Source organism: Pithys albifrons, chromosome 9 (assembly GCF_047495875.1).
Source record: "Pithys albifrons albifrons isolate INPA30051 chromosome 9, PitAlb_v1, whole genome shotgun sequence".
Classification (NCBI taxonomy): domain Eukaryota; kingdom Metazoa; phylum Chordata; class Aves; order Passeriformes; family Thamnophilidae; genus Pithys; species Pithys albifrons.
Window position 1 is genome coordinate 21241900 of NC_092466.1, and position 248315 is coordinate 21490214.

General features: G+C 43.3%; 6 protein-coding genes across 14 annotated transcripts; 4 read left to right on the plus strand and 2 right to left on the minus strand.

Annotated features, from left to right (window-relative positions):
• The first annotated feature begins 2406 nt into the window (after positions 1-2406).
• On the plus strand, positions 2407-42256 carry TM9SF3 (transmembrane 9 superfamily member 3). The gene is made up of 15 exons (XM_071563296.1): positions 2407-2515; positions 11482-11677; positions 16266-16388; positions 16830-16990; positions 19289-19366; positions 20271-20402; positions 20909-21075; positions 23725-23819; positions 25689-25819; positions 34028-34167; positions 35719-35787; positions 35882-36028; positions 36183-36266; positions 36376-36452; positions 40891-42256. Exons 1-15 carry the CDS (start codon positions 2438-2440, stop codon positions 40956-40958), a joined length of 1746 nt encoding a protein of 581 aa, XP_071419397.1. The 5' UTR covers positions 2407-2437; the 3' UTR covers positions 40959-42256.
• A 9528-nt stretch (positions 42257-51784) lies between these two features.
• On the plus strand, positions 51785-147603 carry TLL2 (tolloid like 2). 4 transcript variants are annotated; one of them, XM_071563967.1, is made up of 21 exons: positions 51785-51983; positions 91170-91280; positions 108580-108657; positions 110505-110675; positions 110926-111043; positions 111450-111628; positions 111938-112043; positions 117189-117313; positions 122126-122241; positions 124182-124284; positions 127082-127198; positions 130369-130514; positions 131440-131635; positions 135472-135597; positions 137315-137475; positions 138847-139027; positions 140294-140419; positions 141240-141367; positions 142144-142357; positions 143387-143637; positions 144802-147603. In XM_071563967.1, the coding sequence occupies exons 1-21, from the start codon at positions 51833-51835 to the stop codon at positions 144934-144936; spliced, it is 3039 nt and encodes a 1012-aa protein (XP_071420068.1). In that variant the 5' UTR covers positions 51785-51832; the 3' UTR covers positions 144937-147603. The 4 variants fall into 4 exon arrangements, with proteins under 4 accessions (XP_071420068.1, XP_071420069.1, XP_071420070.1 ...); XM_071563968.1 differs by having other exon boundaries at positions 108580-108636; XM_071563969.1 differs by having other exon boundaries at positions 108580-108609.
• A 5909-nt stretch (positions 147604-153512) lies between these two features.
• Positions 153513-159643, minus strand: LOC139675493 (cytochrome P450 2C19-like). The gene is made up of 9 exons (XM_071563212.1): positions 159423-159643; positions 158911-159073; positions 158271-158420; positions 157823-157983; positions 157254-157430; positions 156607-156748; positions 155995-156182; positions 154746-154887; positions 153513-154071 (listed from the first exon to the last, which is right to left on the minus strand). Exons 1-9 carry the CDS (start codon positions 159600-159602, stop codon positions 153890-153892), a joined length of 1485 nt encoding a protein of 494 aa, XP_071419313.1. The 5' UTR covers positions 159603-159643; the 3' UTR covers positions 153513-153889.
• Positions 159644-163037: 3394 nt separating this feature from the next.
• On the plus strand, positions 163038-168783 carry ZP4 (zona pellucida glycoprotein 4). Its single transcript, XM_071563094.1, has 12 exons — positions 163038-163122; positions 163813-163934; positions 164013-164115; positions 164666-164821; positions 165197-165384; positions 165566-165663; positions 166000-166130; positions 166298-166487; positions 166559-166706; positions 168034-168112; positions 168421-168537; positions 168659-168783. The coding sequence occupies exons 1-12, from the start codon at positions 163038-163040 to the stop codon at positions 168781-168783; spliced, it is 1542 nt and encodes a 513-aa protein (XP_071419195.1).
• A 1051-nt stretch (positions 168784-169834) lies between these two features.
• On the minus strand, positions 169835-201401 carry LOC139675782 (uncharacterized). Of its 5 annotated transcripts, XR_011698540.1 has the most exons (10): positions 201190-201401; positions 190708-191558; positions 184964-185125; positions 182265-182451; positions 181129-181280; positions 179869-179895; positions 178253-178371; positions 174315-174434; positions 171792-173784; positions 169835-170158 (listed from the first exon to the last, which is right to left on the minus strand). XR_011698540.1 is itself a non-coding variant. In XM_071563874.1 (9 exons), the coding sequence occupies exons 1-8, from the start codon at positions 201236-201238 to the stop codon at positions 174338-174340; spliced, it is 1644 nt and encodes a 547-aa protein (XP_071419975.1). In that variant the 5' UTR covers positions 201239-201401; the 3' UTR covers positions 169835-170158; positions 174315-174337. The 5 variants fall into 5 exon arrangements, 4 of the variants coding, with proteins under 4 accessions (XP_071419975.1, XP_071419974.1, XP_071419977.1 ...); XM_071563874.1 differs by lacking the exon at positions 171792-173784; XM_071563873.1 differs by lacking the exon at positions 169835-170158 and having other exon boundaries at positions 170167-173784.
• A 21339-nt stretch (positions 201402-222740) lies between these two features.
• Positions 222741-244657, plus strand: HELLS (helicase, lymphoid specific). 2 transcript variants are annotated; one of them, XM_071563714.1, is made up of 22 exons: positions 222741-222844; positions 222984-223105; positions 226583-226705; positions 227955-228014; positions 228376-228412; positions 228505-228569; positions 229888-229929; positions 230616-230840; positions 231433-231615; positions 231879-232022; positions 232584-232780; positions 233459-233555; positions 234477-234638; positions 235144-235286; positions 236429-236567; positions 237965-238048; positions 238133-238252; positions 239442-239558; positions 240494-240653; positions 242125-242221; positions 242416-242492; positions 244121-244657. In XM_071563714.1, exons 1-22 carry the CDS (start codon positions 222787-222789, stop codon positions 244216-244218), a joined length of 2550 nt encoding a protein of 849 aa, XP_071419815.1. In that variant the 5' UTR covers positions 222741-222786; the 3' UTR covers positions 244219-244657. The 2 variants fall into 2 exon arrangements, with proteins under 2 accessions (XP_071419815.1, XP_071419816.1); XM_071563715.1 differs by having other exon boundaries at positions 222789-222860.
• Positions 244658-248315: the final 3658 nt, after the last annotated feature.

A 248315-nucleotide genomic window follows, 5' to 3' on the forward strand; every position in this document is an offset into this window, starting at 1 on the left:
TGGACTGAAGGAGCCCAGGGATCCATCTTCCCCAGCTAATCTTTAATTCTGCACCCACTCCATGTGATAGTCAAATCTCCTCTGTGGGAGGGGTCTATCTGAACCGTAGGTGAGTGTTTGCTTTTGCACAATTCTAATAACATGGCTGTGAACTGGATTTTTATTGGTAGTGCTGTGGGGAGATGGTTTATATCTGAATTGCTGAAAAATAGCTCATAAGTAGCCTTTCAGTCCCTCCCCGATTTGAAGCATTGATACTTCCTTACTCTGACCTGATCCATCATACAAAACAAAATTTTAGTGGGGCTCTGCTTTGGAGGCGAGCTGGGACAGGTGGAGCTGAGGCATATTATAAATGCATTCTGTTCTAGCCTCTTCTGCACTGCATAAGGGAGAGAAATTGAAGATGCAGTTGTAGTCTCAGGCATTCCTGTCTCACTTGTGCTGGTTTAATTGGGAGTCTCACTGACAAGCAATCACCACAAAACTATCACCCTCTCAGGAAAAAAAGGAACAGCACTAAAATGGCTTCACTGTTCAATAGAGATAAACAATTGCAGTATAGGCATGACTTCCACATCTCTTGCAGGCCAGCAGAGATGCACCAGCTCAGCCACCAAAGTGTTACACATAGGTTGCATTCATGGAGTTGCTTTAAGCCTCTTACATCTCAGTGCATGGAGTCATTGTATCTGTAGACTCCATTTATGCACATGGCGTGTGTTGCTTCCACCAAGGATGAGAAGTGCACTGAAACAGACCAGAGAAGAAAAATGTGTACAACCAGGTTGTGGTTAGTCAAGAACATGCTTGGGAATGAAGAGTGTTTCTGATGGACCTTAGAGTTCAAGGACTGAAGAGGTAATAAAATTGCTGGTAGAAGTTAAGTGGCCTGGGCCACTGTGAGGGCATCAGCCAATCCTCCAAACTTGTGTGGCAAACTTGCTCTTTGTACAGCACGCCTTGCAAACCCTGTTGCAGCAGATGGTTCTGGCTGGCCCTGCTGCTGACTGAAAGACTTAAGTACTGAATAAACTGAAGATGCTGAAGCCTCATTTCTCTGTCTCCCAAGGGTAAGCTACTCTGTTTTGGACTGAGATGCAATGACTAGAAAGATACATATAGTGTTACCAAAGCTGTATAGGTTTTATGTGTGTATGTTTATAAGCAGGGCTATTGCATAGGTCTTAGCAAGTATCTCTCTCTACAGGGACCTGACCTCTACTGAAATATGTGGGACATGGTACGTGCTCTATCTTGCAAAGTATGTTCAGGGATGGTAGACTGAATGTGTGAGACCACAGGGGCAAAAGCTTTTAGCATAAGTATGGTGGTCAGTGGTAAACAGGAAAATCTGTTTTTGCATCATTCCTACAAAGCATGGATGGCAGCAGTTCCTGCCTGCTGCTCATGTCTGTCACTGTGTATTTATTGGCTTGTGCAATATTTGAGATGGTGTAGCCCACCTTTTTTTAGTATTATACTTGATAGCCTCTGAATTTTTTACTGTATTGTTCAGTTTAAAAGTTGCCTGGGGAATGAATGCTTAATACCGTAAGCTTTTTGGATTGGGGGTTTTGTTTGTTGTTTTGTTGTGAGGGGTTTTTTTCTTACTTTGGTCTTGTAGCTTGAGGTAGTTCCAAGTTGAGAGGGAGGTTTGCAGGCTTCATCTTAGACAGCACTGATGGAACCTTACCCTGAGCGAGGTGCGGGTGTGGCTGTGCTGCCTCCCTGCTCGCCCCAGGCCCTGCAGCTCCTGCTGCCCTTGGAGGGCTGCAGAGAACGAGCCTACGTGTCACAGAATCCATTGGGCTGCAAAAGCCCTTCCATACTCCAGCCCACCCTGCCAACTGGACCACGGCGCTAAATGCCATGCTGTCTTTCCTTAAAACATTCAGAGATGGTGATTTCACCACCTCCCTGGGCAGTCCATTCCAATGTTTAATCACCCTTTTTCTTATGTCCAACCTAAAGCTCCCCTGGTGCCGCTTGAGGCCATGTCCTCGTGGCCTGGGAGCAGAGCCTGACCCCGACCTGGCTACAGCCTCCCTTCAAGGTAGTTGTAGAGTGCTCAGACCTCCCCTGAGCCTCCTCTTTTCCAGACTAAACAATCTCAGCTGCTCCTCCCAGGTCTCTGTGCTCCTGCGGGTTCGTGCGCACAGCCCCGGGTCACGATGTTCCCAAACCGATTATCTCATGGATCAAATCGGCACGATTGTAGCAGGAGCAGTTCCAGGGGTGCGAGCGGCCAGAGCTGCCCGGCCCAGCCCGGCCCGCCGGGCGCGCTGTGTGACCCCGCGCGGTGTGGCGCCCCCGGGCCGCCGTAGCGCCGCGCTGCTCTGGGCGGGCGGTGACGTGGCGGGCGGGGCGGAAGTGGCGTCGCGGCGGGCGCGGGCCGGTGCCGCGGCGGGGCCTGCTGGGGACGCCGAGGCCCGAGATGGCGGCACCTGGGCTGCTCCTGCTGCTGCTGCCGCTCCTGCCGCTGCGCGCCCGCGCCGACGAGCACGAGCACACGGTGAGGCGGCGCACGGCTTCCCCCGGGAGCGGCGCTCGGGCTGCGGCCCCGGCCCGGACAGCGCGGCTCGGCCGGCGGGCGGGCGGCAGGGACGGGGCTGAAGGACCTTGGCCGCGGGGGCAGCGGCGGGTCCCGTCCCTCGGGGCTCCCTCTCTGCGCACTGCGCTGCTCGGGTCGGGACTGGCGGGGTCGGGCCCCGCTCGCCGGGTCGGGGGCGCTCGGGCAGGGCCGCCGGGTTCTCTGATCCGGTTTGCACATCCTTGTGCGGCCGGGCGCGGTGTCCCACCTTTTCCTGGAGAGATAAACGCCCCGGCAGGTCTGCCGCTTTGTTTGCAGAGCGCAGGCTGCTCCTCCCGGGAGGATGTTTGCTTTCGCTCCGGAGCACAGTCCGCGCCGGAGCGCGGCTGTGACAGCCCCGCGGTGACAGGGAACACCTGCGGGGACAGCGCGCCTTGGGAGAGGCGGGGAGAGCTGGGAATGGGCTGGGGAGCGAGCGCAGGATGGGGACACTGACACAGACCCCCTGAATAAAATGGGCGCTGACTTGAGCGCTCATCTATTGGCATGAGCATAGTCTTTTTAAGGTGCTTGAATATTACCTGAAAAGGATCTGTAGTAAGGGCGTCATCAGTTTCTGATTTTACGTCGATGTTGTTTCCCCTGGATTTCGGTGTGGAAGGGTGGAAGTCTTTGTGATCAGCTGAGATGTGAATTTGGAACGCGACTCTGCCAAAACCCTTCCCCGTTTGCTCCAAGTGGAGTAGGTTGGAGTGTGGCTGTGATTAAACAGTATCTGGCTGTCAGGACCTTCAGTGCTCTCGAGCAGCCTGGCTGGAGAGCCCTTGCTCAGTTTCTGAACGTATCTTTCTTTAGGTGTGGTGTGCTACACTTACTGTTCTTAATAAAAAAGAAAAATGGTATTGATAGTTTTTGTATAAGCAGTAGTTAATTAGTTACCTCATTCCTTGTGGTTTTGAGGAATGGAGAACTGGTTAGGATTGTCTTTATTTTTTAAAGGGAAAGAGATTTATCAGTCCTGCAGTTAATGACAGAAATGTTAATCTAACACTGAGTACATTCAAGGCACGTGTATTCTTTGAACTAGCTTAGGTCCCAGTTTTGTTGCTAAGCCTGTGTTTTAGAGTTAGTTTTCTACTGAGGTGAGTTGGTTTTCACTATAGCACTGTGTTTATTTTAAAGGCTGGTTGACTTGAGGGATTATTCATTATTGAATTAGTATTGATAATCTTCTGGGGGAACAAAAAGTAACAAAGTGACCTCATCACTGTCTAGAACTACCTGAAGGGAAGTTATAGCCAGGTGGGGGCTGGTCTCTTCTCCCAGGCACTGAGCAATAGCACAAGGGGGCACGGGCTTAAGCTCTGCCAGGGGAAATTTAAGTTGGATATCAGAAAAAAATTCTTTACAGAGAGAGTAATCAGGCATTGGAATGGCCTGCCCAGAGAGGGCGTGGATTCATCATCCCTAGAGATTTTTCAACACAGATTGGACGCGGCGCTGAGTGCCATGATCTAGTAAATGGACTAGAGTTGGACCAAGGGTTGGACTCGATGATCTCTGAGGTCTTTTCCAACCCAATCGATTCTATGATTCTATGATTCTAAAGCTGTCAATGAATTTATTTAGTTTTTAACTCTCCCGTCAAAATCCATTTCTGATGGTTTTTAGGTCTTCTAAATGATTACCTAAACAATTGCCAGTGGAAATCTGAAATTCCTTTTAAAGGCTTGGTTTTTTCATCTTAATTACTCAATTCTGCAAGATTGTAACTGTCTTTTGACTTAGTATTCTTGGTTGCATGGTGTCCAGTTAATTAACATCATGTGATAGATTAGGAATAGTAGATGTATAAAAACAGTTACCTTTTTTTGGAAGGCTGTCTCCTTGCTTAAATATTTCAATACTTTAATCTTGCACAGGAGATTGGAGGGGAGGCATTGATAGCATCAAGGAACCTGACAGGATTTTGTAGCAATATGCTGATTTTGAGATTATGAACCTGAAGGAAATATTCTTTCAATACTGCATTTAAATAATTTCAGTTTTAAATATGCACTTTGGCCACAACAACCCCCTGCAGGCTGGGCACAGAGTGGCTGGAGAGCAGCCAGGCAGAAAGGGACCTTGGAGTACTCATTGACAGGAAGCTCAACATGAGCCAACAGTGTGCCCAGGTGGCCAAGAAGGCCAATGGGATCCTGTCCTGTATCAAAAATAGCGTGGCCAGCAGGACCAGGGAAGTGATCCTTCCCCTGTACTCTGCGTTGGTGAGGCCACACCTTGAGTACTGTGTTGAGTTCTGGGCCCCTCAGTTCAGAAAGGATATTGAGGTGCTGGAGCGAGTCCAGAGAAGAGCAACAAGGCTGGTGAAGGGACTGGAGCACAAGCCCTATGGGGAGAGGCTGAGGGAGCTGAGGTTGTTTAGCCTGGAGAAGAGGAGGCTCAGAGGTGACCTCATCACTGTCTAGAACTACCTGAAGGGAAGTTACAGCCAGGTGGGGGTTGGTCTCTTCTCCCAGGCACTCAGCAGTAGGACAAGGGGGCACGGGCTTAAGCTCTGCCAGGGGAAATTTAAGTTGGATATCAGAAAAAAATTCTTTACAGAGAGAGTAATCAGGCACTGGAATGGGCTGCCCAGAGAGGTGGTGGATTCACCATCCCTGGAGGTTTTTCAACTGAGATTGGACGTGGCACTGAGTGCCATGGTTTGGTAAAGGGACTGGAGTTGGACCAAGGGTTGGACTTGATGATCTCAGAGGTCTTTTCTAACCCAATCGATTCTATGATGATTACAGTTGGAAGTCTAATTGTTCTGTAATCAAAGTGCTTTATTACATTTTAAAGGCTGTGCTCACTTTTGCAGAACTGGAGGGGAGATGTAAGACTTGGTAACCTCAAAGGGTAGAGATTTTCACTAACTTAAGGAATACACGTCCATATCTGCTCTCATTTCCTTGTTAGTGCCTCACACAAGCACCACGTGGCCTGTCAGTGAAGGTGTCTGTGCAAATCGCCACGGTTCAGGTTTGGCTGCTGGGCCTTATCAGTGCTGAGCACGCTGGACGTACAGAGGTGCTGTCTGAAGGGATTAGTGCTCTGTGTTAGCAGGTTAACATCTTTAATTTCATTGCTGCTGCTGTAATATTTAAGAGTATACAATATTTATAAAACAATAAAGATACATGTTATAATATATATTTTTGTATTGTATAAATTGTCTGCTAATGTTTTATATGTGTCCTTTATTTTATAACTGTAGGACTTCTAAGCAAATATTGTAAAAGGTAATTGTGAGAGTTCTGCACAGACCTCTCGGTCTGTAAGTACTATTGTTTCTGGAGATGGTAGGTGTGGGTAGTGTCATTGAATCAACAACTAAATTATTTTATCCTAAATTTGAATTACTCTTTAAAAATCACACCTGCATTTCATTGGAGGAAGAAGTATAAATACAATCATAAGATAAAGACATGGGGATTTAAAATCAAACTGAAAACTTGCCTGCTGATTCTTTAACTTATTGTCATGTTCCAGAGCACGTAATGCATTGCCTGTATTCTGGTAATTGCACCATTTTTTGGCAGTTGTCCTTTTATTTGTGGAAGTGACAGTGTCAGTGCTGGTGGCCCCGCCACAGCGTGTCCTGATCCTGCAGGAACGGGACTGGTGGGCTCCTGCCTGGCCTTTGCTGTCACATTTTCTCTTGCTGGACTTGTGGGAGCTGATGATGAAACAGACAAACGATAAAAGCATTCTGAAATATCCTGGGGCTTTTGTTGCAGGGAAATGGTCTTGGGGGTAGGTAATATTTCCATTTTAACATTGCTTCAGTTTAATTATCAGTGCTTTTTAAGCATGGAAATATATGACAAACATTGAAAAATAAACAAAACCCAGCCTACACTGTGTAGCAAAATTGCTGTTGTATTGCGTTTTTGTTTGACGTGTTAAAGCCCTGAGCCTGTAAGGCTTGTTTAAAATTAATATATAAAATTAGGAGCTTTGTATAGTATCTGAAAATTGTCATTTAGAGGAACACTGTAGAAAACATTTCAGTGCATGTAAAATACTTATTTGCATATGAAGTTGTGTGCAGTTGAGCAGTCTGATTCCTCTTTGAGGTTCTCCTGTTTCCATTTTGAAGAGGTGAAATAAATGTCATGGAATCAGGACGTGGTGTGCCTGAGCAATCTTGTGCATCTCGGAAGTGTAACAGTAAAAGTACTACCTGTACAGTAGCTCAGACTGTGCTGCTGGCACAGTTCTACCCACATTTGGTTGAGGCCTACAATTCAGAGAGAAATGCAGAAGTGTTACTAGAAATAACCTGCTTTGTCTGAGGGAGAGCATGAGGTTGAACAGTTCAGTGGGCTGTGGATGTGAGCTGCTAACACTGAGTATTATCACAGTGTTTGATAGAACATATGTAACATACCGGGGACCAGAAGCCTGGAATATTACCAGTTGAGTCTTGCTTGCTGCCTCCTCTATTTCCTGTCCTGCTTTTGCAGCTTTGCTCTGCCAGTAACAGATAATGTTGCTCCTTTTTTCCTCCCGGAAAGATGTGCATTGTGGAAAGCATCATTCCAAACTTCAGTCTGAGAAAAGGAGTAAAATCACATACTTTCTGAAAGAAACTGCCTTGGTTTGAATTTATTTTGCTGAATCATCACGTAAGATTTGTTAGTTGTAATCCTCTCCTTGTCTCCATCTTTTTTTGCAAAGTGTTTTCATGGTTTAAAGACGAACATCAACAACCTGACAGTTTCATATCCTTTCCTGCAACCTTTTGTATACTGACTTAATCTAGCCTTGTTTTTTTAGAATAATTAGTTTATTTTTAGAGTTACCATGCTGATTTCTACAGTTGTGCAAAGAGAACATGAAGTTGCTTTCCACATCATGAGTGCCCGATTGGTAACAGGAGAGGAAGGAGTACTGTACTGAAGGTAGTCTCAGTATTGCTACACTAAAATAGTTTTTAAACCGTATTGCTACACTGAAATAGTTTTTACCCATGTAGATACATGGAAGTTGTCTTTGTGTTGAGCCTCAAAGTGGTGCAAACCCCCAAGTTTTCAGTAGAGGTATTGCAGGGAAGAATTGCACACTTGGCCGGATCAGCTGCCCAAGCTTCATACCAGTTTAGTGTTTGCAGAGGACTGGAATAGACCCCTCTCTGCCAGCAACAAGGCAGCACTACAGGTGGCTTGGATGTGATTTTCGCTTGCACACGCACAATGTTTCTGCAGCCCAGTGCTCTGAATGGGCAGCATGACCATATTGTGCTGCTTTGGAACAGATGTCCCAGCTGTGGGGAGGGTCGTAGTTGGTACATGGTTGCACTTAAGGTGTAGGTTAGTCCTTCATCACCTGGTAGGCAATTACTGAAAAAAGTTTCTGAAAGTTTATCTGCTCTTAATCAGTTTGTAACAGCTGTATGGTAGGTAACTTGTGTTGATTTTGAGACTATTCAGGCTGCCCCTGTAAATAGGTCATTGTATACTCCATATAGTTACTGCAATTACTGAACTGATGTTAAGCTTAGTGCACAAAAATATGCAAAGCTCACAGAACAAGTACTACATTTTTTCATAAATTACAGTAAGTGAAATGTAAATAAAATTGTGTTTTGTAGTCTGGTCTCATACGTGGAAGTGGTGAACTCTGAATTGTGGCACCGTGACCGAGCTGTTAAAAGGCTTTTTGTGTCTATGAATATAATTAGGACCTGAGCTGTGTGCAGTATATTATCCTTTCATATGAACCGAAACAGAAGAGCTTGCTGAGATACAGCAGAGTACAGATTGCAGCATCATGTTTGTTGACCTTCTTTGTCTTGTCTGGAATTATTTTATGTTCTCTCTCTAATAGTGTGACCTTTTGCTGAAAGGTGCGTTGTATGTCAGGCTTCTCTCAACCTAGAATCCTCATAGAGAGCTGACAGTACAGTCCTACAAGACACTCTATTTCTTTGTCTTGCCTAAATAAGAGTTTTGTTTTACCTTGACAGTTATTTGTTGTAGATATTTTGATATTATGAGAGAACTAATGAAAAAGAAAAAACCCAAACAACCAAAAAACGCCAGGCATTGCAAAACTTGAACTCTTTAATATCACTGTGTTCTTGACACCAAATTACCCGACCACTGGGCTAAGGATATAAGGAGATGTCATGACAGGGAAACGTATTTAAATGTGAAAGCTCACCTCTATAGTTGAGAACGAGCAGCACCCAAGAAATGCAGGGAGAAGAAAATCATCTTGAGTTTCTACTAGGCACCACTCCCCAATTTAGGCAGAAGTTGCTTAAGTTGGTTTTCTCACTACAGCCCTCCTAATTTGGGAGGTCACCGGAAGCACCTGATGGACTGCAAATTGCTGTGACTGTGGACTCCTCAGAGCGAGGTGTAGCCTGGGCCGGCTGGGGTGCTGTGTTTGTTTATGTGGCAGTCCTGGACAGATTTCTCTTGTGCTGTTCTGGGATGGTTGTGAGAAAGGAGGAAGTAATAAATGCAGACTGAATTCTTTGCTTATGTTTGTTTTCGTCCCTTTTCTCTCCAGAGCAGGCCGATGGCATCTTGGAGTCATTGTGGGAAAAACTTGTAAGCCCTAAAGGAATGCTAACACTGTGCAGATAAGAGACAAGCAAAGACCAAATTTGTTGCTGCAGATGTTGTAATTGCAATTAGTAGATCAGAAAATGTAGCAAGATTTTGTCGAGTGTGTTCTTAATCTGTTTGTTTCTGCCACTTCTGTCACTTCTGGTATGGTTCCAAAAATGCAGAGGTCCCACTTCAGCATGAGGCAGGTCAGGAACCAGCCATGATCAGTAAAGCAGTGATCAGTACTTTCTTTATTCAGGCCCTGTCAGAGATGAACTCACAGACCTAAGGATGTTGTCATATTCTATTACTGAAGGTTGAACAGACATAGCTCAGCTCCCATGTAAGCTGTTCATTACGAGGCACAGTGCTAAAGTGGGCTCTTGACAAGTTAAGACCATTTTGTGGAAGGGCTAGAAATACATTCTGCAGCTGTTAAAGTCAGAAAAAGAAGATGTGCCAGACATAGCAGTCTAGGAGGAGAGATGGACCAACGTGTCCCGTGCTACCTTGGCAGCAGCTATAGGCAGATTCCAAGTGCAGATTCCACTCTCTGCTTCTGCAGCCAAAGCAACTGGAACTGTGATTTTTCTTTCTTTTTTCTTGCTTTCACAACTTTCTTTGGATAACTGTGCTGCACTGGTATAACTTTTCTGGTTGCTGGCAGAGAGGAGGAAAGCCTACTTTCTCTTGCTGTGTTGTTTACTCTGTCTTTGATGCTTCTTTGACATTCTTTACCTGTCAGAAATGTTCTGAGGTGTGTGCTGTGCAAACGGGCAGGTTTGTGAAACTGGTGTTTGGTCTCTGCTGCAGCTCAGAATGAAATAGTTTAAGTTTAAGAGTTTAAGTTTGTTGGGAATCACTCAGGTGAGAGGCTGGAATGACCCTTGTACATCTTTGTAAACAAAAAAGATGAGATGATGTGTTAGTTTAAAAGGAATAAATTATTTTCCAAAGCGTGTTTAAATCCATAAGTTAAACTTTTAAACACCTCATCTGAAGAATTTATTGCATTCCACACATACCTGATTATTTCTGAGTTAACCTCTTGTTATGACTGGCTATTTAGAATACTTGGAGTTGAACCTTTGTTCACCTGTTAAAAAGGGAGATGCAGAACTGTATTCAGTGTTTCAGTTGTGCACTGCAAAATAGTCACAGCTAATTAACATTTAACTTTCTTTTCTTCTCTAATCTGTTCTGTGTCTGTGGTTTGGTCTTAAAATAGTGCTTTATTCTTTTGTACCTAAAAATATTAGAATCTGTGTGGTGATTGTGCTTTCAAATGTATATAAGTAGGGGTTTGCCTCAAAACTTAGGTCACTGCTCTGTCCCTCCTCTTCAGCTGAAGTTAATAGTAGGTGAAGTTGTGTTGGCTGAGAGGCTTTGTGTAGCAATCAGCAGATCTGATACATCCAGATGCAGACAGATACAGTGCAGGTAATTATTTCAGATTTCTTAATTCCCCGGAGTTAATGCAGTATTTGAATACCGATAGATTAATGGCTTTAAATACATTTTTTTATTGTTCAGAACTAATAAAAAAGCTTGAAAAAAATTACTCGCTCCTAGACAAGGAGTAAATTTTCCTGGCTAACAGTAGCTGTGGAAAGTGAAGAGTGAATCTTCCCAGAAAGAATTTCATGGCAGCCACCAGACTCCTTGCTGTTCTGTTTTTTTCACTGGGGGAATGTTGGAAATGCATCAAAATAAAGTTCTTCTGCCTGACTTCTTTGCCTCTGGGCTACTGTAGGTATGCAACAGTTTATTTTTAGTGCTTCCTGTGCAGCATTGCATTCTTCTGGGAATTTTGAGTGCAATTTATACCATGAGTAAAATGAAAGGGAGGTGCATTTTAGGAAAATACAGGATACTGGTCACCGTGGGTAGATTACCTATTTCTTTGCTAAGATCTTGTTTAATGAGACGTTATTTGTTACTTTCTTTCTCTCAGTGGAGATAAGCAGAATTTTACTTTTAACTGATGTATGTTTCCAAAAAATTGGTAAAAACTTACTTATTTTTGAGACTTGTCTTCTCTTCTGCTCTCTACATCTTCTGCTTCTCTTATATTTGTGTGAATCCTCCTCATCTGCTGTTGCAGTGGTAGGCTCTAAGAAATTATATGATCAAGTGAGCTTTTTTTCTTGTAAGAAAGCAGGCTGAAAATGTTATCCTACAATGCCTGTCACCAAAAAGACAGAAATACTCAACTGTCTTTAAATGCGACTGTTGCCTGTGATTCAGCAGTCCTGCCGTGCCCATTAACATGAATGAGAGCTTCTTGAACATTTTTATTCTGCTCAGCTTCTCATCTAACTCAATAACTTTATCTTTCAGTACCAAGATAAAGAGGAAGTTGTTTTATGGATGAATACTGTAGGACCCTACCACAATCGCCAAGAAACATACAAATACTTCTCTCTTCCCTTCTGTGTGGGATCAAAAAAAAGCATCAGCCATTACCATGAAACCCTGGGGGAAGCACTTCAAGGAGTTGAATTGGAATTTAGTGGTCTTGACATCAAATTTAAAGGTAAGCAATTCACAGTGCCTTTAGTCATTAAAAAATACACGAACACTTAAAACTGTGTGTTTTTTAACTTGAAGACCTGACAATTTGTTGCTCCCAGCAACTGAATATATGCTTGCAACACCCTGCAAATGTTGTCTCCTACCGTTGGCTGTTGAGTTTGCAGTGAAGTTTTCATCTTGTGCCCTTGGAGGAAGGTGCTCGCAGCAGATACTTAACTTCTGAAGTAACTGATTCTATTTCATGAAGTAAAACTCAGCTTTTTGCATATGAATGCTTAAATATTTACTGGAATTAATATTCTGGAATTGTCAGTTTTGAAAATGTAATTTTTCCTGTGATACTGAGTGCTTGCAGACTCTGCAATTGCAAAGGAGTAGCAAGGACTCAACATATCAAAGTTCTACCTTAACACAAAATTAATTATTGTATCCTTCTGGTTACTGTCTAAGTTTAAAATGCCTTTGACAAATACCTTTATAGCATTGGCTCTAACTCATCATATGCCAATCAGGATGAAACTAGTCCCTTTTTTTTTTCCTGTTGTTTCTGACCATCACCATCTTTCCATACTGTTCCAGAGAAGACATTTAACTTCTTTTGCAAAGACATTCTTGGTATTAGGGGTTGAGTCTTTTATTGCCTAGTTTCTATGTGTGTGCCCTTTCAGATATCTGTAACTGGTTATTGTAGACCTTCCAACAGTAACAGATTCTTTTTGGCTCTATTGAATTTCAACATTTATAAATTTCATTCAGTTTGTGTTTCTGTGTATATGTATCTTTTTTTTGTAGAACACTGCACTTCATTGCATCACTTGTGCTTAACTGGCTAGACACTTCTGTTTTGGTACCAATAGATTCATATGTTCTTAAGAAAAAGATAAGGCTTCAAGGAGTGTTAAGTATCTAAAATCTACAGCTGACGTAATTAAGAACTGCTCAAGTGCCATTCAATAATAAACAGATTTCTTAATGAATATGTGAATCATATCTAAGTTCTGAGTCAACAGATAACTGTGCTTTTCCTTATGTGTGTTTGGGATTACCGCAAGTCTAACAATTAGAGGCATTGTTTTCTCTCTAAACCAGTATTGTATGAGTTTACACAATTAAATTAGATTTAGATTTTATACTTCTGGAATTTTATCCTCTAGAGTGAGTAAAGGGGAAATAGACTTGTTCTAATAAAACAGCTTCTTCAGTAAAAAGCCAGTTCCCTTCTCAGTGTAGTTTGGCTGTACAGCAGCAGGGAGGTGTGAGGCTGCACACTGTTCATCACGTTCAAAGAGTTATTCAGGCTGCAGCTGTTACAAACTGAAATACTGAACTGTGTAAATAAAACTGGCAGTTGAATCACTGGGCATTGCCTGTATTTGTGAACTAGAGTGAAAAAATTACAGTTCTGCGGGAAATGTGTTCTTGTGTTTCCACTGGAGTTCTCACAGTTGTGACTGATGGGGCAGATCTACAGTGTGTTCAAGATCCCGTATGAAAGGACACCTGCAATCACAGCAGACAGCTGGGTCTCCCTTCTGTTACAATATGCACTATGTTGTTCTTACATCACAGATCTCAAGTCTGTACAAATAACTGTGTGAACAAAGTAATTAATTACTTACATACACTTATATTGTAATGTAACTTTAAATTTCAGCTGGCTTAATTTACTTTTCAAGCTAAGTCTAGGGTAATAATGCTCTTTAATTAATATATCAAGTTCTTTATTCAAGTGTTTGGATTGAAATCCTCTGTTACACCTGAGACTAGTAAATTAAGTGTATTGAACGTTGGTATCATAGCAACATCAGTTAGAAAATTAATTTTTGATATTGCCATACAGTGCCATTTAGAGAAACTTAATTTAAAGAGGAAATGCTTCTGCTAAAGAACTCTTTGCCCAAACTTCATTCTGCAGCACCTCCGGAATGTAAGGCAGCCATTCAGGATGGTGTTTGGTGTTGTGCTGCAAGGTGGTCAGATACAATGAGGTTTTACATGGTTTACATGTTTGAATAAAACCCCATTCACCTGACTGTTCATTGTAAATTTGAAATCTGGCTAAGCACACTGCTCTTGTAACAAGTCATGCTTTTGTGCTTCTTAAAATTTGCTTAATGTGCTGCTGATGTTACTGTAGCTGTATTGCATAGCACATGTTACCTCTGACATCCCTGGTGTAGATGCAACACAAAACGTGCCTTTAACTTCACACTCCTCTTGGATACAGTTGGCTGAGAACTCTCTAACATACGTAAAACTTTAGATCTGGCAAAGCTATAATGAGGTGGACATCAGGTCCCCCAGCCACTGAATGTGGTTCTAAGCTTCTTTCATTTAACCATTTAACCCAGTGGGTTTAAGTTTAACCATCTAATCCTGTCCTGTAACTAAATGACAGCTTCAGCATTCTCAGTGGCTGGAGAAAGGAGCACTTGTCTTCATCCGCTTGTTTTAGGTGGAGGTGAGAGGAAATGGACTGTTTAGAGTGTGACTGAGGGTGCATCCTGTGCCATATGCAATGTCATACTGATGTTCTGCAAGAATTGAATGGGATTGTTTCTAACAATGCTGCTGCAGTTTTGTGTGTGTGTCCTGGAGTAACTTGTGACTGTTTGATCCAGATTTGATTGTACTATCTCAGTGATGTCCTTTGGTGTTCTGAATGCTGGGAATAAAATCTGTAAAAATGGACAGAGGTTTTTTGGGGCATGCTGCTATCTGCAGTCATTTCACTTCAAATCGTATTTCAATCTTTTTTTATTTTAACTGCAGCAAAACCCACTGTTTACATCCTACAGTATTATATGCAGAATGGCTTATTTCAGTTAGTAAAACAAACAAAAAAGTGGCAAATCCCAGGGTCTGAAAGCCTGTGTAGTTACTTGGATTACATTACAGTCTATAGCCAAATTTGTCTTGGTTAATGATTGCAGACAAAGGCTTCTGTATTCAGGCTATAAAATGGGAAAGGTCTCTAAAAAGAGCAGTTGTAGTTCACGTGCTTTTTATTTCACTGGCAGCCCTTGCTTGTGTCCCTGTGCTGTCCTTCAGCTGTGATGGTACTGCTGTGCATGTGGGTGAACCAGAAAGGAGAGACCCACCTAAAGCCAGTCTGGCCCCTTCACCTTCCCCAGAGTGAGCTGTGCTTCAGTGCTGCCCAATGCTTTATTTAACAGCCTCAATCAATGTCTCTCTTACCCTTATTTTAATTTACAGTATGTTTTCATTTGACCTCTGTGTGTTGAACAATCATTTGAATTGAAAAATTTAACATTAAGAAAAGTGTTGTCATTTAATTGAATGTAGTATGACAATGAAATGCCAAATATTTTGGAAAGAATTAATTCCTATTTATCAACAAAACCAGAAAATAAACAATCTGGATTTTTTTGTTTTTTTTTCTTTTAAATAATGTCAAGACAACTCAGAAAAATCTGTTAAAGTGAAAAAGTGCCAAATAAAAGCAATTTCTGGGGGGAAACATAGTCCAAAAGGTACAGGATCCAGCTCAGTATAGGCAAAAGTGCAAACTGAGGCTTGAAATTCTAAGTCTGCTTCAACTGTGGTGCCAACTTTATTGGCTGCCCTCTTTTTCATGTACCAGTAGGGGTTCTGAAAAAGTAGTCCATGGTCTAAAAGTCTTCTTGGGACATTTGTTGAACTTGAATTCTTTTGTTATTCTCTCTGTGCATATTTTTATTTTTGTTGTTATCAGAGAAATGATGTTTTGTGTTAGAAATGTGCTCCTTGCCTGGGTTTTTTCTGTGCAGATGATTTGACTTTGTTTTTAAGCTTTATATTACAGTTAGTATATGTCAGAAAGTAAGCTGCATTTTGATGCAGATTAGAGCTGTACTTAGAGCATAAATTAGTTTTATCTACTAGAAATGGGTCCACAGTTCCACTGGTGACAAAAAGAGATGAGGGGAAGCTGGAATTCTTTACCTTCGATGTGTTTCACTATTTGTAGTGTGAAAACATTTACTAAGATGTGCACCAAGAGGGAGTTGTCTCTAAATCTGTTGCTGCCTGATTTTTTTTTTCCACTTGAAAAGGTAATATTAGGGAAGGAAACTGGGATTTGAAAGAATGGCTCCTAACTGCATTATGTATGAATTGTAGATGGGGAAGAATACTTTTCTGACTCAAAGAGGTGGGTTTATTTTATTTCCAAAGCCAGTGAGGGTCATTATACTAAAGTGGAGAAAAAATATTGTACACAGTTTTAGCTATTTGTTAATAATTTCATAACTCTTGTTAAAGTAGAAAAGGTCTCATAATCTGGCTGGGTAAATCTGCCATGAACTGATGAATCTTAATTTAATGTCCATGAACTGGCAAGAGAGTGCCTTGAAACCTTTCCTTCTCCAGTCTGTGGGAAGCTTCTGCATACAGAAGAGTAGATTTATGGAAGCAATCATGTAATTTCTTGAATGGTTCCTTTTTAAAGGTCCTGTTTTGTCACCTACTTGAGGGCAGCAAAGAGGACTTGAAGGCTTCAGCAATGTCTGTTCCTCCATTTGCCTGCTTTGTCTTTGCTTTGAGCCAGCTCACTAATAAATCTTTGACTGTGCTTTAATTTTTTGCAGATGATGTAATGCAGACAACTTACTGTGAAGTGGACTTGGACAAAGGAAGAAGAGATGCATTTGTGTATGCTATCAAAAATCACTATTGGTACCAGATGTACATTGATGACTTGCCAATATGGGGTGAGTGGTGCCATGTGTAACTAACTGGATTACACCTACCCGAGTCCTGTACTAGTGGGTTTCACAGAGTCCTTTAATGACTAAGCTTCATTACAACAATGTAAAACATATATGTAGACCAAATTCACAAGAATGTAAAACCAAGTAACACAGCCTAGAGAAGAGGAGCCTGAGGGAGATCTCATTGCAGTCTTCAACATCCTCACGAGGAGCAGCAGAGGAGCAAGTACCAATCTCATCACTCTTGTGACTCCATACAGTGGTCATGAAACTGATTCAGGGGAGGGTTAGGTTAGATATCAGGAAAAAGTTTTTCACTCAGAGGGTGATTGGGCACTGAAGAGGCTTCCCAGGGAAGTGGTCACCTCATCGAGCCTGACAGTGTTCAAGAGGCTTTTGGACAATACCTGTAATAGATGCTTACACTTTTTTCCTATGCAGGGATTGTTGGAGAAGCAGATGAAAATGGAGAAGATTATTACCTTTGGACTTACAAAAAACTTGAAATTGGTTACAATGGAAATAGAATTGTAGATGTCAATCTGACCAGTGAAGGAAAGGTGAAATTGGTACCAAACACAAAAATCCAGATGTCATATTCAGTAAGTAATTTATAATAAGAAATTCTATTCTACATGGTGAAGTAGCTCAAAAGTAGGTACCTACAATATGTAGGGCTACACTGGGCTGGTAAGGTAATGAATAAACAATGTTTACTCATTAAGATAAATTATTTTTTTCAGTTTTCTTCCTATTTAGTTGATGTTACTTAAATATGTAATGGTTCACTTGTCATCTTACCACATTTGTATTCTGAAACTAGTTCTTCATGCATTACTTTTCTACAATGTGTTAGCAGCAGATGTCAGTGTAAGATTTTATTTCAGAGGATATTTTTACCTCTGCTGAATAAGTTGTGTAGTTTGAAATGCAGATAATTAGGTTTTGTATGTGCTTTTTAGAATTATGTTTACACTAATCTCCCTATTTCTACTGCAAAATTGATCATAGAAGTTTTGAAATTTACTATTTCAAATTCCACCAGCATTGCAAGGTCCATTTCCTCTGAATTTTACTGTGGAACACACTGAGTAGCTGCCAGTAGTGGAAATAATGTTAGATGATCCCTTAAAATACTTTTTAGTGTATAAAGCTCAAGACTTCCCTAGCCAGTTCTGTTGGCACCACTGGGCAAATGCTGGGCTGGCTGTGTGTGGTGTTATGGCACAGATTGTCTCTGGTGAATTTGTTCTAAGCGGTGCTTCTTAGTGGCAGATGCTCTAATGGGAAATATATCTGCTTAACACAGTGTTGAAAAGCTATTCATGTTTAGAGCTCCTAATCTTGAACAAGTTTGTAATTTGAACTGAAGATCATCAATATCAAACCTCAAAGTGAGTAGTACTTGAATCTTGGGAGTTTTAATCTGTCTCAGGACTATGGTGAGTGATTGGGATATTCAGTTTACAGTTACATTCTTTCTTCTGTACTCAGAGAATATATGTTAGAAAGGATAGTTCCTTCTCATGTATTTTGAAAAGATAAGCCCAGGGTTCTGCATTTGTTTCAATATCACTATTTTTAAATTTTGGCATGCTTTGAAAAAAAAATTTAGGGTAGGCTTGTTTTAATTTTTAAATGTAATTTCAGAAATTAAATACAATCTTGCCAAAATTCTCAGAAATGCTTTGTACTACTCTATTAGTATCTTATAGTTCACTAATACAATAAATTTTCCAAATCCTAAGCAGTCCTCAGTGCAGCTACTGGAGTAATATGCTGTTACCCTGTCCAATAAACACATACTTCTACAGCTGGTCTCAGAGTTACTTATTGGCAAATGAATTCTCTAAATTGCACGATCCTGTGGTCTTGCAGGTTTGGGACTGCAGCTTTTGGTTTGTAAGCTTTTAGAATTTTGATGTCTGTCTGTTAGGGGGCAACTTGATGTGTTTTATCCAGTTCCTTTCCAGCAAGCTTGTATCTCAGTTCATGTCCTCTTCTTTCCTGTTGGCATCTATTTTGAATTCATTCTTTTATTTTCTCATTTCCCACACTTTTGCTAGACTGCATCTTTTTGCTTGGACACTGTACTCAGAGAATTTAGGTACAGGTGATTTCACTGAATTCAGTCTCAGTTTATGGTAGCAGAAGAGATCTCAGCTGCCTGTGGGGGAGCAGAAGTGCACGGGGTGTTGCTATTGCTCAGTGAACACTGGAATGTTCTCCACAAGCCTTGCTTCATGCAATGCAGTACATGGAAATTCTGAGAAAAGGCAGTGTGCTGCCAGCAGAAAAAAAAGTGGAAAAATAAATGCAGTGCTTTCTAGTGTGTCATTCTTGAACATTTTAAACATGCTTTCTTTCTTCAACCTTTGGTCTGAAATCTTGGGTAAATTTGTGAGGATTTTTCAAAGGTTTTACAAATATCTGCTGTGGGGAAAAAGCATAGTCTTTGAACTATTCATTTGACAAAACTGAAAAGTAGGAATATTTTGTGAATTTTGGGGTTTGTGCCTTTGGTATGACGATCTTTGTGGACCCCTTCTGTAATAATGAAAAAGGTTTGTTGTATCTGACAACTGCAAATCTCCATCTTTGGTCAGCCTTGCAGAGATGGTGACAACTGAGGCGGTGCAAGACTGATTGTTCCTTGTTTTTACACATAAGGATGGACAAGACTAGACTCACGAGGCAAGGTGGCTGAGGTTCATTTTATGTCTGACCTGTAGATGCCAGTCTTTAAGAACATCATTCCATGGGTTTTGGGAAAACCTGGATTCACATTGAAGAAAACATCTAAAGTGGATGATCTTTAATTTGTTTTCTGGATTTTTGCATGTGTGTATAGCTGAACATACTGTAACGTGCTTTTAAGATGTAAACTTTTCTCTCTCTAGGTGAAATGGAAGAAATCAGATGTGAAGTTTGAAGACCGGTTTGACAAGTACCTTGACCCATCTTTCTTTCAGCACAGAGTATGTATTGTTCAAAGACAACCTTATGAAATACCCGTTTGAAATGGTTGCTTTAGTTCAGAAGGTGTCCTGAAATTTTTGGATGACGTCTTTGATTTTTCAAATGTCCTGGATGATCTGGGGCAATGAAACAGAGGTGTTTAGGACTAGTTTTTAAGTAATAGTGTTACTGCTAAAATAGGATGTCTCCAGTCTTTTAGAGTTCTTCGGTAAGTATGGAGACAAGCTTCGAGCTTACAGAAAAGAGAATGCGGCTCAAGGAAATATATTCACATGATGAGAAGCAACAAAGCTTCAGGAACACAGCTGTGCAACTGTGTAAGCTGAGTAACTGCAGCTGGGCATAGGTCTGCTTCTTTCTGAAGTAAATGCAAAGCAAAAGGCTTTAGGCTAGACCAATTGGTGGTGTCAGCTGTGATGGTTTAAATCTAGGGTTGTAATCTCCTTGAGGGTCATATACTGAGCTGTGCTACTTTCTGAAAGTAGAGATTTGGCATTCAGTTTGGACCTCAGTGAAAACCAGAAGATATGCTTGTCAGAGGAAAAATAATGCTGCTGCACATCCTGTGCAAAGCAATAATTCCTTTGGCTTTTTGGCTGTGAGCATCTCTTGTGCTACTTAAACATCTTCTCTAGGAAGGCAGCAGTATGTTGTGTTGCCTTTTGTTTACCAGGGGAGCATGCACAGCCAGTTCAAACTTTGCCTCTGCTTAGCTAAGTTGTGATAACTTTTGTCATGAGCAGGGCTGGCTGTTGAAAAGCTTTATGTGTGGTGTTGCATGGGCCAGTTTTTGTGTGACTTTGTGTTAGTTAGCTAGTGCTGACAAGCTATGATTTATCCTTATTGGAACAATCTGAAACAGATTTACAGTTCTAAACCTTAAGGGTTTGTTTTCTTTTGTAGATTCACTGGTTTTCAATTTTCAATTCTTTTATGATGGTGATCTTTCTGGTTGGCCTAGTGTCTATGATACTGATGAGAACTTTGCGAAAAGATTATGCAAGATATAGCAAGGAGGAAGAAATGGATGATATGGTAAGATCTGTATTCACGCTTTAAAAATTTTTTTTTCAAGGCTTATTGTTTTCTTGTCATGCCTTCATTGTGTTAGCAGCTCTGAATGGCTTTCCTCAGTTGAACAGGAAACTGCCTTTTGTGTGTCTTGAAAGCATTGCTGGTTTTCTTTATAACCATCTTCTGGGTTGCAACCCAAAATTGTCTCTGTAGTCACTGTGTTAATGTTCCTATCCAGCCTGACTTTGTAGTATAAACCTGTGTATACTCCTAAGCACTCCAGAGGATTTAGGGACAGGGAGAGATTTTGATATTTTACTGCATCATACATTCAGGTAGTAATTTTTTGTTGTCTTCATAAGCATGTGAAAAGTAAACTTTTCTCCTAGATTTGATGCATTCAGAAGAGAAGACACTCTTGCACTTGAAGTTGCTTTATTAAATCAGACCTTTTGGTTATATCTAGCTTGTGTGTTTGTCATCAATTGTTATTGACTAGACTTAAAATTTACTGTTGTTGTTCCCAGGACAGAGATCTAGGTGATGAGTATGGGTGGAAGCAGGTCCATGGAGATGTGTTCAGACCATCCAGTCATCCTCTGATATTTTCATCGCTTATTGGTTCTGGCTGTCAGATTTTTGCTGTGTCTCTTATAGTCATTGTTGTTGCAATGATAGAAGATTTATACACAGAGTAAGTATGATTGTGTCATGTCATCCATATATAAGTGTTTATATTAACAAAATAATTACAAAAATTCAGGTCTAACTGCCCTGAAAAAAAAGTTTGAGTCTTTAGTCATTATCTGTAGATGTAGTATTTAGAGATGATCTTTTGATTTGTAGTTGAAACTTCATCTTACTGTTACCATATGAGTTAGTCTCCTTTGATTTTCTCTTTTAATACTTGCTTTTTGCATGATTTATTATGAAACTAGTTTGTTGTTCTGCAGAATCACATGTAGATAATGTGGGAAATAAATATTAAAAGGTACATATTTCACTTCTGATTTCACTCCTGGTTTCATCCAGACTGACTGAATATAACTATATTTCTTACCCTGTTTTCCTTACCATGTCCTGTAAAGACTGAAGTAGGAGTGTATTCTGTTGTGAGTAGTCCTGTTTTCTGCTGACTGTGCCTTAAGTCAGTCCTATGCCCAAGTCTGCTTGGGAATGGAGATGTAATTTCTTAAGTTCTGTTGAACACAGTGCTCAGCCTGTGTTGATGTAAAGCCTCCTCCAGGAAAGATGGGCTGTGGTCCTGACTGGAGAGAATTCATTTAGAACAAACAAGTAGTATTCAAATTTAAATTTAACACACCACATGCAGTTCACCTGTTTTCTTCCTTTGCCTTTTATCTGTTTGAGATTTTTTGATTGCTGGATGGAATTCATTAATTTTTGTAGTGATCATATTTTGGATACTGGGGGAAATTACTGGTTTGTGTTTTAGCTTGTTTGGATTTTTTTGTTTTGGTTTTGGGTTATGTTTTTTTTAAGTGCTTTGTTTTAAGCAATGAATAAACTTTCAAATCTCTGTTCTACTTGAATTTCACCTGTAACTTGATTTTAACAAGTTATAATACTGCTAATGTACCACTAGAGAGAACTCTTGTTTTTGAATTTATCTGCCTTTTAATGGTGTGTTTAAAAAGCCTCTCTAATGCCAGAATCTTGGCATATTTTCATTTTTCCTGTGGTGTTATTCCACACCTTGTGCCCCATGATTATGTTTCTAGATAGGTATCCATACACGCTTCTAATTGTGCAGCATGTTGGCCCTTCAGAGAAGGAAATGAAACCATTTCAGAATGTTTGTGCACTGTTGGGAAGCTGTAAGTTAGTAATGGCAATTGTAAAATGTATCAGAACAATAATTTTTAAAAGGTACACTTAGTCTTTTGTTGCAATAGGCCTTTCTATCACTTTCAAAGTGCATTTAATTCTGGGTATGTAATGGAAAAATTTGACCAAATCTGGTGCAGACAACTTGTATGTTTAGGAGAACAGTGATATGAGTGAAAAAGGCTGTAAACCTGAATTTCAATAATGATTGCCTGTCAGAGTTCTTGGGGTCTGTTAAGCTCTTAGACATCGTGCAGCTGATGCCAACTAAAAGTCTCACAATTAAATTTGGTCACTTCAGTTATTAATTTTTTAATACTGGTTAGTGTTTTGAGAGGCATTTCCATTAGAATATTTGAAACATAAGTGAGTAAGCCTGAGAATAGGAAATTTAGAGATAATTGTAGATTAACAGCTGTGGCCTTTTTACTGGTAGCCTGGATTTACATGTGCCACTTCAGACCATACCTGGGTTTTGGAGTTTTGCGTGTTTATAAATTGTCTTAAGTTAGAAGTTTTTAAGAAGCAAATGTTAGCAAAGTAATTTTTCGTGTGTGTGACCAGCAGGTGTATTTGCTTTGGTCATGCAGTGATGGAAGCCTAAGTGCTAAAGGTTGCTTCTTTGAGTGTGGTGGGCATCCAGTACTGGTTCCTCAAAAACCACAATGGCAGAAGACTAGAATCTCTCAGAACAAGTAATTTGAAGAAAGTGCAGCAAGATGGCTGAAAACCTGCTGTGATTTGCTATCAAAGAAAAGCAGAGGGATGTCAGGAAACAACTCTACTAATGAATAACATTTGTATCTTGCTATTCTTAGACATAATATTAAAAAATGTATTTGGAAATGGCTTTTGTGATTTAAAATTATTAGCTTTGCCTGTAAAATTTCAGAAAAATTATGCCAAAATGAGTACTCCAGAATTTAATGAGGTGATAATTTAAAAATTACTGAGCTCTTCTGATTGCACTACTCAGTGCTGATGTGTGACTTCATTATAATATTTATAGTTTCTAAATCTAATTTTCTGCAAGATGAACACTTTCCATCTTAAAAGTTAATTTATGAAGGATGGCAGAAACATTATTGACAATCTAAGGGGTTTTTTTAATACTAGCCTTTTGATATTTTATCTGCAGTTGAATCTTACACTTAATGTTTGTCATGTAAATAGTTTTTTGTGCACAAACTAAGTGCATCCAAATGTCAAAATATTTTTATCAGAGGTGAGATTTTTGTATTCCAGTGAAAATAAATGCATGTTAGAAAAGAATGTAGCATGTCAAAACTCTTTTTTCCACATTGAATTAGACTTGGCCAAAAGCTTTTGATACAAACAGTTCTAATTCTTATACAGATTTCCCAATTTAAGCACTTGTAAATTTTTGTATTACATAAAAATATTAAAATATTAAATAACTGTTTCTGCAGGTTTTTTTTTTGTTCTAATCATGTTTGGTTTTGTATTTCATTTATCAAAATAATCCCTTCTCAAGGAGAGGATCAATGCTCAGTACAGCCATATTTGTTTATGCTGCAACATCGCCAGTGAATGGATATTTTGGAGGAAGCCTTTATGCTAGACAAGGAGGTAAAGTGTTTTCACATTTCAGCATTTTCATTGCATTGTTAAATGGAGAACTTATTTTTTTCTGATATTGTCCTCATGGAGTTAGGTCATTCAGATGGAATCCATTAAATTCTGAGGAAACAGAAAGTATTTTTACTATATTTAACTTTCATATTATCTATTCAGTATTGGCTGCACTTTACTGAATCTTTAGCTCTTAAGAACTGTTAGCAGTTGTGACTTATTTATTGCTCGTTATAGTCTTGTATTTAATTGTTTGGCTCGTGACATCAAGAGTGTTTAACAGCCTCTCCCTTTTCTGTTACGTGCTTTTGAACAGCTCATGTCATCTTCTCCAGAGAGTCCTACAAAGTCCTCTTCTGTAGGTACTAGGGAGTTATGTTAGGATAACACGAGAAGGACAACTACAGATTATTTGCCGTTATTACCATTAATTGAGGATGGGAAAAACTGTTTATATCATCTTTTAAAGAAGGTTATTCTGCTTTCCAGTGTATGCTCTACTTGATACTTTGCAAATCAAAATGAGCATCAGTAAAGAGCAGAAGCCAAGTAAAATTGACATGATAGACTTTGGCAGGCTGTCTTCAAATGCTCCTCACTGTGCCTCTGACTTATGACCAGTTAGATCCATGCAGTCCACTGGCTTCATCCATTCCCTATGCTGCAATAAAAGAGTAATCAATATCTGTTATCTTCTAGTGTGCTTTAGAAAAAATAATTCTGGTAAGTTTGCAGAAGAAAATTTATATCTTTTACACTTGATATACTTGTTAGTATTCAATCTCAACTGCACTCTGAGTTTGGAGGTCAGGCTTTTCTTTCTATGTAGTTTGTTTATAAACCAGCAATTTGTACAAAAACAGATCTAGGTAGATAAGGGTTGCTGTTTTGAAATGTACTGTGGTATATAGTTGAGCCAGATTTGCCAATTTTTTTACAGATCAAGCATGTATCAAGCTGTGAAATACTGACTATGTTCACTCATGGTGAAAATACATACAATCATCTTGAAAAAAAAGCTATTATTTCATTGGTTTTTACTTACTGCATATTAATGTTATGGTGTATTAAATGTAATTGTAGACAGTATTTAAGAGCATAAAAAGCACAGGGAATACAGGCGGTGCAAATTTTTAAGGTATTGCCCAAAAGGGTTTCTTTGAGCTCCTCAGAAAGCTCTAAACTTCGTAATAACTGCTACAAGTGTTGCTGTTCCCTTGATCCTTGGGGTTTAGAAATCACTTTCCTTCTATTTTTAATGCTGTTGAAGATTTCAAGAGTTCAGTTCTGCTGTGTGTTAAATGCCATGGCATTTTGCTTTATTCCAGGGATAGCCAGTTCCTTAGTGCATCCTAAATGTGTGGAATCAGCTTATTTGGGTCAAGACAACCCGGAGCAGGTGCTGCCTGGAAGCAGCTGTAGCGCTGAGTTGTGCTGGGAGCAGAGCTGAGCTCTCCTGTCCTCCTGGGGTGTGAGCAGGCTCTGCACGGGGCCAGCTCTGCTCTCTCTTTCTCTGCTCATCTGCAGCCCACATACACACTTAGGTTTCATAGCCCAGCTTCTTTGGCCAGCTTAGTCAGCATGTGCTGTTCTTCAGCTGAAATGGTCTCACGCTGTATCCCTTTCCTGTGCTTTCACCTGGCCTACTAAATTGATTAATGTGCTACATCTTGTGAGTTACCAGGAGTCAAATGAAACTGCAAGTTTACTCTTGGCTCTTGGATTGATACAGTATGTTGTTATTTAAATCTCTCACCTTTTTGTCAGAGAAGTTGTCAAACATCTAAGTTCTGGTGAGCTGTTAATACAGTTTTAAACAAATTACGCTGTATCTCATCAGTCCCATTGGAATGTTCCTTCTTACAGGAAGGCGATGGATAAAGCAGATGTTCATTGGAGCCTTCCTTATTCCAGCAATGGTGTGTGGAACTGCCTTCTTCATTAACTTCATTGCCATCTATTATCATGCTTCAAGAGCTATACCATTTGGAACCATGGTGAGTCAATTTATTGTGGAATTTAAACACCAATGTAGACACAGAACTACTTTTTTATCTAAATACAATTCTGAGTCATAGCTTTAGCTTCCTAGTTAGAAATCTGTTGTGGGAGGCGTTTAAGGTGCTTCAAGTATAATTAATTTTAATCACAATAGCAACAGCTGCTGGATGCCAAAAACAGTCTCTGCTTAAAATGATACTTCTGCTTTGTATTCAAGCTTAGCGTTGTTTAATTTTCTTCTGGATGGCCAATGCAAACTGGTTATAATCTAAAATGAAATACAGAAGAATTCCAAATGAAAGCTACTTCCAATTCATTGTAAGCAGGCAGAAAAATAAAAATAAATTATCAGGCAACAGTATGAGATAAGACATTCTGAGGAGATCTGTCTTTATAAAAATGACTTACTTTTTTCACTTTGTGTAGTGTTATTTAATATCCAGTTATGGTCTTGTGTCCGTATATTTACCCAATCACTTGAAAAACTATGCTGGTTGGATTACTGTTTTTATGTAATTTTTATAACTTCCTTTATTTCCTGTGTCTTTTGTCAGGATTTTATTTGTTGTATTGGCCCTTTCAACCTCAAATAATCCTGTGAATACAATGTAGGAAATAATCACTTGCTACTTCAGCAGAATTTCTGTTTGAGCTTGCAAGGGGTATTGTTTTAGAGCATAATTATTTTTTTAATATGCACCATAAAATTGCTTTTCTAATATTGTGCAATAGTAATGTTAACTTAAAAGAATATCTTAATACAGGGGGTCTTGTCTTCTCTTCAATATCTGTAGCAAATCTTGGAATTTAACATTTTTCATAGTTTGCTTATTTGCATATCAGTTTTTGCGATATGTTACATTGTTCAGACTATTCAGAGTTGTTTGAGTAGCCTTGGATTTCTTCTTAGTTTAAATCTACCACAGAATGAAGGTTAGTGTTATAGATTCTGTGTTATATATTGTATTATTTGGGATGTCACTGAATTCAGTATGTGACTGAAAATACTTCCGAAGAACACATTGTTAATGAATGAATGTGTTAGAGATTATAAATGGTGATGAGAGAGACAATTCTCAGTTTAAGGCAGAGACTTTCAATAACTTTTTACTGATGGAGGAGTCATTATATGTACATTCCTGGTTCTACATATCTCCTTATTAAACAGTATTTTCAATGCATGCCTAAATACCACTTTTGACACTGAATCTGTTGTTATAAAACCACTAAATATAATATAAAGCTAAACATGTTTATAAACTTAGCTGGACTTTTTTCTGGTTTTCTTCTTCAAGAAATTAGACTAAAATTATATCTTTGAATTTGTTCGTGTTAGGCAGTCAGGGCTTCCAAGCGTTGTTTTTTCTTTCCAGTGCTAGCAGCCATGTACAATACTGTCATAAAAGTTTACAGCATTGATCTTTGCTGTGTGCATAGAGACTGTTTTACTGCTGAGCTAGCAGTTATGGTATCATGTTTCTCGCTTGTATTCCCATTTGGAGGCCAGGAGTGCTGAGGGAAGGGAATTCCACCTGTGCTGAAGTTTGTCTTGTGAATTTGTTCAACTGATTCGTATTTTAAGATCATGGGAATGTGCATTCAAAAGCAAGTGGATATATAAATCTTCAAGGATCACTTAATGAGAATGTTAGGACTCTATACACAGTGATTTTAATGTTCACAAGGTTTTATGGGAGTGTTTGAATCATTGTGACTATGGCAATAAAACTTCAGAGGAGTTAGCAGGCGAGCAGGTTATGAATCGGAAAGTTCATCAGAATGAGCAACGCTCAAATGACTTCAAATCAACACACTGGTTTGTAAAAGGAAATAGAAATTGCTTGCAATTACCATGTTATGCTTCAGGTTGAAGTCCCCAGGAAGCCTTCTGGATTTATGGATAAGATGCTTTTATAGCTTTCTGCCTTTGTTTTCAATGTAAAGGAGCATCCAGAATTGTATAATGCAAACGTGCTGCTCCTGATTTCTTGGGGAAATGAAACCTCTGCCATTTAAATGTACTAGAACACAGAAATTACATCCTTTACCCTGGCATGTCTTGAAACTACACTCCTTGATTTAAACTGCTGGCAAGAATTGCCTCCTCTTCCTGACTACTGTAAATCTGGAAATAACTGAAACTGAGTTGCTGAAACACAGTTTAAAAGGTTGCTAAGAGACCATTTTTGAATGTGACATCCTGTGCTTTGTCCATTTTGCATTGCCCCTTCCCAGCGAACCGCTAGGTAGCCTTTGTGGTTTAATTCCCACTCTCCACACAGAATTTTCATGGAATTTAGGCAAGGGCAGCTGATAGTACCAAAGCCAAGACATCCAAGCCAACACCTAGTTGTTGTATCCTTCATCTACCTGCTCTACCTGCTCTTCTACACCTGTCTTGAAATGCTCAGATTGATTGGGCTCTTCAGGATCTTCATGCAGCTCGCTGTCCTTGTAGTCTGTTTTGAATGTCAAAGCTTCGTTCACCTTGTATAACTCGTTCCTGATGTCTTGGATCATCTTGAAGATGTGGCAGAGCCTGGAAAGGTCCAGAGCTTTCTCCTGACATCAGTCTCTGCCCTTAGCCCCTTTGGATATATGTGCAAGCTGTTTTACCTACAGAGTGACAAACTTTCTGCAGTGAAATGCACCATGAGCCTGAACAAAGGCTTAATCTCTTCCATGGGGTATCTTTCAGCTGCCCTTCCCTTCAGAATGCAACCAAGAATGTGATAGATTTTATTCAAATATGAGAGCTTTTTAAAACTTAATAGTTTAAAGCTTTTAACTCCCTAGGCATATAAAGGAGATATAAAAATCTCAGCTTTTTTCCATCATCCCTTCACTTTTACAGAAATGCACTGGGTTCGATTATTCATGTTTTTGGAGCCCAAATTTGATTTTTTGATATATTTTGTTTATTATATCCTGTTACTGATCAACACTAAGTTCTGAAGTTGTATACCTTGACTTACCTTCTGTTGATGTTTTTCAGTCTTTTTGGTGTATTTATCAATCGTCTCTCTGTTTTGTTGTGTTTGAATTATATGTAAAAAGTGGAGCATGGAACATTTAAGAAGAATTTTAAATAATGTCATGTGAAGTGACTTCTCCATACACGTTTGAGGAGTGTGGTAACAGTTCTGTGCAGAAATACTAAGTAATGCAGAATTTCTACAGAGTACAGCATGATTGAATTTGAAGGGACCGTCTTAATTCAGGCATTTCATAAATTGTGACTGCTTACATTGTTCTGTGTGCAATACATAATTTAAAGATTTCCATTAAGGCTACTATGACTAATGTAATATTCTGACTGCAGAATCTATGCAGCTTCTATTAACTGTTTAAGATGGATCATTTTTGTTTTGTTTGAGCGGTAGGTTCCTTTGTGGCTAATGTTTCCAGTGCATTTTTAATGATTTAATTAAACAAGGTTAAGCACACTGAATTTCTCTTGGGATTGAGACCCCAGTGTTTGCATCTTTTATACCTTGTTTCAAAAAGAAAAAAGTGTTTGCTCCAACAGATAGCTTAATCCAGGCTGCAGCTTTCCCTCGCAGGTCTGAGTTCATATGAGTATTGACTGCCACTGAAAAAAAGAGGACCTGGTAGTGCCAAAGATTTTCATGCCTTGACCCAGATCAGAAAATATAGCTGGCTAAAAACAGAAAAAAATCCTGTTACATACATTCAGCAGGATTCTTCCTCAAATTGTTTGGGAGCAACTGTGGTCAAACCCCTCATTTTGCTAAAAATAGACACAGCTTAATGCTTCTGCCTACATTTTCAACAGTTCAATTTATTACCCAGAGCATCACCCTAGATTAACCACTTGTAATAAAATTAATACTACTTTCTTTGTAAGCATTCCTTTCCTTTCTTGTTCTTGTAATCTGTGACCAGATGATGTGGTGAAAACTGTTGCACTAAACAAATTCAGTAACCTCTCTATGGGAGAGTCTCATGACTGAGAGTGCAGTTTTAGTAGCTGACAGGAAAGATCAAGCTGCTGCTTTGACAGTTAATTTTTATTGCTTTTCTTCCCTATGCATTAAGCAGTCAAAGCACCATAGCCTGCCAGTAGCTGTTTAATATTAGATATGCTCATAAAAATTTTAATTATCACCTTTCAATGAAGTTTAATCTACAGTTGTCAGAAAATATGAAACATGTGACACTAGGACATAAATTATATCCCTCTTGACAATGTTTCCTTTAAAATATGGAAAACTGAGTTCTGCACATTCAGTCAAGGACAGCAGAATATTCTTTCCCCATCAAAACAAAACAAAAAGGAGTTAGAATGTAGGCTTGGTGAGGTCAGCAGTCTCTTCTATGACAACTAAAACCTGCAAACTAAGTCAAATGTTTGTGTATAAATAAGATATTTTGTACAACAAAAATGCAACAGTGAAAATGAAATAAATATTTTTTAATGTACTGGCTTGGTACAAAAACTCATGTAATTGGTCTTCAGTAATATAGATTATAGAGAACCTGTGCTTGTTTGCTTGATGAAAAAACAGGTTTGTAGATGTAGTATATTTCCCACTTTGCATAATATGTTTTATGGAGGGTTGTTAAAATGGTTCTCTGAATTTCTCTTGGCTGATGTTACAGTAATACTTTTCCTAAAAGTCTCACAAAGACCTAACTTTCTTATCTCTGCCTGTCACACAACAGTTGTTACTAGGGTTTGTGGGTTTTAGTGAGTCACCTCCTCTGCAGGGAAACTTCTGCAGGAGGGTAGGGCAGGTATGTATGTTGATATGCCTTCATTTCTTCTTGCCATTTGTGATGCTGAAATGGAGGCCAGTGCCTGAACTGCTTTTGCTGTTGTTTTCTTGCTCTCAGAAATCTTTCAGGCAGAAATCTCATATTGTCGTTGTTAAGACGCTTGTATACCCCAGTGCCCTGTGTTTGCTTCAGTTTGGATTTAAACTCTGTAGGTTTAGCTCCTGCCCAGCCTGCATCATCACTGTCCTTGCCATCTGTGGCAACAGGTACTGTTTGTTTAGTTTGGGAAATGAAGGTGAACGTGCCTGAAAAGGTCAGACAGTCTGCTGTCTCCAGTCATCTCACATCCCAAGAAGACTATTACTGCCAGCAGTGAAGAAAGTAATTTCAAGTTATTAGTCTGAGCAGGTAGACTACCTGTGATTCAGACAGTGAGTGGAAAGAAAGAAGATGCTGCTGAGTTCAGCATGGTGTATACAACCACTACCAGTTGTCTTGGTCAACCTACTAAGACCAGCAGGTTGCTGTCAGCAATCATTTTGTACAGCTTATCAGAGGCAAGTGGGAGTAGGAGGCATTCCTGAACCTGCGCTATTGTCCATCCTTCCTTGCTTGATTGGGTCTCCTTTGCACTGCAACATCATCTCAGATAATTTTATACTCCTGAATGGCTCCAGGAAAAAAAGAAAAAATGTGCTTCGCTTTCTGCCTTCCTCAGAACATAGTGTAGCATTAAAACAGACAGCTTTATCTAATGCTGCTTAGGTATCACTGAAGGTGCCAGCTGTTCTGTGTGGGATCAGTTCGTTTTTCAGCCAGTGTTTAATAGAATATAAGATGCTACACCATTATCAGTCATGTTTTGACCAATCCGATAATGAAACCACAAGCCTTCAGATCTTCTGACAGATGCCAATTATAAGTGTACTGGGGACAGCTTGACTGTATTTACTGAAGCCATTATTCAAGGAACCTTGATCTGTCTCAGCTTGTCTTATGCAGATGAATATTTGAGATTTCAAAGCTGCTGCTGAGTCAGTTTTCTGGATAACATAACAGACAAGCTGTGCTGGATCAAGTTGGGCCTTCTCCTTGCCCACCTAATTTAAAGCCATTCAGCTCTGCACTGCATGTCACTAGAATGAGATGCTACTGACAGCCTTTTTTCATTTAGGAGTTTGCCAGCTAATCAGTAATGAAATAGAAATGGATTCACTTTCTACCACTATTCCTAGTCAGGGGAAATTTTCTGAGATCAAGAAATTAAGCTACAGTCATCTTGACAGATGCAAAGGACAGTTGTGGATAAATGAGCAGTACAGCTGGCCTTTCGTGCTGCCGGGGTCTGAGCTTTCTGCCTCAGCCAGCTCTGAAACCTACCTGCTAGAACAGCACAGAGCACCATGGGCAGGGGCCGTGGGACACCCCTGGGGGGCCTTGCTGCAGGAAGCAGAGCACACTCTTCCTGGAAATGGTTTTAATGTGTTCAGCTCAGAAATTCTTTGGATCCTATCCAGGCCTTAATTCTTGAACATCTCTTCTACCCACTGCACCTCAAACAAGCTGGGACTTTTTGGTGAGGATTTTAATAAATGTAGCACTCAAGATGATGTTGTTTGATGTTTCTGATACTTTTTGACATTTTTCTCTGAAAATTCTCATCTACTCATTCATTTAGGTTGAGCAGTTTTCAAGGGCAGAACCTGCGTCCACCAATGGAACGAGTTGTACACGTCTGTTGTAATTTATTCTTAGGCAACTCTATAGTGTCCTACCTAAGGCACTATCCTTGCTTACCTGTGGTTTTTTGAGTAATGGAAGAAGATAAATCAGAGTACTAAATATTAATTACTTGTGTAAAAACTGCTTTATTATTATTACATTATTTATACTGCAAGCATAGGTACTAGTTAGCCTCTCCTTATTTAGCACTGAAGCTTCATCTTTTAGTGGCTTGTGATGTAATTCTTTAATAACCTCTCCTCAAATATATACAGAGCAGTCTGGAAAACGCTTCTGCTTGTTGGCCACCAGTTTGGTGTACCCCTTCTCTGAAGCGTGAAGGCTTGCTCCATCCAGCCCCAGGCAATGTTTTCCACTCACATCTGACCTAAACTAGTAATGATACACAAGTCAGCAATAGAGGAATAACTCCCTGACTTTAGTCAAATGTTGCCTTAAACTTGTGTGATTCACCTAATGCTAAGTTGTTATTGAGCTCATGTAGTTCTTGCTTTTCAGCTGCTTGCAGTAACTTCTGTAGGTATAACCACATGAATAGCTTTTATATGTCCTTGGAGTAACTGCTGCTTAAGCAAGTCAATTTGTGGCTCTTAAACCTGTTCCTCTATCTGTTGTTTTGCATTAATCCACTGCCATGGTTTGCATACTGTTGGAGTGAAAGATGAGTACAGCTTCTTTGCTCAGGAGGCATCAGGGTGTACACAGAGCCTCAGGCAACAGTGCCATTAAAAGGCAGTATTTCCATATGTTTGCATAGAAAAGGTCACAGGGTCAGCCTTCAGAACTGTGGTTATTGCATTATGGGCAGCTGTTCTGTCTTTAATTATCAATATCAAAAAGTTACCGAACTCTCTAATGTGAATTCATTTTGTGCTAAAGAGTTACGAGTAGTGAATGTCTTGCTAAGCACTTGAAATTTTCCTGTTTTGGAAGATAAATCATGTTGCCTTCAAGGAATAGCAAAAGTAGAGCTACAGAAGTATATTGGCAGAAACAAAGATGATTCATTGTAAATTTTTAGATAGGCTGTTCCATTGGAAAGAGCTGGAACATTGGCTTGACTTTGCTGCATTATGTGTAAACTTGATTTCTGTATTTAAATAGGGCCATTGTACTTCTAAAACGTGTATCTTTGCATACCAGTGGTCACTGGTTACTTTGTCAGTCTGTGTTCTTAATAGCCTGGTTGGTGCAGAGTGGATAAAATGGAACTAAAGTTTTCATTGGTGACATTCTGACATGGCTTTGCAATTCTTGTCTGGATCTTTTTTTTTTTTTTTGATTGGATTAAAACTTTTGTACCCAAAGGTTGTAATTTTTTGTGCAACTACCTAACTACTAGGTGTTAATTCCCAGGGATAGCACTCTCTGCAAGAATGTAAGAGATGCTGGTGACATTTTCTGTTATGAAGTACTGTGAAGGTTTCCATTTATTTCCTGTGCAGTGTATTGAGTGTAATGATTAGATGGAAACAGTAAAACAATCTGTAACAGTTCTGTTCTCTCAACTGATGCACAAAAATCTACTTAATAATGTTTATTAGGCAGTTTCTCAGGAAAAAAATTACTCCATTTGATAAAATAAGTATATGTTGACTAATGCTTCATAGTAAGAGTATGATTCTACAGCAACAACTACTGAGGACTAATACTGGTTGATTATCTTGTTTTGTTGTCTTATACCTATTTTTTTTAATTACAACTTCAATTTTTCCTTACAGGTGGCAGTGTGCTGTATTTGTTTCTTTGTCATCCTTCCACTGAACCTTGTTGGTACAATTCTTGGCCGAAATCTGTCAGGACAGCCTAATTTTCCATGTCGTGTCAATGCAGTGCCTCGTCCCATACCAGAGAAGAAATGGTAAAGATGAGCATGAATGTTAACTAAAAGTATTGACTTCAGTACATTTAAAATAACTTTTCAGGTGTTCATTTTTTTCTGGAATAAATTGTTTTATTAAATTGAGTTGCATCCAAAAGAACAACTCAACTGACATTTCCTTAATACGATTTTTCTTTTGAATTAAAACATCATGGTTAAGAACTGTAGTAGATTTTACACTCCTGGATCACTAATTCACATTTTGTCGGAAATGCCTTTTAGGCCCTATGTAAAGGCAATGGTCCCAACCCAGTTCTTGTCTGTGTATCTTGAAACTGAGACCTCTCCTCTTTAGTTAATACCTCTTACAGGTTTAGGATGGAGTGTGCCTTGGAGGCAGAACTGTTCTGATTAATGGTCTCTGTGTAGAAGCTGAGGCCTATTTGCAGGGTGGTGGTGATCGGAAGCGTGCAATGCTGTTCCCAGTTCTGCACCTTGGTTGATGGCATAGAGCCTAAAATATTACAGGTATCTGGTTTGAGTTGTGAAGAAGCCTTCATTATTTTTGAAGTCAGTGTAAAGGGGTGTCTAGTCTGAAAAAATACACCTAGGTTTTTGGAAAATTATGAATGCAGTCACTTTTTCCTATTAATTTCATTCTGTCGTGGAAGCAGCAAGCTATGGAAATTAAAATGTCCTCAGAGGATTTTTTTGATAGATTTTTCATGCTTTCCCTGTTCAGAGGAACGGAACAGACAAAGTGAAGGGGGCACTGAAACCTGTATGCCTGTGATGTCCAGGAAGTGCAGCACACTTAGTCTGTTGTTAGTGGTGGGTTGTGCAGCTCAGATGCTAGGAAGTGATTTATATTGTGACCTGTATCTTGGAAATCTGATGGATTTTTCTGGATCAGCATGACAGATAAAAAGAAATAAGATACTTCTCTTGAAGATGATGAAATAGCACACCATCAACTTAGACAAGTTTCCCTATAAATAATAAAAGAAGCTGCAAATTAAATCACTGGTTACTGGCTAGATTCAGCGTCATCACAAGTACTACATAGAGGTCACCTTTAGTAAGTGACAGTGTCATCTACAGGTATCTGAGTGTGCATTTTTAGCCATATGTTCGTGACTCAGGATAGCATTAAAAATAAACACTGGTTCTTAATTATATAACCATTATTCTGCAAGATTTTCTTTGTAGTCTTTGCTGTACCTGTGGCCATCAACAGGCACCGAGTTGTCACTGCTTTCATTCAAGGCTAGTGGATGTCATGGGGCTTGATTGCTCAGCCCTCTGTTGGGTAAGAGAGGTTTTTTGTGGCTTTAAGGCTGGTTACATGGCTAACCTTATGCCTGTAGGTGATAGGTATGAGCCTTATGTTATTTCAGCTTTTCCAAGAATAACTCTTTATCTATACACATGACAATTTTGAGGGAGTCTTCATTCTAATATGCTGGTATGAGGCAGAAATGTTCTTGTTAGCATGCCTTTTAAATAATGCTCTGTGCTATATTAATTATCTGGCCTTAGTATGTTTAAAACTGAAAAAATTGTCCCTTACCCGATCCTAATATTTTTCAGGTTCATGGAACCAGCTGTTATTGTTTGCCTAGGTGGAATCCTCCCTTTTGGATCAATTTTTATTGAAATGTGAGTATATCAGCTCTTTGCCAGTTTGATTAAAAGTTATAATAATTTAAGTTTAATTACAATATCATCTGCATATTTTGTTTACACTCTACAGGTATTTCATTTTTACTTCATTCTGGGCTTACAAGATCTACTATGTTTATGGCTTTATGATGTTGGTTCTGGTTATCCTCTGCATTGTGACAGTTTGTGTGACTATCGTTTGTACGTATTTCCTGCTAAACGCAGAGGATTACAGGTGGTAAGTATTGCACTGTTTGCATAGCGAACCAGATTGTGAGGGTTTTGTAGAAAAGTAATGTTTCTTCAGTCTAGATAGGTCTTTTCCAAGTGCATTGTGCATCCTGGGAAGCCTTTTGGATAGACGTATGATGGACATGTGTATTTACTTTTAGGCAATGGACAAGCTTTCTTTCTGCGGCATCAACTGCGATTTATGTTTACATGTACTCCTTTTACTACTACTTTTTCAAGACAAAGTAAGTGGTAGTTTTCTTGCTTGGATATCAGATTACTATAGTGCCAAGTAAGTTTATTAATAAAAACTGAGGAAAATATCTAGCATAAATTCTTATCTTTCTTTTTCAGGATGTATGGCTTGTTTCAAACATCATTTTACTTTGGTTATATGGCAGTATTTAGCACAGCTTTGGGAATAATGTGTGGTAAGTTGCAGATATTTTGACAGTTTTCTAACAATTTTTCATACTACCATATTTCTGACATTAGCTTCCGGTTTTGGTGGTGGAATGTGCATGTCTGCAAGGTCTGCTCAGAAAATCTTTTAGAAGAATCTGAAGAGTTCCCTGCTTATACTTTGTTCTTATCTAATATTAGAGATTTCTGTGAATTGTGTCTTCTGATAGGAAGATAATTTATTTACTGTGCAGAGAATTTCAGTTTCAGTGCAAGCTTGAAAGACTCAATAGTTGGCAAGAAATTCTGTAAAATAAATTCCAAATTAAGTTGAGTCTGGAGCATTTTGCTTCAGACAAGGAGCTTGATACGTCCATTGAGGCATAAATGGTAGCCCAATACTGATAACAGTACCGTCTGTATCTTGTGGCATGTATGTATGAGGGTGACCAGAAGAGAAGGGACTAAAACATCAACATAATGTTTGAGGAATAAGTATTGAAATATTCACAGGTGATGAGAGTGCAGAGTGTTCCCATGTGCAGGTGGATTTCATTGCTTTTTAAGATACTGTTTTGAGAATGTTTAGAGAAAAACATAGTTCATGATATGGAGGTCATCTGCTAAAGTCAAATATACTTGTTCACCACTTTATTTTTATCCTTTTCTTTATGACTTTCAGAAAGTGCTTCTTTGTTCTTTACCAGTTTTCTACGATGTTATTTGCTTTTTATGTTTGAACTTTATTTAATACTTCTTAGCAGTGAATGAATAGTCCTATAGCTAGTGGAAGGATTTCTTCAAGCTTATGTGAGACACATGATGTCTTACAGAAACTTAATTCTGTAAAGTATAGATTTCTTGATATCTCAAGGGAGTGGGTTTTATCACAATGCTTTATAAAATGGGGAGGGAATAAATCTCTTAACTGTTGAGTACCTGTTCCACTTTTCTCTCATACAATCTAATCTTGCTTCATCAGGTTCTTGGCACATTACAAGACTTCCCTGCTGTTTTGATAGTCTTGCAGCCATTTTTTTTCTTTAATAGGCTTATACTTTTCAGCTCTAATCTTTTCTTTTTAAAGTGCTCAGGCTTGTATTGATTAAAATGTCTGTGATGTAGAAGCCAAGCTTGCCCACCAGTTTCTGTAATTAAAATGTTTTTTAAAACAAGAAAAAGGAAGATTGTCAAATGCTTTCTACTTGTGGTAGGACACTTCTTGATGGAATATTAGAGCAAAATACTTTAGCACACTAAACATGATTTCAATAGCTCTACAGAGATTTCTTTTTGTGTTTTTAAGTCTGTTGGAAGAGAAGCTGTGAGATTCCTTTTTACTGAGAACTCCCATTTTCAGCATTTGAGTGAAGAAAAAAAAATCCCCTGTCAAAAAGCATTTGTGTAGGGAACTTGCAGCCATTGAGGTCTAACAAAGACATTTGTGTTAAGGAATTGTGCAGTGTGTGTGCTCCTGATTGTACATCTCCTGTGAAAAGTGTGTGGAGCTGTTCTTTGGGGGCTCACGCAGATGGACGTGTTTGATAGCACACAGTTGGGTATGGGACAAACTCATTAGGGCCCAAAGCAGCCACAGGGAAACTCTCTGTTGCAGGCATGTATCATCCAGCTCTGATTTTAATGCCCTTGACAATGCTTGATGAACTCAAACCCCACGTGTAGTGGGATGTTTTGATTCACAAGGTTTGCTGCTCTCTGCAGAGCATCTCAGTTCTGGGACTCGACAGTAGGGAGCCCATGAGAAGTTCCAAACCTTTTCAGCTCCTCATGTTTCCATTCCCTCTTAGTGACAGAAACGAATAAAACTTACTCCCCAGCTTAGTGGATGGCTTAGTAGTTACATGGTATAGAAAGTTCTCTTGCAATACCACACTTCAGCATCTAAATAAATACTCTAAGTATGCCTGAAGGGCTTTCAAAAAAGAATCTTGTGCTTACAAAGTCACAGCTCTAGTAAGTGTTAATTGGTTTGAAGTAATAGATGGGAATTAATCTTTTTTGTTTTGTGGTTGCTCTTCCTAAGTATTTAGATATTTCTCTTTATTTAAAAGCTTGTTCTGCTGAAATATGATTGCAGTCTATTTCTACTAAACCTATATAGGACATAACCAAGTTATAAATAACATCTGGTAAGGTGTTTAATAAATAAACAAAATATTTGCCTTACTGTGGTTTTTTTAATTCAGATGAGCCAGCTGCCCTGCATTTGATTCAGGAGGTCATTCTTTAGTCCTCATTGCCTAGGCTTTCCACCTCCCTGCCCCATGTTTTATTCAATGCCTGTGAAGTAGCCTTGAGGCTGAACCCCTGCCTTGGGTATTGGCCACTAGTGGCCTTCATGGGTAAGGCTCCTGTGATTCAGAATAGGTTATGATTTGTTTATGGGAATGTGAGCTTGTGGTCTTATGTGACTGCTACTCTCTACTCCTCCCCTTCACTTCCATCTCATTCATTCTTTAGATCCCAAGTGAAACACAATTAATGCTTTGCGCTGTCAAGTCTCTGTGATACCTGGCATCACATCACTAGAGTAATTCTCAAAGAACAAGTTCTGGAATATATCTGAGTTTAGCAACTAAAATGGGCATTGGATCTGTTGGCAGTGTTTTCTTTAACAGGAAAAACATATAATGAGTGTTAAAACAAGAGTCCAGTGCCATAATTTTGTCCATTTACTGCATAAGACAGATTTATTTCCTGACAAGCTACAGAGGAATCTGCATGTGCTTCTGTATGATTCCAAGTTCACATCACCTCCCTTCACAGCCTGCACTTGGGTCTGTCCAAATGCTGTACTGGTGTCTCCTTGAATGTCCAGGCTTTCCCTCTGCTGCATCCTCAGCTTGCTTGCAAGCAAGCAGCAACCTGATCTTGTGAAGGCTGTATTTGTTTTAACTGAACTCTACTTTGCCCAGTTTAGTAATGCAAATCACTCATTTGCTGGCCAGCAGAAATGGTTGCCATGATATTTATACAACTTGAAATGCTGTGCAGTACAGAAGCTAACTCCACAGGCTCTTTACCACTCCAAAAACATTGGAATGATAAATCAGGTTTGTCTTTTGCAGATTTTCTGATGAGTTACAAATTTTGGGCTTTGGAGGTCTAAAAATCAAAATCTTTTGACAATTTAATGGCTGACTTTATAAATTAACAATCATCCTCAGCATTTATAAAACTCTTCAGGATCTGAGTAATTCCATAGTCAGCAATGCCAGCTGCAGTTTGTATGGCCTTAATTTACAAAAGCAAAAAAAAACTTTTATATTTGTACTGGAAAATGAAAGTTTGGCAGAAAACTTGTGGCATTGCTTACACTTCTGTATTTAACATGTCTTCTGCAATTCTGATGCATCCTAGTTCACTGCAGGTGTTTCATGCTTTGTTTGGGGCTTTTCTGTATTGCTTCAAGGAAAGAAAAAATATCTTTTCTTTTTAGAGTCTGTTCTCTACCAAGTACCCAAGCATTTAATGTTACGAGTTCTCTATAGTGAGTTACAGACCCTGACTTTTCTCCCCTTATTTTATGACTGTGCTGGCAATCTGACTGCAGTTGGCTCTAATTCTTACTTGATTTTCAACTTCACTTCAAACATAACAGTTAGCCAAACTGATTTACTCTCATTTTGCTTGGAAGAGATGAAGACATTCCCTGTGGATATTATAAGACCACAGTAATTACTGAGCCTGGCAAACCTGGGGTTCTGGGTTTGATCAGGTAGGTTGCCAAATCTCTTTCTGAGAAGGGGTCTTAGTCCACTGCATTTCTTTCATTTTTCTAGATGTCCTTAGTACTGCAGTATTTTTGGTTTAGCATAAATGGTTGCCCCTATCAAAAACCAGTGACCTGTTCTTTTATTACTGCTGCGACAATGCATACTCTGCTCATGACTCTTACTAATTTGAAAACCACAGGTTGCAATTTCCTCTAACTACTAACTGCTACTTGTTTAATCTCTTTGTACAGACCTCCTTGGAGCGTAAGACTCCTGGGATGGGGATCTATTATTATTTGTGCCTTGTGGGAGGGAAAATGCCATCTGCCAATAAAACACTCATCCAGAAGGCATGTAACTTATAATAAAAACCTGCCCTCCCATCTACCTTCCCTGCAGAGTGGGTGATTGTATGTTTTTTACCCTCTGTTCAGAAAAAATGGACCCAGTTATTGGCAGCAGTAGGGGAGCTGCTATATTTATCGAGGCCAAGTGAGCATGGCCTCTTGGTGAGGTGGCTTAATGGATTTAGACTGCTAGACTAGCAAAGTTCTTACCAGACATTCAGCATTGATAATTAGGGTCTGAGAACACGTTTTGCAGGTAGATAATTTTCTGTGTGCAGAGTGCATGCTTTATGTGACTTTCTCTGTTAAATGTGTGGTTTATATTGCTGTCTAATTTTGATCATCACCTCTAACATATTCAACATTCTCGGTTTATTTTGCAGGAGCTATTGGTTACATGGGAACAAGTGCCTTTGTTCGTAAAATCTACACTAATGTGAAAATTGACTAAGGAAATAAGAAAATTGAACTATGGATCAGTTCCTCTTTTCCTGGGGATGAACTTGCACAGCAAAAAGCGCGAGAAGAGATTTGGGTTGTAACAGTGGGCACTATATGGGTCTCCATTTTGTGGATGGCTTAAAGTAACATCTATTTCATTGATCCTAGGTTCTCACTGACTGCTTTCTCCAACTGTTCACAGCAAATGCTTGGATTATATGCAGTAGGCATTACTACAGTACGTGGCTAATCTTCCCCCCCAAAAAACCCAACATCAAAAAACAAAAAAACCCAGCTCATTAAAGATGAATAGACTAGCTCTCTTCAGTGAAGAGGACAAACGGTTTATTTAAAGCATTTGTTCCATTCAATAAAAAGAGGGAAACTTGGCTGCTAAAATTACTTGATTAGTAGTCTTCCTGGTACTCAACATTTCTAAATTATGTAAAAATGCTGTTCCAGAAAACTTACTCTTCTGATTTTTACTGCCATTGCCAGGAAAGGAGGTATGTTTTATATTTTGACTCCAGGTGCTTTTTGGTTTTTTTTGCAGTATCAACTACCCTACACTCATTTGTTTAAAAAATAATTTAAAAAAATATAAAACCCCCATATGCATGTAATATATCAGCTGTTGTTCTAGTTGGACCAACTTCCCTTTATTTATCTTTAAGTAATATCCAGCTACATCTTAAATCCATCCAAAGAAAAAACAGTCTGAAGGCGGGATGTGTTCTCTGCAATGCAATTTACTGTACAGGTAGAAAGCAAAATGTTAAATGAAGAGGATTGTGTGTTTTTTAATGAACACTCTGAGGTCTAGATTAAAACAAAACCAACATTTTAACTGAATGTCTAAAGTGATTCTCCTTTTTTTTTTCCAAGTTAGTCTTGCCTTTTTTTTTTTTGGCTTTGGGTTGAATGAAGATTTTCCTTTAGACATCATACAAGGGGTAATAAGTGTATATAACATTAAATAATGTAACTTAGGTGTAGATCCCAAATGTATTTGGATGTACAGATTTACTACAGAGTACTTTTCTGATGATTCGGTGTAAAAATGTGTGAATTCGGGTGGCTTTTTACATCTTGCCTGCCATTGCATGAAAAGTTGGGGTTTCTTCACAATGTGTGTATGTCATGCTTTTCTCTTCTATTTCCTTTCTGAAGCTCTTACAGGAATTAAATTTGTAATTTAGAATATTTTAATTTTTGTTAATCCTATCTGAACACTTGTGTAACATTAAAAGCACAGTTGCTTTAGAGTGTTCAGAGAAAACTAAAATAAACTTTTCAGACAAAAATGTATTGATTGTGAAAATAGATGAGTTTGCAATTGAGAAGGTTTGAAAAGGCATTACTGCTGAACACCAGTTTCTGTATGCAATAGTAGTGTGGTTTTCATCTATCAAACCCCCATGCTTTGAATTCAGAATTTGCTTACAACTGTATTGTACAACACAACTCCAAAGTGAATGACCAACCCAAAAAGATTCTTCTTGGCTGTGGAGAAATCTGTTTTGTGATACAGCCAGTGTACTGGGAAAAGTGGGGGTAAGCGTGGACTAAAATAACTGGGCAAATAAAGGTTAAGTCTTTCTAAGATAATTGTTAATTATGCACTGTATTTAGCTAGAAATATCCTGAATGTGTTTGTGTCAGATTTGAGAGCCACTTGGCTTGATTTTCTTAATGAGTTTTTTTAGGCATCTGCCATGTAGGGCTGTTTACATCAGCGTGGCTGTCTGAAATAGAGCACCTGCCATGGAGAAGGCAACTTTCTGAAATTAAAAAATGAGCCAAGTATTTGTATTGACTAGCACTGTGTATAGCACTGTCTCTATATAAGTACTGATAATGCAGTAGCCACAATGAGAAACATCTGTATTTTGGCATGGTTGGGTTGGAGCTTGGAGGAACTGTACAGGTAGGTGATAGTGGGAAGCAGTGCATCCTGCTGTATATGGCTTCTGAAAAGTATTTGAGCTTTCGGGTCTGATTTCCCTGGCCAATTTTAACCAGTCTGTCAGAAAATAATTAATTTTTGCTTCCAGTGAATCATTGGTATCTGTATGTGAACACTCTGCCATTGAACAAAATAATTTTTTAAAGTGCAAGCCGATATTAGGGTGAACTTAAGTGGGTCAATAATTAGTTTTCCATTGTTCCAAAACATGGAAACTTAGACTGGATTTTGTACTAGTACTTGCTAGTGCATACAGCTGTGGGAAGCCCTCTTTTCGTCCATGTTCCTCTAAATCTGAAGTGAGAAGCCGTTATCTCCACACAATAAATACATTAAGTACTCTGCCAAGATACAAGTTTTTGTAAAGTGAGTATTTTGATAACGGGTCCGGTTCCCTATTTGGAGCACTGCTATGTATTAGTCTATCAGAAATGTCACCAAACTGTTTGTGAATTTCATTTAATCACTTTTTAATACCACAGAGTGGTGGGCTGTGTGCTTGCTTTCTCTGCCCTCTGGCATTACTAGCTTTTGCATCCCCAGATAGGAATGTATATCTTTTAAAGGGACATTGAAAAGATACTTATTGCACAGGCATTGCTTTTTTTTCCTGCAAGCAAGTTTCTCTGGAAAAGTACTGTCTTTAAATAATTGACATTTTTATACCTCCACCCAAAGCATGTAAGTTGGGGGGTTGCTTTGTTTTCCCCCGTTTGGTTTCTGAAGGAGTGCAAAATGTGACCAGTTTTCAACAGCTTGTCTTTATGGTTGCTCTTTGGGACAAGACTATTTGTCCTCCCTCTCTCCTCCCCCCTCTGTCCCCTCCAAAAAATGTGGGTGCAGCTTGAACCATTTTGCTTAATAGAATTTGGAAGCTCTCTGCTTAGATGATGTAGTCCTTCCTCTTTTATGGAAGAAATAAAGATCTTACAGACAACACTCCTCTTAACATGGTTGTTTCTTAGGAGTTTCTGGTTGTTTAATTCAGGCTTTTTGATAACTCTTCAGTTGGCCAGTCAGTGCTTCCCACTTCTGTTACAGAGGCCAGGGAATTGGGTAAATAGTTGTGTAAGCAATAGCCAGTCTTGACCAAATGTTTTAGATAAATGCAATTGTAAGTCTTTCCGGTCGAGGCAGAGCACATATAGAAAGTGCCTCTGGTATTTTATGTATGAAAATTGGTGAGTGCTGGATTGGAGGTAATGGAGACCGCAAACAAGTGTTACATTGTGCTCTTTTTGATGTCTGAATGTTTTGAAGCAACAGTGTCTATTAATTCCTCTTCATAATTACATTCCCAAGTGTGTAAAGGGCACACAAGTTGTTTTCTGTAAGACAGTCTTAGGTGTATTTCTTTAACAAGTTTCAGGTTAAAAAACAGACCCCAAACCCTAATACTTCTTACACTTTTGGTTCTAAAACCGAGTAAAATTCATAGCACATTCTTAACACTGTCATTACTGCAGAGCTAACACAAATGAGAAAATTGCATTTTGCTCTGGCTTCAGCATCATGAGCATTTAGCTAAATTTGCCCCATGAAGTATATATACAGAGCCTCACTGAAGACACCAAAGTTCTGTCATTGTGAATGCATCAGCAATTTTTCCACTGGAATGGGGCTAGGAAGAATCAGCTAAGAAAAAGTGTCCTCTCCAGTCTTGTGAACAAATAAACTGAATAGTTGGAGCTGGAGTAAAGGGGTCCTGTTGTCTTGAATGCATTATTAACTGTGCAGCTTAAGGTTCATTTTGAGTCTGTTGGAACTGTAGATTGAAGAAGAATTCCCATTTTGGATCCCTTGGATCTTTTCTAGCAAAATGCACTATGGTAGAGCAGCCTGGCAATAGCTGTTAGCACTGCCATCTAAACATGTATCTATTACCAGGGTTAGCCCTGAAGTCATGAAAGCCCCTGCTGTTGGACTTCTGTTGGAATAAAGCCACACTTGAAAATTTTGAAGCAGTGTGTTTATGGCTTGCCTTCTTCAGGAGCATCATATCTCAGGGGGAAAAAAGTTTTGGGACCATTTGTTTGCCAAAGTCTTTCAAGGGAACATTTCCATTTTGTTAAATGGCTTCAGTGAGAAAATTCTCATAACTTGCAGGGGAGACATCTGCATGTGAATTCTATAAGTAGTTCCTCACATCTTATGCTTTTATCCAGGAGGTGCTGTTTCAGTTCAGAGAAGAGGCTGTTACAGTATTTATTTCCATTATTAGTTCAGTGATTCTGAAATTTTCTTCCACTTTTTGAGTTATGGCTTGAGTAGGGGTGAAATTGTAAAGGTGATGGGAGAACCCGTGAATCTGGAAGGCTTTGTGCTGTTCCAGGAAATTCAAGCACTTCTTGGAAAGAATCACTTAAAAGGGCAGAAATTCAGTTGGAAAAAGGGTAAGAAAAAGGCTTTTTTTAATCTGGTGGACTAACCTATTTTGAAGGCAGGCCTGGAGACAAATTTGCTGCTAGATGTCATTGTCCCCAGTCCCATACCATTTACAGTCTTTTTATTTTCATCAGTGTGCTTGCCACAGTGCAAGGCTTTTGCAGTAAACCAAGGACTCATCTGCCGTGAACAAGAGGGATTATGTTTTCTGCTACCAATGTTTTGGGTTGTTGATATGTTAATTTTCTCACCAGCTCCTAGTAATACAATACAGAGGAATATATCAAATATCTCTGAAGGCTCTACCCTGCTGAGGCTTCTTTTCTTCCAAACTCATTGGAACTTATGTTCTAGGTAGAAGATCTCCTTCAGGATCTTGGGCTTGGAGCATTCCAAAACATAACTACAGAAGCTCATGTTAATCCTTGAGCTGGCATTATGCGACTACAACATTCCAGAAAATACATGCATTTTTAGAATTGGGAATTGATGTACAATTAACCAAGTACCTAATTTTACAGAACTGTTACTTTAGTCGTCTTCTAATATTGTGAGGCATGCTTACCTATATGATGCAGTAGTTACTTAGATAGATTGCAGTTCACCAAAACCTGGACCTAAACCCTATAATCTGGAAATGCTGGATCTGTGAAAAAAAGGTTCAGTCTCTAGCAGTTCTGTCTAACCAGCTGATGCTAGTTAGATACCTCATGAAGACTGTGTGTCACAAGCCTTTGTTTGGTTTCTAAAATGTTTGAGAGCTACAGTAACTCTTCCCGAGAAGCTTCCAAACAGGGCAGAGGACATCATGAGAACATCATGTCATATTGATCTCAAGGAAGTTTTTGTGGCTGCTCATTCTCATTTCCCAAAGGTTTATATCAGGCAATTCAGAGTTGTGGGTTGTATTAAAGCACTAGGCAAGGTGCAGTGCTTTTCTGTGCTACTAGAGATGTAATTCTCCTTTTGATTTCATTTTATGCCATTTTTTCTTTCTGAATCACTGGTCTTATCACTTGATTGGGCTGAAAAAAAGTGGGTTATGTAATTAGCTCACTGTGAGTGTCCTCTTGTTCCGTTACAGAGGAGTAACTGCAAGAATGGAATAGAAATTTTCTCCTTATTTCCTCACAATGTCTGGCCAGAAGCTGGCACCTCCTGTTTGTTTTACAAAGAGATGGGACAGTTTTGCAGTCAGGCACCCATTAACCTATATGAGTTGGAGACCTGTATAATAAAATGTCGAAGGTTGAAGAGATGCCATTAGCTACTTAAGGTCTTCATTTGGGTTCTACAGAGTCATTTTTCATAATTTGAATTTCTTAGCTGAAAGTGCATTTAGGTTGCGAATTTTTTTCTGTTTATCTCACTACCAGAAAGTGATCAAACACCTCCTTTTGTCTCAAGTTGAAATTACCACATTTTTTAATTACATGTATAGCGAAATAAGTAATGAAAAAGGAAATCACCATTCCTTGTTTTAGTGATCTGAAGAGTGACTTTTGAGATGAATCTATTTTGAAATATTACTTACCTAAAAAGGAAATACCTGCATGTTCTTTGCCACAGCCAGGTAGGAAGATGTTACTGTAGATAAATCTATGTATGAAAATCCTGTGCAGAAGCTGTAATTGGGAAAGTTCTCTAAGGCAATTCTTCATAAAGCAACATCTCTTCTGAGAGATCCATTAAATTCTCTCCACTTGTGAAACAGCCTAAATGCAGGTAGCATATGCTACCAGCCTCTGTAAAGGATGCCTGTTTGTGACCGGTGAAATGCAATTATCCCATCTTTGTCTCATAGCAGAGGACTGGAGAAATGTTTATACTTTCCCAGATTTATTCATCTGCATAAAAATAAAAAATGGAAGACAGAATTTTTCCTATGACAAAAAATACTTTGAAAAAACCAGTGGATTCACCTTTTCAAATTTTGAACTGGCAGATGCTTTTCCAAATATGTTCCCATGCCCTCTTGCTTAACCTTGCAGCAGAGATCACCAAAAGCACCAGCTTTGCTCAATGCTTTCCAAGCACAACTGACTCGTGTATGAACCCTGAAAATGGATTTTAAGTGAAGTAATTAAACAGTTCGACATGCCTAAGTTTGGGAACCAGTGGTCAAGCCAAAATTCATGCTTCCAGATAAGACACATTTCCCTCCCTGCCTCCGACAGCTTATACCTGTACAGCTCAAAATTACCCCAGAATCATAGAATCATAGAATCGATTGGGTTGGAAAAGACCTCCGAGATCATCAAGTCCAACCCTTGGTCCAACTCTAGTCCATTTACTAGATCATGGCACTCAGCGCCACGTGCAATCTGCATTTAAGTATCTTGGTTTTTCTCACATAGTTGAAAGATTGCGGTAATGATGGGAAAAATATTCGATGCTTCTTTTTATAAGATGACTTAAAATTCTGCCTGCTACTTTGTTGAACCAAAATGAATTTTCCATTCATGGCTTACTTCTAGTTTCCCTAAGAGTCATTGCCTGTTTATGACAGGGCTGTGTTGTTAAATATATGTTGAGATTTTCATGCATGGGTTAATGTGCTTCTGACTGCATTGAACTTTCTGTACATCAGATTTCAGAACCCTTGGAACACACTTAAGCGCACATGTATCAGCACCTTTAAAGATTCCTTTTGGACAGCAAGACATTTACCCTTATGAGGGGTATTTCCTGGCTGACAACGCAATAAACTTGATTAAAAAAAATTACCCCCAACCTACTGCAGGCAAGACTAAAATGGGTTATGAGAAGAAGAGAGAACAGGTGTCAATACTCTTTTTATCACCTGGATTTGTCCGTGACAGTGGTCAAGATGGGAAGAAGGGATGTCCCAAGAGTGGTCAACTCCATGAGGGATAAGAGGAGTCAAGAGCAATAGACTGCTAGGTAAAACCAGACAGAGGAAAAGGAGATGGGGAATGAACAGGCTTCATCAGGGTGGGGAACCTGTCATGGTACTGAGTAAATTAGCCTTTGATAGAGTGTGCTGAGGCATAGTGGGGGGTGATCGCTCTGCAGAGTGCCCTGTGGTTCCTGTAGGCAGTGATGCATGGCACATTGGGATACACCCACAGCAGGGCTTCTTTCCTACCATAAAAAGAAACAATGAAGTTTAAGGAGAAGTGATGGGCACTGGAAATGCAGAGTGAAGAAGCAAACAATGCTCTGAGTTCAGAGAGGTGTGCCCCAGCTCTCCAGGGGTCCATCCACCCTTCTATTGGTGATACGAATAGCTTGGTGTGTATGTTTTTTTGTAAACTTGGCACCAGCTGAGGAATCAGCAGTGGCACAGGCTTCAATGGAGCGGTGCGTCAGTCACTATTAAAAGTACTGGTGGACCCCAAATATTGGCAAGATGGAAGAAGCAGGTCTTGTGGAAAGCCTAACAAAGTCTGTGTGTGTTTTGGCCTTGGGACATCATGTGTGCAGGGGTATTCCATCAGCACTAAGTAGCTCACACATAGCTTTGCTCATTGATGCTATTCAGAAAGAGCTGTGTGCATTCTTGCTCAGCGAGGCTTGAAAGGACAGTGGATTTTGTTTGCATGTGTTAGGCAGGAGAGGATTCTGGAAAGGAAAAGGCTGCCTTTGACAGGAATGAATATAGATTGTTTTCTTTCCAGGTAGTTAACTGTTGGTGTCATGAGGTGCACTGCTGATACGAGACTTTGCTGACTATTTTACCAGCTCAGATGAAAAAGATCCTTTCACTTTGTGGCTTTTGATGTTCCTTATTTGCACTGGTGTGGCATCTGCCAATCGAGATGGCATGAACCTATCTCCTAAACACTAGGTAGTAGTCATTGCTCCATGTGCAGTGCTTTGGCTGCCACTTGCAAAGTGCCATGATTGGTTCTGAGAGCCATTTTGAGATGGTTTGAGCAGCTCTCATGTTAGAATCTGTTGTAGTGAGGCAACTTTATTGTTTGTACATGGATAATAGTGATAGACTCTTCTGAACGCCCTCACAGATTCATTCTAATTGCATAATTAAGGATCCACATTTTATTTTGCTCTCTTCCTCCTTCAAAGCTGTAGTATATCCTCTTGTATATCCATCTATGTCTATAATAGAGCTTCTGTATGCCAAAGAGTTTGGGGTCCCCAGTGTAGGCTGTCACCCTGGAAGAAGTTAACAAACAGTTCCATGCAGATAAAAGACTGTTCTTAGTGTGTGACAGCCCAGCTCTCCCCAATGATGACACAGTGTTGACCACCCTTAAAAGGGTTCAAGCTTTTATTTTCCAGCTTCCCATACCCTCAGAAAGTAATGTTGCCAAGACTTTCTCTACAGAGAAAAAAGAGTACCTAGTGCTGGGTGTTCTTCACTAGTGTGAGACCTTCACTTAGGGCTCCTGTTCCAAGTGCCTGTATTCTCCAGGCTTGATTTCAACAGCTTTATTTGGTGTTGCAGCCCTAATTTGGTGACCATCAGTGAGGGGTGAAGGACAGGGAGTTTGGAATGAGTATCCCTAGGAAAAGCACACAACCAGGCAGCTGTTTGCTATCCATCATTAGCAGTAAGTCCTAAACACAATTTTGACTCATGAATTGAAATGTGTTCTTGTTATTCTTGTTTTCACCTCATTTTGCCAAGATTGGTACAGCAAAAGGGTGTTTCACTCTTCCAGTGAAAATATGAAACCTTTTCTATGCAGGTTTTCTCTTCCTACCTTGTGAGTGACAACCTCTGGAGTAGCCTGGGACTTGTCCCTCATGGGTGACATAGACTTCCCCAATTGCTGATCCCTTCCATTAAGGTTTTTCCATTGATCCACTAGGACCTGATTGGAAGCACAAAGCGGAGACAACACAATGTGTTTCTACTCAACTATTGCAAGAACCACTGATGTTAGAGGTTGAATGCAGGTCTTGGACAAGCTGCTGTGTTTGTTGGGACCAGTTGTATGAAACTCGAGTGCTCGGTTAGCAGAGCTTTTCACATAGTCTTTGTGTCAGGGTTTGATGCAGCTTTTTTGGCCTATGTCAGGGTTTGGGGAGGATTTTATTTTCCTGGCTTTATCTTCTGTGGGAAGCCAATATTAAATGAGAGGCAGGGGGAACAGTCAGGACCAGTTTGCAGTAGCCTGTGTTGCTGCTGAGATGCCTGAATCATGTGTCTTTTTATGCTCAGTTATCATTCATTGCTGTAGGCTAGAAGTAACAAATTTATGGATAGCTGATGGCAAACTATTATCTGTCTGAGTGAAAGAAGGGTTTGGAGCTCATGCTGTAATGGAAAACACTGCTTGAAGAACCTGCTGTGGGAACTTGGAAATACACAGTTGAAGGAGCAGAGTTATGGCACAGGGAGAGTGTGGTATGCACATTCACCCCAGGAACCCCCCGCTGAGCTTGTACACTTTTCAGCTCTCCTCTGCCTACTGGTACAGCATCTGTACTGTCTCTGCCTAATGCTACATCTGCTGAGCAGCACGAGAACAGATGATCAACCCATAACTATTGCTCCAGACTCAGACGGTAACATCTTGTCAGATCAGGGGCTGCCCCACAGAGTGTTGAATTTACATAGAAGCATCCGGCTGGCCCTTGGGAGATGACTCCTAAGGCTCTTCAGCTCCCAGTGAGGTGGGTGTGCTTTGGGCATCTGCCCTTTCCTACAGAGTCATTATGCAAATAGCAGAGACATCCTGCCTGTGTGAACTACCTCCATCACAAGGCAACAGCCCTAAAAGTATGATACTCTCCAGTGTCTTACATCATGCTCTGCTGTTAGAGATGTCCAAGATACTGTACAGGCTCAGGCAGCTGGTGTCCACCAGCTCAGACATCATGGACTAAGTTTTGAAGCAGCTGAACAGTTCATGCACAATGTGCCTCCCTGATTTCCTAGGCCTTGCTATATATGGATCACTCAAGGCCAAACTTTCCAGTAAAACATCCCAGTTGCCCTTGAAAACGGATATGAAAAGCAGGTGAGAGGGACAAATTTACCCCCTGCTGTTTAGTCCCGTTTTTCTTAATTTTTCCCATTCTTTAGTTTGGGTGTTTTTTTCCTCATCGTTCCCCATCCATGGTCTAACAACTCCACTTACCCACGGATTTTAAGGCTGCGATGTGAAATACAATTTCTCCTGGCTTCGGGTCAGCTAATTCTCTTTGGCTGCCCCTGAAGTGCCGATTATTTTGAGGGAAAATAATAACGGTAGTAGTAACTAACTATAATATTGGTCTGTCCTAGTAGTTTAACCTGCTGCATTACTGTCACAGGGGCTGTGCTCGGTGCGCGGAGCAGCGCAGGGAGCGCATCCCCCGGGATCCCGCGCGGGGCTCTGCCCCGAGTGCGCAGCTCGCGGGCCGGGCGGGGCCCGGGGGCGGGGCCGGCGCGCGGGCGCGGCCGTGATTGGCTGTCCGCGCGCTGAGTGGCAGGGGCGCCCCCGCGGCCCCGGCGCGGCTCCCGCTGCTGCCGCCGCGCAGTGCCCGCACCCCGGGCAGTGCTCCGCTTGCTCCGCTTGCTCCGCTCCCTCCGCTCCGATCAGCGCCGCTCCGCCGCCATGCGCCACGGGGCCACCCCGCTCCGCCGCCTGCTGCTGTCCCTGCTCATCCTGTCTGCCGCGGGGACAGCCCGACCGGGAGCCTCCTTAACGGTGGGGGAACCGGAGACGGCGGAGGAGCTGATGGAGTACCGCGATCCTTGCAAAGCCGGTAGGGAAGCGGGCTGGCTCCAACTCCGGGAGAAGTTTGGAAGCACGGCGATGGTGGACAGGTGTCCCTGCGGAGCGCTCCGCGGTACGGCGGGGCCGCTCGGCCGGACCATGCCCAGGCTCACCTGGCGGCGGCGGGAGCTCCCCGGTCCGGCCGGAGCTGCCTCGGCATCCCGGTGCCCTCCCAAACCCGGCGGGCACCCGGGGAGCTCCCCCGCTGCTCCCGGCCCGACGGTGCGGGAGGGTTCTGCTTGTCCCCAGCCTGCGCCCCGCTGCCCTCGTTGCCTGGGGCTGCAGCCCCGGTTCGGAGGCTATGCCTGGCTTCTTTCTTTAAATCGCCCCCCACTCCCACATCTCTTCCCTACCCCACCTGTCCTCCTCCCTCCTACTCAAGATCCCCTCTGCAAAGCCAGAGAAATGCGCGGCAGTGCTTTGCACTTTGGGCTTGGTCCCCCCCGCCACCAATTGGCTTTTTCTGCGCATTTTTGCAACCTGTTGGCAGCTGTTCCAACTTGTCCCAAGCTGTGTCCTGCTCGAAGTTGCGGTGCGTGCCCCGGAGCGGCGGGGCTTCCCGCGGCTCCCCGGCGGCAGGGAGCCGGTGCACAGCTCATCCTCCCGTGGCAGCCGGGGTCTCTGGAGCTGCCTGTGTGCAAGTTGCCGCATCCTCTTCAGGAAGCCTCCAGCTGCTTCCTCCATCCCCTTGAAGTTTTTCGTGCCCCTCTTAGAGTGCACTCCGTTAGTTCTGAGCTCGTTGCAACCCTTTTTATCCGTTTGATTTCTTCAAGAGCTGCCCGCAGTCCTAATGTTGAATTCCCTAAATTTAAAGGGAACATGGACCCAGGTTTTCTCTTTGGAAAACTGGGAGGCACTAGTGATGTGACTGCTAATCCTTTCAGTTCAGGTATTGCGGTCTTGTGAATTGCTCCTCTGCTTGTGAATTGGCCACTGATACCTTGATAGTCATGTTCCATTTACAAATATGTGCAAAGTCCTGTTTTCTTAATATTGTAGGAGAAGGGGAAAAGAAAGGAATTTTTTTGTGTGTGTGGTGTTCTTTGTCTTTTGAGTTAGGGTTTAGCCCCCAAATGCACTCCTAGCTATTCCTGAGTGTCCCTTGGTGATAGCTTCCCTTGTTATCAGCTCTCTCCCGCCTGCTTATGGGGCACTAGCAGCCCTATCTGCACATAGACGAGCTCTGTCAAGGTAATGTCTATCAGAGCCCCTCTGCCCGGTACAGCAAGTTTAACTGGCCTTGTATGTGGGCTGAGTGTGGAAGGTTTTCTTCCAAAATTCAGCTCAGTCCTCTCACTCCTTTTGTGCAAAACATCCCCTTGATTTGCAAGTCATCTGTCATTTGATAGGTGGTTTGGGGGGAGGTTAATTATTTTTAATGAATGTGGGATTCAGCTCACCCAAACACGCTTTACTGTATTTGTGTCTGCTTCTAAATGGTAATTGATTTCTCTCTTTCCAGTGAGACTAGTTGTTAATGACACAGCTATGCTTTAGACTTAGCTACAAGTACAGTGCTTTGGCCTTCTCATCTGAAAATGTTTGCTTGCTTTCTCCTCAAAGTTATACCATCATCTCCAGTGTGCCTCACTTGCGCTTGTGACTCTTGGGTGTTGCTGTCAGGTCAAGTATGTGGAGGATGAGGAATGCTCCTTTAAGAACCACACAGAGAACCTTTACTTTATTTGACTTCCTTACATCTGACAAGGAACCCATGGCAGAAAAGGGAAAAAAGTTATTTTTCCCAACCTTCCATTTACCTGCCTTTGCTGCAGGAGCTTTTTTTTTTCTGTAGCACCCCATCTCCCAAACTCTCTTCCTCTTGCTTCTGCATGAACACAGAAAATACCCTGGACTGCCAACAACAGCCTTCCTTCACTGTACATCTACACCTCCTCTCATAGTGGGCAGAAAACCTTTGTGTGTTATTCCTGTTAATTCAATTCATGCATGATCAATCACAGAAATGATCTTTATTTTCTGACTTCTCAGTGTTTGCCTCTTATGCTTTTAGAATGTCTTCTTTCTGATAGAAAGGGAGAAGTGAACAAGACCTGTGGAGATCACACAGGTGATTTCTTTTCTGGAACTCAGGACCAGGCTGGTGTTTCTGACTGTGCTGGCACACAGCTGTCTGTGGTGGGGGCTGATAGGCAGCCTAGCTCAGCATTGCCTTGGCTTCCTGAGGCTCCAGTACTGTATTTTGAGTCTGCCTTTCTCACCCAGTCTATGAGCCTTCTGCTTTGCTGCAGCCTCTTGCACAGGTGAGCACCGTTAGCAGCTTTCTCAAGTTTCAGTCTTCTTTTCTGCAGAAGAAAGAGACTCTGGTTCTTTCAGTCTGTCCTGACTGGCTGTGCTTCCAGACTCTCTGATCCAGTTTCTCTCCATGGGCTGTATAAACCTGAAGTGCAGAGCACTTAAGGAATAGGACACTCCTTACATGCCATGTATCTACATCTGTGCACTGAATGGTTCCAGTTTTTAAAGTTAGCCCCAAGACAAACCAAACAAGACTTGTACCACACGGATCTGTGTTAAACTCTGCCTCGCGTTCACAGCCTTTTTCCTCTTCCAGTTCTAGACCATCAGTGGAGCTAAGCAGGTGTTCACTCCTGTAAATGCCATCTCAAAGGATTAGTTCAGCTAAGATTAATAAGTGAAAAAATCTGTTTCTGCAAGTGAGATGAGGTGAAGACACCATTAGTGGAATTGTGCCTCCAAGAGGGCTTGTCAGGGCTGTTGTCTAATGTCTGTTTGGGAAGTCTATTGCACTCTGTTCCTGATGAGCTATAGCAGTGACAAGTTGTCTTAACTTTCTTGGGCCGGAGTTCCTTCACTTGTGGGACAATGTCAGTACCTGTCAAGAAGCATGACTGGAGAGAAGGTAGTGGTTGCAGATCTACTGGGAAAAGCTCAGGTGCCCAGTGTGTTTTGGGAGGGAGAGTTTTTTATGGTCTGTGGCACTGTGAGTCTTGTGGTGTTGTTTCCATCACTGCTGTAGGCACAGGCTCCTGTGCATGGTCTTGTGACTGCAGATTGTGTGCTGGCTCTTAGCCCACTGCAAAGACAAAATGCTTACATGATTTCCAAACTGTTAAAACTATAGTGCTTTACATTTTTATATTTTTTCCTGCGGGTGAATGGCTCTGACCCAGAGGCTGTGATGGATTTAGAACTGGCAGGTTATGGCATGAAAGCTTGGCAGTTCCTCACCCCTGCAGCTCATGCCCTGAGGTTGAGTGCAGACTGTCGATGGTTGATCTGCTAGACTGTGAGTGAAAAGCCTGGCACATGCTCCTCTCTGTTGCATTAGCAAAGGATGTAATAATCTGCAGAAAGGCAGAAGAGACAGCACAGTGCAGTAACCTCCTAAATCACTACAACCACTGAGCTACTGCTATCAACACATGCGCTGTTACCAGGGCTCAGCTGATGGGCCGTAACTCCACTGTTGCTCAAGCTCTCAACTCCAGCCACCCAGGACTTGCTTTTCCTGATGAGACTGCTTTCCTGCCTTTTTATAGGGCAGAAAGAAAGAGAGAGATTCCTGAATGGCTGATCAAAGGGCAGGTGAGATGGGGTTGGACCGTCAGGTTGAGTTGCCAGGGAAGGTGGCAGTGCTGACTCTGGGGTGGGTTGTGCTGAATGTTGCAGCAGGTCACTGGAGCTTTTCAAAGGGAACGGTACAAAGGTTCTGCTCTATAATAGATGGGAAAATGTCATAAGACTGACATGTGCTTTGGATGGATCTGCTGCTCAGGGGATCCAGTTAAGGACACCCAGGCCAGTGTGCAGGTCGGAGTGAGGCCGTGTGACAGCCAGGCAGCAGGAGAAACTATGGATGTCTTCTAAACAAAACAAGTGTGTCCTTCTGGGGCTCCTCAGGCAAACTGGAACCAAAGGAATTAAATAGGCTGTAATTTCTTCCAGTAATTATTTTGGTGCAAGCTTATACAAACTTTAATTGGAGGTGAAGAGCAGAATCTTTGAGGTTCAAAGTGACCTCTGGGGATGGTATCATCCAGCTTATGTCAACAATGGGAGGTGGGAGGTGTAAATAGAAAGGAGAGTTGGACACTAAATAACTTGTCCTCTGGAGTTTACAGGCTCAATGACCCCTTCCCTCCAGCTCAAACCTGCCATGACGCTCTTTGTCATTTGCTAAATCAGCAGATGAGAAGAAGAAATTGTGGTTTGGTCTCAGCATCTTGGTTCCCGGTCACTTTGGCCCTTAGCATAGTACTTCCTGTCCTTTGTGAGCTGGAGGCGCTGTGTTGCTTTTCAAGGCCTGGCATTTCCCTCAGTAGCTTGTCTTCCAGGGAGGGGTCTGCTGAGGGTGTTCTGTGTTGGTGTCCCATTTCTCTCTGCTCTAGGCAGTTTATTCTGGTGTGATGTGTCCTGACTACAGGCTGACTGAGTCCAGCCACATGTCTGGACTCCCCACATGTCTTGACTCTTAGGCCAAATGCAGTGTTTCTTTGTGCAGGTCTTCATGTTAGGAGAGTGGCAGAGCTTCCTGCCCAACCATATGCTCCTGAGGCACAGGCCAAAAGGGTCTTGGGCTCTCTCTGCCTTTGCATGTCTCAAGAGCCCTTCAGGGATGTTTTTGTTTCTGAGGAAAGCCAGACCAAGGAGGAGTTGCATATAGGTACAAATGAGCTTTGCCAGCAAGCTCATCTTGTTTTCACAAGACTTTGGTTTCTTGATGGCTTTTGGTCTGGGCTGTTGCTTGCAGTGCTCTGAATGGGCAGAGCCTGGTCTGGGGAAGCTGCAACACAGAGCAGAGCTCTGGCAGGAAGATAGCACCTAGAAAGTGAATTAGTCCCTAAGGGTTTTGTGGAGTGCTTAGGATGTGACCTCAGAAAGGGAAGAACTGAGGCAAGAGGTGTGCGGGGTCACCAACTGAGTAGCAATCCCATGTCTCCTCCTTTTTTATCACTAGAAAAGTTATTAGGGAAGCAGTTTTGCAATGATAGTATGTCTTTTCCTGCAAGCCACTGCTCCATCAAGTGTGGATGCTGCTTGCCCAGTCACAGAGTATTTCTGTACATCTGTTCCTGCTCCATCTGCTGGTTTGATCCACCAGCTTCTAAATGCCCCATGCGTTTAGAGGTCTCACAAAGTCCTGTCCTGAGAGATGGAAATTGTGCTTCACTGTCATTCTGTTCCTCACACCTCTTCCTCTGCATAGGCACAGTGCCTTTTGTTCTGGAGATAGCACACCTCATTCGGGCTGTGGTGCAGACGTTTCTGTGGGCAGCTGAGGAATTTGGTATTAGGAACTGAAAGCCTTGAGGGGGTAATCAAACGAGAAGGAGGAGAAAGGATCTGTCAAGGTCATTGGAATATTGCTTGAGTGGGATGCAGATGCTATTTTCCCTGTTGGAAGCACAGATCCATCATGTTAGCAGGGTGACTTGAAAACTCTTTGCAGGCTGTGCTATGGATCCTGCCCACTTACCTCTTGACAAGGGCCTTCCTGCAATCTTGCAAGTGGTCCTGTTTGGTTTGGCAATGTTGTGAGCACTGGCAGAGCATGTGCCAGCCTGCCCTTTGCTTGGGAATCATAGAATGCTGTGGAGAAATCTTGTTGGCATCTTAAGATTTTCTGTAAAGCTTTGAATCCTCTGGTCTGGCATGGAAGGCAGTAGTGGTGCTGTGGTGAATGCACAGGTGCCTGTGGTGTGGGGCCTGAGTTGTAGAAGATGGTAGTGGGAGCCATAGGCTTAGCCAAGGGCAGTTTCCATGGTCAATGGCAGTGCTGGAAGCTGAATCCTGGTCTCCTGACATTAGAAGGCATGTGGCCTTCCAGAAAATAAAGTTTTCTTTCTTTGCCACCAATGCTTACAGGAGTGCTTTCAGAGGAGTGTCTGGGATGTGACTCAGTCTGTGGATTCCTTGGTGCTGAGCTGATACAAACTTTTATAGAGGAAGGAGAAAGGTGTGTTACTGCAATCATTCCCCTTACATTTGTTTCCCAGGTACATTGCAGGAAGGGTTAAATACTCAAGGAGGAAATGGACTGAGTCTTTCTGGGTGGTCTGGGAAAGAATGAGAGACCAGACTGTTCAGTCTTTAATTTACCTGCTTGGGGAGGTGTCGGCAGTTACAGAAGAGAAAACAGGTGGTTGAAAACTACTGGGGTCACTCTTCAGTGATGCAGCTGTTTACCATTGGTGAGGTGTTTTGCAGTGAGGCAGTGCTGTAACAGAAGCTTCCTTCTCAAAAGGAAGGTTTAAGGTGATTCTAGACAAGCACAAGCTAATGGCTGTGGATTAAAGAAATAATAACCACCAACCATTTTACTGTATGTGAGATTCCTAAGTAGAGTAACCACTGGCCTGGGGAGTTTGAGAGCAAAACCTTATGATCACTGTGGCTCAAGATCTGGGTTTGAAGTCCTTCCAGTGCTTAACTGTTGTCTTGCAATCTGACCAAATCACACTTGGTCTTTGACACTGCTTGGGGTGTGTTGGATCTGCTTGTCCTGGGCGAGATGTAACCCTCAGTGCTATACCAACACACTGGGATTTAGCAATGGACAGGACAAAGGATGGGCAAGTTTAGGACAGGAGACTTTTTTGTTTTGTTTCCTTAAAAGCGGCTGGTAGGGTGGGGAAGAGATTCTTGGAGTTGTCATGGATACTTCTCCAGAGCTTTTACTCAACTTTATAGTCTGGGTGCAGTTCACGTGTGTCTGCCCAGGTTGGATGAAGGTTGCTTGTTCTTCAGCTGTTCTGTGGCATAAGAGTAGTAAATCATAGAGTCCCAGACAAAGGCATTTAGAAACTGTACTGTAAGTCTCCCAGGATTCAAAAGTGCACAAGGCTGAGGATTTTGGTTGGAGGCAGTTTCTACTTGTGTAATTACATTATACCTTTGCAGCTGTACTTGGAACTTTTATTCACCTCCTGCCTTATAACCTCCTCTGTAGTGTGCCTGTGACTTGCTGGATGACTAACACAAGAAGCAGCTGCATTTTACTGGTAAGCTACCTCTTTCTTGCTGCTAAAACTGTGCCTGTGGGTGTCTCCCAGGTGAGCAGCTGCTGCCCAATTCTGTGGAAGAGCTGTGTGGCTATGGATAACCACTGCAACATGTTCAAGCTCACAGATTAGTTCTTGCGAATCTGCCTGTGCTGCCTTCTCTAATCTTTTATTTTCCTCCTTTTTTTCCTATGGCCTTGGCTGCAGAGACCTTTGTGATTTCTGCCTACTTCCCTCTGTGTTTCCCACAGATCCATTTCAGATGTTCCCCCATCTCCCTTTTGCTGGAGCCCTCTCCAGCCCCTGCCTGGAGTATTGCTGAGATACTTTTCTGCCTTCTGCCTCAGGCTGTGGAATACCCTATCTCCTCTCCCACCCCAGCAGTAACTCCCAGAGGTCAGTATGTTCTGGTTTTCTCACCCATCAGCAGCCCTGTTGTGAATCTACTTGCTGTGCTGCGTTTGATCAGTGAGTTCTGTGCAACAGGCTGTTTGCTGTAATAGATCTGCTGCTGTGCCCAACTGCCCTTTCCTTTGAGAAACAGGAGAGGAATGGTCAGGCTGGCTCCTGTGGCTCAGAGTCTAGAGCTGTCTGCTGAGGAGGTGGTGCTGGGGCTGGGGGAACACAGACCTGACAGGGCAGTCTGTACAGTGTTTTGGAGATGGTCAGCCTTGGAAGGAAGGAGGCACCTCTAACACCAAACGACTTGCTTTTCTTGCATCATGAATGTTGCAGGTATTAATCTGCATCAAAAGTGCTTTCAACTCACGCTGAAATGTGTTTTCAATACTCAGAAGAGATAGATGATTGAGCAGAAACTGGCTGTTGTTTTCATTCAGCTATTACATCTTCTGGGTTTGTTTTTTTAATTTGTTTTTTGTTTTGTTTTGTTTTGTTTTGTTTTGTTTTTTTCTTCTTTGTTGCAGCTGAGCTCCCAGAATTGCTGAATTCCAAGGGATGCCTGTACTTTGATGTTCAGACCCACTCTAGTACTTCCTGAACAGGAAGGTTCCCTGTCAATAGAAACTGCTTAAACATGCACGGAAGCCCTTGATTAAAGAACTTTCACTGACTGATTACTCTTTCTTGGCCAGTTTGTGTCAGCTCAGCTTGCAATGGAGAGAAATCTCTAACTGTGTGTTGAGAAGGAAGTCCACAAGAAATCCTAGTCACTGGTAAATCTTAGTTTCTCAGCCTCTGGTTTGAGTGGTGCAAATTATCAGAAGATGTGCAGCTGCTGCTGGTCCATGAATCAGCTCAGCTTTAGATCCAAATGAAAATTCACATCCTCTCAAGTTATTTCGTGTTCATGTAAATGTTGGCACTCAAGCAAAAAGCATCTGTTTAACTTCTCCATCTACAAACCCCAAAGCTGTTCACAGAGCAAGCCATACCACAGTGTTAAAAGTCTGTTCACAGACACAGTGAACAAGTGTCCACAGTGTTCAAGTCTGCTGAGTGCTTTATCTCTTCCTGTTGGGAGTTGGTGCTGGAGTACAGTTGAGCCTCTCTGTCTATTAGAAGAAGCGGGCTGGGTGCTGAGAATTACCTTTCTCCAGTTTTCATGTCATAGCTGTGGGTGTTGCCAGTCTTAGGCTCTTCATCAGCGTGACTCTGAACTTAGGTAGCATTGCCTGCAAACAGCATGGCCTAATCAGCAGGGCTTTCATTTGCTCAGAACTTTGCAAAATTGGTTGTTTTGTTTCACATTTTGCATGGTGACTTTCAGGTGAAATATGCTGAGGGTGTTTATTTCAGAAACTTGACTCTGAAGAAGAGAGATGCAATTACAGACTGTGCCCTCCTTCCCACTAACAGTGGCTGTACCTGACAGAAGGGCTTGTCCCTGCTCCAGAGGCAGACATCTGCTGTGGAAGTGGAGGCCTGTCCATGCTGCTGTGTGTTGGCAGGGTGCTTTGTGAGGAAGGTATTGATTCAGTAAGGCACTGGTTTTGCTTTGAAATTCCTCAGATATAAAAATCCTTAAACTCACTAGATTTGCAAAGTCAAAACATGTCTTACAGGAATGCCAGCATTAGATCTGCTTTGGAACTTGTGATATAGTTTCTTGGGCATGAAGACTCAAATGATGTGACATGGAACTCTGACTTGAACAGCTATCCTGTGCAATGAGTCCACCCTAAAACTGCATCAAATATGAGTAAAAAGGTGGATTTCTGACTGTGTTACCCATGTCTCTGTCACAGAAATTGGGTAGTGGGTAGCAAACAAGGCACCTGCTGCAGGAGAAACTTGTGCAGCTTCATGGCAGAGGTGTTTGAGTTGTACTGGAGTCCAGAGGCCCCAGACTGAGAAATATCCATTGGTAAATGATTCTTGCAGGCAGTGGGGAAACCTAATATAGTGACCAAGTTCAGTGGCCTTGAAAAGAAAATGGAAGTCTTGCACCTGTATTTCCTTCACTGAGATCTATTAATTGAGTCTCTTATTGTTAGTAGCTCAAACTAGATGTGAGCAGGGGAGTGATAAAGAAACAAGAGTCTGTGCTTCTTTTATGGGGCCTGTCAGTAGGGCTCCAGTCAGAAGAAACTGCAGTTCAAAGTTGTATGCATCTGGCTTTGGATATGCTGGATACTCCAGAGGTCTAGTTCAGCCTTTTGTGAGCACTAGGTCTTGTACCCTGCCAGATGCTTCTTTCTTGATTTGTCTGCCTGTGCATTCCCAGAAAAGTTAAGGCACAGCTCTTTATATGAAAGTGAGTTTTGAGAAGTTTTGGCCACTGAACCCAGAGCTTTTTGAGTTATTTGCACAGTGTGATTTCTGGTGCAGACTGTTTTTTTGTCGTTCTATTGCACTTACAGTAGAGACACACAGACTATTATTTTGTTTCATCTGTGCTGATGCTGCTGCAGGCAGAGATGCTCTGGCTCTTGGGGCTGACCCTTTTGCGGGGCAGGGTTGGCTTATCAGTCTGGTTTTGCCCTGGAAGAGGAGCCTGTTATTTGCTGTGCTGTTGATGTTGGAAGTGTGTTTTGCTCAGTGAGGCTCTGGGCTGCAGCTGGCCCCTGTATGAAGATGCTGATGTGTTGTGCAGTTGACCATTGCCTGGATTTAATCTCTAACCTTTGATTGTTATTGAAAGCATGTTCTAGGGATTGCATTCCCACCCACACTGCTCCTGTGACCCCTTCCATTTCCTGGGTGTCTAAGTACAGAACAGAAAAGATTCATTAACCTGGCAAGTAACCTCTTTTTATGGGGGAAGTGATTTTCCGTCACGCTCTGTTAGACCCTATTGATTTCTGTTTTTCCCCTCGTTGGCCTCTTCTGCCATATATTCTCCTCTTTGTCATGCTTCAGTAGGAAGGTGATATGTGATATGCTGGGTTGTTTTTTGGGTTTTTTTTTTGCTGTTTCCTGGGCAAAGAGCTGGGATCTTCTAAGGCCATTGCTCAAAGTGCCCAAGTCTCTGCCTTTTCTTGGAAAGATTTGTTGTCAAGGCAAACTGCTCGTTGGTAATAGGATGTTGACATGAGGAGTAAAACCTCCTGGCTGCCCTCTTTTGTTTTGATGTTGAAAAGAGCATTTGCTATCTTTTGCTCTCTTTGCCCATTGTACAATCCCTCATCTCCTGGCAGAGGTGTTACGTGTTTGCCATGGGGTTTGCAGGCATGCATGAAATGGAGGCCCTCAAATCATCACGTGTGCCTGCTCCTTCTGCCTTCCTGGGTTGTGGCAGTGGCTGGATCCCCATGCTTTTGTGGGGAAATGTAAGGAGCTGCCAGGTTTGGGTTTTCCCACTGGTTTGTCATGGAGGTAAATTATGGCAAGTGTGAGGGGAAGAGGCATGTCCTTGGAGCTGAGTGAGAGAGCACGGGTGTGTCGACACTGTTTCAGAAGGAATAGGACCTTCAGTGAAAAATTCCACACAGGGAATGGGGAAGGTGTTTGCTTCTCAACCAGTTCCCCTCTTGTTGAGCATATTTGTGTATTTCTCCCCCTGGACAGCCATCTCTGTGCTAATGCAGCCACTGCAAAGATAAAATATTACAAAGGTAAATGCTGGATACATGCACTCTCAGCAAGATACCTTGGTTTTGAGAAGGCTGTTGCTGTTTACTAATTTATTTGATTTTTAGACAGAGCCTTTCTGTGATTCAAGGGTGATATTTCAGTAGCTGGAAAAATAGTTTTTCTTCCAAAAGTACACTTTCACCTTTTGTATTAATTTCTCAGCTTTCATTGTTTTTGCTAAATTCCTCTTATTTATGTATAAATGATCTATGCTGGTCCTGTGTTAACTATTGCAATTGAAGCATCAAAGGCTTAAAATCTGAGAGAGCAGTGTTTTTTGTCTTAGCCTTTTGTATTGTTACAGGAAGGTCTCTTCTGAAGCAATGGTTGGCCTTAGTACTGTCTGTCCTTGTGCTGATCAGGTTCAGCCTATCAGAATGATGAGCTCTGCCCAAACGGACAGAGGTTGCTGTGGCAAAGTTTATCATCTAGATTGTCCTAAAGGGAGATGCATGAAGAACAGTTCCTATTTATTTACAAATCTTAGGCTGCACTTTCCCTAAAACAGTCAATTGAAGCCCAAGGGGTTGGTGAAGTGGTCTGAGGTCTGTTTGCAGACCGAGCAGATCAATCCACAGTGGTGCAGGGGAGAGAGCTGTGCTCTCAGCAGGACAGGGCCTGGCTCGTTAGGGCCAGGCTGTTCAAAGAATTGCTTTCATGATTCAGTATGTTATGTGGGAGAAGAAGGAAAAGCTAATGGGAAGGTTTTGTAAGGAAAGAGGGTGGATACTTTGGTGAGTTGAAGAGACTAGAAAACTCCTGAAGACCTTACTGGATCATAGTCTATGCTTTTAGTTGTGAGCAGATGTAAGGAAAAAAATGCAAGCACAAATGTCTTAAAAAATGCATTTGATCAAGAATTTAAAGTTGTTTTCCTCTTACTGCTTTCAAGGCCTTGAACTTTGAGTTTCTATGTGATGTTTTTGGTGGGGGTTTTGTTGTTTTTATTTTGGTAGGATTTTTTTTGGTTGTTTTTGGTTGGGGTGTTTTTCGGTTTGGGTTTTGTTTTAAGTTTCTTCATGTCCTTCATTAACCCCAGAGACTCCTGACATACCCTGAAAGGGGGAAGTGTAATCTGTACATATTTATGCAAGTTGGAGTAGGGATGTTGGAAGGTCTCATAGCAAAGCAGGGAAGGCTGGTGGCGTTACCAGCGTTGCCACCAGAACGTGGCACTATCAAAGGAGCAACGGAATGTGGGGCTGGATAAGAGCACTTGGGACTCTAATATAGCAAAAGTTTGCTGTCTGGTGTGAATTCAGGGCTTGATCTTGGCGAACTCTCCCTGCAGGACTGTTTTCAGAATGCTGAAGTGGCCTTTCAGTTAATGTGAACTCTCAAGGGATTGTGTTCAGAGGTGTGCAGGTCTTCCTTCCCATGTAAGGACCTCTGCTCCGTGGTGCTGCTGTGTGATCTTGGCAGCTGCTGCTTCCTTGAGGGCTGGCCTGAGGACGCCATTTTCCTCTGGAGAGAGAAGCTCTGGAATGGGCTGTGTCCTTAAGGTACTAAAGAGGAAGGATGGGGTTACCTTGCAGGTGGTGTCTCTTCTCCCTTCCTTTTGCTGAAGTTGAGGCAGACAGGAGGATGCATCCATCAGAAGTTCTGTGAATCCTGGGGCTCTTGTTACTAATTATCGAAAACTGCAGCAAACCGTGTTACACTGTCACAAGCCGAGGTCCTAGCATTGTGTGCATCCCCTGCCTTGCCCAGAATTTTGCTAACGTGCACGAATACAGAGTCCTGAAATTCAGGTTCATGGTTCCAAAGTTCATGGTCTTGAGAATAAACAAAAAACTATTGTGGTGGCTGAGAGCTGTGTTCCCCGTTAACCCAGAATCATGAATATTTATCATTCTGGATTACAAAAGAACATAGAGACTATATTGTATTTCCTATAACTTTATTTCCATGGCATCTTTTCTTGGTGGGTCACTTTAATGTAAGCTTTGCTTATTTAGTTGCACACTTTAAGCCGATTAACTTTTTACTAATAAAATGTGTGTTGCCTCCCTTTGTCCCAGCTCCTGTTTGTTTGTACCTACACTTCTGTGACAAAGAGTCGCAGAGAACTGCTTTAAGCTCCGGATAAATCCCACTGCTGGAGACTTTGGCCAAGCTGAATGTGTTTGGGTTGATTTCAGCCACGCATTTTCTCTGTCCCCCTCTCGCTGCCTGGAAGTTGGACCCTCAAGGCAAGATCTCCTGAACAGCTTTCCACTTTTCAAACCATTTGTGGTGCTCTGAGGTTGGCAGTTCCTTCTCTGAGCTGGGCCAGAATAAAACTCCACGTGGGGGGAACTGGAGTTTTTCAACCACAAAGACTGATCTGTGGCTCTGCATCTTCAGTAGTTTCCCAGATGGTAACCACAGTATTATTCCCTGCTTACAAAACTCACCCTGTCATTCAGTGGCCAACATACAGCATGTTGTACTGTGACTTCAGTCTAAGAGAAGCATCATTCCAGAGAGATAATTATATCCTGCCATTTTATTAAAGTCCCTCTATAAAAATTATCCTTTTCCACCCAAGGCAATTCAGACTAGAATTTTAAAGTTAGTTAGGAGCTAAAAGGTACGGATAAGCTCTTGGAAAATACTTTCTGAAGGCCTTTTATAAATCTGTTCTTTTATATCTGCAGCTTTGCTAAAGCTAAAATGATCCCTTAGAAATGTGCTGTTAATACTTAAGAATGACTGATCTGCCTCAAAAAAAAACACAGTAACCTGTTTCCATTGGGCCAGCAGTAAATGCCAAAGAAGGTGTAGAAAAGCAGGGTAAAATGGAGCTGTATGTCTAAAAAGTCTCACTGACTGCAGTAGACTCCACAGTCCCCAATCCAAAGATGGCTCATTGTCTTTAGTGATCTTGAATAGCTTTGTCTTCCATCTGCTGTCTTTTTGATCCTGTGTAAGCTTTTAGCATCTGTAGCCTGCTGGGATGGGAAGTGCCACAGCTTGACTGCAGCATCCCTTTGCTGTTTCCTTACTTGTGAGTCAGTGCCTCTGGTGTCTCAGAGATTTCCTTAGTGTTGCCTACCCATTTCCATCCTTTTACACCAAAGCTTCCTACATGTTGTCTCTTGTCTTGGAGAGACTCAGAGGAACTCATCTGTTTTTAATAGCAGAAAATGCTCATCCTTTGCTATTTCAGGAAAATACTTCCTTGAAGAACTCTGAAATCACACTAGGCTTAGCATGTGAAGCCATCACCAGCTAGGGAAATAATAATTCCTCATCCGATGACACCCAGTTCCTGTGTGACAGCTATGCCATGTCCTGCCACAGGGACACCTCTGATGTCAAAGGACACTGTAAACTATAGTTACCCTGCCTAGCCAGTATGTTAGTTGCTTTGTTTGAGGAATGTGGTATGTTGGAAACTGAGTTATGTTTTCTGGACTACCTTAAATACTACTTTTCTAAACATTCTCAGACTTCTAGACCCAGGTAATACCTCTTTTTACCAGTGGATCTGCCTGTCTGCAGTTCTTCAGTGTCTGATGGTGGGGGAGCTCTGTCCTCTCCTGCAGGTACAGGAAGAGTGGGGGAAGGTTTGTTCCCCCCTATACTGCAGGGATGTGCAAAATCTGGAGGGAAGTCCGAAAAGTACAGCTCAAAGACCTCCATGTTAGGCCTTGCTGCTTTATGGGGATTTTTAATCTTGTGCAAGGTGTGTACCATGCAGGGTAGCACTGGCATTTGATGGGTGTCAATGTGGCTGCAGAGGGATGACTGACAGGAGGGGTAGCAGATCTGCTGCTGCTGGGTTATTAAAATAGCAGAATAGCAGGAAAAGCTTTTTAATGGGAGCAGTCCTTCTGGAAAGTGTCTGCCTTTTGCTTTTCGCTGATCCAGAGCAGGCTCTGAGAGGGTGAGGCACATCTCCCTGCTCATCCTTTCTACTAGTGGTGGAAGGGAAAGGGGGTTACTACTCCTCCTCGGGCTCTCCTGCTGAGCTAATCCCCTGTCCATGACATCTTCTGGAGGAGCAGGAGCGATTGAAAACCAGCAGCCACTGGAGCAAAGGCCTGAGCATCAAGTCCTCTTTCTGAACCAGGACAAATGTCCTGCAGTAAACTTTCTGTTTTGGTGCCTTCCTTTTGTTTCCAGTGGGGCTGGTGACTCTGCCTCCTGCTGATGCCCAGGGTTGCTCATGGTAAGGCCTGGCTTAAGACTGTGGGAAAGGAACTAGTTTCTAGTTTGCAGTTGGAATTTTCCTTGACATAGGTCTGCCTGTGGCTGTGAAGTATTTTTAGAAGGACTTCACTGTTTCAGAGCAAGGCTAACACAGGGAGACCTTACTGACTCTTAAATCCTGGCAACTGCCTTAAAACAGCTCTTTCCCCTCTTGCCTTTGCTCCCTGCTTTTGTCAAACTGCAATCTCCCATCGCAAAGACAGGCATGCTCCTGACACAACACTGTTTGCTATCCAGAGGCCATAAACTGCTTGTCAGAGGAAGAAGTTGTCTTCATTCCCTGTGTAAAGACATTTTATTAAGGCTGAGAAATGTCAAAATTGAAGTTTGCTTTTATACCTTCAGTCCAACCCTGCTTATGTGCTGCAGTAGTCACTAATTACGTGATTGTATGACACTGTGTCAGGAACAGATCCAGTGGTGAGATGATGGGGACTGGTGATGACAGGGATCCTTTCTCTTCTCTTGTAGAGCCAGGGAGGTGCATATTGAGGAAAGATGAAAAAATCTCCTTGTTACTATTGTGCTTTTCTGGGTGCTTTTGACACAGGAGCATATGGGATCACTTGCAAAAATGCCAAGTACTTGCTGCCACAAAGTGTTTATGTTTATGTATTTATATAGTTGAATATTTATAATGTATTCTTGTGAATGTTTGTGAAGGCCTGGGATGTGTATCCCTGATTCCTGTGTTGTTTTTGAGAGAAAGCTGGAAAGGGATGGATGGGCATGCTCAAGTAGCAGTCCATCCACTGCCTAAGGAGGGCTGAGGGCTCTCTGAGCCAGCCATGTCCACTGATGCTGCAGTCATGGCCACTTTAATCTGCCTTAAAGCTGGGCTGCTGCTGAGGAAGACAGTCTTTCCTTCCATCTTCCTCCTTCCAGTATCAGTGAGCTGTGGGAACTCGGCACAAAGAGAGATTGATCTGGTTGAGAACAAACTGTTTTTTACTGAGAACCAGGTGTTGTTTTCCTGTGTTGCTTTCCAGTCATGTGAATGCTTGTGGTAGCACAGGAGGAACCATAGGAACAAGTGGTTGGAAAGGAAGAAGAGGAGTGGAGATAAACCCAGCTGTTTCTGTGAGCGCAAACCAGCAATTCTGGAAGGTTACAGTGAGATGGTATCTCTGTTCATGTGCTTGTATCATCCCAATTGCTTGTCTGGACAGTCATATCTCTGTAGTTAATCTTCCCTGAGAGACCCTTTGGTTTCCATGAAATTGTAGCTTTCATGTGTTGACAATCAAATGTGACTGGAAGGCACCGAGTTAGCAGTTTATGGAGATGTGGAAGGTAGACTGTACTTACATATGCATGAAACAAAAGCCTTCCTGAATATCAGCTTCTGCTGGATGTCTGAGGGAACAGAGCTCAGACTGATTTGTCTTTCTGGCTTTCCCTGGCAGATGAAGGTTTAAGGATGCCTCTTTCAAACTACTGAGCACTATATTTTTGTGCTGGCTCTTCGCATATTCTGTGATGTGCAGAATGCCGTGAAGGGCCTTTGAATGGCAAACAACTTCCACTTGAGATAATCCTGACTTAAGAGCATTTGACTCCAGTCTGGACTTGAATCTACTAGCAATTATATTTTGTATGAATTTCCCCATCTTGCCTTTGGAGATGGCAGTGTGTTGATTTTTCTTCTGTATCCAATTTCCAGGGTACTGATTTCTGTTCATGAGAAGACTTGTATGTTCTCCATTCCATCCCCAAAAGCAAAGAAGACTGTGATGTAGAGCCTCAATATGTTCCTAGTGCTTTCTGAGGGCAGCTTCCTATTACTGTAGCCTCACACTTGCATGTGCTACAGGCTTCCTACAGAGTTCAGGGCATGAAATAACTCCTGCACTTTGGACCCATGGGAAGAGGCTGAACTGGAGAGGACCCTGCGCTAATGGTGAAGGAAGCAGAGGTAGCTGCTGTTAGCATTCTGAATCACACCGCATTTTCATTCATTCCAGCTGTTTAACGGGATTACATGAGGAGTGGCTTCTGCCTGCAGACATTTAGTGCCTATGGAAATCTGCAGCTGTCTGAGTCAGTTATGTGCAAATCTAATGTCTCCCCTTTATGCACAGGAATTTATGATTGATGGAAACCATGTGAATCAATTGCATGAGTAATTTTTCATGTGCTTCACCCGATGTCAGATTTGAGGGAGATTTTCAGTTAACTGTGTCTGGTCCCCGACAACTTCCCCAAAGAGGGAGGAGATGCTGCAGGATGGCCACTAGGTGTAAGAGTAGGATAGCTTTGGTGAGCATGGATCCCCTTTCCTTGGGTAGTGGCTGACAGCCCTGTGTGCAAAACAGCGTGGAGCTGGATGCTCTCATCTTTCACTTGGTCTGACTGCACTTTCTGTAGTATGACTGTCTTGTGAAGTGGCAGGGAATAGAAATCCTTCGGCCTCCAGAGAGGGAAGGGAACCCTGGCATCCTGGTGCTGGGCAGCAGCAGATGGTCTGTCTAATGGTAGATTACTGGGTTGGGTGCTGGGACATCCAGCTTTATCCTGGATTCTGTGACCAAAAGAAAATTGCTTCACTTCTTCAGGACAGGCTGAGAACCATTATCTTTGGATGGCTCATGGGGACACCTGTTTGCTGTCTACTCCAGCAAGCTCTGTCTGACGAGACAAGGTGGGTTTTACTGTGCAAAGCTGGTTCTAGTAGGCACAAGTGTTGCACTGCACTTCCCTGAGGTGCAAGTACAAGGTACCATTATTGACAAGGAAAATAGTGGCATCCATGTACTTTCCTCTTTGAATTTTAAATCCTTCTCATACCCTTCCCTGCATTTCCAAATAGAGATATTTATTGTCTGCTTCCCTGACTAGATCTACCTCTTGGGGCAAAGGCCTTACTGACAGTACTTCCATGTACAGATCATTAGTTTGGACGCAGTCTAGCTGTAGTATGGCAAGTGACCTGTTGCCAGGCTGGAACTGAGCAGGAAGCCACTGTGGGTACATTAAAAGTGAGATGTTAACTTCGGATGGCACAGTAAAATGTGTAAACTTGAAATTATAGCTTAGATGGAGCCACAGAGCTTCATTTATGCTTTGAGGAGTGTCTCGGTTTGAGGGGAAAAACCAAAATGTTTTACCCACAAGCAGGGGAGGGGCCTCCTCCACAATAATCACACCACTCTTTATCAAATTTAAGAAAAGGAATTTTAATACAAGAAGGATAACTGCTATATATATATATATATATATGTAAACAGACTAGTGCAACCCACTTCCCCAACACCATAAGAGAGAAAAAAAACAACAACAAAACCCAGCAGGTTTTCCTCCGGGAGAAAAGGTTATACTTAAGTGTCCTTGTCACAACCCGGCTGGCTGCAGGGTGAGTTTCAGTCCCTCTCCAGCGAAACAGACGAGCAGTGGGCTTTCAGATGGACTCAGTCTCTTCCCCCTGTGTTCCCCGTCCAAGAAGCAGAAAAGTACGAGCAACCAGCAGCAAATCCAAGGCAGGCAGCAGCACAGCAGGAAAACAGTAATCCGAAGTAGGCAGCGGCAAGACAGCCAGGGAAAACCCCAGCAGTAACCAGCAGGGCAGCCTGCCTCCTTGGAGCCCCCACTCCCCCGTTCCGCCGAGCCAAGACTGAGGAGAATATCCAAAAAAAAACCAAAAGAGACAAACCTGCCCCCACCCCAGCGATCACAGTTAACTTCTTCTTTTGTTAACCGCTGGCCTGGGCAGTTAAGTGGCAGGGGAGAGAATTTACATAATAATCCCAAACTACAACATTATCCACCCCTAAATTCTCTTCCATGCCGATACTCTACATTAAACTTAAATTTTCTTTCAAATAATTAAGTGTTTACAAATACAGTAATATGAGTCGTTTACCCAGAGATAAGTTCCCCTTGAGGTACACATCGTGTCTCTCCATCTTCCTGCATCACCCACCAGGTGGAACCAGATCCTTGAGCAAAGACAACCCCACGAATGGGTTTGCCTTTGCCTGAGGCAGGGTTGATCCAGACTGTTTTCCCTAGCATACCTCTCAGGTGTATTACAGGGACTTTGTCTCCATCTACAGTGTGAAGGGGTTCTGACTGGGCAGGGCCGGCTCGATTGACAGAGCCTCTAGTGTTGACTAGCCATGTAGCCTTTGCTAAGTGTTGATCCCAGTGTTTGAAAGTCCCTCCACCCAACGCCTTCAAAGTGGTTTTCAACAGTCCATTACACCGCTCAACTTTCCCGGCAGCTGGTGCATGGTAGGGGATATGATACACCCACTCAATGCCATGTTCTTTCGCCCAGGTAGCAACTAAGCTGTTTTTGAAATGAGTTCCATTATCTGACTCAATTCGTTCTGGGGTGCCATGTCGCCACAGCACTTGTTTTTCCAGGCCTAGGATGGTGTTCCGAGCAGTGGCGTGAGGCACTGGGTGTGTCTCCAGCCACCCTGTGGTTGCTTCCACCATGGTGAGCACATAGCGCTTGCCTTGGCGGGTCTGTGGCAGTGTGATGTAGTCAACCTGCCAGGCCTCCCCGTACTTATACTTATCCCAGCGTCCACCATACCACAGGGGCTTCACTCTCTTAGCCTGCTTAATGGCAGCACATGTCTCGCAGTCATGGATAACCTGAGAGATAATGTCCATGGTTAAATCCACCCCTCGGTCTCGTGCCCATTTATAAGTGGCATCTCTGCCCTGATGGCCCGAGGCATCATGGGCCCATCGAGCCAAGAACAGCTCTCCCTTGTGCTGCCAGTCCAGATCTGTCTGTGATACTTTCACTTGCGCAGCTCGGTCTGCCTGTTGGTTGTTGAGATGTTCCTCATTGGCCCGATTTTTGGGCACGTGTGCGTCTACGTGGCGGACTCTCACAATCAGCTTCTCTACTCGGGTGGCAATATCTTGCCATATATCGGCAGCCCAGATGGGTTTCCCTCTGCGTTTCCAATTGGTTTTCTTCCATCGGTCTAACCATCCCCAGAGAGCATTGGCCACCATCCATGAGTCGGTGTAGAGGTAAAGCTTTGGCCATTTCTCTCGTTCAGCAATGTCCAGGGCCAACTGCACGGCTTTAAGCTCTGCAAACTGACTCGACCCACCTTCTCCTTCAGTAGCTTCTGCAACTTGTCGTGTGGGACTCCATACAGCTGCTTTCCATTTGCGATTAGTCCCTACAATGCGACAGGAGCCATCGGTGAAGAGGGCGTAGCGTATTTCCTCTTTTGGCAATTGATTGTATGGTGGAGCTTCTTCCGCACGTGTCACCTGCTCTTCCTCTTCATCTGCTAGACCAAAATTTTCACCTTCAGGCCAGTTTGTGATGATTTCCAGGATCCCAGGGCGATTTGATTTTCCTATACGGGCGCGCTGCGTAATCAGGGCAATCCACTTGCTCCAGGTAGCATCGGTGGCGTGATGTGTAGAGGCAGCCTGTCCTGACAACATCCACTTCAGCACTGGTAGTCGAGGTGCCAGAAACAGCTGTGCTTCTGTGCCAATCACCTCTGAGGCGGCTTGGACTCCTTCATAGGCGGCTAGGATCTCTTTCTCTGTGGGGGTATAGTTGGCTTCAGATCCTCTGTAGCCTCGGCTCCAGAATCCAAGTGGTCGGCCTCGAGTCTCACCAGGCACCTTCTGCCAAAGGCTCCAAGACAGGCCATTATTCCCGGCGGCGGAGTAGAGCATGTTCTGTATGTCTGGTCCTGTCCTGACTGGTCCAAGGGCTACAGCCTGAGCAATCTCATGCTTGATCTGGTCAAAGGCTTGTTGCTGCTCAGGGCCCCAGTGGAAATCATTCTTCTTACGGGTTACCAAGTAGAGAGGGCTTACGATCTGACTGTATGCTGGGATATGCATCCTCCAGAACCCTATGGCACCCAGGAAGGCTTGTGTTTCCTTTTTGCTGGTAGGTGGAGACATTGCTGTGATCTTATTGATGACTTCTGTTGGAATCTGACGGCGTCCATCCTGCCACTTCACTCCCAGGAACTGGATCTCTTGGGCTGGTCCCTTAACCTTACTCCGTTTGATGGCAAAGCCAGCTCCCAAAAGGATCTGGATGATTTTCTCTCCTTTCTGAAAAACCTCTTCTGCTGTGTCCCCCCACACAATGATGTCATCAATGTATTGCAGGTGTTCTGGAGCCCCACCCTTCTCCAGTGCAGTCTGGATCAGTCCATGACAGATGGTGGGACTGTGTTTCCACCCCTGGGGTAGTCGGTTCCAGGTGTACTGCACGCCCCTCCAGGTAAAAGCAAACTGTGGCCTGCACTCTGGTGCCAGAGGAATGGAGAAGAACGCATTAGCAATGTCAATAGTGGCATACCACTTTGCTGCCCTGGACTCCAGTTCATACTGGAGCTCCAGCATGTCCGGCACAGCGGCACTCAGCGGTGGGGTAACTTCATTCAAGCCACGATAGTCCACAGTCAATCTCCATTCTCCATCAGACTTATGCACAGGCCAGATGGGGCTGTTGAAGGGTGAGTGGGTTTTGCTGACCACCCCTTGGCTCTCCAGTTCACGGATCATCTTATGGATGGGGATCACAGCATCACGGTTCGTTCGGTATTGCCGACGGTGCACTGTCGTGGTGGCAATTGGCACTTGCTGTTCCTCAACTTTCAACAGTCCAACAGCAGAAGGACTTTCTGAGAGACCTGGCAATGAGTTCAATTGTTCAATCCCTTCTGTCTGTACAGTGGCTATTCCAAAAGCCCATCTATGCCCCTTTGGGTCCTTGAAATATCCATTCCTGAGGTAGTCAATGCCCAGGATACATGGGGCGGCTGGACCAGTCACAATGGGGTGTTTCTGCCAATCTCTCCCTGTCAAGCTCACTTCAGCTTCTAGCACAGTCAACTCTTGAGATCCCCCTGTCACCCCAGAAATAGAAATAGTTTCTGAGCCCACATGTCCTGATGGCATTAATGTGCATTGAGCGCCAGTATCAACCAAAGCCTTATACTTTTGTGGGTCTGATGTACCAGGCCATCGAATCCACACAGTCCAATAGACACGGTTGTCCCGTGCCTCTACCTGGCTAGAGGCAGGGCCCCTCTAACACTGATCCTGGTCATAGCGGTCAGAACCTTTTCTCGATGAGTACACCTGGGAGGTGCCCTCCTGTGGGTCAGATTCTTGCCCGTGGGAAACTGGGACTGCACTTACTCTCACTGACCTTCTTCCATTCTCCTTCAGTTCTTGTACTCGGGCTGCAAGGGCACGGGTGGGTTTCCCATCCCACCGTCCCATGTCTTCTCCATGTTTGGCCAGGAAGTACCACATCTCAGTTCGTGAGGTCTGTCCACTTCCTCTGGCTGGGGGGCGTCTGGCTCTGACTTCAGAGGTTCTCATTCGCACTGGTGCCACTTGGAGACTTTCCCTAATTTCCTCTCTGATCGCTTTTACCTCTGCAGGCAGCGTCTTGAGACTCTCAACCAATGTCTCTACAGCAGAAATACGGGCCTGCATTGGGCTGTGGGTCATGCTTTCATATATCCGGAGCTTATTTGCTACTGCGCCCACTGTTTCATGGTTCTCTTCCCTATACATGGATGCCAGGAAATCGGTGTATTCAGCTGGCCCCGAGCGTGAAAGGTCCCACCACATATGTGGTGTGCATCTGACCTTGTCAGGGTCATTATTGGCTTGCCCACCTCTTCCAAAAAGCACGTCCATCATTGCCATCTCCCTCAGACGTAAAATTCCTTCTTCCATCGTCTTCCAAGTCTTCCTAATATGATGTTCCTGCAGGATTTCTCTATAAACAAACTTCTCTCTTACACTCGTTAGAAGTCGTGCCCAGAGTGAAAGGGGCTTTGATTCCCTCACGAACACCTGTTCAATAGCCACGTCCTGGGCCAGAGCCCCCAAAAACCTGGCTTCAGCACCATCCAGTTGTAAGGTTTCACCCATAAGGTCCCAAACTCGGATCAACCAAGTCAGGATGGGCTCACCCGGGTGTCGAGCAATGTCTTTCCGCAAACTACGGAGATTATCAAATGACAATGACTCAGTGATGATCTCAGGCTCTGGGTCTGCTTGCTGTGGAGGTGCAGCAGCCCCCTCATCGTCTGCTGGATGGTCTAATTTGGTCTTATATTTCCTTTTCTGAATAGGGGCAACTTCCATAGGCTTGGCCTGTCCTCCTGGTTTAGCCTCATCCTTTTCTCCCTTCACTGTGGCATCAGGGGTTTTATTCTCTCGCTTTTCCCCCTTCACTGGGCTAGGTTTCTGAATGCATTCTGGAAAAACCCTGCCCCTACCTTCAAACATTCTGTAAGCTGCAGGGATACAACCCTGCAGAAAAACCATAAAGAGCAAGATATCTCTGGCATCCAGGGAGAATTTAAACATCTCAAAAGCTGTTGTAGCAGACTTGAATGGGGAATGAACAAAGGGTTGGGAGAAGAGATTCCCCTTTGTTCCTTCCCAAGGGTCCGTACTATTATCACTGAATCCCCAGAGGTAGCAGCTTAGGTTGCGGCAGGAAAACAGCCTGGAGAGCACCACCCACATGACATCCAAAGGCATCGAATTCATGGCACCATAAATCCAGAGTAAGAACTCAATAATAATTGCGGCTATTTGAGTTTTGCTCATTGATTTGTTGATAAGACTTAAACCTGCCGCTCCTTTTGGCATGAATTTGTACCAACAAAAAGCCAATATATTATACAGGATGGTCCTGATGAACCCTAAGCTCAAGACCCACATGGTGCCACAAAATAGCAGTTATCCTTCTTTGTTTACAAGCCCCACACGTTGGGCGCCAAGAAATGTCTCGGTTTGAGGGGAAAAACCAAAATGTTTTACCCACAAGCAGGGGAGGGGCCTCCTCCACAATAATCACACCACTCTTTATCAAATTTAAGAAAAGGAATTTTAATACAAGAAGGATAACTGCTATATATATATATATATATATGTAAACAGACTAGTGCAACCCACTTCCCCAACACCATAAGAGAGAAAAAAAACAACAACAAAACCCAGCAGGTTTTCCTCCGGGAGAAAAGGTTATACTTAAGTGTCCTTGTCACAACCCGGCTGGCTGCAGGGTGAGTTTCAGTCCCTCTCCAGCGAAACAGACGAGCAGTGGGCTTTCAGATGGACTCAGTCTCTTCCCCCTGTGTTCCCCGTCCAAGAAGCAGAAAAGTACGAGCAACCAGCAGCAAATCCAAGGCAGGCAGCAGCACAGCAGGAAAACAGTAATCCGAAGTAGGCAGCGGCAAGACAGCCAGGGAAAACCCCAGCAGTAACCAGCAGGGCAGCCTGCCTCCTTGGAGCCCCCACTCCCCCGTTCCGCCGAGCCAAGACTGAGGAGAATATCCAAAAAAAAACCAAAAGAGACAAACCTGCCCCCACCCCAGCGATCACAGTTAACTTCTTCTTTTGTTAACCGCTGGCCTGGGCAGTTAAGTGGCAGGGGAGAGAATTTACATAATAATCCCAAACTACAACAAGGAGTTCCAACAGTTATATCCTGGTGCCTGATGGAAATATCCAGATAAAGGCTGAGCAAAAAGCATGGCTGTCCTATGAGTAACAAGGAGAAGGTGGTGGTTGCACTGCCTGACCTGAGGGTGATGAAACACTGAAATAGGTTGCCCAGGGAGCTGGTAGATGTCCCATCCCTGGAAGCATTCAAGGTCAGGTTGGACAGGACTCTGAGCAACCTGATCTAGTTGAAAATATTCGTGTTCATTGAAGGTGGGGTAGAACTAGATGACCTTTAAAAGATCCTTCAACCCCAAACCATTCTCTGATTCTATGATTTCCATGTATTGAGGTGTTCATTACTGATCTTTTCCAAAGTCTGCCCACTGGCAGTCTGTCCATACAGCATGTTGCTGCAGTGGCATGATCCCAGGAGGAGGCAACATTTGGACTGGTCAGCAGCATCCAACTAAGTAAGGGGCTGGAGAAGCTGAGGCAGACCTGGGAAAAAAGGAGCTGTTGCTCCAAGATGAAACTTTTCTCTGTGGAAGCCAGACAATCTCCCCATTTATTTGCAAGTGGCATTTGGTCACAGACCTTTGGCAACATATGGAAACTGTTTAAATTAACTGTATGAGCCATACGTGGAACAGATGCATATTCTTGAGCAGGCTTTTGTCATTGATGTTTGAGCAAGTGAAGGGCGCAGCTGGCTCACTTGGAAAGTTGGGAGCATGTCCTCACCCAGATGCAGTTAAGTGCTTGAAGTAAAACAACCAGCATGTCAAAGGATGTATCAATAAAGACCAGCTTCTCATGGGCACCTACTGCATAAATAAGATGAATGGTTGTCATGACACTTAACCTTTCACTGCTTGCCTGGCTGCTCATTGCTGATCACTTGTGTCAAAAGAAGAGTAGGTCCATGACTTTCTTGCTAGTGTCTTTCATGTATATGCTCGTATATTGACACCCTGCTTTAAAGCTCTGAGGTTGATCAGAGCACAGTTCTGCACCTTTCTGATAAATTTTAGCAAACAGAGCGTAATGAGATCTTGTTGAAGAAAACTTTGATGACTCTGGTGTTTGGGTGTGAATCTTGAGAGCAATTTTGTGTGGGGAGAAATTGCACCCAAAACGGATGCTTCTGTAACTCCCCTGTGACAGCCTCTGAAGTCTGAAGCCTCAGAGCTCTGTACACTGGGAGGATTGTGTGGCTACACAGTGCTAGATGCAAAATGTGGTATGTATGGCTGGGACAATAAGAAATGGTCTTGAATATTCAGAACGTTAGCTTTATACTTGTCAACTGCAATAAGATAGACCAACGTGGAAGTTGCTGAGCATGCAGTGATTGTTGCTGTGGATGTGTTGGGTGACTGTGTTTAGCTGGTGTGGGATAGTAACACTGAAAGTCAAGAACAGAACATTTATGGCAGTGGTATTCAGAAAAGGGTGAGGAAGCAGTGAAGACAGAGTGTTGGGAGCACTGCAGATAGGGCTGACAGGAAAAAAAAAGGTTTTGGGACATCAGAAAGAACCACCAGAGGGAATCACAGAATATGCTGAGTTGGAAGGGATCCACAAGTGTCACTGAGTCCAACCCTTAGCCCTACACAGGACCATCCCCAAGAGTCACACCATGTCAGGATGCAAATCTCTGTTATGAGGGCAGCACTGGGATTTTGTGTGCTGCACAGGGATCTCTGCACTGTGCAGTATTCATAGAGGGGTGTGCTGCTGCTGGACTTGTAATGCTCACCATTGCGAAGCAGCCTTCAAGAGTGCTGACTGGAGCAGACTGGCTGGCTCAGTCCTCTGCCGTGTGTCTAAAGGTGCAAATCCAGGATGGTATTTGAACAGACTGCTTGTGAGCCTTAGGAGCCATAGAAGGGGAAGAAAGAGATCCTGTTTACTCTGTATAAATGTTAAGGCAATCACTTTCTTTAGGTTTTCTTGTAGGAGGTTAAATTAGACAGGGAATTACCAGAGGGACATGTAATGTTTTAGGGGCTCTGGAACCAAGTGTGTCTCTGAATCAAGTGTCCTTTTAGCATCCTGTGCTCTAGGCTGTGTTATACTGAGCTACCAGCACAGTACCTGTCAGGGACATCATTGTATCTGGCAGGATTGTCCCCTTCTGGGAAAGCCACCTCTGTGGATTACATGAGGATTACTAGAGGGCAGGTTTTAGTGACCAGGATTGTACCAATGCATTTTCAACAGGATGAGTTACTTTGCCTGTTTCTGGGCAAGTTGATGGTACAGATTGTTTCTCTGAGGTGCATAGTACAGGTGTGAGTGCTGTTTATCAGAGAGTGGTGGTCTGAGCCCTTCCCCAGGCTTGTGGACACCAGCAGCCACTGGATGAGCACAAACAGCCCTTGTGCAGAGGGGATTCCCATCACTGTAGCATCAAAGGCTTCAAATGTAAAACCAGTGCGTTTTCAAACTGAACAAGTGAACCAAACAGCTGTTTGTGGTGACAAATACTGGTAATTTGGCTTATGGATTAACCTGTGAGAAACATCTCTTGGGATGTGTTTTGACCTCTTTTTTTTTTTCATTTGGTTTCTTTTGTTGTTGTTTTGGTTTTTTGTCATATGTTTCTTTGCTAGTGGCAAGACTCACCTGGAAGCATCCTTGTCCCAGGTGTCCTTGTCCCATCCTTGTCCCTGGGTGCCCTTCAGCAATGTTTTGCCTACTGCAAGGGGTGGTGCACTTCATTTTTGCAAGGTTATTTTTAACTCCTAAATATTAGTGGTGAGGCCAGTCCAAGATGGTACTTGGATTCTTTGCAAGGAAGAGCTGTGCTTCCTTGCCAGGGTGAGTGATTTCCACTCCTCCCACTCAGGATGCTGCTGTAATTTTCCATGTGTAGTATCTCCCTCTACAGAGTGTCAAGTTTTGTTTTTAGAGAGAAGAGGGAAGAAAGGAGATAAAATCTGCTGGTCTTTTGTTTGGTTGTGGTTTTGGTTGTTTGTTTGCTTTTAGGTTTTTTTGTTGTTACTTTTCTTGTATTTTACCCCTTATTAACACAGCATAAATGCCATGATTCAGACTGAATCACAGCTCAGCACATGCCTGGGACAGTGCTGGCACCAGCCTGGAATTGCCACCTGCTTTGCTGTGTTATGCTATGAGATGCACTCACCTGTTTCCGCTGCTACCACCTCTTGTTTTTTCCTTGATGTTGTGATTCTGCAGCTTGTGAGGGCCCCAGTCCTGTGGTTTACTGAACCCTTCATTCCCTGAAGTAAGCTGTGGTCCTTGCTGGTGTGCAGAGAAGGAATGTGGCATTTGCCTGATTCCTGAGATCTCATGCAAGAACAGCTTTTTTTGTTTGTTCTGCTGTGACACCTCTGCCTGGCTTAAGGCATGAACTCTGCTGTATTCTGGAGGTGCTTTTGGTTACATCCCATGCCCCCAACGTGCCGTCAGTGCTGCAGCCACTCTGGCTACTAATCGCATTCTGATCTCTTCATTGTTGTGTTTTTGGCAATCCAAATTCCCCACCCAGGCCTGAGAATTTAACATCAGCACATTTGCATGACTGATCGGATTTGTCTCGCTTCTATGACGACATTGTTTCTATGGAAAATTAATGGATTCTCACGTTGTATTTTTAATGGCTGAAACCACCTCCCTGCCCAACCTCCCATCCCCGAGCTTTCAGAAGGGAAGTCTGCAAACAGCTCAAATTAGCTATCCTCCATAAATAGCTCCCATTTTTTTTTCCTGCCTACTGTCCATTTCTTTTTTCTCTTTCAACAGTGCTGCAACACTCCTCTCCTGGTGTTGGTGGATAAAGAACAATGAGAAAAATGAGCCTATGTTTGATTTCCTTGTCTGGCTGTTGAATAGATGTGATCTATCATGAACTGCCCCCTTTCATCCAGGACCATGTGGTTTTAAGTTGTCAGCCTGCCTTAAAGTTTGCTCCAAGCAGGCCTGAGTTGGTACCTTCCTTTTTTGAGGATGCAGCTCAGTTAATGGCTCTGCTTCTTGTTAGTTTTTGCAGTAAGCCAATTTCTTCTGTGGTTGGGGAGGTGACAGTGAATTTCCTGCCTCTTTGGGGTCACCTATTCCCCTGCTTCAGTTCTTGGGGTGAGAACAGTGAGGTTTTGAAACTAACTGAAGGAAAAACATCTTTCCCCAAAAGATACAATTAAATAAGCAGTGATGACTCACTTTGCATTGTGGGCATGGCTAGTGAAATGTCCTCACTGGGGGGACAGTGCTTAGCCACTGAACTATTCCACATGAAGTTAGAGTTAGAACAATTCTAGTCCTAAATTTTCTTTTGTCATCTCTGAGATTGTACTTCTGAGCTTAATTTTGAGGAATAAATGAGGGCAAGTCCCATGGTATAGGAATTACCTGAGGAGAAGATCTGACCTGAATGTCTCCTCTCTGAAGACTGAAGCTGGTGGTCATAAGGCTCAGAAAGTCTTGTGGGACAGCTACTGAGAGGCATGCAATGTTTTAGGTCAAGGTCTTCTAACTCATGGTACCAAAACCAGTAGTGTTGAACAAGAACCTGAATGCCTGAGACAGAAACTACTGGCAGCCAGTCCCTGTGCCTGTCCTTGAGGTGATCTAAGGTGATCTCTAACCACCCTCAGCTTAAATGGTTCACTGCTAAAACTCAGGGCCTGGGTTGCCCAAAAGGCCAATGAGAAAGTCCTTTGGAAAGAGCTTGTTCCATTGCTGCATAGCTGGGCTGCACTCAGTTTTCCTTATTTTCCTGCCTACCCCAGTCTTGGCTTGTGCACTGGGGTAATTGCTGCTTGTTATGGGTTTGGCCAGGTGGGCCTAAACTTAGGTTTTAAAGTTCAGCTAGGCCTAGGATTGTCAGCTGATTTAAGCTGGGCTGAGCTAGCTAACAGCTGACTTCTTCCAGCCAATAATATTGTATGCCATACCATACTACATCATCTCAAAGGGTGTAAAATCCAGTGTGTGGGAGTGGCTTGGTTAGTTCCATCATGGCTGCACTAAGAGGAAGACATCTAGCAGCTCCTCTACTATGCTAGGCCCTGCTTCTGTTGCCTCTGCTTGCATTTTGTTTGCATTCGGGGAAGTAGAAATGTTTTTGTTGTTTTACTTTCTCTTCCTTGCTGAGCATCTTTTGGAGTGTTTATGAATTTGGAGTAATGGGCTTTGTATTACTTGGGGAGTGGGAAGTTATTCCTTGTTATATATATGTAACTTGTGTAAGTGTGTGTAATATTGTAGTTTCCTCTTAATATTCTCTTTTCTGTACAAATACATGTAGTTAGTTTCAGCATAAACCTGTTTTAGAAGGTTTTTTTCTCTCTCTCCCTCTTCTTTTTCCCTTGGCTGGTTGGGGGAGGTGGAACACTTTTTCTCTGTCTTGGACAGTTGGCATTTTGCCAGCTCAACCTAAGACACTGCTAAAGATCCCACTTTCAGCCCCACAAGCACAAAGTGGGGTGCTGTCTCTTGCTGAGAGTAGGTGATTTGGAACCTTAACTGAGCTTTACATTCCTACCTTCTGGTTTTAGGTCCAGATAGCTGGAGTACCAAACAAGCCTGGTACCTCAGCCAGGAGGTGGTGTTTGCCAGTGCAATAGGCTTTACATCAGTGTTTTGGTAATTGAGATGCACTACTACAAAGGGCAGGCAGGCAGGCAACTACAGGGACCTGATCGCTTAGTTACTTGGGACAAAAACGTTGTCAGTTTTTTAAGCAAAAATTATGAAGGTATGGAAATGAGGTGGTTGATTTTAATTGTCATGGTGGAGGGAGAAAAGGGGGCAAGAGAGAATCTGCTCTGTACTGGCAGAGGCAGGCTGAAGCAAGGACTGTGCAAAAGTGTTGCTTTTCTGGGTGTGACTGTTGCCTGGGGCTTTGGATTATATTAGCATGGAAAAAGTGCCTCCAAGGGAAGGGGCACAAATCACAGCTGGGCCAATAGGAAGGGAAAGAGGACCATAAAACAGGAAATCAATTTAATACTTGGTGGGTGTTTGCAGTGTGCTCACCCTTCCTTCAAATTGCCAAAGGAAAGATTAATTAAAGTTATATTGAGCAGCAAAAATGATGGAGGGGGTGAGATGGGGCTTGTGTGGTTCAGCTTTCTCCATAATTAATTGACAAAGGCATTCTTGGATTTCATTACCCAGAACCTTACCTTCTCCTGCTCTTAAAGGGCAGCTGAAGCAATGCTGGATTTCCAAGTCAGCTTTGCTGTTTTGCAGGTTGTGCTAACAAGGGTCACCTCATAGGCACTTGGGGAAGAGGCTTCCTCTGTCATATAGTGTCACTGTGCTATTTATGAGTCTTACCACTTAGGATCAGACCACAAAATGCTTTTATCTGCTTATGGTTTTGTTTCCCCACTTCTATTAAAGTTGAGAGCTGTATGCACTGCAAGATGGAGGTGTTGGCAAGGGATGGTGATAGCTGGTGCCTGGTCACTTGTCCCTGTCTGCTACCTCTATTCAATCAGAATATCTTTTGAGCATGATGTAACAAAAGCTATTGGAGGCCAAGACTTGTCTGGACCCCTTGCTAACTGTCAGACAGGGAGAGAATTGCATGTGGCTTCCCTTTCCTTGTATCATGATCCAGCTGCCATCGGTGTCCTTTCTGTATTTTTCATGAAAAGCTGCACCTGATCTTTGTGATCAAAATGCTGTCTTTGTGAAAGGTTTTTCCTGGTTGCTTCAGCTGCCTTTCTGGAAGTACTGTGTTTTACTTTCCCTCTACTTCTCTGGAGTAGACTTTGGAGGAGTCTTTGGAGATACCAGGGTTTTTCCTTTGTGATGCAGTTTCAGAAGCCAACTCCTGTTAGCTGAGATACAGCTCAACCTGCCAGGGTCTGCCTGTCTGTGACTAGAACACTTGCTCCCAAAATTTCCCTTGAAGACCTTTATTTAGTTTGATGCTGGATCTTCCCTTAAACATGGCTGAATATGAAGCTTTCTGCTCTTGTCCTTCTGAAAAGGAGCTGTAGCAGTCATCCAGTTGTTGAAATAAGCAGGACAAGAGGAAGTCTCTACATACCATGCTGTCACAAGAGAAAAGCTTTGCTGTCTGCCCAGTGGTCCAAGGTCTGACAGTCCTGGAAGTTTCTTTGCACTGTTGATTTCTGTAATACATTGCTGAGTATGCTCAGGCTGGGGTCATATAGAGCAGGCTGAAGCTTTGGATTAATTGGATGAAGCCGTTCCAATCTTTATTGGTAATACGAGCATCATTGCCATGCCCAACTTCTGTTTGTCGTTCACTATTGATGTGATGGCATGATAGCACCTGGCTGTGGGATACTGCAGAAAAGAACTTTTTTGTTTAAAAATATGTATAACTGTCTCTTGATACAACATCAGCACTAGGTGTTCCTGCAATCAGTTGTAATCTATTGGGCCAAGAACAGGAGAAAGTAATTGCAACTTAGTGTTATTGCTGGGTTTGATACTTCTTAAATCAGCTAGGTCAGAAGAAGCAGCAGTTGAGTTGGTTAGTTCACATGAAGGTTCATGTTTTGGTTTGGTTTTGGCAAGGGCATCTTGCTCTTTGGCTTCCTGGCCCCTTCTCAGCAGAGTATCCTGGCCATGGTGGATTGGATAGGAGTCGGGAAAGATACCTGTGTCCATCAGGCAGTGGGAAAGGGCCAGGGTTGCCTGGTCAGGACAGCAAAGTAAGTTGCAGAGCTTGGTTTCACTTTCAGGGAGGTGAGGTTGAAGTGGACAAGATGAAGATCTTGATTGAGGAAGTAACCAGCAGTGAGAGAGTTACAAATTTTCATATGAAAACATCTTTCTCCTCAGCTAATTATGGCAAGCACTATTGCTCAGTTCCTGCTTAAAATAACATGGTACTCAGCCCAGGGAGAGCAAGCTGGGCATTGTGTAGGTTCACATGTATGTTTGCAGTTTTGGGCAAACTCAAGCCTGAAGTATTTTTGTTTCTGCATTGTTTCCTTCCAAGAAAGGAAATTCCTTGAACGTAAATCAGAACCTCTGGCCTAATTCAGTCTCCTGCAGATCACTTCTCAAGAGAGGGTGCTGTGGGAGCACTATACATGATAATCTAGGCAGTTTAGGTTTCTACAGAAGTCTGAGCAGGGATTTGGACTCCTAATTCCCAGGAAATTTTGATGGTTTTGAACTATTTGTCGCCATTTAGAAGCAGGTCTTCTTCACAAACATTCCTACACAAACTGAGACTAATTTCTGAAACAAAATGTGCTCCCTGGACAGGGCAACTCCCCTCTGAAGACTGAATCACCAAGTCCCTGTTGCCAGGAAACCCCACTGATGGCAGACACCAGCTCAGGCTTGAAACACCCTTGTTGAATAGAGGGGTTTACCAAAAGAGCCTTCAAGACAGCTTATCCCCACTGGCCAGTGGGAAGCTTCTGATTATTCCTACTGAGAAGAAGCCAACTGATCTGGATAAAAATGTAATGGCTGAATGTAGCAGTCTTGACACTTTTCTTTCACTCATTGCTGCCCTTTGTTTCCCATCTTCTTTGACTTGAGTGTTTGATGCTCAGGACCTGGCCCTATTTCCAAAGTTGGTCTGGTTTTTTTCCTCTCTCTTCTTGCACTGGTTTCTACCTTATTTTGAGGCTTTGATTTTCCCTCTGACACAGTTGTTACCTTGCCCTGGGGAATGTGTTGATTTTTTTTCTTTAAGTTATAAATCTTAGCATACTTCAGGATACTGTTCTACTGGTTCCTGTGCCAGCAGGCAGTTCAGCAACAGACCTGTCATCCTGTGAGGAAAGAAATATGGAGGTGCGGGGAACTTTGATCTGTTGATTTATTTTTGTATTGTTAGACTGCAGAGTGTTAGACCTAATGAGAGTGTGGCCAGCCCTGAGAATTAAATTTCCCAGCACTCAGACCTGTCAGGTTGGGAAACATCAGAAAATGGTCAAAAATAGCTTGGTGTGGGCATGAATAGTCATATTGCTGTTTGCCAGGAGGTGGCATGTGTTACTATGTCCACATATGACCAGCACTCCGTGTCAGTAGCTCATGTTGCTCAGGTGGGAGGGACATTGTTTTTCCGTTGTGCTGTTTGGATATGGTACAGTCAACTCTAGATCAAAAGGAATTGACTGGTGTCCTAGGATCTTTTCATAATGTTGATGAAGGAGAGCAGAGATCTGGGTGGGGATAAACATTGTGCCTTACAAATACAGGTGTGATTGATCTTGTGGGTGGGTTCAGAGCACATCCTTTGGTTGCACTGTGAGGCTCAGATGGTGTGGCTCATCACTTGACTGACACAGCTGAGTCTGAGTCAGGCAGGCTCTACATAAGCCTGATCGTGGCATCTGTTGATACTTACAGAATTGGAGATGTCAAGCTTAATTGTGCAAACACTTCTTCCTTGTATATTTTTGTATTGGGTTTCTGTGGCCAGGTTTTGGGAGTGAGGGTGCTGCAAGGCTGCCAGAAGCTTCCCCCATGTCTGGCAGAGCCAGTGCCAGCCAGCTTCAGGACACACCTGCCGCTGGCCAAGGCCAAGCCAGTCAGGAATGATAGTAATGCCTCTGTGATAACACATTTAAGAAGGAAAAAAAAAGAGCAGATGAAAATTTCAGCCAGAGAAGAGCAGAGTGGGAGCACTGAACAACTATGCAGACACCATGACCAGTGCAGAAGGAGGGGCAGTAGGTGCTCCAGGTGCTGGAGCTGAGGTTCCCCTGCAGATCATGGTGCAGCCCATGGTGAAGCAGTTGTGCCCTTGCAGCCCATGGAGGACCGCTGGGGTGCAGAGATCCACCTGCAGTGGGTGGATGTTCCTGAAGGAGGCTGTGACCCCATGGGAGGCCCATGATGGAGCAGGGACCTGCGGACCCATAGAGGGAGGAGCCCACACTGGAGCAGTTTGCCTGGTAAGACTTGTGGCCCTGTGGGGAACCCGCACTGGGGCAGCCTGTGCCTGAAGGACTGCATCCCATGGAAGAATGACCCACATTGCAGCAGTTTGTGAAGGACTCACACTGGAGAAGTTCATGGAGGACTGTCTCCCATAGGAGGGACCCCATGCTGGAGTGGGGGAAGGACTCCTCTTCCTGAGCTGCATCAAAAACAACCTGTGATGGACTGACCATAACCCCCATTCCCTGTCTTCTTGTGTTGCTGGAGGGGGGAGGAGGTAGAACTTGGAAAAGAAGGAGGGGTGGGGGGAAAGTGTTTTTAAGATTTACTTTACTTCTCATTATCCTGCTCCAATTTTGTCAGTAATAATTTTAAATAATATCCCAAATTTTAGTCTGTTTTGCTCATGACAGTCATCAGTGAATGAACCCTCCTGATCCTTATCTCAGCTCATGAGACCTCTGTTCTATTTTCTCTCTGTCCAGCTGTAGAGGGGAGTGAGAGAGCGGCTTTGGTGGGTGCCTGGCATCCACTACAGTCTGTACTGGCACAAGCAGTCATGAGATACCTCTGCTTGGGAATCCAGCTATCATCTACTCACAAAGGTTATGAACACTAGTGAAAACTGAGTTTGAGTTGTGAGTATTGATGAAACAAGTCTGAAGCATCTCCTTAGGTTCACATTGGTCTTTGTTTTCCATGCCCATTGCTATATTGCACTGTGGGGCACCTGCTCAGCTAGAGCAGCAAAACTGTGTTAGAACTATGCTAGAAGAACTGAAATGAAGTCTCTCAGTGTAAGCTGTGCCAGCCAGCTGCAAATTCAGACAAAGTCCTTGAGCTGGTGACAAACACACCTTTGTGTGGCCCTACAGAAAGAGGACCCCTTTGGCTCAAGTTGAAAGACACAGTCCTCAGTTCAGGTTCAGATCCCATTCAGCACCTAAACCTGCCATTTCTTATTGAAAGCTTCAGTCAATGACAGAATCTCTGTTTGACATGAAGTGGGATGGAGGGAGCTTTCCCAGCAGGCATGGTACTCCTGTTTCCAAGAACCCTCTTTTTGATCAGTCTCCGTCACAGCAGGTCCTGATGGATGCTACAGGGAAAATTGCAGTGGTTTTTCATAGCATGCAGAGGGTGACTGATTTGTTGATCCCTGTCATCAGGGTAAATATGTGACCTATACTGAAGTTGGAATAGGGGCTTTCTGGCAAGAGGTCATGACAGGCCAATGGACAAAAATTTTGCTCCAGCTTGGTGGCTGGAATAGGAGAAGGGAATTGTTTGGGGGTGTTGGGGGAAAAAATCAGGTTGGAGGTGACTTTCAGGGAAGAGCAGTGAAGTTTTTAGAAAAAAGACACTTCATGCTGTCATATAGCAGGAAACTCCCCAGAATGCTACTGTGGAAGATGAGAACTGTGGAAGATGAGGACCGTGAAAACATTGGTGGTTCTGGGCCCTATGTGGAGGGAGAACCTGGAGAAACTGTTGAGCCTGTCCTCTGCCTGGAAGGTGGTGTTTTCCTTCCAGTGCTGTCTGCCATACTCTGCTGGTGTCATGGAACCTCTGTGCTCAGCACACAGTTCAGACATCAGCATGTGGAATGTTTTGCTGGTGGAGAAATGTGCTGAAAACACAGACAGCTTTGGCAGGCTTCTTTTTTCATTTGTGTTCAGAATTTGTTTGTCAAACATAGTCATCCTTCCCCTTTGCCCCAGCAGACAAATGCTGTCCAGTTGCATATGCTGGGAGGTGGCAATGTTCAGCATTCAGGTGGTTGGTGCAAGTTACTAATTCCGCATAGGAGCAAATTCTCTCATATTGGCTCCATCAACCTCAGTAAGAGCTGCTCTGTTCTTACTATCCAGAGCAATTAATGCATCTTCTCAAAGAAAAGCTGGCACACTATTGCACTGTGTGTTAAGAGTTTGCACCTGGGTGTGCATGACGGAGCTCTGCCAAGAGAAACACTGGTTTCCAAGCTAGTTAGCCTGCTGTTTGGAGATTTAAATTTTTTTGTTTGGTTGGTTTTTGTTTTCTGTCTTTGGAAATCCTCCCACATTAAATTAAAAAGGAGACCTTGGTAAAGGAAATCAGAAGAGAAGATTTGAAATGCTTCATTTGCCAACAATCTCTGAACTTGTGACCCTTTAAAATAAAGTACTTGGGCTTTCCTATGGGACAGCTCCCTCAGGATGGAGGCAGGCTTTCAGGCTTGTCTTTAGGAAGGGGCCTTTGACAGTATAGGAGAAGTTGCAGTGCAGCATTTTCAGCCGGGACTCCCAGTATGGAAAGCTGTTCAGCTGGTTGGGGACTGTGATAAATCATGGTTCCCCTGGAGCATACTGGGACTGCAGAGCTGGAAATAAATGCTAGGGAAATTCAGCTTTTGTAGTGGGCTATCTTTCAGGATGATGTATGGCTTTGTAACAGAAAGAGATTCCTTTGCTAGGGCTGGGAGAAAACTGCTGCCTTCCATTGGAAAGAAAATATGACAATTCTGTTGATGTAAATCCACGCCGTAGGCTTGCCCTGAAAGATGTGCTTTGGCATGGACTTCCTTAGCCTGAGAAACAGACTGTGTGGTACTAATGGAAAAGAGCCACTGAGACGCAGGGGAGTAGCAATTAGTTCGGGGCTGAAATGGAACAGTAAGTTTGACAGTAAGGTAGGGAACTGGCGTGATAGTTGGCCAGTATAATAATGACTTACCAAACATGGGTGGGAAGGGAATTGAATGGCATGGAATGCTGTTTGCATATAGCTTCATCTTGACTGCCACATTGCCCTGAGCAAGTAATTTCTCTGGATGGATAAAATATCTTCTCTTCAAATTGCAGTTAAAGAAACCTTCTTCACTACTTTCTTCCACTGACCATTTCCAGTCATCTTGGGGTGTTTGGCTGTGCTTGTAGACTTTTTACCTGGTGGAGAACTGACAGTGTTTTAGATTCTTTTCTGCTCTGAGTGGGGGCTTGGATTGCCCAGAAGCTGAGGAGAGCCTGAGTTCTGTGTTTGTGTAGCAAACAAAGGTTCTGCCCTAGTTATAACAGATGCCAGTCTGTTATAGGTTTGTCTGTACTGTGTCCTCTTCTGGAGCTGTGTTTTTGTAGCACTGCTAAGGAGACCCAGCCAAAGAGCTGGAGCCAGCCTCCTTTGAGGCTGTCTCCCATCCCCCTGCCATGACCGGGTCGCCAAGGGGACAGCTTTGTCCCAGGGAAAGGAAGGAGTAGCAGTCACCCTCTCCTCATGCCAGGGCTCTGCTGTTTGTAGTAGGCAGCAGGCTACTACAAACTACTTGCCATGCCCACATCCCAGATCAGTGACATTGGCAAATGCTGTTGTACTGACCGAGGTGCTAAGATGCAGAATAGAGGAAGCAAGTGCTGCATTAGAACCAGCACCATGTTGTGTCAGAGAACTCTTGAGTTAACCTTTCATTATTAGTTTGCCACAGATCTGATTTCAGGTTTCTGATACTCAGGCAAAGGTCCGTATTCCATTTGGTCTTGGCAGTAAAAGTGAGATGATCAATAAAACATACTGGTTTCTCAGGCCTAACATGTTTTGATCAGTGATGTTGCTTGTGTAGCAATGGGATGGTTTTTCCCCTCAAGTAATGTAAATGTTTTTGACTTAACAAGAGAAGAAAAAAGCAATTCCATAAAATCTGGTCACTGTTGCAGACAGTGACTTAGCATTGTTCTTTGTCTGACTGAGTTCTCTTGAACTGTATCATCAATTAATTTGCTCTGATTTTTCTTGTTTTTCATCAGCCTACACAGGTTTCTTTCATGAGTTTTAGCCGTGCTCTTTGTAATCTGTATGTTATCTCTGAAAGATCTGTTATGCTTGGTCAAATGCCTCATTGCCTGTGTTTATTTTGTTCAAATTCCCAAAATGGTAACTATACACTGTGCAGCATTAACTTGGTCAGGATACTCCAGAGGTATAATTTTTTCCATTCAAATGATTTCTAGTCTGTTTCTCTGAGGTCTGAATGTCAACTTACCTGTTTGTTTACCTTATTTTTCTGACTTCTGGCTGAAATTCAAAGATTTTTACAAAATTAAAAACTCTGCAAACCTAAATCTAGGTAATTGATCCACAAGGGGACAAATGACTGGTGTTTCTCCAATGAAGTGGAAATGGTGGGCTGGCTCTTAGCTTGGATTGAGACCAGTGGTGCTGACAGTGTGTATGAAGTTCTGAAGGCTGTAGCTTATAGATGTGCTGCTGAGCTCGAGTGCTTCACTGCTGTCCTCCCATCTTATGCACATTGTTAGCAAGGGAATGGTGTGGGTGCAACAGCTCAGTCAAGATCTGAACTGTGACTTAGCTAGTTCCCTCACAGGAACTAGGACACTGCTGGTGGCAAACTTTCGTGTGGGCTTCAATGGTTAGTGAACACCACCCCCTGGCTGAGTGTCAGACCTACAGTGAGTGGCACAAGGAATCCCAGCTAATCATCTCATTTGGTGGATCTACACTGACTTAAATGCTGTTACTTGGCCTCCACTGATGTCCACTCTGTCTGTACTTAAAACTGCAGCATTGTATGACCTTTTTCTGGTCCTTGAAGTCATTGCCTTTTACATGTGTTACAGGCCACATAGGAGTTGTACTTCCTTCTACAGTAAAACCTAAACTAATTGCACTTTGTTTTTCTCCAGCTGCTTTTTGGGGAGATATCGCTTTAGATGAAGATGATCTGAAGCTGTTTCAAATAGACAGAACTGTTGACTTAACAAAGCACTCAGATGGCAACGCAAGACACACTTCAGGTAAGGGCAGCCCTGGCATGGTGATGCCTTCTTTCACCTGGTTTTGTCCTCAGGGAGGAAGGACTTCCATTTCACTCATGATGCCTGTTCCCACAGCCAAGGCAGTGCATGCAGAGCTTAGTTACAGCACCGAGGATGGCATTCAACTCTGAACTTTGTTAAATAAAACACAAGTCACAGTTTGAAACAGCCAAATCCTATCTTGTCTGTGGGAGAAGATTTTCAAATTTAAAGCACTGGTTTCTTCCTATGAAAAACTACCTTTTTGCCAGTTTGAAAGAAACTGTGTTTCAAGTTGGACCACATAGTTTGGTAGGAGTTTTGTCTCTTATTGTCCTCCTCCTTTTTCTTTCACTGTATGATCTTAATGTAATAATACATTTTTTCAGCTGTCTACCAACATAAATCCCACTGCAGTCTTGCATACAGACTGCCCTGGAAGTGATATTTTGATTGAAATAGGTTAACAATTGTGTTGATTTTCTGTAAAGTGTATACTTGTGTTGTCCCCCTACTCTTACATATGCTCAGCCTCGTGCCAGAACAAAGTTGTTTCTTGACTCAGGAGCTCTCATGGGACTCCAGCTCTAAGTCTCTGAAATGCTCTGCAGTGGGTTCAGAGTATTGTTGCCTTCACTTTATACTGCAAGAGAGAAATTGCTGGGAATCTGAGCTCTGAGAGATATTAGAGGGACAGGAGATGGAGCAGGCCAGGACAAACTTCTTTTTTCTCTCTGCTGTTCTGCCTCTAGGTTAGCAAGTAGGGTGAAAGGTTGGGTAGAAGCAGAAATCAGTGAGATTGTATGTTCACCTGTCCCCTGTGCAACTAAGCTCATAGATCATTTGAAAGCGCTGGTGGCTGGTTCTGTTTCTTTGTGACTGCATATCTTTGGCTTCAGACTGTATAGGTCCTGTTCCAGGGATGAGTGTGAAAGATGACGCATCCAATACAGGAATACTTTAGACATCGGTGTAACTGATTAAAGTCCTGCAGGTGCTGAAATTATTGGTAAAGAAGGGCTGTCTAGTTCTTCAGACTGTGGATAACTGCCTGGAAATGCCATTGTCCTACGTTGTCATGTCACTTAGCCCACTCATATTGTGTTTCAGGCTGTGTCACATTGTCAGGTGATAGGTTATTAGAAGTAGGTTGCCATCAGAGCAGAAGATAAATCAGAAAATGAGGACTAGAGTAAGTTGGACAGGCGCTTCATCTCTTCCACATCCCTTGATTGGTTCCTGAAGTTAGATGAGGACACTGCTAGGGAACCAAAGCCAGATGATGTCTAACTGTATCAGTTTGCTCTGGTAACTTTTTTAGTTGTTGTATCAAGCACACAATTCTTGCACTTGGCACTGGTGCAGACCTGTGCCATCTGGAAAATGAGCTGAATTTTATAACTCTCAGCTGCATCATGTAATGGAGGCAGTGGTCTCTAACAGCCGTGTCTCATGTTGTTTGGTTGGACTAATCTTTTCCTTGCACTTTTTGCTGGTTCATCATAGAATGCTTTGCATTAGGTGAATAGAGATGTCACGTCACTTGCTTGCCCCTGTCCTCATCTCTGGCAGGCTTCATTTGTACCCTGGGAGTGCAAGCTGACAAATGGACAGCCCCTATGACTGTGATGCTTTCTGCAGAGCTAGCACAGAGGGATCTCTGTGTTCACCTGCCCCGTGAAGGGCTCTCTGCAGGGGCAGGAAGGGTTGATTCTTCTCTTGTGGGACTTGCTTGACATTTATGTGAATTGTAATAGGGTGGTCTACTTCAGCATGGTGCGATTCATTCTTCCCTGGGAGAAAATCCTGCTCTCTGCTTTATTTCCAGTGGGAAGAATGCAACCTCTGTACAGAAACAGCCTAAGACCTTTGATGAATGGAACCCCTTGAATTATAACATTTCAGAGTTTCCTAAAGCTGTTAATCGGATTAGTTGTATAGTGGAGGAAGTACTTAATACATAGATACAGACGCTCAGGCCCTTCGAATCTGGGAGTTGCAGTTCTGAACATGCTATTAGGCCAGACATTTTTCTTGCCCTGTGTTGTTTCTTTGTTTCCAGAAAATGCTGTTCAGCTGAGAGGAGGAATAAAAATTGTGCCATTTGACACTGTTGGGCTGTTTATAGGTATACACCCTAATAGCTTGCACAAAGCATCTGCAGCTGTCAGGCTCTGAAGGAAAAATGAGGTTCCCATGTACTTAGGGATAATGGGGCACATGGTTCTTCTCTGGATCCAAGTGAAGTGTATCTGCTTTAATGAAAGCTTTGCCTTGGCTAGTAAGGGTTGAGACTGTTAGATGTTTCAAGATTTCCCCTTCTTCACCTTCTCCCAAGTTGTTGTCTAGAAAAAACTAGGTCCTTCTGATGCCTGGGTTCCTTGAGAGAGAGGGGCAGTGAGTCTGAGGAGTGTTTCAATTCTGCCACAGATCTCTGTCACGAGTTTAATTTCACAGCATGAGTATGCTCCTGTCTTGTTTTCTCCATTAATTTCCTGCTTGCAGAAATGCTGTAGTTGCTTTTCAGACCCTGAAAATTTGTGAGCCTGCTTGAGAGTGGGATGCCTTACAGTTTAATGTTTCCAAGCATTTTCTCAGCAAAGATTGGCTCTAGTGCTTTATTCCTGGTATCTGAAAGCAATGGACCAAATAGCATTGTCTTCCTGGTGAAGTTACAGAGCAGGGTCATGGTTCCTTGCCTCAGAGGGATGCTGGCTCAGAGCTCTCTAGCAATCACCTCAAAGACTGCTCATGCAGATTTTATGGTTAGGGGTGGCTGTCTACTTGGTACCCTGCTTCGGTGCTCCAGCAGTGATGTCCCTCTTTGGCATTGGCTGGAGGTCTCTGTCTGGTATGCCTGGATTCTTTTGTTTGAGTGGTCACATAGGGAATTGACATTATACAGGGAATTTCATCACTTGTGTTATGCACTTTAAGCCTTCTGGAGTGCAGCATATGACCTGATAGGCCTTATTCATATCAGCAGTCTCCTCTACTCCAAAGAAGCTTCCTTTCCAAGAACTTATCAGAAAGGGTACAGGTTGAGCAGCTGAAAACTGCAGAAGTCTTGGCAAAATAGCATCTTGTGTGTGAACATCTTTCTCTAGTGCATTTATAAAAGTGGAGTTTTCTTTGGATCCGGTTGAGGAAAGGCTTGTGTGGCAGTGGTTAACAGCTAAGAGTAGCCCATTTAATCCAAGTAGTTTATAGATTTTCATGTTGATCTCTAACGTGGTTAAAACTCAGAGCTGTGTAAGTAGAGAGTATTTACAAGCACTGCAGAGTAACTTTGAGTCAATGCCAGGAGATATGCTCTTCTAAGATGGCTCAGAGCTACCAGCTAGTTGATACCTTGTTTGGACCCTTTCACGATTTCCCTGAAGATTTATTCCAAAGTACTGTCTTCCAATCAAGTTTTAGATTATTCCAATTACATGACTTCTGTGCTCCTTTCCACAGGTCTCTCAACCTTGGCTCTGTTTTACCTGAAGCTTAGTTTTACACTCACCAGTGATCCAGCAAAAGAACTGTTTAAAAATTGCACATTTGACCTTTCTTTAAGATTTTTCTAATTTTCTAAACCAGGAATTTTTTCTGTTGTTGGCTGTTCTCTTTTGAATGTCGTGAACTCAGAGAATTGCCTCTGATCTTTTTGTTTGTTGCTTTATATTAGGAGAGATTCTTCAGACCAACCACCTACTCATCCTCTTATTACCATCTGTGATGCCATATAAAATCTGCCAAACAGGGAATTTCTCCTCCCTCTTTAAAAATATTTTGCAGTTAGATAAAGGGACAAAAAACGAGGGATATTGTCAAAATGAAAGTCTTACTTTGCATTTAAAATGTTTAGGTTAGCTGCCTCCCTATCTTTGTATCTTTGTTTTTGTGGGATTACGTTTAGATGTTGTGTGTACTTTAAAACCAGGTGTTCTCATGCAGTGGTGCTGAAATGGATACCCTTAGGATTTGGCCCCATAGAGAGACAGTAATGGTTCAGAACATAATGAAATGAATCTGGTACCTGGAGATCTGCCAGTGAATGCTATCTCAGCAAGCCCATGCATCACCAACTCCTAATCGCTTTGATGAAAGATTGTCCAAAAAGCTTTTGGTTTTGAAAAGTTTCTCATAGATATTTTTTAAACTCTAGTGAAAATATTTTCTTTTACAATGTAATTTTGGATTAGAAGAAGCTTGACTGAAGGCTTTGAGGATTCCTCTGCTGCAATGGGGAAAAAGAGCATCCACAGACAGGCTGGGAAACCACACAGTGTCACCTCTCTTTTTGACCCAAATGAGTCCACTGATGCACAGAGATTATCTGCTGAAGCATTAGCCACAGAGGAAGAAGACACTATTTCTTGCCACGCTAGTGGGAAGTATGTGCCTATTTAATACTAACTGGCTTAAGTGTTTTACAGGCATTTTAGGGATTAACAGGACTTTTCTGAAATATTACCTCTTTTCCTAATTTTTGTATCATGTAGACAGTTCATAGTCCTGAAAGGCACCTCTGTGAGTGAGAAAGGCAACTTTGTCTCTTCAAGGTTTGGCGGCAGCAGCAGATCAGAAGCCAGGGGAGTGTGGCTGCCCCCACCAATGCCATGCTGTGCTGGGCTTGCTGCTGAGGAGCTGACTCTGTGTACCGTTGCCGCCAAGAATGCTTTTCAAGAACAGACAAAACAGGCTTTCTTCACCTCTCATTCTGAGAGGTTTTTAGGCTCATGGCTTGAAGGCCTTGATGAGGCATTCACACTGCCACAAATGACTGTCAGAAGAGATTTACAGAGCACCTTTGCTAGTTGGAGTAATACTTCAGGTAACAGTGCAGCTGAGAGTGGAACATATTTGAACCCAGGCTTTCTACTGAGATCAGGGGAGTCAGAGGCTGCTGTGAGTTGAGTGACTGGAGGCTCTGACAGCAAATTCATGCAAATAATTCTCTGACAAATGAGGCAGGAGTTCTGTATTAAACCTTGTCTTAATAAGAGCAGGGAGCTGGTTTGTTGGCAACAACTGTGAAAATGCAGGCAGCTACCCTGCTACTTCACTACATCTGCACAAGGGCCCTTCTGCAACAGGATGCTTCACTTTTGCTTGCTTTACAGGTGCCTAAGATCATTGACTCTGGTTGAATTCTTGAGGCAAGGCATTGATTCCCATGTAAACTGGGATTACTTGCAGGGCAGGTGGCTGAAGTGCAGCTCTCCTGCTAACAGTTGTGCTGCTTAGCTTTGGAGTGGAGAGTCAGACTTCTCCAGTGCAATAGTTAAGGTGCTAATGGCAATCACAAGCAGGGCTTCTGCAGTTTCACTTGGTGAGAGATTACTTGGTGTAGGGGCTTTGGCCAGTAATAGTGTTGCACATTACATCTGAGTTCTCTTTGGTGCTACTGAAGAGTTCCTAATGAAATTTTAATTTAGTGCAAAATGCACTTCTAGAAAAGTGTGAAATCCAGGGATTTTAGACTGTGACTGACTGAGATTCCAGGGAAGATCTAATCTGTGGATTCAAAGGTGAGACTCTTAAATTCAGCTGACCGGGCATGTGCATGCCAAACTCAGATGTTTTTCCCCTTGTGACTCATATTTGGTGCTCTGCTGTAGTGTTGCATGGTTCAGGGTAGAAGGGGTGAACTTCAGCATTGGTGGATTTCAAAGAATTATAGAATCATATAATTTAGGGCTGCTTGGGACCCAGTCTTTAATTCATTTAGGCTTAGAGCAAATCCATGGATTGTGCTAACTTAATCTGAGCTGTATTGGTCATAATAGGACAGGAACAACACGAATAACTATGTACGTGATGTAACATAACCCACATCTGTGTACTCTCTACAGGGGTCTGCTCTTCCAGGGGGAAATCTTAGGTGAAGGTTGCTGCCTCCTGTGTGGGTAAAGGAACATCTTTGTTGCAACAGGCCTGTCTGCGGGCTCTGTCCATCTGTTTCCATACTTCCTTTTAGTTTTCCGCAGCATGTGATGTGCACTCTAGGGATATCTCTGCAATCCATGCAGTTTCTTAACAGGAAGAGGAGCCTCAAGAGTGGAAAGATAGGTGCCTGATACCTGGCCTGATGGCTGAGGTTTGGTTGCTGTGCCAAATGATTTTCCTATGACTAGTGCAAATGTTTACCTTTTTGAGTCTGTTCAATCAGTGGTTTTACCAGAGCAGACAACCATGAAATGAGTTTCCCACAGTTCTGTAATTTGCTAAGGCAAGGCAGGAGCTCCCTTTTGGAAAAACTGAGTAAGTCCTTTAGGGCTGAGAGGGCTCCTGTTCGCACTGCTTTTCTGAGTTACTCCCTGTCCCAAATCCACATTTCTGTGCAATTAAAGCCAGAGATCTTCTCTGTGCAGCAAAACAGATACTGTGCTTTTTTTCTCCCAGACCAGAGTCTTACAATCCTATTTGCAATCTTTTCAGACCTGCCTGGTTTTCTCCAGCATAAAGAAACTGCTTAGAAATCCTATGACCCTGGGCTGATGAATGTTGTTCTTCCCCCTATAGTTAAGACTCTCCTGCTAGAAAATGCTAATCTTTGGGTCTGATGTTTTCACTGCAAATGTGTTTCTTTTTGGGTTCCTGAGTGACAGCTTGAAGTCCTTTCTGGAAAATATTGAGAGGGATTTTTGTCTCTAATTGCTAATCTTAGAGATGCACTTTTCTTAGTGACATGAATAGAATCTGCCAGTCTAGGGCCTGACAGGAGGAGAGGAGAGAAGGTGATCAAGTCAAGATGCCAGTGTGTGGGAGTTGTGTAAATGCAAAGAGGACAGATCACCCTTGTAAGGTTGGAGAAGAAACCCTGAGTTGGGACATCACAGCTGTCAGGAGGAGTAGGAAAGTTGGCTTGTTAGCCACATCTGCCTGTTCTCAGGGACAGTCCACTGCCTTACTGTGCAGTGGGTTTGTGATGTTCCTGAAGAGCAACAAGAGCTGCTTGAGTCTTTACTCCACTTGTCCGACCAAAAGGTATGCAGGCTCCAATTTTCTTTGAACTAGGGTCTTTCCAGTATGACACATTGCTTTGAAAACAGCTGGGACCAGTGGGCCTTGCAGTATTTGTTCACACAGTTGGCTGTGGTGTTCAGACTTGGCTTGTAACAAGCAGAGAAATGAAGTTTATCTCTTTTTTTCCCCTTTGTGTGATAAAGGTGCTGCAGGGCAGGGTAAAGAGGCACCCAAGCAACAGGTGCTGAGTACACCTGAATGGGCAGAGCACGACCTGAATGACACAGCCCTGCTGCTTGCTCTGCATTCCCTATGGAGTAAGATGTTCTTTTCCCTTTTGTCTATGTTCCCTATGAAAGGTGGTCACATGCATCACAAAGTTTGTTTTGTAAATGCACAGCTCCCTGAAATCAAGTTTTCTGGATGGTGGCCTTCTACCTGTCAAAATAAGTGGTTTGATTTCTGCTGTGCAGGCAATGTTCAGCCTTACATAGGTTTTTTTATATAGTTTTGTGAGCTCTGTAGTACTGCTCAAATTAATCCCTCCAAGAAATAAAGCTTTCTCCATTGTAAAAAAAAATCCCCAGCTATTTCAAACTCTGCTGCTTACTCATCTTAGTGGAAACCTTAGTTATGGTTTATCTTGAGAGTCCAATTCATATGCTTCCTTTAGAAATCAGCCAGGAAGGGAATAACTCAATATCACTCTTGTCAAATGCTAAACTTTGGAAATTAAACAGCATGCATTTTGTTAATGAGCAATTAACATTCTTTAAGCACCCAAAGACATCTGCAGAAATTACATCCATTGATGGCCATGTTTGAAGCTGCTTCCAAAGAGCCTGCTTCTATAGTTTCCTCCTATTCAACATGGTGCCACCATCAGCTCTGGACATGGCTGCAGCCGTGTTGCTGCACAGATGATGCCGAATCCCTGCTGCTCCCTGCTTGACTTTGCCTGCTTTTGGCTCCCAGCCCCATTGCTTTCCTTATCCCTGAAGTTCTCTTTTGGGCACATCTCAAGCACCTGGAAGCTGATGCTGGATGGTATTATTAACCCTTTCAGAAGCTGGGTAATCATCATGTAGTATTTATAACATCTGATTTCTGTTTGCAACTGTCGTGCTCTTGATCACTCTTAATTAAATTTTCTTTCACTCTTGTCTACAGCTGGTGTAACACACTTGGAGGCTGTTCCTTTTACTGATGCCAGAAGAGTCTGAATGGTCTTTTGTGTTTAAGTGGAGGTTATTAAATAGCTTTATATTAATTAACTGTGATGCAGAGAACACATGGGCAAATGTACTTGAAGAGATCAGTTTATCCATATGGCAATTACAGGGAAAGTTAAACCATTACTCTAATTGTAAAATTTGACAGTGCTTAGCCAATAACTGTGGAATTGCCTAAATCATGCATTTGCTTCAGAACTGGGCAAATGCCTAATTTCCTTGAATTTTGCTCAAATGAAAAATTGAATTTGCCTCAACCGCATAAGCTGTCTTGTCATTTCTAAGTGTTTTAGGCAAAGGAATTTGGAGGCAGAAAGGGTCAGTGAAAGAGTAGGATCTAATCAGCTCTGAGAGCAGTCACCCTGCAAGACTGGCTGGGATGCCTTGACCATCAGACTCTCTCCTACAGGAGAATTATTGTGCCCACAAAATAAAAGTAGTTTACCCCAGTCAGAAAAATGACTGGAAGTTCCAAGAAACAACCAGTTGCCAAAATGGCTTGATGGACAATAGCAAACAAGAAATAAATTAGATGTTGTAAACCACTCAAGATTGATTCTGAACAGAAAGGGGTTACATTTGTGGAATAAATGTGTTCACTTTGAGCTGCTTGTTCAGGCCTAATTTGGAGAGAAGGCTGATGCTTGTAGCTGCAGTGGACAAAAACCCCTTTGCTGTGGCTCCCCTTTTCAAATGGTGAGGACAAAGTATTTATTCAGCTGTCAAGTGGGGAAAGAAAGCAAATTAGTTTTAGGCTGGAACACTGGACTGTGTTTGCTGTTGTAGTTCTGAGGCCAGATGGTGACTTGGACAGCCCTGGGGAATGGGGAACAAGTTTCACCAGGGCAAAGATCAGAAGCAAAAGGAAATATTCAGATTATCTTGCTGTTCCACTTCTAGTGAGGAAAAGGGAGTGTGAGATGCATCAGGTTATGTTAGGGAAGGGATTAGCCAATCTTTTTCTTCAGTTATTGGTGTTGCTGAATCTTGGAGTCAGATTGTGGCAGAGTGGGTTTGAGACCTGACCTCCCCCAAAACTGCAGCTGTCCCTGGTCAGGGCAGTGCCTCTGCCAGCAGCTGTCAGGGGGCAGCTCACAGCAGTGGGGAAAGCACCTCTACTACTTCCTCCCCAGCTCCCTCGTGGCTTTTTTAATGACAGCAAATGATTCAGGCATCATTTCACCAAGGAGTCGAGACCTTGGGGAAGGAGGTGGCCTAAGGTTACCTGACAGTGGCCTATTTGACTTGTGCTCCCAAAGTCTTTTAAGTCCCACTTGTCCTGCCTCAGTGCTGGCTCATGCCTCAGTTTCCCTGTTTTGGCAGTTGTTTTGAGGTGCCCTTTTAATGAGCTGTGGTGGAGTTGGTAGGTAACCACGCAGAATGGGGTGTCTCAGCTATATCCACTTAGGCTGCTCAACTGCCTTGTAAACCAGGTGCAGGCTCCTGGGGAGTAAGAAGACACCAAAAACTCCCCAAGAAGCTCCAGGATTGTGAGTGTCTGAATATCTAGGTAGAAAGCGAACTGAAAGACAGGTCTTTATTCTGGCACAACACACTCTCCAGGGATGTAGTTTTGATTGCATTCAAACATAATTTAGCTTGCAGTGTTATGTTTTTGTTTTGAGTTAATTTTTATCCAGTATAAACATGGTAGAGGGAAAACAAGAGGATTAGGAAGGCTGACTGGAAGGAGTAATCTGGCTGCAAAAAGCCCCAGGCTCTCCCTGGGAGTCCACAGTTGGAGTGGGACAGGAGGGTGCAGCAAAGGCAGCACGGGGAGCAGTGCGTGACCCTGTCCAGAGAGGCCTGGGGTGGACTGAGGCTGAAGCAATTAGACTATGCAGGTCAAAAGGAAAGGTATGTCAGCCCTAGGGATGTCAGCTGAGGGTATTACCTGCTAGGACAGCAATGGGTGAACCCAAGCTAGCTCTTAGTTTCCTTTTTGCCTTCAAGTTCATTTGTTCTAATTTCCTTTCAAAAGAGAGACAGGGAGGGAAGGTGATTATTGTGACTTGAGAGCAATGTAGTGGTGAGGCAGACACCTGTTAGGAACAGATCTCGATCCATTGGATTGACAAGAAATCAAGCACAAGGGGATGGGGATAGTTGGTATGCAGTACTTATATAGATATTCTGGGAGGGGAGAAGTCTTATATTGTGTAACGGGACCCGGTCAAATGGTAGAGACATGCCTGGGGCCAAATTACTTGTGTACTCACTTTAGTGTTTAATGTTCTGTTGTCTCAGTACAAATGCTATACTTGAAGGACTCTTTCTCACTGGAAGAAATCACTGATATGACACAGGTTGTAGGTAACTTTTTTCTTTCTTTCCTTTATCTCTCATTTATCTGTCTTTTTACCCTAGGGAATACAGGTGATGGTTACAGCCCAGAGGACAAAGCCCCTTTAGGTTTTCTTAGTCCCTCCCTGTCTTGAAAGCATTGCTCCCCTAAAGCATTAACTCTCAGTTGAAAGGTTGGTTGTCACCTTTATTGGAATGCCTTCTTTAAAAACGAGATGCATCAGTATAAAAGTGATGCTGCCACTTCTGGAAGAGCAGGGAGTGCCCAGAGAAAATGTTAGGTATTGGGAAATGGTGCTGCCTGCACTCCTTTTCTGCCTGCTGTGCCGCTCCAAGCACCACTGGCCACCAGCAAGGGCTTGGTCCATTAAATGCTTTAGAGCTCATGTCTGTGGCAGCCCTGCATTTGCTTAGCTGTGTTCACCTTCCTCTTCTCATGAACTTCCCTAGGAGGCCAGTGTCCTTCCCTACATAAGCATTTGCAGCTGATGTGGAGATGACACATCTGTCTGTCAAGCCTCTGGACCCTGGGACTGTCCTGAGTTATTGCAGCTAGTCAGCTTACTCTGAATATGAAAAACAGATTTCTGCAGGGAATTTGGGGTTCAGAATTCTTCCCTTCTTTAATTTATTTTTCTTTAAATAAATTGAGGGAACTTCAGCTATTCCACTGACAGGAAATGCTGAAGGATATATCTCAAATAATTTGTTCAAATCTCCAGGGCTCAGGGGTTTATGAAAGGTTTTTGCTATAGACTCTCCACCAACTCTGGGAAACATCTGTTCTGCATTCTGAATGCACTTTCCCAGAAGAACTTGTTTTAATAAAATCATCACTTTTTCAGTGGTTAGAAAATCCAGTGCAATAAAATTTTTTCTATGCTAAACAGTTTTTGACCACTGGTTAATGAGGAAGTCAAAAAGCTGCATGTAACATCATTTGACTTTCCCTGTTCTTCCAGGAGCTTCTCTGGTAGTCATAAGATGACAGAATTCACCAGGACTGAAACTCTGAACAGTGATGAGTGTTTAATGTTACCTGCTCTGCTTTGTTTTGTTTATGCTTTATTGCAGTCTTTGTTTGAAATCTGGTCTCTAAGCTGTGGCATGTGACTACCATATGTATTGAATGAGACTATGAAAGCAGGGTGTTCTAAGGCATAGATAGAGGAGGTGGAATTGTTAATAATTTTTAAAAAGTATTTTTTAATCACTGGGTTGTGTCCCAGCTCTGAAATGGCCTTTTCTTCACTGTAAGATATATTAGAAGAAGTCTTGCTCTGGTTTGATCCACCTGAGAGCAAATAATTATGTGCACAACGAAGTTATTCTCTGCTAAATCAGAAAAACTGGAAAATCAGGCAAAGTCCTCAGTGCTTACTGTGCATTCCTTTGTCTTCAGTGAAGGTGATGAACATGTGGGTGGTAGCCACCTCCAAAGTTCAGCTGTGGAGCCCTTTTCCTTTGTGGACAGCAACCAGGGAAGGGAAAGGAAAACACAGTGAACATGAAGAGATTCTTTTCTGGTCTGAAGAGGAAAAATTATCATGACTTGGACCTGTTCTGAAAGTGGTTTTGATTTTAATATGAAATTTTACAGTTTGTAAAAAGGGGAGATATTGCAAACTTCATCCCATCCAACTTCCCATGTAAGAATGTTCTGTGTTCTCAGACTGCAGTTTTTCAGACATCTAAATTTATATTGTCAGTTAGTTGGGTTTTAGACTATAATTCTAGATGGCATCATTTGAAAATACAGCTTGAAATATCTCAGAATGAACTGATGTTTCTCCTTTGCTTTTGGTTGGGTAACTCATCTGGCTCCAGAGTAGTGTTTTCAGATAAAAGCTAGAATACAGGTGGTGCCCAAATATTTTAGAAGTCAGCTGCCTCTCAAGCAGCTTTGAGATCTTAGAGGGACTCAGTAGGAGGGTAGTAGGTATTTCTAGGCCCACTACATGTGTCCTGATTCACCAGTGAGCTGCTTCAATGCTTTGCCTGGCTTTCCTCTTCTTTTTGCAGACAAGTAGCCCCTCATGGTCCATAAGCAAGTACAGAAGCTTTATTTAGCAAGGGATCTGATTGCCCTTCTTTCATGGTTCACACTATCTGAGCTTAAAAAAACCCAGCAGAACATGCACAGCAATAAATGCCTTCAACCCTAAGTTGCTCCTTGTACAAGTCAGGTTTTTGAGTGATATATTACTACCTCTGCAAGTGCCCCCTCTCTTGTGGGAAGTATGGATACTGAGTGGAGTCTGCTTCCTGCTCTTTCCCCAGGTTGCACATCTTCTGCCCTGTGCTATTGGGGAACAAGGGAACTGCAAACAGTACAGTTTTGGTTTCACGCTTTGCACACTCTCTTAATATGTTGTCCTTTATTTTGGTTTCAGCTGAACAACTTGGACTTCTTTTAACAAAATTGGATTTTCATTTTCCTCTCCTGGAAGAGTGGGATAAACTGTTTTCTTCCCAACAATGCCCCAGCCTGCTGCTTTCTGCTTCATGACCCTTATTTACCACCTCAGGCTGCCCCTCTAGTTCCTGAAAACACTTTTTTTTTTTGGAAAGCACCTGTTCTTCAGCCATGGTTGCAGGCATGGTAGATTTATCTCAGGCTTGTGCTGCATTTAAGCTGATGGACTTTTCTTTCAGTCAGTCAAACTCCTGTGACAGTGCTGGTCTGTGAGAAACAGAAAAACAAGTTGTTGTACAAAGTAACTGTAGGTACAAGATGAAATACTCCCAGCCTGGGCAGAGCATCTCTTGTCTCTGCCAGCTCATGCACAGAAACTAAGTTATCTGGTTAAGGAGGCGAGCAGCGTCCTGCTGGGGTTGTACTGCTGAGCGAGACAAATAATTAGGAAGGATGGAATCACAGCAATATGGGGGTTAAATGAGCTTAGGAGATTACAGCTTTCTGCATGGACGCATGATCTAACAAATTGTGTATCATCCCTGGTAGTGGGAGAAGCAGAAAGTCAGGCTGAAGAAAGGTGAGGGCTGGTCTAGCACAGCAGCTCATAGGAAGTACTAAGGATGAAAGTGTTCTCAGGGAGCTTGTTAACTGCTTGATATCCATTAAAAACAGAAAGATCAATCCTGTTTTGCTCATCTCGTTGAGTATTGCTGTAAGCGGTAGACCAAGCCTGCTTTTACTGGCTTTCCAGAGAGCATGGTGTCAAACTGAAAACTTCTCCTCTTCAGTGTTTCCAGGGATAATGGACTCCAATACATACATGGGCATTTCATGCTCTGGAGCAGTAACACTCGAATGTGCTCTGCTCTTGGATGTGACAGAATAGTCCAAAGGAGAGGTACAACTTCAGGAATGTATTAGGAGAACAACAGGATCTGCACATTGCCTTCAAGCTATGTGCAGCAGCTTCCAGATACAAGGTGCATTTCTTGGCTTCCTTATTTATTGATTATGACATATCAGTTACTTTGCTTTTCTAGGATCCTGCACTAGCCCTCTCTCGGAAAAAATAAGAATAGGACTAAATGTCTGTCAAGTCACTGCAATGCACTGTCAAGTCATTTGGGATATGTTTAGGCATCATGATGATGGAAAACTTCTACAAGCTCAAGTGAACAGGTTCTTCCAATATTCTCATGTTTGATTCCAAACCACCCTTGTGGGAGAGAAGGCTGTGGGTGCTCCCTGTCTGTATGAGTGAGATTAGTAGTGTTTGAAAATATCCGGTATATCTGCACACCTGTATCTGGCCTTTGTGTAGTGCTCTCCCTTTTCATCAACTACAATAAGACAAAATATGCAAAGATGTTGTAGATTTCATTAGTCACACTAGTTTATTCAGACTTCTTTGCATAAGAAACCAAGGCCTGCACTGATCTCTGGGAAAGAATGTGCTCAGGGCTTGGAAAAGCAGTGTGCGCAAATGGCACTGCGGCACAACAGAGGTCAGCAGCGCGGGCACAGGAGAGGGGCCCGGCTCTAGGGTTTGGTGCCATCATTTGCAATTCAATCCCATACAGCTCCTTCTTAGGAGAACAATTCACTAAATACAGAGTTGTTCTTTTTCCCTAATTCACCATATAATTCACCTCCCAAGTTCAATTAAGAAGCAATCTGTTTGTAACTGGAAGCAAGCTGCGTTTATTTAGAAATACAAAATTATCCTTTGCCTCAGCAAAGACCGCATGCCTTAATAATTGTGGTGATAAATGGTTAGTTGGGGTTTCCTTTAAATGGAATGGGATATTGTCTGAAGAATAGCATACTTTGGGGCGGGTGGGGGTGTGAGAAGTCCTGGGGATGTAAAATTTAACTGAGAAGAGGAACTTTTGTTGAGCTTGGGCTTAAGGAAGTGATGAGGACTGGGCATGAAAGAAAACAAAAGAAAATCTTAGGATGAGACATTGAGGCTGGAAAAGAGTGATAGAGTTCAGAGCAATCCATCTTGTTGAATCAGACTTGTTTCTGTTCACACATCTAGTGGCTTTTGTCCAGTCAAGCTCTGTTAAACTATGGCACTTCCTTTGGGAGACAATCCCTTGATTTACTATGTTTCTTGGACCAGGAAGCTCTAACCTATAGCCCGCTGACAGTCTGGGTATTTTATTTTCTTCTGGTTTATTTTGTTGCTGTCTTTCATCATCACTTTCCTGATATTCTAATTAGTTATAATAGTATAATGTTGGAGATTTGATCCTCTCAGTCTTTCTCCAAGGTGTCAGGGATGTATCTTTTCCCCATTGGAGGGGTTGGAGGAGGATTTGCAAGAATCCAGTTCCACAGCAAAGGAGAGTTTTCTAGCTTGCAAAGCAAGACTGGTTCAGTGACTGGAAGACGTCCAGCTGTCTTGAAAGTGAGACATGCCTCTTGGAAGTGTCCACACCACATCCAACAGTGCTGTACAACCAGCAGCATCTTCTTTCTGAGGGTGGTCCCGTGGTGTAAAGGAAAGCACTCTGAACTCTGAATCCCAAGGACCTGAGTTCAAGTCTCAGTGGGGACTGTCTCCTGGCAGTTCAATGCCTTCCTGCCATCCAATCCCGTTAGTTCTTGGATGCTCAGCAGGGTCAGCCCCGGTTAGTACCGGGTGTTGTGACAGTCCCGAGGACTTCACTGTCACTGTCCAAGCTTGGTTGGCCATGGCAGATGGACCTTAGGAGTTAAACGGTGGGGCCAGTTCTGCACACGCTGTGCCTCACCTAAAAAATCCACTGTGCAGGCTGGAAGGGCACAGCCACGTGGGGAGAGCCCTTCCCAAATCTTCATTCGCAAAGTCTGGCCATACATCTTCCTTTCTGCATGTGGTGGTTTACCATGCTCTTCGTGCTTTATCTTGCCACCAAGACTGCATAAACTTGCTTTTGCTAATACCTCTACAGAGAACAGCTCATTCAGTCTCCTCTTCTGCTCACAGGGGACCTACAATACCAAGATAGGGAAGGGGAGAGACAGATAACAGTGGTGATATCAGCACCACCTTCTTAAGGCTGTGAATGTAGTCAATGCCAGTTTTATTTATCTGTTACACATCTTACTGTTTCATGTGTTGTTCTCACTCACCCTAGGCACCATTTTTGAGTTTTCCTTCCTACTATAGTCACCATGTAGATCTTTCCTGCCAAAGAGATGTTAGTTGGTTTTCCATATTGGCTCTGTGACTGTTCAGTGGCTTGCTGCCCAGGTTTCCTATGAAACAAAAGTATGACCAAGTTATTGTTTGTTTTACTCACTTTCTGGCATGGGGTGACATTTTAAATCTTTTTTCTCTGGCAGAATGGATACAGTATAGAGGGAAGATCCTATTTTTACATCATAGAATCAGAAAAACTAAAATCAAGTACTGGTCTATTTACTGCAGTATCTTAATGGTCAAAAGAGTGATAGGGGCTATAGACAGGGGACTCTATCTCCCTTTCATAGCAGTGTCATTTCACTGATGATGAGAAGAAGCAGCAGCAGCACAGTCTGGAGTCAAAAAGAAGGTTAGGCACAGTGCTAGTACAAAGATGCCATGGAATGCTGTGGTTTCTGTGCCCAATAGTTGTGACATGAAGCAGTTAAATCCCTCTCCCAGCTTGTTGGTGTCTTGTGCATCACTGTAACATCATGAGTTGGTTTTTGATGAGGACACAGGAAAGCCAGGCAAGAAGGTACTTGGAGTGGGATGAATCAGTTGATTTTTGGTGACTGAGATGGAGAAAGCCATATCCATGGACAAGCTGAGAGGACCTCCATGTGCCTGGCAAGGCTGTTCCAAAATAGAGGAGTATTTGGTGCTGGATGAAGAAAAAGAAATATCCAGGGGCTAACATCACAATTCTTCTGCTTTGGTAGTCAGTGGGTACTAACATCACAGAGAATTACTTTTATTTTCATATTAAGATTAGTTCAGACCAGATGTATTAAAGAGTTGATAGGAATATGTTTGTATGAATGTAGATAATTTTTTGCCTTGATGGTATACCTTCTTTAATTTGAAATTTAGTAGTGGTAATTACTATTACTACCATCCTTGCAGAGCTCCTGTTCTCATTGAATCTCCAGGAAATCAGCCTTCCCTGGAGGAGACTATCTGCCTATTCAGTATATGCAGAAACTAAGGAATAGGATGGTAACGAGTTGCAAGGTGTCACTACTGGCTAGGAACAAATCCAGGAAAAGAGTCCAGCTTTGTCAGGTATTTAGTCCCTGCTCCCTGTGCAGGGAAAACAGAGTTTCCGTGTCCAACAGACCCCCAAATGGCATCACTGATAGCTGCTGTCCTTTCCACATCAGAGCTCTGCCAGTCAACTCACCAGACATGTCTCTGCTCTTTTTTCCTTTACAGGAGGCCTGGGAGAACAGTCTCTTGTGTCAAGTGAGAATGCTACTTCAACCGCTGATGGTAACAAAGCAGTTAAAAAGGGTAATGTGGTACCCCACCCCGACCTTTGGGTATCTTTTTTTTACTTTTTTACCCCCTGTAACATCATATTTTGTCCTGCTATGTACATGTGTGTGCCTCTGTGCCTGGAAGAACAGCCCTGCCCAGGCATCTGCATTTGTTGCTGTTGGTGAACTCTGTGAAAGGGTGGGTTTGCCTTTTACAGTGGGGTGGGTTCATCCCTGCCAGAAGCCAAGGACCCAGTCACTATTCCCCTCCTCCAGCAGGATAGGTGAGAGAGCAGGAAAAGCAAAAGTGAGAAAACCCATTGGCTGAGATAAAGACAGTTTAATAAGTGAATGGAAGAGGTTAAAAGAACCAAACCAAGTGATATAAAGACAACTACTCACACCCATCCACCAGCAGGTCCTACTAGTGCCTGGTACCTGGTACCAGCAGTACCAGGCATATGCAAAGAAGGGTAGGTTGCTTCTTCTTTCTCTGAGAGAACCCCCAAACTCAGAGCATCCGCCTTCCAGCAGCTGGCTTGGGGATGGGGCAGCTTCTGAAATGCCAGGTGCAGCTGGCATGCCAGGGACGTGCTCCAGAGGAAGATATGAATCACAAGACCACAACAGAAGCTTAGATCCATCCTCTTGGATTTCGGAGAAGTCCAGCAGCACTGGGGAGCCACCATCAGCAGTACTGCTCCTCAAGGTGACAGAGAAGTTCACCTTGGTATTACCCTTTAGCCCAGCACTCTCTGAAGGCATAGCAACCCCTGTACTCTGTTATTCCTTTGCCCACATCCAGCTAATGCATTGGGTGTGCAATACAGGCAGCTTTTCTAAGAAGCGTTGTGCTTACATGGTCCTTCCACATGCTAGTAAAGCTCAGCTAGACTGTGGCTGCTTTGAGGGTTTGAGTTGGCTGTGGCACAGCAAATACGGGTGAACAGCCAGCAAGCTTTGAGAAAAGGATATTTTCTCTGGATCAGACCCACATCACATTAAAAGTGCAACTCATGTAGGCATAACCACTGTCTGAGCAGAGCTGCAGTAGCACAGATGCAGGACAAGGTGCAGGGTCTGCCTAGAAGCCTCTGTGAATCCTGTGCATGTTTTAAGGCCAGGACCAAGCCCCACACAGCCAGGGCTCCTCTACCCTTTATAGTAAGAAATGAGTTGTGTTCCACTTTCCCTTTGGCATTTTTGCTCCTTTTCATTAAAATGAAGATAATGAACATGGGTAGACATTTGTGCCTCAGCTTTTCCATCCTGAGCATCTCTCCTGCAGCAGAGACTAAGTGATGCATGTCTGTTCTTTGCAGATATCCAAAGCACCTAAGACCTGGTATGTGAAATCAAAGTAATACTTTTCAGCCTTTAGTACTGGTTTCAGTGTAAAAGGTCTGTTGCCTTCTTCTAAGGCCCACTTGAATGAGTAGTTGTTCTGATGAAGCCAGCCCCAACAGAACAAACCATTCTCTGCAGATCTGGATGAGTAGCGCAAGTTGAGAATATACAGTGACACCTGGTCTTCTTTGATCCCTACCTCTTGTTCACCTTGTTTAAGTACTGCATCCCCATCTATAAAGTTGCTGTTGCAGGGAGTGAGCGGCTGGAGACAGGGAAGGATGCCCTTTTACACCTTTATGGGAAGTTTGGCATAATGCATAAGGAGGCTCAAAGACAAGAAGGATTAGTTTTCTACAGATAACTGTCTCTGAGTTCCAACAAATCACTGGCAAATTTGGCTACGACTTCTAGTTTCATTTAACACTTTGTGCTTTTTTTATCCTTTTTTTTTTCTGAAGCTCCAGGGTGTTACCTGAGGGCTGCACATGGAACTAAAGAGAATTTAAACAGTGTTGCCACTCTGTCTTGCAGACAGCAGGCAGAACGCAACGCTTGCAAGGAGACCAAAGAGGAAAGAACATGAAGATGAGTCTGGGATGAATACACGCTCCTCTCCCAGAGCACGCAGGGCGACCACATCCAGGGCTGAGAGGATCTGGCCAGGAGGGGTCATCCCCTATGTGATCGGAGGAAATTTCACTGGTCAGTAGTGAAAATATTGCTCCCTGTTTGCTCAGGGATGTGTGTCACAAAATGTGTGGTAGGTCTCTGGAGAAGTTTTCCCACAAACAACTCTGGTCCTTGGGAATCTCTCTCCTGAGGTAGGGTGGGCATGTGGTTGCACAGGGAACTGTTGGAAAGGTTGGCTGTTGCCATATCCAGGTGAAGTCTGTTAGAGATTTTCCTGAAAGCCAAGGCATTCACAGTTTGGTCTTCTTGATTTCTTTGTCAGGAACTCAAAGAGCTATCTTTAAGCAAGCGATGAGGCACTGGGAGAAGCACACTTGTGTGACATTTGTGGAGAGAACTGATGAAGAGAGCTTCATTGTGTTCACGTACAGAACATGTGGGTAAGTGATGCATGCATTCCCTGCAGCTGTCTGTACTGCAAACAGCGACAAATGGCTTTGTAACCCTAGCCCAGAATAGACCAATGGCTACACTGGAGAATCTGTCACAGAGGTGCAGATGGTCACTTTCAGTAAGGATTCCCAGGATAGTTTGGTGTTTGCTCAGAAGGTGCTAAGCCTTTCTGGATTCTTTTTCCTGGGATAACACTTAAGTGTGTATATGTATTTTTATAGATATGCACTTTTTTCTTTATGTTTTCTCTATACATAAATGTAAGTATCTAAGTGTAGTGTATGCAGCTACTGGCCTGTCCTGAACCCTGCCAGATGCCACCCTGTGTTCCTGTGCTTCAGACTTCCTCACTTCACTGATGTGCTGTGTGGGTTTTTGGGTTTTCTTTTCCAGATGTTGCTCATACGTGGGCCGACGAGGAGGGGGCCCTCAGGCTATATCCATTGGAAAGAACTGTGACAAGTTTGGCATTGTGGCTCATGAGCTGGGCCATGTGGTGGGTTTCTGGCATGAACACACACGGCCTGACAGGGACCAGCATGTCACAATCATCAGAGAGAACATACAGCAAGGTAAAATTGCACTTCAGGTTATTCCACCTGTTTTCTGGGTGGGTAGAAAACTTCCTTGCTAGACCAGGCTGGAAAACCGTGGTGATCTGTGAGCTGGGATGGAGAAGAAGAAATACTGCTAGTCCTTGTCTGGAATGAGGGTCAAAATAGCTGGATGACTGGACATTTTGGATGTCCTGTCGGAATTGCTGGAACATAGGAGCATATCCCTTTGATTCCAGGCTCCCAGAGGTGGAAGCCTTCTTTTTTCTTTTCCCCCTCTCTCTTTTTAAGTGATTTGTTTCTTTGCCATTTTGTTTGTCATTACAGGTCAGGAGTACAACTTTTTGAAGATGGAAGCTGGGGAAGTGAACTCACTAGGAGAGACCTATGACTTCGACAGCATCATGCACTATGCTAGGAACACATTCTCCAGGTGATAATCCAAGCTTACATGTCCTTGAGAGTATTTTTGGTAGTTGTCATTGGCTCTGTGGGGTACATAGAGCCTAGAAGGAGACCTGTGATCTATTGCAAAGATACGTGGCAGTTTCAGTGAGCTCTGCTGCACTGAAAAATATTTGAAAACATCAGGTATATGCAATACCGTTGACTCCTGTTTTCCCCTTCCCACTCTATTCCCTCAGTAATAATACTGGCAATCTCAGAGACCTTCCAAAGCCATGTTAACAGTCTTTGCAACCTTTCCAGGCAGCACATGTATATCTGTGTGCATATTTGCCCACGCACCAGGTTGGTAATGGTAAAACAAGCTTTGAATCTCGGTTGTCCAGCTTCGGCTTTGGAGTAACAATATTGTCTTCAGAGTCTCTAGTGGCTGTGCCAGGGGAAAATTTAACTCTAGACCATGATACTTATTTACTTGGATTTTTTTTAACATTTATGCATGTTCTTTAGATTATGGGCTCTGTATTTATGTGGTTCTGTTTGATTGGATTTTTCATGGAGAAATTATCAGTCCTGTCACAGCTAACTGGCCAATTTTTGTGTAGACTGTTTGCCCTTGACTCCCATCTTATCCCTCCAGGTGGAGCCCATTTTCTGATTAGACTGCTTTACTGAATAGGAGATGAAATAAAGTTATTTATGTTCTGGATCTGGAATGAGAGTTACTGAATGACCAACTTCATATGGCTGCATTATTTGAAGGGTTTTTTTCACAAATCCCCCTATTGTTCTTTCCCAGGAGCTCTGTCACTACATACTATGAGTAAAGGGATTGGAAGGCAAAGTGGAAATATTCACATTCTTGACTTTTTTTGCAAAAATGAAGGGTGTCTTTGGGGTTCTTTTCATTTTATTCCTTCCCAGTTGTATGAAAGGGACAAGCCCATTGTTTTGTGCTTTTGTTTTGGCAGCACATCAACTACACAATTATCAAGCACACTGAAATGCTACTTGTTCTGGCAGGAGGAGATGGTAACTGGGAAAGGGTGTCTTGCAGCCTTCAGAGACTTCATTGGAAAGCAAGCAATTTTTCTTCTCTTGAGGCATCTGCTGGACCCTTCCAGTGTTTGCTAAACTCTAAATGATTAGAATTGTCTTGCACAAAAGCAGGATTAAGTTCTTTCCACCATTTATATTGTGGATGCCTTTGAGACTGTCTCATGAAAACCAGGGTCCTTCAGAGCACTGCTGGGCCAAAATGGGATAAAAATGGCAAGAGTCCCTCTAAATTTAAATTGGTGCTTGATAGGATTTTTCAGTCTGTTTTCTTTAAGTCCTTTGTCTCTGTGACCCACCCTCACCCCAGCAGCAGTCTTTGTGCAGTAATTGAACTGAGCATTAACTGCCTCTGTGGGCTAATTGTGCTCTCACCAGAAATAGGTAGTGCTGGGAACAAGCTTTTACTTTACCAAGACCTGTCTTGACATCTGCTCCCTGAGGGAACGATGCTTTGACCAGTCGGTAGAGATTGGTGGCTGTATGCACGTCTCCTTCCCGCCCTAGTGAGCCTTGCCAGTGCTGGCCGATTGCAACCCAAACTGATGAAAGCACAGAGTCTATGAAGATACTAAGTTCCAGAAAGTTTCATTAAGGTCAGTGGTTAGGAAAGGGAGAGAGTCTCTCTGTGACCCTGCAGGGGAAGGGCTGCAATGGGCGTGTTAATACATTAACAGACAACAGAAAGTCCGCTTAAGAAGATGGTATGAGTGCCTGACCAGCAGTGATGGGATGTGTGAGTGAAGAGGAGGGGAAGGACCTGTGTGACTCACTCTCTTGGGGCAATTCTTACCTGGCATATAGCACAACCTTGTTGTTTTTAGCTTCTGTCACTATTCATGATAGCAAATCATACTGTGTTTGCTATGGGCAAATGCTACTGTAAATCCTGGGCCTTTTTTGTTCTTAACTTTGTACCTAGGACAGAAAGGTACAGTTTTTCTGAGACACAATGAGTCCTGACAGTGGAAATTATTTCCAGACATACGTTTGAGAATTGCAATAGGAGTTGCTCCTACTTTTCATTTCAACAGCAAAACAGATTTCTCATTTGCGTCTGTGGCTAATAGGAATAGGGACTATGGCACAAGAGACTGTAATGACAGCAGTAGCAAGTTTTTACCACAGGAATTCTGTTCTCATCTCTATCGGAAAGTTGCCTGTTTCACAGAGTGTGGCTGCAGGCTTTTATTTCCTGGTGCATTCCTTACAGATGTGGCCGCAATCTAAAGTGAATATTGCTGTCTCGTTAAACAGTTTCTTGTACAGCTGTCAAGAGCCATAAATGGCAGCTTAGCAATGGGAAAGTTTAAACTTCCAGAGCCCTAAGCAAATAGCAGGTTACCTTAATTTACTAAGCTGCTTGCTAATAGACATGGCAGAACAGTCTGGAGTTACAAAACAGGGTGCAGGTTGCACTGTCTGCTTGTCAAGGGACATCTTCTTGATGTACTTGCAATGCACCGTCCTAATCCTGCATAAGATGTATACACATCCTTTACAGGTTTTACCATGTGAAGCAGAGTTGTGTTATCTCTTTTCTGCACATGGGGATATAAATACAGAGTTGGGACAAAAGGTAGTTGCCTGCAGCTGGATCCTTAACCTGCCTTGAATATCTGTTTCCTTGAGTGTTGTTTAAGCACCTGTATCTGTTGGTCTGTCTACTGGGACATGAACATTTAGCATTTATTGAGATCAGTTAATAATCTCCTAACATTGGCATGGCACTTTACACATTTAGGGTACTTTTTGGATGTCAGTGACTCTTCCAAGTCTCTTATCAGACTGTTGTTCTTAGGTGGTGGGAATGGTAGGTTGTTGTGCTTGACTTACCACTGCTCTGGGCAACTAATGAATGTTCTGCCCATGCATGGGCAGCAGGAGAATGGGGCATCCAGAATTCTTGGGTTCTTTTCCTACCTCTGGGAGGAAAGGTTAGATATGTTATTGAAGAATAGTTCTAATGGTGTACTTCTTGAGCTGCTCTACTTAATGTCTGCTTGGTGTTTATTTATTCGTTAGTCGAAGTATTTGCACTCTTAGAGTGCAAATGTGCAACTTAACATTCTGAGTGTTGTTAAGCAAGTGGGGTTTGGGTGGACAGCATGGTACTTCTGTGACCTGTGTGGTTTGGGCCAGACTCTCCTCTGTTCTTGGTTCTTGAAATGGTGAAATGAGAGGAGCTATACTTACTGCTTCACAACTGGGAGTCGTGTTCAGCAATGTATGTGAAGGGAGTACAAAATTCAGTTGGAGCAAAAAGAAAACCGGAAAATTTTACTGCCCCAACCTACAGTACAGCCTTCTGGAAGAAAATGGCAGGTAATAAGGGTAATTTGAAGTTATGAGTTGTTTGCATTGTGTGAACCATGTTCTAGGTGTATGCTCTGTGAAGAAAACTGAGGGCTGTGAGTAAACAGTTGTGAGGGCTGGAATAGGGAGAAGAAGTAAAAGTTTGTGTGTGCAAGTGGTGTTTTTTCTGTTAAACTCTGTCATTCTTTCCTGGTTGACCCTGGAGGTCTGCAGAAAGCATTTCAGAGAACTCAGAAGTATGTCCCTGCCAAATGCCAAGTTCTTCTGTGAACTCCTGAGGAGACTTGAAAATCTACTTTGAGCAAACGGGCTTGTTTCTCTGTAGTGTTTCTGGAATTGGAGGATTTATTTTTAATACGCAAACTTAAATAAATTCAGCCCAAGGCATGCAGCTGGCATGTAGAATGCCAGACTAAATTTATAAATCAAAATTTGATGGACTCATCTCAGATCTTGTAAGAACCAATTTTGGTGCTGATCAGGAATTTTTCTACTGCAGGGAAAAACCAACACCTCCCATGCAAGAATTTATTCCATTTTTTAAAACAGATTAAATTCCTTCACATCTATTTCTTTCTTCAGTTTTAATATTTGCAAAAATAATTTCTCTTGCCTCCCCACCCCCAACCCCCTCAAGCCCCACAAAATATGTTTCATAGAGTGATATTTTCTGTTCCATAATATGGACTGCAGCTCTGGATAGCTGTGATCCAAATATTCTGCTTTTGGTATTTATTTAAAATTAAATCAATGTGACAAAAACCCTCTCTGAGGCTCTTACACAGCTGAGCAGCCCACTGAACAGAATTACTTGTATACTTAGTGCTTAACCCATCCTTGAAGACTCTTGTATCAGGACTAGGCAGCACTAAAGTTATTGCTTCTGCCCTGATTTCCCATCAGACTCTACAGACAGTTGTATCCTGCCCTCCAGAAAGAGCAGTCTGCCTCACTGAGCTGATGCTGAAGTTTAGGTTTGCTGTTAGCCTTGGCACTCTCAAGCATGCTAGACATTTGGGGTTGCAGTGGAAGGGTGCCTGTGGACTGGACAGCCTGCTTGCAAGAGCTTGGACTTCACCAACCTGGAGTTCAGGTTCCTGACTTCCTCCCTGCCTGCAGTCCTAATGCTCCCCTGGGGTCTCTCTTGCATGCAAGCTCTTGCTTGGATACATGGACTGCATTTTGATAGAAGTGAGGCCTGAGCAAAAATTCTTCACTGGACTGAGATCAGAAGTACAGTGAAGAGCTCCTGAGTATGAAGCACATGGAAGAAATAGTAGCAAGTACAAAGAGGCAGAGACAAGTGGAGTTATTAGCTTGGAAACTCATGCAGAACAAGGGTAGAGCACTTGATCTTTTTCTCTTGTCTGTGGCAGCTCCAGTCGCTGCCAGCTCAACCTCATCTGCTACTGAGCAAACTCCCCTTCTGTCTGCTCCTTTGGCTTAAACATCCAGTCTGTGCTCCTGCTGAGCCAGATGTGCCATGAACCTTCTGCAAAAATACTTCATTGCTTTTTCTGATTTATGGCAAGGAATGTGTCTATAGTTAGAGACAGCAGCAATCTTGGGATATCAAAGAGGAATTTACTGGCTTGGCGGACTTGCCTGTACATTTGGAAGCTGTCTGCTATAGTGAGAAGGCTGTCTCAAGACATGCAGTTATCACGAGTTGCCTCACTCTTGCTTTTTAGGATGGGATATATGGTCAGGGGGTTGGGGTGTGGGGGGCCTGCCAGGATTACCTTCTATGTATCATGCCACTTTCCCTACTTCACTGCTCTGTCTCTGTTCTTCCCTTTAGAGGGGTTTTCCTCGACACCATCCTCCCCCGTCGTGATGATAATGGGGTCCGGCCAACTATTGGTCAGCGTATTCGCCTGAGTCAGGGAGACATCGCTCAGGCAAGGAAGTTGTACAAATGCCCAGGTAAATATGGCTTGTGGAGATGGCTCCAGCTTTACTGTAGACACGTGGTTTATCTGGAAGGCAGTGGAGTTCAAGAGCACCTTAATGATCCCTTTGAGGAAAGAGACTTGGGAAACATAGACTATCAAATCCTTCAGGATGAAGCTGTGAGAGAAGTGAACTTGCCTAACATGTGTTTCCTATTAGTACTTTGCCAGTATTCTTTTTGATTTAGGGATTTTGGGTTGATCCAGTGTAGGCTGTGTTCATAGAAAATTAAATCAGTGTACAAGACTACAGACAAAGTGGTGGCTAGGAGTTACCAAAGTGGTGGAAGGGTATCTGCTAGACTGGGGTCTTTACCCACCAACCATTACATATCTGTTGTAATTTGTTATAGTTGTTGTCCCAGAAATGAGCCTTGAGGGAACTGCAAGTGTATGTGATTATGGTGTGTAGCTTGGGAGATAACATGGAAGAAAGCCTCAAAGATGCTGATTTGTGAAACATCCAGTTGAGTGCTGTAAGCTGGTGCTTTGGGCTGTTCAGGGGTGGGCTGTGTCCCTCCTGCTGCTACCAGTGGGTTGATAGACTGTGAACAGCTTTGACAGAGAACCCATCTATGTAAGTGTGACATACTGTAGACCAATACCAAAGTTCTGCTTTGTGTGGGATCTGAGAAGATTGACAAAAAGAACATTGGGGTCACAGATATGACTGGGAAATTAAATTAACACATCAGAACAAGAGAATCCCTTTAAACTGGAGATGTTAGACAGAGAAAGTTTATGCTGCAGTTTTAGCTGAATGTTTTAATAGAGCAAAACAGATTTCAGAGAAACAATCTGCTGGACTTGAGAGGTTAAGTATGAGGATGCAAACAGAGGCTTCAGGCAAAGATGGCACCCAGTCTGGTGCCTGTAGCATTTGGACTGCAGTGACTGAGAAGGGAAAGAACATTGGAGATGTGATGCTTGGAGGTAGAAAGTTTAACAATCTCTGTTGAATTTCTGCAGGTTATCAACAGCCATGAGAAGATACTGGAGAATGAGAGAGTTGCCCTGATTTTGCAGAATGACTCAGTAATGTTTGTAATTATTTAGGGAAGAAAAGAAAGAACTTTTGCAAGCATGGCCCAGGAGGTTATCTATAAGAGTTAGTCTGGCCAGCAAATTGGTTCAGTTGACAGTGGCTTTGATAATAAGCCTAATATGATAGTAATTGCTCCTCTTGGAGTAAACCTATAACAAAGAGAGGGGAGAAGGTGAGGAGGATGAGGGCTAAGTATCCAGAGTCACATCTTAAGTAGTGGTTGGCTAGCACTGCATTATAAACAATTTGTGAGGCCATTGGAAAGTGGTGGATAGCTGGTGCGCAAATCCACTGCTTCTCTGTATCCATGTACAGGTCAGCAAGTATGGGTTCGTAAGGGTCTAGAATGAATTCTGAGGACTTCTGGGTCCATATGTTTGGGGATCACTGCTTTTAGCCTCTAGTGGTGGTATTAACTTTCATAGGTGTTTTAGTTCTAATTAACTGGGTTTTTTTTTCTTTTTACCACTCACAGTTATCTCTAAATTGCTTTTGGTAGAACAAAACATTGTTCTTGGAAAATTATCTCATGGATTAGTTTAGGGATTGATTTGTATTGCACTGTTTTTTGACTGAGTCAGACTTAATCCAAGCAGGCTTTTCATTCCCATAGCTGGAAGAATCAACTATAGATTTAGATTTCTTGAGGCAAGCTGTAAAGCCACTTTGGCCTGAGGTTGAAGTCAAACTAAAAGCTACAAAGCAGCATTCTTTGAAATGAGGACCCTTCTGAGTCTCAAGTTTTCCATTTGCATAGTAGAACTTTGCTACTTATTTTTTTCCACAAAGCTTTAGCAGAGGTTATTGCAATTCAGAAGGTGTTTGTGAGCAAAATGATTAGAGCCTTAAGCCTACTGAACAATTTTATTTTTCCCCCAAATATCTGTTGTTCTGGTTTGGTTTTCTTTTTGCATCAAAATTTATATACAGGTTGCATCTGAAAAGAGGTGGAGTATATTTAATGACATTAACATCTTCAGCTGCCTTTTGAATCTGTAGCTTGAAAAGTTCTCTTCCTCTGCAAAATACAAAGCAGAGGAGTTCAAAACCAAGGGACCTCAACTATGTGTTCAAGCAGGGTCTGAATGAGACTTTAAATTGAGGACACTTTTTTCAGTAGTCAAGCTGAGGATTTTTAGGTAAAATGCAGCAACATAATTCAGATGTTGAATGACAGATGGCTTCCCCTTTAGAAAGAGAGTTCTGCATCTGAGAATGCCTAGTAATATCTCCCCCCAAAAAGAGCTAGTATGATGAAGGATGAGTTACAAGTATGCAGTGATATGAGTTAGAACAACTGCTGTGTCTGTAGTAAGAAGCAGGGCTCTCCAACTTCATTGGGCTGGAGCTCATGTGGCTGCCACAGTTAGGGCTTGCTTAGCTTGTCCATTCTAAAACCCCGCTGTTTTAAATTGCTCTTAATTCCCCAAAGCTTATGCCTGCTGGGTTAAAGTTAGTGCCAAACCAGATGAAACCAAATTAAATTTGCTGAAGGAATTTCTGGAAGGCAAGGTGCAGTCTGCTACATGGTAGTTAATGCTAGATTTGCTGTGGCTGAATGGTTGAGGATTTGATGACTGTAGTCTCTACAAAAGGCTTTTAAAAAGCTCATCCTACTATCTTGTGCTGAGCTAAAGGAAAGAGGACTGTGTGGCTGTGCTAACCAGGAATGGTTAAACTATAAATTGAGAATGTTCAAACTATAAATGGTGAATGGTTCTGCTTATATCATCTCCAGTCCTCTGAGCATTTTCAAATATATGTAGTGTACACACAGGAACCAGTTGATGAGCTTTTAAGTGCCTGTCACTCAACTACTTCATTTACAAATGAGTTCTGAAGTATTTCTACTTTGCTTTTTGGTTCTGTTCCTTTCTAGCTGCTTGGTTTCTTGCATCCCAGTACCAAACAGTGGCCTTATTGGACCTGCTGGCATCTTTACTACTAAGTGGAGTACAGTTGTATTGCTTTTTGAGGGGCTCTGCAAGACACTGTGCTCTACACACAAATATGCATTGCTCATTATCATGCTTCCCCCTGCACATGCAAGGAAGTGCTTTCCTCCATGCTGAAAGGCCAGCCTCTCCCCATGTGTCCAGGGAGTTTCCTCTCCAAAGTTTGGATAGTTAAACAGGTCTCCTTTCATGATATTTCAGCAGAGTAGTCTTTGGAAGTAGATGGAATAGTACCTGTTCCATAATTACACAGTCTTGCCAGGAGCTGTGCAATTACACTTATGAGAATGAAGTCTGGGCTGTTGGAAACTTTCACTGTGGTTCAGCTGAGGATGATAATCCCCTGTGTCACTATGGTTGTGTTGTATGTGTTTCCTATGATTTAGAGATCTCTTTATCATTTCGTATTTGTTTAAATAGACTTTTGAGCAGAGAAAAAGGACATTGATTTATCTTGGTGAATTATGGATTGGAATTTCCTCTTTATTTTATATATATATATATATATATATATATATATAAGCCCCTTTTGTGTCCTCACCTATTGTTGATCTACTCTGATCTGTCAAGCTGTGGACCAAACTTCTTTAGGGAAATTAGGAAGTTCTGGTCTAGGTAACTCCTTCCCTGTTTGACGATATCAAACTTTTTGAATGGGACCAGTCTTTTTTCATCTCCAACTTCCAAACCACCCATCTAAATGTAATCATGGCTGTAAAATTCGCATGTGATAGCATCAAGCAGAGGAATGACCCCTGGCATTTCCATGAGAAAGAGAAGGCCTTGTCGATCTTTCAAAGCACTGCTGCTTTATCAGGGATATTTGGAGGCTGCCCTACCATCTCTGAGGAAACCAAGTTGAAGATCAAGGGCAGCTTGTAAGTTATGAAATTGGAAAAATGACTGGGAAGCAGGCAAGCCAAGGTCCCTACTCCTTGCAGTAGGTATTTGGATGTGTCTAGTGGACACTCTGAAGGAAATGGGAGCTTTGGTATTTGTGATCTTCCTGCTTAGCCATTCAGCTGCTCTTCAGATGTAGATGGTCACTCCTTGTTCCAGCTGTCGTCCTGGCTCAGAGAGCAGGAACTACAGTAGTCACAGCTTTCCCAGATGTTGAAAGCTGCAGTTCCCTAAAGGAGCATATGCATGTGCATATTCCTTACTTCCCAAAAGTCACTCTGGGATCCACGTTTCATCAACTGCAGCAGGCCACAAAATGGGAATTTGGAGAGCAAAGTACTGCTCGAGTTTTCTCCTGTGCAGTGTGACAGCATGTTAGGTGCTGGGCAGCCAAAACATGTGGGCAGTGGGGCTTGCCCTGCTTTTGTGAGGATGAGAAAAGACACTTAACAATGGTAACTAAGGAGAACATCATTGAGCAGCTTGTAATGAAGGGAAAACAGATTTGCTGGCAGTAGTTGTGGGGTTGTGAGATGGAGTGGGGTTAATACTTTGCATTTGATTAGAGAATGAGATACTTCCCAGCTGAAACCTGAAAGTGCTGGCACGTGGGAGCAAGATGAAGGAAGAAGGTTGCCTGTTTAAAAGCTCTTTGCCCTATGTCCTTGCGCCGATCATCTTCTATCCTAGAAATTCTGACAAATTTCACATCACCCCTTTGGCAAGGTCTCAGGTGCTTAATGGCCTTTGGCCAATACCATGAATGAGCATCGTTAGAGTACCAACCACCAACTCGCACACCACAGCCATGAACAAAGATTTTGGTAGACCCTGATATCTTCCCGAGTCACTCCTTTTTCATAGGTTTTTTTCCCATCTCCTACAGCTTGTGGAGAGACCTTGCAAGACTCAACAGGTAATTTCTCAGCCCCTGGCTTTCCAAATGGCTACCCCTCCTATTCCCACTGTGTCTGGAGAATCTCGGTGACCCCAGGGGAGAAGGTAGGTGCCACACCAACACAAGGAGTACTCTGCATTTCTTTCATGTGTTTTTTTGTCTGTGATGACAATGTTAGTAGCTGCCAGAAGATCTCTGTATACCTGGGGTGCAGAGATGGAGCCTGGAAAGGCTCCTGAGCACTGTTGCTGTGTGCTGAGAGATGGAGTCAGGAATACACAATCCTGAGGACAAAAGAGATAATGCTGGAGCAGAGCCCCCTCATAGGTCTGGGCTGTGTATTGATCTCTGATCCTGCCTCTTAGTTCAAGGCTGAATACTGCCTGAAGATTCCTGCCACCTGCTATCTCCAGCTGAGCTCACCTTTCAAAGCCAGGTGCGAGTCAAATGAATTAGATAAAATGTGCTGGCCATCTGGGCTCCTTAAGGGACCCGAGGAGCCATGAATTACGTCTGTGGCCTGCCCCTATCACACAGGCATAATGTCCCTGTCAGGGAACTCCCAGTACCCCCCTTGAAATGCCAAGCCCCACTGTGTGTCAATCACCCACCCTGTCCACCTTCTTCTCAGCTACTTTTATTTTACTGATCTTCCTGTAGAAATGAAATCTTTCCTTAATCCAGTAACATCAGCCCTTCAGGCCTTTCATGCCATACCAGGCTGCAGGAATGTGCAGCCCAGCATGGGAGTTCCTTGGCAGAGTGATTTTGCTGAGGACCACCCTCGACACAAGCTGAAGACTTGGACAAAAAAAGCGCAGAATTCATTCATTTTGCAACAGCTGCCTGGCTCCAGGACCTGGTTCTGTTACCTGAAATCCCAGTTCCATGCCATGCTGAGCTCCGGCCATCAGCTGCAGGGAGAGAGAGCGTCGCTGAGGCAGGAGGGCCAAGAGCCGTCTAGGTTTGGAAACTGTGACACTGCGAGTTTTGTGGTGTGAATCACACTGTAAACTCTCCCTTTGCTTCTCAGCTGCTTCAGAAGAGTTGTGTTGGGGAGGACCCAGCATCTCGATGCTGAACCACTAATATTAAAAAAGGAAATAAACAATTAATTTCATATTAAATGCTTCAACATAACTGTTTAATCAAATGCATCAATTGGAACAAAGTAGCATTGTAGCACTGAGGTATTAGCTGAGAACAGATATTGGGCTGGTAGCATTCTTCTGAATAGAAACAGAAAAATGTTCTTTTGCTACCCAAAATCAGAAAACTGCAAAAGCGTGAAAAAAGTGAATGACGTCATTGGAGACTGCACTGTGCACACCCAGCCAGGACTTTGGGGGGAGAACATCTATTTTAGTCTAACGACATTTCTGTGCCAGACTATGGATGTAAATGCATATATGGGTAAAATCTTGTGAGGAAAAAAATACAAGTGCACCCTATGAAATTACCTGCGTAGGACCAGACCAAGGCCTATGATCCATGTTGCAGAGGAAGGAGACCAAAGTAATAACATTTTAATGCTAAGCTCTGCTTAGTAAAGCCACTGAACGCAATTTTATCGTGGTGATGGTGTGAGTCTGATTGTCAGAATGTGGAATCTCATCAGCAAAGTTAGATCTTTCTTACAGGTGTCATTTATATAAGGGTATAAACCCCAAATGTGTGTTTTGTGACAGTGTCTTTCTCTATTATGTTCACATTACTCAAAACCAAACATTCGGTTTTTAATTTGAAAAATCCAAACTGTGCTTTTTTTAAGTAGCATTTTTGTAACTGAGGAGCATTGATTTTGAATTACAGGACTGATTGCAAAGAGTTATCTGCTGTCATGTACTGTCATGGTTTCATTAAAATAACCTTGAGAAACCTTTATTTTTTGAGGAAAGCTGACGTACAAATCCCACCAACTGTCCAGCTATCTTTTCCTGCATACTCACTTAAGCAGCACTGTAGCAGAGATGAAATAGAATTTGTAGTCTTCTTTTTAAAGTAGCTCCCTCTCCAAAGAGAAATATATACTCTCTCCTTTCAGATTATGTTAAATTTCACCTCAATGGACCTATTTAAAAGTCGCCTTTGCTGGTATGATTATGTGGAGGTGCGTGATGGCTACTGGAGGAAGGCTCCATTATTGGGTGAGTATCTGTTTTGTTTGAAATGCATTTCGTCTATTCTTCTTGATGCTTTGGGGAGTGGGCAGGGAAGACAAACAGAAATAAACCTTCCTTTACCTGGAAGGACCCTACGTCCAGCCAATGCACTGGCCATCCCTTAATGTCTCCATCTAGGGATATTTGTCTGCTGTATTCACTCCAAATGATCCATGCTCCAAGCCCTTTGGTAGCAAAGATTTTATTCCTTCCTTTTTCAGCTTGAGAAATGATGCAGAGAGTGAAGTGAGTCAGGACCCCTGGCTAGGACTAAAAATGTGGTCTCTGGAGTTTTATTATTGCTCCCAAGACCAGGGTGGAGCTGTCAGGCAGTCAGAACGAAGCAGCTGTACTAAAGCTTCTTACCAAAACTCTTGCAATTATTTCTCAAGTATTTGTGTTTACAAATGCACAGTACTCTATACTTTGAGCCTCTGTACTCCTAGCAAGGAACTTGCTAGACCGTGCCTAGGGTGTAAAACTGTGCAGGGACTCTGCTCTGCTCCTGCTCCCAACTCCAAAAGATCTCTAAGAAGTGCAGCTCCTCTATATTCTCCCTATTCCTCTGCCTCCTGCTATTGTAACTGCAAGTCATCTGTCACCCTGAGTTGTTCTGGAGTCCCACCTACTTTGTCACTGACTCTGATCCTGGCTTAATTCCCTAATCCTAGTGTCCCAAACATGTAAAATGCTACTCTGCAAACAGCCCCTTCTCCCTGAAAGGAAAGAAGCAATTGGGTTATGTAGCATCCCCAGCTGTGTTAGAGGGACTGTGCCCCGTGCTGCAGCACAGGACTGGGGCAGTAAGCATTGGATCAGAGGGTTTAGGAAGGTTTGGGTGCTCTCTTTGACCCCAGTGGACATCCTAGCCCTGGTACCAGGTGAGGTGTTGAGGCTGAAGTGGTGCTGCTCTCCATGTTTCTGTGGGCCTACCTTTCAGTGCAGCTGGCAGTCAGCTTTACTGCTTCCTGCCTGTTTTGGATTTGGCAGCATTTACTGCTGTTCTCTGCTGCACAGGTGCCAGGTAACATTGCTCCAGCAGCTGCAACTTAGCTCCTTGTTATTTTTTTTCTGCCGAGTAATTTAAAGGTATTTCAGAAGCCAAGGACCTCCCTGTCCCCCTAGTGCAGGTGGACTTGGGAGCATTTCCATCTGGAAGGAGACGCTGCATGAGTGGTCATGGCTCCCGCATGGGGCTGAGCCCATGAAATTAGCTCAGAAGAGGCAGACAGACAGCAGTTCAGCAGGGGGTGGGGAGGAGGATTAGTGTGAATTGTGAAAGCATGAGCTTCTTGTGGAGAGAAAAAATACATGTGTGCTGCATATTTTCCCAGGGAAGTGTGTGAAAACCCAGCCTTTAAATGGTGTATAACTTTTTATGAATGGGCCCTTTATCACACTCTGAGGAGCTTGCTCATTCTCGTTCCTCATCTGCTTTTCCTCTTCTTGACACTCTTGTTAAACTCCAAGTCTAAATCCAGGAGGCAGTTGCTCAGTGACCCTAGAGGAAGGAGCTTTGCACCGCTGATGCTGTTTTAGCATGCCCTGTGGGAGTGGAAATGGGAGATGGTATTGATACGCTGAGGGGCTGTCACACTGCCCAAACAGCACTGAGCAGCTTGGGGGCACAGTAATAATTGAGTAAAGCTAAGTCCAAGATAATACTTGGATGGGTGACTTTTCAAGATAAAAAAGTTGGTAGTGAAACTACTGTTCCCAGCCAGGTAAATGGGAACTAAGGTATCTTGCAGGTAAGGCATTAACCCATTTTTTACCCGGTGGGGGGTGTTTAAAGATGCCTTTGCCTGGTGTTGAAAGCCCAGGATCCCTATCACCAGTGTCCTGACTGAATTCAACCTGAAGAACTGCTCTCTGCCTCTGTCAAACTCCCACTGGGATTCAGTTGGATGGGGTGCCAAGACCATGTTGAATTCAGTGTATAGCCCTGCTGGTGTCCGCTGTAGTGAAAAACCATATTTGTGCTGTGCAAGCTGCTGTCCCAAGTGCAAGTTCCTGACTGTATGTGCATACTTGGTACTTGCTCTGTTTCTGTGAGGACTGTCTGGCTTGAATAGGTAGAGGAGCACCAAACTGTGGTTGTTGATGCTGTATCTGCAGCTGTTCTGTTTCAAGAATCATCCTTGATGGCAGAATTTGGGTATTTGCCAGTGCTGGTGCATGCCAGAGAGCTTAGAGCTGGGGCAACCATGGAGCAAAAAGGCTTTTGGTCTCTTGGGATTAAATGACTGCAGGACCTTAACTGTGAGGAGCTGAGCAGAGAATTAGATAAGGGGATTTTTTTCTCATCAGCATGGCCATGTCTTGCCCTTGGTTTGATTTGGACAGTTTGCTCTTGGGTGCAAAATGCGGAAGGAGTTTCCAAGGCCTAGAAGGTGGAAAGGACGTTCCCTACTGTCACATCTGTAGAAGGACGGGAGATAGTTCCCCACTACTGAAGCTGATTTTCTCAGTTATGTGATCAAAACTTGAGCCATTTTAAATTTACCAGGGCAGTAGAGGCTTCATTTGTGACTACTGGATTCTGCTCATAGCTGAAGAGAACTTTCATTCATTTAACAGTTAAAAAGAATATGAATTAATGGGGGGGACACAGAAACTTATTCAAAAGCGCAAGTGATGGGAATGAAAGGGTGTTTTCCACAAGCACAGCTCCTTTAACCACAGACTCTTTGCTTCCTGGAGCCACAGGTGCATGTTACACTGTGCTGCCCATCAGCCAGGAGGTTATGGAGATCCTGATTGTCTCTTTCCTGCCTTGTAGGTAGATTTTGTGGTGACAAGATTCCTGAACCAGTAATATCCACGGACAGCAGGCTATGGATCGAGTTCCGGAGCAGCAGTAACATCCTGGGCAAAGGCTTCTTTGTGGTCTATGAAGGTATAGCCCTTAGCTAGAAGTCTGTCACATTGTATGGAGCAGGCAGAACAGGATGCAGGGCGTTGATGGGATCAGCAGGAGTTCTGCTGCACTGTGTGGTTAGATACAGCCATGCTCTTGTTTTTATGGGAATTGGCAGTTTTTGTGGGTTGTTTCAGTAGACAAGGCATGGATCTTCCAACAAGATCATCACATTTTGCGGGGCACAACAGGATAGCAACAAGAAGGAGTAGCTTCCATATGTAGGCCAGGCTCTGTTTGCTCTAACCAGCCCCTGCAAGTAGCAGTGCACAGTATAGCAGGAGTTTTTTTCACTATTTTAACAGGCGAAGTTCTGTTTGGAACCATACATTTTATATCACTTAATACAACTTGTCTTGAGACGTTATTTCTTTCTTGGGAGTTGTTTTGCATTTTTTTTAATCTCCTTCAAATGCAAAGATTGTTCTTTTGTTTCTCCCTTTTATATTTTACTTAGAGAAGATTGGAAATTAGTATGTCAGGTACTTTAGAAACTTGCATGGCACTGGGATAATGAAACCACTTCAGAGAAGGAGCAGTACTGCCACAGTCACTACAAATCAGTAACATCCCTCTTCCATGTATGCTTTTTTTTTTACAATAATGATTCTAAAATTTATTAAAAGCCTTCATTATTCTCTGGGCAACAGGCATTTTCTTAGAAGTACAATGTTGTCAACAGTATTGAGGTTGACTGTGTTGGTACCGACATTGCATCATCTTCTTTCTTCAGTCACAGGAACAAGTATGATGCTGGAATCCCAGTGCCCAAGTGTCCAATAAACTCATGAATAATGATACTAACAGAGGGAAGTGAAGCAAACATGGGACTGTTGGGGAAGTGCAAATAAAGCCCATGAGGATTTCACAGCAATATGGGGCTAACAAATCTGTTTCACAGGACAAATATCTGCTTTCTGCAGGAATTGTTGCCCCAGAGACAGAGGTAGCTTGCCTGATTTTTTTTTTTTTACTATGTCTCCTGAAAAGCAGCTGTTGCCTGGACCATGTGGTTTGTAACATCCCTTTTATGGTAGTTTGCTGGAATTAGAAGTGATCAAACTGTGTATACAACATCATGCTTCGTATTGCTGAATGCTCTTGGAGAAAAATAATGTTTGCATTGGCTACATTCCAAAGTCACTTTGCAAAGTGACATTCTTTTCTCTTGATAATTTCCCATATTTCCTGTTGATAAATAAATGATCCCTAAAGGCTCAATAAATATGAGCAATACTTGCTTTGCCTTACTTTTGAATAGAGCAACTGGAAGTAGAATGTGCATCTAGTGGTCAAACAAACTCCAACTGTTCATATTTTCCTCTTCAAGACTTGCTTTTTATATAAACCTTTCCTGCAAGAAATTTCCCATTGGAAAGGAATGAAATCTATGGCTATGCCTGAGGGCAAACACAGAGTATGACTGGTGTAAACCAGCTTGTACTACAGAAATAGTGATGGCACATTGCATGGTTCTTTTCTTACCTCAGCCTCCTCTAGTCAGAGCAGCCTGCAGTGAGATTATCTGCATCTCTCTATATAATTCATTTGTTGAAATAGGAGATTTTCAAATTTTTTTTCTTAATCCCTGTTTCCCTGTAAAGCAAGTTCTGGTAATGGCTTGTTTCTTTCCTCCATTGTCAGGTGGCTTGCTCAGCTGTTTTGTGACTTCTGTGCTTAGGCAATAAAGGTAATTTTTATGTCCAGGAGGGATTGCCAATAAATGTTTAATTTTCTATCAATTTTTGTCCAAAATATTTCTGTGTTGCTGTTAGTTCCTCTTTTTCTATTGAACTCCTCCCTCACATACTAAAAAAAACCAAAATGGGTTTTAGCATTGCTTCTCTGTCTTCTGCTTTAGTGAGAAGGCATGTAACTGCTCATGCATCTGAACTTTGCTGGAAGCTTTGTAGGTGAGGACTGATTTTTGGATTTGGATTCCTCTGAGTCTTAGCCCTAAAGTTTTCAGAAGATGCAAGGAAAGAGACAGAAGCATGTAGCCACATGATGGTAGAATTACTTGATACTAAATGACAGTTAATATAGTGAAAGTGTCCTCTTAGTTCAGTCATTTTGTCCTTGTTCTTTCATAAGATTCAAGATGGGAAGATGTTGGCAGTTTTGCCCTACAGCACTGCTGGCAGTCCCAAATTTGTCATCATTATTGCCTTCTCAGGCTCTGTCAGCAGATGTTTTTTCCATTTAGCAATGAGGCTTTTCCAAGTATAGTTGATGCTCAGCTGAATTTCAGTGTGAACTGCAGTGGATGGAGAAAATATTATTTGTTGACTGTCAGTTTTATGGCTCTTAAAAAAATAGTCAGTTCTCTGCTCTTGTAGTCTTTCTATTAGGTGGGAGAGACAGTTCTTTCAAGAGTCCCTCAGAGCTTCTCTCAAGCACCACTTGTAACTCTGAATGTACAAACTCAAACTGCAATCTAAATTGTGCTCTGCAGTACCACATCTCTTGTACTTACTGCTGGTGCTTTTTGTTTGCTTGACTTTGAACACAGCCAAAACATTCAAATGTCTTTTGTAGACATGTGTGTCATGCATCCATCATGGGGTAATACAGGTTTTAGGCTGTTATATTACTTTAATTTCTTACGTAGTCTTGCAGACAATTCTGTTGAACTGCTGTGGTCCTTGAGGTCTCGACCAGTTTTGTATTAAAGTATATTTTCATTAAATTTTCTGTTCTTCGTCTTTAAACTTACTCATTCTCACATTTGGCACTGAAAGTTGCACAGCAGTCAGCTTGGTGGTCAAGTGGTGAACAGCTCGACTTGTGCTTGTTAATATTGCCACCGTGTGGCTGGATTAGATTTGCAACTTTGTTCGGTTTTTGTCAACTTTTCTTGGTTCTTAGTTCTGGTAGCAGGTTTCAAGCAGATATGAAGGCAATCAGGAGTATGAAACACACAAATTCATAAACATTCTCTGTCCCATTGATTTCACCTTCTAAGGACGTTGGCACAGCAAGACAGGAAACACTGTCACTAAAACAAGATGTTAAATTTGTAAAAATTTCCATGACTTGTGTGTTGCTTTTGTATAACAAGTGGTATTGATACAGATTTGAATGAGGGGCAGGCATAACCTACGGGGAAACCTGCAATCTTGTGTTTTTGCTGTTTCTTTTTTATGAAGCTATTTGTGGTGGAGAAATTCACAAAGATGCTGGTCAGATCCAATCTCCCAATTATCCAGATGACTACAGACCTTCCAAAGAATGCATCTGGAAGATCACAGTTTCTGAGGGTTTTCACATAGGAATCACATTCCAAGCCTTTGAGGTGAGAAATGTCGTTGTGTATTGTGTTACAGATACTATTTTGCCTCTGTAGGTCCTTTTAAGTTAAGAACAAAGTGGCTTAAAGAATAATTTTTTTAAAATCTTTTTACTACTTCAGAATATCATTTCTTCTCACCAGAAGTTTGCTCAGAGATTTTGAAGCCAGGTTTAAAATATGATGAGTTTTCAAAAACTGTTACTTTAGACAAAAATAATTAGAAGGGACTCAAAAGTTTTGGTGGTGTTAAATAGGAACTGATGAGTCCTTAAATTTTCATTCTTGTCAAATGAAAGTAAATGGTCACAATCTAGGCAAAAAACTCTTTTTGGTGTCACTGGGACTTGGCAGATTGAAGAGTGTGACTCCCCAAAGAAATATCATGTTCCCAGATGGCAGACAGGTTTTGAAGAACTCACAAAAGGTTTTCTCCTATTGGTTATAGGATGTCTTAAACTCTTAGCAAGGTTCCCAGTGGTCTGTCTCTGAGAACAGATGTATAAGTCACAGATAGGAGTAGACAGGACCTTCTGTCCCATAGGCTGTTGTGTCTTGGATACACTTACCGTGCTTGTCCTGTAAAGGGCTGATACCACTGGCTCCTAACTGTGACCCCACAGCTATTCCTGGAACCTTTGTTTTCTGTGGTTGTTCTGATCTCTTTCTTACAGCTTCTCACGGTAAAGCAGTTTCTAGATAGTCAGGGCCTGGGTTTCACTGGAGGATAGCCATGAAATAGCAGTAGAACTGAGGTGTGCCTAGACTTGAATGCAATTTCAACTGCAGGAGAGCTCAGTGGCAGCCATGAGGCAAGTACCTCGTTGTAGCCAGTTGTTTGGGAAGCTCATACCTGGCCAGTGTCTCTGGGCAGCTGGCCTGGCTTGAACTTGTACTAGCAAGGTACAGGCACACGCTTTTCCTGTTGCAGATTGAATGGCACGACGCATGCTCTTATGACTACCTGGAGATCCGGGATGGCCTCACTGAACACAGCCCACTCATCGGCCACTTCTGTGGCTACGAGAAGCCAGATGACATCAAATCCAGCTCAAACAAAGTGTGGATGAAGTTTGCATCTGATGCAACCATCAATAAAGCAGGCTTTGCAGCAAATTTCTTTAAAGGTATGTGATCTAGTACCTCTCACAGTCAAACCTGGGTACAATTCATCCCTTAAACTACTGCCATCTCCAAATGATGAGTTATCATTGTATCTCCTTGCCGTTAAGAGCTGTTAGATTTGTCTGTGCAACTGCCAATATCAAATTTTTATTCAAATTGCTTTGAGAGTGCAGAGGGGTTTGATACTGCAGCATGAACATCACCTCCCTGATTAAGACAGAAAGAAAGTCTGCTGCGCCAGTATCAGCACAGGCACTAACACCTGGTGTGGTAGAGTTGGACAGAACATCACCTCCATTTAGCCATGCCAGGGGACACTGACATTTTCAAATAAGGTACTAATACTGCACAAAGGGTATTAAAAACAGCTCACTGCTTAACTTCTCTTCCAAAAGAAGCCTCTGGAGAGATGATAAATCTAAATGCAAGTAGAGTCCCAGAAAAAAAATCTGAGTGCTTTAGGAGAGAAATATGTTCCTAAACAGAAATTCTCTTCAGGGAGATGTCAATAAGACTCAGATTTATTTTTCTTTTTAAGATCTGGTCCTTTACCAGCATCCTGGTACCTTGATAGAGGCAAGAACCAAGTATCTAACCACTTGAGAAAATACCTGCAGGACTGCTGCAAGGTAGACAGTCATGTTTCTCTTTGGTTCAGTGACAGTTCTACAGAAATAATAGCTGTAATGCCAATATTTGGATTGCAAAAGTCCTTTATTTATTTTTGCTTTAACTTTCGTCTTGTGGTAAGAGTGTCATGGTCCATTTAGATTTCTCAAATTTGCAGGAGAATATGCTCTGTGAATTGAACTTAAGCTTATGAGTTCATTAAGAAATACAACAAACAAACATGTCAGTGCTCAATCCCCTTTGTTCAGACTAGTCTATCACATGAATTTACACTGGCAAATATTGTGATGTTTAATTCCAGTCCCTGAACAATTTGCACGTGTCTAGACTTCTTGTTTAAATTTTTTCAGGTTCCATTAAAACACAGAGAATACTTCTTTCTGAAGACATTCTGGCTTCTTTCAGGAGGGAACAGTGCAGGCTGACTGTGGCAGAGATGTCTTTCAAGGGTCAGCACTACATGGAGACACAACATGGAGTCATTCTCCAGAATCTGAGGTTCTCTTGCAAGTTTGTAGGGGCTGAAAGTTATACACTTGAACCTGAGGTGCTTTCCTTTTGATACAGATAGTGAGAAATAAATTTATTTCCTTTTTTTAATGTAAAAATGTGTAAACACGCACACTAGTACAATTGCAGACACAGGTATTTTCTGCACAGTTTTTGCTGGCAGACTACATCTTCTAGTGTCTGCTCAGATTTCACATATTTGAATCAGAAACTGTGTACCTCTTGGATGGATAGGTTGTTTCTGAGTCCATGCCAGTAAATTCAGCTAAGGAGCAGAGGATATTCCTTTGGACCAAACATCACAGTAGGCATAGCTGGACAACTTCCAGCCAGCTGGCACTGTGGTCAGAGCTGATATCAGTCTGCAAAAGCTGGGTAGACACACCTGCAGGCTACATGTAGAGTTTCAAGCTGGGGTCTAAAGTCTGCAAGCTGTACCTCCATATCCAAAGGGATTGTTACTATCAGACACTTTAATGAACAAAGTAAAGAAACAAATTAGATGTCTCTGCAGGCACTCTTCATACTGCCACCCATATCTGACTGAGTTGTAGGTCAACTTTTCCTTACTGAATTATGAAAGAAGTAGAGCTTCAATTACATGTATTACAATGAAGGAAAATAGCTTAAAAAACCAGGTAAAGTTAAGGATGCAATTGAATGCTATGCTTTGTGAGAACATGCGGTGGTAACTTCTAACTTTTCAGAGAAAATGAACCTGCAAACTGCTCAGACAGGGTAAGCCATTGGTCACATCCAAGAAGCAATGTCAGGAAGGTGTGAAGAGCAATTAACCCATATCCACCCAATCAGGTATATCTCAAGGGAAGGCGCTAGGATTATTCTTTATTAGTTGTCTTCATTTTGGTAAAAAATTGTTTGTATCGCTTAAGCCTATTTGTTTATACTTGAAGTCTTAGTAGTGATGTGCTTATCTGACACTCATGTTGTTGTGCCTTTCTTCTTCATGGCAAATATTAGAGGAAAAGCAATACTTGCAAAATATACCTGCCTGTACCCGGGATATGTCCTTCCCATGGTAAAAATTGATCACAGGGATTTTTGGTGATTGTAGGAATTGCAGCTTCTCTTTTCTCTCAACCAAGTGATTTACCAGCCAGGTTAGACCTATTGAACCTGTACCTAAGCAAAGAGCAGCAAAGAAATACCCTACTTTATTCATAGTGAATCCACAAATCAATCAATCAATCAATCCAGGAAATAAAATCTATTTGCACTGAAACTGTTGTGGTGGGGGTTCCTGACTGCAGGAAGGCTTTGCAGGAAGACAGTGTTATCAATAAACAAAAATAGAATGTTTCAGCTGGAAGGGACTTAACAGTGATAATCCAGTCAAGACTGTTGCTATTTCATCTACACAGCAGTAACTGTTACAGGAACGTCATATAGGGTGTAAGTGTCAAGGTGTTAGCCCATGGGGTTGCAGGGGCTACCCTGTGCCAGACAGATGGTTTGAGCTGACTCCACAGTTAACCCAGTACAGGACACGTCTGAGCATATCAGCTGGACTGGTGGCATCTCTGTGAAAACACGTGTAAGATAGTTTAAAAATTACAGGAAGAGAGGAGGGAACAAAAAATGTAAAACAGCAGGTTCTCTGCTTGTGGAGGACCTGATGGAGCAGGAGGTAAGTATGAGAAGGAAGGAGCAGCAGAGTCATGTACAGAGTGTGACTCCCCATCTGCTCCTGCCTTTGCATGCTTATGGTTTTGATAAAGGGGGTAAGTTGTGTTACAGGACAGGGGATGAGTAGTCTGGAGTGAAGCTGAGCCAGGAAAGTGGAACAGAAAGGTGTTTTCCATGTTTTAACTTGTTTTCAGCTTCTGTATCCCAATACCTAAACCATACTCAAATATTTATATTAATTGTCAATAAATTAAATTACATTCCCCAAAGTTGGGTCTGTTTGGCCCTCAACAGTAATTAGTGGGTAATTTGCCTGTCTCAACGCAGGAGCCTTCTTGCTCCAATTCTTCCTGTTTTCTCCCTCGTTCCACTGGAGTGAAGTGGGGCAGGGAGAGAACCAGCAGCCAGGTGGGAGTTTGGCTGTTAGCTGAGGTCAGTCCACCACAACCATATTAGTAAAACCATCAATTAAGGTGTGTGGAATCAGGGGTCAGGGTGAGAAACATATGGCTATTTGTATATTAAAATGTCAGTTCATGTTTTTGAGATGTAATTGAAGAGCCTGATTTCAAAGTCTAAGGTAGTAAGACTTCATGTGTTTATGAAAAGGTAGAACTACTTGCATCTTCTCCCTGCTCTTTTGCTGCACACTGTTCAGTGAGGTATGACCTCCCTCAGCTTCATTCCTGTGGTCAATGTAATGGACTGGTTTCTGGCAGCTCAAGTCACTCAAGAGCATGAGGAATTTAAAACAGACAAAACAAAACAAAAAAATAGGCAAATGAGAACAAAAGGCAGTAAAGTCTTTACAGGAGACTGTTTCCCTGCTTCTGTCTAGAAAAATCACTGCTGACTAGTAACAGAAATTGTAGTCCTTAACAGTTTGGTGTTTAGGAGTGCTTTAGGATCTGTGAGGTTTGCTGCAGTGCCCACTCTGTGGGCTCGGCTCAGCATTAATGCTCTGTCCCTTCCGTCCAGAAGTGTTACATGAGGAATATGAGGGGGTTTGGTGGTCAGGAAGGTGTGACTTGTTCTGGTTTTCTCCTGACAGAGATGGATGAATGTTCTCTGCCAGACAATGGTGGGTGTGAGCAGCACTGTGAGAACACACTGGGGAGTTACAAATGCACCTGCGAGCCTGGCTATGAGTTGACAGCTGATAAAAAGAGCTGTGAAGGTAAGTAACCTACAGATTGAGGCATCTATCTATAGGATGGGTACTGCAGCTAATAATGAAATTGGGGATGATTTTCCTTGTCCCTAAATCCTCTGTTTCAGTTTATTTTCCTCCATCTGAAAAATTTCTTTTTGTCAACGTCTTCCATTGAAACACAAGTTATTGTTAAAAAACTGAAAATACCTTGATTCTCTACTGCTAAACATTCCTAAAACTAGTTGTCCTTCATGGCCAGGGATTGCTGTTCACACCAGATCTCCCACAGTACAGCAGAAGTGAGGGTAGGCATTACAACCTAACCATTGAGTGGCCCAAAAGTATATAAACCTAAAGCTGATTTTTTTTCTAAAAGAAATTTACTTTTTTTAATAAAATATCAATGTTTTGTCTGCGTGCAAAACAGACATTTTCCATACTGAAGAGTAAAATCCCTTGCTCTGTTATGGAGGAAAAAAACCCATGTCTTCAACAGAAACTGTTTGTGTCAGCTGTTTATTTATGCAGTTAATCACATGCAATAAGTGTTTGCTCTTACCAACAATACAGCTTTTGGTGTGTGGAGAATCCACCCATTGTTTTTATCTCATAGCTCTGCCTGTCAGCTGAGACATGCTGTGAGTGGTGCTCTTAAAGCCATCCAGGTTGCCCTGACTTCTACTTTTATTAAACTGTTTGGGAAAGAGTGCTATTGACTTGGTGAGGGCAGAGTTGGGTGTGTGCAAAAAGCTTTTGGAAGGTTTATCTTATTTTTTTTTAAATAAATTCTTGCAAATTTTGAGCAAACCACTATAACTTGGGCAAGCCACTATAACTTGGCAAGCATTTTTTGAACTTCGCTCTTAACCTTCTGTTTTACATTTAATTTGTGGGCAATACAGAAAGGATGGTCTTTGAAAATGTAGCAATATACATAAGAGTAAATTGCTATTGTTTCTCCAGACACGCTTGCCAGGCTATTTATGTTGAAGCTGTTCTCTTGGGTTAGTTCTCTTAATGAAAAATGTTGCTGGGAACTGGACACAGAAGGCTTTTGTCCCTGTGGGTTTTGAAGATGTGGCCATATCTCATTGCTCTCAAGAACCAGCAAGAAAAAATAGGGGATAAAATGGCTTCATTGCAAATACAATTTTGCAGCAAAAGAGCAAATTGAGATTGACTCCTTCAAGGTAGAAGCCCTGCTTCGAGGATGAAGCTGAGATGTCATAAATTTTTGAAGGAAATAGGATAATAAAGCTAAATCTTTGACTTTATCATCAGTTTTTCCCTAGAGAAGATGCAGTCCACATATAATAAGCCACTGAAGAGTTGACAGGGGTGTCTTCCCTAGAATTCCATTATCTTGTAATTATTCCATTACTGATGAACTTGAAATAATAAGGTTTGTAGCACTGACTGAAGGTGAATTTACTGAGCTGGCCTTTAAAACTGTGTTGTGCATGTCAGGTCAACTGATTCACAAGCCCAAGAAGAGAGATTGAAAAGGAGATCAGTCTGACATGGTGGCTCTTGGAGCCATAGCCAGAGTCTGTGTGTTTCACTGGTAATTTATAGCAGGGCAGGTTTCTGTCTTCTTCACAGTTTGCTGCATTTTAAACCTATTCTGGAGGCTGGAATTTCAAATATGCCACCAACCTGGATCTGATTCATCTCACTGTGGCCCAATCTGTGTGTCTGAACAGAACCAAGTAAAACTTGTATTCATTTATTGCCTCTCCAGCTGCCTGTGGGGGCTTCATCACCAAGCTCAATGGGACCATTACTAGCCCTGGATGGCCCAAGGAATATCCTACTAACAAAAACTGCATCTGGCAGGTGGTAGCTCCAGCCCAGTACCGGATCTCTCTGCAGTTCGAAGTGTTTGAGCTGGAAGGCAATGATGTACGTAACCAGTCCCTGCATCTCAGAGGTGGGACTATTGGCTAACTCAGAACTGGATAAATCCTTGGGGTACAAGGAAGAGGAGGCTCTGTCTTACTGGTAGAGCTTCTGGTTGTTTTCCCACCCTTGATATAATTATGTCAATAACAGTAATTATTCTCCTTGAAGTCTGGATCTGATTTCTCTACAGAGTGGAAGGATTAAACCTGTTCTATTATAATAAATGGATGTAATGGTTTAACCCCATCTGGCAGCTAAGCACCACACAACTGCTCACTCACTTTCCCCCAGTGGGACGGGGAGGATTCAGAAGGGTAAAAATGAGAAAAGCTTATGGGTTGAGATAAAGACAGTTTAACAGATAAAGCAAAAGCCTTGCAAGCAAGCAAAGAAAACCAAGGAATTAATTGACTACTTCCCATGAGCAGGCAGGTGTTCAGCCATCCTGAGCAGAACAGGGCTCCATAACATGTAATGGTTACTTGGGAAGACAAACACTGTCACTCTGAATGTCCCCCCTTCCTCCTTCTTCCTCCCACTTTATACACTGAGCACGATGTCATATGGTCTGGAATATGCCTTTGGTCAGTTAGGGTCAACTGTCCTGACAGCATCCCCTCCCAACTCCTTGCACACCTGCAACCTCCTTGCTGGTGGAATGGTATGAGAAGCAGAAAAGGGCTTGACTCTGTGCAAGTGCTGCTCAGAAATGACAAAAACATCTTTATATTATCAAACCTGTTTTCAGCACAAATCCAAAACACAACCCCATACTAGCCACTGTGAAGAAAATTAAATCTACCCCAGCCAAAACCAGCACAAAGGGCTTCTTTTCTCTACCAGTTTTGCATAATTGTAGGTATTTTCCATCCCTAATAGGTGTACCATCCCCCACTTCCCCAGTGCTGCCTTTGCAGGAAAATAATTGGAAATAAACAATGAAGTAGAGTTCTTCAAGGATAAATGAAATAACCAGTAAAAGAGTGTGTTCTCTGCCCTGCCAAGGGCAGGGTGGAGTTTGAACAAAGCATTCAGGTCTCATTTTCCCCACTGTAAATGAGCTCAGTGGCACTTCCTTAATTCAGTAGGCTGCTGAAGTTCATTAAACACCATCAGTTTCTTGGATAAGGTGAGAGTAATTATTTTAGCTAAATTAAATGGAACCTTTGTTATTCTGATAAGTACACCCATGCTTTAAGACCAGGGCAGCAAAGGAATGGGTGAGAAAACTGACAGAGGAGATTTGGGGAAAGTTCAGAGTGTGTTTGTGTACAAGGCTGTTTCTGTTCCTTCTCAGTGACACCTCTGTCCCCTTTGTCTGAAATGCTCTGTTCAAAGTCCACAGAGCTGAAAGATCTTCTCTCTTGTCAGGTCTGTAAATATGACTATGTTGAGGTTCGTAGTGAGCTGGCTTCTGACTCCAAGCTACATGGCAAATTCTGTGGCTCAGAGAAGCCTGAAGTAATCACATCGTATGGCAACAACATGAGACTGGAGTTCAAATCAGACAACACGGTCTCCAAGAAAGGCTTTAAAGTTCACTACTTTTCTGGTATGTGGCTGTATCCTTTCAGTTGCTTAGCTGTCTCTTGTGACCGAACCTCTTGGTTTTGATGAATTTTCTTAAACCTCCTGTAAGACCAGGCAGAGCCTGACATGGTCAGTTACATTTGAAAGCATGGTTGCTCTGCGCTGTGTCACCTTCATCTTGGTTTCTCAGTACAGGGTATGGTGTCTCAGTGCAGTTTCAGAGTGTGATGTCAGCAAGATGCATGGTTTGCATCAATGCCTTCAGTCCTTCCACAGCAGGGAACAATGGAGAACCCAATCCTAGAAGTTATCTCTGTCCCTAGAGTCATTAAAGGAAAGCTTTTTTCTCTGAAACTAGAAGATTTAGGAAATTTCCAGTAGTGTTTTATGCAGCAATCATTCTCATCAAAACAGTGTGTGCAAGTGGAAGTTTCTCATCCTCTATTCTGGATATGTTGTGTCAATGATGTACCTTGCTGGCAGGCAATTCTGGAGGTTAATTGTATGTCATTTGGAAGTAGAAATTCAATTTTATGCTGTCTTTTCATCAGAGACCAAGGCATATTAATGATTTTGAGGAGAATGATCAGGCAAAATGGTGCAGAGTAGAGTCAGGGCTAGGGGAATAAGGATGAGGTGGGTATGTTTCATCTAGTAATACGTTTGGGAGTGAGAAGACAGATGAAGTTAAAGAGATTCAGGGAGGGCAATGTCTCAAGAAAAATAGGAGATAAACTGCTCGTATGTTAAACTGAACTGGAAACCATGAGCAGATCCTATGCTCAGAACAGTGAGATTCAGGAGTGAGTAGTTCTGAATATCCACTGGGGCATGTTTCAGCTTCAGGGAGCAGCTCATACCTTAGATCTTCTTCACCATCTGGTTGTTTATACTTTCAGACAGAGCTGTTTAAAAATGGAGGCTCATTAAAGCACATATCAACTTGAAAATACAGGGACTGACCAGTAGATTTTTTTTCCTAGGCTAGTGAAATTGGATGGTACTTTTCCTGGACTTTATTTTAAAAGAATGACATTGCTATATGTTTCTTTTAGAGAGGAGTCTTTAACTATTAAACTTACATTACAAAATAAAACATATTTGTGATGCATTTTATTAAATGACAGACAATTGAGTAGTATCTGGGCTAAAAAGCTGACTGGACTAACCCAGCAGAGGTTGGAGGTTTGCACTGTTATCTGCCAGCCTGGGTGTGGGGCTCCCACTTGGTGATTGCCATGGTCTGTCTCACTGTCAACTCAGTGTTTCTTGGTTTGATCCTGCCCAGACAAGGATGAATGCTCCAAAGACAATGGTGGTTGCCAGCATGAATGTATCAACACCTTTGGGAGCTATATATGCCAGTGCAGAAATGGCTTTGTGCTTCATGAAAACGGGCGTGACTGTAAGGAAGGTAAGGTCCCCACTCCCTGCTCTCAGGAAAGCCAAGGTACTTCAAATGTGGCTTGATTCAGGGGGCTTTCTGCCCTGTGTTGGAAGGAAGTTTGTACAACATACCAGCCTAGGACTATGAAAAATCCTCAGCTAGCGGAAAAACTGCCAAGAAAAAGAAATAGAGTACTGACCCATTGCCCAGTTTTGCCCTCTGTATGGCCATGGGAGATGAACAGTGTGGGGATGAGAAGCTGGGCTAGCAAAAGGAGCTGTTGTGGGACATCACCATTTAACTGGTCACTTCTGCTTCATTTAGTTATTGTGTTTGTTAGAAGAAAAGGGATAGGCTCATTTGCTAGTGCCAAAATTACCTTTCTTTCTGATCTCCTACCCCTGCTGTGTGCTGACATGGCCTTCCTGTGTACAGTCTCTGGTCGTTGTCTGATCTGTCCATAAGCTGATTCAGCTTTCGAAGTTGGCAAAACAGTGCAAAGCTGAGATAGCACCAGAGTCAACACGGTGGAGGAGTTGACACTGTGGCCATGGGAATAGGGCAGATGAAATGGAGGAGCAGGGGAATACATTAGGGAGTCAGGATGTAGATGAAGTTAATGAGGCCCAGGGTAATGAGATGATCCATTTCACCAGCTGCCAAGTTAGCTAAAAAAAGATAGGAGAAACCCACCAGAACTATGCAGTCATACTAAAGGTCTTGCTGGGTGACTGAAGCCTTCCCTACCTCTGCCCTGTTGAGGAGTCTCAGTAGGCAGAGAGGAGCATGTAGGATGCCACAGGGTTCCCATGTGAGACTTGCCTCAATCTGCTCTCTCTGTATCAAGCTGGTTGCGAGCACAAGCTGAGTGGTGCAGAAGGAACAATCAGCAGTCCAAACTGGCCTGACAAATACCCCAGCCGGAAAGAGTGCACTTGGGACATCTCTGCAACACCTGGCCACCGAGTGAAAGTGGTGAGTAACCAGGGGAGAAGCAGGCTGGGTTGTGAGGAGCTGAAGTGACACCACCACCACCACCACCCACCACCACTGTGTGAGTGGGAGGTTGATGCCAATAGATCCGGTTTGGGGCTCTCAGAGGTGAGTGTCGTGGAAGGCTGCCCTGGCTTACAAAAGGGCAGAGGGTCTTAGAGCGACGCAAGGCAGGGAAGAGGCATCTGGGAGGAGACCAGCAGATGACAACTGCAGAGTATTGCCCTCTGTTCACAGAGCCCTTCCACCCCTATCTCTTCTTGTGAGACACTCTGTTGGGGCCATATCTGCATAAGGTGGTGGCTAAGCCAGTCCCTGGGTCTCTGAGGGAGAGGCATCAGGCCCATTTTGCAACATGGCCTGCTGGAAATGGCAGGACATGCTCAAAGCTGTGCAGATGGCCCATGCGCTGGGGGAAGTAATCCCTGTGCTCAGTGAAAGTAATATTAAAGAAGAGCCCATTTGATGTACTGGGCAGGGTTTCCAGCAGGAAAAATAAGTGCTTATAAGGCTTGCAGTTGATAACTGTTGTCGTGCACACATGTGAGGCAGCAAAGCTAAGGCAACACGGCACATTGATATGGAATTCTAAGCTTTGCTACCCTGAGATCACTCTTGTCTGAAAACACATTACTCTGTTTTAGATTGTGGGACAGATGCACCACTTGATCTGTTTCTCACTTGGTACTTCATCCTCTGCTAAATCACATACTCAGATTTACAGTTGTTTGTCTTAATTCTCCATATTCTTGCTGTAGACCTTCAATGAGTTTGAGATTGAGCAGCACCAAGAATGTGCCTATGACCACTTAGAAATGTATGATGGGCCCAACAGCAAGTCACCTATCCTTGGCCGCTTCTGTGGCAGCAAGAAACCAGACCCCGTAGTGGCTTCTACCAACAAGATGTTCCTCAGGTTTTACTCTGATGCTTCTGTGCAAAGGAGAGGTTTCCAGGCAAAGCATAGCACAGGTAAGTTGGTAAGCTGCCAATACCCCAGTACCATAAGATATCATTAAGTCTCACTGCATTTTTACTAGGCAAAATCAGACACACATTTTTCCCAAATAAGCTTAGCCTGAATTTTAAGTGGTTGTATATTCAGTTCTCAGACTGTTGCTGGCACAATACCATAAATACCATAAAAGCTTCCATAACAGCTCAGAGGTCTCTTGATATTTGACATTCCTGCTCATGCTCTTTTGTTTAAACTGGAGGTGTTTGGTTGAGCAACAATCCCTTCTGTTCCACATCAACCGTCAGACAAGGAGGTGATGCTGTTTAGCCCATGTATTGGCCCACACACAAAACAGATTCATGTTAGATTGATTGTGGTAGAAGCAGAGCTGTGCTGTGGACAGACACAGCTTGATCCTCTTATCTCTGGCAGCCCAGAGCTGGGCATGTTGTACCAACAGTCACTTCTTTGAAATCTCTGCCACTGTAAATAGGTGAAATGTACTCTGAGTGGCAATGCATGAGAGACTGGTGAAGAGGCTGCTACGTTAAAGCACACGCTCTGCACAAACACAGGGATACTTTTGTGTGGTGTGTGGGCAGAAGAGGATTGCTTTGTTCCCCAGTTTTTTTATGTGCTTCAACTTCCTGCTGATGAAATACTTGGACTCAGAATTTCAGCTACTGGACAAGTGCAAAGAACAAAGCAATTGCTTTCTAAAACAATACATTTTCCCAGAGTATAATGTGTCAAGAAGCACATCCTGCCAGCTTAAACTGGTCACCGCTTTCCATGCCTGTTCTGTACCAAAAGAACAAAGCTCCTCTAAGCTATGTGAGTCTTTGGATTCACAGATGACTGGAGAATTCACTGTTTTATGGTAGTTTGGTGCAGTGTTTAATTACCTTCCCTGTTGTACTTCAAGCTGGAGGTCGTCTCTGCTCATGACTGGCCTGAAAACACGATGAGTCTTTCTGTTGTGGGGTAAGGCCTTTGAGAGACTGTTTTGCGCCATTTTCTTTCTTTCTTTCTTCACTCTTCAGAGTGTGGTGGACTCTTAAAGGCTGAAGTGCAAACTAAGGAGCTATATTCCCATGCTCAGTTTGGGGACAACAACTACCCAGGTCAAGCCAACTGTGAATGGGTGATTGTAGCTGAAGATGGTTATGGGGTGGAGCTAATATTCCAGATATTCGAGATTGAGGAGGAGGCTGACTGTGGGTACGACTACATGGAGATTTATGATGGTTATGACAGCACTGCACCCCGTCTGGGACGCTTCTGTGGCTCAGGGGTAAGCCGTGGTGGTGGGCATTTTTTAGGGATAGCTGGGGGTGGCAAGAAAGGATACTCTCATATCATTTTTGGAGGGGGACAGCTGTCACAAACTGCTAATGAGAATGGTTTGTGACTGGGTTTTGCTTCTTCCACTTTGGCTGTAGATCACAGCCATTTTATCTGATACACAGTTGGCTGGAAAACCGTGGTGACTGACAGTCCCTTTCTAGCCCAGGGTCATGTACAGCAGCATGAGACTGCTGCGCTGCCGTGCCCCAGCCCTGCTCTGAAAGTGTGCAAATATGGGCAACAGCTTCCAAAGGGCAGTTCATCCTCAGTCACTTCCTGCCTGAAGCCCAGTTATGTTACAGCTATGCTATGGCAAGGGTGAATGGTAGAGTGACTTACAGAAGAGCAGCTTGTTGACTCCAGGATGGCATGCTGTCTCCTGAACTGTTACCTGAATCCCCACTGATGGTGTGTGGGTTTTAAATCAGAGGGTCTGTGTTTGATTTCTCTAGGACTTAAGCAATGAAATGGAGAAGGTTCTTACTGAATCTAAAGAGAGACAGTTACAGAGCAGGTGTGTGGAAGAAGTCCTCACAAACTGGGGAAATGGTCTGGAAAATAAAGGCATAGCAGCTCAGTGTGAAGAAGTTTAGGGCAGCAGAGTAGTAATGTACCTACTTACACACTGAAAAGGAAGAATGGCTAGGGAAATGTTGATCTGGCAGGGAAGCACAAGGAGGTTGTAGCAGGTCTCAACACTGTGGGAGATAACTAGAGTTGTCATGTAAGGTGAGTACCTCAGTTGTTCTGCTGCTAATGAACCCTGGGAGAACCTCAGCTGCCAAACAGGGTCCAATTTGTATTGTGTCATTTCCTGAAAAGATACCAACAAATTAAAGTAAGCCTGAAGACTGAAACAAAAATATCCTGAAAGTCCTATGAGAAAAAACTGGAAGAATTAGAATTGTAGATTTGTCATCAGTCTTCAAACATAAAGTGCGAGGAATATGCTTAGGAAGGCAGATCAGGGCAGGAGGTACTGAGCACTCAGTCTTCATGTTTACTGGCCAATCTGTCTTCACCATGAGCTTAAACTCTATCATCATAGTGCAGACAGTTATTTAGTCAGTAGACTTGACCACTATGTACTGTCTTTTTTCCTTTTCTGCAGCCTCTGGAAGAAATCTACTCTGCAGGGGATTCCATCATGATTCAATTCCATACAGATGACACCATCAACAAGAAAGGCTTTCACGCCCGATACATAAGTACCAAATTTCAGGATGCATTGCACATGAGAAAGTAGTTTGACTGCTCCTCACAGACATTCCCCATATGAAGATTGAGACATTTAACTGTGATCTTTGTCCTTTTTTTATAGCTCCTGTGCACCTGGCCAAAAGCAGGGTACAGTATTTTCTGTAACTAAAACTAAATCCAGTCTCAAAGGCTTGCCTCTGCAATTATTAGCATGACCCTTTCTTCTTAATATACCCAGGACCAAAAAATTGTCTTCTAATCATACCTGCCAGGTCATAAACATTGTATTTTGCACAACTTGCCATGAGGCTGAGTGAAGACTGAACTTGAACTGAGAAAAGCCTTCGTCTCTTGCATATCTTGTTGTTGGGTGATACTTCCCAAGCATCCACATGAGCTGTCTGAACATATTTTCTGCTGCAGATGATGTGGACAGACACCCAGTGGGATATTGTCAAAGGACTTTGTGAGCCATCCTCTTTCCCCTACCAGCCCAAAATACTCTGTGCAATAAGAGAACAACCAGATGGCTGGACCTGTATCATTCCTTCTGTCCCATCTTGCTTATTGAGTGGAGAGCAAGGCAGGGACAGTCTCTTTAGGGCTGCTAGCTACTTGTATCCCAGTGAATGAGAAAGGCCCAGTGTCTGATTTGCAGTCACTGTCATGATACACATTGAATGGAGGTACTGTGATGCAGTGCACAAGGGAAAGGTGGTGGCTGACGTGGAAATTCTGTGGTGGCATGCAAGGCATGACTCTGTGATGGTGGCAAAGCTTAGTGACAGGAATGCTGACAGCATGCTCCAGTTACACCATCAAGCAAGGCGGCTCAGAGGGCTGTGGCAGTAGTCCAGGCCTTTCTTAAATAAGGAATCTCTCCTCCTCACTCCACCTATGCCTGCTTTCTCAGCCTTCTTTATGCTGCTTCCTTTGCTTACTACCATTTCCCTGTGAACCCTTCCTTTTCACAGCTGAGCTGCTCTCCCCAGGGCTCCCCACCACAACGTAGGAGTGCTCTGCAGCATCAGCTAACTGGAGCATCTCACCAAAGGAAGTGCCAGGGCAGAATGAGTCTGTATGTCCCTGAGGCAAAGGGACACAGGCCATGCTACAGGTCAGCTCTGGTGAGCTCTGGGAACCTGTCAAACAGGTGCAACCTGCAGGCAAGGGACTAAGAACAGAAGAGCTCTTCTGGTTTCTGCTTCCTGCCTGTTTGTCACTGGTGCGTCAACCAGTCTCTCAACTTCATAGCAAGGGTGCAAGTGGGATAGTGACTTAGAGCACTTTGGGCTATAAGGCTCAGACATGCTCTTGTCTGCTCATGGAAACTACCAAGCCACAGGCTTGAAGAATTAACAGGTAGCTTGACACTTCTTTGGGAAAAATTAGGAAAAATTGCTTTTGGGAGAACCACTGTGACTGAACTGTTGATATGGGAGGGAAAAAAAGACTTTATTCTGAAGTTTCATTAAGGCACTCATGGGCAATTATGAGCTAAAAGCTGAGGTGTGTTAGCTTTAATAAAGTATTTATAATCCAAGGATTACTATGTTTACATAACCAATGTGCTGTCAGGCTCCAGGGTGACACCTCCTCTCTGGTGCATGACTGTGGAGAAGTGTGGGGCCAATGGCACTGTCAGGCACAAGCGACATTCCTGAGATGAGGGCATTTTCATATGGATAAGTAGACCCAGCCCTCTCCAGAAATCCTTGAATACGATAAGGTCCAAGCATTGTGAGTACTAGGAGAAGCAAATGCATGAAAATATTTTCTTGCTTAAAACAAGAAAAATAAAGTAATTTATACACACATACACACACAGAGAGGATTATATGTATATAAAATGTGCATGTAGAAGACCAGTAGTCAAAGCCTTAATAAGTATAATGTGAACCATACTGTACCATTGACTATAGCTTTATTGTGGCTGTATAAAATCATGTTATCTCTGTTTCGGTTTTTTGGTTTGTGTTTTGGGATTTTTTTTAGTACTGCTTTGTTTCTTTTTTCAAATTTTGAGGCCTTCTTACAACCAAGACCTCCAATCTCAAGCTGTTTGACCATGCAGGTCTGGGGAATTATGCTCCCCTACATGGAGTTTGTTTGTCCTTCTGTTCCTTGTTCCAGTTGAAGCAAAATTACAGTGACTCAGGTCTGGAAATAAAAATGTGACATCAATCCCTATGAGACAGAAGCAAAGTTTCGGATTACAAGCAGCAGTTCAAGTTTCCTGACCCTCTAGTGGCAGCAATTGCTCTAGAGAAAAGTGACTGTAGCAGCTTTCCATGTACTTTAACATCTCTGTTCCATATTATGGTAATTTCCCATCTACCCCGGACTGGTGTGTTGGTGATGCTTGCATTGTGGTTTGACAGATGTACTACACTCGTTAGCATTCATCCCGATGTCTCTTGTGACAGTGTGCTCACAGTTGTTGTACTGTGCATTTCAACCAATGATCTGTGTAGAATATTTCTGCTGTACTGACTGGACCTAACAGTCAATAATTCTAAACATGTGAAATTTTCTTAAGAAAAAAATGTCAGACCCTCCGCTGTGTGTGTATGTATTCTGGTCTTTGTGTGGTTTTACATTTCACTAACTAAAGTAACTTTTTAGACTGGGAGGAAAGGAGAGTCTGGGGGCAATCATAAATGTACCTGTGCCCAGAACAAGTGAGAGTCTCTGCATTTATTAAAGACTGTGGATTCAGTTGCACATTCTGTTGTATACATGCATTTTCCACTTCCTCAAGGAGAGGAAATTTCTTATTACATTCCTTGTTCTGGCAACTGTTGTTTGTGTCTTCTGCTAATACCAGGTGGGATTTACTCTGCAGGAAGCAACTTTTGTGTGAGCCTTTAGATTTGCCTTGCTTTTGCAGTCGAGAGTATGACTAAGTGGGGCTGAGAAACAAGTTGGTCAGCCAAAGGGCTACATCTTTTCATGTTCTGCACTCAGACTTTAGTGGGCTGAGATGCAGATCTGTAGTGATAAACATCAGGGATTTGGAAATCAGTCCATAAGTATACTTCAGAGGACAAGGTTCATTTGCTACACTACAGGTTATGGCCTTCATCAGCAGGTCCCAAAGACATGACACATGAAACTCCTGTGCAAAGGACAGCAGAATGAGCATGAGGAAGATGTTCCTTTCTGCAAAGTTGTGGTCCACGCACCATGGCAGCAAAATGCTGATAGGTAGAACCTAAGATGCTTTTCTTCCTCTGTCCACTCTTTGGTGTCCATCCTGCCTGCTAAGAACCCTGTCTTTGTTCTTTCCCCAACACATACTTGGTTCATCCATGTCCCACAACCCAGAACATTTCTTGTGGTGTGTGTCACAGCTACCCAAAACTTCATGGTGACTGAATTTCTTCCCAGCTGTTTCCAAAGGCAAAGCAGCAATGGAGATGAAGTAAGGATAAGCATCTCCATGTAGCCTCCTGCATCAGAGTACAATGGCACAGTATGACCCTGGAATGAACCTAGAGGCTGACAGTCAAGACAGCAGGTAAACATGATTTCCAGAACAACAGCCACGAGTCTTCGGTCACATGGAGAGTTACAGTCAAAGCAATGTTGAAACATTAGAAATGATGCAGCCCAATTGAAGCTAGTGGGAAATGGGAGGCAAAATAGAAGGTGAGATATGAACTGGAGTCACAGCTGTTAAAGAAACACACATAGCTTTGCAGTTCCATCAAGATAGGTTCTTAATGTGTGTGTGGCCTATCTGTTGTGTGTGTGAAAATCTTTTGCAGGTTTATATCTTATCTGCTGTTCAAATATCATGTTCCTCAATATCTCTTTCCACACTGTATACCACTAGTGCTGTGTGACATGGCTGGTCCTTTTTTCTTTGCTTACTTATAGCAAGAGGATTTAATTTTCCAGAAGCTGCCCAAAGACCCTTCAGTCAACATGTGTGAGCTGATGAAGGAAATATCTAGTGTCTGCCAGGAGATTCCTCATCCTTTAAAAGTACAAGTCCTTGTGGCACAACTCATTTCAGACAAAGAATGAATGCCTCAGACCAGACAGGCTCATTGGGTCTCAGCATCAAGCCAACAGAAATCTTTCACTTTGTCCTGGCATTTCCAGCAAGTGCTCCAGCAGATGAGGTGCCAGCCTTAGAAAGCAAAAGCACTATTCCCCCAGGTTGATCTGTGGCTCAGCTTAAGCACAGTCTTGGAGCCAGGAGTTGTCTTATTTGTCATGCAACTGGCAGAGAAGAGGTGGAGTCTCTGTTGCCCTGAAGCCCGGATTCCCAGGTGCATGCCAGACCCTGCCCTTGGCAGGGACTTGGCCCTGTCAGGTGTGCTGGGACCCAGCCAGGTTGTCTGAGCCAGCCCAAGAGAAATGCCATCATCTCTTCCTCTTTGCAGGTCCACAGTTCGTGTATTAAAAGGAAGAGAAACTCATCCTGAAAGGAGCAGTGACCCTGGCATTTGGCAGTCTGCTGTTACTGCATGCAGGGATTTCTGGGGTGAAGAGCAAAATGGTGAGTAGGAATTGGTTGGCTCTTATTTGGATGTAAGTCGTGGGAGGAGGTCAGAGAGCAGAAGAGATGAGGCCACTGAACCGCTTATCTATTGGTTGAAAAGCTCCCTGGGATGTTTAACCCTCCCAGTTCTCTGTCATGATCAGATCAATCGAGCTGTCCCCATCTTTAGCTCTGCATTTCCTTATGGTGCAACAGATATTTTCAGATATCTGCTTGGATTTTAGCCTCTGCCCCACCCTTTCTGTCATGGGGGTATTTTCTGGTCATAGGACAGTTGGAGCCAAGAGGCAACTGGTGCCCTGACTCATTAAGTCATTGTACACGTTCAGTCCAGCCACAGCCTGCCTCACAATGGGGAAGGGCAATTTTTTCACTGCTGAGCTGCTGAAATATAGATGTAGATGTGGGTGGTGATCATGGCTGTTCTTTGTTGGACAGAGCATCTGTTATCTGGGGGGGCCAGAGAAGACCTTCTGGCCTGTGGCCTTTGAGGAGCTATGTCCAGCTCTTGATCTCTGGCTGGTTTCCAGCACCCTCTCCCCAGGCCTGTCTGGGGTCAGTGCTGGGTCCTGCGGCTCTCAGCTGTAGCAATGTCAGCTTGAGATGGTGGGTCAGTCTGGGGAAGGGGACACCAAGAGAGGCACCTGCTGTCATCACTGCCTCTGTGGTGGACTTCTTTGCTGGAGCTGCCTCATAATTTGGAGCTGAGTGTGACACTTTACAAGGGCTCAAAAAAGCTGGAGGGTTTTATGTTAAGGCACACCAGGTTTACTAGAGCCCTGCAGATATGCATCCAGGCAAGGCGGTGCAGGCAGCTGCCACCAGCATCATGGGAAGGACAGAGAGCAGACTTTTGCAAAAACACATCTTTTCTGGGGCTTCACACTCCCCTTTGTGCTGCTTTTCCTTCTGAGTCCAACTGTCTCTGGCATATATTTGTGCTTATCTCTTGTATAAGCTTTGTATATGCTTTTTTTCAGCCTCAGGCCCCCTTTTAAGGAAACATATACTTTCCTTCCCTTCAATCAGAGACATTGGAAGGAGCAGAGTTTGGGTTCTTGCTTATGACTGGCAAGTACAGGCCAGGACCTTAAAGTGCAGCTGGGTGCTGTGTGTGTTACTGACCACATGCTGTTGTTGGAGCTTTGCAGCTGCTTTTTTGTATGAAACACTCTTCTGCGAACGTTCTGTAACCATCTATTTCTAGACTTCTGCACATACATCTGGAAATGCAACTGTCCAGCCAGACTGCTCTTCTGGGGTAAGAGTATATTCCATTATTTAATGCAATTGATTACCTGGAATGTTTTCCCACTGAAATCAAACCTCTGCTTCCCCTGTCCCACCCCAGTGCACAATACAGCTGGGCTGGAAGCTGCTGTTTTGATCCAGGCCTTCAGGTTTATTCCTCATATTGGCTTTTCTTGCTGTTACACGGTAGCCACTCACTCGGCTAGTAACTCTGTGTTAAAGGACCACACTGCATGCATTTGACTGAACTGTCTTTCTTTGTAAGTTAGTATGAACCCTGGGTGGTTGGAGTAGCTGCAGGAATACCCAGCATTCTGGCCTTGGCTGTTGCTGTCATCTTGGCAGTCGTCTGTATTCTCCAGTGGAAGAACTACAGCTGGAATCAGGTGACTACCTTCCATTTTCTGGGTGCCTTGCTGCTTCCAAGGCTAGATCTCCATTTCAGAAACCTGATTCAGTGTCTTCTTCAGCTCTTAGCAAGTTCAGGAGCACAACCCTTGGCTCTTCAATTTTCTCTGCTCTGTCTTGCAAAGACTCAACCTCAGCCTAGAAGTTGAAGGGTTCATAAGAATAAAAGAGAAATTCATATTAAAATACTGAAGAGTCATTGCCAAGTGGTCCGTTTAAATAGCAGATTAAAAACCACAAATTGTCACCATTGTTCTTCCATGGATTTCTCTCTAATTTCCTACAGGAAATCAATCATTTAAGAATCTTCTCACTCTAAGTTGTGTTATTTGGCTCCAGAAGCATTGCCAAGGTGTTTTGTAGTATGTTTAGCTTGATCTCTTGTTTCCTCTGTTCCAGCCTATGGGGTGGGTCTTCATGTTCTGCCTACATCCCCAGTGCTGGGATTTCCAGAGGTAGGAGTTTCTTTACCATCATGCTTCTTTCCTCTGAGGTCAAAAAATCACCTGCACCCACAAAACCACAGTCAGCCTGCCTATAGATGAAGAATGCCATGAAGCGTTCTGGCAGCCAGACATTGATAGTTCCACTTAAAAGGTCTGTTTTCTTCCCCTACCACTTTATAGATGGTTTTGACCAGTTTTTTTGCATTGTTGAGTCTTTGTTTCCTTACTTTAGCAAGAAAGGGAGATGCTTTCCCTGTAGTTGTTGTTGGTCAATATAGTTTCTCTCTTCTCCTCTCCTTCCATCCTCTCTCCTTCTCTTCCCTCCCCTTCCCTCGAGTGTAAATGGGAAAGTGAAGGTTTCCACCTGTTAGAGACCAGATAGATTTTGGATGTTCTAATAAAGGCAACACTCAGGCATTGAGGTTTCCCCTCTGCAAGGTCATTCTCATGGGCAGGTGTCAAGTGGACTCTGTGATTATTCCAAATGAAACAGTGTTTTGGCATCCATCTCAGAATATATTGGATATTATCCCCTGTGGGGTTATTTATCCCCTGAGTATGTCCTGCATTCTGGAGCTGTTTAGTAAAGAGCGTTTTCTTACTGCCTTGTGCTTCTCATGCAGTTGTTTGTGACTTGCTGATAGAAGTTGTTTGTCACTGTTTTGTTCATTGCTTCAGAAGAATCAACATCCCAATGGGCAGGAAGGACATGAATATGAATCATCCCCTCCCAGACCTGCAGATGTAAGCCATCTACTAACTTGTTCTCAACAATAGCACACATGCTGCTGAGTTACTGATGGCAGGACTGGTTTTAAGGGTAGCCCTAAACTAAGAGAAAGCTCATGGTATCTCCTCTCCATGCTTGCTTGGGTCTCCTAGATGACTGGTGTTTCTGGTTGCATGCCTGTCCATTTGCTGCAATCCCAGATGAGAGGTCAGCAGTGATTTGCCATTGTTTTAGAGTACACAGGCATTAGAGATGCAGTCTTCATGGGCAAAAGATGGAGGGAGAAGGAGGGATGGACCTGAGATCTGGGCAAACAGTATTTCTTTCAAAATAATACAAAATATTTCCAAAGGAGGTGGGAATTCTAGCATACTGTATTCTTTTCAATACTCACATTGTTTCCAAGTACTTTGTGAAAACCAATCACAGAAATTATGTTTTGCCTCTAGGACTTTTATATGACCATGATACAGGGGACAACAAATATCTATGCAAATGAAGATCAAGACAAACACCACAAACTGAACATCCAAAACCAACCAAGGCCCATGAGAACAAAGTTGCCCAGAAGAGAGTCACCTGTGGTGGAATATTTTTATGAAAACCATCCGGCCTCTCACTGAAAGCAAAGCACCAAATTGCAGCTCAGCCCAGAAATAACAGGCACAACCCTTTCCTCAGACACCAGGGATCACACAGATGCAGTTTATGATCAAGAGAGTTTTCTTGTGCCTACATGAAATTCTATAGAGAACACGACCAAAAGTAATTGGATGAGCAAAGAACTTGTTTGCTATCATGCCTCTGAGGTGTAGAAGCAAAATCAGATTCCCCTGGAGTACCCCAATTTCTCTGGGAGAGGTGGTTTTGCTGTCCTCCTATGTTAATTCATTTTAATAAAGAACATCTAAATCCTTGCAGTGATACTGATGGTAGAAAAGAGCAGCCAAAGAGTTGGTTGCAGTCTCTAATAATCAGGTAACTGAGTTCCTTGCAACAACCTTCAAAAAACAGGAATGCATACTTTTCATTTGGCAGAAAGCCCCCAGGCTGGAGGACCCCTTTCCCTCCAGCACCATGGGCCTTCCTGACTAGGTGTGTTGCAACTGCTCAGGAGATCCTTGCAGGCAGCAGCCATGAGCACAGTGGATGAAGAAGGACCCTTGCCCAGGAGGAACAGCCCTTCCCACAGGGTGCTGGCCAAGGCACTGCAGACCTACTCTGCAGTGCAGCAGCAGATGGAGACACTGCCCCAACACAAATAACAGCTCAAATCCTCAAAAATAGATTTTTCTTTATTGGATTGCTACTGTACACGCATGCAGTGCTATCCATCTGGAAAACATGGTCCCAGTGGGACTTGTGCTGCAGGAGCAGCCATGGGAGCTGTGTTGAAAACCAGTTGATTTATACAGCCACTGTACTCAGTGATCTTGTGACAGAGCATCAGTGCAAGGGGATTCAGTGTCACCTAGAGCCTCCTGTGATGTGGTGGAGTTCTGGGAGGCTTCAAAGATGTCTACTCTGTGCATATACCTATGTTTGGACTGCCTTCCTGGAGCCTGGGAAAGGTGGGCCTATGCTTCTGCTGTTGGTTTTAGTAAAGGAAATGTAAAAGGATAGCCAGAGTGAGGTCACTGGTTCAGTGCTTTCAGCGGGGCAGAGCACAGAGCTGGTAGGCAGGAGGTACATTTCCTGTCCCACTCAGTGTTGGGGTTATGTTAAGCTCCTGAGGGTCAACAACAGACTTCAAGGTAAAGTTCTGCAAGATGATGGCTATGAGTAAGAATATCTCCATTCGTGCCAGGCCTTCTCCAGGGCATATTCGCTTTCCTGAAAGTGAAATCATAAAATGGCACTCAACAGGTGTTTCTGAGTAGACCAGAGTTTGTACTAAGCAGATGTGTTGCACAGCTTTATTTACTACAGTCACAGCAGAGGAGATGATTGTCAGGATTACTAAGGACATTTTCAAGAGAAAGACCCTTGGCAGTTTGGATGGGTGTGTCAAGGAAGAACAGGAGTAGGAGAAGTCTCAGACATGGAGGGAACATCACAGGAATTGAGAGAGAGCAGCAAGGTGACATAAAGCAGATGAGAAAATGGAAGCCTGGGGCTATTGATAGGTGAGTGGTTGCATGTAGCCTAACAGGTACTTAATAGGTGCTGGGAGAAAGTGGAACTACTACAGAAAAACTAGTTGGTTCAGGATGACTTTAGTGGTTGTATAGGAAGGAAACAGGTATTTTATAAAGTGTCAGTGGATCCCGTTCAAGTCATTACACTGGCAACTCCTAGTAGGAGATTGGAGAAGCCTTCAGGCCTGAACAAGATAGGACATGCCACTGAAGATGGGAGCATCAGGGAAGAGTTATCCAGAGAGCAGTGAGCCCCAAGGAAGCACCAGTGGGACTGTGTTGGCAAGAGGCAGTGTGTGTTACAGGGAAAGGCAGGGTAGTCACCAGAGGAGGAGGCTGACAGAGGAAAAGAGAAAGCCTGTGCTTTACCTGCTGAGAAGGGCATGAAGAAGTCACTTTTCTTAAAGGTGCCGTTCTTGTTCAAGAAATGTTCAGGGTTGAACTCATATGGATTTGCAAACTCTTTACTGTCATGGAGGACAGAACTGAGGATTGGAAAAATCGTGGTGCCCTGAAATAACACAAGAAAAGCAGAACATGAAGGGGAGGCAAGTTAGATCACTCAATTCAACTGCCTGCCAAGTTAAGACTGAGCTTCCCAGTATAGCCTTACCAATGCCTTTGGTTTCTTTTGGGGGACCTCTCTTTTGAGGAGGCAGCTTTAGGGACACCCTCCTGGATGTCACAGCAGTGACAGTTGTTGCCTACTCTTCCTGAATGCTCCCTCTGACCTCCAGAACATTTATCCTCACCTTCCTCGGGCCATCAGGTGACAACCCACCCAATTATTCCTCTTTGTTACTGTTTCACCACAATGAATTTGTAGATTACCATGTCCCTTCTTTTCTGTGAGCCCCAAAAAGCAAAACCACACAAGGTTGTGGAAACGAAGCTGACTTCCTTTCTCCTAACAAATTACTGCTGCAATCCTCTTCCTTTCCTGTTCCTGACCAGCCAGTGATGGGGGCTGGAATAATTGGCAGTGATGACAGAAGAGCTCTCTGCTGGAAGATGAGCAGCTGTGCTGCTGTTTTCCCTGCTGCCCACACTCACCCAGAAGAGCAATAAGCATTGCTGTCCTGGGCCAGGCCAAGCCATGGGCTGCTCTAACCCAGCAGCTTGCCTCTGGCAGTGGCCAACAGAGACTGCCTCAGGAAGTATGTAAGAACAGAGCAAACAGGTTTTGCTTGTTCCATTGAATGCAAACATACCCTCCAGCACTTTGTGGCTCAGGGGCTTTCTGTACTCAATAATCAGGAACTGATTTTGTTTCCAAGCAGGTGCGCAGGCTATCCTGGATGGTGGTGAGCAGCTGCATGACTTTGCTGCCTTTTTTGTGTGAAATCACTGCTCTGGGTTTTTGTGAACCCACTGTGCTTCTGCAGGCAGGTGAAGGTGCAGAGCAAGGGAACAAACGTATTGGTCAGCACTACTGTTCTAGTGTTGGCCCATGGAGTGTCAACAAAGGAGTGCAGGTGAGCTACAGAAGCCTGAGGATAAAACCCTCATGAAGGTCTGGGTGAAAACGAGGTCAGGCCACAACAATTCTGGCTTCTGGCTTGTAACTGACAGATGTGCTGCCACCTTGTGTTGAACTTAAGGGTGCCTGCCCACTAACCTTAGGAATGACGTACTCTCTGAAGCAGGTGTCTTTGGTCACAGTGTGAGGGAGAGCCAGGGGGATGAGAGAGATGAAGCGCTGGATTTCATGGACCACTGCATCTGTGTAGGGCATCTGGGTCCGGTCAGCCACACACGGTTTTCGTGATCGTCCTATTACCTGGTCTATCTCTTCTTGAACTTTCTCTGTCGTGAGAGGCACAAACCATAAAATAGGTAAGTATAATCAAACCTACATAAATAGGTTGCTCTAAGCTGTTTACAGATCACAGATTGCAGGAGTATTGATGTTGCTTTTGGTGTTGACTAGAACACAGCTCTACTTCTCTCATGCAAAGAAAGTTCTCCTACTGACTTGGCTAAACAGAATTACTAGGAGATAAAGGTGTGGACACAGGTCCCAGGCTGTGAGGGGACTGTAGTTGATGATGCCAGTGAAGCTGAGGGATCTCTATTGGCCAGCATGAGGAATGACAGTGCAAGGACTTTGTCCATTTGGGTAAAATATGAGAGAGGGAAAGAGAGAGGAAAAGCTGGGAGAAGGATGTGGTGTTAGGGACATGCCCAGCCCAGGGAAAAAGTTAGAAAGGAAGAGATCACAAACTGGTACCTTGTATCTTTGGGTGTTTGAGAAGAAGCAAAAGCCCATATCGTATGGTGGTGCTAGTTGTCTCTGTTCCAGCAATAAACAAGTCAAAGGTGCTTGTTATCAGGTTCTTTATGTGGAAACTGGAATTGGGACGATCTTTCTCCTAGGGAAAAGGCTGGGTTGTTTCTCTGGCTGAGCCAAGAAAAGTAGTCCTTTCTCATGTCATCTCAGGTCTTCCTATTCACCTAGAGCTGTTGCATCTCTGCTAAGGCACAACAGCCACCTGGAGCACTGCAATGCTACCTTGATCAGTAAACTCAAACTACCTTGAGCAACCTTCTTTCAAGCTGTGCAACTGTTTGTTTGCCCTTGCTGTACCAACTACTTTACGGTGAAAGAACTGCAAGACTAGAGTGAAAATGTTTCTGTGTTTTAGTGAGAGGAGATGAAGCTCTCCCTGTTCAAGCAGCTGCAGCTATTGGTGGCTGGTGAGCATGCAGACCCAGGACTATAAGCCCCAGCATAGGCAATATCTGGGGTATTGGTGTCTTCCCATTGCACAGCTGACTGGGAAGGGGTCATCACAATGTCTGTGTTACTTGTGAGAGAGAAGGGACTCAACATAAGTGTGTTTAGGGATGAGCTGGGGCTGTATGCTGTCTCCTTACCTCTTGCATTTTGCTGAGGAAACAATCAATGAAATCCTGAGGGGAGTTGGGATCTAGGGAGGCTTGGTGCAACTTCACCTCCTCTGCCACAAAGGCTTTTAGAGCATCAATTTCTGCAAATATATTGTTGTGTGGGCCAGGCAAGTAATCCATGATCTTTGAGAACATCTGGTAGAGCTGGAAGGAAAGAAACAGGAAGGTCACTAGTACGCCCATTTTCCCATCCTCTGATATTAGCAAAAAGCCGAGGAAAGCCACAACCCTGTCAGGTGAGCAAAACAGAAGGACTATGAGTCTGGGTAGTCTGACAGGGCTGTAGGGGCTTGCTTAGTAGTAGCAGGAACCTTAGAGCTGGAGAATAAGGATGTTCAGGACTATTGGGAAGCTGCACTTAGCTGGAAAAGCCAATTCCATAGGTGAGGTGCTTCTTGCTCTCAAGTGAAATCCCTTCTGTATGGCAGAGCATTGATAGGCTCCTAATTAGAAGACTGAAATGGAATTTCATTGAGAGGGAGACCTCCTGCTCCTCTGGGAGAATGTTGCCACTGTGAAATGGCTACTGAATGTACCTGTCCCCAATGGGAGTTCATCATCTCAAAGATGTTGTTCATGTTGTTGATCAGGGCCAGGAACTTCTTGTCTTTATAGTCATATCGTTTCCCAAAGACGATGGAGCATATGACATTGGAGACAGAACAGCCCAGCATGAAGGTTGGGTCAAAAGGTGCTCCTGTGATTTCAGAAAAGTTACAGACTATAAAAAAACCCCACAAAACTATGTTTGCTTATGGCTACTATGGGTAATCTGAACTTTGGTAGTGGAAATGTCTGATTACAGTCTCTGAGTGACACAGAAGGGTACTCCAAAGAGAACAGTAATTATTTACAACTTTGTAATGAGGGGTAGCTGGTGCATGTACTAAACCTGTAGGAACTTCAATTCTTTGCTAAAGACATGATCTCCCTCAATATAGCCAATTTTGTTCAAACGTAAGATACATTAAAAATGGACCATACTGTTGGTTTTGTGGATTTCTTCCAGCAAGTAGTCAGATTCCTCCTGTATCCTCTCTTCAATGCTCCTCTTCCCCATTCCAAAGTTCCGCAGAGTGGTGAGAGCAAACCGCCGGACTTGTAACCATGGCTCATTGTTGCTAAAAATAATCCCTGCAGAGGAAGAGGGAAGACTGGGCTTGGGTTTGCTGAGTATGAGATAAACAGTGTCTCATGGTAACATGGAATCCTGTCCCTGGAGAGCACTGACAGGGTAGTGTCATAGAGTCCTGTGGTTTGAAGGCAATCTCCGGATGTTCTGTAGTCCAACTACCTGCTTTTGGCTTTCTCTACTACATACCCAAACCTCTTTGTGAATAAGTCATCACTTATATATCCACACATAATTTCCCTTGCTGCAGCTGGTGGCTGTTTCCCCTTGCCCTTTCCCAGTCCATCTCTGAGAACAATCTGGCTCCTCCTCTCTGCTACCTCATCCCCTGTGGGTGGTGGAAGCCAGCAATTAGAGCCCACTCTACCTTCCCTTCTCCAGGTGAGATGCACCCACCCCCTGCAGTCTTCCCTTATGTATGATACACTCCAGCTCTAATCTGCTGAACACACCCTCAGCCCTTCTCAGAAGGAGGTCAGTCAGCAAACATACCCAATCCATTGTTAGCCCTGTCTCCTATTGGCATGTGTCCTCTGGTAGCAAACTCATCAGCACGATCAACCAAGGCTTCTTTCACCACATCATATCCGTGCAGCACCACTACTGGGTCAAAGCCCAAGTGCACTGTGAACACCGGTCCATACTCTTCACTGAGCTGTAAACATGCAAGACAGAATTCTCATGGCCATGTAGCAGCAAACAGGGAGGAAGGGTTGAAAAGTCTCTTTACTGCTGCATCCCACTGCAGACAGTGAGCCTCACACACCAGCAACATCAAGATTTGGTCCTCTTATCATATATGTGGGTGTGGAGAGGGGTCCGTCCCAGCTATAAGGCCCTAAACAACAAAGGCAACACCAATAAGGGGGAGCAGCTGCAATCTCCATGACTCTGTTACTCATCTGGAATTGCAACTCATCAAGCTATAGACAGAGATTTCTCCCATCCATAGGTCTCACACATTTCTCATCCACAGGAGAAAGAGAAAAAGAAAGTGGCCTTACCTTCTGTAGGGTTTTGGCCAAGTTATTTGGTTTCACCTGCAACAGGTTACCTAGAATGGGAAGGGGAGTTGGTCCTGGAGGCATCTTCCCCTTTCCAGACTTCCCTTTCCATGCTGCAAAGGAGAGCAGGCAAGCAATGCAAACCAGGAGGACAACAGTGGCTGCTCCCAGGAACTCCATTTGCTTCTGCGGCTCAGGAGAGAATGACTGTGGCTGCCAGAGTCTGAGTTTATATACGGACGGGCTGTGTTGGTTCAAGAGCAGGTTTTGGATCACATGGCTGAGTCAGTGTTGCTAGTCAATCATTTGTTAGATTGTTATGAAACTAAGACTTTTATTGCTATTAACTGATCATTGAAGACACGCCTTATGTCAAACAACTGCAAACACCAACAGAGATTAAGAAATTTATCATATGCGCATAAATCTTGTTTTGTTTAGCCTAGAGTTAATTGTTAAAGAGATTGAGCTGAAGGCACACTCTCCTACGGAGGCGCTCATAGAAATTCACTGTCACTGGAGCATCTTCAGTGTCGTTTGGGATTTCTATTATTCAGTATTGATTGTGCAAACTCTCAGTGGTGTAGGCCATCCTTGATTTTTCCTGAAATCTTCTGACATCGGTAGAGTTCGCACTGCATGTATGTGCCAAAGGACACACAGACATGTTCTCCTCAGTGCACAGCAATTACTTGACTCAGTCTCTCTCCCTAGGGGAGTCTGGCCTCATAAAAGAGGAAAGTATAAAATATCCATCTAGCAAGGGAAGAAAGGTCTCCAGACATCACAACAGACAAGAAAGAACTTGCTGGATAAGAAAAAATAAAGACAGAAAAGTGGATGAAACCTTGGAACTCCGACCTCTTCAAGGTCTCCTAAAGAGAAAAAGGAGAGAGTGAGAAGCAGGCAGAGAAGAGAGAAATCAAGAACTTGAGAGGGTCTCTGGGGAATGGCTTCCCCAGCTGGGAAAGATATACACTTGTCAGAAGCTGGGTGTAGGTTCAGGCAACCTGGCAACTAGTCCTTGCTCTTGTAATGACTAAAGAAGCTAACCCAAACTACTGCTGAAGGCTGGCATGCACAAGTTCTTGTTTTGTTGATGTCTGACTCCACTATGAGGAACTGTTCTGGAAGGTCCATAGGTGCTCTGAGAGACAGCAGAGCACGTCTGGTGAAAGGACCCTCAAGGCTGAGCTCTGCTTGCTTAGTCTGGCCTTAGCCCTCTGTCTCTCCTGAACTGTGACACTTTTGCAGGCAGACAGATCCAACTGATCAGAAGGTGTTGTGAGGATATAGGACTTGTAGGTTGTAGGGGATGTAGGACTTGGTGGGTGTTAGCAAGATGCCTGGGTGAACTGGGTCCTTGGTTAGAGTGTGCTGGGTTTGTTGTATAACAGTGTGTTAATGTGAATTTCCCTTTCACTCAGAGGTGCTACTGAAGGTCTCCGTCCCTTGCAAAAGTTCCTGTACCTTCTCTTCCCTGTGAGTTCTTAAGTCATCCTTGCTCTTTTGCATAAGTGCAATAATTTGCTACTTGTTCTTTTAAAATCTCATTTCAATTCTTAAAGACCTGCACTCAGTACTTTGGTGGAAAAACTGAACTGCCAACAACCTTTGGCTGGTTGCTGATCTGCTGACCCAAATTCCTGCATCAGCTCAGATGTTGTTAGGACAGTTCATGAAACTTCATGTAGCTTTATGGACTTTCACCTGATGAAAGTAAAGTTCATTAGAATTTGCACTGCTACATGAGGTAGCTGCCAGCTAACAGCATTCATGAACTTTCCACCTTGTCTGTAAAATTCTCTTGTTCTCATGACCCTTACTGATCAGCTTCAGGCTAGTGGCCCACAGAGACATTTGTTTCACCTACCTTCATCCTCTGCTCATCCTGTTTGTGGTCTTGGGTGCTATCTAAATTGGTGCTTACAGCCAAGTCATTGTAATGCTTGAGAACGATCAAATGGATGAGGAAAAGGTTTGTGAGAGAGACCTGCCTGTTTTATCTCAGCCAGGCTGCTTCCCAATTTCTACAACAACTTTCAAAGAAAGCATTTAATTTCCATGAATTTCAGGCTCATTTCAAATGTCTGTCATCCCTACATCATCCAACACAGCTGTCCAGTTTGTGTGTAGGAATTAGGAAAGGGCAGTTATCTGAAACTGTTCTCACTACAGGTATTGCTTGGTGCATCTACAGCACTCCCAGGGTTGTTTCATACAGAATTATTCTTCAAGTCCATGTAGACATTTTTCCTGTCAGCATAAACAAAGTATTGATGGGTTAAAGTGTAACAAAGACTACTTCCCTATAGCTCCAGAGTACTTTGCTGTTTTTTACTCAGTTATCAGCAGGTAGTGTAGTCAAATGAAGCAATTAGCAGTCATGCAGTGGTGGTGAAATTTCAGCAAGCACAACAGGCAGCTTCCACAAAGAGGAAGCATCCCTCCCTGCCAAAGTCCTAACATGTTTTCCTGGGTTTGCCTCTCCACTGTAGTGCCAGGCAGGCACTGTGGTGAGCACACTTTGTTCATGAGTGCTGCTCAAACTGCAGCCACACAGGCAGCCCATCAAGACTGATGTGCAGCTGGAAAGGTCTTGTACTTTGTGGAACAGCCATCCTGACTGGTACATGAAATTAGCAGTTGCAGGGTAGGCACAGCAACATTCTTCACCCAGCTGCCTGGCTGGGATCATGGCATCCTGTACAGCTGTGGAGCAAAGCTGGGCTGTGGGCTGAGGTGAAAGAGGAGAGGAAATGCCTCCCTCAAACTCAGCTACTATCCACCATGCCTGTGGCAAGATCTGGCTGGAGGGGCGAGTGTTCTGACTGCTGCACAGTGCTGTGCAGACATGCAGGAGCTGGAGGGTCTGATGAGGGCAGAAGCATGGGTGGCTACTAATGGAAGTGCATTGTTAAGGGTCAGGCTTAGAAATCACATGTATCTAACCCACACACCATACTGGAATGTCTATGTTGATCTGCGCCCAAAGAAATGAGCAGATAACAAAAGAACGTGAATGGCTTAGGCTATGCCAGCACTCCCACTGCAAAAAGTAGGGCACAAAAAGGCATGCACAAACACAAATGTGTGCATCACCTCTGCAACAGTGTAAAGACATTCACATCACCATTGCATGAATGCAGAAATATCTGTATGGAAGATGGACAGGGAGGTCTTCACTCAGTGTGGCTGCCTGATTTGTGCCTAAGGAGAAGGCTCAGCATGAGACACAATGCCGTTATAGGCAGGCAATGGGTACTGGCAAGGCAGAGTTTTCTCTGAGATCACTGACAATTCCCCTACCTGTGATTCAAGTCTATCTTAGGGGCCCACCTGTAGGTTTTTGGGAGTGGGGGTCCAACAGAGCACACAGTCCTGTCACCTGGCAGCCAGGCCTAGACTTGTCCTGCAGTTATCCCTACACAACCACACTGAAAACAGGGTTGTCAGTTCATAGCCAAGAATGTTTACAGGGAATCACAGCCTTTTAGGTGTGCAAAGCCTTCTGAGCTCCATAGTTTCCCACAGATTTCACATGAAGGGCTATTTTTGTGCTTTCCTGTCAGCACCTTCTGTCTGGATTTGAAGACCTTCCTGTGTCTCTACAGTATGAATAAAGACCCATCTCTTGACATGAGCTCAGCTCTTGTCCTGTGGTTTTCTTCAAAGGATGCAAGCAAACTGCTGGGTTCAGGTGAGGGCAATGCAAGGTGCTAAACTACTGGGCTGGCCCCACCTGGACACATCAGGGATTTCTGATCCCAGCTGGCTCCACAATTTAAAAGGGCTAGGCTAAGGACAACTGCTTTGTGGTCCTTAGCAAGAGAGCAAGATGGGTGTTGTAGAGCAGTCTGGGTCTGCATTGGGTGCTGTGCTCTTCTGGGTGATTTTTGGTCCCCTGGTTTTGATTGTGGGGGCTCATGGTAGTGTTTTTTCTGATCCCACACTGCTGACTTGTGGCCAAGAAAGCTTACAGCTCACCTTCCCTCTGGGCTGGGAAGGGAATGATTCATTTGTGCTGACTATTTGGGGTAAGTGAGAGGAGTGTCAAGAGGCGTTTTTTTAGACATATCTTTGCATAGTGCAGAGGTATGCCTGGAATGAGGAGGAAGGAACAGGTTTTGATGTGAAATGTTGCTGAACAGCTTTCAATCTGTCTCGTATAATCAGGAGGCTGTTTATATGACTCAGCAGTCAAGGGTTTTGGTGAAGTATTGCACCTGGATCTAGCTGGTCTTGGCTACTGGATTCTCTCACACACCCCTGCTGTTCCAGACCCTAATACTGGCTAGGTCCCTATTTCCTAGAGAAGGGTAGGATTGTAGTGGACTGCATCTGTAATGTGGGATGTTAAAGTCACTGCTGCTGTCTTCTCTTTTCCTAGATACTGCAGGGAAGGCACATGCTCTGCAGAATGACTCTGATTGTGGGCTCTTGATATCTGCGACTCCAGATGGCTCCAGGAAAGTATTGGTCTCTTATACTGGCTGTTATGTCTTTGAATGGGTGAGTGACCTTAGGGATTCTGCTGAGAGTGTGACTACTGCTGCTCTGACAGCCCTGACTGGTGTGGCTTTCCCCTAGGATGGCAATTACCTTCTACTGGTTGGGCTTGAAGGAACAGGTGCTGCTGGGCAAAAGGTTCTTCATGAAGAAACACTGCTCAGGTGTCCTATGGACCTTCCTGGTAAGATTCTGACAGTGGCTTGTGTCTTGTGGTGATGAGTGCCATTCCTTCCAGTTCACTGTTCCAAGTCAGTCTGGTGGCTATGAAAGGGAACTTGCTGCTGTGCAGTAAGCTCCCTGAAAAAAGGTTTGGGTGTAGGAGTCACCAACTTGCCAAGAACTTGTGTATCTGTGGGATCAGTAGATGAATATGTTCATTGTGTCTCCTAGCCATATCCTGACTGCTTGAATCCCTGCAAGCTCAGGGACTGAGCCAGAGACTAGGTACAATGACTTTCCCAGCTACCAAGAGTTGATCAGAAAACTTTATTTTGGTAGATCCTATTCAAGTTGAGTCTCCTGTACCTGGCTTTTGGGGGAGGCTCTGTTCTAGGGAAATGCATATCCCTTCTGAGCAGGCTTCCATGCCACCTCCAGGCCATGTGTTTAACCCTCATCTGATTGATTTCCCTTGATTTGTATGCAAAGTCATCACCTTCCACCAGTGTCCTTTATGTCTTTGTCCTCCTGCGCCTGTGCTTTAGCTGCAAAATGCTGCTGTTTTCTTCCAGCCCTGGATGCTCCAAGCAGTAGTGTCTGTTCAGCTGTTCGCAGTCAGGACCGGCTGCCGTGCACCTCCTTGCCTGTCAGCCCGGGAGACTGCAAAGCGCGAGGCTGTTGCTACGATCCTAGAGACAGGGTAAAGCCTTGCTACTTTGGTAACACAGGTAAGTCTGAGCAGCTGTCCTCCTCTCCTACTGAGTTGCTTCAATATGGGATTCCTCACTTGGCTGTCAGAGCAGGGTTGGTGTATTACCAGTCCTGCAGGTGGCTTAGGGTATGTTTCTGGCTGTCAAGAATACGGTGTTCCACTGAGATGTCCGTCCTTTTCAAATGTATTGCAACAGACCTGGGTTTATGGCTAGAGTCTATGTTGCTGTTAGAGCTGGTTGCGCTTGTCTTGCCATGCTTAGCAATTGTTTTGGGGATTAAAGGCAAGAGAACTTGCAGAACTTGCTGGCCTCCTCTTTGCTGTGATGTTTGAGTCTCCTTTCCATCCCTCTTTTTCCTTAGTTTAAGACTGATTATGTCTTTTCCTCCAGTGACAGCTCATTGCACACCAGATGGCCAGTTTTCCATTGCTGTTTCTCGGGATGTGACCCTGCCACCCATTGTCCTGGACTCCATGCAACTGGCCAACGGACACAATACCAGCTGTGTCCCTATTGTGAAAAACAATGCATTTGTTGTGTACCGGTTCCCCCTCTCTGCCTGTGGCAACACTTTTCAGGTAAGAGCTGCAGCTGTCACTAGGCTGACATAGCAGAAGCTTACAGACCTTGAACAGTCTGACATGGCTGTAGCTACTTAATAGACATCCTATAGACCTCCAGAGGCCAGATGCTGCTTTCCAGCCTCATAGTGATCCAGCCTGACTTTACCACAGTGATGGTACCTGTCTGTCATTCCAGGTGTCTGGAGACCAGGCCATATATGAGAATGAGTTGGTGGCATCCAGGGATGTGAAGACTGCAAGCCTTGGCTCTATCACTAGGGATAGCATTTTCAGGTATTACCCTGGGGCTGATGTTGCCAAGTGCCACTGTGTTCAATGTCACTGGAGAAATTCCTGCTTGTCACAAGCTCTGAATTCACAACAGGGCACTGGAGCAGGCTAAGTACTGGTGTCTCTCTAGTTAGTGGGAATAAAGCCAGTGCTGATCAATGACACTCAGATTTGAGAATCTGCAAACTCTAAAGAGAATTTCAAGTATTTCTTAAAAGGAAGTATTGGAAGAAAGATTAGGAATACAGTGAATTAAAGCAGATATTAAGTTGCCATACTGGGGAAAGGAGATATCAGCGTGACTTATTGTTCTGATTTGGAGCTTTCCTGTCCTACCAGGTTCCATGTCCGATGTAGTTATTCCATCAGTGGGGGCTTCATTCCCTTGAGTGTTCAGGTCTCCACACTGCCACCACTCCCTGCTGTGTCCGAATCAGGTCCTCTGTCTTTGGAGCTGCGTGTTGCCTCAGGTAGGAATGGTTTGCAGGACTTGCTCAAGCCTCTTGGTGCAGGGCTCTGGCCTCTGATGAGTGATAAGGGAGTATTGATTGGTTAATCCAGCACTACTTTCCTGCCATAGTGGGAACTTACTGATACAGGATGCTCTCAGGATGCCTCTTTGTTTCTTCTATCCCAGATAGAAGCTATACTTCCTACTATACTGACAGTGACTATCCTGTTGTGAAGACTCTGAGAGACCCTGTTTATGCAGAAGTCAAGATCCTCCAGAGAACAGACCCAGACCTGATTTTAGTTCTGCACCACTGCTGGGCTACACCAACTACCAAACCCCAGGAACAGCTGCAGTGGCCTCTTTTGGTGGATGGGTAAGTTATTTGCAAACAGCTTTGGGTCAGGGAATAATATGCTCTTTTTCACCGGTCCCTCTCCTCCTCAGGTGCCCTTATGCAGGGGACAATTATCAGACACAACTGGTGCCTCTGGGTCTAGCTTCAGAATTACTGTTCCCATCTCATTACCAGCGTTTCACCCTCTACACATTCATCTTTGTGGACTCCACTTCCCAAGAGAAGCTCTCTGGGCTGGTAAGATCCTGTCCTGGCTGCATAGCTTCCTATTGAGGACAAGTAAAATATGTGAACAATGAGAACCACTTTATGAGATGTTTCCCTTCTTTGGGGGTGAGGGGGCAAAGGCTAGGAAAATCCCCCCCTGAAACAGAAGGGGAGAGGTTGATGCATGAAACTTTATTTCCTGAGATGAACATGGTAGAGGTAAGATGCGTCACTGGAGGGGTATGATGGAAAATGAACCTACTTAGAAGGGCTGTAGTTTACTTAAGCAAGTGCAGTCTTGTTGTCTAAGCTGTTTTGTTTTAGGTTGTGTGCTCTAGCTATGCTAATCAATAGTCTCTAAGCCAAATTGCTTAGCCAAAAGGACTTTGAAATAGCTTTGAGTACCTGTGAAGCATCTGGACTCTGAATCTCGTGAACTTCTGCATAGTTACGTCATATCAAGTTCACTATGCCTTGTACTGTTTGCTCAGGGCTCATGGAACAAATTAATATTCAGAACAGGTCACAGCTGTATCTAACATTGGCCACAGTGTAGTGGTGCTCAGGCAGCTGTATGCCAAGTGTCAGGGAGAAGTGCTGTCATGCCAGATTTGACCAAGTTTGAAGGTGTATGGTAAAGGTATCAAAGTTGCCTTACAGTGGACAGCAGAGGGCTCCAGGGCTACAGCCTGGATGTGAAACAAGCCAAACTGATCTTCCTGCCTTCTCCCTTCTGTGGACAGGTGTGCTGGGTCTGGCTGGTATGGAGTTAACTCTCCTCATAGCAGTCCATCTGGTGCTGTGGTTTTGGATTTGTGGCTAAAACAGTGTTGAAAACAGCAGCATTCTCGCTGTTTGCTGAATAGTGCTTGCATAGTGCCAAGGCTCGCTCTTTGCTCTGCTGTCTCTCAACCCCAAGTGAGTAGGCATGGGGTAGGCTAGAAGTTGGGAGGTAGCACAGCTGACCCAAACTGGCCAAAGGAACTTTCTGTGCTGCATGATTTCATGCTCGGCAACAAACACTGAGGGAATTTCATCTTTCAGTGTAGCTGATGCTCTGACTGTCTGGGCACCAGTCTGCTATAGGAGCAGGGTGGGTGATTTGCTTCTGCTTTACCTTGTGCTGTTTTCATTCTCTCTTCTCCTTCATTTAGTTAACCTGTAGCTGGAGTGATAAAGACAGTTTTCTTGCTTTTCCTCTGTCTATTCTCTCTGCCCTCCTGGGGCAGCATAGGGGGAGTGAGGAAGGGGCTGTGAGAGTGCTTAGCTGCTGGCTGGGATCAATGAACCACACCAGGATGTCATCTGTCTACAGACACCACCTGAGTGATTCTAGGCTGTGTTCCATTCTTTCTAGGTGTACCTGCACTGCAGTGTGTCAGTGTGCCACCGGTCTGTACAGGAGTCCTGCACCACCACTTGTTTTGCTAGAGCCAGTAAGTGTCCTGTCCTTCTGCTTCCCTATCCAAAGGGGCAACAAGGGTCTAGCCTCCAAGGTGGGTGGTAAAGAACATATAGACTGTGGACTAATTCCCTTGAGCCATGGACAGCTTGACAAAACATTTCCTGCTCCTTTCCGCTGACTAATGGCCCTTCATCTTCTGCAAAAAACGTAGAGGTCTTAATAGGTTCTTAATTCTATGTGGGCTCGCATGGAAACTGCCCTCAGGGATTTGCATGTGTTGAGGAGCTGACTTCCAGGGCTATGTATCTTCTTATCTACAACCTTCACATTGCTCTATAGGGGCTAAACGGAGTGCTGAGCATCACTTTCAGGAAGGTGTCTCCCGTGTCTCCAGCACAGGCCCTGTGATTTTCCTCCTGAATGAGCTAAGACAGGACACGGTCAAGGATGGCTTTGGTAAGTGTGACAGCACAGCACAGTGGGGGCTGGTCTAAGGTACTTCTGCAGAAAGACTGAACCCCTAAGGCATCCCTGTGCCTTGTAGTGGGAACATTAATTGTGGTGTCTCTTCCCACAGGAGCACCTGTGCACTCTGCAGCCCCCTGGGTGCTGGGGTTTGCTGCTGTGACAATCGGGGCAGCTCTGTGCATGGTCCTGGCAGCTGCTGTGCTGTGGCAGAGAAAGGTGTCACCAACACATTAATTAGTGGATTGCAATAAAGCTGCTGTCAAATCCATTTGGTCTGTGGTACCCCATCCTCTAGAGACCATAGCTGTAAGACTTTGTTTGCAAGGCAAAAGTTTTACCCAATGGCTGTGAAAGCTTTCTGATTGCATCCTACTTGCTGGACGACTTCTGCTCTGGGTTTGGTGCTAACTGTCTGCTGGCTACAAGGCAGGAGTGATGCTGGGTGGTGTCTGCATTTCTGTTAGTGACTAAGGTGGCCTTCAAAAGTACTGACCTAGGTTCCTTTCGAATTTTGACTAGAAGTGTAGCAAAACTAGCTAAAAGCAGATCTTGCAGCTACTTCTTTGGGGATGCAGAGCAGGCGGACTGGAAACTGTCCACTTGCCCCTGAGGCACTAGGTAAGCCATGACTGTGCTCATGTGCCAGGACTGGAAAGCAAGGGTGCCACAGCACTGCACAAATAGGCCTTCCTAATGATGCTGCATGTGAACCTTCATCTCTCGCCCTAGAAACAGAAGATAGCAGGTGGGATTTTTCTAGAGAATGAGGACAGGGACACATAGTTCTAGCAGGGGGAAAAAGGGCCTAGGTGGTTTGAACTTCGGGGGAAAAGAAATCAAATTTTAAACAAAGATTAATCTCAAACCTTCATGTGAGAACAGGTAGTTATGAGTCTTCAAAGCTCTTGGATTAAAAGTAATTTGGAATCACTGTTGGCATATCAGCACCAGGGATGTGCTTTTTTTTTTTTTGAGATGAGAAATAAAACTTTCTGGTTGAGGTATCAGGGCAGTTCAGTGTGGTGTTGTCAGTCACAGCAGCTGAGTACCATTGTTCTTAGCTTTCTGAGGTCCTGGGTGAAAGTAGTACAGCAAAACTCTTCAGGGAAGGAAAAATATTTTTCCCCATGACCTTGATTAGAAATTCCACCTGTCACCTGGTAAGGCAGGAGGAGAGTCTTAATTGTGGCCTTTAAAGGGGAAGAGTAGTTCTTATATGTGGAAGCAAAGAACTGATCAATAGCTTTCTTCAGGTAGCAGATGTTCTTTTTATTTAGGTTCTGCTTATATTGTGTGATTAGACAGTGTTAACAGGCACTGGAATCTGCTTTTCAATTCCTTTCTTACTCCAAGAAATTTCAGGAATCATGTCTTTATTTTTCTAGCAGAACTGCTCTTCCCTGTATTTTCAGGATAACCAGTGATCTTAGTCTTGCCTGCTTGTAAAATCTAATCAGAAAAAAAGACTGTTCCAAGTTGTTTGGTTGTGAGGGTGAAGAAGATCAGAGGCTGGGAAAAAAAATCTTTGGCTGAAGGTAGGTCAAACAGCCTCCTCCTTTAGGGAGTGCTTCCAGCAGCTAGATGGACCTTGGTACAGGTGGAGCTCTGTCTGGGAAAGAAGAGGGTAAACTCATAATATGTCTTATGACAAGTCTTTAGCAGCTGTCTGTAATGATAATTAACTGAGTAATTAGAGGAGTAATATAAACCACACCTTTCCAGTGCATCAGGCTGGGTGCTCTGGCACTGGTCTTAACTGTGTGTTCAAGCCAAGACTTAAAACATCTCCCTGGCTGCTGCTGGAGCTTTCCTATGCCTGAGTAAGGGAGACAGAAATATTTAGAGAGCTTAGATGCCTGTGCAATGCTGAAGGTACTAGGAGAGCTGAGTACCTGTTGCCCTCCATGAGGTTTTTGGACCATCACAAAGTGTTAGGGAACTCTGGGTGTGCAGCCTTTGGGAACGGGACAGATTTCCCTGCAGGGACTGTCCCTTCTGGTGCAGAGCTGGGTCTTACTGTAATGAACCTGCTGCTTGGTGTAGGGTGAATGCACCTCCAAGTGGAGGTGGGCGAGCAGAGAAGTGAGCTTAATTCCCTTATCTGTTCTTAGGAGTTTTCTGCATTTAAGTCTTGCTACTTGGTCCTCAGCCAGAGGGCAGGGCATGAGCAGCAGTGGGATGTGAGCTTTGCCTGTGAAGCCTTTTGGCACAGGGTAAAGGTTAAGCCACATGGAGGTTTTCTCCTGTGGTGCACTGCCACCATCTTCCTTGCCTGTTTTCCAGCTCCACTGGGGGGGTGTTAGTGGCTGTCAGGGCTCTTGTTATGCAGTTTTTGCTTCTGCAAAAGTGTATTTTCCTTCTACCTTCACAGGTGTGTTTCTGGCTTATTTTTTTCCAGGCCTCTACTTTCTCTAGTTGGGTCTCACTGACTTTTAGTACCTGCATATGACTTTGTGTGTCAGCACCCTCTTTAGCTTCACTCTGTACCACCTAGTTATACAATTGAAGTAAAGGTGGTGTGAGGTGCTGTAGACAGTGGCTCAGACTCCTACAGGTGAAGGGAAGTTCCTCTGTCCAGGAGGGTTCTGCTGGCTGGGAATGAAGGAGCTGAGGAAGAGCAGCCCTGAAGCCAGCCAGCCACCATGTCAGTTAAGGCTGTTGAACCCAGATTTTCAGAGTGAAACCCCAGTACTGAGCATCAGTATACTTTGTCCCCAGTGCCTTCACTAGTTCTTCTTGGAAGTGGTGTGTGTGTGCTCTCTCTGTCTGTGGCTTTGGAAGCCAAGCCCAGCAACAGCACCTAAAACAGAGCTGCTCAAAATTAACACCTATGCTTTGCCATATCTGAACTTTCTAAAGGCTTTCCTCACTCTCTAGATCTCTGAGAACAGCACCTGCTTCAAAAGAGCAAACTTGTTTCTTTGCCAAAAGAGCTAAAAAAGCTTGTTTAGAACCTTGGAGGTAACAATTCCTTTCCTGACCAGCTCTGCTCACCTGAAACCCTAAGGGTGTGGCAGTTGCTATACTACAAGCCAGATGTTCATTAATACCTGAAGACAATTATCATAAGCAATGCTTTTATTAAATTTCTTATGCTTGTATCACAAAGCATCCTGGAGAGAACTATACAGTATGTTACACATTATAAATACATTTATTTCTGAAAATACATGAATATATTTAATGCTGTAATAAAAAAGAGTGCTAGCTTATCTTAGTTTAAAAAAATCCAGACAACAAACCTGTAACATGAATGAAGGGGGTGATAGGGAATACCAGTTCCTGACGCTATGTCCGACAACACTCCGAATTCAGTTTGCACTGATTTGCATTCCTTACAGTCTCTGTAAAGCTGGAGGAATAATGGAGACTGTATCTTCATGCAGGATTCCCCCCCCCCCCGGATTTATGGAGATATACAGACTATTCACAGAATAATCAAGTCATAAATCTTTCTAGCTTGGGATGAAGCTAGCAAGATACACAGTGAATAACCAAGTCCTGCAGCAGCACCTACAACTGAAACATTAAACACAGCACCTACTTTAGAGTGCTTAATTTGAGTCAGCATGGACTTTTAATTGGGGTTTGGTTGTTTTGTTTGGGTTTTTGTAGGGGTGTTTTTTTGGGATGCTAAGTAACAACAGTAGCAACCCTTCTGAGTACTTGAGAACTAGGTCTGGGCTACTGCCTTGGCTCATCCCTGCAAACCACAGCTGCCCTGGGAGAGTATGGCTGAGCTGCTCTGAGTTCCAGAGAAAGATCCTGCTCTGGTTTGGAGGACTCAAAGGGCTCTAGCTGATCTGGATGAACAACAGAGAAGCATCTGTCACTGAAAGACTAAGCCTGCTGAAGTTGACCCACTCCTGCCAGCTTCTTAAAGTTTGGTTCCCAGGCAAGTTTGGGTTGGGGAGAGATTTTTAAACACCAATTGTGTGACTTGTAATTGTATTTTAATTTATGGAGTAGAATAATGCTTTATCTTTAGTTTACTTAAATCTTTACTCATGTGCATTGATTATTTTGCTAGTACCAATGAGAGTTAGTGTGCGGAGACTACTGCAACCATTGGACCTTCAGAAGCAGGCACTGCCTCTTCCTTGAGCCTGGAAGCAGCAAACACGTGGCAGCCACCAAACACACTGATATTGTTACACAGTTGTTAATGTCTCACAAAAGGGCAGCAGTTTATAAAGGATGTATTTGACTAACTGCCTTGCAGCTCTGCTCTCTCTCTCTCACCTTTTCCCATCAGAGGGAGTGCTGGCTGAGCCATACCTAGCAGCATAACTGCCCCACCTGCAGCCTCAGGCCCCCACCTGCACAGACAGGAGGACTTAAATTAACTTCAAAGTAGGAATTCAAGCTGGTGTCCTGCTCCTCGCCCCCCGCCCCCCCAGAAAAAAAGAGGGGGGGGAGGGGAAGATTGATAGCACAGGAGCTGGGCTGCTCTGTGAAGTAGAGGCATTGCCCCGGGTGCACCCTCCAGTCTCTGGAACAGTTGACTCTGGCAGTGCCCCTTGCTCTGCTCTCTACAATGAGTATGCACAATACCAACTTCTGTGTAGGGTAGCACCAGAGTCCAGGGGCCTCTGCAGAAGGAGCTGGCCCACAGGACAGGAAACTAGTGGTGGATTCAGGAATGACCTCAGCTTTACACACTTTGTTTTCCTGTTGGATTCCAGAGAAATGGCACAGCCCTGGCCATGTGCTGCTCTGAAGGAAGGAGCTGTGCTGAGGATAAGCAGAGCCTGCAACTCAGGCCCCTAGAGGGAGGAGGTTGTCCTTTCAACGGCCACTTCTGCGCTGGGCAGGGTGTCCCTGCCAATCCTCTAGATGAAGCTGTGTCCCAAAAAGCTTACATTTATTTCAGCTGGAGAGAGTCCCCAAAAAGCAATGATAGTTTAAAAGCTTCAGTGTTTCAGATAATTCTGTTCCTAAAGCAGACTGCATGAAGAATTGCCGAACTTTACAAGTCTCTGGTTATGCTCCCACAATGCTAATAGCAATTTTCATCTATGGCTTGACTTTTCTAAGTATATTTCGGGTTCAGGAGCGAAGCCATATGTAGCTGAGCATGCATCTGCCCACAGACCTTTCTCAACCTCCCCCTTCTCTATTTCCCTTTCAATGGTTAAATAAGAGTTGCTCTGTTGACAACTGTAGGATGCAGATTGCACAAAGTAACTCTGGGGTTCTTGGTTTTGTGTCCTTTAGTCTTCTCACCTTGCCTCTCTGAAACAGAAACATGTGGTAAATGTGAGATTAGGGAGAGTTTTTCTGCATTTAACCCATGGGCTGAATTGGGAAGGTGGAAGATGAATCTGAGGCTGGTCTCATTTAGTCTTTATTGTGGACAGATTGCCTCTTCTCCAAGACATCTGGTTGGCTTATATTTGGGAATATTTTGACTGACTACAGAAAAATGAATTTGATGATGTATTTTTTTCTTTTGTAAAAAGGCTGCATGATGTAGCCTGTATGATTACAGTTGCCTTTAAGTTGCAGATGAAAATAAAAAAACAACAAACCAAAACTCAACAAACCCAGAACTGGAGGCCTATTAAAATGAAGATATATGGGCCAGTCATCAGCAGCTGTCAATCTATATTATTTGAGCTTCAAAAATCAGACCTGTTGCTGTCTTTGCATGCTGAAGTGTGTCTAGATAAAGGAACAGGACTATCTCACTACTGTGTAGAGAAGAGGCAAAAAAAAAAATCAACCAACTCACAAAGAAACACATGCTGCTTTACTTATTTTACCTTGTTCCATATGACCCAGGTTATCAGAAAGGACATATGTTTTCATTCTTTGTATTTTGTCCCAGAACAATCATGGAGTTCCTCTCAGTTTTCTTCAACTCTGAAGACATAATATCTGGCCTTAACAAATGGAAAAGTACAATTGAAGTTGACAGTGGTCAGAATGCATGGTGGGTTTTAAACATTAATGTCCCCAACATCCAAGCTATGCCCAAAGCAGCTTCCCCCTCTCCAGTCTGAAATTTCAAAACAGATGCTGTCCAAATATTTGTGGCAGCACACAAAAAAAGAGAGAGACGCAAAATGCAGCACTTGGTGTGAAGCCACACTGTAATGGATGGACACAAACTTTTGTCAAGAGCAAGCAGCATTCTCTGCCTAGCTGGAAGCCCAGGCATAGAGTCATGGTTGGGTGCCACAGGGAAGTTAAAAATTCTGGCCTGAAGTAGTAAGTAGGAAATGAAGCATTTTGGAAAGCAACACTAAGCAAGCTGCTTAGGACTGTCTTCAGCCTATTTTTGTTAGTTATTTATTACAAATTATCGAAATAAGTGTAATACATCCTGTTTGGTTGAAATGAGCTCAGGCCTCCAGGATTTATGAAAGACAAACACTTTAGAACACTTTCTAAACACTTTTTAAAAATAGCTTCTGATTAAGAAAGAAAAGCTGCAGTTTGGGGTTTTTTTAAGCAATATTTGAAAGTTATTTGGAGAAAATAAACAGCTAATAGCTACTTAATTGAAATACTTGATTTGAAAATTTTTCAACTCAAAGTCCCGACTGATGTGGTGCAGGCTCTTTATTTTGCCAACTACTATTTTGGTTTTTATCTAAATGTTGTATGGATTTTTGTTTGTTCAGCTCATAGTTCTTTAACAAGGGGAAGATCAAACTTCTGCCTTATGCTGTTCTTTAATTCTTTGCCTGTTTCTCAACTCTGAATACAGGGATCTCCCTTAGTAGTAATTTCCCATATGAAGAGTGGTGTTCAGACCTGGGTCTGAGGCTCTAAGGACCTTTTCAACCTTTGCTATATATTACTGAAGATGGGGTTTTATAATATTAGAGCTGCAGTGTTCTTCCTAACTTACTTCACCCTAACCATGAAGTAGGAGTCATACAGCAGCAAGCTTTTGGTGGCTTCAAACTAAAACTATCATCTTTACCATGATGAAAAATACTGTATTTGAGGTTAGCTCATGCCCATGCAGCTGCATTAAAGCTATAGCTCCCAAAGATACCCAGGTGGGTATATCTGCACAGAAATGTTAGGAGGGGAATGCTCAGAGCTTCCCACATTAGATCCAGTCCTGGAAAGTGAAGATTCATGTGCTGCCTAAATTCATAACACCATGATCAAGTCAGTCATGAGCCTGTTCTGGCCCTTTGCGAAAAACCGATGTTGCTTTACAGGAATAAATGTACTAACAGGGAAAAGAAAATTAAATGAAAACCTGAGCCGGTTTAGAACAATGTGTGACAAACCACTGAGTCTTGTTGCCAGTATGTTTACCTTGGCAAGCCTCCCTCTCTCCTGCTAGAAGAACCAAGTTGTCTCTACTATGAGAATTCTTTTGTGGATGTTAAAAAAAAAAAAAAAGAAGAAAGAAGAGACAGAAAAGGAAAACAAAACAACCACCCTGGAGCAGATCATTCATCGCAGAATGGGAGCATGAAAGGGGATTTGCTTTGACCTAGTTACAAAAACAAAAACAAAGAGACTTTCTCTAATTGCCCAAATGACTCAAGTGGGACTGGGTGTCAAAAGCAACAAACCCCGCTTTCTTCAAAACTGGTTGTTAATTTAGGGCACCAGGATCCAGCCTGTTCCAGTTCAAGACCGGGAGCCCAAAGAAGCCCAGGTAAGCAAAAGCCAGCCAGTTCCATATGCCTACATGTACAAACAAGACCAGGAGCCAGGACAAACATGTTTCATAAATTATAGCAAAGACAGTGGCTTTAAATGCTGAGAGTGTCAGGGCTTCAAGGTTTGCTTTGCCAAGAGCTGCAGGTGAAAGAGACTTCATTGCTTTACCATTCTGGTACTGCCTGTAAGAAGGATCTGTCTTCCTGCCCATCAGCGTTTGCTGGTCTGTCATTGATCCACTAAGCCTGATGTTTTATTTCATAGGAACCTGAAGGCAACTGCATATCCAAAATGCAACATGAGCAAGGTGCCCAACTTTTCCAGGCACCAGTGAAAAGGCCAGTGTCAGCACATTGCTGTTGCTTGGTTTGGGATAAAAAGAGCAAGATCAAATACAGATAGTGCTGGGGAGTAAGAGCTAGGAAGCAGAAGAGGAAATGGAGGCAGGTAAAGGGGCATGAGTAGAGACAAGGGGTTTATGTTGATATATAGGAGAAGAACTTTATTAAAAGGCCATCAGCTACAGAAAGTAGGCTGGAAAAATCAGTGTACAAGATCTTTGGGACTGCCTGGTTACAACCAGGTAAAAAAATGTCCATTTGGCATCTCATTGTACAGCATTTTCATGACAGTAGTAGTTGCCCAGTCTAGGAGACTAATTTCTGGGGAGCTAGACTTTCTGTTAGGAGCTATTGGGCTGGCCCTTCATTGGAGTACATCACTCTAGGTAGTTGAGGACTTAGCCTTCAATTCTCATGCAGGAAGTGTTGGCACTGTCCTCTGTGCTGCAGAGAAAGGGCCGAGCAGGAGGTTACCGAGACAAAAATTTTCTGAAACCCAAATAAAGTCCTGGTTCTATTCAGGTTTAGAGGGAAGGTTCACAGGAGTTTGTATTTTTTCCCCAGCTGGTTCACCATCTATTTTAGATGGAACTGTTTGATCTCTTTCTGCTTTGTGTTTCTTTCAGTTTTCCAAACAATAGGAGGAAGCTTGCCTGTTACGTGTGCTTGGGCCCCAACCAAGCTTTTCCCAGCTGGAAAAGTCACTCCATGAACTACAGAGGGGTGGTTTCCAGCTGTAATTACAAGATTCCCAGTTCCCTTATGCATTTTGTAAGGTAGGTACAGGGTGTCTTAAAGGGAACAATAGGACATTCCTGAGTGCTTAAACAACTGCTGTTTCCCCACCATCACCCCCTCTAAAAACTGAGGAGGGCTTAAGGACATTTGAACTGTTCAGATCAAGGTTACTGAGACTTCAGCTGAAAAAACATACTGGGAGGGGCACAGCTCCCTGTAATGCTCCTGCTTTGGTGAGTAAGATACCCAGGCTCTTCCTGTTATCTGATCATGTACACAAACACTCCAAATTCACCAGACCAGCTGGGAGAACTTGGCAAACCCTCAGGGAATATCTGTGCAAGGGGGAGCTGGCAGCACTGTCAGACAGACGTGCACCACACAGTATAGCTCAGAGGCCAGGCTGTAACCACCTGGTAGACAAACTTGTCCAAGGGACCAGCACGGATCTCTTGATAGAAGATCTTGTGCTTGACCCAAATACTCATTTTGGCAACAAGCAGGTCCGACTCATGAGCACAAGATCAGCAAACTTCATCTCCCCTTCCTCTGACAGGAAACCATCCAGCTGATCCTGACTGTCCGACCCCGTCACACATCAGGTGCAATATTGGTTACTGTTCTACTGGACAGAAGTGGACAAAGAAGAGCATTAACCTTGACTGTAATGCTTAGGAGGGAGCAGAAGGACAAATAATTAGGTTATAGAATGGCTCTGGTTAATTGTTATCATCTCTTTGCCCTGCTGGAGTTAAGTGCCTTCTTTTAGGAACCCTAATGTTTCCATTATTCTCACACAGGTAACAGCCAGTTGGGATCTCAGGACATCTGGGCGCTGTGGAAGCGAATGGCACTGCTGGCCAGGACCAGCATATGCAATGGAGAGAAGGTAAGGACTAGTCTTTTCTTCCAGGCATCAACAACCAGAGATAAATCTTGTACTACCTCCTCCCAACACTCAGCAAAAATCTCCCATACTGTTGCCTCACCTGTACAACTGTGGGCAGGACCTCTTCAGAGCAGCAGAAGACAGGCCCAGCTTGTTCTGGTTTCTCAATCGTGTCTTCCTCATAAGATCTCTCATTCTCCCCCAAGCATGACTCTCACCCTAGGGAGCAAAACCAAACCACAACTTGAAGGACCAGTGGCAAGTTTCTAGCAGACCTCATCTGATCAACATGGGATGCTTTGGGGTACTCCTGTGTGGTGGGGAGAAGTTTCTTTCAGTTAGGGATCAGGTCCCACAAAAGAATTTTTAACACTGTGCAATGATACCTAGTGGCCAGCCAGTACATGTATAGGGTGCAAGGAGACAGGATGGAAGAACTGTGAGTAACACCATCCTTTTCTATATTTTGTTTGGTAGCATTTCTCTGTCTAGGACGCTGCTGTTCTTTCTGACTTAAGGTTTCAGAGAGTGAGGGCACCTCACTGATGAGTGCCGAGCAGCTGCCTAAGGGCACAGTTTTACCTTATTGTTTTACTGTACTAAAGGGAAAAGATCTGTTTGGTTTCCTACCTCCTCACATGCGCCCAGGGGGGCCTTTACAACAAGAACCGAAAAAGCAATTTGACTCTCTTCCCCTTTCTACTAGGCCAGGTGCACTGGTATCAGCCCTTTTCAAGGTGGTGGCTTTTGTGGACATGAATTAGAAGAGATCAGGTCTTTGTTTCCCTGTCACGTCCGCAAGCCACAGCTATTGGGCCCTTACATTTGAAATGCTAATAGAGATTATCAGGAGGTCAGGAAGTCTCAGGAGGTCATCCCTCATGTTTATTCTCTCTAGGCTTAGGTCACCTGGACTCATGAACTAAAAGGAGCTATGCATCAAAAATCTTCATGCATTTTTCTTCCATATTGTTTTAAATTTCCTAAAATGATGGCTGGAAGAGCTTGTGGACAGAACAAAAATGATCATGCCCCAGAACGAGAATAATCGATTCCATTTCAGTGAAGTTCTCAAACCATTATCACATTCAGGGCATTGTTCTGCCCTGTCCCGAGGTTCCTGCCCACTGTGCCACCAGCAGAGCCATTACTATAGGAGTTGTGGCCACTTTGAGAGCACAACCTAGCAGCTGTCCAACCACACTACCAGTCCTGGCAGTGCCTATTGCCGTAACTTTTCTTGGGGCTCTGCAAAGTTTTTAGTCTAAAATTTCAGAAGAAGTCACGGGCTCAGCTGAGAACTGCAGCAGCGGATTCTGTGCTATTGAGTTAATTACCTGTAAGCGAGACTGTTTACTCATGGAAACAGCAAACCTTTGTGTTTACTGCTAGGATTAATGTGTGCTGTGGCAGGGTGCTGGAGGCCTCAGCAGTTAGTCCCTCGTTTTGCTGGTGTTGTCTGAGCAAAGCCAGCACTGCTGATACCGCAGAAAGCCTGAGCAGTTACCTGCTCCCTAGGGCTGTCGTCCGCAGTGGGGGTGGCAGAACAAGGGACCACATGCCGTAACTCGTAATACTCGCGTGTCTGTTACTTTGATAGCAACCTTCAGGGGTCAACAAACCCTTTTTGTTCATGTACAATGCTGTGCACTACAGAGGCTTGGTCCCTGATAATGCAGGAACAAGTTAAATATATTCTGCAAGGGCAGTACATACCGAGATGTTCTTGCTGACGTCCAGACCCTAAAAACAAAAGGCAAGTACACTGATAAATAACAAGACAGTGAGACCATCTCCCAGTGCTGGCAACAGACTAGGCTTTGTTCTCAGCTCTGCCCTGGAATACACCCATATCCTTGGTCAAGTCTTTTATCTCTTTCTATTCAGTCCTCCACATGTGTGATAATCCCTTTCTTTTTCCATCTCTCATCTCGCTTTTGTATTTAGACTGCCAGTTCATGTATATAGTGTTTAGTACCCTGGGTATGAGTGTAGCAGAGAGAATTCCCCTACAATACCTACACTGTAGGAATAAATGGGGTATTTCATGTTCAGGTTACAAAATCCAATACTAAGTGACAACACTAAGGTGTGATGTAACGAGAGAGCATGAGGATTCAGTTTAAAGAGCATGGAGCTTGGTTCTCCAGACCTATGAAATCATCAGGATTTCCCACATGCTTAAAATATTCTGGAAGCTGGCCGGAAGCAAGCCAGAGCATGGAGTACCTTTCAGAATTCAGCCTTAATTTGGTTTCTGAAGTTCATCGAAGTGTTTGTGACCTATTTGCAACTTTGAGGTGGAACTGTCATGAGAAGGTCTTTCCCGTGAGAGACCTACTCCTTCCTCTTTCCTGTTGTGCTGGGAATACTCTGATTAGAGCCTTTGCCCTGGCATTTCAGCGCTTCTGATCCCCACCGGAACATGAAAGTGCTGAGGCAGCTGCAAACAATGGGAAAGAAAGGGAGACGAAAGCATTCATCCTGCATTCCTTGGATCTCAGTGACACAGATTCCCTGAAACATGCTTTGGGAACTGGAGCTAATCACACTGATACACTGTTAGTCTGGCAGTAAATGTGACCAGCTAAGGATCGATCCACGAAACGTTTTGTATGGTAATGAATGCTTGGTTTAATCTCACTAGTATCAGTAGTGAAGATACTTATGAGAGTCCCCACACTGAGCTATTTGGAGTTGGTGAGGGCTAAATCTCATGCTGCTGTCTGCAGTGTTCCACTCCCCTGCACCAGTGATCCAATTGTGCCTTTCTTGGCATAAAGACATAGTCCTTCTTCATTTAAAGCTGGGAGTAGAGAGACACAGACGACCCTGGCTCTCACTACCCCAGCCCTGCTTGATAGGAGACCTGATTAGCTTGTTGTCCTGGCACCCCATACTAATCTGCCTGAGCTGAATTTCTCTCTGCTTCACCAACAGGTCCCCTCAGGGTCTAGCTCCAAGCTTATCACTCACCTTTCTTACTGCAGGATCCTTTGATGGAAAAGCCTGTCCCTCAGCCATACTACCAGCTTCTCTGAACTCATTCTCCTTGTTCCTGTTGTTTGATGACTTCCTCAGCCCCACCATCAACTGGCTCTTTCCTGATTCCAGGTATCTCTCGCTTCCTGCAATAAAATGCAAGGACTTGTTCATGTTTCTTAGCAGTGTCCTGATAGGATGGCCCCTGGGCAGTACTGCCAGCAAGTCCTGACTCCAGATGGGATGAGACCCCATGTGTCTTCATGCCACACTGCAGTGGAAAGAAGGTAAATGCTATAATAAAGTGCCTGATCATGGCCGGACCTTCTAATCGTTTCCTCATGGTCTTATTTTTCTTCCAAAACTGCTCTGAAAGTGCTAGGAAAGGGTATTTTTGAACTTTGGCACTAGAGATCCCAAAGGCCAGTAATAACCTGACTCAGTCCTGCTAGGAGAGGTGCTGATGGTCTGTGTTTCATCAAGTATTAGAGATAGGCTGAAGTCCAAGGTTTGAAGTAAACTAATTAGCCTCACTTAGTGAGCAGGTTCACATCTAACATTGGATCCAGACTTTTCTTCTGGCTTTATCATTGGTAGGCAGAGCCCAGTTTTCCTTAGCTTTCTCTAAAAGTTGGTCTCTGATCCAAGCTTTGCAGCTGGGGCTTGTTTCCACTTGGTCTACAGAACAAGTCATCCTATAGGAATGTGTTCTGTGCCCACTTGAGAGGGTAGGAAACTAGCAAGAGGCATAATGCTTTCCATCTTAGATCAAATCTTACCTTGCCTGGGGGGATTTTAAAGCCATATGGAGAGGCTTTACTAATGGATACACTCAGGCATGCTAAGTTTCCAAAGGAAAGACCACTTCATAATGCATTTGTCCTAATTTTTATAGCCACAGCTGCACAGCAAAAAGCGCTGCTTCACACATGAGAAGCAGCAAATGTTAAAATCCTAGGTATAGACAAAGCATTTTAAATTGCTTCTCTTGGCTTTCCAGATAAGGTTTAGCTCTATTAACACCTTACTCTGTTCCCAGTTGTCTTTCCTAGGGAAAAGAAAGTGGCTAGTCAGCTTGTTTGACCAAGTGGTGGCAAATAGGAAGACAGATTAGAGGTATTTGAACTCACCATTGCAGCTGCACAGCTTTTCAGTGTTAGCTCCTATTTCTGGGATGATGGAAAGATCAGAAGGGTTTCCAGTCTGAACCAAGAGGCTGTGAGGTCTGCTCCTCCCAGCAAAAATTGTTTTCATGTCTTGATATGATTTGAGGAAGATATTGGCAGCTCCACAGGAGCAATGCTGTAGAAGGTACTCCTATATCAGACAAAAAGAAACTATACAGGCTCTGAGGCTGCAACTGCCCAAGGTAACTGGGTGGTGTGATGTTACAGGCAAATTGCAATAATTCCAGCCCAGGGATATCCATCCTTGTCCCAAGACCCACCAGAACCCAAATTACTTAATTCTCTGAAAGGCTGAGCAGCCCTGAGTCAATAATACAGAGTTTTCATGGCTTCATTAGTACTTAACTTAAAATGCCTGGTACTCAGCATATTTTTGCTTTGTTTCCTAAGAGGAACTGAATACAAGTTTCTAAGCACAGAGCTGCTCAGCTAAGGCATTAGTGTAAATAAACAGATCAGTTATAACAGTGACTCACATTTTAAGATAATGTTATTTGGTTTGGAACATGCACAAACAAAAATATCTCGTATTTTTGTTGGTGGGATGCCATAGTTCTCTTGCATGTTACCAGTCAGATTGACTGTATGTGGTACTTCAGCCAGAGTACATCTGCTGTAGCTGGTGCGGTGGGAAGGGGGGACTTTCTACCTTGCGCGACCATATTGCACAAGAGTTTAGCAGGGCAGGAAGCAAGAAGAGCTTTATCCATCTAAAGCAGAAAGGGAACCAAACTGTTTATTGGTTTTGAAACCAGAATGGGCCAACACCAGTTTAGCACTTCTGGAGTCCCCCAAGCAATTGACAGGTTCAATATCACTTCTTGTCTGGATATGTTGTCCCAGCAGCATGGCACTTTGCATTACCTATACCTTCGGGAGGGGCTTTGAAAATCTGATGAAAGATGCTGGGTTTGGCCCATGATCTTACAGATTTCCCTGTAAAGCAAAGGATGTAGGGCAACAGTGTTCTCTTTGTGTCCCACGATCAGTGTGTCATCAGTCTCTGTGGTGATGTCTGTACTACTCTCAAGAACAGCATTTGGAGCACTGGTTATCTACAGTCCTCATGACCAGATCTTAACATCACACTAACCCATCTCTGCTCTGGGGCTTGTGTTTTCTCTAGTCATGTCTGGGACATGGAAACCTTTCCATGCTCATGGAAAGTGAATATGGTTTGTAAAGGACCTTTTGGACACCCTCCAAAATGTGATGTGGACAGCAATCTTCACTTCTCATGGCAAATGGGATAGTAGTGTTCCTCTTCTACACAGAGTGACTATGGGTGAAGAACAAAATGAAGGAAAGCTGCTCAAATACAGAAAATGCAGGCGCTACAGAGATACCTGAGAGAGCACCCAGTTTTGTAGAGCACACTGTAAGTGCTGATTATTACATCTGGGGATCCAGTTCTCCAGTGAACAATATGGGACAAATGCATCTCAGAAGGCACTGCTGAGAGATCTTGAAAAATACTGAAAAGATCAAGGTTTCAAATATTTAAATGAAAGCATGGTGCCTTTCATTTCAGTGGGAGCTGGGGAGGGGGCACATACACCAGATGAGTTTGCAGCTTGGAAGAGCTACTTTGAGCAATGACTCACAGTTGTAAAGCTTCAGGAAATGCGTTAACAATTCCCAGGCTCTATGTAGGAGGCTGCATTCCTCTAGGCAGGAGATGGGTACATGGAAATTACGGGCTACTTTGCTCTGCAACCTGACTCAGAACTTGGCTTTGGCTCTGAGGAGGAGTTAGTCACCTACTGCGGATCCAGTCCCAGCAGGTGGGAGAGCAGCACCAGGGGAAGAATGACGCTATTGGGAGAATAAAAGACTCACCACTGCACAGCTGGGAAGAAATAGTTGAGTGTCACAAACTCCTTCTGTTCCTTTGGGGAGTGATAAAATAAAAAGGCAGGGGAGGAAAAAAGCTGGAAACCTGGTGTGATAACTGAAGAAAAAGAACTGCAAAGCAGAGATGAGGCAGAGCTGAACAAAATATGGAGGGGCTAAAAAATGCTGATTAGGTGGATGCTGAAATGATTTGTAAATTTCAGTCAAATTCCCCAGTTAGCTCTGGCTGATAAAATAACAAATGGGAACACTGAGATGTTTCATGTCAGAGATTCTTCATCTGGCAGCTCAGAAGCACAGGAAGGGAAAGCATGAAGTTGGGTGGTAGTACCACTGCTTCTCTTTCCCATTGTGTCTGTTTTGTATGAAATTCTGGGATTTGGACGGTTTGAAAACAGAAGGAAAAGAAAGATCTTTTAATACAAAACACAGTTGATAAGGAGGTGTGGATTTTCTTTTGATAGCAATGAGGAGAGGAGATGTATTCTTGGAAAGTTTAAAACTGCAGAGAAATAAAAGCTATTGACTTAGAGCTGGCCATCACATGAGGTGAGAGGGGTTCTTTTTAACTCCACAGAAGCAAGTACTTCTGGGAAGCAAAACTGAATAGGAACAGAAACCCAAGCCCAGCCTCAGAAACTAAGCCCATTGTGGTGGGCAAGGGCTCTGGAGACCAGAGGACCCAGCCCAGGCAGGTGTTGGATCTGGTACATCAGCATCTTTTGAAGAACTTTCTGTCTGGGTCATGACTGTATAATTTAATGGAAGATACTATGGTGTCTGCTTACCTCTTTTATCTGGCTCATCTTCTGCTCTTTCTGCAAGCTGCAAACTTGTTTTTGGAGACGCAGGTTGTGCTCCTGCAGCTGCCCAATCTTTTCAATCAGTTGGCAGATATGTTCTAGGTATCCCAGACCAGATCCCAGGGTTTTGCTGTTACCTTGGTTCACCTGCAAAGACAATGCATCTTGGACTATGGAATAACAACAGAGTAATTCTGATTAGCAGCTGAGAGCCCTACACACTCCTCACAGTCATGTTTGCTGTGGTAAAGACACTCAGTCTTTCCCTTCCAAGGGGCTTTGGTCATAGACAGATTTGAGCTACAGCATTGTTAGCTGGAGCTCTTTCCTGGATTGCTCAGCAATATCCACCTTCAGAGAGACTCTTCTGACTGATCACAGGCTGACACAGGCATGACAACCTGCTTGTATTTACACCTCCCAGGCTAATTTTTGTCTTTTACTAGCCACACAACCCTTGCAAACAAATACGGTTCCACTGAACTGTATAGATGGCTGGGGCTAGTATGGCTCACTGAGCCTACAGTCCTCAGTGCAAATCACACTTACATGTACTGAGGCTGAGCTTGGCTCCTACGCAAAGGTTGCATTCATTTGCTGCATTATGGCCAACACAATGATACATTTTTTCTGCTGTACTCAGACCCTCATCACTAGTGAGTCTGTGAGAGAGACATGGGCCTGAACCAAGCTACCAAAGTGAAAGAACATCTTCCCACTGGTCTTTAGCAGATCCCAGTTTACATCCCTGTTTCTATTTTCTTAGTCTTTAAGAGATGCCTGAAGAGAGTTTGCAGGATCAACTTTGCTGTCTGGCTGGAGCAGGATAATCTCTACTACCAATCTCTCTTTAGCCAGGACCTGCCAGAGTCTCACTGGTGCTCAGCCGAGGGCAGTGCCAGAGACAGTAATCCTGTGGAAAAAGAAAAGCAAGGATGCTTCCCAGCCTCTTGCTCTGCACCTCACTGTTTCTGGTCCCAGGGCTTCCCTGTGCCCAGCAAGTGTCTTCTTGCTGTGAGCAGACTGTGTCGAACATGATGCAAACAAATACATGCAGAGGCTCATTTCCACCTTGGCGCTGCCTTCTGATGTGCGTGTGATATCAGTAAGTAAAATAAGCCTCGATCTATACAAAAGCAGTGCTCTAAGTTTATCTTACTTCAAAAAATAAGTTCCCTCTACAAAAGCAGGAAGCTTACTCTGTCTCCTTTCCCACAACAATCTACATTTTTGGGGAAATGCCAGCCTTGGGACTCTTCCTGTCTTTTCATTATGTCAGAAAGCTCATGGTGTGTTCAAAAATAATCAACATTAGGATTTACTTCTTTTTAAACAAATGATGATACAACATTATTTATAAACAGGTATTATTATGTCCAGATGGTTTTGTGTCTGGGGCTGGGACAGAGGTTGTTGATTCCAAGCCAACCAGTCATTCACATTCACAGTTTTTATCTTACTCTCAGGCAGAGCTTGCAGAAATGATGGCAAGACAAAAGTTACTAAGCCATAAAACTGAGTACTTAGTGTGGTGGTGCAGTGAGAAGGAGCACAGCCCCAGAACCCAAAGGGAGAACAGAGCCTATGTGCTGTCTGGTGAGAAAAGCTTGAATCCAAAGCACTATAATCAACACATCTGAAAGCAGCTGGGGATTTGGGGGTGCCTGGCTTCAGAAGCATGATGAGGGTGATCAGACAGACACAATTTATGAATCAAACGGTTGAAGTTGCTCTAGGAAAGTAACAACATAATGTATAAGTAGGTGCCAGATTTGCTTTTAGGTACACGAGACTAAGCCAGACCCTCATCTGGAAGAAAAAGAGTCAAAGGCTCTCAGCTTCACTGTGCAGAGTTACTCCTATTATGGTTTTGACCCTGCAGAGTTAAGGTGCACCACACTGACTTTACACCTGTGTAACTAAAAAGAGATCTCTGCCCCTGTCAGTGCTCACCTAAGTTTTGGGGACAGGTTTTCAGGATGTGTATCCCTGGCAATAAACCATCACAGTTGTGCCAGCCCACAGATTTCTTAGGAAGTTTAAAAATACAGGATCAGTATCTGCACTGGGAACTCTGGCTAATCTAGAGCTCTCTTGCTAATATTTTGACTAGTGTAAATTTTTTTTCCTCTGAGACTACCCCAAGTTGCAGAGGTGGAAGCCTGTCCCTCTTGTTTCTGTGTACCACTGTGCTCACTGCAGCATCTGAGCACTACAAAGATGTGAAGTTCAGTGGGAGCTGCAAGACTGATAGCTGCTGTCATTCCAATTGATGTATAATAAAAATCTGCATTTCTGATAATTTAATCAGCACTTTGTCCTGCCTCATTTCAGCCATTATCAGTTATTACAATATATGTGGTGTGCTTTTCTTCAACTGGGCTCAAACTGTCCTGGGCTGGACCTGGCAGCAGGAGCTAAAAGTGATGGGAAGCTTGCCGGAGAAGCTTTTCTTCATTTGTGCAAGAGCTCAATGATGTGTTTTGCACGAGCTTAAGTTTCTGTGCTTCATGCAATGCTCCTAACCTTCTCTTGTGCATAGTTTTGAGTTATACTATACTTCATAAATCCCTTACTGCCCACTCTTGCCACATTAGCATTGCTGTTACAGAGGCAGCATGGTCGCTGTGCCCACCGCCACCAAGGAATGGAATTACAAACCTCCCATCATGGACTCAGAGCAACTGATTAGTGACACCACAGGCTGAGCGGGAAGCATTTGTCACTGGAAGCTGACAGCACCAGAAGGCTTGTGAATAACAGGAAAGAGAGGGATCATGCTGTATATTTCTGATGGCTCCACCCTGCTGTCCAGGAGGGGCTGTGCTTGCTGATAGCTTCTGGTTTCCTCTGTGCAGCACGCACAGGCTACAGGGAGGACCATCATAGGTTGCCTTATTCTTGCCCCAAACCAGACCACTCTGTAGAGAAGCATTTTGATTGCTTTAGCCCAGGATAAACAGCACTGCATGAATAATGACGTTTTTTTCATTTAATGATGACAATGTTCTTGCCCTCTCTCTTCTTTTAGGGGTGCGGGCTGACTTTAAACAAACTTTATGAAGCGTGAGGAGCTGTTTGTAAAGCAAAAGCATCAAAAGCTATATATCTTCAAACTGACTGCGAACATTTAATTTTGCTTAAAAGGAAATGCTTTTATTTAGTCTTCAAAGTGCTTTCTCTTGTTGTTTGACAGCTTCCACTTTCTTTCATCTTTCCAAATGCAGGCAAATTTAAAAATAACAACAGTTCAAAACAAAAGATCAGAAAGCTTTGTTTATGAAATGACGGACTGAAATGATCTGATGTATATTTTCAGCCAAAGCCATTCACCAACTGAATCCAAATGGTCAAAACATTTGGTCATTTCCAGTCTCTCTGTTTCAGCATTTTCCTTCCTGTTCTCTTGGAAGTGGCCTCAGCAGTGAGAGAGGTCAGGAGGATGTCAAGGAGCAAGCTCATCCAGAGACAGAATCCTTTCTCGGCTGTGGTGAACCATATGCACAGTGCTGTTGGCATTGCCACAGTCAGCTGGGCTAGGGAAACTCAACTGCTCTCCTGTTACTTAAAGTTGCATTCCCAAAACAAGCAACTGAACTGAGGAAGTTGCTGTTACCTGTAACTAAAGAATGCTGTCACCTAGCATTAAATATAAACCAGTGTAAGCACTTTTGCATCTCTAGCAACATTAACGCAGCAGAAATTGATGTGATGGAGCAATTTGGCTTGCCAAGCAGGGTGGGAACACCCTGTAATGGCCTGCTTTCTTTCAGACAACACTGATTGTATATTCAGGGATATCTGAGTCCCTCAGAAGGCATCAGACCATGGAAGACATTGGCTTCTAAGTACCATGTTTGTCTTGGATAGGTTACAGGCAAATGTGAAAACCACAGAGTAAGCCTGGAGCAGACTGTCAGCTGGGATGAACCAAGATGGATGTGTCAGCTCTATGGGCAATCACCTGGACGTTGCTTCTGAGCAGGTCTCACTGTGTCCTGCCCGTGTTGTGTAACAGTGAAGACAGGTCAGTCCTGTGCAGATGCAGTAGGGGCAGAAGGCTCTACCGCTGCAAGAGGCTGTCCTGATGCTCTGAGGCACACAGAGCAGCAGCAGCCACAGGGCTGTGCAGCAGCCTATGGGCATTTCCTGTCCCAGTCAGGCTTGGGTGCTACCTGGCATCCCAGCAGTCTGAAGAGTGCTGCCCTTGAGATACAGCAGCCTGGAGGTGCTCTGTGAAGAGGGGCAAACTTCCTCAGCATCTAGGTCACAGCTGTATTTATATAGCTCAAAAAACAAAGACAGAAAAGTGCTCTGGGGCACAGAGCTTTAGCACTCAGCCAGTGAGGATATTAAAAAGGAGGGGAGGTAAGCCACCAAGAGCTTCATTTCCTCTTCAGCTTCTTTCTAATTTATTCTATTGTTTATTTAAATGCTCTGCTTTGGGAAACTGAGGTTCCATTTCACAAAGGATTTAAAGGAATTTCATGGGCATACAGAGCTGTCAGACAAGACCAGTCTGGGATCTGTGCAAAATAGACATCTGTCTTCTGCCATGTGTGAGACAGCTCTGGGGAGGAAGAGACTGCTCAGATAGATTGTGTGTTGCTTGTACTGCCTTGATATGCAATGTTAATAGAGATGTGACATCTCTGACCACCTCCCTTGTTCCTTGAGAGGGTTTGGCATGCTGGAAAGGAAGTCCAGAGCCTGATAGTTCATGGCCAAGGCAGAGGTCATGGTTAAATTACAAGCACAGCACATATCACTTTTTACTTGGCTTGCTCCCAACCCATCTCCCATTCCAATTCATCACTACAACTGCAATGAATACCCTAAAAAGAAATCCCTACTATGCAGTTTGATGCCTTTGGAATGTCTGTGTGACACTTTTCACCTAGTCTGCCCTACTCCATTCCCATTTCTCATGGGGCACTTTGGTCTCTCTCTGTCAAGAATCAGCTCCCCAGTGAGATCTTCCCTTTGCTGGTTCCTGGAATTCACTGCAGTGGGCAAGCAAGGCAGGGATCTGTCTTGGCCACATGATGCTTCAGGCAAAGCACTGGGGTGAGCACTTGCCAGCATCTGCAATGGGAGAAGGTACACAAAAGGGCTTTTTGTTTTCCCATCAGTATCACAGTGTCCCCAGCAATGGGGAAGAGAGGAACCATGGAATGGGACAATTGCTCAAATTATGTCTTTTCAGTTTGGTCCATCACAGCTGTGCTGGAGAGTTAAAATGGCATCTCCAGCTCAAACCCTGCAAAGATCTGAATTTTTGCATTAGCTCACTGCTCATGGATTATTTGAGAGCTGGCTTAACAGGACACAACAGGCCTGGACAGAAATGAAATATCCCTTAGATAAGTTCTTTTCAAATTTCAGAGTCCCAACAGCAATCTAGCTGTTCCCAGGGATGATGACTAACTTCATAATCTTCATTTTGAGACCAGAATCAAGTCCATCCTCTAGTCTGAGGCTTTTTTGAAACAATGGGTCTCCATGAGCCATTTGTCATCCTTACCCAGACCTGATATTTATGAATTACTTCAGAATTTTACTGCTATGAAAAGAGATTTAAAAAGCAATTACCATTAGTTATGGATTACAACAATTTCAGGGGAGATATTCTAAACTCAAATGTATCCTAGTTTGTGATATATAGGACTTGAACCCTGACTGGGGTTTGGACATACCTAGATCTAAGATTCAGTTTAGGTGTTTCTTACCTCACTCAGTCTACAGCATTCATCCATGTATTCATCCAGACTGTCACTTGTGGGGTACTTCCTCAGTTGATGTCCATGGATCTGAAGGTCTTGCATGCTGCCAAAATTCTCTGGGAAATTATCAGCAATTGTCTTTGGCTCTTCTATGGGACCTGAGGTGGAAAGAGTGCTTTCCCTGGAAAGGTCCATCTCTGGGGTAGGTTCCTTTTCCAGCAACTGCTTGTCACTCTGGTCAAAATGTTCATCAGGACTTTCTTCCTGAGGGACGCTTAAGTCTTCAAGGGAAGCTGTAGGACCCTGCACAGCATTGGGCTCCTGGCTATAGTAATAAGCTTGTTTTTCGCTCTCTGGATCTTGGAGGCTGACTTTTCTGGCATGTTCGTTACATGTTCTTGTTAGCTGATGATCAGTTTCTGGAGAAGAAGAGGTGCTAAGCACACCCGAGTCACAAAATGAGTCTCTGCTGTGAAGCACAAAGCTCTTCTCTGAGCCAGTCGGTGTTGATGGAGAATTAGCCCCACTTGGTAATTCAACCCCCGAGTCCTCAGATTCAAATTTGGAGAATCTGTGAAGCCGGCACTTGGACTCGAATGTGCTGAGGTCAGGCAGGGTTGGTACATAGTCGGTGTTTGCTGGGCCATCTGCATAGTCTGGATCTGCTGGTGTGGTTACTGCATTTGGATCTCCCAGGCAGTCTGGTGGGAGTCTGGCACCGGGAAGATGGGACTCTTCTGTGCAGGCTATGTCAGCTGGAGCCTCTGGGATTAACCCTGGATTTTGAATTCCTTCATTGCTCAGTATCTTCATGTGTGTTAACACAACTTTGTCCTCAGCAGGTGGGCTCTTCTTACCTGCTTAAAAGAAAACAAGTAGAAGGTCACAGAAGGCAACAAAACTCAGTGTCTAATGCATCCCCTGAGGGATGTGGAATCTGTAAGTGCCTATACTAAGGGCACAGCCCTAATTTGTTTTTCTTGAGCTATATGAAGCTTTGTTACAACAAAAGTTTTGTGTTTCATTTCCCCAGAGTCCTTCAAGGGGATTCACAAATGCTCACAGAGATCTGATTTAGTGAAGAGTAAAACAAAATCTCTTTCCACAGGCTTAAGTGAGTTTTGGGTTGCAATAAGCAATTTGAAAGCTGTTTGGCATTCTCTGGAGTATTCTCTGCACACATACAGGTGACAAAGAGCAAGTACTGATAAGAAAAGCAAATAAGGCACTCTTTTTCACTCTCTGTATGTTTTTAGGTATGAAGTAATTTCTTTAAATGAACTTACAGTCTATTTGTAAAAAAGGAGATGGTGCAGCTTTGTTCAAAAGCTTTTTGCATATGAACAAAGAAGGCTTTTTTTCAAATCACAATTATTTTACACAGTAATGTGGTAGAACAGTTTCTGGATGAAAGGCTGATCTTCAGGAGGTGAAGATCTGCCCCCAGGTTCTCTTACAGTTTTTATGAATATAATATTTCATAGTGCAAACTTCTGGATCATGATGGTATGAGAGCCAGTGTATAAGAGCATCTACTCTTTAGCAAACTGCAAATCTCAGTTCCATATCAATCTGTGGATTTGGAACCAGGAATTCTTGCAGTACAAAACTTCCATTTCTCTGGTATCTTTTCCCTTGTTAGTGCCTGACCCAGAGCACCTCAGAGGGCTACAATGTGTACACTTGCTTGGATATCTTAGTTTCTACTTCATTTCCTATCATTCCTTCCTCCCCTTTCCTTTAGTTTTGCCTGAATCAAACCAGCAGCAGCTTCACAAACTCACTCCCAGTAATGTAACTGTGCCTGGGATCTGCACCACCAACGATGGAGCAGGGAGAGCTGTACTATGCAGCTCTCCTTTGTGGTAACCCTGAAAACTCCCCTTTCAGAAATAAGCCATTTTCCAGCTTTCCCTCCTCATATTATATGGATCATTTTCTACTTTATTTAAATTTCCTTTATTTGATCTTGTGAATTTCCTGGGATGCCAGCAAAACATGCCGTTTGCTGTTCAGAGATACCCACAGATTTAATATTTTAGACTGGATTTTCATAAAGGGCAGCCAGTAATAAATAATCCCATCTGATGGGCTCTTTGTGGCACTTGGGCACACAGTGCTTATAACCCCTTGTACAAAATCTTTTATCATATACAGAATTGCACAGGCAACTCTCCAATGCAGAATCATGTTTGGGACAGTCAGTCCCAGACCTCAGCAATACACCAGTAGATTGCTGTGATGAGGGACAAGAAAAAGATACTGCCTAGGGAAATGCCCAGGAAAGCTCCTCAGGAGCTGCCTGTGCTGGGCTGTGTTGTCATTCTTCCACTTTTTCGATAAGCATGAGAGACTCAACTCAGGACAAGGTGACTGGTTTGCAGCTTCACACACAGCAAAACACCAGCTGTAAGAGGAAACTGGGTTCCAGGTCTTGGAAGGAGAAGGTGAAGCTGAGTCACTTCTGATTTGGAGTGATGAGGATCTACCTGTTCAGCTGCAAACACCTCTTGGCAGCAAGAGGCAAAGCACATATCTGGCTTACAGGCTATCCTGATGGAGATGTCTCTCCTGATCACCACCCCAGCTGGCCAACAAAACCACTGAGAGTCAGGAGAAGAGAAGCTGCATTCCTGCACTTACTTTTAAGAACAAACCATACAAGTGTCACTCTTACCAGGAATTACTATATACAGTGGTAGTTCCTTCCCACAGGCTCTGATTGCCTTCAGTTATTAATCATGCCATGCTTTCCTTTGACTGGAGATTCCCTCACTTCTTTCGATCTGCCCTTTTTTTTCTTGCTTAACTGGTTTTACTCTGGCCTACACAAACATTTCTTTGTCTGAAATCAGGAAGCAGCATGTTAAAATGAGGTCTTGCTACTTACAGAAGGAGATGTCAGACACTTTAATTCATATCTTTTATGACTACAAAAGCCACAATGTGTATCAGCAAGTTTGGCTGAAGTAGAAAAAAGTAGAAAATGAGATGAAATCTCTGACCCTCTGTGTGAGGATTGTCTTGATGCCAACAATAAACTCCTTTGCTCTCCCCCTGCTAGCAGTATCACATGGTTTCACAAAAACTTCTTGTTTATCTGTTCTAGGCTGCAAACCATTGATCTCAGCACTGTCAGATCCTGGTAACCACAGTGTTTGAGCATTCTGATTCATCCTCTTAGCCCTTTGCGATGATGCAAAATGTTATCATGCCCCTACCACAAGATCAGAATAGAGGCAAAGGGAGGACAGGATTTTGCAATATGTTTAGGCACCTCATCCTCCTTCATTCAGTGATACTTTCCTGTGGTCAGTGAGGTCATCTGTGCTACAGCAGAGAGATCTCCCATGCTTAAGGCAGTGACCTGAAACTCAAGTTATTCTTGTTGCACCTCACTGACAGAACAGTCTCTCTTCTTCCTCTTTGTTAACTGAGTTAGAATCTAAACCATGGGGATTCCAACAAGCAGATTTTTTCTGCTACAGATCTTGAAAGAGGCATACAAAAATGCACAGCTCTTTCAAGCGTATTGCTAACAAACATCAGAATGGTGCAATTAAAGCTCATCAAATTACAATTACAAAAAAATAAAAGTGAGCCAGACCTTCAGCTACTACAAATTAACTCATTTCCAGGGCCCTTGACAGAACTGTGTTAGCTAGCTAATTTTGGCTGAGGACAGCCTGTAAATGCTTTGTTCAACAATACCAGGGGCCCTGACTGAAGCAAGCAAGCAAGCGAGGAAGGGAGATGAACTTTTGTCTGGTACTGGAGGGAGCGTGCTGCAAGGGTATGGTTACAATCCTGCTCAAAGAGTTCTGAAAGGAGGTGTGAAGAACTTCACAGAGATGAACGGTGGCATTAACGATGGTAAGATGTATTTACTTGTGCTGGAGGACAGCCAGATTTGACACTGCTGCTCCTGGGAATTCAGCCAAGGGTTTTTGTTGGTTTTTTTTTGTTTCTTTTTCCCTGGACTGATTTTCCACACCCCTCTTGGGTGGGGTAAGGTATCAAACGCTGCAGCTTTTAGGCAGCTGGCCGGTACACTGGTATGGCAGCTAGGGAAGGAGTAAGGTTTTGTCTGCATGTTTCAGAATAAGTATAGCTTCTTGAAGCATCTCTGTGTGCCAGGACAAACATTGTTTCAGGTTAGCTTGTGCTACTTGCCTAGTAGCCCTCTCAAAGGGTTATGTGGCTCTGTAATCACCCTGGAGATAAACAGGGTTCCCTGGATTGAAATATATGCCTGTACCTGATGGTGACTGATTATGTGTAACCTTGGGAAAGCTCTTGGCTTTCCTGTGCCTGTACAGCTGGAGAATATGACCGCTTCCCAACTCACAGGGAGGTGGTAACAGTGAACTAGCTAATATTTGCAGGTAATTAGTAGGGAGTGATGTGTCCCAGCTAAGTCCCTCGAAGTTTGCATTGCATTGTTTCCATATTACTTTCTCGGAGATTTCTCTGTTGGCAGTTGGCATAGCCTAACAGAGAAACTGAAATCTTTCAAAAGTGAATACCCTCCCACTAGCTCCTCTCCCAAGGCTTCCCTTTTTTTGAGTTTTAAATCTCAGTGTATTTTTCCACCTGCACAATAACGACCAGATGCCAGGGCTCAGACTGGTGCATAAATAGAGAAATTTCTGACCAGGAGAAAGGGGGCAGGTATCTAAACATGAAATTGCTTTCAAGCAGTTTGTTTATCCCAAGTAAGTTACATGCAAGAGATGAACTCAAAGAACTGCCCAGGTAAAACTCCTATGCATTTCAAATCCTGCTCATGCCCAACTCCTGCAAAAGCCCCCATCTTCCTAGTAAACCAATCCAAAGTTCATATTGAAACCCTTATGGTCCAAAGCACTGAAACACATATTAGATTTTTTCTGGTTTGCATCTATGCCTGTGGCTCAAAGCTGTATTTCACTGGCAATGCCTTCAGTACAAGCCCCATTAAGTTCTGCCACATCCCTGAGAGAGTCCTTGGCCTCTGATGCACTGACTTAAGTATCGCAGCACATGGTCTGATGTATCTGGCTAACTGGTGGATGGGAGGAAGCCAGGTTGGTAGTGGGATGAGTGCTTCTAGTGGCAGTAGAGAGCTATACTATACAGCACTGCCCTTTGCTGCTCTTCTCCCTTCCAGTCTCTGCCAACCTGTCTTCTCCAAATGTTCATCCTCATTTGTAGGCTACTTGGCATGAGGAGAATCTCTGTTAAACGTGTACAACGACTGGCACAACTGGAGCCAAAGCTTTGCTTGTCCCCATCTGCTGCTGCCTTACAAAGGATAGCAGCATTGGAGCCATGGCAGCCTTCTGCTCGTCCCCAGAGCTGATGCAAGGTCCCATGTGCATAGCAAACCCATCCACAGTGGGTGGTGCTGGCAGGGTGAACAGTCCAGAGATACTCAGAGAATTTATTCCTTTCCCCACTACTATCTGCCACAAGACATGCAACACTCTCTACGTTGTAGTTCATAAGGCCAGTACTTTACAAATATACTGTGACACAGGATCAAAGCACCAAAAATAAAGGGCATCACCAGTGACTTGGGTTGTTGGAGTGGAGGGACTTTGCACAGCTGCCCTGCGAAGGAAGACTAGTCAAACCCCAGCACTCCTACCAGTCTGCTTAGCCCTGAGGACAGGAGTACAATACACATGCAAAGCCCCAGAAAAGGTTTTTCAGCATCCCACAGAGGATACGCACACCGTGCCTAGTAACTCCTCTCTGGCTCCAGCTTATAACCCTGGGCCATGCAAGACTGGTTCTGTGATGGGGTTGTGGGCTTCAAGTAACAGTCTAAGAGATGACTGTCGGCTTTTGAAGAATCATTAGGTGGTAGTGACTAGTGAGCTGGAGTCAAACTCATGACCTAGAAATGAAAGACTGCCTCTCCCATTAAGTCTTTGCATTCCCTAGTTTTCCTTCCTTCCTTTACAAAAGGTCTCCCTTTAGTTCTGTCACTGTGCCACATTCTCTAACACTGCTGGCAGTACAGCTCAGGTGGTATTTCCCTTTCGCTTCCAAGAGGTGATTTTTTTCTCACCAATGATTAGGTCTCAATTTCCCAGCATTTAAGAGAAAAGGGGTCACTTCCTTTCTGAAACAATAGGCATTTTTTGCTGCTGACTCTTCCCCCATATGTGCTGAGGGGTGGGGCTGGATGCTGGGACTGTGCTGGCACCTCCTCAGCACCAGCGGTCCCCACACAGGGCTTGTGGGGGTTGTGTTACTTTCCCAGCTGGGCAAGGGCTGTTCGTTGCACAGCCCTGTGGGCACAGGGAGATGTTGCACGGATAGGACCTCAAGTACTCACAAGCATTGGTTTACTTTTATGCTGCCAAAACAACTAAACCCGAATAAAACAACCCAACAAACAAAAAAAATTCCCACCCCAAAAACTGAGCAACCACTACCAGTTGAGGCTCTGGGAGGACAATACATCTCTGCAGAGCTTTGCCATGGATTTCTATGGGCTAGGGATCTCCTCAGCTACCTGGTGCTTTACTGGACTGTTGGAAGACCTGATCCTGGTCCTGGCAATGGCAGCAATGCTGCTTGGCACTAAGGGTCTCCAAACTATCTGCCTTCCCAAAACCTTTCAAGCAAAGCATACCGAGTGTGCTGCTGCATCTTGGGCCACCCAACCTAAGCAAAGGCTTCTCCTAAACAATTAGGACAATCATGAGCCTAAGAATTTCTTAGATATTATTGGAAGGTCTTGTGTCTGCAGTGCACCAGTTACAACTTCTATCTACAATCGCAGAAACTTACGAAGGCTTGAAAATCACTGTCATACAAAAGGCTTTATTTTTAACCAGAGCTGTGACTGGAAAATTCATGCTTTTAGAGGAACACACTCCCAGGTGGTAACTGAATATTTGCATAATAGACTACATTCTCAAAACTTCCTTTTATCCAACCAGAGAACTGAAATGCATGTGGATTTCATGAGATTATGTATGCAATTTGATTTGTTTGAAATGTTGAATGCAAAGACATACTTATGACAAAGCTGAGATTTTACATAGTCCTTGAACAAAAAGCACAAGTTTCTTGGATCCTTTGGCTCCAAGATGGTCTCTAGTCTCACTATTGTGTGTGAAGTTCCTTTGGATCCTGGTTTGGTAGTATAAGGTAACCAGAAATGTTATAGATCCTCACAGCTGCAGCTGGTAATGATAAATCCATATAAAGTAGATGCTGAGAGAAAGATAACAGGGTTCAAGGACTGTGACTTCGGAGGCATTCATTACTTCAGTACATAAGTTTTAGAAGAGGAGGAGATAATTATAGCTCTTTTCAAGCATTTGAGGAGGAATGAGAGGGAGATTGACTGTTTACTGACTGATATAGTTGGATGAACTAAAGAGGAAATGGATTTGCAAGTAGAGAGGCCACTTGACACTTTTACAGCTTGCTTCTATTCATTCCAAGTGACCTGTAAAGTTCTGATAAATTAGTGACCTCTGGTAGAAAGCCCCTGGGCACAGCAGGTCCCCACAGACCACCTGGTTCATTAGTTATTTGTGCAGGCTGGCAACCTTCAGTTTCTAGACCAACACCTGACCCTGTGCATATCACCAGCTAAAGAGCCTCTCCCACTCATTACTGCATTTATCTTGCAACTTATTTCTTTATATATACATATATGTTTTATATATATATATTCATATTTATATATTATATACGGCCCAGTGGGAAAACCAGGACAGGGATAATTTCAATGCACAAGGATCAGTGCCCAAGTCCTCCCTACTCTGACACGTAACCACTTCTGGGGTGGGGGGCTGTGGTTCAGTTCCCACAATTATCTATGGTGTTTATTTGTGTTATTTTTGTCAGGGAGATGACAGCTGTCTCTAAAGACCTGCAAATCCTTCTCCTTGGAAATTCCCATGTGCTCCTTCAGGAGAAAGGTTCAAAAATAAAGGAAACAGTGTTTTCATGAGCAGCCCTGTATAACAGCAAAAGAGTGTTTAGGACACAGCTCACTGATGCATCTGACCAGAAAATGAAAACAATGGAAACAAATACACCATACATTGGCAAAAACTGTGTAACTTAGGAGATCTTTTCCTTGTTCATCTGATCTGCAGGCTGCCTCATATCATGGAGGATTATTCAGGCTGAAATGAACTAGGAGACAGGAGGCCCTTTGCAAGGATGGAACGTGTCCCCCAGGGATGACAGGTATGCAGTAATTCAGGTTTTATTGCCTATAATAAGGTTGGATAAACAACTGTTCAATAGCCCCAGAGACCAAGACCATTTAGACACCAGTGCTTCAACTGAAGCCAAAGAAACTCGTGAATGGTATTGGAAAGGTCACTGTTAACCCATTCTTCATGTGCAGTCATTGCTGTCTTTAGGTAAAAAGCCAGACAGCTCCTTCTGCTCAAACAAGGTAGCAAGGGACAGGTGTAACCATACTCTTGCATGTCTGAAATCTTTTATGGTTGCAACGAGAGCAGTGGTGGTTTGGGAGTTTGCTGCTCTTGCTGGGGCCACACAAGAACCTTCATGAAATGATGAGGAGGTGGCAGTGATGCAGAGTGATCCTGTAGCTGCACTAAACTGAACTTGCAGATACAGGAGATCCTGCCACACTAATACGTCTGCTCTAACAGCTCCCTCAGAAGAGAGGAGGTGGAGACGAGATCCAGATTATATCCCTGTTACTGAGCTGCCACTTAAACAGAACTTTTTTTTTTTTGGTTCTCTATCTTAAGCTGCAGTTGGAGGTGCAACTCTTAAGTCCCTGCCATAAAGCTTGCAAGAAAGCACATTCTTGGCTGAGTAGAGATGGGGTCAGGTCCAAACCAGGACACATATAATATTTGGTGCCTCTTTCTAGCTGAGGTGATTAGGGACCGCTGTCCCTGTTTCTTATTTGGAGAAATTCTAGCTGAATCTCCTTTTGATTCCTCAGTGCTCTGCACGATAAGTCTGTTCCCCCACCAAAGCTTTCACCTATTCTGCCAACAATACTGCTGTGACGGAGCGATGAGAGACACTTTGATGTGGAAGAGCAAGCCTCTTTTACCCTCCTAACCCTACCATCAGGTTTGCACTGTATATCGTGGAGGAAGTAAGTTCATGGTCAAATTACATCCAGGGGATAAAGAAGCTATTTCCACCATACTATAAATTGACGTCTCTTTGAACACTCTCCACATCTCACAGGGATGCTCTCACAGCAGTGCTGCTCTAGACTCCAGACCAAACCAAGGCAAAAGCAACGTGCTTCAGTAGCCTTGCTGGCAACAGTGCCCAGCAGTTACCGGCTAGGGCAACTAAGAGAGACTCCAGCTGACACTGAGGTCTGAGTAGCTGCCCTAGACTGGATAGCTGGGAAACACAATCCAAGCAGTGGATGCCCATGAACATGGCATCTCTGGTGATTCCATGGGAACTGCTTGTGCTGCAGCACTCCAAGGAGGCAGGAGTTTGACACAGCGATGGGAAGTCAGGACCGCAGGAGGCAAAACCACACCAAACAGTGTTTTTCGGTATCTTTACCATCCTGCTGTCGCACAGCAGGCTACATTTAGACTCCGGCAAACACTGTCGGTAGTCACCTCTATGCCAAGCAAACCATCCCAGTGCAGTGATGCTAACGACACAGAAGCTGCCGATCTCGCTTACAGCTGACACAAGGCAAGCTGAGGGGTAAGCAGGGATGCTAAGAGAATTCTGCTGCCTGGGGCTTGTGATCTTTAATCCTGCAGCTCTAAGGAATAAAATATATTGAACCCCGTACGCATGAAAAAGGCGTACTGAGACCATATAATTTGTTTTCACAACAGACTTAAAAAGTTACAAAGCGATCAGCTGCAGGACAATAGCTGCCTTTCCTGTCAGAGTCAGCTCCTCTGCCGAGAACAGGAGTAAGCAAGTAAAACATTTTGAACCAGCGATAATCCTTGTTGAATGGAGATGTACCAGCCTAGGAAGCGACGCGGTGTCCTTTGCAGTGCAGTGACGGGCGGAGGGCAGCCCCGACCCGCTCAGTGCCGCGGGCTGTGTGTGCCCAGCCGCTGCGATGGGTGCCGGTCCCGCTGGGAGCCACAGCGCTCCCGTCTCCCCTGCTCCTCTCTCCCAAGCTTTGCCACATTTATCGAGGTGAAATAAGCCCATTCTAAGAGGAAATCGAACCATTTCCTAAAGCACGATCCTGTTCCCCGCCGGCCCTGGGGCAGGAGCTGACCGGCTGGAGGCTGAAGCCGGAGGGGACGCGCTCATGGCAGGCTTACCTGCGTAGGGACAGAGGCAGCCGGAGAGCAGGGAGCGCAGCATGGGGCCGGGGTGGCAGCGGCGCGGGGGCCCGTCCGGCGGGGCGAAGGAGCCGGGCGGGCCGGGCAGGCTTGCCCTAAGTACCGTCTGCGCGGCCGCGGAGGGGAAGGAAGGGGTGGCGGAGACGCGGGTTTGGGGCGGCGTTGGCAGCCGCGGGGGCCCCGGGTGGGGCGGCAGGCTCACCTCTGCTCCAGGGCGCTCCCAGGGTGAAGCTCCCGTGCCAGCTGAACATCCCGACAGCAGCCGCCCTCAGGGCCGGGCGGGGTACGGGGACGGGGGTGCCATCGCTGCCGGCCCTTCCGGAGCTTTGCGTGTCCCTCGGCGAGCGAGCGGGTCCGAGGACCGTGGTCCGGGATTAGAGCATGGCCGGGCAGCGAGGGCAGTGCTGCCGGCGCGGAGGCTGCGGAGCGGAGGGCGGGCGGGCGCCGGGCCAGCAGTGGCTTATAAAGGGAGCAGCCCAGAGGAATGCATCTCCTCTGCCTGATAAGCCGAGATGACTGGAGGGGTTTGAACTACCTTTGCAACCCCCGGCAGAGAGAGGGAGAGAGAGGAAAAAAAGGATGGGAGAGAAGAAAAAGAAAAATATTTCAGTACTTGCAGAATGTCAATAAACAACTCCCCTCTGTAGTGGCAGGGAAGGCTGGAATGTTTTGGGTGGGGAGGAGAGAGTAAAGTAGGTTTGGTGTTTTGTTTTGGGGTTTGTGTGATTTTGGGTTTGGTTGGTTGGGGTTTTTTTCAGACTTTTTTCTTGTTTTGTGTTTAAATTGCATGTTACGCGTTTGTAATGCAAAACTGCCTTGGTTGTTGCTGGGGCTGCAGGCTGCGGGCAAGAAGGGTGAGGAGAAAGAGGCAGCACTGTCACGGGTGCAAAATCCCACAGGCAGGTCTGTGGTGTCACCCTGCTGAATATGCAAGCCAGGCATGAAGAGTTCTTGGGTGCCCTGGGCATGGTTGAGCCCGGTGGAGTGCTGCCTTAGGAAATGTGGGAAATTAGGTTTAAGCTGTACAAGGTCCCCCAAACTAGCAGCTCCATAACCTATACAGGATCTCTGCTTCCTAAGAAAGCACCAGGCCCTCTACTACTTTCCCACTCAAACCATGAGCACTCAGCAGAAAATGTGCTGCTCCACCGGTTAAACCAGCCTAATTCTGTGGACTTCAGCTGTCCATAGGATCAGTGGCCCCAGGGAGATCACGGAGAGCCAGTAATGCTACAAATGCCGTGAGAAAGTGAGGTGGGAGGGAAGCTGTTGGGGTAGATCAGTCCAGTTGCCCCCTTGCTCTGCAGCTGCAGGTGCCGGTCCTCCTGTGCCTCTGCAACACACACTTCAGAACAGGTATCAACTAAACTGAATTGACTTCTTGCTGTAGCAGTCACTGGAGTTTGCTGATTGGCACCAGCCACAGTCTAAAGACAGAGTGTTTAACTGGCCCCTTTTCCCACTACATTGCTTTATTAATTGCTTCCAAACTTGTGTCATCTGACAAAAGTCATCCTTCCTCCCCAGGCTGGGAGATTCATTGTATTGCTTCCCTCTTGCCTCCCGCTACAGTGGGATGGAGTTTTTGTGGGCTGTGTCTGATTTTCTTGCAACACTTCAGGCACTCACTGTGTACCGAGTGCCTGCTCCTGTTTTTCTGGGAAACCAAAGAGTGTGGTTGGTTGCATGGACATAGCCAGGTTTTCCACACTGTTTGGGCTGGTGAGAAGGAAACCTGTAGGTTCTGCTGGGGAAGGAGGTCCCTGTTTCCTGCACTGAGACAGTCCCAGGCCAGGGAGGTGTGCACTGCTGTGGTCAGTGCTATGTGCTTGGTGTGTGATGTGCTGCTGTGCTCTACCCATGCAACCAGCCCAGGCTCACCATCTCAGCTCCCAGCTGCAGACTTAAATTATCAGACCAGCAGAAGAATAATTTACAGATACCTTAGCGTGAATTCAGTAGCACTGTTAGCAGCCAAAGAAATTCTGGGAACTAAGTATTACCCCTTCACCTTCAGCTCTGCTGCCCATGTACCATTGCATTCTTTCTCTCTGCTCCCTTGCTCCATTGTTTTGTACACTGCTGAGCACACTCCTATACTATCCAGAGACCTTTGCTTTAAGAACTAGTTTGGAGAAGAAAAAAAGCTACAATGCTGATGTCTGTAAATAGCTGCAATCCAAAGTGCACTGAAATGCGTGTCATTCATAGTAAGCAAAATATTTGATGCTGTTAGAAATCTAGGTTTCTAAGGAGAGTCTCAAGCTGGCTGTTTCTAAGCTCAGTTTAGCCCCTTGTGCTCAACTAATGCTTGAGTCCAGCAGAAATGACTGTGTTACTAAATATAATAAATAAAAGAAACCACTGACAGTAATCTTTTGAACACGAATAAAACATCCCCTGGAATGTGCACAAGACAAGTACTCTAGCCCTGGGCTAGGGCAAACATGGAATGAAAATGGCTGGCAATGAGCACAAGATTTCAATGCTCCAGGTATTCTCTCAAGAGGGGGTGTTTGTGTGTATGAAACTGACAATTAAATTGTAAATGCCCTATGTTGACACAATATGTGACAGTAACAAAGCTGTTATTAGTTGTTGTATATGGTTGGTTTTGTCTACACTTGAAAAGTTTTAGCAACATAACTGTGTTTTATGTATTTTTTTCAACTCAGGTTTATTTGCTTTATTAGCATCTAAATGTTTTACACTTCGATAGCTTAGCACTGAATCAGGAAAAAGCATTAGCATGTTTAGGACTTTTATTCCAGTGTAAATGCATCTACCTGAATGGAGATTTTATCATTTTGTGCTTGTTTTACTAATAGCAGTGAAACCTTCCAAAAGGTGGACACCACCAATTGCAGTCCTCATCAAAAACAGCCCACAAGCAAGAAATTAAAGTTTTGGTGTCCAAACTTGAAAAAAGTGTAGAAAACGGAAATGATTATTAGTGTGCTTTTGTCTAAACCTTGTGAACACCCTTGACATGGGAAAGGTCATATCCCCTGTGTACAGAAATACCTTGAACTCAGTTGCTGCTGTGGTACACCAAGGAAGGAAGGATGCCTCTATCCCGTAGCTTCATCTCTTGTCTGGCACTGAGAATATTGCCGTATCTCAGCATTTAATTGAGAGTTTTGAGGCAGATTGGCTCATTTTCCTTAAAATCCAGCCTGTTAGGGAGGGGGCCATGAGGGGCTGGGGCTGAGCTGTACGTTGCTGTGCTGGGGCAGAGCACAAGAATGGGGAGGAACCTCCCTCAGCCTCAGGGCCAGCATGGTCTGAGGACTGGGGCCACATTACAAAGTGCCCTGTGGTTTTTGGCACATGCTACATCTGCCCTCTCCCTGCAGCTGCCAGTCCTTGTGCCACATCTTTTCCCATTAACCCATGTGCTGAGAGTGTGGGATGGGTTCCTCTCTGTTGTAACTGGGCAGGAAATTCCCTCTTGAGCTGCAAAGGATGTAACAGGAAGAGGAAAAACCTCTTAGTCAGCATCAGCTTCATTTCTGATGGATGCATCAATTTCCTCAGTCATAAGAAAACCCTCCACCCAAAGAAGTCCCCGGTTGTGGAAAGCTGTTGTATCTCTGGATCCCCCAGACATACAGCTGCATCCTATCTTTCTTGTCATCTTTCTCAGCTTGGGTCTTGTGGGAAGCGTCTTCAGAGCACAGGGCACTTCCCTACTGTGGAGAAGTCAGGCACAAGCTCACAGGGAGCTGCTCACACCAAGGAGTGTGGATGAGGCTATTGGGCAAGGTCTGTTTATAGTGCAATTCCCAAGTTAGGCACCTGGAAAGTAAGAGACATACATTTAGTGGTGACTCCTAAAATTATGCAGGCCATTGTGTTGCTCCCGTACGCCCCAGTTACTACTGTGCAATGCCAAATCTTCCATTAAAATGATTGCCACTGAGATGCTCTGCAGTTGCAAAGAAGGATGCCTGTCAAATGTGAGCCTTGCTTAAAAAAACTGCCTAGGAGCCAAATTATGCAGTAGCAGAATAGAGCCCTGAGCAGGTGCAGCTCTGCATGGATGAGCTCTCCTCGTTGGGACAGGCGTTCTGCTCTTTGGCTTTAGGCATATCCTGTGTGCAAATAACTTCTTCTCCTTCTACTGCAGCTTGTCTGGCAGAGCAGGAATTTTGTAAGTAGTTTCAGGACCCATCTTCTTTAAGCTATTCAGGCCTTAAATCAGGATTTCACATGCATGTAAAGAGCCTCTCTACCTGGCATGAAGTACTTGTGGTGACAAAAAACACATTCCAGTATCATTGTCACTGTGGTTTCCACACTGAAGGACACAATGAAATAACTGTCAACCTTTCATCATATGTATATATTAGACCTCATTTTCCATCCCATTCCCTGACCCCTTAGTTACAGGCTGGATCTGGACAGGTTGCTTGACTAGCTCCTGGTTTGTTTTTTTACACCTGCAGTGTGGCACAAAAGGACCCTGTTCAATTTAATCACTTTCTTGACTTGAATATGTTTTCTTTCATTCTGGTACAAGCAAGGTTTTGGAATGTAGCTGGCAAATGGACATTAGATCTGTATGACAGTCTGGGAAAAAGGGGTAGGTTTAATGTTGTGTTATGGGAAGGCCTCCCAGCAGCAGAGAAAGGATAGGGAGATTATGGTCTGTGCAGCATCCATCAGAGTTGGCTTGGACCTGTTCCCAGTAGGTGACTGTAAGGAGTTGCTGTCTGTCTTAAGTTTTATCTACCTTTGCCCAATCAGCCATGCCAGCAGTGCTGTATTGGTGTCACTTAAGTGGAGACTTGCAGCACCTTCTGCATGAGGGTGTTGTTGCCATCCTTAGGGTACCCTGGTGCCATGGGACTGTTGCCGTGCAGAGCCCTGTGCCAGGCAGTGCACCTGCATGCATGGCTCAAGGGAGCTTGTGCTGTTTCAGCCAACAGCCCCTCACAGGAGGGCCAGGTCAAGGGGAAAAAGAAGAGGTGTGGGTTCAAAGAGAAATTGTATGGTATTTGCATTCCTATAAACGGAAGCATCCAGAAGACTCCAGCTTCCTGTGAAATAGTTCTCTTGCTAACTTGGCAGTGGCCTGCATGTGTACAGCTTGTCCAGGTGAAGGTCTGGGATCACATAAGAGGAAGTTGTTTTACTGCAATGCACTTATGGTGCAAAAAATAGATTGCTAGGGTAGCAAGCAGCTCTGAAATCTGTTAGTAGTAGTGTGTTAACCCTTGCAAATCTTGTGTCATGCTCTTGACACTTGTTTTAGTCTAAATACAGTTCAGTTTTTGCTCTTCCCTTAGGTAATCTGATATGCTTATTTAACACTCATTAACCCTTAATACTTTAAATGAGAAAACCCTGTCTGTACAAGCAAAACCGCTTTGCATCTTCTCTGCCTTTCTCATGGGTGCTGTTGCCCTTGCCCCAGTCCATTCTCAAAACAGAGCAGGGAAGAAAGCTGTCACCTAGCTCATTTTCAGAGCAGAGAAGGCTCAAATGCTAAGTAAGTTTGGATCCTGGAGCAGGTACATGGTGCCCACTCCACTCTGCTGTGAAAGGAGCCCTGGTGAACCACATGAGAAGCAGCTGCCCAGCACTCTGCCCTGGCAAGTTGGGGCCTGTGGCACACTGCTTCCTCTGGGGCACAATAGAAAGCACCTTTGTGCCCACTGAGCTGGTCTGAAGGGCCCACTGACTTCAAAAGCTGTTGCAACAAGTGCTTAAGCTCAGGCCTCTGCTCTCTAAGGCTTCAGAGTCAGGACAATCCCCTTTGCTTTCCTGTGAACTACCCACCCTGAGGATCCACACCTTTCCCAGCCAAGGGACAAGCTGGCACACCTCATCAACACCCTCCAAAGGCAGGCTGAGCTGCATTGTACTGCCCTATGCTCGGTGCTTTCTGGTTTACACAACCCAAACCCTCTGTTTTGCTCCTGTAATACTGCAAGCTGGATGGACAGTGGCATGCAGGCACAGAGCAAGGCATCACATGAGCAGTTCCTCGTCCCATCACACCTACACCCCTCTTCACCAGTGGTTTTGGGTCAGTTGTCTGAGTGAGTAGGCACCAGATCTCAGCCAGGAGAGAAGGGTGCCTGGCTTGGGATTGGCAGCAGAGCACTGTGGGCATCTTGGGGCCACATATTGGTTGGGCAGTCAAGTGTGAGTGAAGGAGCAGGAAAAGCAGTAAGGTGCTTGAGGAGCAGTGGCAACCCCTTGTGGGGGAGAGGATTGAGGGAGGAAGGAAACTTAACTAAGCTGAACTGGATCTGAGGGAGAGATGCCTTATTTTTCTGCTTGGATCTCAGTGTCTTGGGGGTGCCAGTGGGTTGCTTCTGTGGCCCTGACAAAGGACTAGTCATGGTCACGGGCACTCTGCTCCTGGCTCCCTGGGGACTGTGAGCTTTCCTCAGAGCTGGGCCAAGCTATGTGTCTGCTCCCATAAATTCTTTCACAAAGACAGTAGTGAGTGGGACTGAGTCCAGCCTCACATCCTTGTGTGCATGCACTGGCCTGAAAACACTGGGATGGGGCAGGGCAAGGTGGGGGATCATGGCACAGCAGGGCTGAGTGCATGGCAGCAGGAGTTCTTTCCCTCTGCACAGCCCTGGCTGAGCGCACTGGAAGGGTGGCATATTTCCATGTTCTGCTTTGTCAAGAGGAGACTGGTAAAGCTAGATGGTAATCCAGGGGACCAGGACAGAAAAGACAGAATGCGTGAGGGAAGGGTTGAGGAGTTTTGCTCCATCAAATCATGTGAAAAGGTGGTGAGGAGTTACTCAGAAAAGTGCTTTTGTTGACCTGGACCTCCCTTTTCACCCTCTGAGGTGTCTGCAGCCCTGCAAACCTCCAGCCACACCTGGGCTTGGGCTGTTTTCCTATACCCATTGTGACTATGCCCAGTGCAGAAAAATGGATGCCCTCTGCCCTCTCTTGGTCTGCTGCTGACAGGCAGCCAGGCTGGACAGGGTCTGCCAGGCATATGCCAACACCGTGTCCCAGGCCAGAGCTGGGGAGTATCCAGAGCACCCCTTAGCCTATTTGTTTCCTTGCTTTTATTGCCTGGAGAATCCCAGCAGCTGTGAAAGTGCTGCTTAAATCTTGCAGTTAGTGGAGCTGAGAGTTTGGTGATCTCTGCCTCATTTACCTTGTTGCAAGTGCTACATTGTTTTAAATGCTGCAATTGCTTTCATTTGGAAATGCTCACTCTGAGTTTAGAGCAATCTGTTTCAGTGGAGTACAACAGAAGAGTTAAATGTGACTTGCTAAAACATCACCAAAGTTTAAAGTAGTACCAGTAGTAATTATTGAAATCCTAGGCAATTTGCATTGCTTTTCCCTGAATATATGTGCACTCATCAGGAGAACTAAATGTTTTTCTTGTATAACAATTTAATTAGAACTGATTAAAGTAAACATGTCTTGAAAGTTTGAATATGACAGCAGTGCTGCATTTTAAATGTCATGATGATTAAAGAATGGCTTCTTTTCTTAAACAGGATAACTATCCACCCGAAACACAGAGGTGAAACTTTAGTTAATAATAAAACTCCCACCAACTTCAATAGAGCTATATTTCACCTTAATTGTACTCATAATTATGCTTTCACAGTTTGATTACAGAATTTACTGTTTCCCGCTTGGAGGGGTATACATTGTTGAACACCTACCAAAAAAATGGGAACAGAGGACTGCTGATATACACTATGTGAGTCTGATTTTCCCCCATTCAGTGAAAGGATGGAGCTCCCTTGTCCCGGGGTTTGACAGGAGCACTGAGAGTTGCCACATGGGCTCTCACTAAAAAAGATACCATAAGATTAGCCTGGAGCAGTGGCTGCCAGTTCCTGTGGATCCGGCTGCACTGGTACTGGGAAGAAGTAACTGAGGAAAGCAATCTGCCTCTTAGCAGGTTTAAATACACTGCATGAGACCTGACCTTCACTAGTAAAGTGTACAGGGGCTTCCCAGGCTGAAAAATGTTGAAAACAACTGTCCTTGATGAGCAGATAGTGTCCAATAGTCAAGGACCTGCCTGGATGACCCCAGGACATACTTTACAAATAGCATCTGTTTCTGCAAACCTGCTATTTAGAAAATCTCTTGCTGAAGCCAAATCAATGCTCTTTCATTTGTGTACAACTCTGGTATCCAGTTCTTGGGTGTGTATTTCCTCTGGACATCCCAGAGGTTATCTGTGGCTCCAGTGTTTCTGATCTGAAGTTTGTAACGTGACTGGATCTTACACCACAGTCTGTGTACATGACTGTGTGCAGCAGGTGACTGCTGCAGTGTGGCCCCATAGCTGGCATCTCTTCATGCAGTGGAGTGGGCACATCAGATTTGGCACCACCACTGAGATCCTTTGCTTCCTCAACTCATTGGTTCAGTGCTCTGCGCTTTTCATCTCCCTCTGGGAGAAAAGGAGGTAAACCCTTTCTTCCTTGGAAGGCTGCCTGGGCATTAAAGCTGTGAGTCTGTATTAAACTATCTGTACTCATAAGCAGTAAGTGACCATGGCTGCCCAGAGTAAGAAAAGCCAGTTCATCTTAAAGAGACATTTTCTCCCTTCCAAACCAACCCAAAAGCAGGGCTCTTTTAGGTCTAGATGGGAAATGCCAGTGACATACTCATTTTCCCTCTGTTCAGGTCCGATCTAAGCCCACCATCGAAAATGAAATGCTACCAAGGACTGTCAGGGGTTGGGACCTTTGTGACTTTTGTCTTAGCAGTACTATTTGTGCTTTTATCTATAAAATGATTCTTCTCTTTATATGCTTGTTTAGTGTGGGATGAATGGAGACAATGTGCTGTTTTACTGCAGACTTCCCTGTGCTTACTAATTTAAGACTGCTATTCAGACTGAAATTTCCAGGTTGGCTCATGATGAATCTGTAGTCTATATGTAGCTCTTGGGAGATATTTCCATATCCTGAAATAATAGGAGGCTTGTGATACATCATTACATGATTCTGCAGTGCTTCACACCTCGTGAGGTGGAGGACAGATGTCGCTAAACCATTGTACACCAAAAGAGTCACTGCCCAACTATCCTTCATTGAAAGCCAGTATGATTGAAATGACACACAGGCTTCCATGCCAAGTAAAAATAATTGGCATATGCCTGTTTAGTGGATTTGTATAATGAGAGCTTTCTTTAGTACCTTCAACTGGTAGTGCTCTTACAAAAAAAAAAAAAAAAAGAACAGAGAGAGAGAGAGAATACTGACCTCTAGATGACACACTTTTGAAACCCAGATTTGAAGCTTGGGAGCACAATTTTCTTGTTCCCAAGTTAGTTTTAATGTGAAGGAACAGACAAAGACACAACAAATTATTGTCCCAGGTTTGCAAACTAAATCAATCAAAATCCCATCTGTTAAAATCAGCGGTAGGCAAGGGCCAGCCTTACCCCAATAACTAGCACTGTGCAGGCTGTGTAGGCAGCAGGAATCAAGGGAAGGGCTTGGAAAGGCTGCAAACAGCTGGAGAGCTGATTTTGGGTGAGCTTGACTACCAGGGAGGCACTGAGCTACAGTCTGATTTTTCAGAAAAAACTCCATATCTAACTGTTTCAGAGATTTTTAAAATAATGTTTTCAAAGTACACCACTACAGAGAGCCCTCTGGGAAGAGCTGGCTGGTGATTTTAGTGCCCAAAAATGCAGGCTAAGCTGTTCTGAAGATCTAGTTCTGTTTGTTGCTGCTGAACTGTTTTAAAAGCCAAACCCTTTTTTCATATAAACACCAAACTGCCTGATGTCAAATCAGGTTTGTAAGATAAGATAAGAATGCTTCAGTGAAAAATAAATGGAGAAGAGTTTATGGAAACTGAGTTATGGTAAATAGATAGCATCAAGAAGGGGGTTTTATGTGGTGCTGTGCAGAGCAGAGGTGGATAGGGAGTGAATATATATTTTTAGAGCTGTTGCAAAAGACAATGAATGGGAGGCCAGGGTTCCCCACCCCTCTCATTACCGTGGCCAGGAACCCCATGGCACAGGTATGAGCAAGGGGATGTAGAAACCAGTGCACTGCAGCAGCAAGGGCTGTGTTTCAGAGGCAAGCTCAGAGGGTGATGAGAGGAATGGAGGGAATGTGATAAGGCCAGGGGAGGATTCCGTGAGGGAATGAGCAGGGATAAGGAGGGGGCGTGGAGAGTGCCTCTTTCCATTGTCTTCCAGTTTCCCCATGCTGAAGGCAGTTTTGGGTCCCGCAGCTGAAACAGCAGGTTACTGCTGTACTGAGGGGTGTTTCTGATTCTCTTATGGATGAAGCGGATACCCTGATGAGTGTCCTTTTGGCCATCCCTGATGGCAAGAACAGGGGACAGTGTGCTGCCAGCCGTCACTCATCCTGGCCATGAGCAACTTCAGAAATGGGAAGTCTTTGTTGCCATTGTCCTTGTGTTTATAAATGAGTCAGTTACAAGCACAGATGAAAGCCAGTGGAAATCCCTAAGCTGCTGTGGATGTTCCTGTGAAGACAGAACAGATCTTTAGGATCATACCTAAGGGGTCTTTTTCTTTTTTTACAGAGACCTCTTGATTTTTGAAAAGGTGGACCAGTGTAACTCCACAGCACAAGGAAAAAGCTTAGAGGATCACAAGTGGTTTTGCTGCCAACCCCTGGGAAGCTGTTGGAGCTGTCCTGTGGCCGTAGTGTTCCTGAATGCTGAAGGCAGAGCAGACGCAGCAATGCACCATCACTCCCCATCAGATCTGGTGTAATGTTCCTGGCTCCAGTACTAACCAAGTGTCTGCACATTTTTATCAGCAAGACTTGCAGGTAGCATTATTTGTTTGTCCACTTGGAATAGAATATTTCTTAACTCTGAATGTCCCTGGCCTGTCTCTTCATACGCTAGTCTCCCTTGGCGAACAATAGATTGATATATTTAACATTTCTGGTATAAATTCACACCTGTAATGACTCACAACTATTAGAATTCAGAAAAAGGCAATTAGAAAAAATCCACTATGGTAAATGTATGAGTGAGTTTGTAACTCACTTGCTATCCCAACACATGAGAGCTAATGACCTGGAAATTTTGATGTATGAACATAACCCAAGCTGTATATCTGAACAACTGGACATTTACAGAGATTTAGTACAGATTTGGATTGGGTAGCTCATTAACTGTTTGAGAAAGCTCTAAGAGAAAGGGAGATAATCTTTAAAGCCACGGGTGGAGGAAGACAGCACGAGGTAAGAGACACAAAGCTAGCAAGCTGGACAGCTCTAGCCTGACTGTGACAGTTTTAGGAGATTCTTTGGCATAGATATGAAACTTTTATGGTTAATTGATCGGTTTTAACTGTCAGTTTCTTGCCAAGCCATCATACTTCTAATGAAAAGCACGAGAAGGATGGTCCTGGCCTCACAGAGCAGATCAGACTTCACTTCTGGCACAGAAAATACTATGTGGAAAGAATTATGGTGAGCAAAAGATTTCACAATGTCAGTAGTATCCAAAGAGATAACAAGGTGGAGCTCTCAGTGAGTAATATGAGGTTTGGTAAAGGCAGGTCTAAGTATCTCAGATAAAATTTGTGATTTCATCCTGGTATTTTGATGAAGATTTCGCCACCCTGCTTTCTTCTCTCACACACACACACACACACACACACACACAAAAAAAAAAAAAAAAAAAAAAAAAAAAAAAAGTAGTAGTCTTCCCTCCATTATTATCAAGATGCTGGCCTCCTGCAAGGGAGAATGCTATGTCCCTGTTTTTTCAGTCCATCCCACAAGCCAGGCAGCACAACAGCCTCCTCATTCTTCCAGTGGTGCTTCCCAGACATCTCTTCCTATTCTGAGTGGGCATATCTTGGGCAACCTGTACCTCTTCAAAACCATCCTACTTTTCCCCAAACCAGATGCTGTTTTCCCACCACTACACACACTTGCCATGCTCTCTGCTGCAAAACACACTAACAAGGGTTTAAGTCAGTGTGTCAGTGTGTTCTGAAATGTAACACTGGTCTGAGAAGCAGACAGCAAGGGGCATGCAGATGGATCTCAGTGGGATATTTTGATCTCAGTCAGATGATATGCTGCTGAAAAAGATGTGTGATTGGTGCACTGTCATTTTGAGTTGGAGGAGAAAATGGCGCGGAGCCTGCATTAATTAGTATTAAACTGCACTTGGCAGGCACTAAGGCATCCACAAAGTATCTGTCACTAGAGGGCATGAAAATATACCTGTTGAGTTGGATGGGTGAGGTGCAGAGATAGTGCCAGGAAACAGGACTTACACCAAGATGGTGCAGAAACCAGCATGATATTCTTGGGTGAAAAATCACTTAAAAGCTAGTAGTGATGTCCATAAATTACACCTCCCTTTTCTCTTGGGCTCCAGTCCACTGGTATTAGAGAGAAAATGGCCTGTTCTAGGCAGGAAAATGTGGTTGTGATGCTGAATGTCTGAGCATATGGAAATGACAATGTGTTTCTACTGGTGTTTCACCAGTAGACCTCAATGCATTTTGTAACACAAGTCTCTAAGGTTATTTCCACTTTTCTGGGGGAAAACCAAAGTTCAGGTACCTGAGAAACAGGGAAGGGAGGGTAGTCAGACATTGTAGTAAACCTGCACAAACTGTTACCATCTTTAGGAATATACGATCATTACAGCAAACTTACAGAGAGCCTTTAGCTAGCATGAAGTCTCAATAAACTAAAATCAAGGTACCTGCAATTCATTGCATCAACTTTGTGACAGTCATTGGAGTGTAAGAGCAAGTCTTGTACAGGAATGGGTAATTTTTATTTTCCTGTTTACCTCTTTCCAGCAGGTGAAAACTAGTGTTTCCAGTAAAGCAAAAAAAAAAAAAAAAAGGTACCAGCATAGCCTGCAATAAACTCCCTGGGCTCTCAGGCTGGTTTTCATCTACTAGGAACTTTCACCTCTGTCAGTCATGTGAGCGTATTCAATGTTCACATTCTCATTCTCATGAATTTCAGGGGAAAAGAAGTGTCACTTCTATTTTTTCTCCCAACAAATCTTTGGTTTTACCACCACCACCCTAACAGACACTGAACACAATATATTGTTAAACCTAAATTGATGTGTTCAGTATTACTGGAATATGAGTAAAAAAACTTTCAACACAGCATTAAAAACATGTTGCCTTTGCTGTAGCATTGTACGGGAACAGATATAACATCTTATTTTGTTTGCCCATGGAAGGGAACTGTCATTTGCATTGCTCAAATATTTTTCCATTGGATGGAAATAATGACAAGTGGAACAAAACAAAATGTTTTGATTAATTACAGGGCTGGTCTTGTTTTTTCCAGTAAATATTTAATGTTTTCAATTCTCTTCCCCCTTTAGTGGGGATAATATAATGGATAGTTAGAGATCACCTTCCATCTCAGAAGATCCTTCATTGCATGGGGATCCCTTCCTTTGCCACTGAAATTTTGGTACTGAGGAAGCAAACACCAGTGAGTAATTTATTCCCATGGGGTACTACAGTGAAAGTGAGTCATCTGCTGCAGAGCAGGGGAGTTTTCAAGAGAGACATTCAAATTCATAATTCATGCCAAACCCAAGGGTTAACATTGAAGCCTCAGATCTGACTAGCCCATGGCTGAGAAATGAAAACCAGCAGCTGTCTGAATTCCAAGGATGGTGCTGGGAATAGCTGCGATGAAGCAAAGTCCCATCAGCTTTGATCTTGGAGCTCCTGCACAGAATTAAAGGAGTAACTGAGTTTGGACTTGAGGCACAGACATTTGGGGAAGCAGCACTAATTTTTCATGGGAGTTTACTAAGCATATGTTGGTAAAGCAAAGATAACTCTTTTATCATTGCAATCCATTTCTTTTAACTGTGAGTGCTTTGAAACCCCAGCAGGATCACAGCGAGGACATTGGCAGACTTGCAGTGCTCCCTGCATGGTGCTGCTTTGTTTGGACTGAAGAGGAGATATTTCGTCCTGGATCAACCTTGTAAATAAGAATGAAGCAAGACAAGATTTGTATGTGTGGATCCAAATACTTTCATCATTTCTCCCAAGTTTGATGTGATCAGTTCACATACCAGCCACTATCCTGGGATATGCGGAGCTTCCAGAACTCTCTCTGGCTGCTGTCAGGCTGAATCACAGCACCTTTACAGGAGTAGCTCCAAGAGAAGAGACTGGTCCATGCAGATACAGCATTTGATCTCCACCACTGCCAGAGCAAGGAATCATATTTCCCTCACCCCTGCCCTCTGGATAAGAAAAGACAAACATATCATAAAGTTACCATAGTAAGTCTTCTAGAGAAGTCTTTGCAGCCTCTTTCTCCTCCCCAAACTGGAATGTACCTAAGCTCCTTCTGGTGTGCTTATTTCTTTTTTCTACCAGCCCTTGGGGAAGGTACCTAATACCTTTTCACAAATATTATTTATGGTCTCCAAACACCAAAAATAGGTCTTTACAAATAGTCTGTACAGTATGTCCTGAGCCCTCCTGTCTGCCACCTACTTATATCAGTCCACAATGCTCAGATTTCTTTGGCTTTTTGTGGAAATAAAAGCCAAATTTACAGTTGCATGGTTGTTTCCAAATGAGCAGGGTACTGTAATGACTGATGAGCTGCACTCGTAGGACTTGCAAGGGAGCATTCTGATTGTTCATGGGTCCTGGTGATTCCTGCTGAGGGTCAATGTTTAGAGTTTCAGGAAAAGAGAAAGGTCTGTGCTAGCCCTGCAGTGCCTGTGTTACATTGCACAGCACCCTGGGATGCCCTGCAGGGGGTTAGCCCACTTGATCTGTAGTGGACCACCTCTTAACCCAGCACCACTCCCTTCTGCAATGTCTGTATTAACTTGATGCATGTGGGTGCTCTGCCTATGTACCCAGCACAAGGTAACAGAGCAGATTCATACCAGAGAGGCAGCTGTATGTGCACTTTTTATCAAAACTACCTAAACCCCTTCTTTTGGATGAAAATTACTGTCTTCATTAGTATTTCTGCCTTATCAGGATCAAAACCACCGCATAAAATCTTTTGAAAGAAGCTTAGTAGTTTTTGCCTCTTCTCAGAGGAAAAGGCTGCTCTTTCACACTTTTATAGCATTCCCAGTGAATCTGGAATACATTATAAATGAGGTAGATCTTGGTCTCAGTGTAAGAGTATTAAAGGAAATGCCTCACTTCCAGTCAAGAGTTTAAGACAAAATGGAAAACTGTGTCCAACTGAAACTGTGGGGCAGGAACTAGTCTGAGAAAGAATTTTGTCTGGGTGCAAATATTAACATCTCTATTACTCACTGAATACTGAGTGACTCTTAATGACTGTAGTTGCATGAAAACTCCAGTTTTATATTTAAATCCAAGTGTATGGTATCTCTATCAGCACAGCTGAAATCCTGAGGCTTTTGATACAAATCTGGTGAGGAGAGAATATACTCTGACAGTGGGTTCACTGAGGCTGGGATTCCTTCCAGTTAGCCTTGAATGTTTGGCTGGCCATCTCAGTCCCTCTCCCTCACCTACAGCTACTCCTGAACTACTGCACTCTTTGGTTTACCTTTAAGGAAGGCTCTCTTTTCTAGACCAGTGTTCTCTGACTGCTGGCAGAAAGGATGTCACTTGCTGACTTCAGACAAGATGCCAAAGCATGCAGAGAGGACTCTACTGTAAACAATCTCTTAGAAGTCATTTTAAAATGAGAAAGGGATAAGGGAGGAAAACCAAAATACTTAAGAGGTGCTGACTTGCCATCTACAGTCATCCTCCCTTGCTGGTGATTAATCATCTCTCCCTTTGAGCCCAACAGACCAGATACACACATTCCTCATTCTCTCTGTTGATGGAAAAATTTGATTTTTGGCATGCCTTTTGTAGGACTCAAAAATACCTTTGTGCTGTGGTATCAGGGAAGGGAGTTTCATTTCTTAGCAGATCTGCTAAAAGCATGTATTAAAGGCTGGGCCCTCCACCCCACCAAGGTTGCAGGGAGCCATTTGTAGCTGCCTGATCCCACAGCTCTGGCACATGCTGGGCTTACCAGGCTGGAGACTCTGCATCTGTGTATGCTGCTGCCTGCAGCTGGAGGTCAACATACTCTTGCACAGTGCAAATTGCTTATGAATCAGCAAAAAAAAAATAGTATGGAGGAATCAGAACGAATGGAATTTAAAATGAGATTGTAACCTTCCTTTACTGTCTGCATGCTGTGAACTAAGTGAATTTTGGGTCCTATACTACAAAACATAAATAAATCATGTTAGTAAGTACAGTTGCAGGCAAAACCATGTAACAAGTATATTTCCCTGGTTAAAATCTAAGTTTAGTAATGGTGTTGACTAAGTCCTGGGACAAAAAATTTAATAGCACTAACACGTCCCTTGCCACCAGGGCTGTGGTCACAGAGGCTTTTGAGAAGGCAATGTGAATGTGAATCTGGCCCTCCTGACTGCTGGGGTTTAACCATGCTAACCAATGCTAATGATGCAGCATTTCCTGATTTTGTAATGACAATTAAATAAGTAAAAAACATTAGCTGATGATAAAGCTTGTAGCTAGCCCAGTTCTGAAGGAGTTACCAAAAGACAAGACTAAATATCTCATGCAAACCAGCTGTCATCCAATGCAGCTTAATCACTGTGATCAAAAGCCACAAAAGAAGGAGCCGATTTATTACCCATGGACAGAGTTTTGTGAACATTCTGATGCTTGGATCACTCTCATATGGCATGAGTGCTAGTTCTGCCTGTTCTTATGTGTTTCCCCACTCTGTGTTCTCAACTTGCAGTAGGATTTCAACATGCATGTTTGGTATACATTGAGCTCACAGATGTTTGTGCTCCCCCTTTGCTTGCCAGCAAAAATTTCGCAAGTCTTTTTTTAGTGTGGCTTAGAGGTCGTTTCATGTGACACTCAAAAATGTAATCATTCTTGGTTGAAGCTGACTCTGACCATGTGGAGAGGTGGGGAGTTGGCATGTTCAAACCTAGAAGACTCTCTGAGCCCACACCTCTGTGAGTTGTTGTGCAGTACAAGCAAAGCTGCACTCTGTGATCAGCCTTTCCAGATTCCTTAGAAACAGTCTGTGAACTCCCAACATCCAGTAGGTCACAGGCTGTAGTTGGGGGGATGTTAGGACCCCCAGGCTTCACTGGCAAATTGACAAGAATGATGAGCAGGTAGCAAACTGCAGCACAGCAGGATTTCTGTGCTCTTCCGTGCTGCCTCACCCCTAACATTTTAATTTCTTGTAGCCACAAGCAAAGAGGTGGTTTAGGGTCCAGGAACTTTGTCCAACTTGGTTGGGTGCCTTCCAGGGTTTGGTTCCACCTTGCCTACCTGGGATGCCTGGAAATGAAGTCATAGGCACTGATCCTAGCACATATGCATGTCAAGTGACAGCAGAATGTGGTTTTGAAGAAGGAGTTTATCGGGATGAGTTACTGTTTCTCATCATGCATGAAATCGGTGCCTGCGTGAATGCACAGCCCCACAAATCATCATGAAGAGCCAAACAGTGATGGGCAGAGAAACTAGAAGGGCATTTTGTTACAGTTACCCAAATGCAAGCCAGGAAAAACATTGCTGACAGAATTTAGGCTTGAAAGATTTGGATCAGGTGGTGAGCTGGAAAAACCTGTCATTTCTTAGCAGATGTTGTATTCTCAGTTACAAGCAGAAGTGCTGAAACATCCAGACCTAATCATAGTGAAAAAATACATGCAATCTTTCATGTAATCCATGAATAAATGCTGTGTATTCAAACACCAAGTCAAGAGCTCACTGAAACTGTCAGACTTATTTGGTGATTATTTTGTCACTTTTTCAGCAGCTTTTTAAGGAAGGATCCTGACCCTCAAGAGAACTGACTACCTGCTGAAGAGTAACATCACACTAGTATTCCTTTTCCCTGACAGCCCTAATCCTGCTCTGTCTTATCTGGGCTGCATGCTACAGCAGGAACTAGAAAACTGAGAGGTGTATACTGAAAAACCTTGGGATGTTGATGTACAGAATGGTGGCTGGTATTATTTAGATGTTCTTGCAAACAAACAAATATGACTGATGAAAGGTGGATGGCCACAGAGGTTTCTGTTGTCCTCTGCACACCTCACCCTTTGCCTGGCAGTTACAGGTATATCAGGTTTCTCAAAAGGCCAGGTTGGAAATAAGTGTCAAGAGCTGCTTCATATGTGGTTCAGCTCCCATTGACAGAAACGTAGCAGATCTAGAGTTAGGCTGCCTCACCATAGCATGATATTCTAATTATTTGCCTGGTTGCTTGAGTCCAGCTGTTGGCAAATGCCATTCCTGCAGCTCTGCATGCCAGTTCACAGGAGAACTTGATTGCTTACTAACACAGAGGTGCTGGTACACAAACATATTTTGCTGATTAAGACATCTTGCTGTATATACTTCAGGCCCCCAATTTACATCATCCAACCTGCAGACAACAGCAGTTTCTTGGAGACAGTGCAGCCATCTAGTGTTATTGCATATATAGCATGTTGGTTACTCGCCCAGACCCCACATCCCTCAGTACTTTTTTCCTACACATCTCCCAGCTGGATGTATAACTTTTAGTCACAGGAGATTTAGTTAGACTTGCTGATCCACTGGACTTGATCTTTGAAATTTCTGACCACTTGAAGATTGTGCTTGTGGATAGAGAAAAGATTCTTGCTATCGTATTTCTTTTAGCCATAGCAAGTATTGTTGTAACTATGAAGAGCTACTACTAGTGTGTTTTAACAGTCATTGATCCTTAAGGAAGCAAAAATAAAAGAAAAATCTGAATTTAAATTTGACCATCAGTAAGTGAATGTCAGGGGTGCTACTGCTACCTGCCAGAGTGCTTTGGAGACTTTCTAATTTATTCAGGAAGAGGAAAGCCTTGTGCGTATATTGTGAATGAATCAGACAAGTACAAAATAGCCTGAATTTGTATACCTCACTTTTCTCATCTAAAGAAAACCATTTTATTTCAAAGTTCCAGCTTCCTCTTTGGTCATTCAGCAGATAGAGCAATTAGTACAAGAAACTATTTTTACAGTTTGTAGTAAATTAATTAGGTAACCTGTGCAGGCAAGGCACATGATGAAACAACACACATTCTTGTATTACATACCAGAGTGACAAGTAAATCTTAAAGGTGACAACTCAGGGTTACTGTGACTTAGCAGCAGCCACTTGGCCAACCTCAGAACAGAACAGTCTTTGTTACAATCTGCATTTTTCTACCTCTTATCTGCTCTCTTGCACTGTAATTTCCCCCAGCCCCCTCTGTGGCACTAGGTTCATCTTTCTCTGCACCTTGCATTACACTGCAGAAGCATCCAGGTGTATTATGAGGGAGTTTCATCTTCTGAAACAAAAGGTGATCTTTTGCTGATGAAATAGCCCTATTCCCAATCCCTAAGAATCTACCCCATGAACACTTTATGTAAGCACTGCCTTATTCCCCTCATTACCTCAGACTTTTAATATTAAATACTGATGTCTCAGTCTTGAGAGCTGTTGGAGAGAAGCAGTGACAAGTGGCACATACTCATTCCACAGTAATAACCAGATCTGGAGGAGGATGTTTGTTGACATCACGTTACTCACGTGTGCTAAGCCAGGCTAATTGCCTTTGTCTGCAAGACTGGACATGAACATTCTGCACACTCCCTTTCTAAGTGTCTGCCTGTCTCTGGGATGTTAAAAACAGACAGTGGTATGTGTCCAACAGGTTTCAGCCATAACCGACTGACCTGGTAGCATTTACCTGGAATATTTTTTAAGAGGCATATTTTACAAAGCCTTCACTGCATCAAGTTTTGTGGATGTTGCATATAAGAATGTCACCAAAAGATGGCTAATTAATTATCATTCTGTCATTTATTTCTGATGACTTTTACAAGTAAACAGGGAAAATAATATTTTATCCTTAAATTAAAACTGGTTGAACACAGAAACACACTGCACACAAAGGCAAAGAAATACTCTCCTAGAAACGAACAGATTCCCTCTCCTGTTGCAGGGGGCCATGGCACAAGGGGGCCATGGGCACATGGCTATGGATGCAGCCACAGCTGCTGTGGTGAGAGGGAGGATGAAGGTCACTGCACAGCAGCACAGCCTCTCTCTGCAAAAGTGAATGTCAATTGTGATGCTGAGCCATTCACAGGGAGCCACAACTCCACTGCCCACAGGCAAACCCCTTCCCATCCCAAAGAGCTTGCAGACAAGGCATGGGGCAGAGCAGGAAATGGCTGAAACAAAGTTCTGAGGTAATGTGAGGTATGTCTGCCTCACAATTCTAAAAATGGTTGTAATGATGTTACGAAATAAGATGTATAGATACAGGAGTGAGATGGAACATTTGTATTCTATTATGTATTTTGCTGAGAGGCTTATTTTCTTTGGATAAGAGCTATTTATTTTGCTCCTCAGTTTCTGGGCAGGAAAGATTTTATGTTTGGTTTTTGTTTGTTTGTTGTTTTTTTTAAGTAGTAAAGGTGTTAATGTTTGTAGCTCAGACAAAATCTTTGCAAGTGCTCCTTAAGTTCTAGTTACATCTTCATCCCTGCTTTCTGCCTGCAACTGATGTAGAGAGCCACTAAAGCCACGACTATATTCCAGCTTGGATGCCTTTCTGTTGTCATCTAGGTGATTTTTCTACTTTAATAGTATAGTTTGGAAGGCACTTTAGGTCTCACAGAATGAAAGGTGTCTTAGAAAATTAAAGGGGTTTTTGTTTATCCACTGTGATGTCCTGATAATATTTGCAAGTGAAACAGAAGCTTGAAAAAAGCTGCATTCAATTGCCACCATGCCAATAAAATAATTTTATTGGGGGTTAATAACATTCCTCTCTGCTAACATTCCCTCAAATGGATGCAGAACCATCTCCAGTTAACCTTTAAACTTTGCCTTGGAGAGCACAATCACTTTGCCATAAACCGTATTATGGCATCCAGAATCGGCCTGTCAGGCTTTGGGAATGAGAAGAATGCCATCCACCTCCGTCATTACTGGACTTATTTGTCCTGTTTCTGCTTCTTTCCTCCCCCTTCCCAGATCTCTTTTCAGACCCAGGAGCATTGGTCACCGCGTGAGTGGAGCAGGATTAGAACAGCGATGCATTTCACAGGCAGGAACAATTACCAGCGCAGCACCCGAGAGATAAGCCCGGTTATTTTGACAGCTTGTGTGTTATTTAGTGAAGCGAAAGTGATTGTGTTCTGAGCATCGGAAATATTTAACGCAGTCCCTTCTCTGGGGAAGGAGCGCTCTCCGCGGGCGGCAGAGCGGGTTTGCAGGGCTGCCCTGCCCTCCCGTGGCACATCCCGCTGTGCCCGAGGCACGGCCAGCCCCTGCACTAACGGGCGCAACAGCCCGGGCCGTGTCCCTGTTCCAGCGGCCGATACAGCCACGGGCACAGGCCCCGCTCCCGCCGGCGGGACAGGGTCACACGGTCCATGGGGCTGGGAAGGACCTCGGAGATCATCCAGTTCAACGCGTGACCGAATACCACCTCGTCAACCGGACCATGGCACTAAATGCCACGCCCAGTCTTCCCTCAGCCACCCCCAGGAACGGTGGCTGCCCCGCGCCCCCGGACGGCACATTCCAACGGGAGCGGAGCACCCGGACCGCGCCTCCCACCCTGCCAGGACCCTGCCAGGACCCTGCCAGCACCCAAGATGGCCCCCGCGCGCGCCCGCGAGGGGGCGGGGCAAGTGGCATCGCGATAGCGGCGCCGGCTCTCGCGCGGCTTGGGCTGCGCGCGGTTTTTGCTCTCGCGAGGCGAGTGTGTGGCGGCGCGCGCGGGAGCGGCGGCGCGGGAGAGAGGGGGGGATGCCCGCGCGGAACGGCGGCGACAGCGGCGACAGCGGCACCGGCACCGGCACTGCGGGTGAGGGGCGGTGAGGGTGAGGATGACGTTAAGGGCTTGGACTCGGGCTCGGGCTCGGGCTCGGGCTCGGGCGGGGGTGACCGGCCCGCTGAGGGAGGCCGGCCCGGAGTCACCGAAGGTAACTGTGCGCTCGCTGCAGAACCGCTGGGAGCCGAGATGAGGGAGCAGGCGGAGGCGGCGGTGATCACGCCGGCCATGCTGGAGGAAGAAGAGCAGCTGGAGGCGGCGGGGCTGGAGCAGGAGCGGCAGATGCTGGAGAAGGTGAGTGTTGTCAGGGTGCGTGTGGGCCATGCGGCTCCTTGGGTTTCAAAACAAACAAGCGTGAGCGGTGCCAGAGGCCAGGCGGGTGACCGTGATGAACCAGCGCCTTTTTAAAGGCTAACGGTGAACCCTTGCAGCTGGCAAGAAGCTCACTGCCTTTTGTAGCATTGAAATTTGCAGTGAGATTATCTCTTTGCTTTTGTCGTTCTGAGCCTAAAAATGTAAAGTATCCTGCCTTTAAAGTGAGATGATTTCAAAAAGGGTAGTAAGTTCATATTCTGAATTCCTGACTGAAACATTAAAGAGAAAGCTTTTCTGTTTATGCTTTCTGTACGTAATGCTTCTTTCCCTTCTTGTGCTCCTTATTTAGTTAAAAAGACCGCACCAAACAAGAGACTCGAGTAGAGCTCTGCAGAACACTTGTATAAATTCCATTTATCCTTACCACAAATAAGCCCAGTTATGTGTTCCTTTTGGTAGCAGGTATAGTTTATGCAGAACTGCATCGAGAAAGTAGCCTCGCTTATATAGCCTCGCTGAAAGGATCGGGTTTGTGCTGGTCACTCCCTTGGTCTGCACTCCCGCTCTTCCCTGCACGCAGTTGTGCAGGAGCTGCCTGTGACCTGGCGCTGCTGCCAGAAAAGTACATGTGATCACCCTGGGAGGTGGTGTTTGGTGTGCCTACCTCGGCTTGCGTATGTTACAGGAAATACAGACGCTTCAGGGAAATGGTACATCCCCAGCAGAAGTGGGTGGTCATTACTGTGTTTCATTTCTTTCTTGCTGTGAATGTTTTGGTATGTTGATGTTAAGTATTGGTTGATACCAGTCTGTTCCGGAGACAGAACATGAGAAAGCATGATGCTCCCAGACCTGTGCTGATAGAAATGACCAAGGTCTCAGAGTACTGTATTAGGTATTGTGTTTCAGGCATAAGGAAATACAAGCTTGAAAGAACTATTCTCTTAAATATTCTTTTGGGGAATTATATTCTAAGGAATCAGAATGGTTTGGATTGGAAGGGACCTTAAAGACTTTCTAGTTCAAGGAAGTAGTAATATTACTCAGTATACTTGGGAAATCAGATGTTGGGTTTTTTTCCTGTCTTAAAAATTGAAGCACCTGGAACTAATTTTGATTACTCTATTTCCTTTCCCTATGAAAAGTTGGAATTTATTCAAGGTATGTTCATAGGATGCAGTATTTTGTGATACTGTAGTTAGAAAATGATAAGTGTTTCTTGCAGAAGTCTCCTAATCTTTGTGGCGAGCAGTAAATGGTGGTACAGCCTGTCTGAACTTCAAGTATTCTTTGATCAGACTTGGAGCTAAAAATTTGGAGGCAATACTTTTAGAAGGAAAGGAGAAAACCCTTGTAGAGCAAATTGTCTCATTGCATAGGAAGTGTTGAGAAAAGGACTTTAATTTCTTTCACAACCAATCAACCACTTCTGTAACAATGCTCTGTGATGGGGCTGTGGGGTTTTTTTTCTATTCTCTCCATTTCTTGAGAATCCACAGAGCGTACCTGTAGCAAGGGTGTGGCTTGTGTGCTTCTGTCACTCTTTCTCTGTGCCATCTGGGGCCAGTCAGACCAGTGGGAATTACTCATGTACTAACTCAGGCTTACTGGTGTTTTGGGGGCACCGTCTGTGTTCAGCAAACCTCCTGTCCGATGATTTGTACAGCAGTTCAATGGGGAGTTGCTAGTTCTTTTTGAGGGTTAACGGCAAAATACCACTATGCAAATATATGTGAATGTAGAGTGATGAAAAAGTGTGGCAAGTTGTTGACCTTTTCAGTCAAAAAGGGGGAAAAAAACCGCTTTCATGAGGCTTGAAGGTCTGACTCAAAGTGAGGTGTATCATGAGTTCAATGCTGTTCATCCTTGAGGGTTTTTTTTCCCTCCTTGACAGTTTTGCAGTTGGTCAAGGGAACAGTCCTTCAGTTTGATCAATTAGTGGAATAAAACTGTGTTTTCTCCAATAAAAAGTGAGCAATAGCAATTTGCTGAATGAGTAGTTTAGTTTTAATTATATTTTCTCTTGGCATTGCCATCAAGAGTTGATCTTTCTGAGCTCAAGTCCTTGTCATCTGAAGGTGAAAACCTGCCGTGGGGAGGAGAGCAAAAGCAAATAAAAACTGAAGGGAGAATCACAAGAAGGCAGTCTCCTTCCCCAGAAAAACTGTGGACATAGAACTTCCTCATACAGAAGAATAGCGTCATAGCTACCTGATTACAATGACTTCTGGAAAATAAAGATTTCTGGAGGGAGAAACGTGTTCCAATTTTTTCAGTGTCACAGTTTGTCCCATGACTCAGGAAATATCCCATTTCCCTGCCTATTTGTGTATTTAGTTTCAGGAGATTCTCATGTCTTTCTGTTTTAGCCGTGCCCTTCCCCCAGTTTCTTCTGGAGGCAATGGCATAGATAAGCATCTTGTAAAGTTCTGCATCTTGCCTCTGGGCTTTTTCTTGGAGATGCTAATTTATACCTTTTCCTGTCCACAACTATCTGTAAGGAGGCTGTAGATAGCTGGGGTGTCGGTCTATTCTCTCATGTAACAAGCTATAAGACAGGAGGAAACGTCCTCAAGTTGAGCCAGGGAAGGTTTAGATTGGATATTTGGAAAAAACTGAAAGGGTGCTCAAGCATTGATACAGTTGCCTGGAAGAGCATTCAAAGAGCGCACAGAAATTGCACTCAGAGACGTGGCTTAGTGGTGAACTTGGCTGTGCTTGTTAGTGGTTGGACTCGCTGATATCAGGTCTGTTCCAAACTAAATGATTCTATACTTGTTTGATATCTTAAACAGGCAACGTTAGATAAATGCATAAGGGTGCATGCTTTTTTACCTTTTGGAGGAGTCTTGATCCGAGTTTTAAAGAATAATTTGCAACCTTCTAAATTACTAATTCAGAAGTTAATTTGAAACGAGTGTGTAGATTCTGTGAGCGAGCAGAAGTTACTGTTTTCACATTGGGCATTGTCTTGAGCTCTGTAAACTGGTTGTGATGGTTTTGTAGTTGTCTGAATATCTTGTTCTTAATGAGAAACTGTAACTGTGCAAATGGCACGTGGAGGAGTCCCAAATAATGCTTGGGAAGCTGGGCTAAAATGTGCCAGGTAGGTTTTTTTTCCTTACAAGTTTGCAGGCTGCAAACAAACTTAGTTTTCATTTTACTCTAAATCTGTCCATTGGAGTCGAAGCACATGTGAGCCCCTGAATGCCACGTGCTGCCATTCTCGGTGTTTGCCCTGCAATGCCAGTGAGTGCAACCTTCAGGTGCTTTCATTTTGCAGCACTTCACAGCTGCAGGTGAGTTCCTGCAATCACAAATCACAGATGTGTAATGGCTAGAAGGGAAAGGGGGGGGCGGTGAGACACAATTGTTATCCTGAAGAAACATTCATTATATTAAAAACTTTACCTGTGAAGTGTCGATAAATACTTGACATCTCCTTTTGTTGTCCAGGCTCGCTCCTCTTGGGACAGGGAGTCAAGTGAAATGCGCTATAAGAGGCTTCAGCATTTGCTTGAAAAAAGCAACATCTATTCCAAATTCTTACTAACCAAAATGGAACAGCAGCAACTAGAGGTATGTGTATTTTTGTCTGCAGTGGAGATTTTTAAGGTGCTGTCTGTTGGGGTTTTTTGCCATCCAGCTGTTTGAAGTAAAAATGCTGTTAAGATTACATTGATAACATTAAAATCTACTGGAGCCTACTGCACAGGAAGGAAGTGGTGCTTTACATGGCATTCAGAATTTGTTCTATAAAGTAATAGATGAATCAGACTGGAAAGAGCATGAATTATAATTTGAAGTCACAGAGTAGAGGTGAAAATGATGCCTTTACAATTCTTCTATTGGCCTGAGTGCTAGGAAAACAAAAGAAGTATTTCAAATAAGAAATGAAGTTTAAAGGAGCTAGAAAACCTGGAGGGAAGATAGAAGATGCAAAGTGGAAAGTAGGAAGTTTTGTAGCCTATTTGTGTTACTTACTAAAAGCTGAGGATGAGGTGTGCCTGAGGCCATGCTGTTCCCAAACAAGTTTCCATAAAACAGTTTTATGTGTTTTCTTTCTTTTAATTCATGGGCTGCTGAGTTTGTACCTGCCTTTATACTGACTTTCTTAACTGTACCTTTCTGGACAAGCTTGTAAGAGTTTATGCTTGAGAGAGAGGGAGAAACTTGGGAAAAGATTAAGGACAGTGTTTTCCAAAAAGGCACATTGACAGATTTCTCTAGTTTAGCTGTCAGCTCAAATTCATGGTTACTGTGTTGCTAGAATGAGTGTTTCAGTACTTAAGTCTTGCTTCATTTGATAAATACCAAGGTCTCTTACCTTTTTCCCCACGATCGTTTTGCTTTCAGTAAGTAGAAAGAGTAGATGGAGTGAGAATCCTAAGTTCTTCAAGACATAAAAGCACTTCTTCATTTTAGGCATTCTGGGCTACTTACACTGCTGTCTCTTCTGTAATGAATACAAGTGGTGATAGAGATGTTAAAGGGAAGCTGGATACATGGAAAACTACCTGCAGTAGATGTGAACTTCAGGAGTTTGCAATTGGGAATATTTCCATTGGAATCTTCCTAAATTACTGTATATATGTGTTTAAAATATTTATTGACGAGCAATTGCACTTTCTTGTCCAGGTTTTGCTGTATTATTTTAAACTGTGTCAGAACAGGGACTTTTCCTGAGATTGCAAAACCGAAGTCTGTAAAGTACATGGAACTCTCTATTAGCAATGTTATCTATGCCTGTTATCACTTCTGTAATGGATAGTACTCTTGTAGGTGTTACAGGAAGATAAGAATTGCGTTTGTGGGTTTTTTTGTTTAGGAACAGAGGAGGAAAGAGAAGTTAGAAAAAAAGAGAGAGATGATGTTAAAATCTGCCAAGGTAAGATCGAGTAGCTATTTTATGCAACTTTCTGAATAAAAGTCTGAGAAATGACAATATTAGTTTTTGAGAAAGTAGGTAAAATAAGTAAGTTTGGTTGACTTGTACAATCCGTCTAATATGCCATGTTTATTTTAACCATAGTAAGACTGTTTAAAAATGCTTAAAAATTGCATACCATGACAATCATCTTAAGAGGATGTTTCTGACTATTTAGTATTAGAGAAAATGGTTAACTGCGTAATAGTGGAAGTGTTTCAAGAAGCTTTCAAAGGCAATGGTTTGAGTCTGATTACATCTTTGTATCATGATAATTAGAGATTCATAAGATGATGAACATTTTCCTGTGCTTATTTTCTAGGGTCAAAACCCAGTTGATGGCAAAGAGGAGAAATCAGGTAATGTTTTAGGCTTTACCTTTTTTCAGTACTGGTGTTTTTGATTTCTCTAATGTTTGATGCATTATATAAACTCAAATATTATCTTATAGGTGCAAAAAAGAAGAGAGGGAGAGAAGATGGGACATACAACATCTCAGAAATTATGTCCAAAGAGGTAGGTCTAAACTACAAACAACTTCTTTGGATTTTTGTAGCACAGCTTTTAATGTGTGAGGCAATTGCTGTGTGTCTTGGTTTGAGGGGAAAAAACCAAAATGTTTACCCACAAGCGGGGGAGGGGGCCTTCTCCACAATAATCACGCCACTCTTTATCAAATTTAAGAAAAAAGGAATTTAATACAAGAAGAATAACTGTTCTTAACTGCTATATATAAACGGACTAGTGCAAACCGCCACAAGAGAAAGAAAAAAAAAACAACAAAACCCAGCAGGTTTTCCTCCGGGAGGAAAGTTATACTTAAGCAGTGTCAATGTCACAGCCCGGCTGGCTGCAGAGTGAGTTTCCAGTCCCTCTCCAGCGAGACAGACGAGTGGTGAGCTCTCAGATGAACTCTGTGTCTCTTGTCCCAGATGAAGGAGAAAGAAAGCTGAAAGTGGGGAACCACCACGTGTCCTGCAAAAGCAGCTGCACACCTCTCTCTCCTGGGTCACGGGCAGGCCGTGAAGGTGCAGGCGGTGGTGAGACTGGAACAGAGGCCGGGATCCCAGATGCAGGAACCAGGAGAAACAGCCGCGGCAAGGAGAAAAAAAAATACAGATGTCACAGTGTTGTAGTTTGGGATTATTATGTAAATTCTCTCCCCTGCCACTAACTGCCCATGCCAGCAGTTAACAAAAAGTAGTTAAATGTTGATCACTTGGGTGGGGGCAGGTTTGTCTCTTTTGGTTTTGGGGACATTATTCCATTCTTAGCTCGGCGGCGGAACGCGGGAGGGAGCGGTGGCTGCAGAGTAGGGAAGCTGCTCTGCCCCCACGCAAGTGATCAACAGTTAACTACTTTTTGTTAACTGCTGGCATGGGCAGTTAGTGACAGGGGAGAGAATTTACATAATAATCCCAAACTACAACACTGTGACATCCTGTATTTTAGAGCAATCCATTCTCTCATACCAGAGATTATCAGCTATCTGTAATCTGCCTGTGAAGTAGGATTTTCTTCCAGCAAAGATCCATGTAACAAGCAGTGTTGTCACACCTATAGAATTTGGATGCTCTTTGGTTTTTTCAAGTCTTTAGGGGGTCAGCTATGAAGAGTCTACATTGCCAGTTGAATTTTCAGCTACCCTTTGTAATTGTGTTCTCTGCTGTGTGGTCTGGTTTTAAAGTCTCTTGTATGATTAATGATGTAGCATAGAAAGCTTTTCAAAGTATGTTCAGATTAAAAGATGAACAAAAAGATTGCATGAAATACAAATTATAGTAGTTTTTAAAGAGGAAAAGCCCATAAGTATATTTTTTCCTTTTGTTTCCAGGAAATATTATCAGTGGCAAAAAAAAGTAAAGTGGAAAATCAGGTATGTTGGCACATATTATTGCATTGTAAGTGCATTGAGCCAAAAGGGAGGGGAGGGTGTTTTATGCTTCATAGCATATCTCTAAACTTTACCTGTAAATAAACAGCTCTGCAAGTTACTGAAGTCCTGAATTAAAGTTTAAAATGGGGTTGTAAAGGAATGCACTTAAATACTTATTTCATAAATCCAAGGTGAAAACTTCTGTTTTTTTTAAAAATTGAATTTGAATCTAGTTATATTTTATAGAATGTCTGTAGTTTCAAAAAATAAAGGAAATAGGAGGTTACTAAAAATAATTTGTGCTGGTGTTTGAGACCTTAAAGCATTCAGGTGTGGAGATAACAGGTGAAGTCACTTTTGCTGTAGTACATGCACAGTATGAATTACTTCCCAACATTCTCTAGAACCTGGTTATAGAAGGCTAATAACTGCATTAAATGCCAGCTGCTGTGAGGAAGGTTTTCAGTCTGCTTGCTTTATGGGTGGAAAATTATAAATCAAGTAACTTCAGTAGCTGTCACTGCACTTCAGTTCTAAAGTTGACAGTTACTTAAAAGAAGCCTTTTTCTCAGGGGCTGACTTAACTTAAGTGGACATAAAGGCTACTGTAAATTGGGAAAAAGTATCTTAGCCAGACTTTGATGTGCATTTCACTTGTGATGTGTTCCTTGAACTTCCTTCTGTAGGATGAAAGCTCTTCTGAGAACCTGCATCCAGAAGACCTGCAGAAAAATGGAGACTCAAATAGCGTCATTAAGGATAGACTGTGTCAAGCTGTTCGACACACTGCCAAGCAATTTCTTGATCCAGTACGAAAATTCAACGGACAACCAGTGCCTTTTCAGCAGCCAAAGATTTTTACTGGCGGTGTAATGAGGTGGTACCAAGTGGAAGGCATGGAGTGGCTGAGGGTATGGAGTCATTGTTGATGAAATTGAACTTTTGTGTCTTCCTTTCTGTTTTGTGGGAAGTTCCTTTGTCACTTGTCAGAATGGGCCGTGTCTGCAGAAAGAACTTTCCTGGGGCAGGTGGCTGTGTTGGCCAGGAAGTGCAGCTTTTTCCTGTAGTGAGGTAGCTATGCCTACAGCAGCTACTTGAATAGATAAAACTGAAACATAAGCACAGTAACTTGGTCTTTTAGAGAGGGAAACTATGTGAATTTTTTGGAGCTGGGATGAGAAAAACCTTGGATAATGTGAGCTGTACTTGAAGTTAAAGTGCCTTTTGATATAACACTAAATTACATAATTTCTTTTAGTACTGTTCTGGTTTTTTGTACCCTAGTCAGGCACTTAGTTGGGCAGGAATGCACACATCTACATGACAATATCTGGAATTTACAAGATGCTTGTATTTATTTTCATAATGGAGAGCATCATCCTCATCTGTAAAAAATGGGCCTAGTAGAGAGTTTCCACGGGTGTTACATTACTAAAGATCTTTGTTTTTTCTGAAAGTGTCTTGATTATTTTGCATTTACATTTGGTTTTTTTGCATATGCAGATGCTTTGGGAAAATGGTATTAATGGCATTTTAGCTGATGAAATGGGGTTGGGGAAGACGATCCAGTGTATTGCAACAATAGCACTGATGGTGGAGCGAGGAGTCCCTGGTCCATTCTTAGTATGTGGTCCTTTGTCTACTCTTCCAAATTGGATGTCTGAATTCAAGAGATTTACTCCAGAGGTAAAAGAAATCAAGACTTTTCTTTTCCTTCCTTAGGTTTAAAAGCAAAAATTGCTTAATTTTTGTTCTAATTCTTTGCCTTGAAACTTTCTCTGTATAGAACACTTGTTTAGTTGTGGTGTTGATGTGGTTATTACAATTACATGTGCCTTGGCTTGCTATGTATTTACAGCCTTCTTTTATGAGATCTCATTATTTCTACTGTCTTCTCTTTAGGTTAAAACAAACTTAGTTTGCCAGGCTTGTAACCTCTTTTTTTACAGATTCCACTAATGCTGTATCATGGAGCTCAGCAGGAGCGTCGGAAACTGGTTCGTAAAATTCATGGACGACAAGGATCACTCCAAATCCATCCTGTGGTCATCACGTCCTTTGAAATAGCAATGCGAGACAGAAATGCTCTGCAGGTATCTATGTTCTCCTGAAAGCCCCAGGATGGTGTTGTGTCTTCTCACTGACTGCACTGCTTTTGAATGCAGTAAAAGCCCTGCATGCTGCCCATACAATACATGTCATACTGTAGCATGTGTATTGGCATTCATTAATGTTTCCTTGGTAAAGTAGTTGCTGAAGAAGTTCTTCAAGCAGAACATTGTCGGAATAGTAAGCAGTCACAGCATACCTGCTCTTTTCATTACCTGTCTGTAGGTGGTAGTTAGGCAGACCTGGAGTGAAAACCAAGTGTGTTAGTATTGTGGTTGACTTCAAAATGGTTCCCTTAGCAAGATGAGTTTCTTGTAGAAGTTTTATTTTAACCACATAAGCTTTGTAAATGCAGTCACCGTGAGGCAGATCTGTGGCGTTAACTGTTTGGGCTCAGCTCTAGGAGTCTGGCACAGTGAAAACTAGTAAACAGAGTCGTTGTAACAGGCAGCATCAGACAGTCTTATTACTGCTGCTTAATTCATCTGGCAACTCTTTTGATAGAATAAAGCTAAAATTTACTAAAACACCTTTCCCTTTTGTAGCAATGCTGCTGGAAATACCTGATAGTAGATGAAGGTCACAGGATTAAAAATATGAACTGCCGCCTTATCAGAGAATTGAAACGCTTTAATGCAGACAATAAACTCCTGCTGACTGGTACTCCCCTGCAAAACAACTTGGCAGAGCTTTGGTCATTGCTTAACTTCCTGTTGCCAGATGTGTTTGATGATTTGAAAAGGTGGGTTGCAATCTGGAGGTGGAAACTATTTCTATTTGTTCTGTTTGAGCATTATTGTGACTCTTGAATAATTAAACAGCATGTGAAGAGCTGTTTTATGGTATGGTTGTAATTTGGTATGATTATTTGGTGTTAAATGCTTTGAAATAAGTCTTACCTCACACTTTGTTGTTTCAGAAGGGAAGGAATTAATTGTCATTTCCATGATAGTGGAAGCTCAACTCAGAGCTAAGACATGAGCATTTGCAGTGAGAGATGTTTGTTTTACTGTAAGTGCCTGGTGCTGCTTAGAGATTCTCTAAGGTGGTGGAGAAGGCTGTGTGAGGCTGACAGACATGGGACCCACAGATCCTTTCCTGCAGCAGTAGTGGGGCAGGTGAAAGAACGCTGCCTAAAGTCTTTAGTCTAACTTTGGAAAAATTACAGACCAGATTGACTATAATAGATCACAATGAATATTTCAGCTAGTGTAAGTATTTTTACAAATAACTTAACAACCTCAAGCATGTGAATTGACAGGTGTCTTTCAGAAATTCCTCCTGTACATGTTCTATTCAGAATGAGTATTAGAGCTTTTTTTTTCTTAAATCACAGGATAAGAGAAAAAATAGGATACTTAAATAATGAAGAATAATAGCTATAAAGTAACCAATCTTTTTTCTTTGTTTGTTTTTATAGCTTTGAATCCTGGTTTGATATTACCAGCATTACAGAAACTGCTGAAGATATTATTGCTAAAGAAAGGGAGCAAAACATCTTGCATATGCTGCATCAGGTTTTCACTTATCTTTTGTGTTGTATTTTTCATGGCTTATTTTTGACGTTGACCATTAGCATGAAGTGTGTTAAAGTCTTGTTTGTGGAGCTGAATTCTGGGTCTGAGGTTTTTATTGTGGCACTTCTGGACTTCCTTAGACTTGTGGAGTTTTTTTCTAATCTTTACAGTGTTTACAAATGCGAAAGGAACAATATATCTCTTTGATAATGACTTATGCTGGAACTGAATGGAGTTTACTTAAACTTAATTATTGTTTACAGGCTTCTGTTTGCCAAAAGATTTAATTGGTGTATTTATTCTGTTGAAAATTAACTTTGAGGGACTGTAGGTAACTTTTAGGTGTTGGAAAGAATACCTGTTGACAAACTAGTTATATAATGTCCATGTCTTCAAACACTCAAAGCTTTTTTGGGTTTTTTTGAGAGGATGTGTGGTGGTAAATGCTTACAGGCTGGTCATTTTCCCATCATAAACTGATGGTGAGAGATCTAAACTGTGTCTTCTATATATAATTGTTGATTATTTTGATTAAAGTTTTGGTACTTTTCTAGAATAACTTGATTTAAGAAACATAATAAGCAGAATGAGCTGTTTCTTAATAAAATTACTTTCAGTTACTGGAAGTTATATGAAAGGTCTGCAATGTACCTACTACTACACTCTTACTACTAAACACTTTTTAAATTGTCAGTGGATGTGCTGTTTCAGCACATGTTATTACCAGCATGTATGTGAAAGTTTTGGAGTAGGCATACATATTAAAAAATCAAATATATGTGCAGATTAACTCCCTAGCTTTAAATTGGAAAAAAGTTACATCAGCAGGCCTGCTTATGTGTTGTTGTCTTGTTTTCTTTTTTTCTTTAACGATCCATGTTGAGAGTTTTGAATAATTCTAACATCTGCTCACCATTTCAGATTCTGACACCTTTCTTACTGAGAAGACTAAAATCTGATGTTGCTCTTGAGGTTCCTCCTAAACGAGAAGTTGTGGTATATGCACCACTGGCGAAGAAGCAAGAAACTTTCTATACTGCCATTGTAAATCGCACCATTAGGAAATTGCTTGGAAATACTGAGGTATCTGCTGATATGGATGTTGGAAATAGGGTTGCTATTAGTAGTTTGTAGTACCAATCCACACTGGTGTTGCTTCATTAGTGTTGTAACTAAACCCACTTTTTCCTTAAATTTTTAGTCTGATCCTTTTGTTATCTATTTCAGTGGCACTTAATGTGATAGGCCTGTGAGCACAGAACTAAAGCAATATTAGTGTGAATGTGTCCTTGATTACTGGTAGCTTGAGGGGGAAAAGCACTCGGTTTTCCTAGAGTTGACAGTTTCAGCTTGAAAGGTGTTAATATGGCTTTTTAAAAACAGAAACTTTCAAGATCTACAATTACAGACCTTTAAAATTTGGGCAGCATTTTCCACTTAGCCAGTCTTTAAGCTACTGAGTCTAAGTAAGTGTTGCATGGTGCACATCACTGAGACCTCTTTTCAGCTTTGAGAATTCTTGGGTCAGCCATAGGCCTTTGAATCTGAAGCGAACTGCTGCTGATGGCAACATTCTCATTCCTCACAGGAAGAAGTAGTTGAGTTGAGTGCTACAGGCCGACCAAAGCGCCGTACTCGAAAAGTGGTTGATTATTCTGAAGAACATAATGGTTCACCTGAGGATTTGGAAAGATTGATCAGCAAAATGCAAGAAGAAGTAGAAAAAGAGAGGTGCTTGCCCCAAAAGATTCTTTTTTTATTATACTATCTCCCTCTTAGTTTGCTTCCAGAGCTTTGCTTATTGAAAATGATCAAGAAGAATAGCATTTAGCTATTCAGTATTGTTGTAGCTTTATGATTTTTTTTTCTTTCATTTTACCTAATATTCACTGAGCCATGATAGCAATGATTAGGTTGTGCCATCACTCATTGACTCATTAAAGTTATAGTTAACTTCAGGATGTTGTGGTTCAACCCCAGCCAGCAGCCAAGCCCCACACAGCCACTCACTCCCCCACCTGCAGGATCAGGGAGAGAATTGGAAGGGTAAAATACAGAAAACTTGTGTTTTGAGATAAAGACAGTTTAACAAGGAAAGCAAAAGCTGCTCCTCAAGCAAAGCAAATCAAGGAATTAATTCACTGCTTCCTATGGGCAGGCAGGTGCTCAGCCATCTCCAGGAAAGCAGGGACCCATCACATGTAACAGTTACTCAGGAAGACTATAACCATCACTCCAAGTGTCCCCCGCTTCTTCCTTCTATTGGTTGAAAGTCCCTTGGGTATAAGGAAAACCAGGCTAATCTTCAGGGTTGAAATAAGTTTATTTTGCTAGATTTTTATAGTCCAATGTAGCTTGCAAGAACAGACAAATAAATACATGTTTGTATTATTTTTATGGTAGGCATGGATCCCTTTTGTTGAAGACAGTACGTAGATGTAGAAGAGTTAAATAGCTGTATTTGTTGTGAATCCTGCAGTACCTACATGTGGCCGAAATGGGATAGGCAGAGATCTGATCCTGGAATACCCTATGTGTTGCTTCCCAGGAGATCTGACCATGTGTTCTGGAAACGGCTTGCTTCTGTTTCCGTTTTGTGCTGGGTGACTTGTACAAGCTAAATTCTGCTTCTGATTGCTACAGGCTGCCCTTTTGTATTTTAAACCAGTAATGACGAGTTGTTGGCCTTTGTTGCCAAGTGGGGCACTATGAGAGGTTTTTTTGGTAATAGCTTTACTAACTGAGGGATTTTGAGGATATGTGGTGTGGCATTGTGAATCCATTACTTGATTTTGTTAGGTTTTTTCTTTTAAATAGTTTTAGCATAATAAGGTGACACTTTCAATACTAATAAGGTGATGTATCTTTTCAAGGCCAGTGGCAGAAGTGAGTGTTCCCCTGGATTCTGAGGTGAACCTTAAACTGCAGAATATTATGATGTTATTGAGGAAGTGTTGTAATCACCCCTATCTCATTGAATATCCGTTGGATCCTGCTACACAACAATTCAAGGTATGTATTTTAAAAGCTTTAAAGAAAATTTATTCCATGCATTAAAAAGCAATAGACTGTGAGCTGATGGCAGTAAAGAGTGACCTTTTCAATGTATTTGGATATGTCTCCCTATTGAATTCTGGCAGTATACTTAATCATTATTTGAAACTTCCTGCAGCAGCAGCTGCAGCTGCCTGTCCATCTTCTGTGCTCATTCAGTCTTTGCATGCAGTCTTTGCCGTAGTGCTCTCCATTGTGGCAGGGCTCCTTTGTTGGTGGGAAAGTTAGTGAATCCAAGCAGTTGCTGGGTTCCATGGACTCAGATGCTTTAGGATCTGCCTCAAGGTCTCCCCGCAGGGGTTAGTTTTCAAAACAAATGCTGACGTTGGTGAACTGTTCATGACATAAATTGTACACAATGCAGGAGGTGCGGCGGTAACACTTAAGTGAGTTTTGAAGGACTGAACCAAGTACAACAGAGTCATCTGCTTAGAGAATACAGCATCCTTTTTCTTTCGCCACATGGAGAAAATCCAAGTTATATCACAAAGGCCAGCTGGTAGTTTAATCTACACAAAACAGTTGGCAATGTAGGAAGTAATTTGAATGGAAAATCTTAAACAACTAGGGGAGTTGCCTGCACATTCCAAATGTATGTTTGTGGGCATGTATAGTCATGTTTCCTGTTCAGTGTGTGATAACAGTTTCAGCTGCACTCAGGAGCAAGCTGTTAAAGCTTGTCAGTGTAAAGTCAGTGTATAAAAAACATATACCCCAGTCTGGAGGGTGAGGGCAAATTAGTTAATGTGTAGAAAATGCAGACTGTTGACTATTGACACCACCTGCAGAAGTTTGTACCTGCTCAAGAAAATGTCTTCAGAATTATCAAGGTGGCTTTTGTGTGTTTCAGATCTTACAAGTTTCTATATCCCTTCTTTTAAAACTCTTGAGCAGAAGAGGGGATTAAGGCAGCAGTGTGAAATCTTGTTCTGTGAGCTTTTACTGCTTGGCTGATGCGTAATAATGTGTTCAGCAGTGCCTCCTCATGTCCAGTAAGTGGAAGCCTGTTGTCTTAATTACAAGCTGGAAAAGAAACAACAGCACTTTTCTATGTGCAAAAATTAACATCAGAGTTTCTCCTTCCAGAAATAGGATGAAAACTACATTAGTTTTAAAAACAAATCATTTGGACATATGAAATGGTGGGGTTCAATTTAGTTTCATTATGATTTAACTGATTCAAGGTTTTTGCTAAATTTGGTGTTGCTTCCAATCTTGCAGCTTTTAGTTAAAAAGATGGTACACGTTTGTTTCAGCGAGAAGCTTTCAGACAGCTTTTGTAGATGCTCCTGAGCTGGGGGAACCTTTGGTATCCTGCCTTCCTTAATATATGATCCCTTCTTCTCTGTTCCAAGGTTGATGAAGATCTAGTAAAGAATTCAGGCAAGTTTCTGATATTGGACCGAATGCTTCCAGAACTGAAAAAGAGAGGACATAAGGTAAAGCCAGAGTTTTGTGGGGAGGAGGTACAGTTGTCTCCTTATGAAAAAAAATTGCATTAGGGAATCTTTCTGGTTTTGTAGGTCATCTTGTTCTCACAAATGACTATGATGCTTGACATTTTGATGGATTACTGTTACCTGAGAGACTTCAAATTTAGTCGATTGGATGGCTCTATGTCCTACTCGGAGAGAGAAGAAAATGTAAGTAGATGTACATGCCCTTCAGGTGTGTTGGCAAATTTTCCTTGTCCCTGGGACAGTGGAACATGATTTTGCAAAGCATTTGGCCTTTAGTAGGCAAAACACATCAATGCTGAAAACTATCTTTACTTCTGCTTTAAAATCCGTGGCTCAGAAATGCTGAAGCAATAAAGTGTGCTACTAACCAGTATCTTGGGGTATGCTTAGAATGATGGGTGCTCATGTACTTTGTTGCTTCAATTTTTTTCAGTAGCACTGATGTGGCTGAGGAAAACAAAACCCCTAAAGGTTGCTACTGTTAGACCTGATTCTTAAAGAGGAAAGGCTAACAAATAACGTCAGCAAGCTATAATGACTCATTAAGCTGGTAGAATTTTGCACTGCTGGCTTGTGGAGATTTTTAGAAGTTCATTGTGTGCCTACCACAGTGCAGTTTGGGTGCAGGACAGAGAAGTCTTTAGAAGTCACCAGTTTAAGTTCAGTAAGGCTCTTCTCAGTTCCACGATTTGCTGCTGGTGCTGCAGATGCTGATGTCCAGGAGATCCCAGAGGGTAGGGGTCTTTTAGAGAGCTCGGGTTTGGGGTCATGGTTTCTTTTTCTCTGCTATTATCAAAGTCCTGAAAATTACATTTTCAGTTTTCTACCAGCATATCAGACTAGGTTTTCACTGGTATTGCAGACCTGGTAGGAGCTGTGCTGACACTTGTAAACATCTTACAGTGCTAATGAGTAGTAGGCCAGAAAGTTACTTCGATTTTTTAAGTAAGAGGAGGAGCTATACAGAGTGCCTGGAAATTACACTACAATCATGTTGGCAGCAGTGTTCTGAACTGTTGCATGTATCAAGAAGTAGCAATATTTTTAGGCTTTGCCAGCTTGGACTGTGGTCACATTACTCATTACTAGATGATAGATTATGTGGAGGTGAATGTGGTTTGGGCCATACCTCACTGTAGTCATCTCCACTTTGTGTCTTAAACATCTCATTAACTGGAATCATCAGATAAGAAAACAATTGTTTCACTTCTCAGTCCTGTCCTGTCCCAAGTGCATGCAATTTTTCTTAAAGAGTCTGGCAGCTTGTGCTGCAATTTGTCTGTGTTCATATTTTTAAACAAAAGTCTCTCTAAATAAAACATTAGCTATGTTGTGTTCAGTCTGTCTGATAGATAGATGAATTCTCTTCCAGATGCATCAATTTAATAGTGACCCTGACGTCTTCCTGTTCTTAGTGAGCACAAGAGCTGGAGGCTTGGGCATTAACTTAACTGCGGCAGACACGGTTATCATATATGACAGTGACTGGGTATGTTGACAGATTGTTAACCTAGTGTTATGTGTCATAAAATGGTTTCTCTGTTGCTGCTTTTGACAATCATTTGTGAATCCATTATGGTATATATCATTTCTATAACTTGAAAGAGGTGTTTTACATGAAGATAACAGTAGTATGTGCAAACATTTTGTATGTGAAATAATGCAGCCTCATTTGAAAAGTCCTACATTATTGAATACAACATAAGAGTTGGTTTCTAAAACTAGCCTTTTTGCTTCTGAGTTACCAAAAGCAGGAGTGTTTTTTCTCTTGGGTATACATTCCCTTTTTTTGATTTATTACTTAAATTTGAATGTATCTGGACCTTCTGCAGGTTCTCTGTTTACAACAGCTGCCATGTTAGTCCCAGCCCCCTGAATTTCCTCCTGTGGCTTGCCACATCTGTTTTAGCTAGGTGGGATTGTGCTGCTCCCGTATGTTTGGAGGCTGGGAAGAAGAGAGGTACTGAAGCAAATGACTGAGGACCTCTTCACTTTATTTTAGTAGACAGCGCTGCTGTTTGCATGACTGTTCAGCTTCAGAAGACCTAAAGCAGGTTTAGAAATGGCTGAAAACTTTTTAAATACTTCTTCTTATCCTCCAAGAAAAAAAAAAGAAATACAAACCCACAACTAAAACTCTTAACTGTCATATTAAACATGTCCATCTGTTGAAAACTGCAGCACACGGTGCAGAAGCAGTCTAAGCTGATGGGTTCCTCTGCCTGTGCAGCTACAGCAGCAGAGCCTCATCATGGATGAGCTTGAGAGTCAAGTAGAGTTCTATTACACTGTGTATCTCCTGCCTACTGCTTCTGCTTTGACACTGACCTCACAATTGAAAATGCTGCGTGTGATATGTCCCTTAAAAATGGGTAATGGCATAGCTAAATTGTTACTAACTTGGTTTTTTTTTAATCTACTCAGAACCCCCAGTCAGACTTGCAGGCCCAAGACAGGTGTCACAGAATTGGCCAGACAAAGCCAGTTGTTGTTTATCGTCTTGTGACAGCGAATACAGTTGACCAGAAGATTGTGGAAAGAGCTGCTGCCAAGAGGAAGCTGGAGAAGTTGATCATCCATAAAAGTTAGTATCTTTCACTTATGATATCATATCATCATGTGTTGCTTCTTTAAATCTCAAGCTGTAACAAATTTCAGCATCCTGTTTGCACCCGTCTGGTATGTTATAACCACAGGAGACAAGTCCTGTTTGAACAATTACCCGGTGCCAAATAGAACAATAGTTCCTGGTTTTATGTATGGAACAGTGGTGATTCCTGTGGTGTCCTTGATTATATAAGTGGTCATACTCAAAAGTCTTCAGAATGTGATTGGAATGTCTCAGGGATAAATATTTCTTTTATAGATTCTGTAGGAATCATACTTTGCTTCTGTAGCTTATTCTGTTTGTGACGTTTGGACCGTATCTCTATATATAGCAATTTCCAAACATTAAACTCACTTGAAAAATTGCGATACTTGTAACTTGGTGTGGGCTTCTGAGCAGTAACTAGTCTTATATTGGGAGGTTAAAAACTTCTCAATAGTTCTTATATTCTTATATTAAGGGGGGAAAAAGGCATTTTCATGAGGGCATAAAGGGGCAAAACTGCCACACCTGTAACTGTCTACTGCACAGTGCACTGCTTGTCAAGCCTAAGCTGTGGTTTGTCTCTGGCTTTGGATGATGTTAGCTAATCTTTGTTACATGCTTACTTTATCCTAGCATTAGCCTTTTTCTTTGTAATGTCTTTGCCACTGCTGCCTTGATGTGACTGCCAAGACTGCCATCTGACTCTTAGAGGCTTATTATTGACCAATATAAGTTGTTTGGTTTGGGCTGGGTTTTTTAATGATTTGATTATGTTCTAAGCTGAAGTTAAAACCAAAATGTTGAGATGAGCACACAAGAGCACATGAGCAAGGTGAGCACAGAATGGGCTTTAATAGTAGATAACTGCCATACACTAAAGAATATATAATATTTTATATTTGGACTGACATCCAGATTTGTTGTAAATAGGTACCAGCATTGTCTTTTCAAGAAACCAGCCTGTGCCAGGGGTATTATTTTGTCATGTCTGTCTGTTTCATTAAACTGAGGGCTGTTATCTCTGCAAACTACTTATGTTTCACATACTTCCTGTCTTTTGGTTAATACTGCTTACTTTGTTTCAACCAGCTTACAATACAAAGGGAACAAACTTCAGCATCATCTAACTTTATTTACAATGTTTTTGCTGTAAGTAGAGCTAATGGCTTTTCTGCTCTGTGTGTGCATGTTGAATTGGTGTTTTAATCAGTTCTTCTGCATACTATTTGTACATACATACACATCATAGAAAGTGAAAGGCCTGCATGTAAACCTTTATGTACCTCAGTTTTTCACCAGTTACACTATTAGGTGTGTTTATCTGAGGGTTAAAGCAATGAAACCTAGCATTAATTTTGATATGTGAGAGTAATTAATCTGTTTATTCATCCAGCATTGATTTAACTATTTACACAATTTGTCCAGTCTCTGTGTACTTTATTAAAATTTCTTCTTTCTACAGATCAATTTAAAGGTGGCAAGTCTGGCCTAGCGCAATCAAAGAGCTGCCTGGACCCTCAAGAATTAATAGAATTACTGAAATCCAGAGACTATGAGAGGTATGCACATTTCATGGCTTTTTGGATCATGAGTTTGTAACCTGTAGCTTACAAACAACTGTCAATAGCTCTGTTGTCCATGAAGTGGTATGTGGAAAGAATGTCCCAGGGATTCTGCTGTGTGTGAAAACTGACTTTATACAACACTAAATTGCTTTTATCTGTATTAAGAGAGCTTATTTCTTCTTCAACAGGGAGGTTAAAGGATCTAAAGAGAAAGTAATCAGTGATAAAGATCTAGAGTTACTTTTGGATAGAAGCGATCTTATTGGTAAGTCTGAGTTTTCATGTTTCCTTTATTCTATTCATCCCTAAATTCATATTTTTAAGAGTCTTTGTACGTAGAAAGCTGCCATAGCTTCACTTCCCTACAGCTGTATTGTCCATCTGAAAAAGGACCTTTTGGTCCCTTTGCTGATGTTTTCAATATGGTTTGCTGAAGAAGAAATAACAGAACTTAAACAAAACTATTCTGGAAAACCACATTCAGACATAGTGTGCCCTGAGCATACTGTGAGTCAAAAGCATAGACTAAGAGGTGTTCTGCAAAGCAACTTTCAAAGAAAGTTGCTGTAATTGATCAAAATAGAAATTAGTAAAGATTTATTTCAGCAAACTTGTTTATAAACCTATTTTGATACCATTGTAATTCAAAATAGAGTCCAACATTGTGGGGGGGGAATAAATTGAGCTTTTCAGAGTTACCGTGGCTTGTCAGCAGATCAACTATTTAACCAAAAACCAACCAAAGCACAATGTTCTTTTGAGGTTGTCTGCAAATTCTAGTGCTTGATCAGGCCAAGATACTATTAAAAATACCTTAACTTTCCTGAGAGAGAAAAACCTCTTGTCCAGTTCACAGATTTAGTGTGCTTTTGTAAGATTATTAGATTGAGTATGCCTTGTTTCCTTCAGCATCTTTAGCAGAACAAGCCTCAAAGCATAGATTAAAAAAAACTCCCAGTCATTACAGAATTTAGAATTAGAATTATAGTCTGAAATAACTGTGCTACATGTAGTTTGCATAAAATTTGCCTTAGGAAACTTTTGCTGTATTTTAGATCATTTAGGAAAAAAATTTAAGACGTTCTATAAAACTGCCTATTTCAGTTAACTGAAGCCTAGTACAGAAAATTATTCTTGATGCTTGGATAGTATGGTCTATATCTTTACAAGTTCAGATTGTGAAACAATCAGCTTTCTCTTTTCAAGTTGAAGAAGGTGCTCTTTATTTTGTGTTTTTAGGGTGCATCATATTTCTCATGATTGGTTTTTTTTCCTTGGCTATACTAAGCAAAAATTCTGTCATAAAATTGACAAAAAGTATGATTGCAAAGATGTTAGTCTAGCATTCTAATGTCCTGACTATTTACTGGCTAACTGCAGTTAATGCTTTAGAAACTGAAATGTCACCTTCCACCCTGGTAAGCCAGAATTATTAAATTTCATATGGATAAAATAGTTTTTCATTAGCTTTAAATTGACTGGAAGGACAACATAGTGATTGCAAGTGCTAGGAAAACAAGTTGCAGGTCTTTGAATTTTAGAAAGGAATATTACTTATCACAGCTGTAGCTTTCTGTGTTTCTCCAAGTAACTTCACTAATTAGGTTTAGTGCGTTCTAGGTTTTTTTCCTCTGGAAAATGAGAGTAGTTCAGGCAGCTTTTTTAGAACTGTTTATCTCCATGCAGATTTAGCCAGAGATGCTGGAATTTTTTTCTAGACATATTCAACTGAAAAGTATTTTCAAACACAAACTTTTAGTAGCAAACTGTTGAAGGATCAAAGTGGTTTTATCAACCTACTTTGCAAATCCCATGAAAAAATTTATCTCTGCTCTAGTAAGGCTGCAGAAACTTCACCTGTTATTGTTGGCCTTTGTTTTGTTTTAATCTTAGATCAAATGAAGAGCTCTGAAAAAATGAAAAAGGAAAAAATGGGTGTCTTCAAAGTCCTAGAAGAATCATCAGAGTCCAATGCAGAATGTGTGTTCTAATGTGCAGGTGTGGCCTCTGTGTAGTCTTACAGATCTTTCAGAGTTGTCACTTACAGTTACTGATCTTTAATGCTCACTTTGTTTTAAGGCCTCATTCAAAATCCCTTGTGTTCTTCCAGTGAGTTTTCACATGTTCTAGAGTATATGGCAGGTGATAGTTTGTTGTAGCTTTAGTGGGCTCTCATAAAGAACCAAGAAAATGAGCATATTTCACATTTGCAGCTAATTCTTATGCTCAGTGGTAAAACCTTGCAAATTTGTGTAAAGAAAATCTTCCTGTGGAAGTCCTAAAACACCATTTGTTTTGGTTTTAAATATGGTGTCAATTAGTTTTAATTGGAAGGGAGAGAACTTGCTCTTTTTTCAAGCCATTTGTGTTGCTTTTGGTTTTAACTTCTGCTAATTATTTTGGTTAAATAAATACCTGTTTTGTTCTAAAGGTCTAGGGGTTTTGGCTTCTTAAATAAGCTAAGCTTATCTTGTGTCCATTAATTCACACTTTCCTTCTCCTTTAGCACATTAGCCAACCTCACATATTTAAAAAAAACCCAAACCAACCCCCTCAAAAAACCCTTGAACAACAGAAAAAAACCCCACACACGGCAAACAAAATGCAGGCAGCCTGAATAAGCCTAAAGTAGCCTAAATTTTTCTGGTGCAGACAGTACTTCCGATTGACTGCTTGTCAGCCTGTGTAGCTGAGTTGCCCATTTGAAGCACATGGAGGCAGCTGAGAGTGCTGGAAGGGGAAAGTGCGGAATGTCTATATGGGTGTGTGAATATCAAGTACTTTCTGGGAAGGGGGAGGGTCCAAGACTAATGAGGTAGAAACAGGTAAAGGATATTATAGCCTCTGTATATTAGCCTCTAAGAGCTAGCTGTGAGCGGTGGTTTTCAACTTCAAATCATAAAATCATTTAGGATAGGAAAGACCTTTAAGACCAAGTAATCCAGTTATTGGCATCCAGCAGTAAACTGTCCCTACATGCCACATCCACACATCTTTTAAATACCTCCAGGCATGATGACTCCACCACTTCCCTGAGTGGTGTGTTCCAGTGCTTTGACAACCTTTTGGTGAAGAAAATTTTCCTAATATGCTATTTCTGTCTTTCCTGGTAAAGCTTAAAGCCATTTCCCCTTGTCTTATCGTTTCTTACTTGGAGAAGAAACAAATACCCACCTTGTTACAACCTCCTTTCATGTAGTTGTAGAGAGTGATAAGGTGTCCAGGTGTTTACACCCCCAGCTCCATCAGCCACTCCTTGTAAGACTTGTGCTCCAGACCCTTCACAAGCTTCTTTCCTTTCTCTGGACACACTCCAGCACCTCAGTGTCCTTATAGTGGGGGGCCCAGAACTGCGCACAGTACTGGAGGAATTGGGCAACTTTTAAACTTTCAGCTCTGGTTTGTGAAAATGTCATCTAGATGTCATTAGAAGCTGCAGTCACAGCTGGAGCTGTCACAGTTGCAGTTGTGCTAGTTATGCCTTGGAAAAAAACCCCATACCCTATCAGACTTGAGAAACTAGTTTTCACTTACTTTATGATCATTTTTACTCTGCATAGAGAGTAATCTGTTAGCCTGATTTAGAGAAAGTTATTTTATAGTAGCAAGAAATATTTACTTGTGCCTCTTTAAAGGGACAGATAAATCTATGAAGTTAGAGTAGGCTGGCTTTGACCTTTGCCTGTTGAAAGCCCTGTTTTGTTGCTAATTGTTGCAGGCAAAAGTTTCTAAGTTTTCTGCTCAGTTACTTATTAGCCTGAATAATACAAAGTCCAGAGTGTGCTGTCTCTATGTGTTACATTTACACGCTGCTAGTCTTCTTAATGCGTCCTTTAATGAGGACATACAAAAGATGTAAGGACAAATGATTGTGCTGGTTTTGGCTGGGATAGAATTAGTTTTCTTCACAGTGGCTGGTATGGGGCTGTGGTTTGGATTTGTGCTGAACATTGATAACAAATGTTTTTGTTATTGCTGAGCAGTTTTTACACTGGGCCAAAGCCTTTTTTGCTTTTTTTGTACTGCCACACTGGTGAGGAGACTGTGGGTGTGTGGGAGGCTGGGAAGAGACACAGCTGGAACAAATGACTAGAACTGGGAAGAGGGATATTCCCAACCATATGCCATCATTGTCAGTATATTAAGTGGGGGTAAGAAGGAGGAAGGGGTGGGGTTTTTGGAGTGATGGTGTCTTTCTTCCCAAAAAATCATGACACCAACCTGAGCCATTAGCAAATGAAACTTAAATGTGGGAGCTGGAGCAACTGGCCATGCTGCTCAGTGCTGTTTTGCTGGGATGAGGGTGGTGGTGATGGTGTGGGCTGTGAGGGGGTGACAATGAGAAAAGTCAATCTTGATCATAGTGTTGGGGTTTTTAACCCTTTTCTGTCAGTTTTATCTCCTGGGACCAGCTCTGTCAAGTCACTGCCACTAGCAGGGTCTTTTAAAGAGTGTAAATAGTTTTAAAAATAGTGATTCCTGGTCAGCTCAGAAGAGAGATCTGCTGCTGTCCCACTAGAGCCCTCTTCTCCAGCCTGCCGTGGCCCGCGACTCCTGCTGCGGCTGTGCCATGTGGATGGGGCTCCTGCCAGCTACTGGGGGGCTGCAGGGCACAAACATCTACTGCAGGAGGAGAAAGGGTAGGTGTGGCAGTAGCAGGGAGGGACTGCAAATGGAAACCTAAGTAGTCACTGTTAAAAATGGCAGATTGCACTTTGTGCTGCACTACCCACCTTCACAAGACAGTCCTTCTGCAAAGATGCTCTTTCACTTACAAACTGCCCAACACACTTCACATAGGACCCTTTTATGTATTTCCTACATTATTAACCTCTGAAGCAGGCAGCTCAGGTTTGCAAGGCAGGAGTGACCCTATTTAACCTATTTTGTTATTGTTGACAGACTGCAGCTGCTGTTAAACTCCAGAGGAATTGGGAAAGTCAGACTTCAGTGAACACTGCAGTTGTCAAGTATTTTGTCCTGCATCATAAAAAATTAGTAATTCCTTTTCTTAGCCAGCTACAAGCAGAGAGCAATTGAAGTTCTCCCCAAGTAATGAATATGAATTGCCTCACCTAACCCATTCCCACAGTAATAGAGTGGATCAACACTGGTATCCATGTTAGAAACCTTCCCTTCCAGAGCTATCACACAACTCTTCTGTAGTTCCCAACTCTTGCCTCAAGCCCCATACAATCAGTGTTTTCTCAGCAGTTCTGCCAGCCTGGAGCGATAACGCATCGGCCCTGGACAAAGCAGGGCTTGTTGCCTGTTCGCACGGCGGCCTGGGGTGGGGAGGGCAGGGAAATGCCAGGCACAGCTCAGGCTCCTCCATCCTCACCCCCTCATGCACGAGCCAGCTTGTGAGGTTATCTCAACCGCGCCCTGTTTCGCTGAGGGACATTTGTACAATATGAAAAAATGCAGTTACTCTGCAAGTTGTGGAGGGCTCAGCTCACGCTCTGGGGCCGGGACACAGCACTCCAGATGGCCTCTGGCAGCTGGCACTTTTCCTGAGGGGCAGCCCCAAGCCGGCCTGCTGAGAAATTGGGCAATGTGGAGCATCCAGGGCTGGGAACAGGCATGGCCCTATGGTTGGGCCTGAGACTGGTCTGCAATACAGCCAGAGAAATTTGTGCTTACAGGGCTTCTCCTTCACCCCTGAGGTCTGTGCTTTCCACCACTGCACTGGCTTACTGTCCAGTCGGGCCAGCCAGCACTGAGGGGAGATGCCATCCCAGCAGGCCATTAAAACCTTCCACTCTCACTTTGAAAAAGAAAACTGCTTGTGTTACTATCTGGTGTTTGTGCAAGTGTGTGTGCAGACATGTGCCCAGTGTACAGAGAGGCCAGGATTTTCCCAGGGATGAGCTGGACAAGAGTTGGTTGAGCTATGGCATCCTTACTTGCTTGCTGCTGCCCATAGAAGGAGCCTGAGGGCATGAACTATATTTAGCTAGGTTAGTGAATTAGTCCCCTCCCCAACCTGCATAAAATCTGCAGTTATCTGAACAGCAGGAGGCTTTTAGCTTTGGTGACAGGTCAGCCTTACCTCAGATGAGGATTGGGTTTGGGGTTGTGGTTTGAA

Bases quoted from the DNA above. Each gene is read 5' to 3' on its own strand.
- TM9SF3 (XM_071563296.1), top strand. From the start codon at position 2,438: ATGGCGGCACCTGGGCTGCTCCTGCTGCTGCTGCCGCTCCTGCCGCTG. The intron at 16,389-16,829 runs GTGAGTGGTGCC...TTTCCTATGCAG, and splicing joins TGATGACTTGCCAATATGGG to GGATTGTTGGAGAAGCAGAT. The intron at 34,168-35,718 runs GTAAAGATGAGC...AATATTTTTCAG, and splicing joins CCCATACCAGAGAAGAAATG to GTTCATGGAACCAGCTGTTA.
- TLL2 (XM_071563967.1), top strand. From the start codon at position 51,833: ATGCGCCACGGGGCCACCCCGCTCCGCCGCCTGCTGCTGTCCCTGCTC. The intron at 127,199-130,368 runs GTATAGCCCTTA...TTTTTTATGAAG, and splicing joins CTTCTTTGTGGTCTATGAAG to CTATTTGTGGTGGAGAAATT. The intron at 140,420-141,239 runs GTAAGGTCCCCA...CTCTGTATCAAG, and splicing joins CGGGCGTGACTGTAAGGAAG to CTGGTTGCGAGCACAAGCTG.
- LOC139675493 (XM_071563212.1), bottom strand. From the start codon at position 159,602: ATGGAGTTCCTGGGAGCAGCCACTGTTGTCCTCCTGGTTTGCATTGCT. The intron at 156,749-157,253 runs GTAAGGAGACAG...CCTTTTCCCTAG, and splicing joins TCCTCAGCAAAATGCAAGAG to GAGAAAGATCGTCCCAATTC. The intron at 154,888-155,994 runs GTTAGTGGGCAG...GTGTTATTTCAG, and splicing joins GAGAGTACGTCATTCCTAAG to GGCACCACGATTTTTCCAAT.
- ZP4 (XM_071563094.1), top strand. From the start codon at position 163,038: ATGAATAAAGACCCATCTCTTGACATGAGCTCAGCTCTTGTCCTGTGG. The intron at 163,935-164,012 runs GTGAGTGACCTT...GCTTTCCCCTAG, and splicing joins GCTGTTATGTCTTTGAATGG to GATGGCAATTACCTTCTACT. The intron at 168,113-168,420 runs GTAAGTGTCCTG...ATTGCTCTATAG, and splicing joins CACTTGTTTTGCTAGAGCCA to GGGCTAAACGGAGTGCTGAG.
- LOC139675782 (XM_071563874.1), bottom strand. From the start codon at position 201,238: ATGTTCAGCTGGCACGGGAGCTTCACCCTGGGAGCGCCCTGGAGCAGA. The intron at 191,559-201,189 runs GTGAGCCTGCCG...TCTTTTAAGCAG, and splicing joins GGGAGCGCCCTGGAGCAGAG to GTAAGAAGAGCCCACCTGCT. The intron at 181,281-182,264 runs GTGAGTTCAAAT...ATTTTATTGCAG, and splicing joins AAAGCTGTGCAGCTGCAATG to GAAGCGAGAGATACCTGGAA.
- HELLS (XM_071563714.1), top strand. From the start codon at position 222,787: ATGCCCGCGCGGAACGGCGGCGACAGCGGCGACAGCGGCACCGGCACC. The intron at 233,556-234,476 runs GTTTTCACTTAT...TCACCATTTCAG, and splicing joins TCTTGCATATGCTGCATCAG to ATTCTGACACCTTTCTTACT. The intron at 242,493-244,120 runs GTAAGTCTGAGT...TTTTAATCTTAG, and splicing joins GGATAGAAGCGATCTTATTG to ATCAAATGAAGAGCTCTGAA.